Source organism: Rhinopithecus roxellana, chromosome 8, assembly GCF_007565055.1.
Source record: "Rhinopithecus roxellana isolate Shanxi Qingling chromosome 8, ASM756505v1, whole genome shotgun sequence".
Classification (NCBI taxonomy): Eukaryota; Metazoa; Chordata; class Mammalia; order Primates; family Cercopithecidae; genus Rhinopithecus; species Rhinopithecus roxellana.
In genome coordinates, this window is record NC_044556.1 from 86,001,744 (window position 1) to 86,290,101 (window position 288,358).

The 288,358-nt window shown below is 39.7% G+C and overlaps 1 protein-coding gene and 1 non-coding gene across 3 annotated transcripts; one reads left to right on the forward strand and one right to left on the reverse strand.

Moving 5' to 3' along the window:
* Positions 1-26,288: 26,288 nt before the first annotated feature.
* DISP1 (dispatched RND transporter family member 1) lies at positions 26,289-227,315 on the forward strand. 2 transcript variants are annotated; one of them, XM_030936635.1, is made up of 8 exons: positions 26,289-26,372; positions 164,752-165,277; positions 203,953-203,982; positions 211,602-211,725; positions 212,504-212,631; positions 212,997-213,094; positions 215,889-215,986; positions 223,708-227,292. In XM_030936635.1, exons 2-8 carry the CDS (start codon positions 164,769-164,771, stop codon positions 227,290-227,292), a joined length of 4,572 nt encoding a protein of 1,523 aa, XP_030792495.1. In that variant the 5' UTR covers positions 26,289-26,372; positions 164,752-164,768. The 2 variants fall into 2 exon arrangements, with proteins under 2 accessions (XP_030792495.1, XP_030792494.1); XM_030936634.1 differs by lacking the exon at positions 26,289-26,372 and adding an exon at positions 150,445-150,591 and having other exon boundaries at positions 223,708-227,315.
* On the reverse strand, positions 133,633-133,736 carry LOC115899482. Its single transcript, XR_004059181.1, has one exon. It is a non-coding gene; the product is annotated as a small nucleolar RNA U13 (small nucleolar RNA).
* Positions 227,316-288,358: the final 61,043 nt, after the last annotated feature.

Genomic DNA, 288,358 nt, shown 5'->3' on the forward strand with positions numbered 1-288,358 from the left:
GAGCCTGAGACAGGAGAATGGTGTAAACCCGAAAGGCGGAGCTTGCAGTGAGCTGAGATCCGGCCACTGCACTCCAGTTTGGGCGACAGAGCGAGACTCCATTTAAAAAAAAAAAAAAAAATAGGTATTAAAGAACTAAAAATAACTAAGGTATCAGAAAGGAAGCAGCTTCAGGGAGAAGCTTTGTTCCTTAGGGCTTAGGAAACTAATAGGAGAATATGGAGTTATTAAAACTTGGAATTATGGAGCAGTATGGCAGTTTCTCAAAAAAATTATGATAGAATTACCTACAATGTAGCAATTCCACTGCTAGGTATATATTCCAAAGAACGGTAAGCAGGGACTCAGAGATGTTTGTACACATGTTGTATTCTCACACTACTATGAAGAACTACTTGAGACTGGGTAATTTATGAAGAAAAGAGGTTTAATTGACTCACAGTTTTGCAGGGCTGTGGAGGCCTCAGGAAACTTACAATCATGGCAGAAGGCAAAGGGGAACCAAGACAGGTCTTCACATGGTGGTAGTGGAGAGAGAGAGAAGGGGGAAGTGCCATACTTTTAAACCATTTTGTGATTTAAAGTTTTGTGATTTTATGAGAACACACTGACAATGATGAGAACAGCAAGGGAGAAATCCACACCCACGATCCAGTAACTTCCCACCAGGCCCTTTTCCTGACAAGTGAATATTTCAATTCAACATGAGATTTGGGTGGGGACACAGAGCCAAACTATGTCACTCATGTTCATAGGGCATTATTCACAAGAGCCAAAAGATAGAAGTAACCCAAGTGTCCATCAATGAATGCATGGATAAACAAAATGTTTTAATTACCTACAATGAAATATTGTTCAACTCCAAAAAGAGAGTAAATTCTGACAAATGCTACAATGTGGATGAACCTTGAGGATATTATGCTAAGTGAAATAAGCCAGGCACAAATAGACAAATATTGTGTGATTCAACTTAGGTGAGGTACTTAGAGTAGTCAAAATCATAGAAACAGAAAACAGAAATGGTGGTTGCCAGGGGCCTGTGGGAGCGATATGGTTTGGCTCTGTGTCCCCACCCAAATCTCATTTCCAACTGTAATCCCCACCTGTGGAGGAGGGACCTAGTGGAAGGTGATTGGATTATGAGGGCAGTTTCCCCCATGCTCCTCTTGTGATAGTGAGTGAGTTATCACAAGATCTGATGTTTTTATAAGTGGTGGTTTTTCCCGCTCTCCTTTCTCACCTGCTGCCATGTAAGACATGCCTCCTTCCTCCTCCACCATGATTGTAAGTTTCCTGAAGCCTCCCCAGCCATGCAAAACTATAGGTAAATTAAACCTCTTTTCTTTGTAAATGACCCAGTCTCAAGCAGTTATTTACAGCAGTGCAAAAATGGACTAATACGGGGGGAAGGGGAAATGGGGAGTCATTACTTAATGAGTATGGAGTTTCCATTTTGCAAGATGATATTTGCAAGAATTCTGGATATTGGCTGTACAATCATGTGGATGTACTTAACACCACTGAACTGCACACTAAAAATGGTTAAGGTGGTAAGTTTCATGTTACATATTTACCAATATTTAAACAAAACAAAAACGCTTACAAGTTTGGAAGAAGAACCTTGCAGAGCTAAAACTCAGGCCTTGGAGTGTTGGTGTCTCTGAGCTCAGAGGAAAGGCCCTGTGGGGCTGGGACCTGGACCTCTGGGCATGGTGGGGATGGACTGACTGCTACTGGTGTCTCTGAAGGAGACACAATGATCAGGCTGCCTCTGTTAGTGTTGGAAAAACTGCAAACCGGAACCAAGTGCTGATATTGGGACTAAAGGAACTGCTGCTGCCTGGTGAGGAAGAATTACTAGGGTGAGACTGACAAGAAGCAGAAAGAAATTCCTTCTTTCTTCTCCAGCCTTGCAGTCTCCCTCTACCAACCTCTCTTGGCAGAGTCTAGCTTGGAACCAGCTGGCAAACAGAAAAGTGGTTTGCAAAGTCCTGATCCCAGCAGCACCAAGCTGAGTATAGAAGAGGGGTTTGAAAATGAGACAATGGCTGACACAGTGGGCCACTGAACATTTAATTTATGAACAAGGAAATGGCATAATGAGAGTGTTAGAATGCTGACTCTTGTGGCAGTGTGAGAAATAACTGAAAAAAGCGAGACTTAGGAGACTATCAAATCTATCCAGGAAAGATGCAGTGAGAGTCCAGCCTTGGGTTTGCTCCAATTCTGACATCAAAGTTTCTGTCCTGTTCCTGAATCCTGAGTCATTTTACCCATGTTATCCTTAGTTCTTGTAAGTGGACCCCTTTCCAATTTCCATTGCTGTGCCTGACTTTTTAGACTACCCAAGACTGCCCATTCACAAGTTGAGGACAGTTGAGAACGCTACACTAGACAGCCTGCCTGGTTCCCCTAATATGAACTGCTTTAAATAGCAGCATGTTCCAGGAAACTCTTCAGACATCCTGCTAGTCCTCTGAAATCTCTGAAGCTAACTGCTTACCTAGTCCTACTACGTGCCATACCTAAGTGTTAGGGTTTCAGAGATGAACGAGATTCTCTACTCAAGGGGCTGGGCATGGTGGCTCATGCCTGTAATCCTAGCACTTTGGGAGGCTGAGGCAGGAGGATCATTTGAGCTCAGGAGTTAGAGGCCACCCTGGCAGACATAGGGAGACCTCATCTCTAAAAAAAAAAAGGAGAGAAAGTGTTCTATACTCAAGGAAACTGAAGTTCGGGGAAAAAGACATAAAATGTAAACAAATAGAATATGATGATAGAAAAATAATTGCTAACATTTATTATAGGATAGGCATTTTTAATTAGCTTGAGATATATTAACTCATTTAAACCTCGTAACAAACCTAGGAGATTGGCTCTGTTATTACTCCCATTTTATAGGTGGTGAAACTGAGACATAGAAGATTAAGCGATTTGTTCAAGGTCAGGCAGTAAGAAGTATTGGAACTGGCATTCAAGTCCCAGAGCAGTCAGCCTCTACAATTCAGGATTCAAGGACTGAGAGCAGGAAAATTTAAAAAGATTGCTGAGGTTCAAATGGAAATCAACAAGAGGGGCTGACAAACTGGATTAAGTTTTCACCTGTGGGTAGAGGGGGAAAGTGTATGTGTGTGTGTGTATGTGTGTGTGTGCGCATATATATGTGTGTATGTGTTTGTATTCACACACGTGCATGTGTGTGTGTGTGTAACTGCATGGCTCTCCTTAGAGATGTTTCTTTAAATCCCACTTTTCTTGCCTACCACCACTTATATCTCACCATTTCTGCAACAAAAAGCAGAGATGAGGACCTGCGTACACTCTATGATAAACTGTTGGAGTAAAACCTGTTCAGAAATCAAACTTTCCTCTTTGGCTGCCCACCACTGTGCTGGATTCAATCATAACAAGTAGCCCAGACCCCAACCATCTTCTCTACATCAACCTCACCTTTATTCTACAACAATATCCATCGGTTATCAAACGAGATAAAGTATAGGAGAGCATTTTATAAGTTATTGAGTGTCATGCAAATATTATTTTCATCGTTACTACCACCTGCAAAACTGGTCAATTTTGATGTTTCCTTTTTTGCATGTCTGAGTTCTATGAAAAACTTCACTAAGAAGCTTATTGAAAAATCCCCATGTTGTTTTTGGGAATGATCACTAGGTGTTGCTATTTGATAACACATTATCAACACCCTGCCCACCCCCAAATGCCTGTATTTTTTTGCAGAGGTACTGAGATTGATTTTTATCTATTTGATTTTGAGAATTACCAGTTGTGTTTCACATAATTTGCAGTGAAATAATTTGAAGTCAAGTAGGAGTAACTGGCCTTATTCCTTGCTTCCTCTCTTTCTCCTCTTTCAGGCTCTCGATTTTAACAACCATCTCTCTCACTGCAGTGCCTGCAATGCAGATCACTCCTCAATCCCTATTTCATCTATTCAACAAACATTTATTGAACATTATGTATGAGCCAGACATTGACTAGGAGCTGAGTATACAGGAGTGAATAAAACAGACAAAGTTTTGGCCACCATGCAGCTTACTCTTACGGTTCTTTCTTGGACAACAGACCCACATTTTCAACTTTCTATTGCGATAGGAACTAAACTTACCTTTGCATCTCCCATATTGAAAATCTCTCAGGTAGCATCCATGTAGCTGAACTGCTTCTCAAACTCATCGCATTCATCCACAGCATCACCTTTTGATTTGAATGGAAACATCACTTGTTCTCTTAAGTCATCAAGCTCAAAAACCTCAGTTATGCTAATAAGCCAGGCACAGAAAGTCAAATACTGGGTGATCTCACTTATATGTGGAATCTAAAAAAGTGAATTTCATAGAAACAGTGAGCAGAAAGATGGTTGTGGTTACCATAGGCTGGTCGGGGGGAGAAGGGTGGGAAAAGGGAAGGAATGTTGATCAAAAGGTTCAAAGGTTCAGTTGAGACTGAAGGAATACGTTTAAGTGATCTATAATAATGTATTGTGTATTTCAAAACTGTTAAAATAATAGATTTTTAACATCTCACAAGAAAAAAAGATAAATTGATGAAGTGATAGATATGTTAATTAGCTTGATTTAATCTTTCTACGATGTGTGCATGGATCAAAACATCACATTGTACCTCATGAATACACATAATTATTTTTGTCAATTAAAAATAAATAAAGTTTAAAAACCCAAACGTGTTTTTTTTTTTTTTTTTTTTTTTTTTTTAACTGCTTTCTCTCCTTTGCTTCCATTCCTAATCAATTGTCACATCCAAGGTTTGGAACAGGTCTTCAGTGCCCCTGGCCTGGGCCACAGTGATAGACTTTCCTGCCTGCTTTTCCTCTTACCTCCAACAAATCCTCTATATTGCTGACAGAGTAATTCTCTTGAAGAGTACTTCTCACCACACAACCCCCACCCCCATTCTTTATTCTAAGCATTTAAACTCCTATTCTTAGCATCTAAATCTCTCCATCACCTGACTTCAACCTCCATAGTCTGCACTCTACCTCTAAATCAACAAAAAGTGGGTTAAGAAATGTTTATGCACCATGCATTGGACTAAGGCACATGGAGTAGAGACATGAATAAGACCAGAGCCCTTCCCTCATGGTAAGCAGAAGGTTACTAAATGTTATGGATTGAATTGTGTTCATTCCCAATTCATATGTTGACACCCTACCTGCCAGTACCTTAGAATGTATTAGGAGATACGGCCTTTACAGAGGTAAAGAAGTTAAATGAGGTCATGAAGGTAGGACACTAATTCAGTAGGACGGTGCTCTTGTAAAAGGAGAGAGATACACCAGGGACGCACACACACAGAGGAGAGGTGACATAAGGACACAGAGAGAAAGAAGACAGTCATCTGCAAGTCTGGAAAGAGACCTCAGGAGGAACCAAACCTGCCAACACTTTGATCGTGGACTTCCAGGTGATGGCGGTGGCAGGCCATTTGGAGCAACCGCTGCCAACATGCCAGCTGCAGCAGGGAGGCGCAGCCAGGGCTGCATGCTCCATGAAGCTAGCAGGAGCTGGGGAGAAGTGGGAGCCCCACCCCTTCTGAGTTGGGACAGGAGCTTCCTGGATGCCAAAGCTGCGGACACAGGCATCCCTGTGCTCTTGGGGCCCAGGAGCAGGTGGGAGCTCCAACCTCTGGTGCACAGCTTCAGCTGCCCAAACCGGGGCTGTAGACCCAGGCCTCCTGTTCCATGGAGCAGGCAGGAGTCACCTTCCCTCCCGCCCCTCCTCCACCCCTACAACTGCAGCCTCCCAAACTGTGGCTGCAGACCCACGCATCTCTACACTCTTAGGGACCCCGGAAGGCCTCCTCCTACCCTCACAGGCTTGGAAGTGCCTGCTCCTACTGCCTGGCTTCTTCCTGCTGTAGGCACCTGCTTCGATCTTGAAGCAAAGTCAGGCTGAGCCCAGGTACTGTTGGAGCCCAGCCAAGTGTGCACACACTTGGGGCAGTGCTGACATGCCAGGTCCTTGCCATCTCAGCCACTTCTGGACTTTCAGTACTAACAAGCATAGGAAGGAAGCCAAGGGGGGCTGAGGGCAGCTCAATGCTGGCCTGCAGGTGCCCCTTGTCAACTACAGCCTGGATACCGTGGATGGCACCTGGAGGCAGACAGGTTCCTGGGCGGAAGTGGGCAGATCCCTGGTGAGGCTCCACATTCAGGTTAGAGAGGGCCTGAAGACTGTGGGCTGGACTGCCAGTCCTATGGACCAGAGTAGGAACTCATGGTGCCTTTCCCAGGCCCACCCATGGCCACCCATGGACCAATCGCACACACTTCCTCCCCTCAGAGGCCCATAAAAGTCCTGGGCTCATCCAGAGCTGAGCAGACATTGGGATGAAAGCTGCAGAGAGGAGCTACCCACTCCAGGAACTCCTCTCTGCTGAGAGCTGCAGAGACAGTGGCATAACTTGTCCGTAGAGAGGAGCTTCCTACTCCAGGATCTCGTCTCTGCTAGGGGTTGAACACTTGCCACTGAGACACCCTGGCTACAGAAAGGAACTGCCCTCTGTGGGAGACTGAACTGTTCTATTCCTCAATAAAGCTCCTCTTCATCTTGCCCACTCTCCACTTGTCTGCATACCTCATTCTTCCCGAGAAGAAGTTCTTGTCACAGGACAAGAACTCAGGACCCATTGAATGGCGGGGCTAAAAGAGCTATAATGCAAACAGAGCTGAAACATGCCCCTTGCTTGCCATGTTGCAGGCAAAGAGAAGGAGAGATGAGCTGTAGCCCTTCAAGGAGCCCAGACCTTGGAGCTCCCTGAGCCAGGGCTGTGACTCCCTCTTTAAAACCCTGCAGTTCCTGGGATCTCCAAGCTTCCAGGTGTCACCATATTCCCCAGTGCCAGCCATGGGAGCTACTTGTGTTGCATCTGGTTCAGCTGCAGCTTCTCAGAGAACTAGCACCCATGCCAGCACCTGGAGCTGCCCACCCCACTGCAGCAGCCAGCATGTCTGTCTGGGTGCAGTGGCTGGACCCCAGACTCATTCACACACCCCTCACCATTCCATGCCTGGCTCATCCTTGACAAGCATGGGGCCCAGGCCAGTAGTGTGAGACAAGTGCAGCCTGCCTATAGCCAAGTGGGAGAAAAGAGCCCAGCAGGCCCAAGCAAAATTTGGGCAAAGGTACCACCAGCTACAGAGATTTCCAGCCAGAAAAATGGCACCCCAAAGATCCCATAACACAGTCTTGATTTTGGATTTCCAGAACTCTCAGAAAACAAATTCTGTTGTTGAAGCCACACAGCCTGTAGGTATTTAGTACGGTAGCCCTAGCAGACAAAGACAGTAAGTAAATGCAATAAATGTTTGGAGAAATGGTGTTGGGCATAACACTGGGACCACAGGAGGGAGGGGTCAACATATCTCTCTTTTGTATTATTATTATGCATTATTATGTGCTGCATTATTCATTGTTTTCCTAATATGCCAGTCTCCATAGCTTTGCCCTTACTGTTTTCTTCACTGGGCAAATGCAGCTCCCTATCTTCTCTCTACTATCAAAATCAGCCCATCTTTTAAAGCCAATGCCATTACCAAATTCTCTATAAAGTCTTTCCTCTGCTCCAAACTTGATTTTATCACTTTTCTCTTGGTTCCCTTACCACATTTTGGGTGTGCGCATGCCTTTCTGATAGTCCTCATTTTCTGCAGCTTTAATTTTGATTCTTTGTGTTTTTTTGTTTTGTTTTGTTCTGTTTTTTGAGATGGCGTTTTGCTCTTGTTTCCCAGGCTGGAGTGCAATGGTGCGATCTTGGCTCACTGCAACCTCTGCCTACCGGGTTCAAGCAATTCTCCTGCCTCAGCCTCGCAAGATTACAGGCATATGCCACCACGCCTGGCTAATTTCGTATTTTTAGTAGAGATGGTGTTTCACCATATTGGTCAGGCTGGTCTTGAACTCCCAACCTCAGGTTATCCGCCCACCTTAGCTTCTCAAAGTGCTGGGATTACAGGCATGAGCCACTGTGCCTGTCCAGATTCTTTGTTTTTTGTTTTTTTTTTTTTTTTTTTTTTGAGAGCGGAGTCTCGCTGTGTCGCCCAGGCTGGAGTGCAGTGGCGCGATCTCGGCTCACTGCAAGCTCCGCCTCCCGGGTTCCCGCCATTCTCCCGCCTCAGCCTCCGAGTAGCTGGGACTACAGGCGCCCGCCACCGCGCCCGGCTAGTTTTTTGTATTTTTAGTAGAGACGGGGTTTCACCGTGTTAGCCAGGAGGGTCTCGATCTCCTGACCTCGTGATCCACCCGCCTCGGCCTCCCAAAGTGCTGGGATTACAGGCTTGAGCCACCGCGCCCGGCCAATTCTTTGTATTTTTAACTCACCTATTCTCCCAATTTTAAGTGCCTCAATAGAAGGAAATGTCTGTCACTCATTTATATGTACTTACTGTACCTATTACTGGGACCTGCACACAGTAGATGCTCAATAAATATTTATTTAATCTGTACAAGGGGAAACTCCTGCAAGAATAAAGAGAATTATACATTTTTGCTGACATTTTAACAAAAATATATACTTTCTCCTTTTCTGAAGAAGAAATGATGGGGTTATTTTCTATTCTCTTGCAAATTATGGACTTGAAAGGGGTAACTAAAAGAAACTGACCATCCAAGTTTCTATGTCTTCAAGCGTCAGTATATCCAAATCTAGAAGTTTGGGTTAAATACACACATTCAGAGTTGATCTCTAGCACACTTCTCTGTGAGTATGAAACCAGTTGGGACTGAAGAGTTATTGGAAATTTAACTTCTAGAGAATGAGAACTCTGACCTAAAAGTTTAACTCCTTCTTTTTTTCCCGTCCCCTAAGTTATGTCCTCAGCTTCTGAAGCCCTTTCTTCTATACCCTTTGCTAAATTTTATTAAGATCTAGCACCCACCTTAAAACTTCAGAGGGCTCACAGAATAGCTTCAGAATTCCCCCACTAACTCTCAGTACAAACAAGTATTCTTAACCCTTAATGCTTTCCTCTTATTTTCTTTCAGTTAAACCTTAATTTTAAAAGTGTAATGAAAATATTTCTGACCTGGTGCAGTGGCTTATGCCTGTAATTCCAACACTTTGGGAGGCCAAGGTGGGTAGATAGCTTGAGCTCAGGAGCTCGAGCCCAGCCTGGTAAACATGGTGAACCTCTGTCTCTACTAAAAATACAAAAACTAGCTGGGTGTGCTGGCATGCGCCTCTAGTCCCAGCTACTTCAGAGGCTGAGGTGGGAGGATCATCTGAGCCCGGAGGAAGGAGGTTGCTGTCACCCTCCAGCCTGGGCGACAGAGTGAGACCGTGTCTCAAAAAAAAAAAAAAAAAAAAAAAAAAAAAAGGCCGGGCGCGGTGGCTCAAGCCTGTAATCCCAGCACTTTGGGAGGCCGAGACGGGCGGATCACGAGGTCAGGAGATCGAGACCATCCTGGCTAACACGGTGAAACCCCGTCTCTACTAAAAAATACAAAAACATTAGCCGGGCGAGGTGGCTGGCGCCTGTAGTCCCAGCTACTCGGGAGGCTGAGGCAGGAGAATGGCGTAAACCCGGGAGGCGGAGCTTGCAGTGAGCTGAGATCTGGCCACTGCACTCCAGCCTGGGCAACAGAGCGAGACTCCGTCTCAAAAAAAAAAAAAAGTCTAAAGAACTTCGGTAATTCAAACATGAGTCATGTTGGAATTAAACAGAAAAAAAAAACCTGTCTTGCTCTGTTGAGCTGTTAACACAATAGTCTTCATATAAACCTAAGCTAGGAAATCCTATTCTCATTTGCTCAATGGAATGCTACACAGAAAATGGAAGAAAGTAATGTGGAATGAATGAAACTACTCAAAAGAATACATACCCTTTCTTTATTACAAAGCTTGAGAATGAGCAAAATTAATATCTAGTTATTGTAAGGATTAAATGAGTAGATTCATGCAAAGCCCTTAAATGAATAGATTAATTGAAACTAGTCACTTTTATCACCATGAGGGTTGGTCACTGAAACCCCTCCGAAATAATTGTACTCATTAAGTAGTCTTTTTTTGACACAGAGTCTCACTCTGTCACCCACGCTGGAGTGCAGTGGTGCAATCTCGACTCACTGCAACCTCTGCCTCCCAGGCTTAACCAATTCTCCTGCCTCAGCCTCCCAACTACAGGTGTGTGCCAAAACGTCCAGCTAATTTTTGTATTTTTAGTAGAGACGAGGTTTCGCCATGTTGGCCAGGCTCATCTCGAACTCCTGACTTCAGGTGATCTGCCCACCTCAGCCTCCCAAAGTGTAGGGGTTACAGGCGTGAGCCACCACACTCGGCCACATTAAGTGGTCTTAATGAAGAATCTTAAGCCACCCTGATGACACGGTGATGAAACCTCCAGTAAGCTAACTTCACTCAGAAGACTGGTCACCTCCATCAGGACTTGCAGGCAGAGGTGATGCTAGCAGTAAAATAAAGCTCACTGAAGGGCAGGAAGTAGAGAAGAGTGGCTAGCAAGGTATTTCTGAGAACAGCATGGGGAGGGTGGGAGAAACAGGAAAGCAGCTGTAATAGAACCTCCAGAGTGGGACTTTAAGGACACCCCCACACATGATAGCTTCCACACCCTTCCTCAAGCTATCCCAAATAAGTGCAATCCATGGGCAGTACTTTTTATAATTTAAGAGAAAATCATAAGCTAGCTTTGAAAACAGCTTCAGGAGATGTTCCTTAGCCCGGTTCTTAACCAGGACATCCCTCCTTTAACACCGAATCTGGAGCAGCCCCTGGGTCCTTGGTCCCTCATTCCTTAAGACAACAGCCCGTTCACCCTGCCTTAGATGGTCCAATGAGGCAGATGTGAGGGACAGGAATTCATCCCCTTCTCTGGTTGCAGAGTTATATCCCACAGTGGTATTTTTCATTGTACTCTGTCTGGCTACATGTTGAACCTGCAAACATGCTGTTAATGCTCTTTTTAATGTTCTGTAGTAAGAATGTATGCATGCTCAAAAATGTTGAATAGCAGAAATATCGCTTTTTAACAACTGCAACATTTCTATTTATTTCTCTCCTTTTCCATCTACTCTCCTTTTACTCGGGAATTTGCAGATTCAAAGTAACTTAACTAGTGGTTTGGAGATTTATAATAGATTTTATCAAGAAGGCTTTGAAAGTACTTTAAAAAACACTATATTCCTTATATTTCACTCTATAAATGTAAAAATGTCTCCGTAAAGAGCCAAACTGCACTTAAACTGTCATTTTCAAATTCATGGACACTCATAATCCAAAATTAATTATAATCCTCAGTAATTATAATTACACCATTAAGTTCTTCACATCTCAGGATTTGTTCTACATGAGAATGATCTTAACTCGATTATACTTCAGCAACCTGAGTTGTCACATAATTGCTCTCGGAAACTCACGAATGGGGACACCACAGGTACTTAACAAATGCTGTTGGATTTTCTTATCCTGATCATGTTTCCTTTTTCCTCACCTCTAAAAAAAATGATGTAGGGAAGGTAAAGGCATGGAGAAGGAAATATAAACTGTTCATGACACTTTTCAAATGAAATGATAATTCAAATTATGTTTTGAGTAATAGAAAAATGGAGCCTTAGGCAAAAATTGTAGACTAGTTGGCATTCCTCTAGCTACAATAAGTGAAGACTGAATCTTTGACCCTATACATCTTGAAAGTATCCTAAGGGGAGCAGACTTTGGGTTAGTTCTGATAGTGTGGTTTTCTCAAGAAAAGTCCCACAGGCTGGGTGCGATGGTTCATGTCTGTAATCCCAGCATTTTGGGAAGGCCTAGGTGAGCAGATCACCTGAGGTCAGGAGCTCAAGACCAACCTGGCCAACAAGGCAAAACCCTGTCTCTACTGAAAATACAAAAACTAGCCAGATGTGATGGCAGGCACCTGTAATCCATCTACTCAGGAGGCTGAAGCATGAGAATCACTTGAACCTGGGAAGTGGAAATTGCAGTGAGCTGAGATTGTACCACTGCATTCCAGCCTGGGCAACAAAGTGAGACTCTGTCTCAAAAAAAAAAAAAAAAAAAAAAAAAAAAAGAAGAGTCCCACAAACTTTGTTCCCTAATGAACTGTGCTATGTTGAACCATATGCATTTATAAATGCAGGGTATACTTTGCCTCTAATAGATTGGGTTAACTTTGCCTATGTAGTCTGTCAAAGTTTCCCAAGATAAGGGATCATGGACCTAACAGAATCATCCATGAGCATATTGAAATTGTATGTAAAATTGTGTGTGGGAGCATGTGCTTTTTCCTGGAAGAATTGGTGTATATTGTGAATCGTATTTTCAGAATGGAAATCAGTCTCATGATAGAAATAAGGGCAAAAAGCACTGACCCCTGGGTGAGAACCAGAAAAAAAAAAAAAACAAACCAAGGAGCCCAAGAGCAAAGTCTAATGCTGGTATAAGACAGCCGGAGGGGTGGGTGGAAGGAATGGCACAGGCAATGGTTCTGAAGCATCAAACTAGAAAATAGCTGTCCAAGAACAGAAAGCCATCCATCCCAGAATGGTAGGGTTTATTTATTGCAAATACTCTGAGTTCATTTGCCAGAATTGATTTTTTTGAGGCAGGCTCACACAAATCATTCAGGTCAAAAGACTCTCCAGCCAAGCCCTAATGGACAGAGGAAAGATGTCTGATGTGAACCATAGGTGGGTAACTACTTCAGCAAACACGCAGGAATTTGATGAGGAGAAGGGAGTATACTGGCTGAGTTCGTGTGCTTAGACCTTAACTGAGGACCAGATAAAGGACTCATCATATAGGTGGTTCCTTTCAGGTCTTTTCAGTTAGTTTATGATTTGGCCAGAAGTCATTTTTCTCCAAAATAGCACATCTGTTTTTATTCATTCACTCTTAGCTAGGAATTCAGGATGTATGGTGACACTGGAGCAGTTAGATGCAGGGACAGGAGGGAGGTGGGAATGGAGAGACACAAGGGGAAGAGCACATGGACAGAGGGACAGCAGTTCTGCAGAGCTTCACACCTCCCAGGAGGAAGAGTGGAAGGGCCTGGGATCATAGCACTGTTCTGGTAAACTGAGGCCCTCCTGTTCCATATGTCAATCCACTATTAATGCTTCATTTCATTAATTCTTGAAAGCCTTTTTTAAAAATGAATATTTTCCAAGGAAATAAAAGAATACTCTGGGAGGATCAATGCTTAAGACCTCTTCAGCTTCCACCTCAAATTTTAGTTAATACCATAACAAGGAGTGGGAACACAGAGGAAATATGAGAGGGTGATGATTATGTTCCATAATTTTGCTAAGAAACCTACCTTTTTCAGTGTTCCTGTCCCAGCAGTATTTAAAATCATTATTGGCTTACATGTCAAAGGTTCAGGGATCAAATTTTTGAAATAAAACTTTCCTCCAATGAACTGACAAGTATAAGTATACTTACATGGATAATAGGATAGGATACCTGAGATTATAATGAGCTTTACCAAAGATGGCTGACTCCCATTTCACTTAAGAGTTACACCCTTCCCAACCTACAATTAGATCTGCTGGCTAGATGCCACATGAAATGTAAAGTAAACTTTTCTTCCCCTTAAAAATTGTAGAAAAATTACTGGTCTAAAGCTTTGGGTAATATTATACTTTTTATTTGGACACTTTGGTTTAAAGACTTTTATTGTTTAAAACTGTATATTTTATTGTCATATGTTTTAGCTGTCAAGAAAAGTTTATTATCAACCATAACAAACTTATTTGGGCAGCTAGGGATGAACTATTCAAAAAGTCCACAGTAAATAGCTTTTGATGTTTTTAAGAACATCTGAATGCTGGCATTCTGGGAGTGTTTGAGGGAAGTCTAGCTTTTAAGATAAACTGATGCTTAGAATGTATAGAAAGAATGTTACCTACCTTTGTAAACTGAGATCTCTTTGGGACCTTAAAAAAAGCAAGAGAGTTATCTTTCTCTTTAGACTATGAATACACAGGAAGAGGAAGGTGAAAACTGAGTTGGTTGGGTAATGGACTATTTTAAGTGTTTCATGTTGATTTGCTGAAAACAATTATTTTTCTTAGTTAAAAACTACATTTCACATCAAGACTGAATGATTTTAATACTTTAAACATATATTTGTTTTGTTAAAGTAACTAGAAGTGATTTTATTTCAGGCTTATTCTTTCACCTCTGCTTTCTATGAAATGATTCATGTTACACTGACATGTAAAGTACCCGAGCCTGCAATAGGGAGAAATTTCTTCAATGAAAAGAGATATTTTTCTAGCTATGTATGCTGCATATTTGTCAAGGAAAAACTGTAGTGGTTTTGCTGCTTGACTTTTTCCATTTCATGTATTATTTAAATAAACACATTAATTTTAGATTTGGAACTGTTTGGACAGTTAGCTTTCCTGAGTCATCTAAGACCACTCTCTGTTCACCTTACTGTCAATTATCTTTTTTTTTTTTCTAGTCTCATGGCAGTTCCTTAACTCTCTCCTTATAGCACCTACCTTTCTTTACCTACCATTTTATCATTCTTCTTTCTCTGTATTTGACTTTGTTTTTGAAAAGAAATAGATTAAATTTGCATTTTTCAAATTGTCCAAGTTGGGGAATGACGCTTTACATATAATACAAGTGAAGATGAGTGAACTTCTGTGAACTTTTCTTTCCTCTGTGAACTTTTGTACCATTCATGAGCCAGAAAAACAATTTTTGGTATATTACATATGCTCTGTGTGTGTGTGTCTGTGTGTATTTAAATATATCTTCTTAGTTAAAAAATTGAATGGTGTAAAATAAAATAATAACATTAAAGTCCAATTTGACTTCATTTATATTAAGCAAAATACACTAACACACATACCAAAGCTTTATTCCAGATTCTCTTGGAATCTTAGAGTCAGAAGTTAGGTCATCTGGCCCAAACTCACCCACTTCTCATTAACACAATGGTGGAAGATCATCATTCACTTCTGTTTGGAGGTCTCAAATAATGGACAATTCTTTCTGCCTGTTTTAAATGGCTTTTTTCCCCTATTGATTCATGTGTTGATTTGTTTATCTCTTTGTCATTTATCAGACACAAACTATGTCAGTCACTGGAAAGCACAGTCGTCTTTTTGGGTATATTTCCTGCCCTGCAGGAATGTAAATTACTGTGGGAAGAGACAGCTATGTAAATGCGTAAATGATAGCATGTAGTACGGTCATTAACACTACACAGATATGAAGCCGTGGATGAGGCCAGAGGACAAGACTCATTACTTCCTCTTGGAGGGCATTGTGAGGCTTCATAGGGTCACATTTGTGATAGTTCTGAAGGTGTAACAGTTGAAGAGACAGAAGGAAGACATTCCAGGTACAAAGAAAAACACATGCAAAGAAACTCAGTAAGAAGAGACTGGAAAGACAGGGTAGTTGGAGGTCTGTTTCATGGAACCTCTTAAGAGAAAACTAGATTTTGTCAGAAGGGGTGAGAAGATAGGTAATTTGGGGGAGAGGTAGCGAAGGAAAAGATAGAGGATGAGTCTGGAACGATAACTGGCGGTTCTGAGTAGGAAAACCCATGTCTGTTAAGGAATTGGATTTTATCCCATAAGCAACATGAAGCCAACTAGTGCTTCTAACTGTAATAATAATAGCTATCACTTATATTGCAGTTTCTTTTTTTTTTTTTTTTTTTTGAGACGGAGTCTTGCTCTGTCTCCCAGGCTGGAGTGCAGTGGCCAGATCTCAGCTCACTGCAAGCTCCGCCTCCCGGGTTCACGCCATTCTCCTGCCTCAGCCTCCTGAGTAGCTGGGACTAGAGGCGCCTGCCACCTCGCCCAGCTAGTTTTTTTTTTTGTATTTTTTTAGTAGAGACGGGGTTTCACCGTGTTAGCCAGGATGGTCTCGATCTCCTGACCTTGTGATCCGCCCAGTCTCAGCCTCCCAAAGTGCTGGGATTACAGGCTTGAGCCACCACGCCCGGCCTATATTGCAGTTTCAATGTGGTGGGCATTGTCCTAAGTATTTTAGATACATTAACTTAGACTTTGTACCAACCCTATGAGGTAAGAACTATTATCATCCCCATTTTAAGATGATGAAACTGAGGCACAGAGAGGTTAGGTAAGTTACTTAAGACCACACAGATAGTAGTGGACAAAACTGGGATTTGAACTAAGTAAGGGAGTTTTAGAAAAATAACTGATAGCAATGTGGAGTGTGGCCCAGAGCTAGTGGCAGGAAGTCCAGTCCGGAGGCTGTTATAATAATCCAAACAGAAGAGTTTGTATTGAGACAGTGGCCAGGATGGAAAAGTACATCAAAAAACATACTGTGTCAAAATTTTATCTCTTATATGCTTGCTGTGGGATGCAAAGCACTCTGAGTTCTCTCGAATGATTTCATCATAAATCAGAACTTTGATAAAGAGTGGCTATAGAAGAACTTAGCAAATATTTATTGAATGCTCATTCACGCAAGCCCTGGTGCAACTCTGCTCTACTTTCAAGTATCATTTGCTTCGTTTTTATTACAACTAAATTTCCTAGTAGAAATATAATCTAGCATTTAAAATTTGGCATGGTATTTCCTTCATTCACAGGTATTCCCAGAGAGATGTTCTTTCATATTTTCTGACCAAACGAAAATAAGCCACTAGTGTCTTGCTATGAATCCCTGTCAGAAAGTGGCTCATGTTTTGCCAGAGTTTGGGTGGGCAGTGGGCCAATCTCTAATGATTTGAGTAAATCATTTGAACCCAAACACTCTCTTCTTGTTTTAAAACCTCCACGGACTAACGGTGGTCTGCCTAAGGACATGGTTGTTCCTGCCTGCATTCTCAGTGTGTTCCCTCCTGACTAGCACAGACTCCCTCTACGTGGTTGATGGGAGTGAGGGGTGGAGGTTGCTGTTCACATTAAGGCTCCGACAAGGCAAGCCAAGGCAATTTTCTGAATACTTAATGGGAAAGTTAGGGTTGGGTGTTAAGTGTCCAGGAATTTGTCTGAATTTACTTTGCCAGTGAACAGATATGACATTTATTCAACAAATCACTATTGAACTCTATTATATGCTAGGTTTCATGCTAATTGCTTAGAGTCAGAGACAAAGAAAACATTGTTTGTGACTTCAGGAAGGTTACCTCCCAGCTCCCCATATCAATAAAAGGAAACCACATTAGTTATTGTAACAAAGTGAATTCAGTATTGGGAATTGGCTAAGTGGGTGATGGACAACTGAAAAGGCAAGAGGGGGCACTGAGGTCATAGAGAGACAGAAGTTGCAGGAAGCAGTTCACATCTCTAGGGCTGGAGGAACAAAGGGAAGAGCAGGGGCTGCAGAAGTGGTGCCTGGGACTCCGAGGAGGGGCCACCTTTCAGTAGCAGATACTCTTGGGGAACTGATGAAGTTGGTTTTGGAAGCAGGATAAAAGCTGGAAACTGGTCCTGACAGCCATTCCCAAGGAGAAGGACCATTCCAGGTGATACTGATAGGAAATAGGAAGCAGACAGGAAAGAGAATGTCCCTTCTCTATCTCCTTTCAGTATCCTTCTTTTGCCCCCATTGGCAAAGTCTACTGGACAGCAACTGGTAAAGAAGAAATGTCCATTGGACTGACTTGTGCAGATGGAAATGCAAGCAGTTCAAGCTTTCTAGCAGGAGGTTCAGTCTAGGCCCAAGCTGGAAGTGAAATATGTTTGAACATGTTGCATTCTAGATAACTGGATATCCAGAATTTGATTTGTGTGCTCTTGCTTCAGGGTCTTTGCCCTGGTCTTCATTCCTTGTTCCCTCCCCTCCCCTCCCTTCCCCTTCTGTCCCACCCCTTCCCTTCCCTTCTCACTGAGTCTAGCTCTGTAGCCCAGGCTGGAGTGCAATGGTGCAATCTCAGCTAACTGCAGCCTCCGCCTCCCCAGTTCAAGGGATTCTTGTGCCTCAGCCTCCTGAGTAGCTGGGATAATAGGTGTGCAAGTCATCATACCCTGCTAACTTTTTGTGTTTTTAGTAGAGACAAGGTTTCACCTTATTGGTCAGGCTAGTCTCGAACTCCTGACCTCCGGTGATCCACCCACCTTGGCCTCCCAAAGTGCTGGGATTACAGGCATAGCCACCGCACCCGGTCACTTTTTTTTCACTTTCTTCAAGCCTCTGCTTCAATGTCACTTCTTGATGACTGCAATTGCTACTCCCACCCCTGCCCTTTTATCGTTCTCTATTTTTTTCTAAAGTATTTATCATTATGTTAATTAAGCCTGTTAAATTATAATAAATAAATATTTATCATCATGCTAGATACATGCATATATTTAGTTATAACATATTTATTTATTGGTTTATTATTTTCTGTCTCCTCCAATTAGAATGTAAACTCTGCAAGAGTAGGTATATTAGCCCTAATTTTCTAGATAGCCAGAACAAACAGGAGATAGCTAGCTAGCTAGATGAGAAGGGATTTATTAGAGGAACTGGCTTACGTGATTATGAAGGCTGAGAAGTCCCATGATAGACTATCTGCCGGCTGGAGACCCAGGGATGAAGGTAGCATGGCTGGGTACAAATCTGAAACCCTCAGAACCAGTGAAGTCAACGGCCTCTCTGTCTGAGGCCAAAGGCCTAAGAACCCAGGGAGCTGCTGGTGCAAGTCTCAGTGTCTAAAGGCCAGAGAACCTGGAATTCTGATGTTCCAGGGCAGGAGAAGAAGGGTATCCCAGCTTCAGGAGAGACAGTGAATTCACCTTTGCTCTGCCTTTCTGCCTCACTCTAGGCCCTCAGGTGCCTGCCTATGTTGAGGGTGGATCTTCACCACTCAGTACACTAATGGAAACACCCTCACAGACACACCTAAAAATAATGCTTTACCAGCTATGTAGGTATTTGTTAATCAAATCGATACCTAAAATTAACCATCACAGCAGAAGTTGTCTTTTGTTCACCAATGTGTCCCCAGCATCTAGAAGTAGACACTCTCTAAATGTTTGTTAAATGACCAGATGGATGAGCCGATGCTTAGTTGAGGAAGAATAAGAATGTTCTTTTGGGCAAGAGGCTAATAAAACTAATAAGGATAATATGGTGTCTGTCTTTGATATCGATCTCTCTCTCATGTAGAGAGGGGCTGCAGTAAGAAACCGAAGGAGGTGTTTCACAAACAGAACTTGTGGAACTGGGTTTCAGCAGTGACCCTTTGTGTTTAGGTAAAAAAGCATGACCTGGGGTGGAGAGAGGACATTTGCAAGGACCTTCACTTTGAGGCCTGAAGGATTGGAAGCATAGAGGACATATGTAGACAAGACTTTGAGTCAGGGCAGCAGTGATGTCTCAGAAACTATACGCAGTTTGGCTCTGCTGGAGTGAATGTTGATGTGTGTGTGGAGAGAAAAGTCAGCAATTTCTGCATGTTTATTTGTAAATGTAGTCTCAATGTTCCATTTTCCATAAATGCCACATAAATCCCTCCAACATTATTTGGGTTGTACTCCTCCAATACCAAAATTCTTGTTTGACTGCCATGAGAAAAAAATTGATAAAAATAATAAAATGTGACCTTAAAAATCCACAGAAAAGCACTTCAAGAGTAATTACATGAAGATATTGGTTGTTGGATAGCATTTGTCCACTCTAAGAAAGCAACGTCCTAGATTACCATACTAAATAACACCCGTTCCATAAATTATTAATCTTATAGCCATATGGATATCAGATCAGTTTCTCTGATTCAGTCTTACACACTTTCTGTTCAATTCCTTTTTTTTTTTCTTTTTCTTTTTTTTGGATGGAGTCTCATTCTGTCACCAGGCTGGAGTGCAGTGGCACAATCTCATCTCAATGCGACCTCCGACTCCTGGGTTCAAGAGATTCTCCTGCCTCAGCCCCCCGAGTAGCTGGAGTTACAGGCACCTGCCACCACAACCAGCTAATTTTTGTATTTTTAGTAGAGACGGTGTTTCACCAGGTTGGTCAGGATGGTCTCCATCTCTTGATCTCATGATCTGCCTGCTTCAGCCTCCCAAAACGCTGAGATTACAGGTGTGAGCCACCACACCTGGCCCACTTTCTGTTTAATTCTTAATACTCGTCACAGACCTTTGGTCTTGCTTCTGTTTTGTATTACAAAATAATAAAAGTATACAATGCTAGATAGTTATATAGTATATTGACAGTCAAATGTTCTTTTCACACTTTTAGTGGGGTTAGGGGAATTGCATTAATTATATTTAAGGAAACTTTCCTTTAGAAATATTTAAAGAACCTTACTTGTGTGTAAGTAGGGTTTGGCCAGGTTGAGCAAATAAAAATGCAGGACACCCAGTTAAATATAATTTCAGATAAGCAATGAGTAATTTCTTACTATGAGTATATCCTGTGTGATATTGGGGACACACTTACGCTACAAAATAATCTGAAATTCAAATTTAACTGAGTATCTTATATTTTATCTGGCAACTCTATGTGCAGGGCATTTTTCTGGGTAGTGAGTATTTGCAGTGTGGAGAAGGTCCCTCTCAGCACAAAAATACAGGGGAATCAGAAATAGCCTGCTGGCCGGGCATGGTGGCTCAGGCCTGTAATCCTAGCACTTTGGGAGGCCAAGGTGGGTGGATCACCTGAGGTCAGGAGTTCGAGACCACCCTGGCCAACATGGTGAAACCCCGTCTCTACTAAAAATACAAAAATTAGCCAGGCGTGGTGGTGGGCACCTGTAGTCCCAGCTACTCTGGAGGCTGAGGCAGGAGAATCGCTTGAACCCTGGAGGCGGAGGTTGCAGTGACCTGAGATCTTGCCACTTCACTCCAGCCTGGGTGACAGAGCGAGACTTCCGTTTCAAAAAAAGAAAAAAGAAAAGAAAAGAGAAGAGAAGAGAAGAGAAGAGAAGAGAAGAGAAGAGAAGAGAAGAGAAAAGAAAAGAAAAGAAAAGAAAAGAAAAGAAAAGAAAAGAAATAACCCGCTATGGTTCTACCATGTGTACTCAAGGCAACTATAATCAACCTGTGGTTTATTGTTTGATTTTAAAAGTTTTTAAGAGAATGCTAAAAATAAAAGAAGTGACTTCTCACTAACTAATCAGGATGTAAAGGAGGTGTATCCCCTTTTAAGGCATGAATCCATTATTTCTACAGGAAAAGTTTTGCCTCAACATTCCCAGCCTGTAGTTAATTCTGTTTTAGGAAATGTTTCTTATCACTGAGATGCAGAACTGAAAATTCATTCTGTTACTTACCTACTGGTGAGATTTCCAAGTTAGGATTAGAGCTGTGGGTCTATTTTAGTTACCAACCATGGAGTGAAATTTTTATTGGAAAACAAAGGCTTGTTTTATTAGTTGCTGTGAAATTTAGCAGGTGAAGCTTTCTCTGGTGGGAGTATCTCTGCTTAGTTTTGATTTTCCTGGGAGGAAAACAAAGTGAGGCTTGTGCACCAATCAAACACGTGGAATGCCCATTGCTTTTGCAGAGAAACAAGCAGGATTGGAGTTCAAAAGTATTAACGTGTACAAAAATCTAACTTAGGAACACATCCACCCAGGTTTTTAGTTAATGAGTATCATGCCAAGTCTCCCTGTTATGTTTCTTTTACACATGGAATTTCCATTGGTTTAGATCTTAAAGAGGTCTGAAGCAGAACGGCATCCCTGTGGAAATCACATGTTTTATTTGGATTCCACAGGAGTAAAGAGCTGAATAAGGCAAAATATTATTTCTATTAGAAATGTATTTACTTCAAGAAGATATGAATCGGTGCTAAAAATATTTTTGCAGGATATACAAACAAAATTAGATCAAAACACTGAGGGGAGAAGGAAATGGGGAATTATTGTTTAATGGATACAAAGTATAATTTTGGGAAGATGAAAAATTTCTGGGCTGGTTGCGGTGGCTCACACCTGTAATCCCAACAATTTGGGAGGCTGAGGCAAGGGGATCGCTTGACCCCAGGAGATCGAGACTAGCCTGGGCAACATAAGGAGACCCTCACCTCTAAAAGAAAAAAAGAAAAAAAGAAAAAAAGAAAAAAAGAAAAAAAAAAACTAGCCAAACATGGTGGTGCATGCCTGTAGTCCCAGCTACTCAGGTGGCTGAGGTCGGAGGATGGCTTGAGCCCAGGAGATAGAGATTGCAGTGAGCCCAGATCACAGCACTGCACTCCAGCCTGGGCAACAGTGCCAAATTTCTGGAGATGATGATGGTGAGTAATAGTTTCACATCATTAGGAAGGAAATAGCACTTAACATTTAGTAATTAATTTTTCACTTTAAGAGATGTTAAGATCTTCGTAGAAAATATCTTGCCTTTAATAAGCTGCAGAAGAGTTAGGAATTATTAATTGGAGATCCCTGGCTGACCTTATTAATCACCCAATTCATAGTCTGTAATTAATGCAAGTTTACACCAAATGGTTAATATAGCAGAGAGTATGCTGTTGTGATTGCTTCCAAGTGCACACTAGTTGATTTTGCCACAAATTTCTAAATTACTGGATTTAGTAGTAATTTAGTAAATTGCCACTAAATTACAAAGGGATGAGGATATAGTTTCAGACATAACTGCAAATGATATCGATGTTTATGTTGGTGGTAAAAAAAAAAAGTTAGGAAATGACATATACCCATGTATGAACCAAAGAGAATGTAGAATGTGTAAATAAACTTTATGAATAACTAACCTTATTAGCTCTGTTAATTAACCCATCTACCTGTCTGAGCCAGTTGGTGAGTACTGGGAAAAAAAAAAAGCAGGAAAATTTTCCTTAAAATTTTCTCTCCTGATTCAGATTCATATGTCCATTATCTACTGTCACCCACACATAGCTTTTTTAATTTTTTAATTTTTTATTTATTTTTTATTATTTTTATTATTATTTTTTGATCCGCCCGTCTCGGCCTCCCAAAGTGCTGGGATTACAGGCTTGAGCCACCGCGCCTGGCCCACACATAGCTTTTGAATAGCTCTCATAGTTCTGCAGTCAGGCTGATGCCATTATACAGATGTGGGTAAACTCCAAAGATCAGGAGCTGAGTGGGAGGAGACCGAATAGTGCACTTTTAAGGATTTCACGGTAGTTTCCTCAAGTGTTGCACTCTTTCTACATTCAAAGATCAGTTAGTTAACTGGGAAGACCAGGATTGGGAGAGAGGAGATTGTTAACTAGTCCTGTCTCTGGGACTACCGAGCAATTTGGCCTTAGGAAAACCACTATGCCTAGCTGGAAGGGCATTAGTTCCTTCCTCTGTTGACATGCATGGTTTCCAAAGTCTCCTTCCAGCTTTACACTCTGATTGCGTGATTCTCCCCACCTGTGTGATTTTAATGGTAAAGTCATCAAACCCATGGTAATTGTGACGGCTTTCCTGAATGGACCAGGCAGCAAATCCTTCTCCTGTTCTTGAGCCTGAGGAGAGAAAGTGGCTCCAGAGTGCTGGTGGATGCTATAGAATGAGCGGGCAACCTTGTGTCTTGTGAATTGATGTCTTGGGGTTTGATTGCTAAGAGGGGAAACCTACTAAAACGATTCTTAGCCAAATGGGAGATTTATTGGAAGGACATGGAATTTTCATAGAACTTAAGGGCAGAACATTTAGCTGGATCTCATAAGGGACTGGGGAATCAAAAACTGAAAAGAAGGGAACTAAGATGATCAGCTCTCAGATAAGTCTTCTCTTTTTCCATCTTTCTCTCCTTATCCTTATTTCCTTCTCATCATTCCTTCTGCTCTCCACCTTTTCCCATCAGTTTTGAACATCTTACTCATGCCTAACCTTATTATAGGTTTGGACAACATTTCTAATTTAGCTTGCAAGAGTGGAGCCCTGTATTGTGCATTGCAAAATCCATGATGTGAGACTTTCTAGGCCTGTTTGAGTTCAGTGTTCATACCTGGTCTGGTTTGCTGTGGCAATGACTATGGTGCATTCAGCTCAGTGCCCATTCCGAAGGGACTCTTGGAGCACATTATCTTAAACAAGGATTGGATATGAATACCTCCTTAAGATTATTTTGGTTGCAAGCAGCAGCAATCTTCTTTGACTAGCCAAAAAAAAAAAAAAAAAAAAGTTTTGGAATTATACAGGGGTATCTCCTATAACCAAAGGAAGCTGGGCAGGTCCTGGGTCTTTGGCAAAGGGTGTTAATAAATTTTTTTCTTTAGGGAACTGCCATTTGTGACTCAGTTCTACTGAGTAACTATATTCTCTTTGCGTTTCTCAATGCCTCATTTAAAATTTCTGGGGCAAAGAGTCTAAATGGTCTGGTTTAGGATATGCCTACCTTTGAATTAATCTGTTATGTAGACAGGGGACACGGTAGCGCAACCAGTTTGTCTCAGTTTTCCCAAAACTATCACAGTTTAAGCACCGGAAGTCCAGCATCCTGGTATCCCCCTCAATCTTTAACAAACCCGTAGCTGGTCACACTAGGACATGGTCGCTTGTGCATATGTGGCCCATAAAAGGACTGCCTTTATGTATTTCAGCCATTCCTACAAAAAAAGGAATTGTGGGAAGCTATAAGGAAACATTTCACAGAGCGTCTATTACATTCTACTTCTTGGCACCCAGCGTGGGCACACACACACACACACACCACACACCACATCACATACACACTCTCTTTTTCCCTTCCTTTCAAAAACATACTTTGCCGCTATGTGAATCGGTTATTTCACGTACCACCACAAATGGACTACTAACCTTACCAATGGGAGAAAACCCAAAGGTGTAATCTTTTACCTCATTTAGAGTTAATGCTATGCCGTCTAAGTACAGACTTTCTACATGATATCCATTCCTCATTTTCTTCTACTGTAATCCTATCTCCATATATATTGCAACGTATGGACTTTTGCTGGCAAAAGGAGAAAAAAAGAAAAATTTATGTACTATACCATTCCTTTTTAAAAAGGCAAAGAAAGGGCTTGGTGTGCAAGAGAGTGTTTATTAGGAAGGAAATGGAGCAAAGAAAACAAACAATAAATGCAACAGTCCTCATTACTGTAGCTGGTATTGAAGCTTCTTTCTTCTGGGCTCATTCCATAGTTCCCTGTGACTTCACTTAGCATCTCATTTGGTTGGGGTGATTTGCTCAATGCAGCAACCTGAGGGTTATGATCCCTTGTGGTCCTGCCTTTATAGGGTTGTGGTAGCCTTTATATCTGGGTATGGCAGTTCGAGAAAGCATCCTCAAGGATAAAACATGCTATTCATGATCTATTTATTTTTCTTTGATGACTAGGACAATCCCCCTAGTCAATCCCATGACTCACTGTTTTGTCTATTCCCTTAGATGACACCACGGATTCCGTTGCACGGAGTCTCTGAAGTCCAAAATTTTTAAGCATAAGGCATAACGTTCTTCATGATCTGGCCTTGTCTTTTCTCATTATGCTTGCTCTTGCATCCGCCATCTGACACTTTGCTTAACTCCTGGCCAGCTACCGGTACAAGCCAAGCTCTCATTCCATACCATTCTTCTCCTCTGCATGCTCTTATCCACCTTGACTGTCCTTTAACTCTTATTCATCATGTATTTCTGTCTCAATTGAAGAGTCATTATTTCTAGAAAGCCTTCTCTGCCCAGCTCCCTACATCGCACCGTTCCCTGCAGCACCACCAGAGTGCCTCTAACACTTGACGGTTTCATTGCTTACATATTTGTGTTTCTGTGCATAAGCTTCCCCAGGGAGCCGCCGCTGTTTATTCTATAGCTAGTTTTATTTATTTATTCATTTATTCTATAGCTAGATTTATTCTATAGCTAGATTTATTCTATAGCTAGTTCCTCGCCCTGAGTGTAAGCTCCAGGAGAGCTGGGGCTGTCCTCTGTTCACTCTATCCCCAGTCCCTACAGCAGTGCCTGGTTGTTCACAGGCCATATACAGCAGGTGATAATAATGTGAATTATCGCACTGTCTTGCGGAGTGATTTACTTCTGTTTTTACTTATATCAACTTTTAACTAGATTGTGAGGACAGAGGTCAGTGTCTGAGTCATCTTGTGCCTCACTGGGCTTGAGCAGAATAGACGCCTGGTCAAGCATTTGCACACTGGTCGATGGATACACTAGAAAGAGCAGGAGCGCGAAAGGGAATTTTTTTGGCGCCTGCCTCGCCCTTTCAAGCCAGGCTCCCCTGCCCTCTGCCCCTTGCCCGCCGCCCGCCGCCAGCGATCCCTCTCCGGGGGAGCAGTAGCCAAGCGAGGCCGGCGGGCCGGGAGCGGGCGGGGGGCGGGACTTCCGGTCCCGCTCGCGACGCGGACCGCGCCAGGCGGAAGCCCGGCTCCGGGCCAGGATCTGAGAGCCCGGACTGGAGGTGAGTTCGCAGCCCGAGCGTTGCAGCACTTGTTTCCTCAGTGGATGCTTTTCGGCGTGCAGCCGCCCGGCGCCGCGGGACTGGGAGACCGGGTAGGGACGGGAGAGGCGGCACCTCCCGCGCGTGTGGAGGGAAAGCCGGGACCCCAGGCGTGCGAGAAGGGCCAGGACTGAGAACGGGGAACCAGGAGAGCCCTAAGGGCAGCCGTGAGGGGCTGGGAGGGAGGCACCGGGGACCCTGAGGCCAAAGAGGCCCTCAGACTGGAGGTTGCGGATGACATAGGGCAGAGATGCATCCCGGAGGAAAGTAGTCATTCGTGGGGGCGTGTCCCGGGTCCTGGCGGATTGTCTGCGAGGGTGGCATGAGATGGCAAAGGTTGGCTTCCAGGGAGAGGTTAGAGAGGAGGGAGAGTCAGTTCTTCTCTGCGGGTCGTAGATGAGAAGGGCGTCTTGACCTTACGAACCAGAAATATGACCAGCCACCTATTGGATGCTGAACTCCTACTGCTTCATTTGCAATTCATGCACTTTTTTTTTTTTTAAGAAATATATCCCGCTCCGCGCGTGTGGATTTCGGGAAAATATTGTATATTCCTAGGGACCGCTTGAACTCTTGCTTCACCCAGATTCTGCGTTTCTTTGTCAAACTGATAGTAGTTAAAAGTTCTCGTCACCCAAGGAAGCCAACCAAAGTTTTCCTTTTGAACTCTTCTCTACCCTGCAGAGTTTAGCTTGTCTTATTTCCTTTGTCATGGGATGAACTAAATGCTTTTAGAATTATGGTGATAATCACATGGAAAGCCAGTGCTGTCAATGTTTGCAGTTGCAACTCATTGTTTTTCTGCCCAACTTTCTAACACATTTTTCCTAAAAGCTATTTTGTTGGGTTTAGTCTTTTAGTTTAACCAGTAAAGGCAATTTTACATCAGGGTGCAGCAAATTACTAGCAGTTCTTAAGATTTTACTGTTCCTTTTTATTTCTGCTATAAGGAGAATATATATATATATATTTGCCATTATCAGTGTTTTTAAAAAATATTGATAACCCAAGATCTGTTGTTACACACACATTAGCACATTTAGTTTTCCCCAGTGGCCAGTGTTTGGTATGTGGGCTCATTATTATTACCAAAGGTAATTATTTAGTTATTATTTACCTTGTATTTATGTTTTATTGGATGTGATTAATATGTGCTTCCTAATCTGCATAATATAGTATCTCAGTGTAATTAGAAAGGAATTGGATTTTTGCCACAAAGTGGGAAGAATCATAACACTGTCATTGGTGAAGGGTGAGAGCTGAGGATTGCTTTGCGTGTTTCGGGTGTTTCATATTTCAAATGTTAGACGTTTTTGTTTTAAAAATTACTGTATTATTACAGGTAATTTTTAGATCTGATTTGGTGGTCTGACTTGAACTAATTCAGGAAAACTAGAACATTTTTTATTTATTGGTACTGCGATGTCTTGCTAGCTTGTAAATTCTTGATGGCCTTGAATATCTATGCTTTAGTGAAATACACAGTTATAATGTCCTTATGTTTAGGAGGACTGCTGGTATTTACAAGTGTAAAGCAAGGCCTGAACATAAACAGTGCCTTAATATGTAAATGAGCATATTGAATAAGTTTTCAAATTACAAAATGAAGAGATAACACTGATCTCTAAAGTAATTGAATTAACTGTCATGTTAATTTCTGTATATGTCTCAATTTAATCTTATTTCTTTAAGTAGACAATATTGTTTATCTGATAAGGCTTGATTTTATTTTTCTTCCGCCTTTTCCCACGGTTTTTGAGAAATAAAGCACTTGAGAAAGCATGCAAATCTTTAGACATTAGTTCATGGTTGGAGGAAGTGCTCGTTGTTGAAACACAAGAGCACTTGCCCTCTTGGGCAAGTTGGGCTAGCTATATATATGAATGGTATGTTGAGGTTTGATTGCCCTGTATTCTGGAAAATCTTTGGAATTGTATTCTTTCTTCTAATTGTTTAGTAAATTTAGCTTTCTGTCTAGGTAAATTATTTTTGTTATTTCATAGGATTTAGATGTATTTTACAGTTTAACCAATAATGGCAGTTTTCGATTAAGTACAGTGAACTGCTGGCTATTTTATAGATTCACTATTTCTTTTTATTTCTGAAATATGTACAGTGTCTGTATTAGAAGAACTATCAAAATAGGTATAACCAAAACACTGTCTTCATATATACATACATTTGTCTTCCTTAATCTTTAGTTTGTGAAATATGAAGTAATTTGCTAAGTTGAGCTCGTTGGTTCTGTGCTCTTTGGTTATCAATTTTCTTATTATATAGTACGTTCTCAATTATCTGCATACCCTAGTTAGAAAGCCATTTCCCGCCACTTGATAGAATCAAGAATATTTGTTACAATGGGGAAGTACAGTTTTTGGACAAGGAGCTACCAAAGAGTGCTGATCTGCTAACTTATGGTCCAGCTGCTGCACTGCCTCTGATGAAAAGCATGGCCCTTAATGAGATTAACTCACACAGGGTTGACTGCTTTTAGTATCACTTTCTGTCCTTTTCCTCTGGTGAGTTAGACCTTTTCTCCAATAGTGACCAAGATGACTTGGGTCTCAGAGTGACTCAAAAGGGGATGAGTCACTGCAGTCCTGTTAGTAGGGCCCTGTCCATTCTGCTGAATGTGATCCCATAAATCTTGGCACATTTTCCGGCCTCTAGGCATGTAGTTATGACTGTGAACCTCTTGTTTAGGTTGTTGTTTAAAAAATACTTTTAACACTAAATCATAATTTGTTGGATTATATAAATAGACTCAGTTTTGCTTTGAGTGAGGCATCACGTGACACTATAGATGAACTTTTCTATTAAAGTGATAGGCTGTAACTCACAATGGCAAATATTGTAGAAAACACAGTGATTGCCCTTAACCTTTGTTGTTATTATTATTTTTGTTTTTAATTTTGAGAGCCTAAGGAATAGAAGAACTATTGGATAAATGATTTGCATGGGGGTGGGGGAAGTTGACCACTACCAGTGACATACTAGGGGTCTTGATGGTGGGAGCTGTCTGCTATAGTTGGAAAGAGTATTTTAGCACTGAGGTTTAGAATTGCCAGCTTCTGGTGATAATACAGCAGAAAGACTTTTAGTTGGTTTTATTACAGTTTTTAAATACCACACAGATGATGCACTCCTTGGTTACCTGCAGGTGGCTGGGATGGGAATCCCTCCCACCTCTTGTGTGAATGACCTGGTGGAGCCTCTTGAAGCAAAATAGTACCAGTTTGATTTTCACTGTGTTAGTGTATCATTATGCTTCTCTGGAGAAACAGACCATTATCACATATATATGTGTATTTGTTAAAGAGATTTATTGTAAGAAATTGGCTCATGCAATTGTGGGAGTTGGCAAGTGCAAAATTTGTAGGTCAGACCAGCAGGCTGGAAATTCAGGCAGGAATTGATTCTGTAGTTTTGAGGCAGAATTCTTTCTTCTTTGGGAAACGTCAGGTTTTGCTCTTAAGGCCTTCAGCTGAGTAGATGAGTCCTACCGACATTATGGAAGGTAATCTCCTTTACTTAAAGTCAACTGATTATAGACATTAACTACATCTACAAAATATGTTTATAGCAACACCTAAATTGGTGTTTGATTAAATACCTGGGTGCTATAACCTAACCATGTTGACACATAAGGCTAACCATGACAGCATTTAAAATACTTTTGGTGTATTAAACTAATATGGGCATATAAAATATTGCATAGTCAATAGGAGATTATTGATATGGTTTGGCTCTGTGACCCCACCCAAATCTCATGTCCAACTGTAATTCTCAGTGTTGGAGGTGGAGTCTGGTGGTAGGTGATTGAATCATGGGGGTGGTTTCTAATGGTTTAGCACCGTCCCTCTAGTGCTGTCTCATGGTAGAGTTCTCACAAGATCTGGTTGTTTAAAAGTGTGTAGCATCTCCCCCTGTGCTGGTCCTTTCTCCTGCTCCACCCATGTAGGACACACCGGTTTTCTCTTTGCCTTCTGCCATGATTGTAAGTTTCCTGAGGCTTCCCCAGCCATGCTTCCTGTACAGCCTGTGGAATCATGAAATTAAATTAATTAAACCTCTTTTCTTTTTAAATTATCCATTCAGGTAATTCTTTATAGCCGTGTGAGACTGGACTAATAAAAGTATCGAAATTCATAGCCCAGTTACCTTTTAAGGGATTTAAAAGCAGTGAAAACCTGGGTTTTCATCATGCCAAAGAATGGAAAATGGACAATGTAATGGCCCCTCCACTCTCTGACATTTAAAAGTTACTCGCTTTTTGTGGTTTTAATATGTTATATATATATACACACACACACACACACATGCATCTTTGTGGGTTTTTTTGTTTTTGTTTTTTTTTTGAAACAGTGTCTCGCTGTGTTGCCTAAGGTGAAGTGCAATGGCACAATCTCAGCTCACTGCAACCTCTGCCTCCTGGGTTCAAACAATTCTTCTGCCTCAGCCTCCTGGAGTAGCTGAGATTACAGGTACTGGCTACCACGCCTGACTAATTTTTGTGTTTTTAGCAGGGACGGGGTTTCACCCTGTTGGCCCAGCTGGTCTTGAACTCTTCACCTCAAGTGATCCACCTGTCTCAGCCTCCCAAAGTGCAGGGATTACAGGTGTGAGCCACCGTGCCCAGCTAATATGTTGTATATATGTATTTTTACTTTAAGGTGTTTAAAACCGTTTTTAAATTTTGTAACTATTTTTTTTTAGTTTTATGCTCTTGCTAATCTTTCTGCCTAAATATTTAGATTTGGGAATTAGTTTTGTGCTTATTTAGCCTGATTCCTCTCATTTATGTTCACCAAAAGGTTCCCAGAAAGATGATTTACCCAGGTACCATACCTAGTAAAAGAACCAAAATTTGAGGCCAGATCTCTTTGTTTCCAATCCAATGCCCTGTTACAAAAGTAGTTATAGTTAAGTGAAGCTAATCAAGGGCAAATTTTCTGTAAGGAGGGTGATTTTGAGTCTCTATTTAAGGGAGTATAAATTGATTGTTATGAGAATGGAGGTGATATTCGGGCTATTCAGTTATATTAGGGGAAGGATGAGCAGAGAGTAGATACATCATAAAATACCTAAGTAGACTACATAACTCCTTGGGGCACATAGTGACGTGTGATACCCATGGGGCTTGAAGGGATTTGCAAGCTAGCCATTGGGTGATTCACAAGGAATATTTGAAAAGACCTTAAGGATAGGGAACACATGGACCAAGAGAAGTTACTGAGAGGACTTCCTTTCTGGAGGAAGTTAAAGATAGGAAAGCATGGTGCTTTTGGAACCCAAGTGCTTGGAAACCCTCCAGAAGAGAATTTTAAGGACTCTTTGGGGGATAGAACATTATAGGACATAAATGGATATTCTAGAAGCTTGCCAGGTTTCAGGCATTAATTTGAGCTGAATTATGATAATAATAATAATTGTCATTTGTTGCTCACTTGCAATCTCAGCACAGTTAAAAGAGACCTTAGGCAAGTTACTGAACTTTATGCTTTACCTGCAAAATATACATAGTAATACCTGCTGTACATAGTCATTATAGGAAATACAAGATAATGTATATAATGTGCTTAGCATAATGCCTGCCACATAGTACTCAAGAAATTGTAGGATTTATTTTACATGGCAGCTGGCTGAGGGTGTTATTAGAAAGTATCACTAAAATGAGATCCCTTTTTCCTCCTACAGCTGTATGTTACTCCCACAGGTCTTTTTTATTTTTATTTTTTTAAATTTATTTTTTTATTTTTTTGTGACTCCAGAAATATGCTTATCCATCCCACGGATCTTTGGCATGCTTTTGCCTTCAAGTTTATAATTTCTAAGCAGGTGCATGTCTCTGGCCATATGTAGAGTACTTCTCTACCTCTGTGATCAGCAGGGCTGTTGTTTTTGAATGAACAATGCACCTTTTGGCTGTATTTCACTGCAGGTTCCATCTCTTCAAACCGAAATGATGTTCTTAACTACAGTGCTATCTCCAATTAATTTTATTTCTCTTCTTGCTTTTTTTTTTTTTTTTTTTTTTTTGCTTTGGAATGTAACTATTCAGATGGGGTTGGGAAGAGGAGTGGAAAGCACAAGCATTTGAAGTAACTTTTTTCTTTAAAGGGTTCTTCCCTTCAGGTTTTGAGTAAACAACTATTTGAATAAAAATAAACTGTTTTGACAGATGCCAGCTCCAAAGATAATTGGTTAAAAAAGACATTTTCTGGGATGATGCATCGTAAGATATGAAAGCACTTAAGGATTTGATATGGTTTGGCTCTGTGTCTCCATTCAAATCTCATCTCGAATTGTAATCCCCATGTATTAAGAGAGGGACCTGGTGGAAGGTGATTGAACCATGGGAGTGGTTTCCCCTATGGTGTTCTCGTGATAGTGAAGTTCTCATGAGATCTGATGGTTTAAAAGTGGCAGTTTTTGGCCAGGTGCAGTGGCTCATGCTTGTAATCACAGCACTTTGGGAGGCTGAGGTGGGCGGATCACTTGAGGTCAGGAGTTCAAGACCAGCCTGGCCAACATGGTGAAACTCTGTCTCTGCTAAAAATAATACAAATATTAGCCAGGTGTGGTGGCAGGCACCTGTAATCCCAGCTACTCAGGAGGCTGAGGCAGGAGAATTGCCTTGAACCTGGGAGGTGGAGCCTGCAGTGAGCCAAGCTCGTGCCACTGAACTCCAGCCTGGGTGACAGAGACTCCATCTCAAAAAAAAAAAAAAAAAAAGTGACAGTTTTCCCTGAGCTCTCTCTCTTTTCTGCCACCATGTCACCATGTAAAACATGCCTTGGTTCCCCTTCACCTTCCACCATGATTATAAGTTTCCTGGGGTCTCCTCTGCCATGCAGAACAGTGAGTCAATTAAATAAACCTCTTGTTTACTCTTGTTTATAAATTACCCAGTCTCAGGTAGTATCTTTATAGCAGTGTGAAAATGGACTATACAGGATTGAATGACATATTTGGGCTCAAGATCCAGTAGTGAGATTACTAGGTAGGAAGCATAGAGTATCCGCCTTAACTTTGTAGTGTAATTCTTTCTGAACCAGACCTGGAAACCATTTCACTTGTGTTCAGAAGGTTGGTAGAATTTGCATTTGACTCAGAGTGACTTGGTGTGTTTAGCTATCATTCTCAGGAGCCTTTGCAGTGCTTGAAGATTTATTAGGAAAGGTTCTTTCTGGAACCCTTCAAGCTTGACAGGAACCTCTCTATATCATTTTGTATGCTAGGTTTTAAATTTAAGTTGAGAAATTTATGTATTTCTACATTTATAAGCAGAAAGAGTTTAGCAAAGCTTGACAGAGGCTTTTGAGGGAAGAAGTAAGTTTGCATGTTTTTCCTGTCATTCCAACCGGTTTTTAAAGATGTAATTAAATAAACATTGAATTTTCAATGATAATGATTTTCATAAATGATTTAATACAATTTGATCATGAGATAGGACAGCTGTATATATCCAGACCTCAGTGTTTCAAATTATAAGGTTTTCTGTTTCATGGTTCTACAGTTGATAAGTTGATAATCTGCAGCAGCATTTCACTTTGAGTGAGACATGCTGGCAAATTATTGCCTCTAAAATATCAGAGTGAGTGGTATGTTGATCATTATATTTGTTCCATAGCCTTTGGTGCACACCTTCTTAAAATCTCCTTTTCTCTGCTCTGTTTCTTTCTCCTTGGTTAATGATGCTTTCTTTCTTTTTTTTTTTTTTTTTTTTTTTTTTGAGACAGAGTCTCGCTCTGTAGCCCAGGCTGGAGTGCAGTGGCCGGATCTCAGCTCACTGCAAGCTCCACCTCCCGGGTTTACGCCATTCTCCTGCCTCAGCTTCCCGAGTAGCTGGGACTACAGGCGCCCGCCACCTCGCCCGGCTAGTTTTTTGTATTTTTTTTTTTTTTAGTAGAGACGGGGTTTCACCGTGTTAGCCAGGATGGTCTGGATCTCCTGACCTCATGATCCGCCCGTCTCGGCCTCCCAAAGTGCTGGGATTACAGGCTTGAGCCACCGCGCCCGGCCCCAAATGATGCTTTCTCATCTCCTAAGTGTCCATGCATTAAAATCGTACATTTCTCTTTCTTGTCCCTTACCCTCTCTCCCAAAGGGAATCTGCTTCTCTCCTGTTAGCTAGTCTGAATTATCTGAGTTAATTCAGAATAAATAGTGGTATGACTGATAGACCTAATTCCAAATTACATCAGGATGCAGAGAAAAGGGAACACTTATACACTGTTGGTGGGAATATAAATTAGTACAAACTTTATGGAAGACAATATGGAGATTTCTCAGCGAATTAAAAGTAGAACTACCATTTGATTCAGCAGTTCCACTACTGAGTATGTACTCAAGGGAAAATTAATCATTATATCAAAAAGATACCTGCACTCAGTATGTTTATTGCAGCACTATTGACAATAGCAAAGATGCGGAATCAACCTAAACATCCATCATGGATGACTAGATAAAGAAAATGTGATGTACACACAACACACACACACGAATACTATGCAGCTTAAAAAAGAACGCAGTCATGTCTTTTGCAGCAACATAGATGGAACTGGAGGGCATTATCTTAAGTGAAAGAACTTAGAAAGTCAAATACTACATGTTCTCACTTATAAGTGCTAAATAACACATACACATGGAAGTAGAATGTGCAGTAATAGTCACTGAAGACTGGAAAAGGTGGGAGAGAGTGAGGGATGAGAAATTGCAAATGGGTACAGCGTACATTCTTTGGGTGATGGTTACACAAGAGGCCAGATTTCACCATTATCCATGTAACAAAACTGCACTTGGACGCCTTAAATTTATGCAAATAAATAAAAATAAATAAGTAAAAAGCAAAAAAAAAGTGTATGTATTTTGAAGTGAAGCTTGTAAAACTGAAAAGTTCTGTTCACCTAAAGAATTAGCAAAGTGTTTTAATATATGTAGATTGCTTCCTTGTTTACCTTTCTGCTTCAGATTTCTTTCTTTCCTTTTTTTTTTTTTTGACTCCCAGTATCTGAGAACATATTTCTTCCCTATAGGAGTTGAGAAGAGGAGGAAGAATAATGGGAGGAGACAGGACCTTTTTCAACTTGACAAATAGGTATAGCTACTTCTCATACGTTTTTTCCCTCTCCAGGTCCTCAGAATCTCATTACATTTTTTTGTTTATTTAAATGCTCCCTGATGAAATATTATATGCCTCTTAGTTGCAGTTTCCCATCTCCCAACTTGTTATAAGATAAATACTTCTAATTTATATATTAAGTTACATATTAATTTATGAAACTTATTTTACCTTGTTTTTCAGAACAGTAATAAGTTTTATTGACATGATAAATTTTTTCCACCAAACAGGAAAATTCACCAGTAAATGTGTTGAAAATGCCTCTAATGATATTGGCCTCTATTTATTGATCATATATGCCAGACACTGTGCTGCAATGAGAAATGTAACTCATTTCTTACAACAACCCTTACATAAGGTAGATGTTTATATTTGAATTTTGGAGTGATTAATTTGTCTAAGCTTGTGCTACCTGTAAATGGTGGAGCTTATTTTAAAGCCTTTCTGCTTTTGCTTATACACTGTTTTCTTCTACATTTCAAAAGCACCTTAAATGATTTGGTGCTGATACTTAAAGTACTTTTTAGAGAGAGTTAGCAGCATGTTGATTCTACTTTTTTTTTTGTATGTCTTCATACTCCTAAAAGTGTTTTATTTTCCTTTTGTTCCACTTTAAGCATTTGTTAAATGTAATTCATTAATTTTTTTCAAGGATGGTACCATAATTAATGTAGCATCTAGCATAGTTGAAAGTAGCAGATACTTTAAAAATATCTGCTGCATTGATTCAAAACAGTAACGAAAGGAGAGGTGGCAGTTAATGGAGGGGGGCTCTTCACGTAAAAATTCGTTTCTGTTGGAATGTGAGGCTGGAATCTTTCTCATATTACAGCATGCTGCAGGGCAGGGCTAGAATCCAAGGTTTGATTAAAATCACCCAAACTCTTTTTTCTTTGCTTTACAACCCCAAGTTATTGCCAGCTGAAAAGGATAATGGAGGGTAATGATGAATGTGTTTCCATATGCCGCTGCTGCTGCAAAAAATTTTTAGATAGTTTCATTTTTTTAAACCTAGATAAAAAGACCACTTTGAAATGAAGAGTAAATTAGTGGCCACCAAATGAGTGGTTATGAGATTGCTGCCCTAGAAGCCTGTTCAGGTGATGCTGATGGTGTTTGCTGCCAGTTAACAGTTCGGTCTCAAATAGTTTCTCCCCAGGGGTGGGGAATGTTGGTGGGGGTGGTGGTGGTATAAGAATTCAAGCATTCTTCAGAGTCTTTCTTTTTCATTCCCAACTGTAGGTTTTAGACATGGGTGTTACTTTTTCAGAAACTGCCTAGATTTTCATAGGCTGTCAAGGTCAAATATATTGATTTAGCCATTTCATGATATATACGTATATGAAAACATCATGTTGTATACCATAAATATATAAAATTTTTATGTCAGTTAACAAATTTTAAAAAAGAAAATCAAATGCAAACTAAGCTTTAATAATTTTCTGCAATAGATCCTTTTTTAACTCACTGGAACCTGAGAGAACTAAGCCATTTGGAATAGCCTGTGTCTCTCTCTCTCTTTTTTTTTGTTTTTGAGATGCCTCACTCTGTCACCCAGGCTGGAGTGCAGTGGCACGATCTTGGCTCACTGCAACCTCTGCCTCCCAGGTTCAAGCGATTCTCGTGCCTCAGCCTCCTGAGTAGCTGGGATTACAGGCACCCGCCACCACACCTGGCTAATTTTTTTTGTATATTTGGTAGAGACAGGGTTTCACCATATTGGCCAGGCTGGTCTCGAACTCCTGGCCTCAAGCAATCTGCTGGCCTTGGCCTCCCAAAGTGCTGGGATTACTGGCGTGAGCCACCACTGTGCCCAGCTGAATAGCCTGTATCTCTAATACATTGTTATCCGAGCCTCCTCACCCCCTCAGCAGTTAAACTATGTGCTGGGCAGATTGAATTGCTGTGCTTACCAAATTGTTTGTTTGTTTTTGATACTGGGTCTTGCTCTGTCACCCAGGCTGGAGTGTAGTAGTGAGATCATAGCCCACTGCAGCCTTGACTTCTGGGCTGAGGCAATCTTCCTGACTTACCCTCCCAAGTATCTGGGACTATAGGTGTGCACCACCATGCATGGCTAATTTAAAAATTGTTTTGTAGAGACAGAGGTCTCCTTTCATTGCCTACGTTGGTCTTGAACTCCTGGGCTCAAGCTGTCCTCCCATCTTGGTCTCCCAAAGTGTTGGGATTATAGGCTTGAGCCACCATGCCTATCCTGGGTTTTTCTTCTTAGTATAGTTGATTATTCCTCATCGTTGCCCCTCGAGAAGACTTCAGCAGCAGTAAAGTAAAGTAATATTCCTTTAGTCCTTTAAGACTATAACCTGATTATTAGTAATTAGAGCTCTGGGCTCAATTGCAGATTAGTAGTGTCCTTTACACATTAATACTTTTTTTTTTTTTTTTTTTTTTTTGGAGACAGGATCTCACTGTATCACCTGGGCTCAAGTCCAGTGGTGTGATTACAGCTCACTGAAGCCTCAACCTCTTGGGTTCAAGTGATCCTCCCGCCTCAGCCTCTTGAGTAGCTGGGACTACAGGTGTGTGCCACCATGCTCAGCTTTTTTTTTTTTGGTTTTTTAACTTCTTACAGAGATGGAGTTCTACTGTGTTGCCCAGGCTGGTCTCAAACTCCTAGGTCAAACGAGCCTCCTGCCTCAGCCTTCCAAAGTGCTGGTATTATAGACATGAGCCACCGCACCTGGCCTACACTTTAATGATTTTTTAATGATTTGTGGTTGTTTGGTATTGGCCTTTACGTTATTATATATCTGCTGAATGCTGTGTGATGGGTATTATGATTATCACTTCTATCAGGGAGCTACTAACTAAAATGTAATTTCTTTAACTGTTGAATTTGGACAATCTGACTTCAGAGTTTTAGCTCTTAACTCTTTTACTATAAGGCTGATGCCTCCTGTTTTATAAATAATATAGCCCCTATTTAAGATTTCTAAATATAACATTCCCCCATGTCATTTTCTATTAGAGTATGTGTATATATGCAAGGTTTTCCATTTCCATTCTAATAAAACTTTCATCTTTAGTTTTAGTGGTTGCCAGTTGGTTTCTTGGAAGACGTTTTCTGCCTTTAGCATTTTTATTTCAGGTAAAAGGATTGTGTCGCCTTGATGACTTCTTGGCATATATGCTCTAAAGTTAGTCTTCTGTACCGGTAGAGACAAACAGTTAAAGCATGTACAGTACTTCTTTTGGATTATGTTATAATTTGGGGGACAGATTTGCCATTTGAAGTTTGTCTTAGATACATAATTTTTATTCTGTAAATGTACAGATGGTGGAATTCTGGAAACATCCTGTGTTGAAGAGAAAAATTCCACTCAGAATTTAAAATTGGCCTTGGAGAATTATAAAAAGGGGTAGGGGCATGGATCATCCATATGTGGGTTATTGAATTAAATTTATCACTTTTTTTATTCTTAGAGTCAACTTTTATAATACTGTTACTGGGATTGCTTGACTTACTAAGCTTTTACTGGACACTTTAATTTTGGGAGTACAGTTTCTAAACTCATGATGTAATCTTCATGCAACAAGATGTTATTTTATCAAATTTTGGTATTACATGCTCATTCTTAACTTTGACAAATTTTAATTAACAGGTGAGTTATGCATCTTTAAATTTATATAATTAATAATCATTCTTTTTTATTTCTAGAACTGAGGTCAGGGGTAGTTAGCTATCTGAAAAGCAACAGCTGGGTTTTATTTTATATGCATTGTTAATCATGGCATTTTGCTGTGGAAGGGGCATTTGCATTAGATTTAACTTAATCTTCCTTGTGAAAATCTAAACATATTTAAGCATAGTTTAGGAATAATAAACTTGAGGTACTACATATAATTTGATTTAGAAGCTTTTTAATCCTGAATAAGGAAGGAGTACATAGAAAGTCAAGGAAAAATTCTATGTAATAGTTGTGATACTCAAGCTGAAAATAGTCTGATCCAGCAGCCTAAAATAATGACCTCCTCACTAGTTGAGCATGCTTCAGTGTCATGAAATGAACAGGACAGGAAAAGGTATCTGTGTACAATCTTTGTTTCAGGACTGTACTAGGTATAGTGTACCTGCATGTTAATTCAAATACTAGGCTAAAAAGTTTGTATTATTATTCCTCTTTTAAAGATGAGGAAACTGAAATTTTAAAAGTAGGTGACTTGTCTGTGGTTAGAAGAAATATATGCAGAATTGTGATTTATGCCCAGAATATCTGACTCCAAGACCTGAATTCTTTCTACCATATCATATACATTCTTCTCATCTTTTGTTTGTTTTTTTTCCCCCCTTGAACTGTGTTGGAAGTTTTCTATTTCTTCTTTTCTCTATGGTTACCATAGAACTGTTAATATGCATACTTAACAAAGTCTAAATGTAAATGCAATCTTTATCCTTCTCCTGAACCTCCTTCTGACGAGAACTATTTTTATCAGATATTATAGTTTTGGGACTTGATCTTTCAGCCCCAGAAATAACAGCGTTTAGATTTACCCATATGCATTTACTCTTTTTTCCCCTATCCATTCCTTCATGTGTATGGATTGTAAGATTAACTGTTTTTTAATTTACCCCCCTCGGGAGCTTTATGTGAGACGGTCTTTGCTCAGGCTCTCCATTTTGTACAGGCCCTCAAGTTTTGCTGCCTATTATCCTATTTTCTATAGCTCCCGTCCTCCATCAGGTTCGTTCCACCAGGGATATGTTGATTCCCCAGGGGAACATTGGCTTCAGCACTAACTCACCTCTCTAGACTTGTACTTTTTTAAAAATTATTTCTGCTCTTGAGCATTTCTCTTACTTTGTTGTTGGCTCTTCCATACATTAAAACAAAATTTTAAGCACTTAATACAACATTTTTGGATGATCTCCAGCCATGGGGCTGCATTGCCAGATATAAGTCCACGTTGTCATTGTGCTTCATGGGAGTATTTTGTATTGAACCTGTGGGCTGGGGGATGCGTAGAGGATTTTTTAAAATTTATTTAAAAATAAATTTCTAGTAACTGATAAAACTCTTTCATTTAGAGTCATAAGAAATGAACTATTTGTTTGATGAAGAAGCAACAGATGACTTCCAAAAAGCACTTTTGAAAACTCCCCTTACTGAAGGTTTATATTAACTGCCCTCTAGAGGAAGAAAAAAATCTGAGAAAGATCTTTTAATAGTACATTAAGTATGTTTTCCCTTGCATCTTTTTCTAGGATAAACAAGAACCAAGGATTACTTGCTCTGTGCATGGGATGCCATGTTGTAAAGTTTAGGTAGCAGATGCTCTAAGAAAATTTGTAACATTAAGGCTGAAATTACCATGAAAATGCCAAAACATCTTTGTATTGGAATTTTACAAAATTTGTTCTTAGGACTTAACTTCTTAAAGCATATCAGTTTTCAAAGAGATGGTAACTTACTTCATCAGTTGTCTTTGATTTTTTTTTTTTTTCATGAGATAGAGTCTTATTCTGTTGCCCAGGCTGGAGTGCAGTGGCATGATCTCGGCTTACTGCAACCTTTACCTTCCCAGGTTCAAGCAATTCTTCTGCCTCCTGAGTAGCTAGGATTACAGGCATGCACCACCACGCCTGGCTAATTTTTTGTATTTTTAGTAGAGATGGAGTCTCACCATGTTGGCCAGCCTGGTCTTGAACTCCTGACCTCAGGTGATCCACCTACCTCAGCCTCCCAAAGTGCTGGGATTACAGGCATTAGCTACTATGCCCAGCCAAGAAATAGAAAATAACTTTAGAGCAGTATTTTCTATATTCTATGTTTTTTTCATATATTCTCATATGATTACCTACATAGGATATATGTGTTGTGTTTTGCTTTGCTTACCTGATAGAACACTGTTAAAAATAATATTTTAATTGAAAAGATGTTTAACTCACATTTTTTAATGGGTTAAGGTTAATGTTTTGAGTTTTTTTTTTAGCAGATGGTATTGATTTAGTGTTTTTGGCAATAATTTTGTTAGCACTGATAGAAAAGATGAGGATTTGAAAGGAAACAATTGCTTGCTTTGTAAGTCGTGATGTTCAGTAATGACTAAGTACATTCATTTGCACAGCCAGTATAAACTCCAGATGATTTTTCGCTGCCTGTTCCTTAAGTGGGTCATGAGATTTGGTGTTTATCACTGACTTGAATATCTTCAAGTTTACAAACCACATAACCTGACCATGAAATCAAGCAGCTCTTTCAAAGGACTCTTTGAAAGTATATTTTATTTTTATTTTTGGGGTCATTTCAATGAAAATAAGATTGTGCAATTTGTGTATGGGTTTTGGAACTTTTCTCCCTTTCTTTCCTTCTTTTTATTTCATCTTTCTATCCTGCCTTCTTTCTTCCTTCCATCCTTCCTTCAACCTTCCTTTGTTTTTGAGACAGCGTCTCGCTCTGTCACCCAGGTTGGAGTGCAGTGGTGCTATCTTGGCCCTCTGCAATCTCTACCTCCTAGGTTCAAGGGATTCTCCTGCCTCAGCCTCCTGATTAGCTGGGACGATAGGCACGTGTCACCATGCCCGGCTACTTTTTTGTATTTTTAGTAGAGACAAAGTTTAGTCATGTTGGCCAGGCTGGTCTCGAACTCCTGACCTCAAGTGATCCTCCCTCCTCGGCCTCCCAAAGTGCTGGGATTACAGGCATGAGCCACAGTGCCTAGCTCCTTCCATCCTCTTTAAAACAAATTTCAGTGCAGAGATTTCTGTGGTACTTTTTGGTTGGTCTTCCCAACACAGTCTCTGCCATTAGCAGTTAGCTTTTAGCAAGGCTGATAGGCCATTCACTTATTTTATAAAATCAATTTGTGTATATGGTATTTGGTGGCCGTCTTTCAGAGATGACAGTGACTCAAATGTCTGTGTGACTGTGACTGCTGCATTTTATTTAGATCTGGTCCTTTTTGTTTTAGGCATAATGGGAAAGGAGCCTAATCCCTAAAGAATGGTACCGAAATTTGTGAAGAACCCGCCTAAATTGTTATGGCGGCACATGTGACTGATGGATCTTTTGGATTTGAATGCCTGTAATGTTTTAAATATATGTTTACTATTAAAATTGTTCCTGGATTCCTTCTTTCTTCTGTAGGATATGTGTATGGATTAGTTGTACAGAACCATTAATATGCTGACCTTTGTGCAAATGTGAAATACTTCTTTAATGGTTCTTTTAAAAACTGGGTTCTGTCAACATTGAGAATTTCAGCATTGTTATCTGATAAGTTACTACCCCATTTTAAGTATTGATTAGTTTGACATATGTATGCACACATACACATGTGGAATCATAAATTAGACAATGATATGTAAAAAATGGGGAGATTATTTCAGAGGTAGTAGGTTTATTTTTGAATAATAAGTGTATCTTAAATTCAGTAAATTAAATATATAATAAATGCATATGGTGTATAAGGAACTACGTTTGATGCCAGGTAGATTTATAAATAGCTGTAAGTTCTTATTTCTTATAGAATAAGGAATTGTCCATAAAGATCCTATAGCTTAGAATTGCTGAATTTAATAAGCTGTATACTAGCTTTTTGTCATTACTTTTAATGGCAAAAACTGCAATTACTTTTGCACCAACCCAATAGTAGTTCACATGAGAGACATTATCACAAGGCAAAGAGATTAGAGAAAACTTTATACATAATGACTTGGGACTGGTACTTGAAGATAGGATTTGTAGAGGCATAGAGGTGTAGGGGACAAGTACCCAGTAGAGGAAGCCTGGGACAAGATGGGAAGTTGCAGCATGTGTTTGAGGGACCAGTTTGGTTATAATACATGAGATACATTTTAGAGAGTAGGGGAAGATAAGATTGGGGCTAGGACATATAGGACCTTGAGTACCATCTTGAGAAAACTCTGAAGTTTGTGAAACACTGAGGTGATTGATCATCTATTCATTTTGTAACCAGTTGAGTATCAGTTGTGTGCCAGGTACCAATTAAGCAGAAAAGTAGAGTGGGTAAGAATCACATAGCAGCCGGGCATGGTGGCTCACGCCTGTAATTCTAGCACTTTGGGAGGTTGAGGTGGGTGGATCACTTGAGGTCAGGAGTCAAAAACCAGCCTGGCCAACGTGATGAAACCCCGTCTCTACTAAAAATTCAAAAAAAATGTGGTGGGCACCTGTAATCCCAGCTACTTGGTAGACTGAGGCAGGAGAATCACTTGAATGTGGGAGGCGGAGGTTGCAGTGAGCCGAGATTGCACCACCGCACACCAGCCTGGGCAACAGAGTAAGACTTGTCTCACAGGCCCTGGGGCAACTAAACTTCCAAGTTTAAGTCCTGATTTACTACTTGTTGGCTTAATGACCTTGCGTAAGTTTCTTAACCCTCTCAGACAGGTCTAAGTCTATCTGTGATGATAAAGTTGTTAAATCATCAAGTCATTGATTTTTATAAAAATTTCTAATGTTAAGGTCTAAGAAATTTTTATATGAACTTTCATTTTTGGTTATTGGTCTAAGAGATAGAGAACTATTTTATCATTAATATAAAAAATTTTAGTATTTCACAGAGAAGTTTTTTAGTTGAGACCTTTTAAAATGCAGGATTACTTAGCTATTTTGACTTCTTTTGGGTATTGTTGAATTTAATTTTAAGTCAAATTTAAAATTAAAATGAAGGCCGGGCACGGTGGCTCACACCTATAATCCCAGCGCTTTGGGAGGCCGAGGCGAGTGGATCACCTGAGGTCAGGAGTTCAAGACCAGCCTGGCCAACATGGCGAAACCCGTTTCTACCAAAAATACAAAAAATCAACCAAGTGTGGTGGTTCATGCCTGTGGTTCCAGCTACTTGGGAGGCTGAGACACGACACTCACTTGAACCCAGGAGGCGGAAGTTGCAGTGAGCCGAGGTTGCACTGCTGCACTCCAGCTTTGGTGACAGAGGAAAACTGTCTCAAAGAAATAAAAAATGAAAGTAAATGTAAGTTAAATTAGATTACACACATTAAATTTAAATTTAAATAAGTTGAAAATTAAAACCCAAACACACCTTAAATAAATCACAACCCAAATAATCTTGTACCCATCTCTTCAACTGGAAGAAGGAATTGAGGACTTGGGGGTTCTGTGTTTGACTTCTGCGAACACAAGGTAGATGTTTATTTGTTGTTGCTGCTGATGTTTAAATCAGAAAAGAAGGTTAGAAACGCATACTGAGTAGGCAGAATTACAACTTCCACACTCTGTTATAGACAGTTTGGGATAGATATCTGATTGAGAATAGACTTTTAACAAAGTGATAAGAGTTGAGATAAGTCACAAATATAACTTCACTACTGTTCATATTAGTGTAGCAAAAGTGTGGGTATTATTAAGTAGGTTCTTCCATACACTGTACTTTTTGTTCAAGGACATTCCTATGGGTTCTGATCAGTGGTATTTAGTGGTATTTAATATTTGTATGCCCCACGACCACCCTCTAGTACCCTACATATTTATTACTATAAACTAATTTTTGATCTCTGATACTGTGGAATAGTTTAGTTATATATTCAAACTGTGTGGCAAGACTTGCAGTGGAGAGTATAGGAAATGGGGTTTGGCCTGAGGAGAAGGGAAAGGCTTGGTGCTGTGCCTTGTTCTTTAGAATTTATATCCCTTTAATTGCTTTCCTCCTATGACCATTGCTTTGACATGACTATGTAAAACTATGGTATGATGTATGAGTTATGAGGTGTTCATTTCAGATGTTATGCACTGAGCTCTAATTAACTTGACAGAAGCCAGATTCATTTTTATGCAGAGACTTTTAGTATAGCAGATTTGGAGCTAGAAGACCTAGGCTTGAACCTTGGCTCTTTCTCTTACTATTTGTGCCACAAAATGTAGGTTTTCTTAATCTGTTTTTTTATTAGTAAAGAGGGAATAGCCATTACCGTTGTAGGTTGTTGTGAGATTGTTGCAATAAGGCTTAAATGAGATGCCAAGAAAGCATTTTATAAAATTCTAAAGAGCTGTTTAAATGCCCAGTGTCCTTGGTACATGGTGAGTCTTTGGAGGCACGCAATGTGTCTTAAGCATCATCTGGAGCAACTACAACACTAAGGCACAAATTTTTAAGTTGTAAGCTCTGTGAGTACAGACTTTTGTCTCTTTTGTACTGCTGCATCTGCAGCATCTTACAGAATGGTGTTTATTTATTTCTAAGTTTCAAAACTTTAAAACATTTTTCTTCTGCTTACTCCCTTTCATTAGAAATTTGATGATTCTTTCTTCATCTTCAAAAGAAAAAAAAAAGATATTAACAGAGCATAGCACCCTGTCCTGTAGTTGAATAGATAAGCTAACTCTTTGTGGGCTGGTCCTTAAAAGTAAAGAGGGAGGGTGGTTACAATGGGATTCTCTTTTAGTTCTATTTCTGCCACAAATAAAAAGAAACAAGATAATAGATGGGAACCTGAAACGAAAAATGTTTCAGTAAAACTTAGAGAGATAGGCAGGAATTTAGGAATAGCAGTTGAATGAAGAAGCCAGAATAGGAGTTTGGGTTGGGTCCAGGGAAAGATGATCTAGACCATAAAGGCGTACATGAGGTCTTACTATTAAAACATTCTGTCACAGCCAGGTAGGGCACACTAAGCTTATACATGGAAATTCAGACTGCTTTAAAAAATGGTACCCTGTTTATATTTTTATGTATGTAAATCAGCATTCCTGTGGTGATAGATGATAGATAAGATTATATTTTCAGATATATCCCTATATTTTCAGATAGTATCCCTATAATTCTTTTTAGTAGGTTAAATATACCCTTCAAATTAGTTTTCTGAGAGTGAATTATTTGACTCATCCAGGCTCTGTTACACATAAGCTGTGCAATATTGGGCAAGTTATCCAACTTACTTGACTCTGTTTTTCCCATGCCTTAAAGTAGAATAATACTTCCCTTGCAGAATTGTTGTTAGGATGCAAAACAATGCATGTGAAGTACCTAGTGCAGTACTAAGTGCACAGTAGGGATTCAGTTAATGGTGGGAATTATTATTTTTTGATCTAGGCTTAATGTATAATTATTTGTATATCATTTGACAGTAAGTACTATTGATATAGTATGAACATTCCAAATGTTGTTGGTCTTGTGGGTTTCGGTGTTTGTTTTTAGACTAAATATATATTATGTTTTCCTTTCATAGATTTCTGAGAGAACACACACCATCTTATTTCTGTTGAATTATATTTAGTAACTCAAAAGGCATATACCAAGCTGTCAGAAGCAGCTTCATTTAAAAGGTAATTTCAAATTTTGAAAGGGTCATTTACTCTTTAATTTTACTTGGATTATATTTGTATACTTGGCATAGATAATTAATGGTTCTCTTACACTAAATTTGATTCATTCAGACTATAGAACATCCCTATTATATCATATTCACTCCGTATTGGAGTTTTTCTCTTTTTAAAAAAAATCTTTGGTAATACAGTTGATTTTCCAATCTCAATGAGCACTACCATGCCATATGACATGAACAATGTAAATAATTTGTTTCCTCGCAAATATTTAAATTTTTTTTCCCAAATGATTTTAAATGTATTTTGTTTAAATGCAAAATACCAGGTGCATTTGGAATCATCTCAGTGGGGAGCTTGTTACTGAGTAGGAAGGAGATAAGCTGGAAAGAAGTTGTATGCAATGACAAATTTTTATACTACTTTTAGGCAACCTTGACATCTATTTAAAAATCGAGTGGCCGGACGTGGTGGCTCACGCCTGTAATCCCAGCACTTTGGGAGGCCGAGGCAGGCGGATTACCTGAGATCAGGAATTTGAGACCAGCCTGGCCAACATGGTGAAACCCTGTCTCTACTAAAAATACAAAAATTAGCCAGGTGTGGTGGCACATGCCTTGTAATCCCAGCTACTTGGGAGGCTGAGGCAAGAGAATTGCTTGAACCTGGGAGGCAGAGGAGGTAGCAGTGAGCCGAGATCGTGCCACTGCACCCCAGCCTGGTGGACAGAGTGAGACTCTTGTCTCAAAAAATAAATAAATAAAATAAAATTTTAAAAAATTTGAGCTTAATTCAGCAGTCTTCCTAGATCTCTATTTTGTATTTAAGATAGTAGTAGCAAATAGAGCTTTTAGTGGACTACGAATAATTTTGACTTTTGAGATAGGAGGAATAAGTTGTTTCATTTTCTGAGGGCACACTTGGTACCAGAATCTTTAAGTGACCATGAAATGAAGGTAAACATAATTGGGGGAAAAAAACAGGCTTAAATTCTTTTACTCTCATGATGTTTGTAAGTAAGAATGCTAGGTTTTAGAGATACACAGAGAAACTACTGTGACTGTGAAGGTTTCTTCCTGTAGCTTTATGCTAGCCCAAAGATAACATTACTTCATGAATTCTCAGTAAATGTACAGAAATGGTAATGTGTGACCAAACTTTAATATCTGCTTGGAACTAGTGCTTTCTTATCATTTGGAAGAAAAAAAATGATCATTTTAAACCATTTAACATCTGGGAATGACTATAATTATGACAGACAAACTTTATTTTCACTAGAAGATAGAATAGGATAGTGAAAAGAGCACTGGAATGAAAATCAGGAACCCAGGGTCTCTACTTGCCCTTTTTTTTCAGTAACTGGCTGTGGGACCTTAAACAACTCATTTAATCTCTGAGTTTTAGTTACTGTGTAAAATGAGAGCATTAGAATTAAATATCAAGGTCCTTTCCACCTAAGGGAAGGAAATTTTGTAATAAAACAAATAGTATTAAGGAGGACACCCAAGACTATTTGATTAGAATCATCCAGTTGAGCTAGAAATTAAAAAAGAATATATATATGGTTATTTAGCATGATTTAGCGGGGAGATAGTATGGGATCCAGAGACAGAAGAGGAGTTGAATCCTGGCTTAATCATTGCTGGCTATGTGGCCTTAGGCAAATAACTCTGATTTTCAATTTTCTTATCTTTAATAGGGATTATAATACCTAACTATGACAGAGACTGCCAGATATACTCCAGTAGCCATTCTGCGTTTCTTCTTTTCAGAAATAAAATTTCTAGTCCTGCCTGAAGTTTAAGCTAGCCCGTGACTACCCAAGTTTTTCCAACTGTGTTTCCCAGGTAGATGCTGGTAGATTGGGCCCAATAAGTTTGGGCCATTGGGATGTACAAGGAAGAGATGCAGGCAACTTTTTGGGTCATCTTCTTAAAGAAAAACCCATGTGTCCTGGATGTCCTCTTTTCTTTTTTCTCTTTGGCTGGGAAATGACAAGAATTAAAGCAGCAGTCTTGGATCCAGAGATGGACGCCAATTGATGAAGACGGCAGAACTGACTGGCTAGTCTGGGTTCCCTGGAGCAGAGCTGACTCTCCACCCTAGGTTATCCATTTACTTTTGCACTGTTATGTGAGAGAGAAATAAACTTCTATCTTCTTTAAGCCCTTGGTTTTTTTTGGGTATTTCTTTGTTACAGCTGATTAGTCTACCTAGTGGCCTAAACAAAACGCTACCTTAAAGAGTTGTGAAGGCTAGAGATTATAAATTGCCTAGTTTAGTGGGTGACACATTATCAGTAGGTGCTCTAGCAGTGTTATCTATCATTTGTTAAATATTTACTTCCTATCTATTGTGGGTGGGGAGCAATGCTAAATGTAACGATCATGAAAATAGTTTCTATTATCAGTGGATTTAAGAACAATTAAAACAAGGATTCTTAACAATTTAACAGAAGTATATAAAATAACTAGCAACAGCCAGTTAGAGAACAAAATTTTATAGTGTCATTCATAATGGTAACCAAAAATATAATTTATCTAGAATGAAAAAATAAGAAATGGGCAAGAAGACCTTTATGAGAAACAGTTTTAATTAAGACCAAAAAATCATAAAATTTATGGAGAGCTATTTCTTGTTACTTAATGTTATAAAACATTGTTTCTCACAAAGGTTAGTTTACAGGTTTAATTAATGTTAAAAACTCAAATATGACATAATGCATATAATGAAAAACATTGGTTCCCTGGTCCACCCTTTCTCATCCCTGAATGGTTATCCCCAGAGGCAACTACTTATAATCCTCTCGATAGTTTCTCCTAGTATTTCTCAATATTGATTATGCTACCATTTAAAATTTTTTCCATTTTAATCATATATGTTGACTTACTAATAAGGCAAAGGAAGATTTAGCTTTTTTATACTTAAGTTTTTTTCCTTTCCCCCTCAACTTTCTTTCCCTAATGGAGTTATCATTATTTTTGGTTAGTGTCTTCACTGTTAAAATTATGTACTATTCATACTTGAGCCACTCAGTGATTATGATTACATTTACTGTTTTTCTAAAACTTGTTTTCTTGGAGTTAATGGGAAATTATCTTGTATTATATCCCTGATAAATTTTATTCCCATTTTTTCTTTTCTAGAATTTCTTTTGTCTAATATTTGAATTCCTGGATTTTGATTTTCTAATTTTTACTTTTCTAGTGTCTGGGAGATTTTCTAAGCCTTTTCTTCCAATGTTATTATTATATATTTTTAAATGCTCTGCTCTCATTTAAACTTTTCAGCTGGGCACAATGGCTTATGCCTTTAATCTCAGTACTTTGGGAGCCCCAGGTAGAAGGATCACTTGAGGCCAGAAGTTAAAAGACTAGCCTGGGCAACATAGTGAGACCGCATCTACAAAAAAAAAAAAAAAAAAAAATTAGCATGGTGCATTGGTGCATGTCTGTAGTCTTATCCACTCAGGAAGCTGAGGCAGGAGGATTGCATGAGCTCAGAGTTAGAGGTTACAGTGAGCTATGATTGTGCCACTGTGCAGCAGAGTGAGACCGTGTCTCAAAAATATTATAAGTAAACTTTTCAAAGCCTTTTCTTCTTTTCTGAGCATTCATTTTTATAGTCTATTACTGTTTTGTGGTTATAATTTCACCTCTGTCCAAATAATTTTAGTTTTTAAAAAATAATTTCTTTGTGTATTGTATTTTTGTTTGTTTTTCTATTTGATTTGGTTTCTTTATTTCATGATAGGAGCATTCCTTGGTTGTTTCTCAAACATTTAGCTAATACTAAAAATCTTGGAAACTCTGTGTGCATGGATTTCACTGTAGGGCTGTTAGTTGAATATCAGATTTATTTTATTGAGACATTGCTGACTCTTAATATCTATAGCAGGGGTCCCCAACTCCCAGTCTGTAGACTGGTAACAGTCTGTGGCCCATTAGGAACTGGGCCACACAGCAGAAGGTGAGTGGCAGGCCTGAGCTCTGCCTCCTGTCAGATCAGCAGCGGCATTAGATTATCATAGAGTGTGAACTCTGTTGTGAACTGTGCATACAAGGGATCTAGGTTGCACGCTCCTTATGAGAATCTAATGCCTGATGATCTGAGGTGGAACAGTTTCCTACTGAAACCATCACCCCCACCCATGTTGTCTGTGGAAAAATTGTTTTCCATGAAATCGCTTCCTAGTGCCAAAAAGGTTAGGGACCCATTATCTATAGCCTTTTCTCTTGGGCTGTTTTCTCTTTCCAAAGAAGAGTCTTTCTCCTGCCTGGGAGGTACAAGTTGCTACTAGTTTTTGACAGTTAAACAAAGGAAGAGAACTGAGAGGTAGAGAGTGATCTCACTGCTTACTATAGAAATGCTCTTTAATTTACAGTAGCATTATATCCTGATGAACCCATTGGAAGTTGAGAATATCATAAGTCAAAAATGCACTTAGAGCCGGGCACGGTGGCTCATGCCTGTAATCTCAGCATTTTGGGAGGCTGAGGTGGGCGGATCACAAGGTCAAGAGATCAAGACCATCCTGGCCAACATGGTTGAAACCCTGTCTCTACTAAAATACAAAAAATTAGCCGGGTGTGGTGGCGGGCGTGTGTAGTCCCAGCTACTCAGGAGGCTGAAGCAGGGGAATTGCTTGAACCCAGGAGGTGGAGGTTGCAGTGAGCTGAGATTGCGCCACTGTACTCTAGACTGGGTGACAGAGCGAGACTCTGTCTCAAAAAAAAAGAAAAAAAATGCATTTAGTACACCTAAATTAATGAAGCCTAATCTAGCCTATCTTAAATGTGCTCAGAATGCTTACATTAGCCTACAATTTGGCAAAATCATCTAGCAGAAAGCCTATTTTATAATAAAGAGCTGAATACTTTATGTAATTTATCGAAAACTGTACTGAAAATAAAAACCAGAACGGTCATACCATACCCAAAGTACAGTTTCTACTGAATGCATATTCTTTTCTCACCATGGTAAAATCAAACTATTATAAATCAGGGACCACTGTATAAATTTAATCTCCCTGTTTTCGGTACAGTATCTTGTTTTTTTTTTTTTTTTTTTGACCGAATCTCACTCTGTCATCCAGGCTGGAGTGCAGCAGCATGATCTCGGCTTACTGCAACCTCTGCCTCCCAGGTTCAAGCAATTCTTGTGCCTCAACCTCCCAAGTAGCTGGGATTATAGGCGTGCCCACCACCATGCCTGGCTAATTTTTGTATTTTTAGTAGAGGTGGAGTTTCACCATGTTGGCCAGACTGGTTCTTGAACTCCTGACCCCAAGTGATCCACACACCTCAGCCTCCCAAAGTGCTAGGATTACAGGTGTGAGCCACTGTGCCTGGCCGTCAGTACGGTATCTTATCCTCACACTCAGTTGTGCTTGTAGTCCCAGAGTCTGGTATCTGTCTGATTCAATTTTTTTTTTTCTAGAGAGTAAACTGCTTTTCTCCTGCCAGAGTGCAAGTCACAGAGTTGTAGAGGGACATCTAAAATCTCTTTTTTTTTTTGAGACAGAGTCTTGCTCTGTTGCCCAGGCTGGAGTGCCGTGGCACAATCACAGTTTACTGCAGCCTTGACCTCCTGGGCTCAAGTGATCCTCCCACCTCATCCTCCTCAGTAGCTGGGACTATGGGCATGCGCCACCAAGCCTGGCTAATTTTTAAAATTTTTTGTAAAGACAGTCTTTCCATGTTGCCTAGGCTGTTCTTGAACTCCTGGGCTCAAGCGATCCTCTTGCCTTGGTCTTCCAAAGTGCTGGGATTACAGGCATGAGCCACCACACCCAACAGGGCATCTAAAATCTAATTGTTCCTTATGTGGACTTTCTGTCATCCTTCTGATTTTAGCCTTACCCATAACTCTGCTCCATTTCTGGCCTCTTTATTGTGAATTATTTTTTTGTTGGTGTTCCTTTTTTGTGTGCATGTGGAGACAGTGCCTTGTGCTTTTTCGCCCAGGCTGGAATGCAGTGGTGCTATCTTGGCTCACTGCAGCCCTGACCTTGTGGGATTAAGCAGTTCTTCCCAGCTCAGCCTCCCAAGTAGCTGGAACTACAGGCATGCACCACCACACCTGGCTAATTTTTGTATTTTTTGTAGAGATTGGGTTTTTCTGTTGCCCAGGCTGGTCTCAAAATCATGGGCTCAAGCAATCTACCTGCCTTAGCCTCTCGAAGTGCTGGGATTACAGGCATGAGCCACCATGGCTGGCTGGTGTCTCTCTATTAACTACACATGTTATGTTTCAACTTTCTCTGTTCTGCTAAGTCAGAAACTATACTTCTGCTTTGCATCTTCCAAGCTTTTGTTAACTTTTTTGTTTTCTTTTATCTCTTCCAGCCATTATCTTCAGTGTTTATAATTTTTAACATTTCTTTACTGTCATGTTAGTGGGGTTTTGGGAGCAAGTGAAGATAAATGCATGTATCCAGTCTTTGATTTTTAATTAGAAATCCTTCAATTTTTAAAAATTGAGACAATTTAAACAAAATAGCTTGAAAATAAAAAGACTTAAGGGTTTGGTGCTATATGGATTTCTCCAGAAGCAAACTTCATTTAAGAATGTCCTATTTTCCATTTGGCTGCAGCATCTTTGCCCCTTTCTGCACAATTTGTGTTAGCACATACAGGGCCTGTGATGTTGGGAAAGGTCAGTTTTCCTGGCACCTGGCAAATTACAGTTGTGTGTCTGCTGAAAATCTCCAATGTCAGGCAGAGTCTTGTTTTTCTTCCTAAGCCATTTCTGAAATACAACATGTATTTATTAACATAATAAATTTCTACTTCATAGCTCAATATTGAGTCTAAATCAGAGGAAATTTTTGTGATCAATCAGATAGAGCTTTAGCCTTGTGCCATGTGTATCCAATAGAATGCTTTTAGTTGCAAAATAATAGTAAATATACCTAGCTAAAACAAGAAAGGGGATTTATTAATTAACTGGAAAGTTTAGAGAGATGTCAGTCTTCAGATGTTGTTTGGTCAAGTCTGTGGCTCTGTTGCTCTGCAGTTCTCTCAGCTCTGCTCTAATCTTTGTTTTTAGTCTGACTTCCCTTACAGTTGTAAAATGGCTACAGGAGTTCCAGGTATCATATTTCATATCACATCATTCAGTAGAAGAGAGAGTTTCTTTCCGAGAAATTTCTAGAAAACATGTCTAGACCTACTGGCTTGAATTAAGTCCATGCTGACCCTTGAACCAGTAAGGTGGAGCATTTGCACTGAGTAACTTGTATCTGAGTCTCATGTCCCATTTCTAGAGCAAGGGTAGTAATATTTCCCCAAAATTTATAGAGTGTGTGGCAGGAGTGATACTCAGAAATTAAAATAGGGAACATGGATGTTGGGGAGGTAACCACAATATCCTTTAGTTGTGATTGTTTTTTGATTTTAATTTTCTTGTTTTTTTTTTTTTTTTTTTTTTTTTTTTTTGAGACGGAGTCTCGCTCTGTCGCCCAGGCTGGAGTGCAGTGGCCGGATCTCAGCTCACTGCAAGCTCCGCCTCCCAGGTTTACGCCATTCTCCCGCCTCAGCCTCCCGAGTAGCTGGGACTACAGGCGCCCGCCACCTCGCCCGGCTAGGTTTTTTTTTGTATTTTTAGTAGAGACGGGGTTTCACTGTGTTAGCCGGGATGGTCTCGATCTCCTGACCTTGTGATCCGCCCGTCTCGGCCTCCCTAAGTGCTGGGATTACAGGCTTGAGCCGTCGCGCCCGGCCTTGTTGTTTTTTCTTTATTTGAGACAGGGTCTTGCTCTGTCGCCCAGGTGCGAACAGGGCTCACTGCAGCCTTTGAACTCTTGGGCTCAAGTGGTCCTCTTACCTCACCTCCTGAGTAGCTGGGACTATAGGCTCATACCACCGCGCCTGGCTAATTTTTATTATTTTTATTTTTATTTTTGTAGAGACAGGTGTCGCCGTGTTGTCTGCGCTGGTCTCGAACTATTGGGCTCAAGGGATCCTCCTGCCTCCGCCTACCAAAGTTCTGAGATTATAGGTCTGAGCCACTGTGCCCAGCCTTTTTTTGATTCTTTCTTTTTTTTTTTTTTTGGCCTTTAGAGACTTTTTAATTCTACCTTTTGATAGTCCCTCCTAAAGAAACTTTTCTTCTCCGTTTCTCTTTCATCCTTTCTTACCTCCTTTCTCTTGTCTTAATGAATCCTGAGGAAAAAAAAAAATGTATTCCTGGTTGCCTGACAAGATGCCTCTTTCTCAGAGGAAGGGTTCTATGTTTTCTTCCTTCATATACTGTTTCATCTGATTTCCCTTTTCCACATATGCTTATTGAATGATAATAATACAAGCAGAGAGTCTTCTCCTTAATGTGCTATTATTATGTTTGTTTAATTTTTGTTTTTAGTGTACCTTGTAGTTTCTTCATCTTGAGACAGTGTTGTCTGGTCTTTTGAGATATCTTGTTAGTCACTGGTGTTCTGTAATTTCTTTGTGTCTTAGTTGGGATATGTTATGCTGGTGATTCCTCAATCTGATGATTAATGGATTTCATCATTTTTGGAAAATTCTCAACTATTATCTGTTCAAACATTGCTTTTTTTCCCTTTGTATTCTCTACTTGATTTGATAGAAGATGTTGCTAGACATTTTCATCCTCTCCTGTGTATTTCTTAGTCCCATTTGCTTATTTTCTGTCTCCTTATCTCTGTTCTGCATTCTAAGTAATTTCCTAAACTCTATTTTCCTTTTAAAAACTGATTATTTCTTTATCTGTATCTAATCTGCAGTTTAACCCAGTGTGTATTTTTTTTATTTCAATGCTCATAAAATTCTGTTTGTTTTTTCCTTTCCCTCAGATCTGCCTGGTCTTTTGATATTGTCTTTATTATTTTATTTTAATTTTATTTTCTATTGTCTTTCTTTTTCTCTCATATTTTATAATGTCTCTTATGTGTTTAATAATCTTAAATATACTTATTTTATAATTTCCATCTGCACTATCAGCTGAAATTTTTTGATGTCTAATCCTACTAATTTTTGTGTCTGCTGTCCCCTTATGGTGAATTATTTCTTCTTGTGCTTTAAAGCTTTAGATTATGAGCTTATCTTTAGTGAGGCTTTTTTTAAATATGGGAATTCTGTAGGTCCGGAATAGTTTTACATTTGCTTCTGCTAGTTATCTCAGGAATATTATCAGCTTGGGATCACCCTTTTTATACATTTCTGAGCCTTGAATTTCTTGGATCATGCAGGTAGTATAAACTTGAACTTCAAACCATTGTGAAGGCTGGCCCAGGATTTAAGTTATTGGTGTAGATTTTTTTTGTTCACCTAGAACCTAGACCAAGATAGTTACGTTTACTTGGGGAATTTGGTTTTATGAGGGTCTTTTAGTTCTAACTTTCTGTGTCCCAGTGTTGGTGCTCATTCCAGCCAGTTAATAGGTATTAAAATTCAAATGTCTTGGTTATTGAGGCTGGTAAATCTCCCCTGAGTAACTATAATCAGTTTCTGCTTACTGTTCTGGATTACAGTTCCTGTCTTGTTTTTGGCCTCTGAATGTTTAATTTCTTACTATGCATTTAAAGGAATGTTTGTTTGATTTAATCCAGCATTTTGAGATATTTGAGAATGCCCTAGGTCTGGTTCAACACGGAATACACAGATTTGAGGCAGAAATTTGCATGCAGGAGATTTTTTCGGCAGCCCTCTTGGCAACCAACCTCTGTGGGGAAGTGAAGGATTGTGAAGCAGATTCAACAGAAGGAGAAGCTAATCCATAGTGCAGCTGCATCCAAGACACCAGTCGATCCTATGGGGAGCTCCAGACCTGGGATTAACCTGCAAAGAAGTCCCAAATCTAGGTACGGGGGCCAGGTCTTTGTACTTCAAGGAGTCCAGCTTCTCATAGTATCTCCTATTAATATGAGGACAGCCACCACTGAGCTCAGGAATATGGTTGCCCTTTTCATCAGTGTATTGCTTATGCTTTGGGAAATGTAATGCCCTTTGAGCCCTCTCATAGAGCATAGTCAGTAGGCAGTTTTCAGCCTTCCTTCATATATACTTTCTAGCATGTCCACTTCTTTGGAACCTTTCATTCCCTAAATTTACTATCTGCCACAGCAGTTCTGCCATTTCTCCTTCACTTACTGTGCTGCCTCCACTTTTTCCAAACTTTCAAGAGCCATCTTAATATCGTAGTATCATTTCCAGGGGCCTTGTCAGGGTGTTTAATTCAGTATAATGAGAGAGTGCTCTCAGTTAGGTAAGTCTTCTTTTATCCAACTTCATATTCTATTTCCCTTGGTCCAGTGTCTTCAGAATCCAGCCTAATGTCTGTTCTTCCAGCTCTTGCTTTACATGTTGACTAAGTTGTGCAGCTCTTTCAGCCATATAGTCCTTTTCTTCCTCAGCAGATTCGGCACTTCCCAAACATGGTTATTTGTGATTGGTCTGGAGGTCAAGAACCAGAGGTGGAGGTAGATCTGGGAAGACATAGGTTATCTTGTAAGGAAGAGGCATGTGCTTCATCTTGAGCAAAGGAAAGGCTAATTTCTGCAGGATCAGATAGTTCCTGGGACTCTGGGACTCTAGAGATTCAAGATTTTTAAAGGTATCATCCAACTCTCAGGGTTCTGTGCCTTCCCAATCAGAATGCTGACCCTGGTGTCATACAGTTCAATATTCATGTATGACTGTCTGTTTCTTGATTATTCTTTTATATTCCATAATATTAGTGTTAACTTCTATATTGTGAACAAGGCTTCTGTGTAATGAGTTGGTCATCATTCAAATGATACCTTCATGGAAACCAATGGGGCTGTGTACCTGCATGCCCTGTGGCTCAAGAGCAGTGTTCCTACCTAGTAGAGCAATTGAGGAGCTATAAGGGCCCTACTTAGTGCCACATATTGATACATCTGTCTTTTTGTCTTTAACATTTATTGGGTGTTTATTGGGTACCAGTCGCTGTGCTAGAGGCATTATCTCATTTGATCACAACCTGTGTGATAATGACTTTTAGTATCTTCATTTTCCAGATAAAGTAGCTGAGTCTTTGACAAGTTACTTGCCTTGTTATATAACTAAGAAAAGACAGAGCTGGCATTTAAACCCATGCAGTCTGTTTCTTGAGTCACATTCTTAAAACACTATGCTATACTGGATCTCTCTCCTTGAATATTGATAATAGTTATTTTCACTTTTCTTTGGTGAACTTGGTTTTTTCTTCCATTCCTATGATGTTTCTACTTGATGACGATTTTATCTTCTTGCCATAGTCTTGTCTTTTTCACTTTTGATGGAATGGCAAATTAATTGTATTTAAATAAGAAAATTGGAAAAGTGTCAAATGCTTAATCAAGCTAGTTATTATAAAGGCTTTCCCATTACAGAAGTACTATTTGCTATAAACAAAGTAGAAAATACTGTTAAGGCCGGGCTCGGTGGCTCAAGCCTGTAATCCTAGCACTTTGGGAGGCCGAGACGGGCGGATCACGAGGTCAGGAGATCAAGACCATCCTGGCTAACCCAGTGAAACCCCGTCTCTACTAAAAAATACAAAAAAAAAACTAGCCGGGCAAGGTGGCGGCGCCTGTAGTCCCAGCTACTCAGGAGGCTGAGGCAGGGGAATGGCGTAAACCCGGGAGGCGGAGCTTGCAGTGAGCTGAGATCCGGCCACTGCACTCTAGCCCGGGCGACACAGCAAGACTCCGTCTCAAAAAAAAAAAAAAAAAAGAAAAAGAAAATACTGTTAAAAACTATTGATACATCAAAAAGTTATAATATTTAACATGTTCTCTATTTTTTTCTGAAATAGGTATTGCATATTTTAGATAGGTAGGGTTTTACAGTACAATCATTAATGAGCAATTTGGGAGTATTTATCAAAACCTTTGGCCGGGCGCGGTGGCTCAAGCCTGTAATCCCAGCACTTTGGGAGGCCGAGACGGGCGGATCACGAGGTCAGGAGATCGAGACCATCCTGGCTAACACAGTGAAACCCCATCTCTACTAAAAATACAAAAAAAAAAAAAAACTAGCCGGGCGAGGTGGCGGGCGCCTGTAGTCCCAGCTACTCGGGAGGCTGAGGCGGGAGAATGGCGTAAACCCGGGAGGCGGAGCTTGCAGTGAGCTGAGATCCGGCCACTGCACTCCAGTCCGGGCGACAGAGCGAGACTCCGCCTCAAAAAAAACAAAACAAAACAAACAAACAAAAAAACCTTTAGTAACTCTTCTCTGAACTCTCTTATGTGCAATATAGAGTATCCTCAATTAAATTTTAGAAGGGCTGATTAGAATTGAGTACGTCTTTTTGGTCCTTAAGATATAGAAACAAGAGATTGCAATTTAGTTTATGGAGGGATTGGCTATTCATAATAATACAAAATAATTGTATATCTATGATATTAAAATTTTTAAAATGTTTTATTATTATTTTTCTAAACGAGGAGAAACTCAGGTATTAAAACTTTATGGGAGAACATGATAGAGAAAAAAAGGTCAAAAAGGACCTTAATCTGGGTGGAATGGCATGGGCCTGCAGTCTCATTTTACTGGGGAGGCTGAGGTGGGAGGATTACTTGAGTTTAGGAGTTCATGACCAGCCTGAGCAACATAGTGAGACCCTGTCTCAAAAGGCATTTTAGGGAAAAAAGGTGAGAAATGATCTAGAGTATAGATCCTTATAGTGTAGTATCTGGTATATAGAGGTAAAAGCGGGACCCACCTGCATAGGATATCTCTTAGTTGGTATATACTATGCATTTTAATATTCTGGATACTAACCTACTTTAAATGGCAAAATATGTGCTCTCATTGAATGAAAGCCCTGCAATTAGATAGTATGTATTGATTTCATTTCCTGAATCTGAACATTAATTGTATGATTATTTAGAGGTTTTAAAAAATGTATTATTAGGCCGGGCGCGGTGGCTCAAGCCTGTAATCCCAGCACTTTGGGAGGCCGAGATGGGCGGATCACGAGGTCAGGAGATCGAGACCATCCTGGCTAACCTGGTGAAACCCCGTCTCTACTAAAAAATACAAAAAACTAGCCGGGCGAGGTGGCGGCGCCTATAGTCCCAGCTACTCGGGAGGCTGAGGCAGGAGAATTGCGTGAACCCGGGAGGTGGAGCTTGCAGTGAGCTGAGATCCGGCCACTGCACTCCAGCCTGGGCAACAGAGCAAGACTCCGTCTCAAAAAAAAAAAAAAAAAAAAAAAAAGTATTATTATTATTATTTTGTGTGTGTGTGTGTGTGAGACAGGATCTCTCTCCGTCACCCAGGCTGGCGTGTAGTGGCATCATCGGCTCACTGCAACGTCTGCCTCCCAGGCTCAAGCCATCCTCCAACTTCAGCCTCCCAAACAGCTGGAACTACAGGCATGTACCACCATGCCTGCCTAATATTTGTATTTTTAGTAGAGACAGAGTTTTGCCATGTTGCCCAGTATGGTCTCGAACTCTGAACTCAAGTGATCCACCCACCTCGACCTCCCAAAGTGCTGGGATTACAGGCGTAAGTCACTGTGCGTGGCCAAGAGTTCTTAACATTAAAAAATTTTATTTCCCATATTATGAGAGAGATATTTCTTATACTTGTCATTGAAAAATATAGCTACACTTTTCTTTCATTTTTACTAATCAGTAGACTATTTTTAGACCAGTTTTAGGCTGATAGAAAAATTGAGTGAAAAGTACTGAGCTTTCCTATACCCCCTAATTCCTTCCCTTCCAGTTTCCCTCTATTATTAACATCCTCATCAATGTGATACATTTGTTACAACTGATGAATAAACATTGATACATTAACTAAAGGCCATAAGTTTACCTTAAGATTCATTCTTTTATTGTACTATTCTATGGGTTTTGACAAATGTTATCTTTTTTATGTGTATCCAGCATCACAGTTCATACAGAATAGTTTCACTGCCTTAGAAATCCCCTATGAGGTTTTGAAGCGAAAAGAACAGGTCTTTTTCTACTAACCTTCCCATTCGAACCCCTCTGAGAAACTTGCGTGTCTTTTTAGAATTGTCTTGGCAGTTTGGCTTTTTAATGAACAATGAATTTTAGATTTCTTTCCATATAAGTACATGTAGATACTTCATATTTTTTTTTCCAGTGGCAGCATAGTAAACAATCTTGAAACTTCTTAAAGGAAGGAATTACTAGGTAAATATGAGGACCAATGTGCATTTATTGTTGAGTAGTGCTCGGAGAAGAATACTATGAGGTAGCATATCTAATGCTATACAATAGCACCAGTTTGGTATGGAAATTAAATGGTATAATTTAAGCATTTAGGATTATTGAACACAGAATAACATGTTATTAACTAGAAGATGAAGCAAGTGCTCTGACATATGTATATATGTATTATGTCCATTTCATAAGCACATTTGTCTAATAGAAAACTTTTGCTTAGTATTGTACAAGACTTAATAATTTCTCATCCTTGATATTTTAAGCCTTTAAGCAACTTTCACTGATTATGTGATTAAATGCTTCTTAAAATAACAGATATCTTAGGTTTTCTCTTTGAAATATGGAGCTTGAAAAAATGTGAATTAATGAAGTTTTAAGGGTGTTTAATGAAAGTACCAGGCATTGTTTTAAGCTTTCTTATAAAATTGTAAGAGTATTTGCTGGGCTTGGTGCAGTAGCTCACGCCTGTAATCCCAGCACTTTGGAAGGTGGAGGTGGGTGGATCACATGAGACCCAGGAGTTCCAAGACTAGCCTGGGCAACACAGTGGGACCCCATCTCTACAGAAAAATAAATTAGCCGGGCATGGTGGCATACAGCTGTAGTCCCAGCTACTCTGGAGGCTAAAATAGAAGGATTGCTTGAACCTGGGACATCAATGTTGTAGTGAAGTGTGTTGTGCCACCACACTCTAACCTGGGTGACAGAGCAAGACCCTGACTTAAAAAAAAAAAAAAAAAAAGAGTGTTTTGGTATATGTTTATGTTAGAAATAAAAATTAATTACCATTTGGTATGGTTTGAATGTGTTCCCCAAAAGTTTATGTGTTGGAAGTTTAATTGCCAGTATAACAGTATTAAGAGGTGGGAACTTTAAGAGGTGACTCGGTCATAGGGCAGAACCGTCATAAAAGGATTCATGCCATTATATAGAGAATTAGTTCTCTAGGAAGTGAGTTGTCAAGAGAATGTGTTATTATAAAAATGAGCTCAGCTTACTCTTGTGGTCTCTCTGTCTTGCATGCCTGCTTGCCCTTGTACCATGTTATGATGCAGCAAGAAGGCCCTCAGCAGAATGGGCCTCTTGACCTTTTACTTGCCAGCCTCAGAATGGTAAGAAGTACATTTCTGACCGGGTGCAGTGGCTCATGCCTGTAATCCCAGCACTTTGGGAGACCGAGGCAGGTGGATCATGAGGTCAGGAGATCAAGACCATCGAGGCTAACATTGGTGAAACCCTGTCTCTACTAAAAATACAAAAAATTAGCCGTGCATGGTGGCGGGCGCCTGTAGTCGCAGCTACTCGGGAGGCTGAGGCAAGAGACTGGCGTGAACCCAGGAGGCGGAGCTTGCAGTGAGCAAAGATCGCACCACTGCACTCCAGCCTGGGTGACAGAGACTCTGTCTCAAAAAAAAATAATAATAATAAAAATAAATAAGTTTATTTTCTTTATAAATTACCCAGTCTGTGGCATTTTGTTATAGTAATGCAAAGTGGACTAAGATACCATTTAATTGACCTGATACACTTTTAAACTTAATTGTGAAAGAAATAGAACTTCGTGACAATTCAAATAAAAAAATGGACTATCTTTTGGTTATTTTCTTTTTTTTATGTTATTGCATGGAAGGGAACATGCTTTAAAAAAAAAAAAAAATGATAGGCCGGGCACGGTGGGCTCACGGCTGTAGTCCCAACACTTTGGGAGGCTGAGGTGGGCGATGACAAGGTCAAGAGATTGAGACCATCCTGGCCAACATGGTGAAACCTGTCTCTACTAAAAATACAAAAATTCGCTGGGCGTGGTGGCACACACCTGTAATCCCAGCTACTCCAGAGGCTGAGGCAAAGGAATCGCTTGAACCCAGGAGGTGGAGGTTGTAGTGAGCTGAGATTGCACCACTGCACTCCAGCCTGGGTGACAGAGCAAGACTATGTCTCCAAAAAAAAAAAAAAAAAAAAAAAGTAAAACCATATGATAAATCTATTTTGTATTTTTCTTGCCTTTCATATGTACCATTCAATAATGCTGACAGTATAAACTTTGATGAATCAATTAAAAATCAGTTTATACTCGTATCTGTAGCAGCATTATTCATAATAGCCAAAAGGTGGAAGCAACCCAAGTATTCCTAGATGACTGGATAAACAACATGTGACATTACATACAATGGAATAGTATTTAACCTTGAAGAGGAAGGAAATTCTGACACATGCTACAACATGGATGAACCTTGAGGACATTGTGCTGTGTGAAATATGCCAGGTACAAAAAGGCAAATACTGTGTGATTCTACCTATATGAGGTACTTGGAGTGGTCATAGTCACAGAAACAAAGTAGAATGGTGGTTGCCAGTGACTGGGGGAAGGCAGAAATGGAGAGCTGTGTAATGGATATAGAGTTTCAGTTTTGCAAGATGAAAAACTTCTGGAGACTGTTTGCATGACAATGTAAATGTTGGTCCACTACTGAACTGTACACTTAAATTGCCATTTAAGATGGAAAATTTTGGCCGGGCGCGGTGGCTCAAGCCTGTAATCCCAGGACTTTGGGAGGCCGAGACGGGCGGATCATGAGGTCAGGAGATCGAGACCATCCTGGCTAATACGGTGAAACCCCGTCTCTACTAAAAAATACAAAAAAAAAACTAGCCGGGCGACGAGGCGGGCGCCTGTAGTCCCAGCTACTCGGGAGGCTGAGACAGGAGAATGGCGTGAACCCGGGAGGCGGAGCTTGCAGTGAGCTGAGAGCCGGCCACTGCACTCCAGCCTGGGCGGCAGAGCAAGACTCCGTCTCAAAAAAAAAAAAAAAAAAAAAATAAGATGGAAAATTTTATGTTAATATGTATTTTACCACAATTAAAAACTAAGAAAAATCAATTTACTTAAAGATAAACAGAGGCAACTAATTTTCTCTAGGGGGATATTCTAGCAAGGCATGGAGAAATCTGAAAGTTTAAGTGACTATTCTTAAAAATGTATTATCACATTTCCTAAATATTTAAGTTTAGGAATATGCTGCTAATGTCAACTACCAAGAGCATGAAGAGGGAGATGATCATTTTGGTCATTACTGTCGGCTCTTAAAAGGACTATAGACTTAATACTTTTTATATATTTATAAAAGTTTTCTTTCAAATACCACTTGAACATTTATTTGTATTGATAGAAGTTTTGTGTATATGGTGTATACTTAAGTAATCTAATCTAGAGTTGTAAGATGTAACTGGCCTAGTTAAAAAGAAGATACCTATGTCATAGCGCTGCAATGAAGGTTGAAAAGTGTCAGTCTACCCATAACAGAAGTTCGAGGATGTGAGGAAAACCACCAATTTGCCTAAGAGGAAAGAAGCAAACTACATGCTTAAAATTACTCTTTGTTTTTCTCAGAATGAGGAAATAATTTGATAACCAAAAATAGTATTAGTTTAAGATTAGCTACCAAAGCTAGGTTATTATTTCCAACATTCTTTAGCAACTGAGTTCTGAGACAAGAGTTAATAAAAAACGTGATTAGATATGTTTATTCTCCCTCTCTATCACTAGTGGTCAGCTTTTGTTTGTCGTGTGTGTAGAAGAGTTCTTAAAAAAATAAAAATAATTACAAAACCCCAATTTTGTGCATAGTTATACCATTTAGTTACATACTATATATATACAACTGTCATCAAATTATTATAATAATAAATGCAAAGGTGAGTAGAGCACCTGATTAATCTTGGACAGAGATTTTATCTTATTTATCATTGTGATTCCATTACATAGCACAGTGCCAGACATATAAAATGCTATTAATATATGTTTGAAAGAATGAATTAATTAATGACTAAATCTGTGTGTATATGCCAATTAGTGTAGTGGGATACATACCTTTTTCATCTGTAAATTTTTCTTTTGTTAGCATATTTTATTTTCTTTCTCTACATATTTGACTTCTTTTAAAAGCTCATTATACATTATTTTAAGTAGTTTTATTTTTTAGTAGGCTCTCATAACACATAAACAAAGATATATTTATCAAACATTTATACATTGTTTACTCTGTACCTGGTGCTGTTCTCAAACCATTTAATCCTCATAAAAACCCTATAAAGTGGTTACTGCTAATATTCCATTTACAAGAGGAAACTGAGGCACAGAGAAGTTAGGTACTTACTCAAGGTTATCCCGCTAGTAAGTGTCACAGCTGGGACTTGAACTCATGTCTGAGTTCCAAAGTTTATGTGTTTAACCACTACACTAGACAGACTCCTATTTTTAAAAAGTACCAGCTCTTCCCAGCACTTTGGGAGGCCGAGACGGGCGGATCACGAGTTCAGGAGATCAAGACCATCCTGGCTAACACGGTGAAACCCCGTCTCTACTGAAAAATACAAAAAAACTAGCCGGGTGAGGTGGCGGGCGCCTGTAATCCCAGCTACTCGGGAGGCTGAGGCAGGAGAATGGCGTGAACCCGGGAGGCGGAGCTTGCAGTGAGCTGAGATCCGGCCGCTGCACTCCAGCCTGGGCGACAGAGCGAGACTCCGTCTCAAAAAAAAAAAAAAAAAAAAGTACCAGCTCTAAAAATTATTTCCATCTCCAGAAGACCACCCTTACTAGTGGGGCTTTTGTTGTTATTTACAGTAAATTTTATTAAAATTGAAATTTTCAAATGGTAATATTCACTGACTTGTCTTTTATCATCAAGCTCTTTAGTGAGTATACTGTTTTATTTTAAAAAGTGATATTTATTATAAACATATTTGATGTCTGTATGCTAATAATTATATTGATAAAATGTTGATATTGGGAAAATTTGTCATTATTTCAAAATGTGATGGAATATGTATGTGTGACTGTTGGAGTGCTTTTCTTTCTGTTGGTATTGGTAAAGTATTCTTTCTGGCTGAAGCATCTGAAATATCAGAGGAAAAATGGGAGGTGGAATCCAGAGGAATTGGAATTTTAGACATCTTTCAATTGTTTTTGTCATTTGTGTTAAGTACCTAATGAATTTTGAACCTGGTAATGCCCATATCTGCTATTTTGGTACCTGAGGAACTGGAGTGTTTCTATTCTTTGCCTTGTTTAGTGGTCTAGGAAAGAGGTCTGAAGATTCAAACTCTAGTCTAGTTTAAGTTTGTGTTTGCTAGTTTACAAATCAAGGTGCTTAAATTCACATTTTATTTACTGCTATATGCAGCTCTTTTTAAAAGCCTTTTGCGATATTTTTTGGTATTTTGATTGTTTAAAGCCCTCAGATAGCCTAATTAAAAATGAGATGTCCAAATTCACTGAGGCATCTGTTAAATAAAACCTGTCATTTAAAAAAAAAAAAAGGAATTGTCTGTTTTATTCTATAGCCACAGCAGAAGGGTTAAATATGGACAGAACACTATTTGTCCTTTTAGATATTACTGTTTTAGAAGGAGATAATAGCTACACTTTCTTTTTATGCCTTCCCTCTTTCCCTAAATAATTAGTACTTTTATAAATATAGTATCTGGCAGAAATTGATTTATGTTAAATATCAAAAACAGCAATCAATAGTGACACTGGTCCATGTATATTAATATTTTCCAAAGTATGTTCCATGGGAGGTGGCTTGCTGTAATATGGTTTTATAATCATACATAGAGGAACAATTGCATAAATACTGCCCCTTCCAACATACAAACATGCATCTTTTAACACACAGGCTTTGGAGAGTCACAGTATACATAATTTATTAATGGTACTAAGAAGTCCCGTGGTAATAAAAATGGATTTAATTTTGTTTAGCTCAACATTTCCCACATTGTTTGATCTCAGAACCTTTTCTTTCCTAATCTTGTGGTTGTCTGATGCACTTTGTGCTCCACAGATGACTCTTTGGTATATAATGCTATATTCTGTGACAGTATAACAGTAGATCTGTTATTTTGATGAGGTTTCAGAAAAGTAGCCCATCAAAAATATGCCATTATTAGTTCATTCATGGTTAATAAATGGATTTTAGGAATGACATTTAAAAGTTATTAGAAATTTGAGGTACAATGCATCTTCCTTGAATTTATATAACATTGGACCTTGCATTTATAGACCTATTACTTACCAAGGACTTTAATCTCTCACTTGATATATAATGAGAGAATGGTAAACCTCATTATTTTTGACTAATCAGGGAAGCTAGGCAAATCCAAGATAGTATTAAAAAAAAACAATAGTTTTTAAAGAAATGCAGTGTTATCACTGCAAATACTGTATCTAAAATTATGCCAACAAAATAGTCCAAAGTAGAAGATTCTGAGTGGAAATCCTTTAAAGAATAAATAACAGTGACTTGTAATTAGTTCAGTTGGAAATATATAGTTACTTCTGAAATAAATGACATTATTTAAATTTTTTTTCAAAAGTTTTAGCTTTTATTACATGTATCTTATGTACAGTATTTACTTGCTAAAGCATTTCTTTTTTTTTTTTTTTTTTTTTTTTTTTTTGAGACGGAGTCTTGCTCTGTTGCCCGGGCTAGAGTGCAGTGGCCGGATCTCAGCTCACTGCAAGCTCCGCCTCCCGGGTTTACGCCATTCTCCTGCCTCAGCCTCCGGAGTAGCTGGGACTACAGGCGCCCGCCACCTCGCCCAGCTAGTTTTTTTGTATTTTTAGTAGAGACGGGGTTTCACCGTGTTAGCCAGGATGGTCTCGATCTCCTGACCTCGTGATCCACCCGTCTCAGCCTCCCAAAGTGCTGGGATTACAGGCTTGAGCCACCGCGCCCGGCCGCTAAACCATTTCTTTATAGAGTAGTCCATTTCAAATTTCTAATATGGTATGGCTCGTAAAAATTTACTGAGTGATCTGTATCCTAATTGAGAATAGAATAAAACATGGAAATAAGGCAGGGGAGAGATCTCTAATGAAGGAAGGGGAAGAAATTTCTTTTGAGCAGTGATAAAAATAGCAAACAAGAACAAACATTTGACTATTATCGCTGAAAGGAGTGATTAATAATTAACTAAAAGGAAAAGCATCTGCTTCTTGAGTTCTGTAAAAGTCCAGATTGAGGGCAAACTATTAAATCACAATAGCAATCAAAAGACAAGAAAGAAAAATGAAAACATGGTGGAAGAGAAAGATGAAATTGTAGCAACCAGGATGGTTAGATATCGGGGAGGCCCCAAACAGATAACATTCCCCAGAAGAGTCAGCATTAAAAGATGCAAAAGCCCCAGAAAAAGTAGATAAATCATGTCATTCTTGTTTTTACACCGAAGATATAGATACATTACACCTCGGTTGAAGTGTGGTGTTGGGGCTAGGAAAGGGACTCGTGGAATTGCGATAGTCCTTAAAGTACTACCTTTTTACATGCCAAATGTTTATCTCTATATCCAGAGTAGCTCATTCTCCAGTCTTTGTTTTTGTATTTTTAAAACAGCATTTACACATATGTTTCCTAAAATCCCATCATATCGGTTGGTTTTACCAGGCTTTAATAGACCTGATGTGTTGAGATTCCCTCAATTCCCTTTTTGCTTCCGTTGTTTCTTTTTATTCCTTTGTGATGTAAGACAGCATAGTAGCATCACCTCATCTTACAGGAATGGGGAAATCAGGTTGAAGGTTAAGTGGCTTGTGTACGGAGTGAAAGGAAGGCTTTCAAGTGTAGCTTAGAAAACAGGAGTTTGGTATTTTTATAGGGAAAAAATATGATGGCTAATTTAGCAGGTTTTCTGAATTAAACTTCTTATGCTTTATTGTACGCTTAAGTATTAAATCTTTCAAGTATTCTCTATGTCAGTACTGATTAATCTGCCTTCAGTTATATAATGGATAGCCGATCCAGCCTTTCCTTTTAAGAAAATCCTTGATGTATTACACCATTAGAACAAATTCTAACATTTGGTGTTCATTAGTGTTGTAACCGAAACAAAAACATTTTAATGGTTAATCCCAGAGTATTTTGAAGTTAGTGTAATTTTGCAGGAAAGGTATTTAAGCCTTAGTATCATTTGCAAATAGGCCACGAGCCAATTTTCAAAGCTGTTTCTTAGTGAGACATTTGAGTTTTTCTGAATGCAAAAAAAAGGATTATGCAGCATTATGCCTTGTGACAAGGAAACAGAATGGAACAATTACAATGAGATTTGTATTGATAATTGTATTTCTGTGTGAGTCGTTTAAGTTACTGGGAAGCAAAGTGAGATTTAGAATAACCCCCTAGCAGCTTCAACAATTGCTTAAATTTAGTTGTAGACCACGAAAGAAGTGTTTTTAGTATAAAAAAGGATGGGAATTGCTGGGCAGCAATTAAAACTTCAAACTCAACATTTAGGGTTTAGCCAACTGAATTTACTAAAAGGGAATGCTTTAACTTTTTAACTCTATATTTCAGGAAAATTGCTAATTGTAATTTATTAAGGTAAAATGACTTTTTGTGATGTAGTGTTAGTGTTAAAAAGGTCAAATCTCCACTTAAAATATTAGGTTGGTGCAAACGTAATTGCAGTTTTTGCCATTGCTAGCTTTTGGTAGTGCTAAAGAGCTTTGCAAAAATGATTTTTCTTTTAAAGAATATTTAAATTAATTTACTTTGCTTTTGGTAAATACCAAAGAAAGGCACAGTGAAGTATTGTAAGTACATTCAAAATCGATTCTTCAGTTCATTTGTCATCCTAAAGCAAAAAAAAAAAAAAAGGAAGTGGAAGACAATTATTAGATGGATAGTAAATATAATCTAATGATTTATATGTTGTTTTGACATTTAACCATGGATACTGTTGCTTAAAAGGACTCTTTAAAGAAAATCTCAGCATGTTTTTTATTCAAAATTGTTTTGACTTAGGTATTTTTTCCATGTAAGAGACAAAAATCCCACAAATATTAAATCCGTTTCAACAAGTGTTTTGGAAACATTATGTAGATTTTTAATGCAGTTTACATTAGCACAATACATATTTCTTAATGCTGTGCTTTGTGAGTTTCTGGAGTTTTGAACAATATGTTTAGGTCATTTTGATTTATTTTTGTTATGACTGTGAACTGATTTGTTTATGTGTGTGTATTTGTGTGTTTTGGCTCTATCTGTATCTCAACAAGACCGTTTAATGTCAGCTCTATCACAAGATAATTTACTTTTTTCTCCCTCTATGATATATAACTTTGGGGGTAGAAATTTGTTTTGGAGTGTAATTTTTGGAAATGTATTAGCCACTTGACATGCTTTAATATTCAAAACAATTCACAGTGAATCTGGATTTTTAGTGACTAGTCAATGTCCTTGGCAGACATTTTTGTTTTGATTGATGAAGTTCATTTTATCAGTTATTCTTACAAGGCTTGTACTTTTTGTATGCGGTCTAAAAAAATCTTTGCCTAGCCTAAGGTCTTGAAGATTTCTTTCTATTTTTCTTCTAGAAATTTTGTAGTTTTTGGCTTTTTCGTTTAGGTCTATAATCCATTTTGAGTTAATTTTTATGTATGTTGACTATGGATTTTTTTCTGTTTTCAAAATGTTTGTACAGAGAGACAACTTTAGTGACAGTGTGGAGGTTGCAATGAAAAGAGTGAAAAGGCCTGGTGTGGTAGGTAGCTCATGCCTGTAATCCCAGCACTTTGGGAGGCCAAGGCGGGCAGATCACCTGAGTTCAGGAGTTCGAGACCAGCCTGGCCAATACGGCAAAACCCCAGTCTCTACTAAAAATACAAAATTAGCTAGGTGTGGTGGCACATGCCTGTAATCCCAGCTACTCGCGAGGGTGAGGCAGGAGAATCACTTGAACCTGGGAGACAGAGGTTGCGGTGAGCCGAGATCATGCCATTGCACTCCAGCCTGGGCAACAAGAGCGAAACTCCGTCTCAAAAAATGAAAGAGTGAAAAGACAGGGAATATGAGTTCATAATGACTAGAACTAGGATAGCAGTTCTGCATATCAAAAAAGCAGGGAAGAGGAGAGATTTGATGACATTTTAGAGACAGAATGAATTGGATGGGGAGTGAGCATGGAGGTAGAAGAAGTAAAGATGAATCTAAGGCTTATGGTTCTAGAAAGTAGTATGGCCTGTGGCAAAAACTGGAATACAGGACAAACGGAAGTTTTATGATTCTCCATTGTGATGAATGGAGAAGAGTTCTGTTTTCGAACTGTTGAGTTTATGTGATAGCAGGACATTCTGTCCTTGTCCACATGTATACATGTTGAGGAACAGCCAGATTCTTAGTGAAAACATTTTTTCTTTAATTCACTGTGACTAATTTTTTATGTTATTACATAATTTCCATTGTGATAATTTTTGTAGCTTTTCATCAGTATTTAAATTTTGTTGTGAAACTATTATATCTACTATATAAAATAATGATTAAAAAAATGCCACTAAAGTGGTTTCTACTGTATTTCCCTCCTCTGTTTTCAATACAACTTGACCACTAATAAGGATATTCTGTCAGTATTTGTCTAGATATGCAGACATCTCATATTCTTTCCACAGAGGTAAAATTTTATTATCCTTATTTATTTTGATGCTCATATTATCCCAGGCATGGCCAGTGGAAATGATATACGTTAAGCTAACTATTGTGTCCTTTTGACATGTCCTCATGGTTATTTGAGAACTTTCTTAACTTCTGTCATAATAAGATATTCTAGGCTCATGTTATACTTTCCCTGGGCTAGCCCTGTACTCAGCCATTTCACTCAAGGTTCCTGGTTATTTTTAGTGGAGAATGGTATTTAGAAACAAAGATCTGAACACTGGGTGTGCTCATTGCTATGAAGACATCGTTTCTTTTAGGTTTTGTCACTGAACAGATCTTATAAATTGTATTTACACATATAAAAATGTGTATGTGCATATACACACAGGAATATAGATGGTACACATATATCCATATTTATTTTCTATATCAAACCATCTTTAAAAATAACTATAAGTTTACACCTATACCTCCAATTCCAATCCAGTCCAATATATATATTTTTTTCTGGCCTTTTCCTTTTCCATGTTTGCAATTCTCTCCACTTGCAGTGGAAACCTGGCTCCTATTAAGTCAATATATTTTGCTGTAAGACACACCAGCCCCCACCCCCAATAGCCCTGTGCAACCCAGGGGGAAGGGAGAAGGATGAAAGGGAAGGAAGAGGGAAGGAAGTTCCTCCCAGTGAATTTTTTTTTGAATTAGCCCCATGGTTAAAAATAATAGAAGAAAGGAAGGAGCCATGTAATTTTAAACTTGCGAATAGTCAGTTTTGTCCATCTTTCTCTTTTTTAATGTCTTTTTTCTGGCTTTTATGTCACAAATAAAGCTTATGAAAATAAACTTCGTACTACTTTTTATGCCTTTTTTTTTTCTTGGTTTCTGTGAACCTATTGGTTTTTTTACATTTTAATTTTTAGTACACCTGAGATTTATTTGGGGAATGTTTTATATTTTATTTTTCTGAATGGGTAGCTAGTTATTTCGACATTAATATTGATTGATTTATCTTTTCTCCATTGATTTGAAATGCCATCTCCATTGTATCCTGTTCTACATTGTTCTGTTACTGTATTCTTCTGTTCTTCTTATCTGTTTGTTTTTTAAATTGCATGCCTGATAGTGGGACAGTGTAGTATTTGTCGCCTAGAGTGACTGTGAACATTAAATGAGAATGCACATAAAATGGTCAGTGTGGTACCAGTTATGTAGTATAAAATGGTCAACACGTATTAGCAACCATTAGCATTTCAATATAAAAGGAATAAACTTTACAAACAATAGGAGAGTAAATTACAAAAAAAGTAAAAATTAAAGTAAGTCGTGACTTTTTTAAAAAAACAAAAACTTTTAGGATTCTTAATTTTTATACTTTGTGTATGGAATGGCAAAAGTTCATGTTCTTTATATACAGATAAATTATGTTTAAAAATGTGTCCAATATTAGATAAAGTTAAGCTATTTAGACTTACAGATGTCCTGGATTGCAGGCTCTTTGAGGGCAGAGACTATGTCTCATTTCATTTAACAAATACCTATTTAGCACCTCACCGCGTCAGGGTCTGAGCATAGAATGGGATATGATATCTACCGTGAGCAGCTCACAGGCTAGTTGGGGAAACAGACATATAAACAAATAAATATAAATAACTTGCAGAGGGCTAATATATGTATAGCAATGTACTTAGTTGTCTTCCATTAATGTGAAACTATTTATATCAGAGCTCTACACATTCACTGAGGCATTTTTCTAAATATGGGGATGGGATGAGAATATTTAAATAGTATTATTTTATGCTGACTTCCCATGAACTATGTCCCAAACTGCTTGATTGTACCTCACCAAATCTTTATATAATACTAACCACAAAGAAGGCAAAAAGTCACATTTTTGGAGTGTCTTTTGTATTTTCTGGTTTTAATATGTATTCCATGTGTAGTCCTCAATAGTGAATGTGTTTACACCGCATATTAATAAAATGGTAATTTCAGCACTAATATTCTAGTATTATTTTCTCTGAATGCTTCTTTCAGTTATTTGACTACTATCAGGTAATGAATTTGTATTTTTATAAGATCAAATTAATGGATTTTTAATCCAAGCATCTGTTCTCTATTTGCTCCACACCTGTGACAAGATTATTTCAAAGACTCACTTATAAAAGAGAAACACATTGTCAAGGGGCAACCCCGCTTTGAAGCATACATCCTATTTTTTGCACAAATAACCATGTGAAAAATACCAACTACTGAAACTGAGAAGAATGAAGTTACTTCTAAACCTAGTATTTATACAAAAAAAGACTGTCTAAACGAAAACCACACTGAGATGTAATAGACCAAATCTGTATAACATAAACCTTTCGAGATCAATGTAGCTAAAAAAAATGTATCCATGATTTGGGAAGGCAGCTTTAACAAAACAGTATTGTACAAAAATAACTAAAACGAAACAGCTGGCCACCAATCTGACAAACATGCACCTTAGCAGGAGGCTGTGAAATTTGAAGCACCTTAGTGAGTATTAGCACATACTAGTAGACTGTTACAAGCCATATTTCTGTGTACACTTTTGAAAATATTCTAATGTACATGAAGTATATTGACAAGTGAAATTATGAAATTTCTAAAAAAGTAAAAACCCAAATAAAGGTACCATTTTGGTTGAAATGAAAATCATACCAGTTTTAGATCTCAGTGAGAGTGTAATTTAGATTCTGGTACCGTATCTATTAAGAAATACAATTTATTCTAGTGTCACCTTCCTTATTAGCAAATTGTCTTCAGAAGGAACACAAACAGGAGAAGTCTAGAGATGCCTTTTAGAGTGTTAGACAGGTTTTATGTGGACATGGCTAATAAAGATTGAGAGGCTGGCTTTGTTTAAATCCTAAATCTGTCACTTTCTAGGCTATTGAACAGTATTCTAAACATTTCTCTGCCTCAGTTTCTTGAGCTGTAAAATGTATAAGATAGACCCCATAGGGTTTCTGTGAAATTTAAATGAGTGACATTAAAAAAAATGCTTAGCATGTTATCAGTACATGAGAAATCCTTAATAAATGCTGGCAGTAAAGTTCAACGTAAGTAGACATTTTTTCCTTGTGCATTTTCCCTCCATTTTTCTCTCTTCTGCTAACCCTCTTGATTATGATTATTATTGTTTTTGCCTTTCTCTTTAGTTTTGTAACCATTCAATTTTTTTTGTTTCACTAGCTCCCTTGTTCTCTCTTTTTAAACCCTCTGTTTTCTCCACTTTACCCCATGTTTTTATTATTCTTTAAAAATTTTCCATCCTCCAACTGCTATACATTTTTTTTTCCACTGCATTTTAATTTTTTTAAATTTTAGATTTGGGGATACATGTGGTTTGTTACATAGGTAAACACGTATCATGGGGGTTTTTTGTACATATTATTTCATCACCCAGTTATTAAGCCCAGTCCCCAATAGTGATCTTTTCTGCCCCTCTCCTTCCTCCCACTCTCCCCTGTCAAGTAGACCCCAGTGTCTATTGTTTCCTTCTTTGTGTTCATAAGTTCTCATCATTTAGCTCCCTCTTATAAGTGAGAACATGCAATGTTTGTTTTTTTTGTTCCTGCAATAGTTTGCTAAGGATAATGGCCTTCAGTTCCATCCATGTTCCTGCAAAAGACATGATCTCATTCTTTTTCATGGCTGTATAATAAATATACATTTACTGTGTACCACATTTTCTTTATTCGATCTGTCATTGATGGGCATTTAGGTTGATTTCATGTTTCTGCTATTGTGAATAGTGCCAACTCCTATTCTTTTATCTGACAGGCCCAATGGCCCCTCTTTCCTTCATAGGCCTGTATCTCTGTATTTTTGCCACAGGGGCTGTTAACCTGAGATCTCTGAATGTCCTTCAGATGACCTACAAACTTCTGAAATTATTCAACATTTTATGAATATGCATTTTTATTTATTTATTTATTTATTTGAAACAGAGTTGCCACTCTTGTTGCCTAGGCTGGAGTGCAATGGTGCAATCTCAGCTCATTGCAACCTCCTCTTCCCAGGTTCCAGTGATTCTCTTGCCTCAGTCTCCCAAGTAGCTGGGATCACAGGCATGCGGCACCACACCCAGCTAATTTTGTATTTTTAGTAGAGTTGGGATTTCGCCATGTTGGCCAGGCTGGTCTTGAACTCCTGACTTCGAGTGATCCACCCGCCTCTGCCTCCCAAAGTGCTAGGATTACAGGCGTGAGCCTCTGCACCCAGCCAAACTACGCATTTTGTAAAGGAGAGGTTCCATAGTTCTTTACAGGGTTTCAGAGGACTTCACTAATTTTATGAGTTTAAGAACCATTGCTTGATAAGATGTAGCAACCCTTCCCTCCCACCTGATTTGTTGAGCCTCTCTGCCATTTGCCTCATTGGTATCAGGGAAACTTTCTACACAGGAAAAAGTGTTACTCAGCATATGTACTGGATTTGCATCATAGTATTAGAAAGGAACTTCATCCCCAGGTAATTTATTAATTGTGGCATCACTGTGTTATGTTGTGATATTTATAAGTAACAACTTTGTTTTTAAAACTTTTTTTGCATTGTGCATTCCCTAAAAGTTCTTTTTCCCAGTTTCAAATATTCATAACAAATGGTCAGCTCAATTTAAAACAAGGTGAATATTTTTCATTTTATTTTATTTTTCCATTTCTATGTAAAATACCCAAGCCAGCTTGGAACCAAAGCATTCAGCATTTTAGAAGCTAATTGTCCAGTAGAAAAATAATGTTTTAAAATTGGTTATAAATTTGCTAGAGGCCAGGCATGGTGGCTCATGCCTGTAATCCCAGCACTTTGGGAGGCTGAGGCGGGCGAATCACTTGAGGTTGAGAATTTGAGACCATCCTGACCAACATGGAGAAACCCCATCTCTACTAGAAATACAAAATTAGCCTGGCGTGGTGGCACATGCCTGTAATCCCAGCTACTCGGGAGGCTGAGGCAGGAGAATCGCTTAAACCTAGGAGGGAGAGGTTATGGTGAGCCGATATCGCACTATTGCACTCCAGCCTCAGAAGCGAAACTCCAACTCAAAAACAAACAAACAAACAAACAAACAAATAAATAAATAAATAAATAAATAAATAAATTTACTAGGAAAAAATTGCAAATTGACAGCATTTGGGTTTTTTTAAGAAAAAAGCCTTCTATAACAAAACAGTCATGTAGGCTTTTAGTACATTTTTTTCTAGTTGGTCAAATAGCCAAAGTTGTTTTTTTGTTTGTTTGTTTTTCAGTGTTTTTTTTTTTTTTTTTTTTTTTTTTGTGGTAGAGGCTGATTTTCACCATGTTGCCCAGGCTGGTCTTGAACTGCTGGACTCAAGTGATCCACTCATCTTGGCCTCCCAATGTGCTGGGATTACAGGCATGAGCCACCTTGCCCGGCACCAAAGTTGTTTTCTTAACTAAAATCATCATTCACATGAATCATCATGACAGCCTGAAAAATGTAGAACTCATCTAAGAAAAGGAGATAACCCAGTAAGTCATTCTTTACACATCTTGTTCATGTTTAAATGTCTAAAGAAGGAAGCTATTCATTTGAAAATAGCACTGCTTTTTTTTTTTTTTTTTTTTTTTTTTTTGAGACGGAGTCTCGCTCTGTCGCCCAAGCTGGAGTGCAGTGGCCGGATCTCAGCTCACTGCAAGCTCCGCCTCCTGGGTTTACGCCATTCTCCTGCCTCAGCCTCCCGAGTAGCTGGGACTACAGGCGCCCGCCACCTCGCCCGGCTAGTTTTTTGTACTTTTTAGTAGAGACGGGGTTTCACCGTGTTAGCCAGGATGGTCTTGATCTCCTGACCTTGTGATCCGCCCGCCTCGGCCTCCCAAAGTGCTGGGATTACAGGCTTCAGCCACCGCGCCCGGCCGAAAATAGCACTGCTTTAATCTTTGCACTGATAATTCTGACCTCAAAAATAAAATACCCATTTTTAAGACCTTGGCTCTACTGGGGAATAAGCAAACCAAATGAACAAACACAAACCTTGTGTATCCCCCCTTCCTTTTTTTAACCACTGATGATGAACCTTGGGTTAGCATGTAGAGCATAGATAATACAATGCCAAATAAATATTTAACAAAAGTGAACTGAGTGCCTGGCATATGCAGGGCTCTGGGTGTACAATAGTGAATATTGAGTATTTGAGAAAAATATATCTGTGTATATAAACCAAATGTATTCATGTACAAATAGTAGTAAGTGCAATGAAGAAATGAATGGGGTCTGAGGAGAGAGTAAATGTGGCTTTAGAGTGCCATTAATTATCTCATAGAAAAATTAGTTATTTCATAGAAAAAAGAGTTATTTAGTCTCAGTTTGTTTTCAGTGTTTTAAAAATGAAGTTGGTGGCAGGCCATGATATTTGGCTGTTCAGAAAAGAACTACCAAGCTCACGTTGGAGGTATCATCCCACCGTTAGGATGACTGTTACAAAAAGGATAAAAAATAACAAATGCAGGTGGAGATGTGGATAAAAGGGAACTTATATGTTACTGGAAATGTAAATTAGTACAGCTATGATGGAGAACAGTGTGGAGTTTCCTCAGAAAACTACAAATAGTACTACCATCTGATCCAGTGATTGTACTACTGGGGATTTATCCAAAGGAAAGGAAATAATGTATCAATGAGATATCTGCACCCCCATGTTTACTGCAGCATTATTCACAATAGCCAAAATATGGAATCAACCTAGGTGTCCAACAGCAGATGAATGGATAAAGAAAATGTATATATACACCACGGAACACTATTTGGCCATAAAAAACAATGAAATCCTGTCATTCACAGCAACATGGATGGAGCTGGAGGACATTATGTTGAGTGAAATAAGCCAGGAACAATAAATTAAACACTGCATGTTCTCATTCATTTGTGAAAACTAAAAAAGTTGATTTCGTAGAAGTAAAAAGTAGAACAGAGAAGGGTAGGGGAAAGGGAGGGATAGGGAAAGGTTTGTTAAGGGATACAAAATTACAGCTAGATAGGGAAAATAAGGTCTAGTGTTCTGTATCACTCTAGATAATTATGGTTAACAAGAATATATTGTGTAGTTTCAAATAGCTAGAAGGAAGATATTGAGCATTCCCAACACACAAAAAAATGATAAATGTTAAGAGATGATGAATATGCTAACTACCCTCATCTGATCACTACATGTATCAAAACATTACTGTGTGCCCCATGAATATTTACAATTATTTTTTGTCAATTAATAAAATAAAAAAAGAAGCTCTCATTGAGATTTTTGTGCCTTGAAACATATAAAATTTGCTCTGGAAAGAAAACACCATGGCAAGATGTTGGCCACAGACTATAAATATAGGGGAAAGAAAACTGAAACCAGCTTTATTTTTTATAACTCTGTTTCCTTGATTCATAGATCTCTTAACAAGACTGAATCATAGAAGCTAGGCGTATTAGTCTGTTCTCATGCTGCTGTAAAGAACTGCCCAAGACTAGGTAATTTATAAAGAAAAGAGGTTTAATTGACTCACAGTTCTGCATGGCTGGGGAGGCCTCAGGAAACCTACAATCATGGCGGAAGGCATCTCTTCACAGGGTGGCAGGAGAGGGAATGCGTGCAAGCAGGGGAAATGCCACATGCTTATAAAACCATCAGGTCCTGTGAGACTCACTCTTTATCACGAGAACATCATAGGGGAAACTGCCCCCATGATCCAATTCTACCTGGTCCCACCCTTGAAATGTGGGGATTATTACAATTCAAGGTGAGATTTGGGTGGGGACACATAGCCAAACCATATCACTAGGACCCTTGAATCACTATTTTGGAGATAGTTCTGAATTCTGGGCACTAAGGAGTACCATTTGGACACTGATCCTTTTATGTTAAAGATGGTGAACTGGTGGGTTTCAGTGTCCTCCTTTCAGTTGGTTAATTGGGAATCCTAGTTGAGCCTAAATTTTCAGTGTTTTGCTTTTTTTCTTTTTCATCATAAATGGCAAATATTGTGCCTACCTAGAATATGGTGCTTTGAAACCCAAATGTTAAGGAGATAAATGGCTATACCTAACTGCTTGGGATGAACAAGATTTTGGGGAATAGGATAAAGGCTTCTTTAGAGACCTAATAGTTATTTATGTGGCCTGGGGAAGTGGGATAGTTCATTCTGAATCATTTTCAAACTTGCCCAGGGAGCTCTGGGGCTCCTCGGAGGAACCTCAGTACTACTAGTGGGAAGAGAGTTGCCAAGAAGGGCAGGGGTCTCATCCCTACAGCCTTTAATTAAGGAACTTCTACTAGACAAAAAGGAAAACAAATGACTTTGAAGATAATAAATTAGCTTTTGCTTCTTTGTCATAGAATCTTCCTGAGTTACTGTTTGTATACCAACTCTTGAGGCTTTCATCATGTATGACGAGGAGCCACATCAAGACCTTTCACCTGTGTTCTCTTATTATTTTCTGCCATTTCCTCTACCCCTCTCCTCACACAAACACTTAAGTACCAGGCCTTGGGAACTAGTTAAGATCTGTTAGAAAAGAAAGATTTAAACAATATTTGAAAGCCCTGAAAATTATGTTCCTAAATCTTCTACCTAAATGGAAATATGTGTTATCTTCATTAGGAAGAATATTTATGAAAGTAATCAACAAACTGAACTAGTTAGAAAGCAGCGTATTTTAGCCAATAATGAGCCTTAACCTTTGCAGGGTTAGCACATGGAAATCGTTATTATATACTAGCAGATACAGCTATGCCACCATACTTATTATGTCAAGGACCAATTCTTCATTATACCAGTGCATTCTGATTTTCACAGTTAATCTTACTTGGTTGCTAAATGCCTTACATGCCTAATGAAATGAAATTTGAAGAATTGACTAGCTTAATTTTGCAGTGTGAAATGGTTCCCTCCTCTTTATTTTAAAACATTTTTTCTCCCCAAATTTTGAAGATATTTTGACTAATTCAAATTTCACATAATTTTGAGTACTATAATTTATAAGCCATAGAGGTATGTGATTTGAATGCTTCCTATCTAATGCAACTGGAATTTTTCTCCAATTATAAGAGAGACAAGACCGTCATTCTCCAGTTTCAAAAAAAAAAAAAAAAAAAAAAAGAAAAGAAAAGAATGCAGCTGCTTGCAAGAGGAGAGCTAAACTAACAGAACGTTTAATATTTTGAAAAATATGTCCTGGGGGAAAAGATTCTTCTGTTTAAAAAGATATTAAACTATTTAGCTTGGCAGCTCCAGGGTGTGAATATTTTGAACTCCATCACTGTCATTTATTTTTTATTGAGTTCAAATGGAAAAATTGAGAACTTTATTTTGACATGTAGTCCTTTATTAGATATATAAACCTTTAGCTGCAAGGGACTACATGTTACTGTGAATTACAAAGGCACATTCCACTTTCAGTGGATCAGTGTTTAATTTTCAAAATTCTCAGCAAATAGCACAGCTGCAGCCAAAAATCCTGTTTTGAGACTCTTTCCAGCCCAGATGAAACTAATAGTTCCAGGCTGTGTTGCTGTCATTCATTACTAATCCAGGTATGGGTGCTTACTGTTTTTAATTTTCCTTTTCTGAACTTGAAGGCAGCGTTTGTCTTTTCCCACAAGAAGTCAGAGATAATGTTCTTAGATTCCAGCAACTGGAAATAGTTGACCTTTTCCACACTGACACAACTAGACTTTCTTTTAGGGCTAGTACAGATAGGAGTTTGATGATAAACATAAAACAGTGGGAGACAGGCACATGGTAGGGTATTAAGGAAAAACAAGAATGTATTAGGGATTTGCCCCTAATATTTGGAAGCTGGTGTCATGGAAAGCACCTGTTCCCTACCATACAATATCCATTGATGGCACTTGCCATTTGAGCAAGAATATTGAATTAAGTGGACAATATGTTTTTATGTTTATTATAAATCTTTTTTTTTTTTTTTTTTTTTTTTTGAGATGGAATCTCACTCTGTTGCTCAGGCTGGAGTGCAGTGGCTCAATCTTGGCTCACTGCAACCTCTGCCTCCTGTTTCAAGCAGTCCTCCTGCCTCAGCCTTCTGAGTAGCTGGGATTACAGGTGCATGCCACCACGCCTGACTACTTTTTGTATTTTAAGTAGAGATGGGATTTCACCATGTTAGACAGGCTAGTCTTGAACTCCTGACCTCATGTGATCCGCCTGCCTTGGCCTCCCAAAGTGCTGGGATTACAGGTGTGAGCCACTGTGCCCAGCCTATTACAATTATTATTAGTAATAGAATTTTCAGAAACATTCAAAATGTCATCACCAATTATTCTATTCAAATCAGACCAGAATGGATTCATTTTGCATTTTAAACTGTCTTAATTGACACTTAAAAACAGCGTGACTTTTGGCTAGTCAGGAGGCTGAGGTGGGAGGATGCCTTAAGCCTGGAGTTTGAGGCTGTAGTATACCATGATCACATCTGTACATAGCTACTGCATTGCAGCCTGGGCAACATAGTGAGACTGCATATCTAAAAAAAAGAAAAAGAAAAAAACAGTGTGATATAGAATGAAGAATAAAGATTGCAGACTTTGGAACTGGACAAAAGTTGGAAGCATTCCTCTTGAAATCTGGCACAAGACAAGGATGCTGTCTCTCACCATTCCTATTCAACATAGTATTGGAAGTTCTGGCCAGGACAATCAAGCAAGAGAAAGAAATAAAGCATATTCAAATAGAAAGAGAGGAAATCAAACTGTCTCTGTTTGCAGATGACATGATCCTATATCTAGAAAACCCCATTGTCTCAGCCCAAAAGCTTCTTAAGCTGATAAGCAACTTCAGCAAAGTCTTAAGATACAAAAATCAGTGTGCAAAAATCACAAGCGTTTCTACACACCAACAATAGACAAGCAGAGAGCCAAGTCATGAACTCCCATTCACAATTGCTACAAAGAGAATAAAATACCTAGGAATACAGCTAACAAGGGAAGTAAAGGACCTCTTCAAGGAGAACTACAAACCATTGCTCAAGGAAATCAGAGGGCACAAACAAATGGAAAAAATTCCATGCATATGGATAGGAAGAATCAGTATCATGAAAATGGCCATACTGCCTAAAATGATTTATAGATTGAATGCTATTCCCATTAAACAACATTCTTCACAGAATTAGAAGAAACTATTTAAAAATTTGTATGGAACCAAAAAAGAGCTCGTGTAGCCACAACAGACCTGAGCAAAAAGAACAAAGCTGGATGCATCTGTTACCAGACTTCAGACTTCAAACTATACTATAAGGCTACAGAAACCAAAACAGCATGGCACTAGTACAAAAACAGACACATAGACTAGTGGAACAGAATAGAGAACTCAGAAATAAGACTGCACATCTCCAACCATCTGATCTTTGACAGACTTGACAAAAACAAGCAACAGGGAAAGGATTCCCTATTTAATAAATGGTGCTGGGATTACTATTTTGTATAATATCTATACTTGCCCTAAAAGAAAGTCTAGTTGTGTTTTATATGCAGAAAATTGAAAGTGGACCCCTTCCTTATACCTTATACAAAAAATTAACTCAAGATGGATTAAAGACTTAAATATAAAACCAAAAACCATAAAAACCCTAGAAGAAAATCTAGGCAATACCATTCAGGACATAGGCACAGGGAAAGATATCATGATGAAATCACCAAAAGTAATTGCAACAAAAGCAAAAATTGACAAATGGGATCTAGTTAAACTTAAGCTACTCTGGGGGCTGAGGAAGGAGAATAACTTGAACCCAGGAGGTGGAGGTTGCAGTGAGCAAAGATCATGCTACTGCACCCCATGGGGGACAGAGTGAGACTCTGTCTCAAAAAAAGAAAGAAAGGAAGGAAGGAAGGAAGGAAGGAAGGAAGGAAAGAAAGAAGGAAAGAAAGTGATTGCTAGAAAAAAGTGGGGCAGGGGACCACTTTCTGTCCCCATTATATGTCATCAGAGTGAACTGCCAACCTATAGAATAGGAAAATTTTTTTTGCAATCCATCTGATAAAGGTCTAATATCCAGAATCTACCAGGAACTTAAACAAATTTACAGGAAAAAAAGAAACAACCCCATTAAAAAGCAGACAAAGGACATGAACAGATACTTCTCAAAAGGTGACATTCATGCAGCCAACAAACTTTTGAAAAAAAGCTTAATGTCACTGAGCATTAGAGGAATACAAATCAAAACCACAATGAGATACCATCTCACACCACTCAGAATGGTGATTATTAAAAAGTCCAGAAACAGCAGATGCTGGTGGGGTTGCAGAGAAATAGGAACAGTTTTACACTGTTGGTGGGAATGTAAATTAATTTAACCATTGTGGAAAACGGTGTGGTGATTCCTCAGAGATCTAGAACCAAAATACCATTTCACCCAGTAATCCCATTACTGGGTATATACCCAAAGGAATATAAATTATTATATTACAAAGTTACATGCACACATATGTTCATTGCAGCACTATAACAATAGCAAAGACATGGAATCAACCCAAATGTCCACCAATGATAGACTGGATAAAGAAAATGTGATACATTTACACCATGGAATACTATGCAGCCATAAAAAGGAATGAAATCATGTCTTTTGCAGAGACATGGTTGGAGCTGGAAGCCATTATCCTCAGCAAACTAACGCAGGAATAGAAAATCAAACACCGCATGTTCTTACTTTTAAGTGGGAGCTGAACAATGAGAACACACAGACACAGGGAGGGGAACAGCACACACTGGGGCCTGTCGGGAGGTGGGGTTGGGGGAGGGAGAGTATTAGGAAAAATAGCTAATGCATGCTGGGCTTAATACCTAGGTGATGGGTTGATAGGTGCAACAAACCACCATGGCACATGTTTACCTATGTAACAAACCTGCACGTCCTGTGCATGTACCCCAGAACTTAAAAAAAGTGGTAATTTGAAATTCTCAGAGATAAGAGAAGATATTGTATCTACAAACGAATAACAGGATAATTTAGATGGGATCATTTAAAGAATAAATAAAGGCTCTTGGGTATTTCAAAAATTGTTAATTCAGTAGAAGGGTTGGGAGATACATTTGAGACTATCTTCCCAAAAGCAGATTTAAAAAGACCAAGAGATAGAAAATAAAGTGGTGATGTAAGATAAAAGAAAATACAATTAGAGGAAAACTATGCTCTCCAATGTTTGACTAGTAGAAGGAGTTCCAGATAGAGTTTGGGATGAATTAGTTCTCCTAGTTCATTCTATAACCTAGACTGTAAATTCTGGAATGTTGGGGAATATGTTGTTGGTCTTGTTCACTATTCATTGTCACAGTCTGTGCACATAGTAGGTCTTCAGATATTTTGACTGAAATTATTCTTGTATCTTGTTGAGAAGAGGCATAGAAAAACTAAGCAAATTTTTAAAAAGAGGCAGCTAATCAGAAGGAAACTTTTTTTTCAATAAATTCATTTGTTGTTTTGTTTTGTTTTGTTGAGATTGAGTTTCACTCTTGTTGCCCAGGGTGGAGTGCAATGGTGTGATCTGGGCTCACCACAAACTCTGCCTCCCAGATTCAAGTGATTCTCCTGCCTCAGCCTCCCAAGTATTGGGATTAAGGCATGGGCTGCCAGGCCTGGCTAATTTTGTATCTTTAGTAGAGACGGGGTTTCTCCATGTTGGTCAGGCTGGTCTTGAACCAACAGGTGAGCTGCCTGCCTCGGCCTCCCAAAGTGCTGGGATTACAGGCATGAGCCCGGCCCCATTTATTCTTTAAGTGATTCACTTAGGAATAATATTTAGATAGTCATAATAATGTAAAACACTAAATATTGATTTAACCAACAATCATGGTGTGACAGTATTGAGAAAGCAGGGAAGAGGAATGCTACAGGAGAGCGAAATCCGCATGATCTATAGTAGAAAGCCAATACGTAATGCCTGAGATATTAAATTTTAAAAAGCAGTTACGGGCATGTTAGAGATAGCTGAAATAGTTGAAAGTAATTGCTAGGGCCGAGCACGGTCGCTCATGCCTGTAATCCCAGCACTTTGGCAGGCCGAGGCAGGCAGATCATGAGGTCAGGAGTTCAAGACCAGCCTGGCCAATATGGTGAAACCCCGTCTCTACTAAAAATAGAAAAATTAGCCGGGCATGGTGGCGTGAGACTGTAGTCCCAGCTACTCTGGGGGCTGAGGAAGGAGAATCACTTGAACCCAGGAGGTGGAGCTTGCAGTGAGCCGAGATCATGCCATTGCACTCCAGCCTGGGGGACAGAGCGAGACTCCATCTCAAAAAAAAAAAAAAAGAAAAAAAAGAAAGAAAGTGATTGCTAGAAAAAAGTGGGGCAGGGGACCACTTTCTGTCCCCATTATATGCCTTGTAGAACTAATTTTAAAACTAAATGAATTGTTTTGATAAAATAGAAATTTAAGATATTTAATGGCACCAGGCCACATCATTTTCCATATTAAGGCCATACTTATCAATGAACCAGAATATGGCTATCCTAGGGCCAGGGTATCTTCTCTTTGGGATGGTCCTTCTCTTTTTCTCTATTTCCTTTGCCGACTCACCTCTCTTTGGAATTGATGTGTTCTTCAGACATAACCATGTGGCTTGAAATACTTAGCCTGTAAGTTTTCTTATCTATTTTGTGGTGACTTCCTGTTTTAACTCTGAGTTCCTTTCTATGAGATTTTTAAGTCACTTGTGGTTACAGTTACTTTATTGCAACCTCCACGATAAGGCTATTAATGCTTCAGTGTTGTTCCAGTCAGTTACATATTCTAGACTCTAAATTCTGTGAAGTCGGGGATTGCTGGTTTTGTTCACTATTTATTCAGTGCTATCTATTAGTATGTGCATATGATTGAAATTATCCTCATATTTCTTTGAGAAGGAAATTATGTAAATTTAAGAACATGGCTTTTAGGTTTGACGAACCTGGATTTGAATCCCATCGCTATCACTTGCTAGCCATGTCACTTAACCTCTTTTCTGAAACCCTCTTTTCTAAGTATTGTCATTCTCTGTTTCAAATTAACACCTAAAGGCCCTCTACCTCACAAACGTTTTCACCATTTATCATTTGTTATTTCTGATTATTAGCATATTTCAAAACACCACAATAAGTGATTAAACTTGCATTTAAAAATAATATGTAACATTAATAAAGCAAGTTATACTTTTTTTCTGAATTCTCTAGTAATGTAATTACACTATAGGTCATATTAACAACTCATTTTTTAAAGCAAAAACATGTTTCTCAAAGGATAGATTCATTTATTTTTAGGAATGTTTATTATATAACTTCTGGTACAGTGGGGAAAATGTTTACTACGTCATGAGAAATATGTTTTTTTTATAGTACATTTTTCTCATGGAGACATTGACTGCATTAAGGGAGTAGTAATAAGATAATTTTGCAACCTGTTTTTTTGAAAGGCTGAGCAACCCTTTTAAGACTGGGATGTCATCAAGGGTAGGAATCTGTGTTGTGCTCATCACCTCCTTGTCTATTGTCTGGCTTATAGTAAAATCTTAACTGTTGACTGAATGACTGCATGCATGAATGAAGTAACCATCGTGTTGCTTTATTTGTTTGTAACTTTTTATTTTGATGTAGTTTAAAACTTAATGAAGACTTACAAGATTAGTACAAGGAAATCCCATATACTTTAACCCAGATTTATCAATTGCTAACTAAGTTTAAAGTTTTTATATTCATATATTGTTTTTCGGAGTCATTTGAGAATCAGTTGTTGCCATTACACCCTTTTACCCCTAAATACTTTAGAATTTAGTTCCTAAGAACGAGAACATTCTCTTTTATAGTAAAACACTGTAAACTTATCAAAATCTAGTAATTTAACATTGATACAATATTTTCTAATCCAGTTTGTTTTCAAATTCATCAGTTGTCTCAATAGTTTGTTTTTGTTTTTGTTTTTGTTTTTTGAGACAGGACTTCACTCTGTTGCCCAGGCTGGAGTACAGTGGTGCTATCATGACTCACTGCAGCCTTCACCTCCCAGGCTCAAGTGATCCTCCCACCTCAGCCTCCTACATAGCTGAGACTACAAGTGTGTGCCACCACGCTTGACTCATTTTTAAATTTTTTGTAGAAATAGAGTCTCTCTATGTTGCCTAGGCTGGTCTTCAACTCATGGGCTCAAGCAGTCCCCCACCTTGGCCTCCCAAAGTGAAGGGATTATAGTGTGAGCCACTGCGCTCAGCGTCAATCGTATCTTTTGCAGCTATTTTTTCTCAGTCTGGTACCCAATCCAGGATCACACATTCCATGTAAGTTTCATGTCTCTTTAGCCTTCTTTAATCTGGAACAGTATTCTAGTATTTCTCTTTCTTTCTTGACTTTAACATTTTTTAGAAGAGTTTAAAAAATAATTTTGAAGAATATTCCTGGTTTGGGTTTGTATCATGTATCCTCCTGATTAGATTGAGGTTTTGCAGTTTTGGCGGGAAAATCACAGAAGTGATGCTGTGCTGTTCTCAGTACATCATATCTTTAGGCACATTAGGCCACTTTGCACAAATATTAGCAACTCATCACTTGCTTAAGTTGTATCCACAGGGTATTTCCACTGTAAAGTTGCCATATTTTCCTTGGTGTAATTTGTGCGGAGAGGGCTGAATGCGGTGGCTCATACCTGTAATCTCAGCAATTTAGGAGGCTGAGGTGGGCGGATTGCTTCAGCTCAGGAGTTCAAGAACAGCCTGGCAATATGGTGAAACCTTGTCTCTACAAAAAATACAAAAATTAGCTGGGCATAGTGGCATGTGCCTGTGGTCCCAGCTATTTGGGAGGGGGGCTGAGAAGAGAGGACCACCCGAGCACGGGGGTGGGGTGGGGGAGCTCAAGGCTGCGGTGAGCCATGATTCCACCGTTGTACTCCAGCATGGGTGACAGAGTGAGACCCTATCTCAAAAAAAAAAAAAAAAAAAAAAAAAAAAAATCTGTGGGGAGGTACTTTGAAACTGTAAATATCTCATCCTTCATTTATGAAACTTACACTCAATAATTTTAGCATCCATCATTCGATTCTTCCACATTTATTAGTTGGCATTGTACTATAAGAAAGACTTTCCCTTTATTTTTTATTTATATTAGTTTGAATTCATAGATTCTTATTTTATTCAATTAGTTGTAATCCATTAGTGTCATTAATTATTTTGATGCTTAAGGCATTCCAGATTTGGTCAGTGGGAGTCCCTGCAAACTATTCCTTTGTTGTTTTGCTTTGTCTTCAACGTTCCTTGAGAATTTTTATCTTTTTTGGTGTAATAAGGTATTCTAGGTCCTTCCTGTACTTTTCCTTGTCCAAGCCCTGGAGTCAACTTTTTTTCTGGGATGTCTTGGTTCCTTTTAATGGAGAATGGTATTTTAAAACCAAGATCTAGGTGCTGAGTGTGCTCATTGCTACTAATAGCATTGGCTCTAGACTCTCTCAGATCTCTCAGGGACCAAGCTCAGAAATGTATGTACATCTAAATTAAAGTTTTGTAGCTAAACTAAAAGTTCATATTGACTCTTTTAGTTCAAATACAGCACTCCAGGGTTCAGTCTAGTTTCTCTCCATATTCGTAATTCCCATTTCCAACAGTGAGAAACCTGGCTCCATGGTATTGTTTTGTATCCCAAGTATCTTGTTCAAGCCTTGGCATTAAGTAATTGATATATGTTGTAAGCATTTGAATGAATGAGTGAATACATAGTTATGGTATTATCTCAGTATGTATTCTCACTACTGTGACCCATGCTTGGCATTAGGTATTAATAGATGCTAAATAAAACTTTGTTGAGCAAATAGCTCTCTTCTTGCCAATACATTTATTATATATTTTTGAACCACATGAGAAGCAACCCTATAGGAGTACTCTCATATTTTTGCCATTTAAATATGAATCCTTGTAAATTCAGTTAATATGAACAATCAATCCTTTTTCAATAAGAAAAAGTCATAAGTAACAATCAAATTGATCTATTAAAAATAATTCTTTTGTTTTTGTTTAAAAAAAACTTTGATATGGGCAACATCATTGAAAATATTTCAGAATTTCTAGTTATGAAAATTGTACCTTGCAGAGTTTGGCACATTTTTCACATGTGTCAGCTCTAGCAATGTGAAATATGTTCTTCATTTGAATTCTCTTCCTATACATACCCTGCTGTCAGGCAAAAAGAATTTTCGCTTCACTGCTGCTTGTTATTAAGCTGCTATAAACAAGAATGCTTGAAGGTAACTTATGAGCAAATGACTAGAAATTTCTGATAACCTTAAGACTCATTCCCAAATTATATTATTAACTCTGTGAGTAATTTGGGGAAAAACATTAGGGTTTCATTTGCCTGTGCCCTCAAAGGTTATAGAGTTACAATTTAGGACAGCCATTAATGACACTAACTCTTGAGATAGGTTTTTTGTTTGTTTGTTTGTTTTTGTTTTGTGTTTTTTTTTCCCTTAAACCTCAGGAAACGTGGTCTATTTTTCTCTCCGACGTAATTAAAACTAACAACTCCTTGCTCATAAACTGATATTTTATTCCTAGAAACTTGCTTAAAAAGAGCCCTATCCTTTTCTATCTTTGCTTTTTCTAGTTACCTAAATTATGTTAAATGTATCATATGCATTATAATTTATGGTATAGAATTCAAAATGTAAAATTTGTCATGAATCATACTACCAGAGAAGTAGGAAAAGTTGGAAAAGTGGTTATTTTTATATTAGTAAGACTTTTTCACAAAACTGGCTGAGAATTGATGACTTTTTGTTTTAAAGAAAATGTTCTCCAAGATAACATCTTTAGCCCCGTGTAGAAACATTTAAGTTGCCCCCCCCCTATACTTAGAAGAGGGAGTGGGTCTTTTTAAATTAATAGAAAAATCAAAACATTTAAAGCACTTCCATCTTAAAAGCCTTTCCTGTTTAAAGAAAAGCTGAAATGCTGCAATTTATACAAATAGTCTTCTTTTCCTAGATTAAATTTTAAAAGCAAAGTTCTGTATATATAAGCAAAGATATACTCTATATTTTAAGTGTAGACATTTAAAGGTAAAATCTAAAAATTGTTGTTTAAAAAGTACTTTTCTGTGGGGCAGAGTGGTTTTGTCATATCATAATTCCCTGTTCCTTTTTTCTATAAATAGAATTTATTCCAACATTAGTCTGATACTACTGATTTTTATACCTACACACACATATACACAGAATAATAACTATAAGAGGTGGGTATATTTGGCATATTTCCCAAATTGTCTTTGCATTTTTAGCCAGTTATGTTTTTGTTTTCTCTTGGATTTTCCCTTAGGGGCCGGCCCCCTGTTGGGTTTTACAGTCATGCAGTATCTTCTAGTAGAAGTACAGGCACAATAACCCAGATGAGGTAAAAGTAACTAAGAGAGGAAACTGGCCACCTCAGGTAACTGAGGGTCAGTGTTGACCTCAGTAGGTCGATGTCTAGTTCTCCCTGCTTACTCTTTTCCTCCTTTGAGAAAAAAAATGAATGTTGGGGAGAGGGTGGCAGAGGAACTGTTGAGGTACTCTTTTTCTAGTTCTTTTGGCTGGAGCAAATGCCATTTTCTTTCTGTCACTCCCTTTATCCTCACCCTCAGCCTTTTCTATGGCTTCTTTTATTTTCCCTCTTGCCTTTTATAGGAAAATTGAACCTCAGAAATATCATCAGTACATGATATTCCTGGGATAGTGTTTTTTTTGTTGTTGTTGTTTTTTTTTTTTTTTTTTGAGACAGAGTCTCACTGGGTTGCTCAGGCTGGAGTGCAGTGGCGTGATCTCGGCGCACTGCAACCTCTGCCTCCCAGGTTCAAGCAGTTCTCCTGCCTCAGCCTCCTGAGTAGCACAGTATGGGCACGTGCCACCACTCCTGGCTAAGTGAGACAGTAGAGACAGGGTTTAGTAGAGACAGGGGTTTTAGTAGAGACAAGGTTTCACCATGTTGGTCAGGCTGGTCTCGAACCCCTGATCTCGTGATCTGCCCCCCCCCCCAACCATCACCCCCTTGACCTCCCAAAGTGCTGGGATTACAGCCATGAGACACCGTGTCCAACTCCTGGGATAGTTTTATATTTCCTTCTTCTTGTATGTTTTTAAGATAAAGATGAAACAAAATAAAATCCAGGTATATTTTAATATCACATATGATCTAAAGGTAGTTATGTATATTAAATAACTCATTGCCACTCCTTTCCTATAAATTTGCAGTTTAGCAAGCTTCTTTGCCACTTGAAGTGAAAACTAATATTCCCTTCTGTCTTTAAGAATGCAGCAGGCCGGGCGCGGTGGCTCAAGCCTGTAATCCCAGCACTTTGGGAGGCCGAGGCGGGCGGATCACGAGGTCAGGAGATCAGGGACCATCCTGGCTAACACGGTGAAACCCCGTCTCTACTAAAAATACAAAAAAAACGAAAAAAAAAAAAAAACTAGCCGGGCGAGGTGGCGGGCGCCTGTAGTCCCAGCTACTCGGGAGGCTGAGGTAGGAGAATGGCGTAAACCCGGGAGGCGGAGCTTGCAGTGAGCTGAGATCCGGCCACTGCACTCCAGCCTGGGCGACAGAGCGAGACTCCGTCTCAACAACAACAACAACCAAAAAAAAAAAAAAAAAAAAAAAAAAATGCAGCAGAATATTTGCAAAAAAAAATACATGAATCTTTTAAAAGATGCATAGTAAAATTTAAATTCAATCCAATGAAGAAGAGGACCAGTTTAGATTAGAAAACCATCTGAGGCCGGGCGCGGTGGCTCAAGCCTGTAATCCCAGCACTTTGGGAGGCCGAGACGGGCGGATCACAAGGTCAGGAGATCGAGACCATCCTGGCTAACACGGTGAAACCCCGTCTCTACTAAAAAATACAAAAAACTAGCCGGGCGAGGTGGCGGGCGCCTGTAGTCCCAGCTACTCGGGAGGCTGAGGCAGGAGAATGGCGTGAACCCGGGAGGCGGAGCTTGCAGTGAGCTGAGATCCGGCCATTGCACTCCAGCCCCGGCGACAGAGTGAGACTCCGTCTCAAAAAAAAAAAAAAAAAAAAAAAAAAAGAAAACCATCTGAAGTGCAGAATGGTTTAGAATTATACCATCCTAGCAATGCCTAGGGTGGTGTTCATATTTCTTTTTCACAATTGTATCCCTAGTAGAAAGCATCTATTATGTGCAACTGGCGCATTTTAAATGCTTGGTAAAGGTCTATTGAATGAATCAATGAATCTTAGAAGCTTTTGGTTTACTTCTTAATTTTAGAGATGAAGAAACTTAATCTAAAGACTGAATGGCTTAGGCAGAAGCAGAGCCCAACTTACTCTTGATGGTCATTGAACATTTGCTACATTTTTAAAAGAAATCTTTTTATTATTTTCAAGATATGTAATAATTGGAACTAAGCCAAACATGTATAAAAATGAAATTTTTAGACATGCTGCTTCAATGAATTGACCATTATAGTTGTGATTAGCATATTCTTTGTCTGTACATAGGTAATTATAATGTTCTTGTGGAGGTACTTAAGTGGCTTGCTTTCTTGAGTTGTTAAAATATTTTTTCTTTTAATATTGTTCACGTGGTTAATTTGTTAGGAAACCCTTTGTGCAAGGTTTTACAAAGGTTCTTTTAGTAAACTCCCCTCTCTGGGCTGTCATAAAGTCTGCATTTGTTAAACAGTATATTATTGACTTCAGTGTGGAGGGACTTTAGGGAGTATCTAGTTCAAGCAATTTATTGTTTAGAGGAGGAAATGGACCTCCAGTTAAGTAACTTGTCGATGTCACATCAATAGTTAGTGTCAAAGCTAGAAATAGAGCCTGGGTTTTATGGTTCTCTGTCAGGTGTATCTTTGTTGTAAATAATTGACTTCTAACTGCCTTATATGTCAATGTCTTGGTGTAGATTTATATAGGCAATGATATATATTAAAATTTAGGGCTTTGAGGGGCAGCCTTAAATATAAAATTGGTTAAACTAAGCTTTTCTCTACTTCCTAATGCTTAGGCCAATTGGTTGTTGCAGAGGGAGTTAGTGAGAGGAAGTTTTAAAGAAAAAGGGGAATTTTAATAGTGTCAGGTTTGGAGCAAACACATGGAAAGGGTCTGAACCTCTATCAAGAGGAGGGCGAATGATTAGGAGGATACTAAATTATGTTATGTCTATACTGTGTAATTTTTTGCAGGTATTAAGAGAAGACTAGATTAGTCAGGCATGGTAGTGTTTGACTATAGTCCCAGCTACTTGGGAGGCTGAGACAGGAGAATTGTTTGAGCCCAGGAGTTTGAGTCCAGCCTGGGCAACATAGTGAGACCCTCAACATCTCTTAAAAATAAAAAAAAATATTCAAGTAGCTCTGTATTTACTGATTGAAGGCATAGCGATGACAGAAGTGAAAAAGGCAAGTTGCAGAGTAATATGTGTTATCCCATAAAAAAGAAACAAAACTCTTATGTGTATATATATGTGTGTATATATGATTATATATGTATATATTTATAGATATATTATAGATATATTTGTATATATTTGAGTGAGCCTGGAGAAATAACCAGGCTAATAACATTCATTATATCATAAAGTGTTTGGGAGAGGAATTATTCATTATATCATTGAAGAATTTGGGAGAGGAATTATTTCTTTTTCTTCATTTATTGTTGTATTATTTAATTTGTTACATGAAGCATCTATTTTGTTATATCTAATAATCTAATAAATCAATTTATAGCTTTTTGTATTTATGACTTTTTAAAATGAACTTACAACAGTGATGTCAGTTAGTAGAGCTTCCCATAGAAGAAAAATACAGATGATCTGGCTGTGAATTGACTCTACTCTGGTGTTTCTAATATACTGAAATTCTTCAATAATAACATATGTGCAGAAAGGAACATATTGAAGCTAATGTTTAGAGGTGCTTTCCCTAAGATCAAAAGTTTCAATTGCCTATATTCTTGATTCACATAATGTTCAAGATTTCATTTATTTTATTTTAGAAATCTTTTAAAAGATTCATATATAGATTTTTGCAACTATATCATGTTTAGCAGCAAGCTAATTAAAGTTAATATATTCAGTTAAAGATGAATATTGTATCCATGCAAAAACAAAGTTAAGAAATTCTCATAATGGCTTTGATTTAGTTAAGACAAACCTTCCTTTTGCCAAGAAATGAATTGCTTAGTGTAATTATAATTTTTATTTAAAAGAGGAAAAAATAAACTCCTGCATTTTGTGAAGTTTTAAGGCTCTTGAGCCTTCAATAACCCCAAATAAGTGTAAATGCTCCTGTAATTTTCCAACATTAGGGATGTCTATGGTCTTAAGAGGCTATTTGTTTGTTTTAGATCACAGGTACTAATAAAAGAAAAATATTTTTGGATGTAAATATTTACTAGAAGCCTGTTAGTCATAGGTTTCACATAGCACTAACAAAGTTGTTCTTTATATAAAATTTAAATAGCAGTCATTTAAAAACCTGTGAGAAAAATACCAGTAACAATTTGAGTGTCTTTGGAATGGAGAAAACAAAATACTAGCCCTTTTCTCAATTTATGTGTGTGTTATAATCAGCTGCTCTTGTTATAAGTTTCTATTTTTTTCATTATGACACCACCAAATTAATATCTTTAGTTTGTAACCAAGACTTGATTCAAGCACTACATTTTAACATGGGAATTCTTTCACTCTGAGGAGCTAGCAAAGTTTGGAGAAACCATAAGCATCTGATCTAAAAGCCGATGATAACTTTAAGGATTAGTTGATGCAGGCTACCAAAGAACAAAATCAATTGTAGATGATAAGATAATTATAAAGAAAAATAGAGGGATTTTATTTTCTTAATATTTTCTAGCTTTTTAAATGAGACTGTTAAAGAATTCATGAATAATTCTTACCACCTCTTAATACCTACTATTATTACAACTCTTAGTGAAAATTAGATAATTATTAGGTCAAAGGAAACCATTAGTTTACCATTGTAAACGAATTGGTAAACCATTAGTTTACCAATTTGGGGAAGGAGATGAGTAGAGGATAGAAAATGAGAGAGAATTTGGGGCTTATAACAGGATGGGGTAGGTGAGTCATTTAGCTTGGGCCTTAAATTCATGATGTGCCTTAAATTTAGATTTTTGCCTGTAATCCCAGCTACTTGGGAGGCTAAGGCAGGAGAATCGCTTGAACCCAGGAGGCGGAGGTTGCAGTGAGCCCAAACCGCGCCACTCTACTCCAGCCTGGGTAACAGAGTAAGACTCTGTCTCAGAAAAATAATAAAACAAAAATTTTTAAATATCCCCAATTCAGTTTTTATATACACTTGTATTTTTTTTTGTAAATGTATTAAAGACATTAAACTATAAAATATACTACAAATTATTGTAACTCTTATTTTGGCTTTTTTTCCCTCCTTTTATATGTAGGGAACCAGAGCCTCTCTTGACTTCTGAAAGGGACAAAGAGAATTTTGGATAGAAAATAGCATCAGAAGGGCCAGGTGCAGTGGCTCATGCCTGTAATCCCAGCACTTTGGGAGGCTGAGGTGGGCGAATCGTGAGGTCAGGAGTTCGAGACCAGCCTGTCCAACGTGGTGAAACCCTGTCTCTACTAAATACAAAAAAAAAAAAATTAGCCAGGTGTGGTGGCGCATACCTGTAATCCCAGCTACTTCGGAGGCTGAGGCAGGAGAATTGCTTGAACCCAGGAGGTGGAGGTTGCAGTGTAGCCAAGATTATGCCATTGCATTGCGGACTAGGCAACAAGAGAGAAACCACATCTCAAAAAAAAAAAAAAAAAAAAAAAAAGAAAAAGAAAAGAATAGAAGAAGAAAATAGCATCAGATGCCTGTTATGAATTAACATTAAATGAGTTTTGTCTCTTGCCACTATTGTATTTAAGATATGTACCTGATTCTAAAGTTTTCCTGAAAAAAAAAAAAATGTACAAACAGACAGGGAAATTCTGAAAAGGAGAATTGCTGAAGGAAACTTGATCTATCAGAGGACAAAATGCGGGTAATAACAGTATCTGCCTCTTGTCATGAGGCTTAAAAGGTATTATTTATTTAAAATTATTAGGACATCTGCCACAGACAAATGTTTAATACATTTTTAACTGCTAGTCTTACTTCCCTGATTTGGATATTCATTTTATTTCATAAACATTAATTGTGTGTGGTGAGGTATGGCTGTGGTCAGTCATGGTGGAGGAAAAGAAGAGTGAGATGCAGCTTCTGGAGTATATACTGTGATATCTCTTAAATCTTCAATAAAGATAAATATAAATGAAGCAGAGTAGCAACACTTTGGTGAGCAGTTTTGCATTTTCTACTCACATACCCTTCTTCCCAGAAATTTCGCTTCTTAGTGAAATACAGAGGAGTCATTCCTACATATGTACAAGGAGACAAAGAGGTTCACTGCAGCACTGTCTATAATTGTAAAATATCAAGACTACCTGAATGCCCATCAAATAAGAAGAGGTAAAGAAATTTTAATGTCTTTATACTGTGGAATAAAATTGGGCAGTTCAGAAGAACAAAGTAGAGCTGTGTATGAACATAAATCTCAAAAACAGCATTGAGCAAAAGAGTTGCAGAACTATAGATATCATCTGATACTATTTGTATAAAGTTGGAAGACATGCAAAAGAATACATGCATTGTTTATGTATACACAGGTAGTAATAGTGTAAGACATTCATAGGATGAAAACTACAAATTTGGGATAATGATAACCTCTTTAGAAGAAAGAAAGGGAATAGGATTCCAGAACATTCCTTGGGGAGATCCATTGTACTTGTAATGTTTTATTTAAAAAGAAAAAAAAAAAAACAAATGAGACAAAATGTTAAGATTTTATAAATCTGAAAGGAGAATACATGGGTATTCATATTAGTCTCTTTATCTTATGTTTGAAATATTGCACGCAAATTAAGATGAGTAAATGAACATGTTGTGAAAACAGCAAAGAGAGAGAAAGAACCAGGCTTCTGGAGTCAGAGGGGCATGAATTTGTTCTGTCTCTGCTTCTTCCTGATTCTGGCTTTGGGAGAGCTGCTTTACCTCTCTGAGCTTATTACCTCATCTATAAAATGGGGATGACAATGCCTTTATCCCAGTTTCTTGTGAGGAATAAATAGGTTATCCAAAATGCCTTTGTGTTAGTCTGTTTTCACACTGCTGATAAAGATACACCCGAGAGTGGGAAGAAAAAGAGGTTTAATGGATTTACAGTTCTGCATGGCTGGGGAGGCCTCACAATCGTGGCGGAAGGCAAAGAGGGGCAAGTCACTCTTACATGCGTGGCGGCAGGCAAAGAGAGAGAGATTGTGCAGGAGAACTCCTCTTTATAAAACCATCAGATCTCATGAGACTTATTCGCTATCACAAGAACAGTATGTAGGAAAATGCCCACATGATTCAATTATCTCCCACAGGGTTCCTCCCACATACTTGGGAATTATGGGAGTACAAGTCAAGATGAGATTTGGGTGGGGACACAGAGCCAAACTATATCAGCCTTTTGTAGTGTTTAGGATCCAGAAGTGCCAAGCACTGGGAATAAAATGTGAGCAACATGGGCATTGTCCTGCCTGTATATAACTTTAGAGTCTAGCAGGGCAGACAGATGATCAACTAATCACCTAAATAAATGTAAATTTTATGTATTATCAGTGTCTTGAAGGGCAAGTGCTGTGAATCCCTCTAATAGGGAAGTTCATGTTGGTTGGGAAGTCTTGAATGCTCCTTGAGAAAAGCCTTGAGACTGGTTTTTTAAGGAAAAGAGCAGGAACTCGGTGAAGAAGGGAGGGCAGGATGGTCCAACCCAAGGGAACAGCCCTGAGATGTAGGAAGGAGCACAGCCAGTAGAAGCTGAAGTGAGGCCACTGAAATGGAGCAGCGAGTTCCAGTGGGAGAGTGGTGGTGCCAGATAAGGCTGGAGAAGTGGTACGAGTCAGATCCTACAGAACTCTGTAGTCTCCATTGGGTAATTTGGGGTATATGGAAAGAACCATTGGAAGCCACTGACTATTATAGTAAGCTAAAGTTCCCTGATATCAGTGAGAACAGAAGCAGTGCTTCAAGGACTGTTTGAAAACAGCTTTAAACAATGAGGTATTGTTATGGAGTCCTTGAAAATGATCTGGTGAACTACTGCAGAGCAATCAGAGCTAGTACTGATAGCTTTTCAAAAGAAGATGAGAGTGAAGATGCAGAAACCATATCCACTGGAGTACTGGTCACCCATTGATTCTTTTTTGCCAATAACTGTTCACCCTAATGATTCTTTTAAAAATATGAGATCCTGTTGTGGTACAGATTCTAAGTTTATATGGTTATACACAAAGTTAAAGCCTAAAATGGTGAACGAAGGTGAACTTAGTAATATTGGTTGTACATAATGGAATCTATTTAGAATACTGTTAAATTCCTTTTTTAACAGTATACCCCCCAACTGAAGTGCTTAATATGTTTTAAGTGTTTTTTGTATATTGATGAATTAAATACTTGTTGAGGGTTTACTATCTCCAAGGCCCCATGTTCTGTATATATGATAAGATCTCCAGGAAGGAGGTCTGCTCAGGGATTAGCTTTAAGGTGAATCATAAAATATTCTCAGTATAGGTGCCTATGTGAAAGATAGGCAATAACAATCAACTACAACACTTTATGTATAAAACATTTTTGCAAACCTAAAGTATTGTAGAAATATGACATGTTTCTAGGTTTTGCAAGTTTACTTTTGAGAGCAGCACCTTCAAATAGTCCTTTTAATTCTTAAAAAGATCTTTAAGGGAGCTTCTGTAATCTTAAAAATTAATTTCAGGAAACCCTGAGGTCTGCTCTCTAGCAATCGCAATTTTATGTGTAAGGAGATTAAGTGTAAATACTTGCTTTTGGAGGTATAAATAAAGGAAGCATTTTAATTAATGTTTCTTTATTTGGCAGCTTGGTTCTTTGTCTGGTTCTTCGTTTCTTCTTTTGAGCAGTTAGACAGTCTGTCCTATATGTTAGGGGCTTTAACAGTTTTACCTTATACTGAAATTGGCCCTCTTAGGACTTTTGAAGACTATTAGTTTTTAAATTGTGCTTGTTAGTGTAACGTTTGTTTTGAAAACAAGGTTATTTAATATCTTAAGTGACAGTCCATTCTCTGGCAATGAGACACCTGGCTTAGCTCTGTGTGTGAAATATTTTTACTTTTCCATTTCCTTTGCCACACAAAATATATTGAGTTCTTTAAAGCTAAAGAACATGGTATACCTATTTATGACTCTTGGGAATGTTTAGCATTGGCTGTTAAAAATGAGGAGTACTGCGGTGTGAAGGAAGGAGGTGGTAATGAGGAAATGAATGAAATATGTCCTGTTCATTTTTTCAGTAACTTCATGTGATGTTATGTGATGTCATGAAGGATGGCAAAGATATTTTGGAAATTATATAAAGAATATTCATATATCATAGAATTTTCCATTTGAATAAAATGTGATTGTGTACATTTCTGTAGGTTATGAAGAATATCTTTTAATCTTTGTCATTTTTAAGACAAAACATAAATAAAAAAGATGTAAGGCAAGTTAGTAATACTGTAGTTGGGTTAAGAAAGATAAAGTTAACATATGTAAATATAAATTGTTAAAAACACGGATTGACAAGAAAAAGACCAAAGTCTTAATGGGCAAAAAGCCAATTCACTCAACAAGACTTATGTTACTACATTAAAAAGAATTTAATTTCTCTAGTAATCAAAGAAATGTAAGTTTAAAATAAAATACTGTTGTTAAGATTAACAAAATACATTTTAACACTATGTTGTTGAAAAATTGTTGAAAATTGCCTGTGGAATATAGAGGAGCATAATGTTAAAGAAAAAAACTTTACAATATGTATGAAAACTCCACTTTGACGACTTTTGAGGAAATAACAAGTATGCAAAAAAAAAAAGTCTTGCATCAAAGGTATTACCATTCATGATAATTCATGACTGAAATACCTTTTTATAATAACAAAAATCAGAAGCAATCAAAATGTTTACTCGTGGGGAGAATGTTTGAATAAATTATGAGATCTGTACCCATTACAATTTACATTTATGGAGATTAAATTAACTTGAGAAAGTGATTGTTATGATATTAGTGGAGAAAAAGCAGGATGTACAACCTCAGTTATATTTTACAAAGAGAAACAGACATGGGCATATAAAAAAGTCTGGAAATATATACATCAATATGTTAAGAGGGTATTTTGGGCATTAAGATCGTGCTTTTCTGTGTGGTCTAATTTTTCTTCAGTTTGCATGTACTACTTTTGTAATCAGAAAGTATGTGAATGTTACGTAAAATTACTTCTAGAGCTATGATCACACCGCTAAACTCCAGCCTGGGTGACATATTGAGACCACCTCTCAAAAAATAAAATAATGAAATAAAAATAAAATCAAATCCCTTCTACAATGACCTTTCAATGCTACGGAGTACAGCCTGCACAGGCCTTTGCAGATTTCTATTCACGGAAAGCTGTTTATCATAGGTAAAGATTTAGGTCTTTCAAAGAGTGGGCAACATTTTCCTTTTTGAATGAATCACCTAAGAATAAAGATGGTTCTGGTGGAAAGTGTTGATTTCCTGTGTGGAGAGAGAAGACGACGTGTAACTTGGTGGTTAGTCATCTTAAAATAAAATTTCTGGGACAGACATGGTGACTCATGCCTGTAATTCTAGTGCTTTGGGAGGCTGAGGCAGGAGGATTACTTGAGGCTAGGGGTTCAAGACCAGCCTGGGCAACATGAAAAAACCTTGTCTCTATAAAAAATATAAATATTAGCTGGGTGTGGTGGTGTGCACCTCTGGTCCTAGCTACTCTGGTCCCTGAGGCAGGAGGATCACCTGAGCTCAGGGGTTCATGGCTGCAGTGACCTGTGATTGCACCACTGTACTCCAGGCTGAGCAACAGAACAAGACCTTGTCTCCAAAAAAAACAAAGGTCTGGAAGAGTTTTAGAAAAGTGTTATATATAGGAAAATTAATTTTAACTTGCTTGACTTTGATAGGCCTACTATATATCTCTAAAGCAGAATTTGTCAGTATCTTTTAGAGTTTTTTTTTCTTTTTTCTTTCTTTTTTTTTTTTTTTTTTTGAGACAGTTTCGCTCTTGTTGCCCAGGCGGGAATGCAGTGGCTCCATCTGCGCTGACTGCAACCTCTGCCTCCCAGGTTCAAGCAATTCTCCTGCCTCAGCCTCCTGAGTAACTGGGATTACAGGCATGTGCCACCACGCCTGGCTAATTTTGTATTTTTAGTAGAGACAAGGTTTCTCCATGTTGGTCAGGCTGGTCTCGAAACCCTGACCTCAGGTGATTCACCCGCTTCGGTCTCCCAAACTGCTGGGATTACAGGCGTGAGCCAGCATGGCTGGCCTAGAATTGTTGATAAAGTAGCGCTTTAGTTGCTGACATTAATGGATTTTAAGGAAGTATTAATAACAAGATGTTCAGATGGGGTGTTTTTGTTTTTTCTTCCTTCAGTTCTCTTTACATTATGAGATAAGAGCCATGCTTGCAGCTTTATAGTGGATTCATTGGCAAGGGCCTACTGGCATCAGGTAGAGTTTGAGATTGTAAAATTAGTAACATAATATTTTCAGTTGTTTCAGTTGCTTGAAGGTTTTTACGGGTCATTTTTGCCTTTAATTCTGGTTTAAAGGAAAAATATTGCCTTGACAATCTTTAATTCTAAATTTGGAAAGGACATAAAGATATTCTTATACTAAAAAGAATGGGCCACAACAGTTGCTAAGTACCTTCATGTATATTTATGTGTATGTCTGTGTGCGTTTGTGTATTTGACATGTACACATAACTTAATACCATTGCATTGAATCGAAACATTTAAAAAGGCAGTTAACAAGACTGGACCAGCAAAAGGGAAATTCTGAAGTGGAGTATGGATTTTAACAATTAAAATTTAGAAAAATAGCAGATACTTTCTTTTCTGTAGATTTGGAACTTTGACAAAGCTTTAAAGCAATACGCCACGAACATACAAGAAATTACCTAATTTCAATATGAAATAGACCTGGAGATGTTTTAGGTTTTCTTAATTTATTTCATTATGGACTGTTTACCATGTGTATTCATGTTGTGAGATAATCAAGAATAAAATAATTGTACACTACAAAGAACAATCATTTTATTTTTCAATGATTTTATCTCATTTTTTATCATTCATCCTCTCAATTTAATTCCTTCTTGAAGGCGTGAGAATTTTTCTTCACTACTAGGAGGGTTATTCCAGCCATCTGCACTACAAAGGAGTGGTTTCTCATTCTATTTTAGTAATCTGGGAATGGCAAATATTTAGAGGAACTCTAATACAATGGCAGAAGGAGAAGGAAATTAAAGTTTGGTGAATTCTTCTCTGTGTTAGATTTAAAAGTATTTTTGTCTAGAAATATTGCAAATTTGCAGGTTAATTTAAAGGGACATTTTTCTCTTTGTAACTTTATGAATGAATAAGAAAAATATTCTCTGTATGCTTCCTTTGTTCCAGTTTTAAATTTTCCTTTATGATATGTTTTACTTTTAGGTTATTTCCCATTTTTCTGACTTGGTTTTACATGGAATTTGACAGAACAAAGAAAGCATTTAATGATGGAGTTATATAAATTCTTTATCTTCTGTGACAGGCTAAACTTACTGGAAATAAATGTTGATGACAATTAAGATTATATTAAATATCTGCAGAGTGTATTTGTATAAATGCTTTTAAATTAATATACACTGAAAAAATATTAAAAAGTATTAGAGAAGCTAAAAAAGAAATTTTTGCAAAAGAAATTTTTCAGAGAGGATCTTGAGATCTGTTACGTGTAAATTATGATTAGATCAACCTTTAGAATATACATAATTTCCATATAGTGAAGAAACTTATGAGATAGTACTAGTCATAAAAGAAATGCCAGTTCAAATAAGGTAGGAAAATAATTTCATGTGTTTTTAACTAACATTTTTTGTATTTAAATATGTTAAGGCCTAGTTAGTCTGGGTGTAGGATTTAGAGGGCAATTTGGTAATACAATTTAAGTATTGTACAAATGTTCATGTTTAACATTTTAACATGTTAAACCTAGTAACCCAGTAATTCCAGGCATAAAAATTAATCCTAAAAAAAAATTTAGAAGAAGTAACAGTACCACCACCACCACCAACGATGTACATATATACAAAGTTTTAAAAGAAACATTATTTTTTTCAATTTCCACATTTTTCAAAATAAAAATGGCTGAGCACGGTGGCTCACGCCTGTAATTCCAGCACTTTGGGAGGCCAAGGTGGGCTGATCACAAGGTCAGGAGTTCGAGACCAGCCTTTCCAACATGGCAAAACCCCATTTCTACTAAAAATACAAAAATTAGCTGGGCGTGGTGGCACACACCTGTAGTCCCAGCTACTTGGGAGGCTGAGGCAGAAGAATTGCTTGTACGTGGGAGGTGGAGGTTGCAGCAAGCCGAGATTGCGTCACTGCACTCCAACCTGGCGACAGAGTGAGACTCTGTCTCAAAATAATAATAAATAAATAAACAAATAAAGGTTATACGTTGTTTAGAGACAAGCTGTTCAAGAATTTTAAGAAAGAGTTGCACAGGCATAAGCATACACAGGTTTGTTAATTATACACATGGTGGTAAGTGTGCTTGCAAAAAGGTCTGTTAAAATATATACTAGACTCTGGAGGTGTACACTGTGTAGTGTTACAATTCTGTACTTAAAACAAGGAAAACTGACAGTATACTATGTTTGCTCGCAAGTAGACAAAATGCAAAATACACCTACCTGTGCGAAAATAGAAGGCATTCCATTTACATTTTATAAGGTGAGAGCGGCTCTGATTGTAAGGAAAGCTACTGGACTGACAGCTCTTTGAAGACCAGGACGCATCTTTTCTTATTCATCTTGGTAGCCTAATAGAGTGCCTGTCCTATAATTGACTCTCAGTAGATAATTACTGTTTGGATCTGTTATTCTCTTTAACCACTGCTGCTGAATAAGGTTCCCAAACTCCTGCCAGATGACTGAATTTGAATCACTTGGGCTCTCTGCCTTGAAATTCTTATCCCTTCACCTGGCCCAGGAACTCTTTTTTTTTTTTTTTTTTTTTTTAACTTTTTATTTTGAAATAATTTTAAACTTTCAGAAAACTTACATAGAGTTCCTGGGTTCTCAGCTTTTCTTCATGTTAGTATCTTATATAACCATAGAGCACAATTATTAAAACAAGGAAACTAGCATTATTATAATACTTCTATTAATTTAAATTTTGCCTGTTTTTTCACTTATATCCTTTCTCTGGTCCACATCCAATCCTGGATCCCACACTGTACTAAATTGTTGTGTCTCCTTAGTCTCTTCAGTGTCTGTTAGTGTCTCCTTAGTCTCTTCAGTCTCTGTTAGTGTGTGATAGTTCTCCAGTCTGGCTTTATCTTTCATGACCCTGGCAATTTTGAAGAGCACTTTTTAGGTTTCTTTTATAAAATGTTCCTCAGCTTGGGTATAGCTTATGTTTTAGATGGAGGCTATGCAGTTTTGGCTATGCATCCTACAGAAGGGATGCTGTATAAGTCTTAACGCATCATATCGGGGGTATATGGTGTCCATATGCCTTATTGGTGATGTTAATGTTGGCCACTTGGTTAAGGTGTCTGCCCCGTTTTTACTCTGTAAAGTTACTATTTTTCCCTTCATGATTAATGAGTATCTTTTGCTCACTGATTTTAGCATCCATTGATGGTTCTTGCCTACAATTATTACTATGGTATTTGTCTAATGATAACTTTTAATTTTTTATTTATTTATTTTTAATTTTTTTTGTGAGACGGAGTCTTGCTCTGTTGCCCAGGCTGGAGTGCAGTGGTGCGATCTCTGCTCGCTGCAAGCTCCGCCTCCCGGGTTCACAACATTCTCCTGCCTCAGCCTCCCGAGTAGCTGGGACTACAGGCGCCTGCCACCATGCCCGGCTAATTTTGTTTTTGTACTTTTAGTAGAGACGGATTTCACTATGTTAGCCAGGATGGTCTCGATATCCTGACCTGGTGATCCGCCCGCCTCGGCCTCCCAAAGTGCTAGGATTACAGGTGTGAGCCACCGCGCCCAGCCTGTCTAATGATGACTTTTAAATTTCTACATTTCTTCTACATTCAGTAATTGGAAAGCTACTGTAAGGGAGAACCATTTCTTCTTCCTCATTTATTTATGTAAGTATGGCCTCATGAATATTTATTTCATTCCATGGGTTATAATCCAATACGATTATTAATTTATATTTTTGCTTAAATTGTTCCATCTTTGGCCATTGGAAGTTCCTTTGAATTGGCTTTTGTGTCTGTTCCACATGTTTTTGAGCACTTCCGTACTTTGACGTACCACGAGATATTCCAGGCTCATTTTATATTTTCCCTGCACCCACCCTAGAGCTCCAAGGAGCCCTGATTTCTTTTCTTTTTTTCTTTTTCTTTTTTTTTTGAGACAAGATCTCGCTCTGTCACCCAGGCTAGAGTGCAGTGTTGCAATCACAGCTCATTGCAGCCTCTACCTCCTGGGCTCAAGTGATCCTCCTGCCTCAGCCTCCCCAAGTGTTGTGGTATGCACTACAGCTGCATACCACAATACTTAGCTAATTTCCTAATTTTTGGTAGAGGCAGGGTCTTGATATGTTGCCCGGGCTCCTGATTTCTTTTATTGAAGAATGGTATTTAGAAACCAAGTCTGAGTGCTAGATGTGCTTCCTGCTCCTTGGTGTCATTGCTTCTAGGTCCTTTGAAAGGGCAGAGAGAGGAAATATACGTATATGTGCTAACATGTCCATATGTACATATATATTTGTTTTGTGTGTGTGTGTGTGTGTGTGTGTACATACAATTTCAAAATTGCTAGCCTGTATCCCTGTGAGAAATAAGTTTACTAACTAGAAGATAATACTTGTGTACAGGTGTTTTTTTCTTTCATGTTATAGTATCATCAAAGATTGTTATCTAAAGTTAATTAGGGTTAGTTATTTCCTTATCCCCCCTCTTCAGTATGGCTGGGTTATTCACTTTTAATACAGTTGGGATCATTTGTTATTGTTTGTATTCAGCTTTGGGTTCATCCTGATTTTACTTCTTTGTTTATTGTGAGTATGTGAAACATCACAGTGTTAAGAGTCAGAGCAGTACAAAAAAATTGTACTCAGAAAAGTGGAAAGCTCTTTTTTAAAAGCTTTCCAGATGATTCTGACATTTCACCTGTTTTCAGAATACTGAGAACTACCCATGGGCTTTGGAGTCATGCAGCCCTGAATTTAAATTCAGCCTCTTATCAGGTATGTAATGTTGGGTAAGCTACTTTCCCTCTCTGAGCTTCTGATTCCTACCTCTAGGGATTGTTGTGGGGGCGAGAGAAAATATATATGAAATGTCTATCACAATGCCTGCACAAAGCGAGAGCTAAAGTGATAGCTGTATTCTTTCATATACTAATTTAGCAAATATTAATTGCATTGCTACTATGTACTGAGGCACTGTACTCTTTCCTAATGATTCAAAATAACTAAGACATAGTTCGTGCCTTTAAATAGTTCACATTTTGGGGGGCACCTAGCAGTTTTGTAGAAAATACAGTGACCATTTCTTACATTGAAATGCAACATAAAAGGCTAACATTATAAAAAAATCATAATTTTTTAAAGCTTTTCTGTAGAAAGCTTAACCAGTACAGACTGTATCTCTCTAGTGAACTATTTTGATAAAAATCTAGGGAAAGAAATGTATGTCTCTGATTTTCTTAAATATAAGTCATTTTTGGCTTTTAGAAGTGTCTAGATCTCAGACCATTTGAAATAGAATTTTCTAGTGTATGCCTGTAAACATGCGTTTAGTATTCTTACGTACCAGACACTCAGGTGATTCATATATCCAATATATACAGTCATCCCTAACTATCTGTGTGGGATTGGTTTCAGGACCTCTCTGGGATATTAAAGTCTGCAGATGCTCAAGGCCCTAGTAAGGCATAGTATTTGTATATAACCTATACATATCCTTCTACATACTTTAAATAATCTCTTGATTACTTATAATACCCAGTGTAATATAAATGCTATGTAAATAGTTGTTATACTGTATTGTTTGGGGAATAATGACAAGAAAAAAGTCTGTACACATTCAGTACAGACAAAATTTTTTTTCAATTATTTTTGATCTGAGTTGGTTGAATACATGGCTTTGGAACCCACAGATACAGAGGGAAGCCTGTATATAAATGTCCTAGAATGGTGCTTTTCAATTTTAATGTACATGTGAATCATCTGGGAATTTTATGAAAAAGAGGATTTGGGGTCAGTAGATCCTGGAAAGGGAACTGAGAATCTGCATTCATAACTCTCCCAGCAGGCACAGTGGTTGTGGACCACACTTTGAGTATTCAGGGTGTTTCCTGCACTGACTTTGAAATCATACTTTCTGCCTTTCAATCCCAGTTCTACCGGTTATGAAATATGTGCTCATTATTAATGATTAATTTCACTCAGTGTGCATATTGTACCTTGAAGCACTATTGAAGTCACCACTAATAGCAGATGAAACATTTTAAATTAACACTTAGCACGTGAAGACAAACCTCATGACTTAGCAATGCAGCTAAAGATGTGCTGCTTCTGTTTTGGACCTATATGTTATTTGTGAGATTTTTTTTTTTTTCCACCGTGACAACCACTAAAACTAAGTACCTAAATTAACTGAAATTAGAGTCAAACTTGCAAACCACGTCATCATTAAGGGTTAAATCAAGATTTAAAAAGAAGACCAAGAGCAGTGGCTCACGCCTGTAATCCCAGCAGTTGGGGAGGCTGAGGGGGGAGGATCACTTGAGCCAAGGAGTTTGAGATCAGCGTAGGCAACATGGCAAAAACTCATCTTTAAAGAAAATACAAAAATTAGCTGGGTATGTTGGCGTGTGCCTGTGTAGTCCCTGCCCCTTGTGGGGCTGAGATGGGAGGATCACGTGAGCCAGGGAGGTTGTGGCTGCAGTGAGCTCTGATCGCACCACTGCACTCCAGCCTGGACAACAGAGTAAGACCCTGTCTCAAAAAACAAAGAAAAGAAAAGGAAAACATGTAATAACATTGCTCTCACTATGTTAATATACAATTAATTAACATCATGTTTTATTGAAAGTTTTGGAAACTTTAATAAATTAGAATATTTTAAAATATTTTTTGCTTCACCCATCTAGCCTTTTGAAGTTTCTAATTTGTGTGCATATTTGAATTTATGTAATTTCTTGATACTGAAATACTTTGTATAACCTATATTGGGGATGTGTGCTCATGAATATTTTGCTCATGAAGGGAAGAAAACAAAAGTTTAGATTCTACTACTATGTAGCATAGAAATGATGATTTTCTTTTGGAAAAAGGGTTGAGGGCAGATGTTGATAGTTTTGCACGTGGATTAAGTAAAAATGTGTTTTTCAGGGTATTTTCCAGGATATCTGGTATTTAGAAGCTTTGTGATCTAGCTCGAATTGGAGGCCCTTCATTTGGGATTAGTTGTCTATGACAACAAAAGATCCCCACTTCCTCTCAACAACAGAATATAAGGGAGCTCATGTTTTAAGTGATTAATTAGTGTATTACATTAGGTAAATTGATCTAGTCCCAATTAATGAAAGGTCTGGTCTTTAAAATATATTTTAAAAAATTATTATAGTGATGTTGCTCTAAGTATAAGTGATTAACTCACCCAGGCACGGTGGAAATGCGGGCTGCTTAGGTGTCACTCTAGGCCCACATCTGGAAGTCTGATCTAGCCACATCTATGTGGCTTTCCTAGTATTGTCCTTTCAGTCTTATCGTAATTTCAGACTTCCTACGCCAGTGGTTCTCAAACATTTTTGTCTCTAGAAAGAACTGTTTACACATACTCTTAAAGTTGATTGAGGGCCTCAAAGAGCTTTTGTTTGTGAGTTATATATATATCAATATTTATAATAGTAGAAATTAAAACATAATTTTTTTCTTTTTCTTTTTTTTTTTTTTGAGGCAGGGTTTCGCTCTGTCACCTAGACTGGAGTGTAGTGGCACAATGAGAGCTCACTGCACCCTCCGCCTCCCGGGCTCAAGTGATCCTCCCACCTCCGCCTCCCAAGTAATTGAGACTACAGGCACATGCCACCATGCCAGGCTAATTTTTTGAATTTTTGGTAGAGATGGGATTTTCCCATGTTGCCCATGCTGGTCTCAAACTCCTGAGCTTAAGCAGTCTGCCTGCCTCAGCCTTCCAAAGTGCTAGAATTACAGTGTGTGCCATTGCACCTGGCCAAAACAGAATTTTAAAAAAGCATATTCATCAATTCTTAAAAATACAGTAAACCTATTGTACATTAATGTAAAGAACATTTGAAAAATTACTATTTTCCAAAATAAAAAAGTTTAGAATGGTGTATTGTTTTACATTGTTTGCAAATCTCTTTAATATCTGACTTAATAGAAGACAGCTGGATTTTCTTATTTGCTTTTACATTCAATCTGTTGTAGTATCATACATAATGTAGCCTCTGGAAAATCCCAGTGAATGCTTGTGAGAGAATGAGAGTGAAAAAAGGCACATAATGACTTTATATTGTTATGAAAATATTTTTTTACCTTTACATCCCCTGAAAGGGTCTCTGGGGTGTCTAGGAGAGTTTCTTCCTAAACTAAGGAAAAAAGGTTTGCCATAGCTGTCTATGGCCTCCAAAATGCTTCTCCACAGATGTTTGGCAGGAGTATCCTTAGGGGCTGTGTTTGGGGTGCAGCTACCCCTCTCTTTTACTCTTCCTGATTATGTCATAGCTGTGATTGTCAAATTAAGCATCTGTGACACTGTGGTATCCCACAAGCTGCCTTGGCTGTGTCTCTGCTAATTCTAATAAAGGTAGTCTTTTCCAAGTGGACTGAAAAATAAATTAGATGGATAGAACTTGCTCAATTTTAGTTTTTCTTTTATAAATTGTACATATCTGTTGTTACTTTCTGTTAGTAAACATCAATAACAAGACAAACAATTAAATTGTATTGTGATTGATAGAAGACCTTGAAATGATCCTATACAATTATAAGATTGTCTTTTGTTGTGATACACAGGCCCTTGGTTACCTTCAATTTTTTTTTTTTTAGAAAAAAAAAATATATATATACATACACACACGCACAGACGCTCACATACACATGGAGTAGTATTTTCTCCTACTGAGATTATTCCTAATTTGTATGACAGAATTAAATATAAAAGCGTCATGATTTTCTGGTGCTTTGCAGTGTGAATAAGTTTGAAAACTACTTCATAGGGCAACTTGGAAGGAGATGGGGAGACAAGGGGATGATGGAAAAGACCTTTCAGCGACACCTTTCCAACTCAGATAATGGAGCTTATACACAAATTCCTTTTATACTTCTACATTTTTCTGATGCTGATGGCAAAGAGAGGTAGGCTATAGAAAATCTGAACAGTGAGTGTTGAGAGAATGGTAGAGACAGCAAGAGAAGCAATGCTTTGAGGTTTATTAGGCAATAATACCAATGATAGGAGTAGCTATCACACCTGTTAGTTTGCACTTGTTTCATATGCTGTCAGGTTCAGACATTCATGTAGTCATGAAATGTTTATTGAGCATCTACTATGTGCTTAAAAATCACACTGCAAAAGCCAGCCAAACTTATTTTCAGATAAAGCTCCACTGACTCTATGAAGATAAAGTTTAGATCTCCCTGGTAATAATACCTACATTCTTCCTTAAGGAGGATTAACTTGGTATAGAAGAAGACAACTGAGCACAAATGTGGCTGGCTAGGTGCCAGCTCTTTGAAGTTCCTTAACTTGCATAGACTAACCCTGTCAATTCTGAAGGTATAGGAAGCCAGATTGTACTTTGATGTCAGAACTGTTTTGAGAGACCATTTATGTTGTATTTCCTTTGAAGAAGAGTGATTCAAGGCAATCTTTGCTTACATAGGGCCAATGATTTGACCTAGAAAGCCTAGAAACAAAAATCCTTTGCCAGAAAAGAGTTGAAAGTAGCTATAAGTGATCTGAAACATCATATTTACTTAAGAGTTTTGAGAGAGATCATTTGGAATTAATCTGGTTTACCTAGAGGCAGACGATTAGTTGCTCAAAATGATTCCTTATAGGAATTTCTAGTTTGATGTATTGCATCTCTCAGAATTTTTTGGGCACTGGCATGTTTAACTGCAGTCATTTCTGGGTTTGTTTATAGATAAATGCACAACTTTACATAAACACAGAGTATGTGATTGAGACATTTTTTTAAACCAGCTAAAAAAGATTTTGAGTGGGAGAAAAATAATCACAGAAGCTGAAGGTTCAGTTTCAGAGATACCAAGTTATCAGGTTTCTTTCTCAATGTCAGATTAATGGGAAATTGGAAACTGAAAGCTGGTGTGTGTTACCCTCTTACACTTCAAAATGTTGCTTGTTAAGGCAGGCACATTTTTAAAATACTTGTTTGAATACCTGAAGTACAAGCCCTTATTTTCCTGACTGCTTGTCATCCTTCTGATTGGCTGTTCTGCTTGTAGCCAGAATATCTGGGCATTTTTCAGGCAGTTGAGATTAAAGAAACTTGTCAGTATTTTCTTCTTCATTACTCTTAAATTCATAGTTCAAAATATTTGTTAGTTTTAAGCATAATAGTTTCCTGAATTGGGTAATTTATAAATGTCACATTGTTTTTGTTTTTAATATTTTTATGTTCAAAATGTTGATGTCTTTGAGAATGGAAATAGATCTTTTGTCCTAATTTGACCAATTGGAACAGGGTATAGAGGTCACAATAGCAGAGAAGTGGCACTGCTGAACCATTATAATTTCATTATTTCAGCCACTGATATTAAATCTGGGTTCAGGTTGGGACTCTTTGGGTTCTTGGCTTCAAATCCCTGAAATGTTGACTGTAGAAGTTTCAGTTCACAATTTTGGGTGGATTTTCAAAATTGATCTGCCTGACCGTTTAGGAGCAGGTTGCATTTCATACTAGTTGTTTCATTTAAGAACATTTCTACGAGATAGTTTAGCTTCATAAAATTACCTGAAATATCACAATACAGTCCTACTTGAGTTTCCTGGGTTCACTTCTAAGTGATCAGTGTGTAATGGAAAGAAAGACTCGCTAGTAGTTTTTAAATTTAGATATGCTAGCCAATCATAATGAGTATCACATATGAAATATAGGCTGGCTACTTACTGCATGCATGTGAATGAGACAGAGCAAATCTGTACATACATTATATATATTGAACAAACCATCTTTTAAAAAGTTAAAAATTTAAAGCTATTACATAAATTGAAGAAACCAATCTTAAGGAAAATTTTTTTTTAAAGTAAAATTTTCTTTGGTATTTTTATTGGGTGAAAAGAGTAAAAAGTTTTACTTTAAGTAAATTTTTTTCTGGAGCAAGGGAATGCTGAGGGTGGGGTAGTATAAAAATTGTGAAATTAGAATGCCCAAAGTAATGGGAGAGGCTGTACTAAATTTTGAGTTATGTAGTGTGTTTATCAGAATGTATTCTGTTGCACATTGAAGATAAAAGGTAAACCAGAAAGTATTTAGAAAATTCGTATTTTCTCCCACATACTGAGAGAGTAACTACATCTTCTTAAATATCAACAATATTACCTTTTATAGAACAAATGCAAGGTTTCTTTTTGTTATTTTAGTGACAACTTTATCTTGAGTGACTGGTTATGTCATTTGTGTGTGTGTGTGTGTGTGTGTGCGTGAGCACGTGTGTGTGTGTATATTTGAATGTCTCCGAAGAGATTTCTTAGTTTATTTAGTTGCTTACTTTTTTCTCTCCCTTCAAAAACTTTTTTAAATGGACAAATAATAATTGTACATATCCATGGATATGTACAATACATAGTGATGTTTCTATACATCTGGTGTACAGTGATCAATCCGAGTACTTGGAATATCCATCACCTCAAACATTTATCATTTTTTTGTGTGTGTTGGGAATGTTACTTTGAAACATTTAAGATAAATTTTTTTTTCCCTTAAGATTCCAACTCTTTAAAAATATACTTTATAATTTGGGTGGAGTATATTTTATATTTTTTATTACAATACATGGCATATTTTGGGAAAAGGTATTGGATTCTTTTGAGGTCAAGAAGTTTTATGTTAAGAACAGAAGAAAAACCCCTCAAAATCTAAGCAGGCTAGTATTAAATAAATTGATGTTTAATCCTTTGAAAGCCAGGGTTTTGTTTGTTATCTAGTTACCTTGTATACCTTGTCTGCTGAACTGATTGATGATAGGTGATTCTGTTTTCCTCCAGTAAGTGCTTTTCCTCAATTCCTTAACACCCCTATTTAAAGGGAACTCTTTCAAGAGATTTTCTGATTAAAGGTGAGAGAATGCAAACAGTAGCACTTGGGATAATATCTTTTGGCTTCTGTGATACAGTGTTTCTTCCAAATGTAAATTTTTCATTGGTTTGGTTTATCATTTTCCCCATGCAACTATTTTTTTTTTTTCACAGAGCCACATTTTATTATAACTACATGAACTATATATGCCTTGGGCAAAGACTACACAAAACATAGAAACAGGAAATGCCTGTTAGGTTAAGAGACATGAGATAATGGGCAAAAATATCTCCTAAAAATTACTTAATGTTGTCAGCATTACTGTAGTAATATATAATACAAAATGAAGACAATTTCTGATTTCATTATCTTGAAAACTTCTTTTAAACTTGTATTTTCCGTTTTGTTGTTTCAGAGCAGAAACCTTAAGGAAGTAGTGAAGTTTTGTATTTTTATTCTATGAATTTAAATGATTTTGAAATCAGTCATAGCCTAGAGCTGTGCCTTTCAAGCTGTTTTGTTGGCATATGTTTCTAAATATTAAATACTAACTGGAAAGTAGAAGTAAATTGATGTAGCTAAAAAAGATTTACTGGCCAGGTGCGGTGGCTCACGCCTGTAATCCCAGCACTTTGGGAGGCCGAGGTGGGCAGATCACAAGGTCAGGAGATCGAGACCACAGTGAAACCCCGTCTCTACTAAAAATACAAAAAACTAGCCGGGCGTGGTGGCGGGCACCTGTAGTCCCAGCTACTCGGGAGGCTGAGGCAGGAGAATGGCGTGATCCTGGGAGGCGGAGCTTGCAGTGAGCCGAGATCATGCCACTGCACCCCAGCCAGGGTGACAGAGCAAGACTCCTCTCAAAAAAAAAACAAAAAACAAAAAAAAAAAAGATTTACTTTAGCATATGGAAGGTTATCATCCCTAAACTGTTAATATTTACAAGTGATTTTTTAAAGTGATAAGCTTCCTTGTAATGAAATACTTGTCATTATTAAGTAGGCTCATTTATTCAACATGTATAATTATTGCTTTCTGTATGACCAGCTTTCCATATGTTAAGAACTGGATATATAATCATTAGTGAGCAAAACATTGATAGGTTCTTCTGTTGGAGTTCATGCATTAGTTCATTTGGTAGATAATTGTTGAGCACCAACTATGTACCAGACACTGTTCTATAATTTAGGGTTATGCTTTGTGGAGGGAGAAATAAGTAATAAATACAGTAAGTGCTTAGGTAAATGATTAAGATCATTTCAGATAGGGATCAGTACTTCAAAGGCAGTAATACAGGGAGAACTAATGAAGTACCTGAGCTGATCTACTTTACAGACTAGTAGAGGAGATAATTTTAGTATAATTAATCATATAGATAAATATGATAAACGCTGTAAAGGAAAAGCAATGAGTGTTTATGAGAGCTAATAAATGAGGGAGATGAGGAATAGTTCCTTTTGGGGGAATCAGGGAAGACTTCCTGGGGGAAGTAACTTTTGAGTTTAAATCTGAGCTACAACTAGGTGTTAGTTTTCTAGGGCTGCCCTAACAAGTAGGACAAACTGGGTGGTTTAAACAACAGAAATTTATTGTCTCTCAGTTCTGGAGGCTAGAAGTCCAAGATCAATGTGTAGGCGGGGTTGCTGGTTCCTTCTGAGGGCTATGAGGGAGAATCTGTTCCATGCCTCTCTCTTATTTTCTGGTGATTTGTTGGAAATCTTTGGTGTTACTTGGTTTGTAGACACATTAGCCTGATCTCTGCCTTCACATTGTGTTCCCCCCGTGTGCTTGTCTGTGTCCAGATTTCCTCTTTTTATAAGGACATCAGTCATACTGCAGTAGGGACCCACCCTACTCCAGTATGAACTCATTTTAACAAATTATCTCTGCAACAGCTTTTATTTCCAAATAAGGTCACGTTCTGAGGTACTGAGGGTTAAAAGTTCAATATATGAATTTGAGGTGGACGTAATCCAACCCATAATACCAGGAGTTAGCTAGATGAAGAGAAGAGGGGATGACTTCAGGAATAGAGAACAGCGTGTGTGAAGGTATTGTGTTGGAAAAGCATGGCTCATTTAAGAAACGAAGTGTACCTGAAGCATAGAAACTGAGAGGAAGAGTGAAGTGACACAATTCCAGAGACATTTTAAAGGTAGAATAGATAGATGGGGCCTAATGACCAGCTGAACATGATGTGAAGGAAAGAATAATCAAAGATAATTTCCTACCTATAGCTGTGATGAAAGTATTTTCACCATTTTTGGGTAGAAAGACAGAAATTTCTACCTGAAATCAAGGGAAAGGTTGAAGCCGGAAATAAGGATTTGGAAGTTAACTATGTTATTGGTCAAAAGTTAGCTAAAATTACTCAGGAAGAATGCCTTTAGATGAGGGCCGGGACCTAGAACCGTAAAAAACATCCATATTTAAAGAGGGGGCCAGAACAAAAAGCCAAGAACAACAACAACAAAAAATCAAAAAAGCAGGAAAAGCAATATGCAGTAAGAAAAACTAGATGGATTACTGCTTGGGAAACCAAGCTAGAAGAGAGTTTTGAGAAGGAGGGACTGGTAGATGGCATCAAATGCTACATGAAGGTAAAGTAGGATGAGACCTGGAGAGAGATCTGATCTCATTTGCCAGTTTGAGGTCCTTAGTGAGTACAACAGGTTATAGAATGGTGAAAGTGGAAGCCAAGATTTGTGTGTGTGTGTGTGTGTGTGTGTGTGTGTGTGTGTGTGTGTTGAGGAGTAAAAGGCCAATGAGGAAGCAGAAGGAGTAAATATAAATGACTATCTTAAGAATTGGCAATGAAGGGAAGGTGATACAGGGAAGCACATACAAATTTTAGAAGATGGTACAGAGCTTAGGAAGAACATGTATGACTGAAAGCCAAGAGCAAGAAAATTAATGGGGGTGGGGAGAGGAGAGGAGGGAGTGATACCTTAGGTAAAGGTACCTAAGAGAAGTGTTCCCATTCAGGATTTGCTTCCTGGCATTTCTCAGGAATTTTGTTTTTCTAGATTTCCAAATGCTGAGAAATTTGGTGAGGAAAGCAGGAAAACAGGCAGGGAATTATAATTTTCCTTCAAGTTTAGCAGTCAAGGCAGAGGTTACTGATTAAATTCATTGACACCAAGTCTGCAGCAACAGCAGGAAACATGACACAGAGAGTCAAAGGTTAAGATGGCTATTTCTGGGAAGCTGGAGAGGAACACAGGATGGAAAGCTTTACGTCTTATTGTGGCTTTGCCATGTACTAGTGTGTATTCGTAGCCCTGACTACTGCTAATGGTGAATCATTCTTGCAAATAACAAGTATTAATAAGCTTATTCACATAGTATATTTTGTATATGATTCCAGTGAGTGGTATCCCAAGAAATAATAAGTTTTGACAGCAAAATCTTAAATTGGTCATTTGGACATGTGATTTTTTTGTAGTGCTATTAACATTGCTAGGAGATCTGAATGTTACATTACTTGAATACTATACCTAATAATGTTTGCTGAGGGCTCCCAGTGTTTGGTATCTGCTACAGACTACAATTATTCATAAATAATTTTGACAGAATAAATGCAAGAGATGATCACAGTGTGGCTGTGGAACACTCTGATGTGAAATCAGAAACATCTGTAATCTGGATTAGCAAAGCAGTATTCATTTTAATGACAAAACCAAAATCAGGGCAAGCATACAAAATATTTTCATTGTTAAAGAAGAAAATGAGCTTAAATGAAGCAAAATGTGTTTGAATGTCCAGCTTGGTGATCACACCACCATCTATGCAACACGAAAGAAAGTTTTCTGTGTCTGGAATGTTTGTCATGAAACCAAAGTCAAGTCTCAAATAAGGCAATTAATGTTTTATGTGTTTTTAATTTTTATTAAAAATTGGTGGCTTTTAAATATCAAATATTTGTGATATCCATAAATTTTTAAATAATTTCTATTTGACATGTGTTAATGTTTACTTCACTTGATGTTTTCTATTATTAGATTTCTATATCAGGTAGAGATCATTTTTATGTTATGAAAATATCTATCTTATCACAATACTACAATATATTGGTTGATAATTATAAACCATGCCTTTATTATTAAATCTTTTGTGTTACAGAAAACTACTAAAACTTTAGTGGTTTTCTACTAAATGGATAATAACCCTATCATGGAAAAATTATTCACTGTATAGAATAATTACTGTCACTCATTATTGTCACAGGATCCTTGGGGTGTTACTTGCCAGCTGGAAACCTCTGTAGCTGGCGGAGCCTTCTTCCTGAGCATTGCTCTTGCCTGTCCACCCACTCGACCTGGCAGGCTGTGCTTGGCTCATGCTACTGGCCCGGATCCCACACCTGCCAAAGGCAAGCCAGGCCGGAGCGGTGAGGGCTGTGTGGGCGAGTGAGCGTGAGGTCTGGCCACTGTGCACAGCTAGGCACATCAGCTGCTATGGCAGGGCGGGCAGCCTCAGGCGCCAGCACTGGCTCCATGGAAGGCTGCGGCTGGACCAGATGTACTGCATCCAGCTTCCACTGCGGGCATTCATGTCTGGATGAGGGGAATGTGGTGGTGCCTGGAAGCTTGGAGACGCCAGGAACTGCAGAGCCCGAAAGAGAGTGTCACAGCCCCGGCTCCGGGAGCCCCTAGGTGTGGGCTCCCTTCTCTCCTTGTGGCCCACAATGTGGCTAATGGAGGGGGGGTATGTTTCAGCCCTGTTTGTGTTACAGCTCTTTCAGTCCTGCCATTCGGCGGGTCCTGAGTTCTATGGACAACTGGAGGGTGAGCAAGGTGGAGAGGAGCTTCATTGAGTGGCAGAACAGTTCGAGGGTGAGCAAGGTGGAGAGGAGCTTCATTGAGTGGCAGAACAGTTCTTAGGAGACCCGAAGTGGGTAGCGCCCTCCTGCAGGCAGGTCATCCTGCGGGAGGTGAAGTGAGTAGTTCCTTCTCCCAGCTGGTAGTCCCCATGTCTGTGTGAGTCTGACACACTGGGTGGGTGGTTATGGGTCTCATAAGGCAGGAAGTGTGTGCTGGTTGACCCATGGGTGGGCCCAGAAAAAGCTCCTAAGTTCTCACTCCCAGTGCAGACTTCACCTAGAACTGACAGCCCGGCCCCCAGGCTTCAGGCCGTCCCTGGCTTGAAGGTGGTGCTTCACCACGGACCTATCCCTTTCCACCTAGGAGCCAGTCTGCCTCCTGACACCACAAGTCACTTAAGTCTATCATGCCCAGGCTGTTCCTGCAGAGGGGCACCTGTAGGCCAATGGCTGAGCCACCCTCAGTGCCCCCTCGGGCTCCCTCCTATCCACGTAGGCACCCAAAGTCCAGAGGGGACTGAGACAGCAGGGGGCTGGAGTGTCAGCACTGCCTCAAGTGTGCGCACACCCGGCCAGGTTGCGACAGCGTCTGGACTTGGCTTCAACTTTGCTCTGATATCAGAGCGGGTGCTGGGAGCAGGGAAAGGCCAGGCAGCGGGAGCAGCCACTTCCAAGCCGGTAGGGGCAGGGGGCTTCCCGGGCCCCCAATAGTGCAGAGATGCCTGGGTCTGCAGCCATGGCTGGGTAGCTGTCGCTGTGCCTGGGAGCATGGGGCTCCTGCCTTGCAATTCAGAAATGGATGGGGCTCCCACCTGTTCCCGGCTCCTTTTGGCTCCCTGGAACAGGCACCCCGAGCCCGGCTGTGCCTCCCCTGCTACAGCTGGCGACACTGCAGCGGCTGCCCCAGACGGGCTGCAGCTGCCATCATTATTATTTAAAAACACATAAATCTTTGAAAAATACAGAATAAGTTATGAGGTTGAGAATTCTTGTAGATTCCAATTTATTTCCTAAAGATTTAGAAACACCACCTTTGAGACTGATTTGACCCAAAGGCTGGGATTAAGGACCCACAGGTAGAAAAATAAGCATCTGAGTAGAGACACCCTTTCTTCTTTCCTTTTTCTGGAGGAAGGATTTCAGGATGGGTAGAAATACAGATGAATTTGAAAATCTAGAGAATAGTTTCAGTTTTCTTTCCAAAGAAGGAGTACACTGACACTCCTTAATTGTGATGGACAAAGGGCGGGGCCATGATACCAGAGGTAGGTTGTTACAGTTTGGAACAGCTGACCAGGGATGAACCTAAGGAGATACTGTCCAGTTGAAGGCTCAGCTAAAGTGTATCAGGGAAATTCTGAAAGGCTCATTAGGAACTTTTTATAGACCTTGGTGCTTTTTTGCCACTGTACTCCTTCCAAGTAGTTAATCGAATACCAGTCAACTTAGAAAATAAATTCAACACATTTTACTGTTAATTTGGCTTTATTTATTAAGAATAACTGATTTTTTTTAAAATAATGAAATACAAATTTCTGCCATTTATCTCATCATTTTTTGCAATCTGTGATTTTCTTTTTCTTTGTGAGAGAATGCTGGGAATACATCAGTAGTCCAGTTCTGACTCTTTATAACAAACACAAGAATTAATGTACATTTTATCTCTTTAAAAGAACATGATTGATAAACAGATCAGTGGAACAGAATAGAGTCCTGAAAGACCCACACATATATGGCCAATTGATTTTTCAGCAAAGGTGCCAAGGTAATTCAATGGAGAAGGATCAGTCTTTTCCACATATGATGGGTTAACTGGATCTCTTGCAGATGGAGAAGGAAAACTTGATCTCTATCCCACAGCAAATTTTCTAAAAGGAGATTATAGGCCTAAATGCTATAAACCTAAGGCTATGAAACTTTTAGAAGAAAACATAGGGAATCTTTGTGACCTTAGGAAAGGCAAAGATTTCTCAAGATTTTTTTTAGAAAACCTATTCATAAGATTTTTAAAAGTTTTGATAAATTGGACTTTAGCGTAATTAGATTTCTGCTTTTCAAAATTTACCATTTAAAAAAGGAAAAAGCGAGGCGACCAGGTGCAGTGGCTCATGCCTGTAATCCCAGCAGTTTGGGAGGTCTAAGTGGGAGGATAGCTTTACCTCCAGGAATTTGAGACCAGCCTGGGCAACATAGGGAGAGGAGACCCTATCTCTACAAATGAAATTAGCTGAGCATGGTGGTGCATGCCTGTGGTTCCAGCTATTGGCAGGCCAAAGTGGGAGGATTTCTTGAGCCTGGGAAGTCAAGGCTGCAGTGAGTCGTGATGCTGCCACTGCACTCCAGCCTGGGCGACAGAGCACAATCCTGTCTCAAAAAAAAAGAGGCCGGGTGCGGTGGCTCATGCCTATAATCCCAGCACTTTGGGAGGCCAAGGCGGGTAGATCACCTGAGGTCAGGAGTTTGAGACCAGCAATGACTAAGATGTTGAAGCCCTGTCTCTACTAAAAATACAAAAATTCGCTAGGTGTGGTGGTGGGTGCCTGTAATCCCAGCTACTCCGGCAGGAGTATTGCTTGAACCTAGGAGGTGGCGGTTGCAGTGAGCTGAGATAGCACCATTGCACTTCAGCCTGGGTGACAGAGTGAGACTGTCTCAAAAAAAAAAAAAAGAAAGAAAAGTAAAAGGAAAAAGCAAGGTACAAAGTAGGAGAAAATATTTGTAATACAATATGTGACAAAGGGCTTGTATCTAGGATGTTGAAAGAACTCTTACATGGCAAACAACTTTTAAAAGGCGAGCAAAGACTTGAAAAGACACACAAAGAAGATGTACAGATGGCCAATAAGCACATGAAAAGATGAGCATCATCATTAGTCATCAGGGAAATTATTTAAAACCCACAATGAGATACCATTTATAACTGCCAGAATGGCTAAAATGAAAAAGTCCAAAGATTTCAAGTATCAGAGAGAATGAAGGACAAGTGTAAAATGGCATAACCACTTGGAAAGTTTTGGAGTTTCTTAGTCAACATGCATGTACCTTATGACCCAGTAAGTCCCTACATACATGAAAACATGTGCCCACAAAAAGACTTACTTATGAGTGTCCATGTCAATCTTATTTGTAATAGCCCCAAACTGAAAACAATCTAAGTATCCATGAATAGGGAAGTGGACAAACAAAATTTGATATAATCATTCAGTGGCATACTCCTCAGCAATGAAAAGACAGTGTGGATGAATCTTATAGATATCTGTTGAATAAAAGACTAGGCACAAAAGAGTATGTATTATATATATTATATAGTTCCATTTAGGAAGTTCTAGAGCAGGCAAAACTATGATGATAGAAATTAGATCAGAGGTTGTCTGGGATGGGATATAGTGGGGAGATTACTACAAAGGGGTACAAGAGAACTTTTGGTGGTGATGGAAATATTTTATAACTTCATTGAGGTTGTGGTTTCATGGATGCATCTATTCATTGTCAAAACTCATTGCACTGTGTGTTTAAAATTTGTACATTTTATTGTATATAAATTATACCTCAAAGTTGTTTAGAAATAAAAACATGAAACTTTAAAAAATAATGAAAAATATTGTTAGCATATAGTTTTGTATCCTTTTTAAAAGCCTTTGTCAGCTACATTTATGGGGATTTGTACTGTATTTCTAGGATACTTTATTAAGCTTTCTAGGTAGCAATTCAATGAACCTGTCATTAATAATTTCATTTTGCACCTAATAGTTGTGGTTAAATCTAGAAATTATGAGCTAAGCCTTATTCCCTCAGGGAAACATTTCTTAACATCTATCACTTTCACTTGAATGTTTTTATTTAAAAAATACATACCAGTTTTATTATATTTACTTTTCTGTATGTACAGAGGCTAAAGTACTTGGTGTTTTAAACATACATGTAATGTAAAAACATGTACATGTCCATTTCAGATTTATTTTCAAAAAGATATTCCCCATCGAATCTGAATCATCAGAATATTTAAGTCTTAAATCTTCCCAGTAAGTAGTACATTTTTACTGTAATTTTTTCCCCTGCTTTGTATCTTGATATTCTCCCGATGAACTGGTGACATCTGATATTCACTAGTCATGTTCATTGAGGAAAAACATACACTTTCTTATTAAATCCACTTATCTGTAAAGTTTTGGTCAGGGATTTTAGCTTTTAGTATGTGGATTATGTCTTACAGTATGTGGAAGAAATTTAACTGCAGGGATATAAACATTGTTTTGGGTGGAGAAAGCCTGCACTAGCAGATGTAGTATAAAAGTTGAAGCCAGTATCAAAATGTCTTTTTCAGAAGTGGTAAATAGATTTTTTTTTTTAAACACTGAGATCATAAAGCCAATTGTTGCACAGGGAACACAGTTACTGAAGTATCAACTTTGTTTTTATGTGGCATAGAGTGTTCTTAAAGAGTAAAAGTGATTTTGTTGAAAAACAGATGGAAAATTCTTAATTTGTAACTCTTGAAACTTCTTGAAACTTCCTGCCAAAAATTTTTTGAAGTGTTCCTTCATTTGTTCACATTCAGGAATATATTAATACACTTATCCCTTAAACCATTTTACATATTGAGTACCTATGTGCCATGTACCATTGGTTTTTTTTTTTAATTTCCACTTTTATTATAGATTACAGTGTACACATTCAGGTTTGTTACTTGGGTAAACTGAGGCTTGGGGAATTTAATAATAACAGAATTTTTTTGAATTAAAAGATGCCTAATGGTTTAAAACATTTTCAAATGTGTCACTCACATGACCCACACGACAGTTTACCGCACTTGGCAGGAAGATACTGTTTTCAGTGTTTAATAGATAATGATGTATGAGGCTGGTTTCAGGGTTTGGTTATATTACTTACTTTCATTGCCTTATGTCTACTGTATATCTCAGCTAAACTTCTTGACTAGTGTAAATTAACTTATCTATCTAGTTGATATACTTGGGCCCTGATCTGGTTTACTTGTGCACACACCTAACATGAAGTTATTTTAACCTTGTGACATTTAATCTTTAATGTTTCTGGAGAAAAGAATTAAATACCTTTTTACAAAATAAATTATGAATACCTTTTAAGCAGCTTCTATTTGAAATAACACTTTATATAAATATAGGAATATATAACATTCTTATGTAAGAATACTTTGTATGAATATAGTCCTTTATCTTTTTGATTCCTATAGCAAGGCCATGAGAAAACTAAGGCTCACAGAAATTATGTTTAATGCAGTCTTCCCATGTCATTGTGCTGCCTCCCCCAAATTTCAGCCTGTTTGAATTTGGGGGAGGGGTTGTGAGGGAAGCAAGAAAATAGTCTCAGGTTCTAACATAGGATATTTAAAACATTTTTTAAAGTTGCTTGTTTTCAGTATGTGCCGGAGAAATCATCAGAACATGTCTTCTTAGTTGATGAATTATCATGGGTGATTTTCAAGTTGGTGAAATGGTTAAGAGTAATTAAATAAATGGTTGAGAGTTATTTTGGGCATTAAATGCTAACTTTTATGTGCATCAGGTAGTCAAAATAAAATCTCCATCTTAATTATGTCCTCACTGCCAAGGGTGAGGGTCTTGTTTGATTTTGTCTGGCTTACGGGATTGAGATTGTTTAACCTAGAGCAAGAGGAAATTTTTTTTTTTAAGAGATAAGATCTTGTGCTGTTGTCTAGACTGTAGTGCAGTGGCATGATTATAGTTCACTGCAGCCTCAAATTCCTGGACTCAAGGGATCCTCCTGCCTCAGTCCCCTGAATACTTGGGATTACAGGTGTGAGCTACCACACCCACCTCAGCAAGAGCAAATTTTTCTTTTTTTTTTTTTTTTTGTTTGACAGGGTCTCACTCTTGCCCAGGCTGGCCTTGAACTCCTGGGCTCAAGCCATCTATCTGCCTTGACCTCCCAGAGTGTTGGGATTACAGGTATGAGCCACCATGCCTGGACAGCAAGAGGAAGTTTAATGTTAAGTACTATGTAGAGCTGACTGTTGCCTTAATGAAATGCTACAGAAGCATATACTTCACTAAAAGGAAATTGAACCCAGATGGAAAGTGTGAGATATAAGAATCAAAATGAGCAAAGAAATGGGTATTTTGGTATGTCTAAATACATATTATAAAAAGTAAATGCTAAATTTATATATTTAAATATATTTACTAGGATATTGGATAACTTGGGATATCTGTTTTAATATAACCAATTGCTTATTTTTTCTTTCCCTTTGTGATGAGAGGGAAAACAAAGTTCTGCCGACTGTTTTTAAAGAGCTCAGATTTTTTTTTTTTTTTTTTTTTTTTTTGAGACGGAGTCTTGCTCTGTCTCCCAGGCTGGAGTGCAGTGGCCGGATCTCAGCTCACTGCAAGTTCCTCCTCCCGGGTTTACGCCATTCTCTCGCCTCAGCCTCCCAAGTAGCTGGGACTACAGGCGCCCGCCACATCGCCCGGCTAAGTTTTTGTATTTCTTTAGTAGAGACGGGGTTTCACCGTGTTAGCCAGGATGGTCTCGATCTCCTGACCTCGTGATCCGCCCGTCTCGGCCTCCCAAAGTGCTGGGATTACAGGCTTGAGCCACCGCGCCCGGCCAAGAGCTCAGATTTTTTAAGCTGGCTTTGTGATCACTGTTTAAGAACTTTAGATGTAGTGTGACCTTAATCTATACTATGTAAAATTAGATGGTATCATAGATATTTGACATTGCCTTCCAAGTACACTAAAGATTACTAGTCTAAATTCTTTACGAATCAGATACCTAAGCCATTCCTAGGTTCTGAGGTGTCTACTCAGAGGTTAGGGAAGAGAACTACTTCTGTGCATTAGAAGACTTATGTTTGGGTCTTTCCTCAGAAGGAGACAGTAGAGTGCATAAACATCAAATTTGTGCTTAAATACATTTTATTTTTATTTTAATCTGCTTCAGTGTTTGTGTGGCAGCCTTACTTAGATCAAATAAAACCTAGCATATGAGTTGTGTGCTCCTGCCATTCAAATTCCTTTTATGGAAGAGAAAGATAGTCTTCTTATTCATTTCCCTAATCGGGAAAGATGAAGCTAATAGTTATTGGACAAAAGCTGAAAAAATATTCTCATGTCCATTATGTAAAGGTTTAGGCATCTTTTAAAACCAGTACCTGCCAATGTGAGGTTTTTAATGTATTTTACATTTCCAAAAATAAAAAGTAATCTCCAAGATTGTCTGAACTTCTTGTTAGATAGAAAATATATTTGTGAGCTTCTGAAGCCTCTGCGCTTAAGTAGTCATTCAGTCTTCACTATTACATCATAAGTCATTACTAAGCCTTTTGTTCTGAGCTATACTGAAGATGTTATTTATATAGAAACATACTTACAGATGTTTTCAGTATCATTTAGTACATTAATTAGTATTCATGATGTTAAAAAGAGACTAAAGTTTATTTCTGATAGCTTCTCTCTGAATATGATATACTATATGAATTTAGAAACGGTAATTTATCTTTAGTTTATTCAGAGACTCTTTTTTTGTTTGTTTGTTTGTCTTGAGATGAAGTCTTGCTCTTTTGCCCAGGCTGGAACATAGTAGCACGATCTCGGCTCACTGTAACCTCTGCCTGGCAGGTTCAAGCAATTCTTCTACCTCAGTCTCCTGAGTAACTGGGACTATAGGCGCACACCACCATGCCTGGCTAATTTTTGTATTTTTAGTAGAGACAGGGTTTCACCATATTGGCCAGGCTGGTCTTGAACTCCTGACCTCATCATCTGCCCGCCTCGGTCTCCCAAAGTGCTGGGATTACAGGCGTGAGCCACTGCCCCTGGCCTCATATTTTAACTAATAATTTCCAGTCATTCGATTATATTTTTGGAATATTTTTACTTTCAAAAACTGTATTTGTTACCAGAAAGACATAAAAACTACTCATGCTGCAAACATGCATGCTGGTAAATACAAATCAGATCATTTATTTCGGGACTGATTTTATTGACTCTTTAGGTGAGGATTCTATTATTAATAGATCTAAAATAAGAAAGAAGTAACTATCATAAACTGATTTAAGAACAAGTTGGAGCATAAAAACACTAAAAATAACATGGATTATGATGTATTAAGTGTTCTCCAGTTAAAATATTATTTTATAAACAGTTAAATAATTTAAGAAATATTTTTTCCCTTAAATGTTAGTTCTACATCAGACTAGTCTCAGATGCATATTAGTAATGCTCAGAATGGAAAACATACACCTGTGGTAAAAGAATATGTCATGGTAAATATGTTTATACAGCTGTGTGGTAATGTTAGTTATTACAGAGTACATTTGCAGAATCATGTAATGAGCCTCATTTTCAAACAACCATTAACTTTGGCTTAGAAATGGCTAATTAAAGAATAACTTCATTTTTCAAATGCAGACTGTACAAACAATATATAGCATCACTGTAGCTGTCTTCTTAACTGAACATATAAATTTGATTGTAAGTATATGTTGGCTAATTTTGAGAAAATTCAAACTTCTTATAAGACTATTTCTTATTTATAATTTATACTTTCATTGCATATAATGCCTACTCTTTTAGTACCAGACTGAGTTTCCATTAAACTTTATTGCACTTACATGGACTCTTCTGTCAAGCTTCAATAAAATTATAAGACTGACTTAATTGGGTCTATCTGAAAGCTTCCTTTATCATTAATAAATTTTATTTATTCCATGGGGTTATTAGTCTTGGATAACTTGTATGACTTCATTCAAACTTGTTCTAGAATATGAATAAATATTATTTAAAAATTAAGCATTAGTAAAAGCAAATTTTAAAATATTGTCATAGGACTTTGAAGATTTACTCAAGAGTGCATAAAATGTTACCATGAACTATGTATTGCTGTAGTGCTATCTGTAAAAATATGCTGTCTAAAAAGTTTAACAAGCAGTGGGTGGTTTCATCCATTCGTCTAACTTTGGAGCACCTGCTAGGTAAACTCCAGAAACAACAAGAAGGAAGGCTTGTTTCCTGCCCTCAAGTATTTTAGTTTCCTTCTACGAGCATCAACTTTTAACTACCAGCAGTTACTTTTTTTTAAAACCTACCGCTTGAGAGGAAGATCCTGCAAGTGTATTCAACATATAAATAGTGGCATCTCTATTAGACCCTTAGCTCTTTTTAGAGCTCTCTAAAATGGATACTAAGTTATAAGAAGACCAGGAAAGAAAATATAACAGATTCGTGGCATATTTATTTCCACTCCTGTAAAAAACAGTTTGATGTGCTTTGGGGGTACTTTTTTCTTGTTTGAACAATTTAACTTCTAAGGTGGATACAAAGTTGTCAGAGGCGTTTGAACCAGAGCAACTCCATCCGTTTGAACCAGAGCAACTCCATCTTAAATACGGACTGGGTAAAATAAGGCTGGGGGCCGGGCGCGGTGGCTCACGCCTGTAATCTCAGCACTTTGGAGGCCGAGGCGGTGGATCACGAGGTCAGGAGATCGAGGCCATCCTGGCCAACACTGTGAAACCCCATCTCTACTAAAAAATACAAAACAAAATTGGCCGGGCGTGGTGGCGGGCGCCTGTAGTCCCAGCTACTCGGGAGGCTGAGGCAGGAGAATGGCGTGAACCTGGGAGGCGGAGCTTGCAGTGAGCCGAGATCGCACCACTGCACTCCAGCCTGGGCGACAGAGGGAGACTCTGTCTCAAAAATAAATAAATAAATAAAATAAGGCTGGGATCTGCTGGGCTGCATTCCCAGGAGGTTGAGGCATTCTTAGTCACAGGATAAGACAGGAGGTCGCCACAAGATACTGGTCATAAAGACCTTGCTGATAAAACAGTTGCAGTAAAGAAGCCTGCCAAAACCTCCCAAAACCAAGATGGCGATGAGAGTGACCTCTGGTCGTCCTCACTGCTACACTCCCACCAGCACCATGACAGTTTACAAATGCCATGGCAACATCAGGAAGTTAAAAAGGGGATGCATGAATAATCCACCCCTTGTTTCTCATATAATCAAGAAATAACCATAAAAATGAGCAACCAGCAGCCCTCTGGCCTCCTCTGCCTAGTAGCCCTTCTTTTATTCCTTAATAAACTTGGTTTCTTGATAAACTTGCTTTCACTTTGCTTTGTGGATTCGCTTCTAATTCTTGCTCAGACCCAAGAACCCTCCCTTAGGGTCTGGATCAGTACCCCGTTGAATAACAAAGTCATGAGGTGTTTGGAGTTGATTTAAGGTTAGTCATGGAAGATTTTGACCTTGGTCTTTCTTCACACCACTTAGCATGATGACTAACACATAGCAAGTACTTCATAAATATTTATTGAATGAATGAATGAATGAGTAAATAAATAAAGATTGATAAAGAAAATAGTGGCCACTGATTTGCAGAAAAGGAGAGCCTTCTAGCAGAGGGAGAATTGAGGCAGGATCGTTGTAGAGGCAAGAATTGTGAATCGGTTTGCTAGGTTTGTCAAGAGATGAGCTCAGGATAAATGAGGATTCTAATAATCAGAAGGGCTTCCGTGTTAAACTCAATTCACTTTAGTATGAGAGCCCTGGGTCATGAATTTCTAGTCTAAGTAAAATTAGTTTTATTAACTCTACAGGAGTAAAACGGGGAAGAAACTAGAGCAGAGATTCTCAAAGTGTGGTCCCACACCTAGCAGCTTTAGCATTATCTGGGAGCTTGTTAGAAATGCAAATTCTAGGGCCAACCCAGAACTACTAAATGGGAATTTCCCGGTGAGGAGCAAGGAGGTGGGAGACTCAGCAACCTGCGTTTTAGTGGGCCCTTCAAGGGATTCTGATATCCTTAGGCTAACATTTGAGAACCACTGGGCTGGAGGAGGAAAATCAGGTACCAGGTAAAAGCAGTGAGATTAGAGATTATAGAAGAGATCATTACTAAGATTATTTCCAACTGTAAATTGAATGATTTAAAGAGTTGATTATGGCTGGGTGCAGTGGCTTGTGCCTGTAATCCCAGCACTTTGGGAGGCCAAGGTGGGTGAATCACGAGGTCAGGAGTTTGAGACCAGCCTGACCAACATGGTGAAACCCCGTCTCTACTAAAAATACAAAAATTAGCCAGGGTGTGGTGGCACAAGCCTATAATCCCAGCAACCCAGGAGGCTGAGGCAGGAGAATTGCTTGAACCCTGGAGGCAGAGGTTGCAGTGAGCTGAAATTGTGTCATTGCACTCCAGCCTGGGCAACAGAGCAAGATTCCGTCTCAAAATAAATAAATAAATAAAATAAAATAAAGATTTGATTATTTAGTATGGCTGTGCAGGGATGATTAATCATTGGATGTACAGAGTTTTTTTTTAAACAATAGAGACGTTTGTGCTTTGGTGGAGAACCATTAGGCTTTCAGTTTCATGGGTGGAAGAACTAATTTTTACCAGTTACCCAAAAGCAACTGGAAAGTACAATGTCAATTTATTGTGTATAGTAGATTAAAAATACTAGCTCAAATCAGAACAGTACACTTTCATTTGGTATGTTGATTCTCTTAGAAGATAAAGTTATTAAAGAGGTTGTGTGCCGAAGGATCACTTGAACACAGGAGTTTGAAGTTACAGTGAGCTATGATCATGCCACTGCACTTTAGCCTGGGTGACAGAATGAGACCCTATCTGTAAAAAAATTTTTTTAAAAAGGTTGTGTGAGGAACAGATAATTAAATCAAAGGCAGTTGGATCCTTTTTTTTGAAATGGAGTCTTGCTCTGTCGCCTAGGCTGGAGTGCAGTGGCGCGATCTCGGCTCACTGCAACCTCTGCCTCCCAAATTCTCCTGCCTCAGCCTCCCGAGTATCTGGGATTACAGATGCCCGCCACCATGCCCAGCTAATTTTTGTATTTTTATTAGAGATGGGATTTCACCATGTTGGCCAGGCTGGTCTTGAATTCCTGACCTCTTGATCTGCCCACCTTGGCCTCCCAAAGTGCTAGGATTACAGGCGTGAGCCACTGTGCTTGGCCTGGATGTTCTTAAACAATATTTTATTTGAAATCAATACCCTAATGAATTTACTTTCTTCATAGCATAAATATGTCAGTGTAAAATAAGTAGAAGCCTTTTCCAGATGCAAAGACAATTTTTTTCCGATCACTACAGAAGATACCCTGATTAATTTTTAGTTTTTGACTCTTTGCTTTAAAAAAAACCAAGAATTCATGGAGATTATTATTTTTCTCTTTGTGATGTTGATATACTACACTTTACAAATTTATTGTATCGTGGTACTGTTTGGGATACACCTTATTCTTCCTTAGAATACGCACTTTCTACAAAAAGACTTGGGATGGGTTACTTCTGAGGATGATGTGGGCTGCATGGGTCAAAACCATTCAAGTTGATTCATGTTCATTTCAGTTTTTGATTCAAGATAAACGTCTTTTAGAATTCTATAATTATATTGAATTATATCCTGAATCATATTAAATTATATTGTATATATAGATACACATTTATATCTATAAATGTATTGAATTCTATAATTCAATAATGTATGTAGAGAACAGAGGAAGTCAGAAAGAGATGTGTCAACACTGTGTATGATTTATACCTGTCAGCTCCCTGGTTTTCTTAAAATTGTAACTGAAGCTCATTATGAATAACCCAGGATTATTACATTCATTTGGATAAGATGGACAGTATGGTTGTTACAAATCAAAGCAAGTAAAACCTATATGCCACTAGGATTGTTTATGAATGTGTTATTTCTCTTGTTATTCAGGATCCCATTGACATGTTTGCATATATGCACATTTACTTGAACTTATGTAAAAATTATCAGCATTTATCAACTCTTCTGTAGTCAGCACCATGCTGAGCACCCCAGTGTCAAGGAGGAACACAGGAGAGTTCCAGTCAGGTGGCTCCATGAAGGTCTTGTTTCAACACCATATCCCACATGGCAACAAAAGGATATACAAGATAAAACTAAAAGGACATACCTAGTCTCAAAATCAAGACAAATATCTCTAAGGACCAGGAGGTGACCAGAAATAGAAAGTGATAAGTAGCCTGGAACTCTGAGACTGCCACGCTCCTGGCCAGAAGCAGGAAGTTGCTTAACTACTCCTCAGCTGCTTCTCAGGAGATGGGGGAGCTCTTGCCCGAAGGAAGGGATGGAAGCCAGGAGAATCCTTCCCCTTGCCTGATTTCCATCATTGACACTAAAATGTTAGCTGCCAGCTCTGCCTGGGGCTGTGGTCTTACTGTAAGCTATGAACTAAGGGGCAAAAGTAGGATAAAAACACAGTTTAGTGACCAGAAACTGAAAAAGTGGTCTGCTGATTCTGTAATATCCCTAAGGTCATCCTTCTAAACTATTATTCAAGGATGAGGCTGGGCACGGTGGCTCATGCCTGTAATACCAGCATATTGGGAGACCAAGGTGGGAGGATTGCTTGAGCGCAGGAGTTCAAGACCAGCCTGAGCAACATGGCAAAACCCCGTCTCTATAAAAAAATACAAAAATTAGCAGATATGGTGGTATGTACCTGTAGTCCCAGCTACTCAGGAGGCTGAGGTGGAAGAATCACCTGAGCTGGAGAAGTTGAGGCTACAGTGAGCCATGATCGCACTATGACACTCCAGCCTGGGGGTCGGAGTAAGACCTTGTTTCCAAAAAACAAACAAAAAGGGATGAGGGCAAAATTAAGACATTTAAAAATACGTAGCATAAGAGTATAAGAGTATTTACCATTTACATAACCTTTCTAAAAGAAATACTAAATGGTGCACTCAATAGGAAAAAATGTCCCAGAGGGAAGGTGTGGTGAGCTTAGAAAATAATGATGAAATTGAAATGTTAGAGGTGTAAGTAGTCATTTCTTGTATTTGAGAATGTGTGAACACGATTTGTTCAATTATAGGATTAATTAAACTACAAAAAATAAGCTCTTAAGATAATGCAAATGTCCAATATGTCCAATAGGACCTTGTTGTTAGGTAAGCAAAAGAGAGAATGACTTCTGAGTCAAAGCAGTTTAAACAGAGGAAAGGAAATTTAGGGTACCTTGAAGAAATATGTAGGATTTACCTTTGTCAATCTCATTGGAGACTGTGCAGTGAATAGGAGCAATGTGAGCAAATTGCATTTAGGTAGTGATGTTTATGACTCATTTTGAGGGTAGTTTGACCAGGGTTTATGGAAGAGAGTGATTGGGGAGGTTATTTTGAACCTTTTGGAGTAGGCACTGGGGTATCTGTATTGAGATAAATGAGATGGTATCCTTTTTAGCTGACTTTTTTCCTAGGCAAGCCCTAGTAATTTGTCTTCTCTAAATGAGCAACATATGTATCTTTAGGAAATTCATAGTAATTGTCTTCGGGTCTTTCTTTTTTTGGTAAAATGCCATATTCTCAAGTTGTGTTTTCTTTTTTTTTTCTGATGATTAGCTTAGATAATTTGAAAGGCTCTACCTCTTTGTGTTATATCAGCTTTGGTTAAAACCTGTTTTTTGCTTTGTTCCTTGGTTAATCCTTAGACTGAATGAAGGCCAATTAGATATTAGTATAAAGTAAGTGATATCATAGCATCAGAGAGAATCTTCTGTAAACCAGAGCCTGTTGCTGCTTCCGATTTGTATTGTCTAGAGAACAAAGGGTATCTTTGCACCAAAGAGACTGGGAGAAGTTGGGATTTACTTTGCTTCAAGTATAAAACTGTAGAGCAAGGGTTAAGGAACTCTTAAAGGAGGGTGCCTTTTAGTGCCCTTCTTTTCCCTCTTTTACAGATGGAAGAGATTTTTTTTTAACTTTTTTTTCTTTTTGAATCAGAGTTTTTTTGCTCTTTTGTCCAGGTTGGATTGCAGTGGTGCAATCATAGCTCATTGCAGCCTCAAACTCTCAGGAATTTCCTGGGATTGCTCAAACAATCCTCCTGCCTCAGCCTCCCAAATAGCTGAGCCTACAAGTGCATGTCACTACATCCAGGTAATTTTTTGTTTGTATGTGTACTTTTTTGTAGAGACAGGGTCTTGCTATGTTGTCAAGGCTGATTTCCAACTCGTGGCCCCATGTGATCCTCCCGCCTCAGCCTCCCAAGAGCACTAGAATTATTGGCATGAGCCACTATCCCTGGCCCATTTGTTTTCATGTCAGACTGGTATTGTGCCAACATAGTAACAAGGTTTGAGGGAGGTACATCTCACACACCAGCATGAAAACCAAATCATCTTGCTTGTGAACTACGAGTGGACTAGGAAGAGATTATTTTAATGAGGGAGTGAGATGGTGGGTGCCAACTTAAAGAATAGCAAGGAATTGAATATGTGGTTGCAGCAGCCAGCACTCATGTGATCTTTGACCATGGGCTGGATGAAACTGACTCTTGTCTCTGGAATTCCCAGAAGTACCTTATTTTTCATAAGCTCTTACTAATGTGCTTTAACCAAGTTGCTATGTGTCCAGAATTGTAATGAATCTTTTGAAGTAATAAGAAAAAAAATAAGTTGGAACTTAAAGAATAACCACTGTTTGCAAGAGGGCTTAATCATATCTTCATATCTCTGCAAGTCATCTGTAGGTTTGCATAGAGTAGCAATATGCACCATTTATGTATTTTTCTCTCAATAAATTGTTTTAGAAGCCAGATTACTTTGCAGCATAAAGCACCTACTTTTTCTTCTGACTTACCTGTTTCCAGTGTTGTATTTTGTCCTCTCCCCTCAGTTTCCTCCTTTTCCCTCAGATTGCCTTAGCTTCTGCTTTGCTTATGTTCTTCCCACTATTTGAAGTGTATGTCATACATTTATCACCTTGATACTACTTATGGCTGTTTTCCTTTTCCCACATTTCCTTTACAGTCTGCCTTCCGTTACTTCCTTTCTTCATTCTCTCCTCCTCTATTTCTGTTTGCCTTGGTTTCCTCATTTGTTGAAATCTTTTTCTTAAAGGGGTTTCTTAAAGGTTAATTATCGTGGCTTGACTCATGGATTAATCAAAGTGTTTCTTTTTAACTTTAGTTTATTGTCAGGCCTTATTAGCCAGCAGAAGAATAAAGCCAGTCATAATATATTCTTATTTTTGTTGAACTTATTTGGTTATTTGAGGTTTCACTAAAGAATGTGAGCTAGAAAAATGACAGAGTGATAGGGGTGTGCTTTCATGTCTGAATATTGACCTGTGATGTAGTGGGAACAAGAATGAAGCACAGTTGCCATATGCAGCGATGTGATCTTGGAATATGAGACAATTTGTACTCTCAACCTGCATGACTAGATATTTTTAGCAGGAATGCTAAAATGAAAACAAAAACAAGAAATTTGTACTGGAAAAAACTTCTAATTAGACTTTAAAGTTTTGGAATATAGTAAAAAAAAATAGTGACTGGAACTTAGTAAATTAGAAAGGTTTGTTTTGATGTGAGAAGTATGGCCGGTACCCCACCTTCTTGGTACTTGGTAGTTGCTTGTATTCTCTTTAAAGATGTACCTATACAATAGTTAGAAGTGAAATATAATATTAAGACCAAATTATTTTATAGAATATTAACAAATTAAGCAAATAAATTAGGTTTTATTTTTATAGATAAGACCATTCACTTTTATATATCAAAATGCTAGCTTGCATGTATCAATATAGAGATGTTACTGTTAAACTCAAATGATATAGAATATGAACTTCCAAACTAGAGTTTATTTGCAAAAGAAGTTGAATCATAAAATATCTAAATTACTTGAATTATATTTCCCTTGTAATCATTCTTCTATTTGCTTAGCAATAAGATATTATCTGTGATGGGCTTCCTTTTTCTCTTTACTCTCTGCTTTTACTCCTTAACTTTTTGTCTTTAAAAAAAGTTGCAAGGTATTAGCACTAAACATTCAGTAAAGGAGTAGATAAGGCTGGGCACGGTGTCCCATGCCTGTAATACCAGCACTTTGGGAGGCCAAGATGGGAGGATCTCTTGAGACTAGGAGTTTGAAATAAGCCTCAGTAACATAACAAGACTACATCTCTACAAAAAAAGAAAAAAAAAGGAGTAAATAGGAATCTCTAAGTATTATTTATCTTTGCAATAACTTTTATAAAATTTGAGATTCAAACTCCGTGTTTGATACACTCTAAATCCAAGTGGGGGTAACTTGTTTTATTTCCAAATTTGTACTTAAGTGTGGGAATAGTTCATCTTTTTCAAATACATTCTAAATAAAAAAAAAAAAAATGGGTGGGGTCTGCTTATATACCTCATACTGATACATATATACATATATATATATATAGTTTTGTTTTTTGTTTTTTGTTTTTTTTACCCAAGCTTACATAGGTTTTCTCTAATGCTAGGTGATCCGAAGGAAATCATTAAAATCTTTGGGTTGTTTGAAATTCCTTGCTTCTCTATTTGAAGTTAGTCTGGATCAAAGGGACCAGGATTTAAGTTTTTAAAGGAAACTTTTTAAAAATAAAAACTATTTTAGGGAGACTTGTGTAATAATACTCAGTTGAACTTTTCTTTTTTTTTTGTTTTTGTTTTTGGAGACGGAGTCTCGCTCTGTCGCCCAGGCTGGAGTGCAGTGGCCGGATCTCAGCTCACTGCAAGCTCCGCCTCCCGGGTTCACGCCATTCTCCTGCCTCAGCCTCCCGAGTAGCTGGGACTACAGGCGCCCGCCACCTCGCCCGGCTAGTTTTTTGTATTTTTTAGTAGAGACGGGGTTTCACCGTGTTAGCCAGGATGGTCTCGATCTCCTGACCTCGTGATCCGCCCGTCTCGGCCTCCTAAAGTGCTGGGATTACAGGCTTGAGCCACCGCGCCCGGCTTGAACTTTTCAAATATAGTACTTACATCCAGAAATAAATGTGTTTACTATATACAAATTTAATTGCCTTCCAAAATATATTACACCAAAGGGATATTCATTTTATGCTTTGAAGTTGGGTTCAGAAAATTTTTTTTCGCGTGACCTGGTGATGTCTGTACATTGTTATTCATTTGGATTGTAAGTTTTCTTTGGAACAGTTCAAGGGGCTTTGTCTTTAGAAACAAGATGATATGTTACCAGGACCTTACCTCCTTTTTCATTCTTTTCACCTCCCTCTTTCTTTCACTCATCCTCTTGAAAAGGTGATAGTCATTTATCACTGTGAGAATAGGCACTGCAAATACTATTATGAATATGAGACCATTATCCTTCCTTCCCTCCTCCCATCCCCAGAGATATGGTGAGAGATCTTGTAAAACTTAGTTTTTGGCAATGTCAAAAGGTGTGAATAAGTTAACATCATAGGCCAGGTGTGGTGACTCACACCTATAATCCCAGCAATTTGAGAGGCCAAGGCAGGAGGATCTCTTGAGCCCAAGAAGTTTGAGACCAGCCTGGGCACCACAGCATGACCTCATCTCTACTAAAAATTAAAATTAAAATAAAAATAATTAGCTGGGGATGGTGGCCTGCACCTGTAGTCCCAGGTATTCAGAAAGCTGAGGCAGGAGAATTGGTGGAGCCCAGGAGTTTGAGGCTGCAGTGAGCCATGATTGTACCACTGCAGTCCAGCTTGGGTGACACAGCAAGACTCTGTCATTCATTCATTCATTAAAAAGGAAGGAAGGAAAGGGAAAAACACATCATAATAACAATGACTGAGCATTTTTCATATGCTCCTGGCTTTCTAAAATCTGAGTTCAGCTGTGGTTATCCTGGACACTGTCTCTGAGTAGCCGTTGTCAGTATATCAGTATTAACAGTAACCATCATTGCAAGTACAATCAGAGATTGGGAAAAGCAATTGTTTCCAAAAGTTATGCTTCTTTGATCTAAATAAATGGTACATTGTAGCTTTATGCAAGATTAGGGATTATTTCAGAGATTCATGACAATTCCATTTTTTCCTACATAGGGGATCTGAGCTTGATCCTTGATGCTGGATTTGACTAACTCCCTGCAAAGCCAGAAGGGTGTAGGTGTGTATTACCAAGGCCTTACACTTGGCAAAGGAAGGAATGAATACTGCATTGCCTAATATCCCATAGGGATGGGAAGGAGGAGTGCATAACATTCCTTCAGTGTGATTGAGGGCTGTGTTGACTGTGTGAGTAAGACAATGTGACTTGAAGATGTTAAGTAGAGTCCATACTTAGATCATTAGAATTCTTGGTCATTGACCAAGATATCCAGGAAAGCAAATAGTGTTGGGTGATTAACCAGGGCAGATGCCTTAATTTAGGAATGCAACAAAGAACTTACTAGTTTTCATTTTTCCAGCTCAACTTTTTCTTTCATCTTTCATTCTCTTGTAGTATAAGGCATTGTCGGTGACAGATCTTTGCAAGGTCTAATACTGAATATTACTAACAGCATAGTCATTAATGTCTCTTCTGTTTCTCTTTAAGGCACAGGTTATCTTGTTGCTAACATAACTCAGAACTCTGATACCATGACCTGCTACTAAATAAAATACTTTCCCGCTATCAATGATTGTGTACACTTACTTTTTGTTGTTGTTGATGCTTTGTAACCCAACTGTTAGAATGCCCATCTCCTTTGGTGTTTCTTTGCAAATTCAGTGCCTGAACCAACACGTATAACCTGTCACGGCAATTTTCATTATAAAATTAGGTAGTGAGTTGTTGTATAAAAATAGAAATGCTAGAATTCACTTTAAATATTTACCCCCTTCATTTTTTGCCAAAAGTGTAATGATCCTGGGTTGAGTACCTAGAACAGGTTAACCTGTGGATTTTTCTTCTCTAAAATATTTAAGGTTAAAGGTACCTCTGATGACTGCTATGGGTATTATCTAGCCCCAGTTACAGCATTCTGAGTCTTTTGGTTGTGCCCCAACATAGTAGCATACTTTATGGCACCTATCTGGTCGCTTGATATGGGCATTGGGACAGCTGCCTTCTTGTGTTCACACTTCACAACACGGACTGGAGCATTTACTGATCCACACCCAGGAAGCTCATTCTGGCTAACAGCCCAGGAAAGTCTACCATTTAGGGATGGTAATGGTCAGCCAGGACTTGCCTAGGCTTTCAGCATTGGAGTTTGCAATAAATGTGCAAAAGATGCCTTGGTCTTGAAGAGCCTGACTATGGAGCATGCCGATCAGTTGTAATGAGTTTTGTTTCAGTGTTTTTGAAATGGCATTTGCTGAGCTTAGTGACATGCTGCCCTTAAATATGTTAGGATACCCTTTTGCCTTCTGACTTAATTGTAGTTTCTAATGTATGTCATTTATAAATATATTCTTTCAGCCAGGCCTAAGTTTTGAGCATAACAACACATCTGTATTGGTATATTTTCAAGGGTTTTTTAAGAGGCCTAAGTAAAATATTCTAGCATATTTCTTATACTCTTAAATTCTGATATAAATAAATATCCTTACTCCTGCCCATCTGTCATTACCTTATTTCTTATCTTTTCACAACCGTCTTGCAGAATTTTATTGTTGCAGGCTGAAAGAGTGAGGGTCGCGATCAACTCAGTATACCACTGGAGGCTATACGAGTAAACAGCAAACTGTTCTCATAAATGCAGAATATTGGCGAACTGACAAACTGCGTCTGCCGTCCAGAAGGAATGCTGAGGGAAGTCATGCCCCAAGTGCAGTGTTTCTTGTGATTAGGCACATTTGAAGCCTGTTAGCAATAATGTGAATCTGTGATCAATCAAGCAGCTGACTAATTGTTATCTCTTCCTCCCTGTTCTTTCTACCCAGTAAATATGAAGCGCTGTAGAAGCTCAGGGCTGCTGCGTTTGCTCGCCAGAAGCAAGGAGCCCTCTTCTTCCCCAGACCTCTTCTTTAAAACAGTTTCTTTAAAGTTTTCATTTCTGCATTTGTCCCCCTTCCTTCAGTCCTGTGGTAACTGTCATAATTGTGGCAAACTGTGGCAAGTGGCACCCAAATAGGGGCGAACAGGTACAGATAGAGACTAGCAGAGACTTGCAGGGACAGAGAGGGACAGACAGGGACAGATAGGGTCCTATAGGGACTTGAACGAGGAAGGCCTGCTGGAACAGAGAAAGTAAGACTGACCAGACGGCTGAGAAACCCCATTACGAGTCTGCCGGCAGCAATATAAGGTCAGTGCCCTAAAGAGGTACAGAGAACGGGAAGTTTTTGAATCAGGGTAACATGGGAAAGAATTTGACTATTTCTTTTCACCTTTCTGTTTGGAATTTGGTTCATACTGTCCTTTTGTCATTATTTCAAAATTTGAAAGAATTTTTTGCCCCACCCACAGCACCTATCGAGGGTGGTGAACAGAAGAGGGAGGATGAAAATTGCCTTGTACCATCTTCTTTTGTGGCTACAGGAAGGCTGACTTTAACTTTGGCTTTTAGAGAATGCAAATGTGGATTGTAAATGTACACTGGCACCTGTGAGATGTACAAAAAACTTGGGAGGTTTTCTCAAGAGCTTGTCAAGATATGGGAACTGAGCTTCATTGCTCTTCAATGCTGGTTCAAGCAATGGCCAATTTGGTAGTTGATCTAAGGGGACTAAAGTGGGAAAATGTTGTAAGTGTAGAAAAATTGGACATTTCAAAAAAGAATGCTGTTAGACCTCTAGGCAGAAGGGATCTTATACACAGTTCCCCTCTCAACAGAAAAAATGCCAGGACTTTGCCCTCATTGCAATAAGGAAAATCATTGTGCTAATCAGTGCCATTCAAAATGTCATCAAAACGGCACCCCTCTGTCGGGAAATGAGAAGGGGGCCTGGACCCGGGCACCTCAAACAATGAGGACATTCCCCGTCCAGGCCACAATTCCATTTCAGGGGTGGGTCTCCAGAGGCACATTGATTCCCTCTCCCCAGGAACACCTGGACGCGCAGGATTGGATGTCCCAGTCAGAGAACGGGTTACGTTAATTGGAGGAAACAAACCCACTAAGATTCCCACTGGTATTTGGGGACCTTTGCCAACAGGATACATGGGATTAATTTTGGGCAAAAGTCATCTTACCTTATAGGGCATTACTGTAGTCCCAGGAGTGTTGATTTTGATTGTGAAGGAGAAATTCAGGTAGTGGTAAGGGCACAAGATCTTTGGGTTTTTGAACTGGGAAAATATATTGCTCAACTGTTGTTTATTCCCTGTAAATTACACCCTTCTCCACAAAAGGAGAAATGAGGGAATCAGGGATTTGGAAATACAACTACATGGGAAGTTTATCACAACCCATAGTATCTAGTAGACCCACTTGTGCAGTGCAGATTGAAGAAAAGAAGTTGTGTGGGCTTATGGATATGGGAGCAAGAGACTGGTCTCTCATGGTAATAGATCTTGAGGACTGATTTTTTTTACTGTGCTGTTGCACGAGAAGAATAAGCCTTGATTTGTTTTCTCTGTGCCTTCTGTTAATCAGAAAGAGCCTGCCTCTTGTTATCTATGGAAAGTTTTACCCCGCGGTAATTAACCAAAGAGGCAGAAGCTGAGATACAGCTTGTGAAGCAGATGCTTCAGCAACGGCCTGCCTCTTGGCTGCAGCCACAAAAGCCTTTGCTTTTGTTTCAGTTGATTTACTCATGTGGGGATGAGGGTGTGCTTGTGTTTTTATAGGAAATGTACAAACCGTGTGGGTGCCCTCAAGATGTGTGCAACCACGGAACAGGAGACTGGAGGGACTCATGGATCCCAATCACGGTCTTGGTTCCCCTGGTATGAGCCATGAGCCAGTTGAATCTGAATGTGAAGACTGAAGGAACCACCAACCAGCAATTAAGGGCTGCACAGCCTGCAATTGCCTTTCTCAATTAAAAAACAAAGAGAGAGAGGTTGCAGGCCGAAAGAGTGGGGATCATGATCAACTCAGTATACCACTGGAGGCTATATGAGCAAACAGCAAACTGTTCTTATAAATGCAGAATGCTGGCGAACTGACAAACTGCATCTGCCGCCCAGAAGGAATGCTGAGGGCAGCCATGCCCCAAGTGCAGTGTTTCTTGTGATTAGGCACATTTGAAGCCTGTTAGCAATAATGTGAACCTGTGATCAATCAAGCAGCTGACCAATCGTTACCTGCTCCTCCCTGCTCTGTCTACCCAGTAAATATGAAGGGCTGTAGCAGCTCAGGGCTGCTGCCTTTGCTCACTAGAAGCAAGGGGCCCTCTTCTTTAAAACAGTTTCTTTTGTTTTAAATTTTCATTTCTGCATTCGTCTCCCTTCATTCAGTCCTATGGTAACTGTAGTAACTGTGGCAAACCACAGCACTTTATTTCATATAAACAAATTTCTGAAGCTAGATATAACATGACATAATTTTGAACTGTTTGAACTTCTGCATAACTAATGCACGTGTTTTCAACATATAAAACAACTCCCTCTACATTAGTGGAATATCTAACCCTACTAACCCTAATGTTTTCTACATTAGAGCTTGGGTAGCTTAAGGTTCTTTCCTTGCCAAAAATATTACCAGATATTACGGAAAGTATAAATAAAATGGGATTTGAATTTTCATTTCCCTTTTTCTATACAACTTCATTTTATTTTTGGGAATGTGATGTATCATTTTCTTAATGTTGCTATAATCTAAGTTATACTTAATCTAAGCCTTTAGCAATGATGACAGGTATTTGTATGCAGGTGATATTTATAGTCCTACAAAGTCTAACTTTTGGAAAATTAACTTGCATGTATTTTTGTTTCATGACATACAGTAAATGTAACCTTCTCTATAAATATTTGATGTCTCACAGAAAATTTCAGTTTATTATAACCTCTCTTAATATATGCATACCACATTCATGTAGATTCATTTAGAGTTTGGTAACAAAATACAACTGAAACAGTTAAAGAGAATGTTCTGATTAGATCAGAGTCAAGACATAGTGGTCTTCATTCAAGGAGTAGATCTCCTGCCAAGAGTTTCTATCATAAAAGTAAAATATTACATTTTGAAATACTGTATCACAAACCAAAAATATTTTGGAAACTCTCCAGAGCACATGGATTTATTGTGCTTTGCTTTTAAATCTTAGTGCAGCACAGATTGTATTTTTAGATGATCTACAGTCTACTTATTTTGTTATGGCTGAAGTGATTCGGCTTGTTTTTTATATAAAACTATCAAATATGAGCCTTCTGTCCTCTAAAACATAACACTATACTTTGTGTGGGAGAAAAGGTCTTGTTAAAGACAAAATATTTCCTTGAATTCCAGTATGAAATCTGTAATAAATTAACCTACTTTAGTTTTCATATTTAAAAAGTTTTCTTAATAGTAATTTTTTGGTTACATTAAGGAGGGTTGGAATTTTTGCCTATTTTTTAGCATTAGTCAGACTTTTTTCTTCACAGAAAAATGAAAAACTACATTTCTCTGAAATTTACTGATCTTTATGGTTTTTGCTTTAAAATATGTACCCCAGTTTCTGATCGCTATCAACATTTTTGATAGTATATAAATGAATATTAAGTAAATTTCATTCTAGATGACCAAAATGCTTTCTGTATTAGTGATAAAATGCATATGGTTTTCTAGTCTATAATCAAATGAAGGAAAGATCATAATGAATAAAAACTAAGATTTCCCAGATTCACTTGTTTCCAAGACACTTTATCACAGAAATCATATTTGCTATTATAAGATTAATTGGGCCAGGCACAGTGGCTCATGCCTATAATCCCAAAACTTTGGGAGGCTGAGGCAGGCAGATCTCCTGAGCTCAGGAGTTTGAGACCACCCTGGCCAACATGGTGAAATACCCTGTCTCTACTAAAAATACAAAAATTAGCTGGGTGCAGTACACACCTGTAGTCCCAGCTACTCGGGAGGCTGAGGCACAAGAATCACTTGAGCCCTGGAGGCAGAGGTTGCAGCGAGCCATGATCATGCCACTGCACTCCAGCTTGGGATAAAGAGTGAGACTCCATCTCAAAAAAAAGTAATTGGTGATTAAGCTACAGACTTATAGTTATTGGCTCACTATAGGTGAAAACTCTTATTTTTTTTCCTTGTTTAAAAATATTTCTGTCAATGCCATGGGAAAATTCTACCTTCAAAAACAAAAACTAAAATTATAAAAACTACCCAAGAATATGCTTGCATGTTAGCTTCTGGAGCAACCTCTACTGAGAAAAGGGTGAAAAGCTAATTACTATCCTTCCTTATTATTCAGTAGCAGTTTAGTATTCAGAATTTAAAAGCTGAGAATAGTGCAACATATTGTGGGGCCCATATAGATCAGCAGTACAATAGGATTTCGTATGCTGAATATTATTTTGTGGGCTACATTTCAATACTGTATTCTGCTTAATAAAGGATATATGTAATAACGTCATTTATTCAATAAATATTTGTCGAGTATAAATATTTGACCTAGTACATGGTACAATATACTTTATATCCCTTCTTAAGGAGTATAAAAATGGTTATAATAGAACCTGTGCCTTTACATGTAGATTAAGAGGGTAAAAGAGATATATAAATGACCACGATAAAAAAAAAAAAAGACATGTGCTAAGTACCATAAGAGATCTCAGGTCATGTATATAACTTGGAATAGAAAGAGAGAATTTCTGGCTTAGGTAATCAGAGAAGGTTTCATGTTATTTGCTGTGTGTTATGAAGAATGGATGGGATTATGGAAGTTGGAAATGTGAACAAAGGACATTGCTGGTAGAAAGACTAGCACAAGCACTGAGGGTGTGAGGGTGTGTGTGAAGGCTTGTTTGGAGTAAAGCAAATTCTGTTTGGCAAGAGCAGTGAGTGGGAGGGGAAAGGGCCCAGATAATAGAGAATCTTTTGTGCCAGCTAAGATGTTTAAATTAATGGGGGAGCCATGAGTGTTTTTTTGGACTGAAGAGCAGCTTGATCAGATCCGTTTCTTATATGATGTATCTAGAAGCTCTATGTTGCTTAGATAAGGAAGAAAAGGTAGGAGACCATAGATATGATCACATCTATTAGGCTGTTGTAGTAATTCAAGGGAAATTTAATCTAAGAAAGTGGCAGAAGAAATGGAAAGGATGGTATATGTGGCAATCGCTGGGAATTGGGAATGAATGAACAAGGGTATACAGGGTGTAAAGGTCAAAGATGACTCCTTCCCTAGCTCAGGATGCAGCACAGATCTGGTGTTCAATAAATAAATATTTAAGTGACAATTTTGGGCTTAAATGACTGAAAGGATGGACAGAAATAGGAAAATCAAGAAGCTGTTTGAGGATGATAAGATCATTTGTATTTTAAATTGAGTTTGAGCAGCTGGCAGGATATATACATTGAAATGTCCTTAGAGAGTAGAAGCTGCAGAAATGGAACTTGTTATAGAAATTGAGTGTGACAATATAGGCAGGAAACATAAGGAAGAAAGTTCAAAGGACAAGACCACTGGATATTGCTCAAGATTTAGAATAACAGAATTAAGAGGATCTACCAAGAAAACGGAATAGAGGTTAAAGAGATAGAGAATGTTAGGATAATAGAAACTGAGTAAAGAGAAAAGAATATTTACCAACAAAGTTGGTAAATGAAGAAATGTAAAGAAAATGAATATTGAGAAAGGACCACTGGGTTCCATTTTTGAAGAAACAGTTTTATTAGATGGTAGGTAAGATTGTAGGAAGTGAGGGAACGAGATGGGGTGAGGCTTGAGTGTTGTCTGGCAAAGGAAAGGAAAAGGTAGGTAAGTAGCCTGAGGATTAGCAGGCCAAGGGAAGGAATTTTTCAGGCTAGGGGAAAACTAAACATTTTTTATGAGTAATTAAATAACAATTTGACAAAGACGGGAAAATGAAGATGGACTTGGGGAGGCAGAGTGAGACACAATAAAGAAACATGGTGGTCAAGGTCTAGAGCACCTGTGTCCAGTAAGACTGTCTGTAGTGATGAAAATCTTCTCTCTTTGCACTGCCCAATTCAGAAGCTGTGAACTGCATATGACTTCTGAGCACCTGAAATGTGGTGCCTTGTGCAGCTGGAACACTGAGATTTTAAAATTTCATTTAATATGAATTCATTTAAAATTAAGTCACCACATATGGCTTGTGGCTACCTTATTGGGGAGCAAACATACAGTGTATAAATACAGTAATTAATAGCAGGAAGGAGGGTCGGACACTTAGGGATAAGGGACAAGTTCCAGAAAAAGTTTGAAGCACAGGTGGTAGTGTTTAAAGGAACTCTTAGTCAAATAGTTTCATTCTTTCCCATAAAATAGGTGGCATCGTTTGCTGAGAAGGTTAAGGTAGGGAGCATGGGAAAGATTTTCGGCCATCCTTGTGGAGATTTCCAGTGGAGAATCTATGATAGATGAATCACAGCCTCATTGTAAGCCCTCCGAGTTGAGAGTGTGCATTTGTTTTAGGTCTCTGCTTCCTTGTCTGGTGACTTTTTTCAGTAACATTTCTAAATGTAAGAGAGAAAGGAAAAAAAGAAGGGCAGGGAGAGCAAGTTTAGTGGAGCTCTTTGAAAGGCTGGAATGCTGGTGAAGTAAATAAATGCTGACGATGAGCCCTTAACTAAGCACAAAGGAAGTCAAAATAGGAAACGACATGGATAAAGACAAGGGTGAAGATGTCAGACTATGGAAGACGATCAAGGCCATAAAATTTTCTGTTGTGAAAATGGTAGATTTTAGAGGTAGAATTTTCAACAGGAAATGAGATAAGAAAGAAATGTTTGTCGTTGGGTAAGAGGAAGATATAAGACAGATCTATATATTTCCAAATTGTTGGGGAGGAATTTCAGCATCCCTTGATTTTTTTTTTCCCCTCCAATTTGCTTGCAATATGGTCTTTGCTCCAGACTTGCTAACTCAACTTTGAATGCATGGTCTTTTCTTAAATAATCCAGATTTGAGTAGTAAAGTTGGGATTTATCTTATCTATTTGCAGTGATATCCAAATTCATAAAAACTGAATTCAGAGCCAGCAGGGACCTATGAGATCATCTCATCTAATGTTTGGATTTTGTAGATAAGGAGACTGTAATCTCTTGATTCAGTGATTAGTTCAAGGTTACATGGCCAGTGAGTGATAGAGCTGAGACTAACTTCAAGTCTTCAGTGATTCCCTGCACTGGGCTATGACTTGGGCAGCATAATGCTCTGGTCTGAAGTTTTCAGTGGGTATGGAACTATTTGTACTCTGGAAACATCAAAATACAATATAGAATATTATCTTCAGAACTTTTGTATGATTGGTTTTTCTGAACCTATACTTCCAAATTACTAAATTATTAATCTGACCATACTGAAAGAAAAATCTTGCTGAAGCAGTATCTACAATATACCATAGTTTACTTATTCATAACTGTTTGACACTTAATGCTAAGAAAAAAGATAAACAGACAAGACTTTGAAATGTTAATAAACGTAACAGAATCCGGAATTGCATTTTTGACTAGGTGCAGCTGGGAAAGAGTTTGTTAATCAGCAGCTGTTGTATCACTTTTTTAAAAGTACCAAGTGTTGTGCGTCTCTAGCCGGCTCTGGTCTCTTTTTCCCTCCCCCATGCCCTTATCTTCCTAATAATGAAGAAAGATACCTAAATAGTAGGATCTAAGACAAAAAGGATACTGTTTTCAGAAAATATTAGAACATTGTAAGGTCACTAGTACTTTTCTTTTCACTTTGAATAATATATTGAGAAACATATTGAAGTAATTGGGAATAATATTTATTTATAAAATAATTGTGTCCCATGTGACAATACCAAAAGTGTACTTTAACTTGTCTATTTTTACATGGACCCCAAATGTTTAAATGAAGTGATTAGACATACAAATCTGTAATTTTGATTAAAATGTAAATAAGAATTTACAAGTTCTGAGTTAGAGAATACAGGTCTTTGGTTTTTGTGACACTTTATTTAATTTAAGGGATTTCTTTATAGGATCAACAACTCTAGAACCTTTGTTTGCATTTCTTGAAAGGAAAAGCACAGTGAAATAGGATTAGCTGCTTTAATAAAGTGAACCAAAATACTGTTCAGATGATCAAAGAGTGTTAAAATACCTTCATTTTTATTTTAATTCTTTAATTCCTTTTTGTCATGGGAATTTTTGGTATAATAACATTTGGCATACATATGACATGAAATCAGCATACCCTAAGATTTTAGGGACTGACTCCTTTGTTTTTCCTCAAGTAAATATTTCACTGTTCCTTTTCCCTGTCCTCTTCCTCCCAAGACTGGCTCTGTTTTAGGTGAATTAGGAGATACAGGGATGAAAGTTACCTTTCCTACCCTCTAGGAGTTCAGACATACAATGGTTCTCAAAATGTGGGTCCCAGAACAGCAGCAGCAGCAGCAGCATCCTGAGGACTTACTAGCAAAGCAAATTCTCAAGCCCTACCCCAGACCTTCAGAATCAGAATTTTGGGGGATGGGACTCAGGAATCTGTTTTCAGCAGCCCTCCAGGGAATCCTCCTGCACACTCAAGTTAAGAACCACTGGTCTAACGACCAGGACTTTATACCTTCCTAATTTTTAAAATTGAGATATAAGTCACATACCAAAAAATTCACCATTTTAAAGTAGACATTTCAGTGGTTTTTAGTGTTTTCACAAGACTGCGCAAACATCACCGTTATATAATTCTATAACATTTTCACCATCCAAAAATAAGCTCCATACCTATTTGCAGTCACTCCACCCCTGTCTCCACCCCTCAGCGCCCAACAACCACTAACCTACATTTTGTCTCTATGGATTTGCCTCTGCTGGATATTTCATATAAATGGAATCATAAAATATGTGGCCTTTTGTTTCTTTCACTTAACACAGTGTTTTCAAGGTTCATCCATCTTGTAGCATGTATCAGTGCTTCATTATTTTTATGGCTGAATGATATTCCATTGGATAGATGTACACATGTTGTTCATCCACTCATCAGTTAATGGATATTTAGGTTGTTTCTACTTTTGACAGTTATGAATAAGGCACTATGAACATTCATGTACAGGTTTCCATATGAGCATATTTTCTCTTGGGTATATACAGGCAGTTCTCATTATTTGTGGTAGTTTTGTTCATAAAGTCACTGCAAACACTGAATTAGTGAATACTGAATTACTGGTTCTCGGAGAAATACAGGATTAGGTTCTTGTAAGATTCTGGTCACATTTTCATCGATTGATCAATATATAACCTTGTTTTATGTGTGTTTCTTTTTAAAGGCATCTTATATTAATTGCTGATTCATTAACATTGAGTGCATGCCTAACAGCGCCATAACTCATGTCTGAACAAAGCGGCTTACCTAACCAGGTATATTTTCTGTATGTGACAAGGCCTGTCACAGCCTTCTTGCACTTAGAAAGAGTAGGCAGCACTTCAGCATTATACTTGGGGGCTATTTGAAACAGTGAAATCACCAAAAAAAGCACAAAATATGAAAAACGTGACACTAAATCAACCGGAAAAGGGAGACTTGTTTACAGTATGAGAGCCAAACACGAGAGGGTAGTCTTGTTTGGGTGACTCACATTTTTTACCACTCTGCCAATTCACATGTCTGAATGACTGTGAAAGCACCATGAGGATTATTTGGGGGTTACAAATAATTTATAGTGAATAATCATATTTGCAAATACAGAATCCACAAATAATGAGGATCAACTGTACTGGGAGTGGAATTGCTGGGTCATATGGTGGTTCTATGTTTAATATTTTGAGGAATTACCAAGCTATTTTTTTTTTTTTTTTGCAGAAGCTAAAGCATGTTACATTCCCACTATCAGTGTTTAAGGATTCCAATTTCTCCATGTCCTTGGCAACACTTGTTATTTTCTGTTTGTTTGGAACAGAATGGTGAATGTGAAGTGGTACCTAATAAGATACCACTTATAAGTGGTTTTGATTTGTATTTCCCTAAATCACCAATGACGTTGAACATCTTTTCATGTGCATATTGGCCATTTGTATTTCTTCTTTAGAGATGTGTCTATTCAAACACTTTACCTCTTTTAAATTGGGTTATTTGTCTTTTTATTGTTGAGTTGTAAGAGCTTTTAAATATATATTCTGAATACTAGACTCTTAGATAAATGACTTGCAAATATTTTCTCCCATTCTGTGTTTTCATTTTCTTGATCATGTCTTTTGATCTTCAAAAGTTTATCTTGATGAAGTCCAATTTTATCTATTTTTTCTTTGATTGCTTATGCTTTTGAAATTTTTGAAACTGCTATCCTCATATAGTTACTCAGTACATCCTGCTAAAAGAATTGCATACACATTTTTATTACCAAAGTCATGAAGAGTTAGATTTCACGGATTCAATAAATTATAACTTACTTGCTAAGGGATGTCATTTGTAAATTTAAACCATTTGTAGTATTTAAGAAATTTTTATGTTGTGGTTGTGAGATTTTAAATACTGGCATCATGAGGGCCAACATTTATAAAAAGCAGTGTCAAAGTTATTTAACTAACTGCTGTTTTTGTTTGGAAAATTGAAGAAAAATACTTAACACTGCTCTAACATTTTAAAAGAAGATTCGCCTCTTTTTAAAACCATGAACTTTCTGTCCTAAAAGTAGGGTCTCAAGCTATTTTGTGAAAGAACACAGGAATCCCTGGAACTTGGAAATAAATGCAGATTGGTGTTTATTTATGTTATTTTAAATGTAGTAGCACTGTGTGTTAGAAAACTGAATCTGTAACATTTAAGTCAAGCTAAGCAAGCAAATAATATCAGCTAACATGGCTTTAATCTACTAAGTAACTTAAAATCCAAAAGATCAAAGGAAGTTTTAACTAAAAACAGTCCTTCATGCAATTTCCCTGTGGAAGCAGGAAAAGGCTAGAAATTACATGTCACCTTCATATCCTGGCTTGCTGACCTTGTGCTCAGATCAAGCCCCTCTGTATGCCAGCTGTTACCATTATTAAGACCTTGCCCCAAGGGGTTAAGTAGGAGAAAAACTCTCCTGTCCTATTGGAGAGCAAACACTGAAAGTTCCAGCCCCTAACATGCCTAATTCAAAGCAATCTGCATGTGCTTGTCATTCAGTCTGTCCTGCCGCTCTGTGGAGCTGCTCCTGCCAACTCATTGCTTTCTGCTGTGCTGTGATCCTGCAGTCAGTTGCCGCTGTTGCTACTGCAATCATTTGCACCAAACTGAGCCAGAGAAGTTCCCTCTTTTAACATAAAGGTAATACATTTACTCTTGCTCTGTGAATATGTGTGTGAGAAATGCGTGTAATTTGTTATTTTAGGAGAATTTATTTAAAAACTGAACTTTGTTTCTAGGATTGTATTTAAAATTCCAGCTCACTGGTTTTTTTTTTCCCAGTGTAAACTTTGAACGGCATTTGGCATTTTAACACATTAAAATCTTGTGAAGTTTATTTAAATTGTAGTCTAACACCGTAAGGTAAGGCCAGCCATTTCTTAAGTTTATTAAAATGTCATGTCTTTGTGAAGTTGGAAGGAAACCTAAGCTTTAAAGAAGTTTGTTTCATACTTTGAGATTCTTATTTAACTACTATCTAAATCAGAAAATTTTGAAAATATGTGCTTGCCATTACTAGATGATAGAAAAATAAAAGTAGCGTTGTAGGAATCACATTAGTCACTTTTGTGAATTAAATGTTATAATAAAATAGAGAATTATTAGCATCTTCCCTCCTGCAAAGAGAGTAGTTTGGTGAAGATACCCTCTTGTGAACTAAACTTCAACAGCAAGTAATTCTTATCAGAGTTCATTTCAGATACACAGCTTGGTAAAGGCCTTCAAGCTATGTTTTAGTTGTTTAAATGTTTCATGCATTATATGGTAACTACAATAGTGACTACATTATGACTGGATTTACTGTTTAAAGTACAAGTCAAATATATTTGCTATATTGACTTTTGCTTAAAATGAGAATGGATAATTTATTTGCAACTGGTAGAAAAATTCAAATTAGTTTAACGTGAAATATGTTTATGTTTGGTGTAAAATATACATTAAAAATTAAACAGAGAAATTTAGTGAAAACTGAGTATTTCTTGCATATCACTGATCACAAATGACTTTATTCAATGATAATCCAAGAAATAGAGAACATACTTTACAATTTGCTAAAAAATTTTACAAATAGGTATTCTTGTGGAACGAAAAAGAATGAAACGTGTCCTTTTTACCCACAAGAAGGTTATTTTAGATCATACTATTTATAATTAAGAAAACTACAGTTCCCTTTGATGGCTGGGAAATCACTAAACTATGTAAATAACCTCTAAATTTATGAGTGTTTCACTTGCAGGTAGTGGGTTTTCTACTTCCCGTGGTTTTAATATCTGGTGACACATTTCTACTTTCTAAAATGTTAAAACTCTTTTTGCATTATTTCATGTTTTTTTTTAGTCTTGCATCTCCAGTAGATTATCTTAGATTGCTTTTATTGCCAACATATAAAATATTGGGATATTTTATTGATTTTACTTTATTTGGAACTTTTTGTTTTAGTATTAAAAAAGATATTTTTATGTGTCTTCTATGCATCATATAGCTCACATCTTAGACCTCAATTTTAGAATTCTTATGAACTATTTGCATTATGAAAAAATGTGTAATGTTTTCAGTGTCTGAAATGATTGACCTACAAAGTAGTTTAGAAAATACATGTTTACCTTAATTCAGTCTGGGAAATACGTATTATAAAGTGGATTCATCCAAAATTTAAATCTAATCTCACTTGCTTTGCAGTTTATATTGAACCGGTTGAGCCTTTGGGGGAAATCTGCTTTTCAGTATTTGCTATGCATCACTTCTTTACCTTCTGTTCTAACTGCTTTGAGTTATGGGGCTGGATCTGAGCATTCTTGCTGTATGATTCTTATAATTCAGTGTGGATGATGGACAGCCTTGACATACAGATGATATGAACATTTTCTGTTTTTGAAAAAATGCAATTCCTGATTACATTCTAACACAGGAAGCAAAACCAAGTTGTTTAGGATCAAGACATGTGAGCTCCTTAGTCTATCAGCCTTTTGGAAAAAATATAAGACAGAGCAACTAAAATAAATTAGAAAAGCTAGACTCAGAAAAGATGGTGGCTTTTTGTTCTCTCCTTCTTGATTTCTATTCTCTTATTTTAATCACTATTAAACAGGCTTATGTATTACAGGCTCATATTTAGATTCCAAGAAAACTGTATAAGGAACCAAGTAGGTGCTTACCAAAATGATTGCTAAATAAGGACATTTAACTGAGAAATATGATTTAATTACCTTTGTAAGCAAACAAGAATCCCACACAATAGTAAATGTAATTTCAGTTTATCTAATATATACAAGAAAGCAAACAGCAGAACTCATGAGCATTTATAGTAATAATTTAAGGAATAGAGAAAGATTTATAAAAGTTGCACCCAGGCTCTTATTAAGAGTTAATTTACTGATTCAATTCAAGTAAGAATAAAGTCTTTATAAATTTGATGTTTTTCTAAGCTTGAAGCAAATCTCAGCGTTTTCTTTAATTGTGTTTTATACAAATACCTTGAGTGATGTTTCCCAAGTTGCTCAGTAGACTAAAGGATTCTCATAAGACATTATTTGCTGGACTCTGCAGGGAAGAACCCATTTGGGGAGCTGCTCTAGGAAATTTGATTTGCTACTTCTCAAACTTCACAAAACAGCAGGGAATGGGGCTTGGTATTAGATACTAAACATTTGTGGGAAAAGTTTAGATAATTCTAAGTGTGGTATTAAAAAACAACACACTACTGTCTAAATCAAACAATTTTTAAGTGCTTTATGGTGATTGATCTCAGTTTTTGGCTTTATGAAGGACATTTTAAAAATTCTCTCACATTCTTTTGCCTAACAATGTGTGGGAGTAAAATTTTCTTAGTTTGATTTACCTCAGTGATGTTTTTTTCCCCCTTTGGGCTGCTAAGTTTTGAGGTTTTGAGATGTGTGAAGTATTAAACATGCATGGTATCTTTTAGACATGCTTGTGATGTGTTCAACAACATTTGTTAAGCTCAGTAATATGATCCTGTTTCTACTGGGGAAGAGCTATAGTGATACAGATAGATTGCTCAGTTGTAAAGCTGCCCATTTTGTGATTTTAGTTGAGACAAAATAGTTTCAAATGAAATCTCATGGCCTAAAGACACACCTATCACATCTTAAGGATCCTGTTTATTAACAAACCATCTTGTAATTCTTATTTGGTGGGTATGTGAGGCTAAATAACAGTCCTGGTATCTGCCGACTGTCTAACCTTAGAATTGGAAAGTTTAAGATGCTTAAAATGCCACCAAAAAATTTTTTTTTTTTTTTTCTGGCATGGAACTTTAGGGAACATGCTCTTTTATTAGAGGATCTTGAGCCTTCATTTTAGAGACTGACCAGACATTGAGGACCTACTTTTTCTTGAGTGTTAAATAAACTCATTAGTCAAATTAGCTACTTCCCAAATTTTCTTCAAAAGATTAATAAATAATAAAGGCTTTATGGCAACTTGTTTCACATTTCCACAACATTGTTCCACATAAAGTCTGCACTGTTGTCTTGCTTGAGCTAGTATCTTACTAAGGCTTTCTCCTTGCTGCAGCCTTGTCCCCACCCTTCCAGCTTAAGAAGTACTGCAGATGAAATCTCTTTTCATTGTAACAAGAGCAATAAAAAAAAAGCAAAAATAGTATAAACTTAGAGTGCCAAGTCCAACTGTTTTCTAATATGCAACAATATTCTTCATTTCAAGCAATATTTTCGGAATGTTGAATATTTTGAGTGGCAGTTGCTTGCTCTTGTAAGTTGATCAACATTAATTATGTAAAGTATAAATCAGTGGCTCTCAGCTCTGACTGCACGTTAAAATTACCCAGTATGCTTTAAAAAATGCTAATGGCCACACTTCGCTACAATATGAATTAAATCAGAACCTCAATCTCTGGGGCCAGGACCCTTTTATCATAATTTTTTAAATATTACTGCAGTGATTCTGATGTGCAGCCAGGGATGAGACTACTGTGATAGACTTGTAATTTTATGAATATTCATATTTAATGCATACCTTAAGACTTGTAGCAGAGCCTAGTTAAATGTTTTGGCTAGTTTGGGGGTTAGATAACTGCTTATATAGGAGAACTTTGTAGAATTTTTTTAAAGTGACCATTGTTTGACATCCCTGATTATGGAAAGTTTCTCTAGTTTTATTTTGTATATTTTTGGTTATACAGTTTCACATAATTCTCCAAACTTAGGGTTCAAAAGAAATTAGTGCAGCTTAATGGAATTTAAACTCATTTGAAATAGAAGTGCAAAGCTGTAAGAAGTCTCCCCTACCTCTTTCTTTCCAGCATTGATGCTTATGGGCACGGTACTTATAACTGAGTGTGGAGAGAAGTGGTGAATATTACATGGAATGATAATTTTTGTGGATGAACCTGGAAAAGAGATCTCTGAAAAGTGCTTTAATAATTGCAATATTGTGAGAGTGCTCTTGAAATATGTATTTAGGAAGATAAGTGTTTATGCTAAATGGAGAATATCACTGATATCACTTATCTGAGATTGAAAGAGGTAAACTTCATTTTATACCCACATTTCTGTTCCCACATAGACCAAAGGTACATTGGATGTAAAACAAAATGAGAAAAATGAAATTGATGTTTCTACAACCCTGAAATTTCTATCACTCGCCCCTATATATAAAAATTTCTGCTTTTACAACCTAACTCATTTCTAGCAGTAATACTGCTTTCCAAATGTAGGGCTTTCAGATTTGTTATGGCAGATACACTGCAATATCATTAAGGTTATTTTACTTTCATATTTTTTGTTGTAACTCTAGGGGGAAACTTTATCTGGAAACTTTAATTTTTCTTCTGTATCATTAAGCTGTTTGTAAATACCATGAATATTGAAACAAAACATTTACAATTTATCCATATATCTTAGTGCCTCTATCAATATATATCATGTATGTAATTATATTAATAGAGGTTATCTAAAAACGTTAGGTGTATTTCATTTTCAAAGGTGGTGCTTATCATCAGAAGTTGAAACTACCCATAAATTGAATAGTAAGAACAGTATGTTCTCATTGTAAAAGAATGCTAACCTTCATTTTCATATTTCCTGGAACTCAGTTTGCTTTCTCCTAGTGTGGCAGAAAGCTAACTAATACCTAGTAGGCTCTTATGAAATATATATTTAGTGGTATACATCTTCAAATATATAATGTTGTTTGTTTCTTTGGGAAAATGGCTTTCAACTTATTGCAGTTTATGCTTAAGGAGAATACTAGAATTAACACCTTATTTTGGTATATCCTTTGCAATATACAAAATGTTTACGAGTGATTTGGTGAAGCTATTTATAAGTATTCTCATGAAGGAGAGTTTAACAGTAGAAAGTTTACAAACTTAAAGGAAAATAAGAAAATGTAATTTGTCTCAGAAGGGAAAAAGATTATATTTCTTTATTTAAGACCATCCTTTCTAGTTCCTTACAAGTGTCTGATTCTTTCATTAAAGATACAGATTTTGCTGTAACGTCACAATTACATTATTCTTAAATAGTCAATATACTACGTAACAACAAAGATCAATCCATTGCCTCGCTTTTTCAAGTTTGCATAATATGATATATGGATGAATAACACCTTTCCTTAATTTAGTGAAATATGTCTCTGACACTCTCGATTGCTGAATTGTACCTTTTAAAACAATCTTGGGAAATATCAAATTCATAGGCTACTTTTCATGTGGACCTTCAGACAGAATTTTACATCAGTAGCCTCTTGTGGTCCTATAAAAGCTAGTTGGACTTAGCATTGCTCTAGAGGCATCTTGAGGTAGTAGAAAAGCCTTACCTTTAGAGTCATACTGGTCTGAGATTGAATCATGTGATTTGGATTAGTTACTTTAATATTTTTGATTCTCAGTTTTCTCTGTAATGGGTTTAATAATAAATTCATAGGGGTATTGTGAAAAAAGTGACTTGATATAGTGAGATGATTTTTTAAAAATCTAAATAGCCCTTTGAAGGGAAAAATATTCCTAGAGACAAAACCTGCCTGATTTGGCTTCTACATAGCCCCTCTACAGAAATGCTTACAGTTCTTTATCAATTTCTGTTGGGTTGGCATTTAGAGCAGCTACTTATTTCTCTGGCCATAACACTAAATGTTAATAGGCCAACATGGTACCAGTAATCAGAAATTAGTCCATCATTTTAGAATAAGCATGAAGCAACTGTAGAGGAACCATTTCATATTAAAACAGGTTTGGTAAATAATGGATACAGGTATCCCCAGACTCCCTTTATACCTGATGTAAAGAAAGACTTAAGGTCTCTTTATATATCCATCTTTTAATATCTAGTGCCACTTGAGAGGGAAAAATGTGTGTCTCAGTTAACTAGGCAGGTGCTTCAGTCCGTGTATATGAGTTGCACTAAAGAGATCAAAATCCTAACAGCTGTTGTTTGCATGTACGAAAAACAGTTTGGGAGTCATGATACAAGCCATGATTAAACTTGATTATCGATTAGAACCTCTATTGTTAAATTTGTTACATTTCTCTGCCTTAAATAGAAAAATTGGCCTTTATTTCTGTCAGTTGTTAACATTCCCTACTTATTTTTGTTCCTTCTGATTTAATTGTGCGTATCTTGCCGTACCTGAGGTATAATTCTCTTGTAGTCTCCTCACCTAGTTTGTGGTTTTCTCTTACTATGCAAAATATGTTCCAGGTATCAGCAGTATGGACATGTTGTTGGAGACTTGTTGCCCTACCCCTGATGTACTGCATCAAATCTTTATTCTAACTGCATCTCTAGGTGATCCTCATATTTGGAAGCCCTGGTTTGGTGTTTTGTATTTATCTAATGAAACTGCTATAGGGAGCATGACTCTTCTGAAAAAGATGGTTGGCTACAACAAGGGATCTTGTTGGTGATCCAGTCTTGGTATTTATTCTTAAGTTTGGTATTAGGAATCTGGTGAAGCAAAGAGTTATTCTAAAATACATCATGTGAGTGTACAGAATACAGTTTATCAGAAAGCTCTCAAAACCTTGGCATCATGCTTCCTAGCTTCACCATTTGTCATCAGTGTGTGACTCTGAGCACCTTACTTAGAATCTCTGTGTTGTTTTCTCTTGCAAAATGGAGTGGTAATGCCTGCCCCCCCCGCCCCTGGTTTTTCCAGAGGGCTATTAGGAGGATCAACTCAAGTGAGATCATTTGTGAGAAAGTGCTTTGGAAATAGCAAAGAGGTGTACAATTGTAACAGTTGATGGGGATGAAAATGGTGTTCCTTTAGGCTATATGATCCCTGTGTTCGTTAAGGATAGTGATGGCTTTGCTAAGTGGTTACTGTGGTAATTGGAACAGGTCTGTGTATTCTCTTCAACAGTACATTTAGATTTCACATTGGCAGTTTTCTGGCCACACTAGCAGTTCTGACCTCCAATTCGAAGTAGCTGCTATGAGGTTTTCTTAACGCTATTTGTATTCTGGGAGCCATCTAGTTTGATTGCATCCTTTGTACAAATTGTGTGTCATTAACATATTTTGGTGTATGATGCAGTCATGTGCCACATAAGGACATTTTGGTCAGTGATAGACCACATATTCCATGTTGGTCCCATGTTATAATGGAGATGAAAAACTCCTATGGCCTAGCCATGGTAACACTGTGGAGTGCAGCACATTACCTTTTTATGTTTAGATATGTTTATCATTTTTTATTATTTATTTTTAGATATGTGTAGTAGACAAATCCCTGCATTACAGTTGTCTACAGTATTTAGTACAATAACATGCTGTATAGGTTTGTAGCCTAGGAGAATAGACCACGCCATATAGCCTAGCTGTGGCTACAGCATCTAGGTTTATGGAAGTCCACTGTGATGACCACACAATGGTGAAATCCCCCGATGACCCATGTCTCAGGACATGTCCCCATCCTTAGGTGATATGTGATTGTTGACAAATGAAAGTATCATAATCCTGACAGCATTTTCAATGAGATGCAACTTTTTGTCTGAAGCATTATTATTTCCATTTATTATATATTTGTATATTTCCTGAGTTCCAAACAAGAGTCGATGTCATTATTTTGAACCATCTAATCACATGAACTCTGACACTTTTCTCTTTACATTTCAGTATGATTGAAATGTCTCTCTCTCTATGTATACACATATTAGATATATAGATACATATATATAGATGTATATACACATATATACATATGTAGATATATATACACACATATATACATATATAGATATATATACACACATATATACACACACACACACACATATATATATATATATATATTTTTTTTTTTTTTTTTTTTTTTTTGAGACGGAGTCTTGCTTTGTCGCCCAGGCTGGAGTGCAGTGGCGCGATCTCAGCTCACTCCAAGCTCCACCTCCCAGATTCACGCCATTCTCCTGCCTCAGCCTCCCAAGTTGCTGGGACTACAGGCGCCCGCCACCACGCCCGGCTAATTTTTTGTATTTTTAGTAGAGATGGGGTTTCACTGTGTTAGCCAGGATGGTCTCGATCTCCTGACCTCGTGATCCATCCGCCTCAGCCTCCCAAAGTGCTGGGATTACAGGCATGAGCCACTGCGTCCGGCCCCTCTCTATACTTCAATATATCAATTTACTTCTGTTACATATTATACAAGGGTATTACAAGGGTGTGTGTGTATACATATATATATATGTATGTATACATAGATAGTGTTATATATACAAGGGTATTAACATTCTTGTGTTATATAGCCCATTATGGTTTTCAAAACATTTCTACCTTCTCACAGTAATCCTATGAAATGTATATTTTAAAATTTAATCAAAAGATGGTTTTTGGCCCCAAAACTGCTAAATCATTCTGGACATTAAAATGTTGGCTAAAAAGGTAAAATAGGGGATATGAGATTAGAGGCTTTGAATTTATTAATATTGGCGTGTTATATTCATGAACAGCAGGAAATGCACTAAAATATCTTGGTGTGGGCCCATCACATCTCAAGCCAATGCTTCAATAATAGCTTGCTTTTTTTTTTTTTTTTTTTTCTGGCATTCTCCTGTGTGTTATGGCCCTGGGAGAACAGGCGATTTCAACAATAGCTGTTTTTTTTGTGTGGTTTTTTTTGAGACAGGGTCTCACTCTATTACCCAGGCTAGAGTGCAGTGGTATGCTCTCAAGCTCAGCGCAGCCTTCATCTCTTGGGCTCAAGTGATCCTCCCATTTCAGCCTCCCAAGCAGCTGGGACTACAGGTAAGCAACACCATGCTCAGCTAATTTTTAAATTTTTTTTTTTTTTTTTTTTTTTTTTTTGAGGCGGAGTCTCGCTCTGTCGCCCGGACTGGAGTGCAGTGGCCAGATCTCAGCTCACTGCAAGCTCCGCCTCCCGGGTTTACGCCATTCTCCTGCCTCAGCCTCCCGAGTAGCTGGGACTACAGGCGCCCGCCACCTCGCCCGGCTAGTTTTTTTGTATTTTTTAGTAGAGACGGGGTTTCACCGTGTTAGCCAGGATGGTCTCGATCTCCTGACCTCGTGATCCGCCCGTCTCGGCCTCCCAAAGTGCTGGGATTACAGGCTTGAGCCACCGCGCCCGGCCATTTTTAAATTTTTTTTAGAGAAAAGGTCTCACTATATTTTCAGGCTCATCTCAAATTCCTGGGCCCATGCAGTCCTCCTGCCTCAGCTTCCCAAAGTGCTGGGATTACAGGCATGAGCCACGGTGCCCAGCCTCAATATAGCTGTCTTTTAAAGTTACTCATTATATTTTACCCAAAACCAATTTTAAACTTTCACTATAAATATTACTATCACTGCATTCATAATCATGTACCATTATACTTATCATAATAGTTTGACAAATGTAAAGGTGTTAACACTCTCTTTCAGGAACTCCTTATTCCACTCCTTTTTATTATACTTATGTGTCCTCTATCATGTCTTTCCTATTAGTTCCCTCCATCTTAGGTTCAGACTGGATTTTTTCCTCATGTATCTCAGTTCTAAAGAAAAAGGAGGCTGGGCATGGTGGCTCATCCTGTAATCCTAGCACTTTGGGAGGCTGAGTCAGGAGGATTGTTTGAGCTCAGGGGTTTGAGACCAGCGTGGACAACATAGGAGACCCTATCTCTACAAAAAAATTTAAAATTAGCATGACATGATGGCACATGCCTATGGTCCCAGCTACACAGGAGGCTGAGGCAGGAGGATTGCTTGGGCCTGTGAGGTCTAGGCTGCAGGGAGCCATGATCGCACCATTGCACTCCAGCGTGGGCAACAGAGCAAGACCCTGTCTTAAAAAAAACGGTGGGGAAGGAAAGAAGGGATGAAGGGGGGAAGGGATGATCTTTCTCTGTATGGGCCTTAGGGTCAACTCTTGATGTCAGAGTGAAATACTTTCCTATTCTGGCTGGTCATCTGAACACCTACTCAAATGCATCCATTGAACTTAAATAATCTATAGACATTTCATAAAATATTTTTTCTGTTTTTACTTCTAAATTTTTTTACTGTAGTTTTTACTTATTTATGAGGTCAAATTGATTGGTCCCATGTTATGATTAAAGAAATGGAATCAGAGAACACTCATGTGACTTGCTTCAAATACAAGCCAGAGTTCAAATCGTTCTTTACTAGTTCCTACTTCATTACAAGAAGTCTCCCAAGTTACAAAATAGGTTGTGTTCCAAAAATTCATTTGTAAGTCAGTTATTTGGCATTTGAACTGCATTTTACCATGTGGGAAAAAAATGTTATAAATGATGATTAGGTCCCTGGCTGGCATATAAGAATCTATTTAACTCTTGTGTAACTACAAAATGATACATTTGTAATAAATTTAAAAGAGAATGATAGTTGTGATTCTGGTTACAAAGAAAACTATTTTTTTTTTTTTTTTCTGAGGATAAGCAGATTTAATTAGAAGATAGGGAAACATGAAGATTGAGAAAGGTCTAGGGGGCATTTCAGGGTTCTTTGAAGGAAGTTAGAGGTTGATGGGATTCTGTCTGAAGCCCAATGTATTCAGTTCTTGCACTACCATAAAGAAATACCTGGGCTGAGCACAGTGACTCACGCCTGTAATCCCAGCACTTTGGGAGGTCGAGGTGGGCAGATCACCTGAGGTCAGGAGTTTCAGACCAGCCTGGCCAACATGGTGAAACCCTGTCTCTACCAAAAAATACAAAAATTAGCTGGGTGTGGTGGCACACACCTGTGGTCTCAGCTACTCAGAAGGCTGAGGTGGGAGAATCACTTGAACCCGGGATGCGGAGGTTGCAGTGAGTAAGCCAAGATTACACCACTTCACTATACTCTGGGCAACAGATCCAGACCCTGTCTCCAAAAAAAAAAAAAAAAAAAAAAAAAAAATTTAAAAAGGCCGGCTGTGGTGGCTCACGCCTGTAATCCCAGGACTTCCAGAGGCCGAGGCGGGCAGATCACGAGGTCAGGAGATTGAGACCATCCTGGCTAACATGGTGAAACCCCGTCTCTACTAAAAAATAAAAAAAATTAGCTGGGCATGATGGCTGGCGCCTATAGTCCCAGCTACTTGGGAGACTGAGGCAGGAGAAAGGTATGAACCCAGGAGGCGGTGTTTGGAGTGAGCCGAGATCACACCACTGCACTCCAGTCTGGGCGACAGAGTAAGACTCTGTCTCAGAAAAAAAAAAAAAAGAAAAGAAAAAAAATAACCTGAGACTGGGTAATTTATAAAGGAAAGAGGTTTAATTGGCTCACAATTCTGCAGGCTGTACAGGAAATGTGGCAGCACCAGCTTAGCTTCTGGGGAGGCCTTAGGAAACTCACAATCATGGCAGAAGGTAAGGGGAAGCTGGTAGAGAAGGAGAAAGTTGAGGGGGACGTGTGTACCACATTTTTAAACGACTAGATCTCACGAGAACCGCACAGAGGGAAATCTAGCCCCATAATCCAAACACCTCCCACTCTGCCCCACCTTCAACACTGGGGATTACAGTTCGACATGAGATTTGGGCAGGACACAGATCCAAACCCTATCAGCCAGTTGCACCTTCAAACTTTTAAGTCATTTGTTGTTATTAGATGCTTCTCACTAGCATAACTTACCCAGTGTCTGTGATTAGAATCAGTAGAATTGATTGAATTAAATACCTAGGAAAAAGTAGACTATTTGAAATAATATATTAACTAACCTGGGATGGTAAAAACAAACCAACAAATTAGAAGTATTCCTTCCTTCAACCTTCCTGATAGAAAGGGCAGGAGGAGTTGTTGACTTTCCCAGTTAGCCCGGCAGATCCCATCAGCTGTTTTAGCTTAACTGAGGTACAGGTGGAGGTTGGAGAAAAGCATGTGCCTTCCGTGATTTCTTTGAATGGAGTGCTTGTACAATGAGAGTTTCTAATTCTGGGAAATAATTGCATTGATCTCATCTAGTGATTGTTTCCTGCATTATCTAACACACAATTAAACATCTTACATTTCAATTAGCTTTTTAAGAAAAGTCCAGTGCTTCTTTAAATGTCCTTTAATTTATGTTTTGTTATCTTCATAACCTTTGCATATGGCTTTTTCTTTTGTTAACAACAAAAGGGAGGTTATATTCTTCAGTAAACTGAAGCGTAAATGAGCAGATTTTGCTGAGATGGCACATTCAGAAAACGATGAGATGAGTTCTCGCCTCCTGGATCAGATTAGTGCTCTTGCCCGTCAGTATATCTACCCTACCTCCTGCTAGTTTACATAATACATTTAACTACTATTACTCTGTGTTGGGTATATGATTTGAATGCTTTACAGTAGATGTTTGTTTAACATTGGATACATTGGAAAGTGATTTAATGAAGGAGAGAGCAACTGTATTTACTACAGTTCAGAATCCCTCTCAATGGTCATTATAAAAGGAAGCTTGGGATTGGCAAGCCATTTTCAAAAGTGATGTAAGACTAAATGAGGGAAGTAATATCTAATTGATTTTATATATATATTGATGTTTTTAAATGCTTTGTCTTCCCACTAAGCAGTTTATGAAGAAATTCCTACTGCATGATGTTTATTTAACTGAATTTGTGTATGTGGGGTAGGGTGTGTTTGAGGAATTTTGTCTGAAAGGTAAATATGCTAAATTTACATCCTAGTATGGGCATGCTCTGCTCACAAACGCCCCGGCTGAGCAGTTTACATACTGGGTGAAAATGTACACAGGAATCCTCATGGGAGATCCAGGTTTGCCAGTGAGATTACAATGTACTCAGACTGAAAAAGAGGATTTCTTCTGGTTACCTGTGTGTCTGCCAGAGGTGGGGAAGGACTGGAGAGAGATCGCTCCACAAGCCGTTTTGTCTGCTTAGAGAATGGCATGCTAGAAGGGTTAGTGAGCCAAATTACAGTTTTCTTTTTTGTTGCTGTTGGCTTTCATGTGTATGTTGAATAGACTAATAGCATTTGATGACTTTTTTTTTTTTTTAACTGTGAATTCCCAGATTTTGTGTGTGTGTTGCTCAGAGGGCAGGTGTAGTGGGCAAAGTGATAGGGAGATTGTCTGTTTTTCTGTTTGTTGATTGGACACACTTGCTGCTGGTAATTTGAGCATCTGAGGATCTTCCTTTATACTGAAGGCCTGAACCCTTTGGTGGAAGGAAAAAAAAGTAAGAAAAAATCATTTGAAGCAAATCCCGCCCATAGTATTATTTTTCTCGTGTGCAAGCATTGTTACCTGTAGTATATTATATAGAATTTTGCATCTGATATTTTGGTTGCTAGAATTCTTAGCTTTCCTGACTGGTTTTAATTTATTATCCTCAGACTTGAATGACTAAAAGGAAAAGTCATATATTCTTGAGATTTTTCTAAGATATAAAACATTCTTAAGATTATTCAAATTATTTTAACCTTGTACAACTAATTACCCTCAGAGTGGCCCTTCATTTTGTCCATCACTCCTAGATCAGAACATACAAGCCAAGCATGATATTGTTGAAAAGCTGAAGGATGCTATTTGTATCCTCTCCTCTCTCATATGCAAAATGGTCTAGTTCTTAACTGATCACTTGTGCATCTAGGATGAGGGGAGAAAAAAGGCACTGAAAGAAGAAGTGGGCAGGAGGAAAGTGATCAGTGGGAACAGAAGAGGGTTCTTAAGGTGCATAAAATAGCTGGTGGAAAGAAGATGAGTGCCACTGTGTTGGCTGGTTCCATCACAGATGCTGCTGAATTTCCATCACTGTCTCAAACTCTGCAAGAACCCTCATTTTCAAAGAGCTGTTTTTAAATATCATACTTGTCTTCCCTACATGTTTGCCTGCCTGACTATAACTGGGTGATTTTATGTGATTTTCTTTCTTAGGGTCAAGAAATTGGAGCATGGCTATGAGCAATGGAAACAATGATTTTGTGGTTCTGAGCAACAGCAGCATCACAACCAGTGCTGCTAACCCGAGTCCCCTTACCCCCTCTGATGGAGACCATGCAGCCCAGCAGCTCACACCCAAAGAAGCAACAAGAACAAAAGTGAGTCCAAATGGATGCCTGCAACTTAATGGCACAGTTAAATCATCCTTTCTGCCTTTAGACAACCAAAGAACGCCTCAGATGTTACCCCAATGCTGCCATCCTTGCCCATACCATCACCCTTTGACTAGTCATAGCAGTCACCAAGAGTGCCATCCTGAGGCGAGCCCTGCAGCACCCTCTGCTTTGGCCTCGTGTTGCATGCAGCCACACTCCGAGTATTCTGCATCTCTTTGTCCAAATCATTCACCTGTGTATCAGACTACGTGCTGTCTTCAGCCCTCTCCATCCTTCTGCCTGCATCATCCGTGGCCTGACCATTTTCAGCATCAGCCTGTGCAACAGCACATAGCCAACATAAGGTAAGTGGTCTGAAAGTTTTGCTCTTAGCATTCAACTAATTCCACATGAACTATGACAACTTGTGTTTATTTTCCTGAAAGGGGAGGAGAAAAATGTGGCACAGAAAGAAAACTTATGAAAATGCATATTCTGTGGATTGTGTGAAGCCAGGAAAAATGCAAATAATACAATATATCTATTGTATCCACTGACTTCTTAGTCAAATCCTCCCTTCCCCTTTCCCTGTCTGCAAACTGGTTAGGAATTTCTGCTAGACCTTAAGTTATAAAATTCAACAAAAAGTTTTATTGTTAGCAGTTTCTGTTATTGTACATGGGAAGCATATTTATGATGAGACTACCTAAGCAGCCATCCTTTATTTGCTGTTATTGATAGTGGTGAGCATTTATGAAAAAGAAGTAAAAAAACTCCTTGCTGGCCAGGTGCCGTGGCTCACGCCTGTAATCCCAGCACTTTGGGAGGCCGAGGCGGGCGGATCACCTGAGCTTGGGAGTTTGAGACCAGCCTGACGAACATGGAGAAACCCCATCTCTACTAAAAATACAAAAAATTAGCCGGGCGTGGTGGTGCATGCCTGAAATCTCAGCTACTCGGGAGGTTGAGGCAGGAGAATCACGTGAACCTGGGAGGTGGAGACTGTGGTGAGCCGAAATCATGCCATTGCACTCCAGCCTGTGCAACAAGAGTGAAACTCCATCTCCTAGGGAAAAAAAAAAAAAAAAACACACAAAAAACCTTGCTTCCTTATGCTGCCTTATGACTGTACTCGACAATTTCTATTCATGTGTTTTGGTGACTGTGTAGTACGCTGAGATCAAATGAAAGTAGCAATTGCCTTCATAGCAGATGAAACCTGTAAATTGTAGCATGGGACTTTAAAGCATTTGTAAAGCATTTTTAGATCTGATAGATTGAAAAGTATTAGAAAAATCAATATCATTGTCCGTGCTTATTTCCACCTCAGCCCATAGTTTCTCATATATATGATTTTCAGCTATTTTTTCCATGGGTAAGTTAAGTTGCATTCAGCCTAGGTTAGCAATGATAATATATTTTATAAAATACTAAGTACTTTGTAAAGACCTAGCATTATTTCATATTTTTAAGTGATAAAAAAAGTTTAATTAGCTAGAAAAAGAGCATTCTCTTTAAAATTAGGGTATAATTTACACACAGGGAAATGTACAGATATTAATTATTCAGTTTGAACAGTGTTGACAAATGTGTACAAAAGTGTAACCCACATTTTGTCTGATATAGAACATTTTTGTCACCCCAGAAGGTAAGTTCCTTCGTGCCCCTTCTCAGTTATTACCTCTGTCTTCACCAGAAGCAATCACTGCTGAGTGCTATTACTATAGATTTGTTTTGCCTGCTCGTAGAACTTCATATAAGTGGAATCATACAGTATGTACTCTTTCATATTTGGCAATTTTTGCTCAGCATAATGTTTTTGAGTTTCATCTAATTATTGTATATATTTGTTTTTCCATTTATTGTTGAGTAGTAATCCACTGTATGCATGTAGCAAATTCACTTTTGATTAAAGAGTTAGGGCTGAGTGCTGCAGCTCATGGCTGCAGGAATTACAGAATCCCTGTAAGATTCTGTAAGGTGGGAAAATTGCTTGAGCCCAGGACTTCAGTGCCAGCCTGGGCAACACAGCAAGACTCTGTATCTACAAAAAAGAGGGGAAAAAAGTCAGATCCACAAAGGGATTAAGAGATAAATACTTTTGACCTTTATCAGGTTTTGAACATTGTTGAGATTATCTGGTTACACTCTTTGTAAAGAGAGGAAGGGAAATGTGGTAATAAAGCAGAAAGAAAGAGTGGGGAGGGGAAAAGAGGAGAGTCCTTCACAGCATGTTTCTGCAGTTTCTGAATACACTTTCTATATTGGATTTGAGAGTCTTTGAGTTATAGGCTATGATAAGAATTCACATTTACCAAAGTCATTTCTTAGAAGATTTGTCATGACAACGTTGTGCTACATGACTAGTTTTAGACTCTTTCCATTTTGAATCAAACTGTGTGGACAGTTGATTTTTAAATTATCATAAATATTGATGTTTCACATAATAAATTATATGGTTGCAAAGTATGAAATAAGATATTTCTGCATTTTGAAGCTGATACCTCCTTTAAAGAAATCACAACATAATAAAACTGTGGACAAATAACCAATCCTTTCAATATGGAAGGTTGTGCCAAGAGTTTCGGGATTTTGACTTAGCATTTCTCAGTGACCTAATTCAAAAGCAATGAGATCCCTGTGTACACTTTAAATAGAATGGCATTAAAAAACAAACTAATAGGCAGGTGGCTGAGCTTGTCACTACCCTTGGTTGTGGAGTCATTGTTGGAACCGGGGCTTTTGCAATCATGGTGGACTGACCTCAGACTGTGTATGACCACTGGGTCCACAGACTTGTCCGTATAGGATTTGTCTTTGTATGTTATCTAAAGAGAAAGAATGATGAAAAGCTAACTGCCTTCTGGGAAAAAAGTATGTTATTTAAAAGGAAATTGAGACCCACGGAGAAGTTGCTTAGAAGTAAAGGCTGTGACTGAGCTATATAATGTTTACATTTTAAAAGTTATGAGAGAAAAACACTCTCATACTTAATTTGAAAAACGCTGACTTAAAAATTGCCACAATTGTCCGTCAAAAAAAGTTGTAGAAGAAAGTAGATTAGTATGAGGGAAATTGTTTATATTTAGAATTGTATCTCAAGAATTTGAGCTTTCTGTTATTTGTTTGTAATAGACATAAAATATTTTAAAGATGCCTGCAGAGGAATAGTATATGTCCATTTGTGTATAGTATATACTTTATTGTGCCTCAATGATTACTTTGCTATTTTCTACATTAGTTATATAATCTGCAATGTGGCACCGAGGATGTAATTCCAAACAAGTTGAGACATTCTTTAGTAGGAAGGAAGACAGTAAAGCAAATAGGCAGCTACAGTATTGTGGTAAGTACTATCAAGAAGGAATACACAGGGCTGAAGATGAAGAAAAGTTACAGATGGAGAGAGAACTGAAGAGGCTTGTCTTTTAGGTAGAGGGAACAGTTTATGCAAATACTTTTACAAGGTGGTGTGCGCTCAGCTCCAGCATAGGTCAATATGGCTGGACCCTAGTGGAAGAGAGAATGGTAGCAAGAGGAGAGGTATACTAGGACTAAATCCTGAAAGGCATTGTAAACCACATTAAGGCAATCTCCAGACTTCATCCTGAGGCTAAGGAGGACCCATTGTAGATTTGTGTGTGTTTGTGATTTTTTTATTGTGGTGAGATATACATAACAGAAAATTTAATATTTTAATCATTTTTAAGTATACAGTTTAGTGACATTAAGTACATTCACATTGTTGTACACCCATCACTACTACCTTTGTGCAGAACTATTTCATCTTCCCAAACTGAAATTCCATACTCACTAAATTATAAATCGACCTGCCCCTGGCAACCACCATTCTACTTTTTGTCTCCATGAATTTGACTTCTCTAGATACCTCAAATTAGTCGAATCCTACAGTACTTGCCTTTTTTTGTTTGGCTTATTTTACTCCGCATAATGTCTTCAAGGTTCATTCATGTTGTAGCATGCGTCATGATTTCCTCTCTTTTTAAGGCTGAATAATATTCCATTGCATATTTATATATTACATTATAGCATTTTATCAATTACATATTACATTGTATCAGTTCATTGATGGACACTTCCATCTTTTGGGTGTTGTGGCTATTGTGAATAATGCTGCTATGAACTTGGGTTCTGTTCAAGTCCCTGCTTTCAATTCTTTGGAGTATATGCTCAGACCAGAAGTGGAATTGCTGGAGCATATGGTAATTCTGTTTTTAGCTTTTTGAGAAACTGTTTTCCATAGTGGCTGCACCATTTTACACCAGCAGTGCAAAAAGTTCCAATGTTTCCAGATCCTTGCCAACATTTGTTATTTATCTGTTTTTTTTTTTTTTTTAAGAATAGGCATCCTAATTGATGTGAGATTATAAAGTTTAAAGCAAAACAAAACAAAAAAAAAGAAAACCACACACACAGTAAGAAACATTTTAGAAAACTTCATCATTTGCGTTGTGGAGAGCAAATTGCATTGGATCAGGACCATTGTAGATAGGAAGAACACTAGAAGGCTTGCTGCAGTAGTTCAAGTGAGAAATGTGATAACTTGAACCATGATTTATAAATAAATTCATTCTAGAGAGATTTAGTAGGTGGAATCTACTAGATTTGGTGGATAATTGGATATCGGAGGGGCAAAGGGAGGAAGAATCACAACTGATTTTCAGTGTCCTGGCTTGAGCAACTGGTTGGGTAGATGGTAATTCCATTCACTAAAATGGGGGAAGACAGAAGAAGGGAACTAAGTAAACAGAGCTGAGACATTGAGCTTCCAGAGAGGACTACAGAGTAACAGTAACAGTGAAAGAGTGATGTCCCCTGAGCTTCTTTGAAAGAATGAGGTTGCTGGGTAATACATGACAATGCACTGAGAGCAATACTGGTGGGGTTTATCTTAGAATGAGCACTGAAGCACTTTGACTCAGGCCAGCAGGTATTATATTTGCAGAATTGTGCTATGGGCAAGCCACTGAGTGAGGTGCTGTCTAGTCCTTCCCCCAACCAATAAAATATCCACAGAAGCAAATGTGTTCTTGGATAGAGCTGCTATGTATGGGAGAACAGGGCAGTTTGGGAAAGTCTGCACAGGATGTTCTTGGTATGGAATTCTGAAAATGAGGATGCTGTACAATGCTTTACTGCCTTTCATTATTCTACACAACTCTTTCAGGAACTTACTGTAACAAAGGTTCTAGAGGTTGATCTCTACCAGAAACTTCAAGTCTTTTTAGCTTTCTTTATTGTGGTTTATTGCTATGTAATTTTCAAGTTCTTTTTAAATTGATAACATCAAGTAAGTACTTAATGAAATATTATTCAATTAATGTTTAAGATGTATTTATGACTTCACATTACTTTAAAGGATATCTTAAACATTGACTGCCTTAGAGTAAAATTGTATGGTGATGGATCCTAAGTGCTATCAATTTTTATTGCTATTTGCACCTGTACCACAAATGGGCCCACCTGTTTGTATTTGAAAATTTTTTTTGAAGTTTTTTTTGTTTGTTTATAAAGCACTTAAGCCATAGAGAATGTTTTATTTATTTATTTATTTTGAGACGAAGTCTCGCTCTGTCGCCCAGGCTGGAGTGCAGTGGCCGGATCTCAGCTCACTGCAAGCTCCGCCCCCCGGGTTTTACGCCATTCTCCTGCCTCAGCCTCCCAAGTAGCTGGGACTACAGGCGCCCGCCACCTCGCCCGGCTAGTTTTTTGTATTTTTTAGTAGAGATGGGGTTTCACCGTATTAGCCAGGATGGTCTCGATCTCCTGACCGCGTGATCCGCCCGTCTCGGCCTCCCAAAGTGCTGGGATTACAGGCTTGAGCCACCGCTCCCGGCCGAGAATGTTTTAAAGAATCAGATAGAAAATACAATTTTAGTCTAGACCATTTACTGCTTACCACCTTTTGTATAGTAGACTCTCTTTCATCCCCTTTTGATTCTTTAAACTCTAATAAATCTTTCTAAAAGATTCATTATATCGACCATCTGTGGTTTTTTAAATTCTTTTTTAGTCTTCTGATTAATAAAATTAAGGCCAGGTGTGGTGGCGCAAGCTTCTAATCCCAGCACTTTGGGAGGCTGAGGCGGGCCAATCACTTGAGGTCAGGAGTTCGAGACCAGCCTGGCCAGCAATGGGGAAACCCCGTCTCTGCTAAAACTACAAAAATTAGCCCAGGGTGGTGGCAAGCACCTGTAGTCCCAGTTACTTAGGAGGCTGAGGCAGGAGAATTACTTGAACCCGGGAGGTGGAGGTTACAGTGAGCCAGGATCACACCACTACGCTCCAGCCTGGTTGACGGAGGGAGACTCTCAAAAAAAATAAAATAAAATAAAATAAAGATTATTGCAAGGATCACATTTAATATGTCTGTTTTAATTGTTGCCAAATATTAAGTAGCTTAAATAGATTTTATTTTAAAAGATTTTATTTTATTTATTTTATTTATTTTTAACAAGTCCTATACCTAGCTGATTGTCTTTGGAGTCACCTGGGGAGTTAAAAAATAAAATAAGTAGAATAATAAGAAGATAATTCTTTTGCAGTAGAAACAATAAACAACTCTAAGAGTTGAGAGGTGGGAAGGATCCCCTGGAAGGATCCCTGTAGGTTATTGAGGTTAGGGACAGTCTAAGAGCAGAACATGAATGGCCCTTGAAAGATGACTAGAAATTAATGAAGGGACTTGAGGAGGCAAAACATGGAAAGTGGAGGAAAGTTGTGAAGGGAAAGCTTTCAAAAGCAAAAGCTTTAAAAAATATATATATATATATATATATATATATATATTATTTATTTATTTTTTGAGACAGAGTCTCGCTCTGTCACCCAGGCTAGAGTCCAGTGGCCTGATCTCTGCTCACTGCAAGCTCTGGCTCCTGGTTCATGCCATTCTCCTGCCTCAGCCTCCTGAGTAGCTGGGACTAAAACATGTAAGAAAGGTAAAGAGAACAAGACTGTGGGAGCGGAGGGTCATTGTGGGTGTCCCCAGTCTACCTCCTGAACAGTCCATTTGATGATCTGCTCTTTATCCTCCAGAGAGCTGGAAAATGCCTCTCAAAAGCCAGTTACATTCCACGTGTGCTGGTTGAAGCAAGTTTTGAGTTATTCATTTGGGATCTTCTTATTGCTGTATTAAAGTGAAAGAGTAATGGTATTATTGCACAATTAATAAGGGGTTCTGCATCCAAAAATAGCACACTAGAGTTCTAATCTAAACTATACTTACCTTTTAATTTGGTGTTGCAAAGAAATATTCTTGATTGTAACGGAGGACTCCATAAATGATACTTGGCAATGCTACAGACTCATTATCATGATAGGGAACCTGTGATATTTTTGGGTACCTGCCAAATGCATTTTTATTTACCTAAGGTGATTTCATAGACAGATGGCCATTTTGAATGTTTCAAGTGACTCACTAGAGGAATTAGAGCTATATAGAGTTAAGAATGCTTGGCATAGAGGGGACTGAGGAACCCTGGGACTAGCTTGGCCCCTTAAGGTTAACTAAATATTGTCCCTGCCACCCCCATATGTTATGACTGTATAATTTTTGTAACTTACATTTCCTTTCTTCTTCATTTCTTTAATAATTTTCTGATTTCTGACTCACTTTTCTCAGAGGTTTTCTTTTTGTTTCCCCTTAGGACATTTGTTATTTTCTGTGAAGGGGCCTCTTTTAAAACGAAAAAAAAGTAAGAAATGAGAATTCTCTTGTTATATTAAAAAGACAAGTATTCTACCACCAGAATTCTTGTTTCTTGGCATGTGCTGTATCATGACATCCAGGGGTAAAACTACAGCTCTGAGCATCATTTCCCAAAGTGTCTTACTTCACTGCACATAGCCTATGGTGACCCACCCTTTCCCCTTTCCTTAGCCCTGGTGATTGTATTATTTTGTTAGCCAGAAAAATTGAGCCAGAAATCACTTTGAACACTTCATCAACATTGTGGCATGAACCTGCCCATTGACACAGATCCCACAGTCTCTGCTTTACCCAGATCACCCAGAGTCCATTCAAATGCTTCTCTAAGATGTTGCAGCAATGAGTGGAGAAATTCTGAGTTAGTTATTCTACAAGTGCTTAATGAGTATTTAATAAGCATTAGGTGCTGGAGACAGGTGGAAAAGGCAAAGTCTGGTTCCTGACTTCAAAGATGTAGAAGTGGACAAGATAAGACACTTAGATTTTAGCATAAGGTGACCATAGGTAGATTGTCATCTTTGATTGGTAAGTGTTTACAGAATAGCTGTTGTATTCTCTGGACCACAGAAGTTAAATACCAGTGCTTTTACAGAGGCACAGGCAAGTTTTATTATGTGTTAATACAAAAAGAGAACTAGACTATACAGTTTTACAAATTCATATTCCCCTCTTTTCCTCTCTTACCATTGAAAGATTACTAATAGTGAAACAATCGTTTCTCTTTATTTTTATTTTTTATTTTTTTTTGAGACGGAGTCTTGCTCTGTCGCCCAGGTTGGAGTGCAGTGACTGGATCTCAGCTTACTGCAAGCTCCGCCTCCCGGGTTCACGCCATTCTCCTGCCTCAGCCTCCCGACTAGCTGGGACTACAGGCGCCCGCCACCTCGCCCGGCTAGTTTTTGTATTTTTTAGTAGAGACGGGGTTTCACTGTGTTCACCAGTATGGTCTCGAACTCCTGACCTCGTGATCCGCCCGTCTCGGCCTCCCAAAGTGCTGGGATTACAGGCTTGAGCCACCGCGCCCGGCCCGTTTCTCTTTATTTTTTATATAAATTATTACCTCTCTAGAACTGCTGGACAAGTGTCTTTTGCAAGAAGGAATAGCTAAACTGCATTCTTTAGACATTTGCTTTTCAATAAACCATTGGTTTTTCAATAAAGCCAATAAAATTAAAAATTTGGCACTGGTCACATTTTCAGTACTTAGTAGCCACATGTGGCTAGTAGCTAACATTTTGGACAGCACAGATGGAGAATATTACCATCATTGCAGAGAGTTTTATTGAACAGGACTACCTTCCTTGGCTCTGTTAAAACAGCTGAGATCCCTTTTCAAAGTCCACGGCAGCAAATGAAACTTATATGATACAGAATAACAGCAGTATTTGACAGTGAATACTTTGTTGTTGTTGACATAATTCTACTTAGTATTTGCTTATGTTTTGTTTACTAAATAACAAAGAAATGACAAAAAAAAAATCCCTTCAAAAACCTGAAGGACAGCCAGGTGCAGTGGCTCAAGTCTGTAATCCCAGCACTTTAGGAGGCCAAAGCGGGCGGATTACAAGGTCAAGAGATTGAGACCATCCTGGCCAACATGGTGAAACCCCATCTCTACTAAAAATACAAAAATTAGCTGGGCGTGGTGGCGCGTACCTGTAATCCCAGCTACTTGGGAGGGCAGGAGAATCACTTGAACCTGGGCAGTGGTTGCAGTGAGCTGGTATCGCACCACTGCACTCCAGCCCGGTGACACAGCGAGACTCCGTCTAAAAAAAAAAAAAAAATCTGAAGGATTAAAAGCCCTATATTAGCAAAAATTGTGTAACAAGTAGGCAATATCCTACAGAATCTTCTAGAGGCCACAATTACATTCCACAAAAGCTACTGCATATCTTTGAGTCAAAAACTATCATCTTATTTAGTTTATAGTTGCCGGGCTTTTTGTAAGTAGATCTAAAATATAAATGTAAAAATGTAGTTTTTCGCCAGGATAGAGGAAGTATAGCTAGTCTCTAGAAGCAATCATTGTTGCTACATTATAATTTATTTTTCTTTTCTGAATTCTTTCCTCATTGTACAACATTAAGTAGTAAGAGCATCTCTGTAAAATGGGAGTAACAGTAGTTATCTTGCACTTAACACAGTGTCTGGTACCAAATTATAATCTCCCTTCTGTTCTCCATTTTTGTTCCTTTCACTTTCTCTTAAGTTTTGTTGTATTGTTTCATGGCTGTGCTTAATCCTGTTGGTATTGTTTTAGAAATGAAGCTATTACTGAATCCTGGTTTAAATAAAGACATGATGTGTTCCTTTTCATTCTTATTTATAAATGACACACCTCACACCATCAACCTATAGGAAAAGGTGGTCACTCATTTGCCTTCTGGAGGAGGAAAAGGGGTCATGAAGAATAAATGGGTTTCTTTAGCCCCCCACACTCAGAGCCTTTACACTTTATACTGATTACATAATCTGATTATGATATTTGATTTTAGAAGTCTGGTAAGATTTAATTTTGATTTCACTGAAACCAGGATTTATTTTGACATTCCTTAAAGCAGTCAAACTAACTTTTTAAAAGGGATAATGTTTATAAAATTTAAAATGTTCCAGGCTTGCTTGCCAAAGTGAGTCAGCTTGGCAGTCAGATGGAGTGAAGGCCTATTTTTCAGAAAGACTTCTTTGAGAGAGTTCTTCTTTTATTATAAATGAACAGATCTTTAGAGTGTGCTGTGCCTCAAGGAATACATTGTACATTCCGTAATACATGTTAGAATATGAGTCTTGGTCATCTTTTACTTTAATAACGAACGTCAGAAAACAATGCTTTCTTTATTTCGTAAAATTAATTAATAGAACATTTTGGAATGAAGCAAATATATTCTTTATCCCCTTTCCATATTAGTGCTAGTTGTTTAGCAGATACTGGAGAGTAAAGGGGAAAAAAAGAAATGCTTTAGGTTTTTTCTTTTTGGTAAAAAAAAAAAAAATTCAAAAGGTTGTAAAATATTTGGCAAACAGTGAGACTTTAAAAAAAACATTGTTATGGATCGGTTACATGTCTAATTCCAGGGAAAAGGCACTTGTGATCTATTGCATCTTCTTTTCAAACTTAAATGGATTGTTATGTGTAATTTAAAAGAATTTACAGAACTTAACATTTAAAGGACAATTTTGATTGCTGTAATATTTTGTGTTCTTTTCAGCAAAATTGACTCTACAAAATTGTCTCTTTTTTTTTTTAAACACAAACCAGATATTCAACTGATTACTTGGTATTTTGGAGTTTGAAATAGAGCCTAAGGCCTGGGACCCATTCACGGTTCAATAAATACTTGTTGAATGAATGAATGATTACCAAAAAAATTGTCAAAATACATCTTTTTCTGTAAAAAGTTAACAAAACTTAACAACAGCAAAAGCCTCATGAAGTTAGATTGGTCACTGCCATCAAACAGCTTATAGTCTAGAAGGAGAAGGATGATTTCAGCAAAAATAACCCAACTCTCTGAATGCCAAAATCAGGGTTTAGAGCGTTATGTGAGTCCTAAAGAAGGAGATGGAATCATAGGAGAGCTAAGAGAAAGTGTCATAGGAGAGGGGAGGGGCTTTTCAAAAATGAACAAGAGGCCGGGCCAGGCTGCTCATACCTGTCATCCCAGCATTTGAAGAGGCCAAGGGAGGAGGATCACTTGAGCCCAGGAGTTCAAGACTAGGCCTGGTGGGCAACGTAGTGAGACCCTGTTTATACTAAAAATAATAAAATAAAATAAATGAACAAGAGTGCAACTGCCTGAAATATGGGAACAGGGGGCCTGGAAGCACCAAGAACATGGCAATAAGTGGTGGGGTGGGGTATGGGGCTGGGGAATGCAAGCAGTCCCCTTTGTCTGGAGAAGGGCCAGAGAAGGCATCACGATACACTCTAGTTAGTCCAAGAAGATTGCGCCCATAAAATGAATTCTGAATCATTGTAAAGCTTTTTTTTTTTTTTTTTTTTTTTTTTGGAAACAGTCTCGCTCTGTTGCCCAGGCTGGAGTACAGTGGCGCAATCTCGGCTCACTGCAACCTCTGCCTCCCAGGTTCATGAAATTCTCCTGCCTCGGCGTCTCGAGTAGCTGGAACTACAGATGCATGCCACCATGCTCAGCTAATTTTTGTGTTTTAGTAGGACAGGGTTTCACCGTGTTGGCCAGGCTGGTCTCGAAATCCTGACCACAAGTGATCTACCCGCCTCGACCTCCCAAATTGTTGGGATTACAGGTGTGAGCCACAGCACCCAGCCTGAAGCATTTATTCAATACAGATAGTCTGCAACTTAGAGTTTGAGTTATGATTTTTTGCCATTACAGTGCTGCAGAGGCAATATGCACTTGGTAGAAACTGTACTTCCGATTTTGAATTTTGATCTTTTCCTGGGCCCAGGCCCAGTGTGCTTTCAGCTGTGTGTGTTGATAGTGTGTACCTATACAACCATTCTGTTTTTCACTTTCAGCACAGTATTTAATAAATTACATGAGATATTCCATACTTTAGGGGAAGATGGAGAGGGACCAGGAGACTGTGCCCCAGGGAGAGTCAGTCAGGGAATAACCTTTCTGTTTGCTCAACTCTGACCATCTTCAGGACATTTACCAATCTAGTGGAAGTAACCATAAAGGAGTCAGCAGCTTATAAAACTGGTGGATGAACCCTCAGTTCCTAAATAAGACTTTTGTCTTTTCTTTGTTCATATGTATTTTTCTGAATCTAGAAAGCAGAATAAAATGAAAGACTTCAAGGCCAAATTTGATACCTTTATTCTATGTGAATTTGCTGAGTTAATTTAGTGAAATCAGTTTCTTTTCCCCATTTGAATGGTACAGGGTTCTAACAGTTACCAAATACTTTGAGATTCAAGCCTAATGCTTTCTACAGGAATGTAAGCAATTTACTGTTTCCAAGCACTATTTTGTTGTGCTAGTAAGAAGCAAGGATGGACAGTTAGTACATTCATTCCTTCGGACCCTATTTGTGTGTCTGTGGTCACTTGGGCCTGCCCACCTCCTCTTTCCTAAAACACTGCTTTCATTATATCACTCCTCTGCTCAGAAATCTTCCAGTTTCCCCAAATTCCTTGACCTGGCATTGCAAGTTTCCCTTTGAGGGATGGAGTGTGTTGTGGGTGAGGAAAGGGTACTTCATGGAGGAAGAGTCCCCTAGCCCTGGACAGGAAGGAACAAGGTGACAGATCTCAGTGCATACTACTGTGGTGGATTTTCTCCCCAGCACTTTAGAAGTTTAGAAAGAAATCAGATTAATGACTCTGTCTTTGTTTCCACTTATACATGATGAGGATCTAACGAGGTTATATATTCTGGGTCTTTGTTTTTTAGGTATTAGTCTAGAACTTTGTTTTGTTTTGGTTGGTTGGTTTTTTTCATTATAAAGCAATCCCTAGTAAAGATTTATTTATGAAGTATTGTTTGATTGTTAAAATGCTTCTCCCTAATGCATGGGGTGAAACTCTACACTGAGCTCCAAATTGTTGTTGTTGTTGTTTTTTAACCTCTTTACCCCTGACCTCCTTCTCCCACAGCTTAAAATTCTCACTGAGCAACATCAGTGGTTGGTGAGTGTTTTGGCTTGAGGATTGTAGACTTCATTCCAGTATTCCATGCTCTTAAGTTAGTTAAGTTTAATAAGATTTTTCTGGCTTTCTTATGGGCTTTTCTTGGATCTCATATTAATGATTATTATTCACATCTTATTAAGAAAACTATATATTATACTCTTATTAAGCATGTTTTGTACAGGGCTCACAGCAACAGTCTGGCATGAAAAGGCTTGAGTTTAAGAGTAAGTACTTTATAATTTAGTGTAACTTTAAAATGTAACACATGGGACTGTGCTTTATAACCTCCAACTAAACCATGCAATTGTAACTTCATAGACTAAGGAAGAATGTTTCCTTTTAACCAAAGCTACTTTTCAGTCATTTAAAAATACTTTGAATTAACCTATCGTCCTTTTCAGATTTCTAATTGCTCTATTTTCTTTACTATTGTAAAAAAAAAAAAAAAAAAAAAAAGGGCCGGGTGCGGTGGCTCAAGCCTGTAATCCCAGCACTTTGGGAGGCCGAGACGGGCGGATCACGAGGTCAGGAGATCGAGACCATCCTGGCTAACACGGTGAAACCCCGTCTCTACTAAAAAATACAAAAACATTAGCCGGGCAAGGTGGCGGGCGCCTGTAGTCCCAGCTAGTCGGGAGGCTGAGGCAGGAGAATGGCGTGAACCCGGGAGGCGGAGCTTGCAGTGAGCTGAGATCCGGCCACAGCACTCCAGCCTGGGCAGCAGAGCGAGACTCCGTCTCAAAAAAAAAAAAAAAAAAAAGGCATTCTTAGATTCCTCTTTTGGGGTGTGCATTGTATGGGAGGACCAGAGCTACATTATATTTTGACCTTTAGTGCTGCCCTTTTCTTCTCCCCCTGATAAGTGGCAGAGAAAAATGTGTTTAAAAATGAATTTCCCAGGCCTGGCGCAGTGGCTCATGCCTGTAATCCCAGCTCTTTGGGAGGCCGAGGTGGGTGGATCACTTGAGATCAGGAGTTCGAGCCCAGCCTGACCAACATGGTGAAATACCATCTCTACTAAAAATACAAATATTAGCCAGGCACGACGGTGGATACCTGTATATTCCAGCTACTCGGGAGGCTGAGGCAGGAGAATTGCTTGAACCCAGGAGGTGGAGGTTGCAGTGAGCCGAGATTATGCCACTGCACTCCAGTGTGGGTGACAGAATGAGACTCTGTCTCAATAAAAAAATAAAAAAGAAAATAAAGGGATTTCCCATACCCTTCTTCTTTCGCCTTTCTAAAGGGCACCTAGCTGCCCTTTAACTAGTGATCGGCTAGGCCTTGGAACTCATCTTAAGAATAAATAGTTGATTAATAAGAGGATATGACACCTTAAGATCTCTCCCCCATTCCTGCCCAGTCTTAGAAAACACAATTCCTTTCTTGTTTACTGAAATAACAAATAGTATCATTTCTTGCTTTCTACTTAGGACCAGGCTATAGTAAGAGAAAAGTTTCTTTCTAACCTAAGTTGGAACTGAAGCTGTTACATGAAAGTCTGATTTGTTCCAGCTTAGATTTGTTCCAGTTTATAGGATTTCGAGTTCATAGGGAATCGGCAGAGACCATGTACATTATGTAGAAAACCTATTTTTGAAGGTAACATCATGTAGAAATGCCTTCTTCAGTTTCTAATTGAGATGACTGTTAAGCAGATCCAATGAGTGTGCATTTTTGCTCTGTGGCATTTCCATCAGATTGACATACTTAATTATCAGATATCTTTCTTTTACCAAAAAGTTTCGGTTGAGTAGGCACTGGGGTTTATAAATACATGCACACAGCACATTTCTGTCATTGTTCACTGCAGTCTTTTAACACATCTTCTCAGCAATATTCTTAATGTTTCCGGGGGGAAATTGTAAATTATCTAACCACTGAATTAGAGGTGTGTTGTTTTTTAGCTGATCAATAGCCATTGAATGCTTAAATGGACTTTAAAGTAGACAAAAGTAAAAGACAGCAAAGAAAATTAATCAGTAGGATTGCCCATAATCCATAGACATTTGAGCAGCTCCTTTAGTCATTTTGAAACACATGCTTTATGTTTTCCCTTGGACTGGCATATTCCTGTCATTTATAAAAAGAATATACATTTGTAAATTTAAGGTGTGGACATTCATTATTGAAAGTAGAAATGGTTATAATCATCAATGTCTAGATATATCTGAAGAGAGGTAAATTCAACATGGTTTTAAATACAATTTTGTATTGCATAGTTTAGAAATTATATATTTATAGTCTTTAGTTAAACTAAGAGATTCTGTTTAAAAATCATGATTTAAAAGAAAAGCAATTCTTCATCATTGTGAATTAAGTCTTTTTTTTTTTTTTTTTTGAGACGGAGTCTCGCTCTGTCGCCCAGGCTGGAGTGCAGTGGCCGGATCTCAGCTCACTGCAAGCTCCGCCTCCCGGGTTCCCGCCATTCTCCTGCCTCAGCCTCCCAAGTAGCTGGGACTACAGGCGCCCGCCACCTCGCCCGGCTAGTTTTTTGTATTTTTTAGTAGAGACGGGGTTTCGCCGTGTTAGCCAGGATGGTCTCGATCTCCTGACCTCGCGATCCACCCGTCTCGGCCTCCCAAAGTGCTGGGATTACAGGCTTGAACCACCGCGCCTGGCCGTTTTTTTGTATTTTTTAGTAGAGACGGGGTTTCACCGTGTTAGCCAGGATGGTCTCGATCTCCTGACCTCGTGATCCGCCCGTCTCGGCCTCCCAAAGTGCTGGGATTACAGGCTTGAGCCACCGCGCCCGGCCTATGAATTAAGTCTTTAAAAATTTAGATTATATTATAGAATATGCTTAACGAGAACATTATAAGTGTCCCATAAAGGTTTCAAAATGGGAAAAGATGAACATTTTGAAGTCATATATTTCTTTTATCTCACCTGCAGATATATAGGCTTCGCGTGAACATGTAACCAGCTATAGATGGCTTCCACGTTAATGATGTCCTTGACTATATCAGGTCATATAAACAATTAAGAATGTTTAGTTTTTTATCAACCTTCAATTTAGATTGCATAATATTTAAATTATTTCTAATTCTCATCACATTATTATCTCCTTTTAGTAATTTCTGATTTTTATAACAAAATGACCTTTCTAAGAATTTTAATAAATTTTATGATTACTATAAATATTCCAAAATATTTTGTAATTATGAACACTTTCCCCTGAGTATAAAGAATTTTTTTAAATTATGACACAGAACTTGATTGTGAACTGAACTTGTGTCATTAGTGAAGTAAGTGGACTTTAATGGCATAAAATTGCAATTAAAATTTATAACAATAGTATTAATTATTTTATTGAACCCTTACTATATGCCAGGCATTGTGCTATATTTTACATGCATTCTCTGATTTAATACTGAAAACAACCCAAGGAATTCAGTGCTATTACTGTCATTTTCATTTTATAGATGAAGAAACTAAGCTTTGAAAAATTACTGTTGGCCGGGCACAGTGGCTCACACCTATAATCCCAGCACTTTGGGAGGCCAAGGCAGGTGGATCACCTGATGTCAGGAGTTTGAGACCAGCCTGACCAACATGAAGAAACCCCATCTCTACTGAAAATACAAAATTAGCCAGGCATGGTGGCACATGCCTGTAATCTCAGCTACTCGGGAGGCTGAGGCAGGAGAATCACTTGAACCCGGGAGGGGGAGGTTGCAGTGAACCGAGATTGTGCCGTTGCACTCCAGCCTGGGCAACAAGAGCAAAACTCTGTCTCAAAAAAAAAAAAAAAAAAAAAGAAAAGAAAAGAGAAAAGAGAAATTACTGTTAGAGGCTCAAAATAAAGGGACGGAGGAAAATTTACCAAGCAAATGGGGGGGGCGGGGCGGGGAAACAGGAGAATTGCAATCCTAGTCTCTGACAAAACAGACTTTAAACCAACATAGATCAAAAAAGACAAGGACATTACATAATGGTAAAGGGAACAATTTAACAAGAAGAGCTAACTATTCTAAATATATATGCACCCAATACAGGAGTACCCAGATTCATAAAACAAGTTCTTAGAGACTTACATAGAGACTTAGACTCCCAGACAATAATAGTGGGGGACTTTAACACCCCACTGTCAATATTAGATCAATGAGATAGAAAATTAACAAGGATATTCAGGACTTGAACTCAGCTCTGGATCAAGTGAACCTATAGACATCTACAGAATTCTCCACCCCAAATCAACAGAATATACATTCTTTTCAGTGCCACGTGGCATTTATTCTAAAATCGACCACATAGTTTGAAGTAAAACGCCCCTCAACAAATGCAAAAGAACTGAAATCGTAGCAGTCTCTCAGACCACAATGCAATCAAATTAGAACTCAGGATTAAGAAACTCACTCAAAAACCACGCAATTACATGGAAATTGAATAACATGCTCCTGATTGACTCCTGGGTAAATGAAGTTAAGGCAGAAATCAAGAAGTTCTTTGAGGCCGGGCGCGGTGGCTCAAGCCTGTAATCCTAGCACTTTGGGAGGCCGAGACGGGCGGATCACGAGGTTAGGATATCTAGACCAACCTGGCTAACATGGTGAAACCCCGTCTCTACTAAAAAAAAATACAAAAAACTAGCAGGGCGAGGTGGCGGGCGCCTGTAGTCCCAGCTTCTGGGGAGGCTGAGGCAGGAGAATGGCGTGAACCCGGGAGGCGGAGCTTGCAGTGAGCTGAGATCCGGCCACTGCACTCCAGCCTGGGCGACAGAGCGAGACTCCGTCTCAAAAAACGAAAAAAAAAAAAAAAGTTCTTTGAAACCAATGAGAACAAAGAGACAACATGACAGAATATCTGGGACACAGATAAAGCAGTGTTAAGAGGGAAATTTATAGCACTAAATGCCCACATCAGGAAGCTAGAAAGATCTCAAATCGACACCCTAACATCACAATTAAAAGAGCTGGAGAGGCAAGCGCAAAGTAATCCAAAAACTAGCAGAAGACAAGAAATGACTAAGATCAGAGCAGAATTGAAAAAGATAGAGACATAAAAAACCCTGCAAAAATTCAGTGAATCCAGGAGCTGGTTTTTTGAAAAAATTAACAAAATAGACCACCAGCTATACTAATAAGAAAAGAGAGAAGAATCAATAATCAAATCGACACAATAAGAAATGATAAAGGGGATATCAACACTGACTCCACAGAAATACAAACTACCCTGAGAGAATACTAGAAACACCTCTACACAAATAAACTAGAAAATCTAGAAGAAATTGATGAACTCCTGGACACGTACATCCTCCCAAGACTAAACCAGGAAGAAGTTGAATCCTTGAATAGACCAGTAAGTTTTGAAACCGTGGCTGTAATTTGTAGTCTGCCAACTAAAACAAAAGCCCAGGACCACACTGATTCACAGCCAAATTTTACCAGAGGTACAAAGAGGAGCTGGTACCGTTCCTTCTGAAACTATTCCAAATAGCAGAAAAAGAGGGATTCCTCCCTAACTCATTTTATGAAGCTAGCATCATCCTGACCCCAAAACCAGGAAGAGACACAACAAAAAAAAGAAAACTTCAAGCCAATATCCCCGATGAACATCATTGCGAAAATCCTTAATAAAGTACTGGCAAACCAAATCCAGCAGCACATCAAAAAGCTTATCCACCACAATCAAGTCAGCTTCATTCCCAGGATGCAAGGCTGGTTCAACATTCGCAAATCAAAAAACATAATCCATCACATAAACAGAACCAAAGACAAAAACCACATGATTATCTCAATAGATGCAGAAAAGACCTTTGATAAAATTCAACATCTCTTCATGTTAAAAACTCTCAATAAACTAGGTATTGATGGAACGTATCTCCAAATAATAGCTATTCATGACAAACTCACAGCCAATATATTGAATGGGCAAAAGCTGGAAGCATTCCCTTTGAGAACCGGCACAAGACAAGGATGCCCTCTCTCAACACTCCTATTCAATATAGTATTGGAAGTTCTGGCCAGGGCAAGCAGGCAAGAGAAAGAAATAAAGCGTATTCAAATAGGAAGAGAGGAAGTCAAATTGTATCTGTTTGCAGATGATATGATTTTATATTGATAAAACCCCATCATCACCAGGTGCGGTGGCTCATGTGTGTAATTCCAGCACTTTGGGAGGCTGAGGTGGGTGGATCACAAGGTCAAGAGACAGAGACCATCCTGGCCAACATGGTGAAACCCCGTCTCTACTAAAAATACAAAAATTAGCTGGGCGTGGTGATGTGCGCTTGTGGTCCCAGCTACTCAAGAGGCTAAGGCAGGAGAATCGCTTGAACCCAGGAGGCAGAGGTTGCATTGAGCTGAGATCACGCCACTACACTCCAGCCTGGTGACAGAGCAAGACTCCGTCTCAAAAAAAAAAAAAAGAAGAAGAAAACCCCATCATCTCGGTCCAAAAACTCCGTAAACTGATAAGCAACTTCAGCAAAGCCTCAGGATACAAAATCATCGTGCAGAAATCACAAGCATTCCTTTACACCAACAATAGACAAGCAGAGAACCAAATCATGAATGAACTCATTCACAGTTGCTACAAAGAGAATAAAATACCTTGGAATACAGCTAACAGGGATGTGAAGGAACTCTTGAAGGAGAACTACAAACCACTGCTCAAGGAAATAAGAGAGGACACAAGCAAATGGAAAAGCATTCCATGCTCATGGATAGGAAGAATCAATATTGTGAAAATGGCCTTACTACCAAAGTAATTTATAGATTCAATAATCCTATTCCCATCAAACTACCATTGACATTCTTCACAGAATTAGAAAAAACTACTTTAATTTTCATATGGAATAAAAAAACACCCTGTATAGCCAAGATAGTCCTATGCAAAAAGAACAAAACTGGAGGCATCACATGACCTGACTTCAAGCTTTACCACAAGGCTACAGTAACCAAAACTGCATGGTACTGGTACCAAAACATATAGACCACTGTAACAGAACAGAAACCCCAGAAATAACACCACATTTGTACAACCATCTGATCTTCAACTAATCTGACAAAAACAAGCAATGGGGAAAGGATCTCCTATTCAATATATGGTGCTGGGAAAACTGGCTGGCCATATGCAGAAAACTGAAAGTAGACCCCTTCCTTACTCCTTATACAAAAATTAACTCAAGATGGATTAAAGACTTAAATGTAAAACCCAAAACCATAAAAACCCTAGAAGAAAACCTAGGCAATTACCATTCAGGACATAGGCATGGACAAAGACTTCATGACGAAAATGCCAAAAGTGATTGCAACAAAAGCCAAAATTGACAAATGGGATCTAATTAAACTGAAGAGCTTTTGCACAGCCAAATGAACTATCATCAGAGTGAATAGGCAGCCTACAAAATGGGAGAAAATTTTTGCAATCTACCCATCTGACAAAAGTCTAATATCCAGAATCTACAAATAACTTAAACAAATTTATAAGGAAGAAAACCTATCACAATTGGGCAAAGGATATGAACAGCCACTTCTCAAAAGAAGACATTTATGTGGCCAAGAAACATGAAAAAAAGCTCAACATCACTGATTATTAGAGAAATGCAAATCAAAACCAAAATGAGATGCTATCTCACACCAGTCAGAATGGAGATTATTAAAAAGTCATGAAACAATAGATGCTGGAGAGACTGTGGAGAAATAGGAACACTTTTACACTGTTGGTGGGAATGTAAATTAGTTCAACCATTGTGGAAGACAGTATGGCGATTCCTCAAGGATCTAAAGCCAGAAATACCATTTGACCCAGCAATCCCATTACTGGGTATATACCTAAAGGATTATAAATCATTCAAGACACATGCTCACGTAGGTTTATTGCAGTACCGTTTACAATAGCACAGTCATGGAACCAACCCAAATGCCCATCAATGATAGACTGGATAAAGAAAATGTGGTCTATATACACCATGGAATACTATGCAGCCATAATAAGGAAAAAGATCATGTCCTTTGCAGAGACATGGATGGAGGTGGAAGCCATTATCCTCAGCAAACTAACACAGGAACATAAAACCAAACATCACATGTTCTCACTCATAAGTGGGAGTTGAACAATGAGAACCCATGGACACCGGGAGGCGAACAACACACACCAGGGCCTGTTGGGGGGTGGGGGGTGAGAGAAGGGAACTTAGAAGATGGGTCAATAGGTGCAGCAAACCACCATGGCACATGTATACCTATGTAACAAATCTGCACATTCTGCACATGTATCCTGGAACTTAAATTTTAAAGAAGAGAAAAAAATAATTTTAAGTTTTATAAAACTCAGAAGAATTCTTAGAATCTCATTTACAAGTTAACTTGGGGATTGTCTCTTTCAGGTCCTCTACCTAAATAAATTATCTTGATCCTTAATTTAAAAAAAAAAAAAAAAAGAGCTGGGCACAGTGACTCATGCCTATAATCCCAGCACTTTGGGAGGCTGAGGCGGGTGAATCACAAGGTTAGGAGTTCGAGACCATCCTGGCCAATATGGTGAAACCCTGTCTCTACTAAAAATATAAAAATTAGGCAGGCATGGTGGCAGGCACCTGTAGTTCCAGCTACTCGGGAGCCTGAGGCAGGAGAATTGCTTGAACCTGGGAGGCGAAGGTTGCAGCAAACTAAGATTGCAACCACTGCACAACAGCCTGGCGGCAGAGCGAGACTCCATCTCCAAAAAAAAAATAAAATAAAATAAAAAATAAAAGTGCTTGGAAGATTAATTAGAAAGTTAGTAATAAGTGGTAGAATCTGGAATGAAGTTTAAGTGTGTCTGATTCGAGGCCTTCCTCTTAATCACCACTCTGTGCTGTGCAAACACAAGAGAATGAAATGTTTTCTTGCTATAACTTTTTTTTTTTCGTTTCAGTAATAGCTTAAGAAACAGTTAACAAGTGCTTACTATGTAGTAGGTGCTGTACAGGTTCAGTCTTGAGATTGTAGAACTGAAATCACACAAATAATCATGAGGGTATAGGTGATGTGTCATAAGCTGCCCTGGTCATTTTTAGGTCATAGAAACAGCATATTCACAGTGCTACCTTGCACAGACCCTGAAGAAGAATTCCACCTAATTTCTTTAGCCTGTTTATATCATGTTGTACTTTAACACCTTACCTGGTGCAGGATACGCAGTGGGTTTTTCAGTGGGTTTTTGGAAATGCTAGTAGTAATTGGAGAAATTATCTGAACTGAATTTTCTAGTTTAAATGTTAAAGCTCTGTGTTGTCATCTTCAGGAATTTGCTGGAAGAAAATGGAAACAGTGCAGACTTTACCCATTCTGGTTTCATGCTTCTGTCACAAGTTAGTTCTAATGGCTAACTCCCAAGCACACTTCCTTCAGTAGCTTTTGTTTGTTTGTTTGTTTCAAGTATTCTTCTATCCCTTGTTAACTCAAATCATAGTTTACTCTCTCAGCACCCATACATGGGCAGCAGCACCTTCTACATTATGAAAGCAATAGAAATTTTTTGCTGCAGTATAGCCTAGTGGTTAAGAATGTAGGCTCCAGGGTAGGCTGCCTGGGTTTGAATCCTGCCTCTTTATCTATGTGGCTTTGGGTGACTTCTTTAACCTCTCTGTGCCTTAGTTCTCCATCTATAAAATCTATGCCTGCCTTATAGGATTATTTTAAGAATTTTAGAATATTGTAATATATGTCAAGTGCTTAGGGCAGTGTTTGGCACATAGTAAAGTCTGTAAGTGTCGACTGTTGTTATTTTAAATGTATTATTATACTTAATACCTTGACTTCATGTGGTCTTTTTTCTTCCTAGTGCCTTGGAGTCTAACTTCTATCACCATTACTTTCCTGGCAATGCCAGGTCAGTGACTCCTTTGACAAACTCATCCGATTTCTTCTCCTGTTTAGTTCTATAGCATGCAATCTCTGTTTACCACCTCTTCTTAAAGTTTTCTTTTTTTGCATTCCATGATCTTATGCTTTTCTTCTTTTTATTTTGTGCACTGTGACCATTTCTGCCCTCTTTCACAATTAACAGAGCCTCCTCTTCCACCCTTTCACATGACTGTCATTTCCATAATGTCTCACTCAGCATTTTTCTTACCCCCATCAACTTTTTAAAATTTCATATCTTTATTTCCTATCTGTATTTATCACTGTTATGGTTAGTTTTATATTCACATTAGCCTGCAGGACAGCTTTATTTAAATATTCTATCAAGCCAGGACAACATAGTGAGACCCGTCTCTTAAAAAAAAAAAATTAGCTGGGCATGGTAGTACATGCCTGTGGTGCCAGCTACTTGGGAGACTGAGGAGGGAGGATCACTTGAGCCCAAGAGGTCAAGGCTGCAGTGAGCCATGATTGGGTCACTGCACGCCTGGGAAACAGAGCAAGATTCTGTCTCTAAATAAATAGATGGATGGATGAATGATGGATGGATGGATGGATAGATAGATAGATAAATAGATATATTCTGTCAAACCAAAGCATCAGAGTTAAAGATTATACTTTGTAATTTTTACACTGAAGCATTTCTTTGTTTATTACAGTAAGTATATGCACTTATTGTAACTAGATATTGTAGATTCAGGTGAGAACTCAAACTTGGAAAGAAACTAAAATGTAGGGAGGCAGAATAGTATGGATTTAAAAAGTAATAACCTAGTAAAAATAATGTAATGACAAATAACAGTACCAGTAGTAGTTTTGTTGTAGATCAGTGAAGTTTTGTTGCTCATCAGAAGCCTTCTATAGGTTATATAAGATCTGTACCTTATAAGTCATTGGAAAAGGTATTTCTAAAACATCAAGAGAAAAAAAATCAATTAAATCTCATTTGGAGTCACTCATTACCAAGACTAAAACATTACTAGGACTTCATTTTTATGTATTTTCATAAACTTGAATTAACCTGAATTTTAATTATGTGAGGTTTTGCTTAAACTTTTATTTTTGGCTGTCTTTAAATGGTGATCCTTTAGGCAAAACTAATCTGTGGTGAGAGAAGCCTGAATGTTGATTGCCTCTGGGGACAGGGTATGATTATCGATTGGGAAGAGGCACAAGTGAGCCTTTGGGGTGCTGGGGAAAGTTGTATCTCGTGATCTAGGTAGTGGTTACATAGATGTGTACACAGGTAAAAATGTATCAAACTCTACACTTTAACTTAGTGCCTTTCACTGAAGACTTAAGTGAAATCAGAATGGTTTAAAAGAATGACGTGAGGGATTTAAGAACTCCCCCCACCACCAGTCTTAAAATTTCCTTCTCCCTCTTGACTAGTCCATATATACATGGGAGGCAGGGACAATACTCTATTAATTTTTGTATTCCTGGTATGGATTGGGAGGGAGGATCTATGCAGTTGGAGGAAGAGAGAGATGATTTCCCTTCAGGTCTGCTCTTACTAGAGTTTCTTAATAAACCCAATTCCACTCTGAGTTGCCACCTCGCCATCTTCAAAATGTCACCATCTTCAAATCAAGGGGGAATAGATATATATGTAGAAACATTCCCCCTTGATTTGAAGATGGCAACATTAATCAGCATTTTGATTTCAGAATCCGAGAAGTGGAGGACTTTGTGACGTGATCACATTCTTGCACCTGTCTTCCCTTATTTGCTTTCTTATTTGCATCTCTGTTAGCCTCTCATCTTCCTAGTTTGGTACTTAAGAGTAGAAATTGTATCTTTTATTTCTTAGTGTTCCATTTTAGGGTGGAGAAGAGATGACAAAAGGAATGATTTAATAATGCTGAGAAAATAAAGGGCTGTCCTTAGGCAACCCTTCTTAGGAAAGGTAGTAACACATCTTTTCTATCTCTCTGTCAAAGATGGTATCTAGAAGCAAGCCAAGATTGTAGAAAGATTTAAGTTTTCCATATGAAAAAGCCAGATTTAAGGCCAGAAGAAGGAATAGAAAGGGTGATTTGAACATTTATGACAACAGAGAGTCCTTGGACTCTACATATATTAAGCCTTTTCCCTCCAAAATACTTCAATCTATGATGTAAGTCAGGTTCTGGGAAAACTTAGTGAGCTCAGTTGACTTGGCATTGAATATGAGTTTGCTTTGTAAGAAAGATCTGTATGCACAAGGAGAGCATATGGGCTCTTGGTGTTCATGCATTTGTCGTGTTAGGAAGTTGCTCTGAATGAACTGAAAGCCCCTTCAGGATCTTTGTTCTAGACTAGAATTTAGCATGTGCATACCGTAGAGAATTATAGTTCTTATATTTGGTTTGGGGCCCATTTAATCCTCCAGTCTTTCACTGACTAGAATTGTTTTCAAGCTACAGATGCAAGAATAACACTGTAAACCCATTCTCAAAAAGGGCATTAGGATTTTTTAAACGTATTCTGCCCTGGGACTTGCCCATGTTGAAGCCAAAATAAAACAATGTGATTCTGCGAAAGGAACTGGTAAACACGTCAATGGATACTCCAGGAAAAATGAAATAGACTGCACAGCACATATAAAACTTCCATAAAGTCAAACCTCTTGATGACTCAGTGGGCTCCTGACTTCCACTTAGTTCCCATTCTCAAATGAGGTCAGACTAAAATTGTTTTCTTCTTACAAGCCAAGAAACCATATGCAGCTCCCCTTCAGGAAATGAGGAAACAGAAAATAGATCCCCATTTTCTCACTATTCTCCTAGCCCAGTTTCCCAAAACCTGGCTAACAAAATGAGCACCAGTTAACTGAGAGATTTCTGTTACCACTGTTGTAGTTCTAGAAAGACCATTCAACTCAGAATCTACGTTCATCCCCACTGTTAATTAAACCTCAGTGAACAACTGTTACTAGATTGCATGAAGCTATAGCCCATACCAACACCAATTTGGACAGTTCAGCCAGACTCTGGAAATTCAATCCCATAACTGCACAAGTGTGCCATGATTAGCTACTATTCTCACAATATTGGGTGCTGTACATTTTGTGAAAATTAATTTTTAGATTATTTTTTCCCCTTAAAACAGAGTTTTGGCTGGGCGTGGTGGCTCATGCATGTAATCCTAGCACTTTGGGAGCCAGAGGTAGGTGGATCACCTAAGGTCAGGAGTTCAAGACCAGCCTGGCCAACATAATGATACCCTGTCTCTACTAAAAATACAGAATTAGCCAGGCATGGTGGCGCATGCCTGTAATCCCAGCTACTTGGGAGGCTGAGACAGGAGAATCACTTGAGCCCAGGAGGCAGAGATTGCAGTGAGCCGAGATCATACCATTGCACTCCAGCCTGGGTGACAAGAGCGAAACTCCATCTCAAAAAAAAAAAAAATAAAGAGTTTTACCAAAGATGATAATTGAAGCATCAGAAAGTAATACAGCTGACCTAGATTATTAAGTAAGTGGAATTGAGAAAAACTAACATCTGGATCAAGGATGACTCTTTAATTGTGAAAACAGCCATAGAAATTACTAAGAAAATGCTGGGCACAGTGGCTTAGGCCTATAATCCCAGCACTTTGGGAGGCTGAGGTAGGCGGATCAACTGAGGTCAGGCATTCGAGACCAGCCTGGCCAACACAGTGAAACCCCTCTCTAGTAAAAATACAAAATTAGCCAGGCGTGGTGGTGTGTGCCTGTAATCCCAGCTACTCAGGAGGCTGAGACAGGAGAATCACTTGAATCTGGGAGGTAGAGGTTGCAGTGATCCGAGATCATGCCATTGCACTCCAGCCTGGGCAAAAAGAGTGAAACTCGGTTTCAAAAATAAAAAAATAAAAACTGCAAAGAAAAATTACAAGTTTTGAAAAAAAAATTTAATGCCTATCCGAAAACCATCTTAAAAAATACTGCAAACAAGGAAAACTGTTTGCCACAATTGGGGATGTTATGTTTCCTAGCTTTAATTTCAAGATTCTTATAGATAAATGAGAAACAAGTTGAGATCTAACATAACATAGTAGTATGGTTACAATCGTGTGATATATAAGTAATGGCAAATATAATGGAATATATGGCTACTAAAAATCATGTTTTCAGAAGATTTTAATTACATGGAAAATGCTAATCCAAAGTGATAAAACTTTATGCATCTAGTATGATCCTAATTTTGTTTATATTTAATTTCTATATTTAGGCAAAAAGGAAAAACTAGTCAGAGAAAATATATCAAAAAGAGTTACAATGTTTTATCTGTGTAGTGAGAATATGGGTGATTGTATAATTTTCTGCATTTTCTTAGAGTTCAAGAAAATGAATGTGTTAGTTTTATAATCAGAAAACAAAACCAACATTAAAACAGAAAATATATCCCTCATTAAAGCTTTCCTTTTCCTTTAAAAATTAAAGTTTACATTCTAGAATAGACAAAACATTAAGTGAAAAAGTCTACTAAAGGAAAATTTTTAGGATGAAAAAAGAGGGGTGTATATTGCCTTTCTGAGATAGTAAATGAGAAACTCAGGAAAAGTACTTTGGGAAATTTTTAAATACCCCTTTTAATTTGAGCACTCTTTCATATTTGCTCTTCTGATAAAACTCACTTGGTTGGTAAACTGGATGATTCCTGAGCAATCTCAACATGACCGTCTTTAGTAACCTGGCATTAATTCCTACAGTGTGACATGCACCAACACAGATGTGTTACTGGTGTCACCCGTTCATCAATCTCCACCTTCATCTAAAGCAAACAGATGGAGAATTCTGCCCTGTCTTCCTAACAAGCATTTTTGAACACTTTTTTTTTAAATTAAGCCATTTATCTAGTCATTTAAAAAGTCTGTCTCTAGCCGTTCACATAAAGAGCCAGCATTATATTTCAAAGCATTTTAAAATACTAGTTCTTGCCTACCTTATGGAGGGATCATTTTTATTGCCTATTCACGTGAAATATTTTACCATCAAATTTAGATTACAGGAACCTGGCTCACCAGCTTTAGCCATGCCAGAGTGTTGAAATACTTTAGGAGACTAAAATATGTGGTGATTTGAATTATCTAAAATTCCACAGGAAAATAAATACAATCTCACAGCAGGAAAGAACCTTAGAAATAATTTAATCCAACTCTCCTTATTCTACAGATGAAATTGAAGCCAAAGAGGTTAAAACCCAAGATTAACACCCAGTTTGAAACTGGTCCTCTGATTTCTCATTGCCATCTATTAAAAAATACATTATACTTTAGAATTCGTTTCTAAAAGTTGTCACATAGTATTTGGGTGTCACTGGCATATATAATAGATTCTGGAGTTGCAAGCAATCTATGCCGTGACAAATTGAATACAATGAATTTAAAGTTTTCCCTGGTTGCCCTAGTGCCAAAGTGTAACAAGGACATTACTACAGTTTGAGATCATGCAGCCCTACCGTGTTGGGGCTTTCCCTATTTTTCTTCAGAAAAGTCTCATTATTTCCTCAGTTTAATTATTTTAAGTTTAGTTGATTTTTTTTTTCTTTTCTAATCTCAGATTTTGAGAAGAAAACCTTTTTCTAAATCAATATTATTTTTATTAACGCTGATTGTTAGAGTTTTGCTTTGACCCTTATTAAAGTTTTTGACAATGATTTGAGTTACAAAAATTTTAAGTTAGAGATTAAGCATGTGAACGTTTAGATCAGGAAGAAAAATCAATTTCACCATATATTTTTGTCCTTAGAAGCATAACTAAAGAATTTCTATACAAGTTTGAGGGAAGTGTCTCTCCTCCCAGCCTGTAAAATGAAGATATCACAACAGCTGCAAGGTATTGGTTACACCGTTGGAATTCATTTTGATACAGTGGATTTTTTATTATTTTTTAACCCCCACCCCCCCACGTTTTTGTTTTTTGGTTTTGTTTTTTTTTTTTTTTTTTTTTTTTTTGATAGCAGGTGTGACTTTTACACTTCCAAACTCAACCTTGTACAATACTGAGTAATTTTGTAGGGACAAAATAATCCAAGATATGTGAGAAATGAACTTAAGAAAGATTAATAATGTTTCTGTAATTTTGAGCTCAAGTAACAGTTCTTACATTGAACACAGTGTAGACAAACTAAAAATTGAAACTAAGCAAATGTTAGAGGAAAAGAGAATTCACACATTTATGAATTATGATTGTGTTTATACTTTTGATGTGTGGTTTCATTGATAAAGGCCTTGTCCTGTTAATAAATGAGCAAATTTGAGATGGAATCTTAGATATAAAATACATAATTTAAACTTACTTTCAGAAATGCAAACATACCTTCACTGAGGTTATAATTAACACACAAGCTCTTTATGCAATTTGTATAGTTTCTAGTGAAAATGCAGAAAGGTTTTAGTATTTTATGTAAGATCCATAAAATTTTGAAAGTGAGAAATGTGTGTGTACCTTATCTTAATGAAGGTAATAAAATATATTTGAATTAGGCTTAATGTAAGTCCCAAAATATGCTTATACGACCGTACCCTCAATCTGTAGACTAATCTTTTGAACAACTTATTTGTGTTGTAACTCAAATTATCACTAACTTCACTTCAGTAGGCACTGATATTATTTTCAATTATAGTTTGAGGCACTTCTAATTGTACTTACATAATTATATAAAATATTAAATAATAGTGAATATAAAAATATGTTATTATAACATGCATAGGATACATAAACTTTGGTTTATCCAAAATGTCACCAGAATTATTTTCTTGTAATACCATATATATTTATGACAATAGATATCTTATAATTTTGATTCACATATTGATAAGATTGTCAGAGGCTTTCTGAATTATTAAAAGATTATTTTCCTTTTTTTCTCTCTATTTATCCTAGGTCGCTGCAGTAACTCCTAACCTGCTTCTCCTTCCCATTAGCATTTCCTCTGGCTGATTCATCCTGCACATCACTACCAAATCAGTCCTCCGAAAATAGTGGTTTTATCCTATCAGTTGTTACTCAAGCAACTTTAGCCGCTTGCTTCAGTCTCTTGCTTCCCCTCAAACAACCCCTAATCCAGTAAGTTGTCATCCTCACTGTTCCTTCATAGTAAATCCTCACTGACTTTGCTTATAGGTGTTGACACAAGGTTTGTTTCCTTTCCCTCTGCTTTCTGTTTCTCTATCTGAAACCTACTTCTGTCAAACCTTAATTCAAATTCTGTTTCTTAGGTCAAGTTTCAGGGGCTAGTCTTTGGACTACTCTGGTCCAATATTATCTTCCTATTTCCCATTCACTTAATGTTTGTACTATACCTATATGTTATAATTACTTTCTTGTATTATTCTCTAATTGTTTCTTGTCTGGAGGTCATATTTTCCTGGCAGATTGTCCAAGACAGTGGTTCAAGCTCTGACTATGTAGTCTCTATTTCAAGACCTACTGAACCAGATCCCTGGGGGGGGGGGTTGGCAATCTCTAGTTTTAGTTAGCTACCCAGGTGATTCCGGTGGTCATCAAATTACTTGGTGTCACTTAAACTGGCAGTGAATTAACTATAGATTGTATTAAATGTATTTTAAGTTTTTGGAAATGTATGATGTATGTTACTTCTTTTCATCTAAATTAGAGTTAGCCAGGATACCCCATTCTCCTCAAATTATGTAGAAGTGAGAAATTTTCAAATAAAATGTTTCTATCACATGTACATAAATGAATATACATATGCAGTTACTCTTTACAAATATTCAGTTCACTTTTTAATTATATGACTAATTTATGAACATATGCTCATGAGGAATTCAAAAATACAAAATGAAAGTCACTCTTGATTCTTTTCCTAATCCTTTTCTTTCCTCTCTGGTAAACAGGTCTATTGATTTGCCAAGTTCCCTTCTGAGCTTCTAAAATACATTTACGTATTTTGTATTAGTTTTATTTTTTCATATGAATACAGTATGAGTTGTTTTGAAACTTATTATTTTGTTTTAAAATTCTTTCCATATCAGTATATGCGTATGTATATGTTTGTATATGAATGTGTATTCACATTGTGTAGTGCCCCATTACATGGATGTGCCACCATTTATTTAATAATCTTCTTATTAATAAGTGAACATTAAGGTTATTTAAGAATCTTCTTCTTAATAAGTGAACATTAAGGTTGCTCTCACATATTTTCCTTATTGTAAGTCACACTTCAGTGGACATCGTTGCATATGCCCTCTTGTGCACAAGTGCCATTTGCTTTTGTTTAGGAAGCTCTTCCCATTTCTGCGTTCCTTTTCATTTTTAGTGCACAAGCAATACCTCATAGCCTGCATCAGTGTGCAGGTTTTCCTTTTCAGTATGTGGCCAATAAAGCACAGGTTCAAGTCAAGATATTTGGATTCTAGACCTGGCTCTGCCATTGACTTGCTCTATGATCTTGGACCCTTTTCTCCTTTGTTTCATAAAGGTATTAAGTGGGATGACTTTTACGGTTTCTTACAGTTCTGACAGTCTCTTATTCTAATTAGGCTTATGGGTGTGACATTGATTTTTATGTTACATTCAGCTAGTAGCAAGAATCAGTTGATCTTGTTAAGTAAATCATAAAAGTGTACAGTGCTAACGAATAAAGGGACCTTATGCTTTACTCTAAATGAGTCTTTGCATTACCCCTAACTGACGTTTGAATGCCATTTTTGGATGAAAAAATAAAAGTGTGGTAGTAGTACATTTTTTCTCTTGGATAATTCTCAAGTTTGTAGAAAACTGTTACACACACCAGCTCATTTTAAAGTATTATCTCATTCTCACAAATCCTGAGTAATTAAAGGAATTGCTCAAGATCATCAAGATCATTCAACTAATAAGTTTCAGGGCCCAGACTTTAACTTCACACCTTTTGATTTCTAAGTTCACTGTTCTCTTAAAGAGAAAAAAAGTATTTTTCTGATACTCAAAATGGTTATTCAATATATACTACATTTCTTTTTTTAACATTTATAAAGTGCATAGTATTTATAAGGCGCTCTTTAAATGTTAGTCTCGCCATTCCCAACCTTTCTCTCATGCCTCCTAGTTTATTTTATATAGAAGCTGGCACTTTGTTCAGTTTTAACAGTTCTAGACATCAAGATGACCAACACTTTTGAGTCAGCATCTCGTAAGCATTTAGGAAATACATCACACAAGTAGTTGTGGTTTTTGTTATCCTTAAAATCACTTGACACAGACCATAAACATTTAGCTCTGGTGCATGAAAAATGGGTTAGAGGCCAAGCTTAGCTTGTCTGCAGGGTATCTGTTTCATCTTCATGATAGAACCCAAGTGTGCCAGTGATGTTTCATGGAAATACTTCATATGAAGAATGGCTTTGTTTTTGTTGGGAATCTTTTAAGGAATACTCATCAAAGGGTGGATTTTTTTTATTTTCAAATACTTTCTTCCTAACCTACCAGTGCTGAACTGAAGTTACTACTTGCAGAATAGCCTCTCACAGAAAGAGAATATAACATAATCCAATGTGACTTTTGAGGTTAAAATGTGCTACTTACAGCATTTTTTTGCTTAAAAATTTTGTTACTACCATAAAGCTGAAAGTATGTTTTCTTCATGGTGCAATCTTGCCTCGCAGCAGCACTGACCTCCTGGGCTTGAGCAATCCTCCCTCCTCAGCCTCCAGAGTAGCTGGGACTAAAGGTGCATGCCACCACACCAGCTAATTTTTTTTTTTTTATGTTTTATAGAGATAGGGTCTCACTATCAGGCCTAGGCTGGTCTTGAACTCCTGGCCTCAAGCAGTCCTCCTGCCTGGCCTCCCAAAGTACTGACATTTGCACGCGTGAGCTACTGCACCCGCCTGAGACTGTCCCTTTGTAAGTTGTGGTATTAATTCTGCAGTTATGTCTAGAATAGAATTCTCTAGACTGATGGGAAAGTTTTTGTATTTCAGTATTCTCATTTCCTTTACTCTACAAGCTCCCCTTCTCTTTCCAAAAATTATTAAAAGAGGGAAAAGTTGAGCAAAACAAAGAAATAGACGATTTGGAGCTTTTCCACATTTTTTCTGTTTCTTGACTTTACCCCTTTCACACTCCTTTTTTTCTATTACCTTTTTAAAAAATTTCCCTTGCCTCTGTATCTACCCCTATTATCTTGATTACTCCGCTTGGTACCTCCCACTCTTCCTCCTTCTGAGAACTTTACAGTCTCATTAGTTGTCCTCTTGACCGATACATGTACATATACCGCAGGTCACTGGTCATCAGAGTACTATAGCCAAGGTTCTCAACTGCTGTTACAGTTCTCAAGTGTGAAGTGCCAAGGGCAATTTATCACTAATTATGAGTACCCCAGTTTGTACATGCTTTGCTTTTTCAAAAAACAGATGTGAGCTTAGCCCTAAAATCATGTCACTGTCACTCACTTGCATACAGAAATGCTTTCTTGAGTGGGAGAGAATGACACTGCAACTGATGGACTCTCTGGGGACCGAAGCTTACCTACACCACAGCCTGTGGGAGTGTGTGGTGGGACACGCAAAAGTCATCTTTCCTTGGGCCTATTCCCTTCAGAAAAAAAAGGCTAAAAACCTAATCAAAGAAGAGGAAAATGTTCCCACTGAAGATTATTGTTGCTTATTTGGGTTTGTTTTTATTAAAAGGTGAATGTTGGAAAAAGATAGTTTCTCTCTCCGAGGTTAGATTTGTTTGTTTTTACTAGTTATTTATCAACACAAGACTGAAGTTAGGGTGAAAGTCATCCACAGGTTTTATTAGGTAGATATTAAAAATAGCAAATCCAAAGGATTTTACAAATGGAGGAAGACTGCTTTTGATCTATGAAAGTATGTAGTAGACTCCCTTGCTAGCCTCCTTTCACAGGTGTTTCTGGTAAGACATTGCAAAAGCAGAGTTAAAGAAGGCACCACTATAAATCAAACAGGTTTCATGTTTTACCTGTAGCGTGTTTTTGTTGTTTCCATCATCTGTTTGTCCTGTCCATTAGTATAGAAACTTCAGAGGGATCTAATGTTTTCCCAGGAGGTTTCTTTGTGGTAACCTCAATTTTTCTTTTCCAACTGATGTTGACAATCTCTACTTACTGTCTCAAATTTAACATAAAATGAAATCTTTACTCAAGCAGAAAGACTATGATGATCTTTAGTTGTTTCTCTCTAGGGAATAAATTAGTCATAGATACATGAATTTCTATTTAGTTAAAAGAAAAAGTTAGTGGCAGAGAGAGGGTTTACATTTGTTACAACCCAAATGTCTATAGCATAATACCATTTTTTTGCTCAGTACATGTTCCAGACTTATGGCTGTGAGGATAATTTTAGTTCTAAAGATAGCAAAATCTCGTAATTTCTCTTGGAAATTCGACATGTGCTTTTAAGGATGCATAAGTGAAACACGGGGAGTGAAAAAGTAAGATTTTTGTAGACAAGTGATTTGCTTCCTTGTCCAGTGCCTTACTCTCTGGAAAAATACATTTGCTTTCATAGCTCATTAATAGTTTCATCACTGATGTTCAGATAGCATATTCTTTTTATTTATTTATTTATTTTTTGAGACAGAGTTTCGCTCTTGTTGCCCAGGCTGGAGTGCAATGGTGCGATCTCAGCTCACCACAACCTCCACCTCCCAGGTTCAACTGATTCTCCTGCCTCAGCCTCCCGAGTAGCTGGGATTACATGCGTGTACCACCATGCCTGGCTAATTTTGTATTTTTAGTAGAGACGAGGTTTCTCCATGTTGGTCAGGCTGATCTTGAACTCCCAACCTCAGGTGATCTGCCCGCCCTGGCCTCCCAAAGTGCTGGGATTACAGGCGTGAGCCACCGTGCCCAGTCAGCATATTATTTTAAAATCAATGTATAAGCCAGGCACAGTGGCTCACGCCTGTAATCCCAGCACTTTGGGAGCCTGGGCGAGAGGGTCACTTGAGCCCAGGAGTTTAAGACCAGCCTAGGCAGCACAGGGAGACCCCACATCTACAAATAAAAAATCTAAAAAATTAACTGGGTGTGGTGGCGCACACCTGTGGTCCCAACTACTCAGGAGATTGAGGTGGGAGGATTACTTGAGCCCAGGAAATGGAGACTGTAGTGAGCTGGCCCACTGCACTCCAGCCTGGGTGACAGAGCAAGACCTTATCTCAAAAGAAAAGAATTTAAATTAAAAACTTTTTAAATAAAATCAACATATAGTTGTAGTGATGGTCGCATAACTCATGAAAGTACTAAAAACCGTGGAATTGTACACTTTAATTGGGTGAATTATATGGTATATGAATTATATCCCTATAAAACTCATATTGAAAAATCAATATGTAATTGTATTTGAAAATACAGGTTTTGGGGGTTTTTGGTCTTTTGTAGATTCACCAGAAAACTAAGTGTGCTTCGTGGCTTCTTCAGATGTGAACGTGTTCACTGGAAGCCCAGTCTGTGTAAAGCTGCTGAGCCCTCACCAGCTCACTGGAGTGGCCCTACACTCCATCCCTCTCTGCACACTTGGATGGCCCTGGCCAGCTGAGTGCTGCAGGTCAGGAGGCTGCTCTCTCCTGCAGCCACACACTTCTGCTCCCGGCATTTGACAAGTGTGCTTACCAAACCCATGCATGCCAGTTGGCTTGTTTTGGTAATTATGTCATCTGATTAAATTTTTTAGTCCACTTATATATAGATGCTAAAAGAAAAAGTTGTTTTCATGAAAAGAAAATTGTAGCCTTAGGGAAAAAAGGTTAATTGCTACAAAAAATGTATACTGTTGAATTAGGCACAGGAGAAAAAATTGTAAAAGATTTGGGAAAAAATCATCAAAATTTAGATGTGTATTGTAGTCAGTATACCCAGGATACTCACAAGTATCCTAAGTCCTCAAAAACTCAGTCATAGACAATGTAGCAGTTCTATGGTTTATGTAAGAACAGATTGACATTTATGTTTAAGTTACTATTAGATATTTAAGGAATGTATGTAGAACTTCAAAAAATGTTTCTCTTTAATTAACCTTTCTGATTAACCAACAAACTAATGGTTCCTGCAGCATTGAACAGAGAGCCTATACTATAGGATACAGAGGCACAAAGAGAAACTTACAAAGTTTAGTAAAATATTGAAAGAGTTTAGGATTGACAGATAGGAATGGGCTGATGTAACAAACCATATGTGTGTGTGTGTGTGTGTGTGTGTGTGTGTGTGTGTGTGTGTGTGTCTAAGAGAAAAAAAGAAACAAAATAAAATTTACTTATGTTAATATTTGTGTCCCTAGCTTCTTGCTTTTTTAATTCATTGTCTACTGATTTCAAAGCTGTTGAGTATGAGAAAAGTAATGAAATATCCCCATTCATTAATCCAACACACACTGATCTGACATCCACTAAGGTCCATACATTATACTAGTTATGGAGATATGAATACAAATAAGATATGTTTCCTTTTTATGTATCTAATGTCTTTTTTTAGATTTTTAAAAATGAATTATCTTTACTGTATATATATAAAAAGAATGCATTTTTGGTGTCCTTTATAATGCTGTAAATATTCAGTCTCATCTTTTTTCTTAAAGTAACAAGTTCTCAGCCAGGCATAGTGGCTCAGGCCTGCAATTCCAGCACTTTGGGAGGCCCAGGCAGGTGGATCACCTGAGGCCAGGAGTTTGAGGCCAGCCTGGCCAACATGGTGAAACACCAGCTCTACTAAAAATGCAAAAATTAGCCGGGCATGGTGGTATGTGCCTGTAGTCTCAACTACCTAGGTGACTGAGGCAGGAGGATCACTGGAACCCGAGAGGAGATTGGAACCCGCAGAGAAGACTGGAACCCGCAGAGATTGAGCCACTGTACTCCAGCCTGGGCGACAGAGCAAGACTCTGTCTCAAAAACAAAACAAAAAAAAACGAGTTATCTTATGCTGTTCTTAGTGGAAACTCAGACTTTAAGCTCCACATCTGCCAAAAGAAAAGACAATTATTTTCTGTATAAGAGATTAATACTCTCTCTTTTCCCTATGGGCTTTTCTTCCTTGGTTTTACAGACAAATACTCACAGTACAGAGAACAGCAAATTAGGCATCAAGAGACTTGAGTTCTCACTACAGCTCCATTATTCAGACGCTGAGAGACCAAAGGCAAACTGAGGCCCATCTCTGAAAATGAGGCTGCAGTGGAATTCGAATATATATTCCCTAAAATTATTTTCAGTGCTTGCAACTTCTGAGATTGTTCCATCTCCTTGGTTTTAATATTTTAATGGGCGTAGAATCCATAATGAGGGCATGTAAATAAAGCTTGAAATTTAGAACACATGCCTCTTTTGTTCAACAGTTTAATACAAAGTGCATTCTAGAATGTAAGCTCTGTGTAGTTGGGAACCCTGTTTGTCTTGTTCATGGATATACTAGGAATTAGATAAATGTTTCTTTGTAAGAGTGCATACATGTATCTGAGTGAGAAACGTAAACAGAGAGAGAAAATAGGAAAGAGAACTTTAGATCTTCAAGAAATTCCAAGGTAGGGTTCCAACTATTGGAAGAGTAATAGCTTAAAATAGAAAGTTTGGAGGACAGGATTTTACATTTTGTTTTGTTCCCTCCAAGTATGGTACAGTCTGGTGAAATATTTCATTTTCAGAAAGAGTATGTAGCTAGGCAATTCAATTATTCAGTCAGCAAATATTTATATATCCTCAATAAATTAGTGTAGTGGTTCTTAAACTTTGGGTCACACAACCCCTTTCAGTTTCAAAAATTGTTAAGAATCTTCAAAGAGCTTTTGTTTATGTCTTATAGCTGTATGTACCATATCGGAATTAGAACTGACAAATATTAAATTATGAAACTCATTAAAATTAATAATAAGCCCATTACATGTGAACATAAATAACACTTTTTGTGAATAATAATTACATTTTTCAAAACAAAAAAGTTTAGCAAGGTAAGTATCATTGTTTTACATTTTTGCAAATCTCTTTGACATGTGACTTACTAGAAGATAGCAGGATTCTCGTATTCTGTAATCTATGGCAATATGCCATTTGGTTGAAATATATGAAGTATATGAAGAAAATCTGGCTTTACACAAATCTGTAGTTGGAAAAGGGAGGTCTCACAAACCCCATGAAAGGGTCTCAGGAACTCCCATGTGTCTTTAGACCACGATGTGATAACCAGTATACTTTTGTTTGTTCAACAAATTGTTAAATGCTTTCCAGTAAATAGGAAAAAAATAATCTGATAGGAATACAGAGTTTGGAGGTTGAGACTGAGTTTGGAGTTTCTTTAGCAAGCTCATCCTATATCTGGGAGGTAAGGTATAAAGGATGAGTGGGAATAATAGAGTGTGGGAAAGAGCTGATTGGAAACACAAGCCCATATCTGTTGAAGTGGATTGCAAAGTTAGATATTAAGAAGTTGAAAACTGGAGAAGCAACTGGTATCTTGAAGAGGGAATAGAATACCTAAAAGAAGGTATTAATATCCTATTTTTTTAAGTGTTAGGATCTTTGCTATGTAAGGAAGCAGCTTAGATTGGAGGCTTAGGGATGTGGATTCCTGCTATGAGAGAGAAGACTGAATCTGGTAGCTGTAGATCTCAGAGAAGAATATTATGCAGTGTGACTATGATTCCATCAGGAGACGGTAATACGGAGTCTGGGAAGGTTCTGCCTCCTGAGTAGCCACTTGAGCGGTCTCTACTGGTATGTAAAGTAGCCAACATTCATCGTTTAAAATCTCTCAAATAGATTGCCTTTTTTTTTTTTTTTTTTATGCTTCCAGGATTCTTTGTAATAGAGATAACAAGTAAAATGTTCAATACATATGTAAAGCCTTTGTTTATGTTATGATGCTTTGTTTTTGATCATTTTTCCTTTGTTGTTTTTTTTTCCAGACCATCCAGACCTTTCAAGTTGCCAAAAAGGTAAAGTAATCTGGGTCATCTTATTAAATAATAAATATACCTGCATGCTTTTTCCAGTCTAGTATTTTCTCCATATTTTTCTGTTCTTTTCACTTTCCTCATTCATATTTTTATGAAAGAAAAAGAAATTCCCATGAGTTGGCTGCTTGAGGAATTCCATATCTCCAAAAGTGGTTTTAATCTTAAGGTAGATTTCTGACCGTATTAAATTCTATTTGTGTCTAGGGCTAGGTGCAGTGGCTCATGCTTGTAATCCCAGCACTTTGGGAAGCCAAGGTGGGTGGATCATCTGAGGTCAGGAGTTTGAGACCATCCTGGCCAACATGGCAAAACCCCATCTCTACCAGAAACACAAAAATTAGCCAAGCATGGTGGCACGTGCCTTTAGTTCCAGCTACTCAGGAGGCTGAGGCAGGAGAATCGCTTGAACCTGGGAGGTAGCAGTTGCAGTGAGCCAAGATTGTGCCACTGTACTCCAGCCTGGGGGACAGAGTGAGACTCTGTCTCAAAAAAAAAAAAAAATTATATTTGTGCGTAAACATTTATATTTGTTTATTTTGCATTCCTTCCTGCAATGGATTGGCTTCTCAGTGGCTTACTTAGTGAGGAGAGAGATACTGTTCTGCCAACTACCAGGACTTGAATTCATGGCAATTTATTTCAGAGGGGTTGTCTTTCTTTTTAAAAATCTTGTTGCCAATGGAAGTATTTCTTTATATGGAAATGTTTAAGGCTTATCTTTCAACAGAGAAAATTTTGACGAGATAAGAGTTCCTTAAAAAAGCATTTTCTCATCAGATGTTCTTACACATTGGAATTCCAGATACAATGTCATTACACTTAAGAAATTCTAAGCGATCTTTGAAATTCAGTTGCCAAAGAAGCTCAGATGCTGGTAACACTGATGCCTGCCTCAAGGGAGTTATCCTCTCTTTGAAGTGAAATTACTACATAAATATTAATTAGTAAACTATCCTTCTATTTTAAAAAAATATATTTTTTAAGTTGTGGTAAAATATACGTAATAGGCCAGGCACAGTGGCTCACGCCTATAATCCCAGCACTTTGGGAGGCTGAGGCAGGTGGATCACTTGAGGTCAGGAGTTTAAGACCAGCCAAGGCAACATGGGGACACCTGTGTCTACAAAAAATTACAAAAAGTTAGCCAAGCATGATGGTTTGCACCTGTAGTCCCAGCTACTCAGAAGGTTGTGGTCAGAGGATGTCTTGAGCCTAGGAAGCAGAGTTTTTACTTAGCTGAAATACACCACTGCACTCAAGCCTGGGTGACAGAGCCAGACCCTGTCTCAAAAAAAAAAAAAAAAATATATATATATATATATAGAGAGAGAGAGAGAGAGAGAGAGAGAGAGCACACGCATTCATGTTATATATAACATAGGTTTATGTTATATATAACATAGGTTTATATGTTATATAAAACATAGGTTTATATGTTATATAAAACAGGTTTATATGATAGTTTAAAAATATTGACATACTTTAAATGTTATAACATGTTTATATGTTATATGTGTTGTATATATAGCATGTTTATATTTGTTGTATATATAACATAGGTTGCCTTTTAACCATTTTTAAGAGTACAGTTCTTTGGCATTATGTACATTCATATTGTTGTATAACCATTACCACCATCCATTTCCAGAACTTTTTTTCTCTTGTAAAACTTAAATTCTTTATCCATTATACATTAACTCCCCATTTTCTTCTACCCCTGGGCCCTAGCAACCATCATTCTGCTTTCTGTCTCTATGGGTTTGACTGCTCTAAGTACCTTGTATGAGTTGAATCCTACAGTATTTGTCCTTTTGTGACTGGCTTATTTCACTTAGTATGATGTCTTCCAGGTTCATTCATGTTGTAGCATGTATTAGAACCCCCTTTTTTTAAGGCTGGAATAATATTCCATTGTATGTATATACCACATTTTGTTTAACAATTCCCTTTTCATTTTTGCAAAAAAAGAAGAGAGAAAGAATAAAGGAAAGAGGTATGCAAGTAAATATGGCATACTAAAAAAACGAATTTCTACTTTTCTATAAATAGGGTTTCTCAAATGACTAAAAATTTTACTTTGAAAAAATTCATTTCTTTCTCTGTTATTAAATTGGTATTATTAAAACAAAGTTATAATTTCTTATAAGTATATATGCATATAACTATAACTTCTTCAACAAAGCCTTTCCTGAGTCCCCTTTCCCACCTTGGCTGGAACTTATTGCTTCCTTTATTGAATTCACAAAACATTTCATCTGTACCCCTCTAAAAAACACATATTTTTGGACAGGCACAGTGGCTCAAGCCTATAATCCCACTTTGGGAGGCCGAGGTGGGCAGATCACGAGGTCAGGAGTTTGAGACCAGCCTGGCCAACATGGTGAAACCCCCGTCTCTACTAAAAATACAAAAATTAGCTGGGTGTGGTGGTGGGTGCCTGGAATCCCAGCTACTCAGAGGCTGAGGTGGGAGAATTGCTTGAACCCGGGAGGTGGAACTTGCAGTGAGCCAAGATCATGCCACTGCACTCTAGCCTGGGTGACAGAGCAAGACTCTATCTCAGGGGGGAAAGAAAAAAAAAACACAAACACATATATATTTTTTTAACCTGTCTTGTAGATATTCGTGTGCCTGTCTTATTTTCTGTATTAGGCTGTAAATTCCCTGAGAGCAAGATCCAAGTCTGCCATTTTTGTATTCCCAGAATGCCTTGCATCCTTACTGTTTAATGCTAATTGTTGGATGAATTTGTTACTTCACAAGAAAAAAAGAGTTGTATATTCTTTTTTTTTTTTTTTTTTAATTTTCTCAAACTTCAGTCACTCTTCCCACTAAGTTGATAGTTGATACCACTGGAAAAGTTATGACTTAATAATATTTTGAAATGTCTGTCTTTAAGGGACAAGAGGAATAAGAAAGAGCTATTAAGGGAAACAGAAAGGAATAAACCAAAGGGGAAAGGATTTTTAGGAAGAAAGAGGTAGCTAACAGTGTTAAATTCTGCTCAGGTCAAGAAAGATAAAAACCAAGAACAGTTAGTTGACTTGGGCAGTTCAGAAGAGTCATGAGAGCAAAAGCCAGGCTATAAGGGGTTAAAGATCCGGTGGTTGGTGACGGAAAGGAAGCCTCTGGCGTGGGGACTGACTTACACCATCTGAAACATGACTTTCTGCTCAGAGGAAAGAGAAAAAAGAAGAGTGTTTTGAGAAAGGCAGCAAAGAGCAAGGGAGAAAAAAATCTTTGTAAGCTAAGAGGAAAATTTATTATGGGGGAATGTTATAATATAAATGACCCACTTAAAATTGGCCCCTATTTTAATGTCACTTGAGCATAAGTTGGCTCTATAAGATACTTCATTTATTTGTTTTAACAGTTATTTCTGATCTGTTTCCAGAGTGAACCCAATAATAAGGTGACTGAAAATCTCTGACTATGTTTGAGGGGCTTCCACTGAGTAGCAGTGAAAACTCCAGCATGGCCGTAACACCCGGGACCAGAATGCCAGGCAGCATGCCTGCTAACTCAGATCCACGGTTCACCCACAAACACGTTTCATTACCTCTGCTGCTTCTGTTTCTTCTTCTGTAAAAGGAGAACGAGCACCTTCAGATCTGTCTCCTATTTGAGACTTAACCTATTGAGAAGATGATGTGAACTTTTATACAGCAGTGCCCTGTAAAGAGCTGTGGGCCCTAACCTCAGCAGCTCGTGCAGCAGTAGGGCCTCTGGGAAAACGGTCTTTCACTGGAAAATGACTACCTGCTGTAAGCCAGGTGTTACAGAGGTGGGCCACATTTACAGTTATATTGTGGTGTCTAAAGATTTTCAATATTAGAGCAGGTGGATGAAAGACAAGTATTATTTGATATGGAGAAGAATACATGATAGTTAAAAGAATGGTTCCTTTGAAAATTCTTCTACTGCACATGTGGTCCACTTTTCAAAGAGAATAATGCACAGGATATGGATATATATATATATATATATATGAGATTTATAGGCCATTTTTAATTTCCTTTACTTCTCCAATTTTCCTACTTTATTGGATTTTTATCTTCATATTACAACCATTTGTCTGGATTTCATATTGCGCATGCAAACCGGTTTCCCATGTGGTACCCACAGCTATACTGTATCTTTGCATAGATAGCAGGAGGAGTAGAATTAGCCTCAGCAACTTTGTGGTGTTGAGGAGAAATACTTGTTTGAGTAAAATTTACTCAGAATGATTGGGCTTTCCCCCATGGTGTGTTATATACTCAGGATGGTGATCCCATTACTTAAATGTGGACAGTTGTCTCTAAGAAAGGTTAGCATGGGAAACATCAGGCGTGTAAGGAAGTGGAATTGTAGTAAGCAAGGTTAAACGTGTTTGGAAGAAATGTGCTGAAATCACTAATGCCATAAAGTTTCCATATGTAGTCAGTGCACGTATATGGTATGTAGCAGTGCTGTAAAATCAAAACCAAATGTTTTCAAAGGGAAGAAAAGCAATTATTGAATGAGGTTTTTAAGGTTGCTATACATGTGTGTGCAGATTTTCAAGAACACAAAATAAAAAATCATTATATGAGTAAATTAAACCACAGTATGAATACTAAGCAATTTGGGGCCTATTGCCCTCTATTGATAACGTTAGCAGGTAAAAATGCATAACTTCTGATTCATTTGAGAGAAAATGAATCCATTTAAAATAAAGTGTAATGAATAATTGTATAAGCCTGGGGCCATTTTCATTTCACAGGGCTGATATTTTAATGGTCTAAAATGTAAAGGACTCTTTTTAAGTCTGAAGCAATGAATGTAGTCTCAAATGTGCTATTGACACAGAGGACTTTATGGCTTCAAAACTAGTTACTTTCATCTTAGTTTGCATTTGGTGGAGGAGGAAATAAAGTAAGGAGAATGTTTTTGCACAGGGTGTGTCCTAGAAGTGTGAAAGCTTCTAGCCACTTGGTGTTTACATTTGAACAACCACAATCAGCTTATTGTCACTTATATGTTTTTATTATATTCAGAATTATTCTAAAAGGTTATTCTGTCTTATCTAGCATCACTTTTCCTGAATGAGTTTTTAAATCCAAAATTTGCAGTCTAGTGAATAATGTTCAAACTTAGAACCCATATGATTTTGCATAGAGAAATTAACTATAAGTAGGGCTAGGAATGTTTAATTGTAAGTTTTGGGAAGCAGACATTTGTGCCAAGTGTAGCTATTCCTAATGTTTCTAGTTACTCTTGTGTCTGAAGAAAGAAATGACAGCCCAGAGATTAAAAGGCCTGACACTAGAACCAGACTTATCTAGGTTCCTAGTTTTGTGACGTTGAATAAGTTCTATAACTTGTCTGTGCCTCAGTTTCATCTCCAAGGGTTGTTGTGAGAATTGAACGAGATGATAATTTATGTAAAGCATAAGAGCAACTGGTATTCTGAATAAGGACGAGCTTGTATTTATTTGTTTATTTTTATAAGATTTCTCCTTTCCTTTCCTTTCTTTCTTTCGTTTTCCTTCCTTCCTTTATTGCTTTCTTTCTTTCTCTTTTTTTTTTTTTTTTTTTTTTTTTTTTTGACAGAGTGTTGCTCACCTAGGCTGGAGTGCACTGATGTGATCTCTGCTCACTGCAGCCTCCGCCTCCTGGGTTCAAGTAATTCTCCTGCCTTAGCCTCCCAAGTAGCTGGGACTACAGGCGTGTGCCACCATGCCTGTATTTTTTGTATTTTTTTTGTATTTTTGTAGAGCCAGAGTTTCACCATGTTGGCCAGGCTGGTCTCAAACTCCTGATCTCAGGTGATCTGACTGCCTCAGCCTCCCAAAGTGTTGTGATTACAGGCCACTTATAAAGCCACTGCGTCTGGCCTTATAAGATTACTTTAAAAGAGCAGCAGTGAAAAGTGCCTGTGCACATGCTCCCTTAAAGCATAATTACGCTATATTTTAATATCCTTACTAGAGTTATAATTTGAAGCAAATATCCCCACAAAGCCAGATCAATAAAGTTAAGACATCAGATTATAAAAATTGGCAGTCTATTCTTAGAGACATATAGTAGCTTTTTTTCAGACTGACATTTAGAGCCACCAGAATTATTTGTAACTACTAGCATGATTTTGAAGAAATAACTCAAAAATATATGAGTAAGAATCCTATTTCAAATGAGCCAGAAGTAGCCATTGTAGCAGCCAAATGAGCTAACATTGCTGAGAATTTGAGAGTAGTGGTCCACAAGTTAAATATTTTGTCTTGCTTTTCTTCTAATAAAGATTCAAGAAACCAGAAGTTTGCAGGATGCATTTTGAATTTTAGAAAAAGTTCAGTTTAGTCAGCTGCTGTTGGGTACTCAGCTCATATCAAGACTTGAAAGTGTCAAAATAATAACGTGTGATCCAGGACCTCATGGAAGGAATACAGAAACAGATCTTCCAATTTGAGGTAACAAATGAGGGTGTGGGAAGCACATCTGGAAGAAAGGGCCTGGTGGTAGGATTTGGTAATAGAGACAGTTCCCCACATGTGGGAAGAGACTAAAGCCAGATTGTAGTAGCTGGAGAGTACAAGCACCAGGTGTTTGTTCATTTAGTCAATAGATATTGATCACCTTCCACCGATAATACACTAAATGAATCTGACAAGAATTTCTGCCCTCATGGAACTCACATATCTAGTCGATATGTTCACTAGTTTTAGCTAGAAGGAAAGTTACCGGTTTGTGGGAAATGTTTAGTTTGTTTTTGTTTGTTCATTTGTTTGTTTGTTTGTTTTTTGAGACAGAATCTCACTCTGTCGCCCAGGCTGGAGTGCAGTGGCACGATCTCGGCTCACTGCAACCTCCGCCTCCTGGGTTCAAACGATTCTTCTGCCTCAGCCTCCCAAGTAGCTAGGACTACAGGTGTGCGCCACCATGCCCGGCTAATTTTTTGTGTTTTTAGTAGAGACAGGGTTTCACCATGTTAGTCAGAATGGTCTCGAACTCCTGACCTTGTGATCCGCCTGCCTCGGCCTCCCAAAGTGCTGGGATTACAAGTGTGAGCCATCGTGCTCGGCCCTCAGTTTGGTTATTTTTAAGATTTGCACTATATGAACCTGTTTATAGACTGAGTTCTTCTTTAAGAACTGTGAGAGTAAAGGTGTGGAGAAAGGGAATAACTAGAGAAACAAAAGTTCTAGAAGACACTGCATGGAGAATGGATCCTCTGTTAAAATTTATTTTTTTTCCACTAATGAAGTGTGTATTTTATATCTTTTACAGGCATAGATGTAGATAAAAAATGTTACTTGTCATATATGAACATTATTCTGACTCTCAGTAGCCTGTGGCATAAAGTGCTACTTGATCACAAAAATGAGGGGAGAATGATCTTGTAACTTTCTTCTGCAATTACATACAAATACTTATAACCTCATTAGATATTGTATTGATAAATACCTGTATTTGGTCTACAATATGAGGATTTAATAAATTGCTCTCTTAGGTACCAAAAATATTTCTGCAAAGGGCCTTCTTTGTGTTCTGTAGTTATGCAGCCCTGATAGCCGACACTTCTTTGTGTTTCTGTAGTTATGCAGCCCTGATAGCCGACACTTCTTTGTGTTCTGTAGTTATGCAGCCCTGATAGCTGACTGGCCAGTGGTGGTCTTGGGCATGTGCACCATGTTCATCGTGGTCTGTGCCTTGGTTGGAGTATTAGTGCCAGAGCTTCCTGACTTCTCCGATCCATTGCTGGTAAGTAGCATTTATGTTTTCTTTAGCCTAAAATCATCTTCAAATATTGTGTATTTTAATACAAGTTGCCTTATGTTATTTAGTAACCCATTTCTTTAAAAACCTTCTCAAGCAACAATTCTCTTTCTGAAAAGTAAAGACATTACTTTATCTGTATTATCAGGTTGTTAAAAGATCAAGGAACTTGCTTACCCTCAAAAATCTGGAAGGTTTGCTTCTTGGTCCCCATGTTTAAGCTAAAAATCAATAAATTGGAGAATCTGCCTTCTATAAAATTATTCTCATAAAGTCTTTAACACTGTCTCTGTTTTCTCCCGAAGAAGTTAAAGGAATTTCAGTATTACTAACAGATAGCGGAGTCTGTTTTTAAGTAAATGTTTCTCTGGAGTGGAATTATTAGGAAAATATGATCAAGGATAATGAAACACTCTTGTAAAAATACTAACAATGTGTAACATGATTTAATATTATCATAATTTTTATAAGATAAAAATAAGTATTTACTAAATGCTTAGTTAGGCATGAGTTGAAAAGATAAACTTTCCTTAGACCTGTAACATACCAAAAAATCAAACTGTTTTGTCACAGCAAATAGGTGATGATTATCATGTCAAGGCATCTTGTTTTAATGCAGCCACCTCTGGAGTAGCTGTGAGGAACAGCTATATTTTCTGTCGAAAGCTATACATCACTTTGACATTGCTTTCCCAAGCTTTCATTGTAACTATACTTAGCCTGAAATGAAACACACTAATGAGCACTTGTAATTTTGCCTTAGGGTTTTGAACCAAGAGGTACAGCAATAGGCCAGAGACTGGTCACATGGAATAATATGGTGAAAAATACAGGATACAAAGCAACATTAGCAAATTATCCCTTTAAATATGCAGATGAACAAGCTAAAAGGTAATCAATTATTTATTTTTATATAACTTTTAGACAAAGCATTGCTTACTGAATTCCTCTTAAAATACTGCCTGAACAAAAAATTTAAATATAAAATGTGTGGCTCAAAATCTTTGCCACTGAATTTGTTTAACTTGTCATTGTGTTTGAAGATTTTGTTGTAGTAGGATGAAAAGGTGAGATTTTCTCTTTTTTTTTCTTTTTTAGAAGTGAGAAAATTAATGTTGATTGCTTCTTTTAATCCTTTCAACTTAATATCAAGAACTAAGCAGGTCATGGCTTTGAGGAAGTACTGTTTCCAGTATGCTTATCAGCCTTGAAATAGCGAGAACTTTATTGAAGATCAAATTGTCGTTCCATTTCAGCCATCGGGATGATAGATGGTCAGATGATCATTATGAAAGAGAGAAAAGAGAAGTTGACTGGAACTTCCACAAGGACAGCTTTTTCTGCGACGTTCCAAGTGAGTGGCATCGTAGATGAACAAACGCTCAGCGGTTTGCTGGCATTTAAAATTGAACATGATCACAGTCTAGACTGATAGTCATGTGTGGCTAGTCACACAGCTTCACTGTTGCTGTTGAACCTAAAGAAATTTTGGCTAATTAACTTTTTCTTTTACTTTTCTAGTTTAGTCAACTACTAGTCTGAGTTTATTATATTATTAAAATTAATGAAAAAAGTAACGATTGAGTGTTCTTATTTTAAGGAAGATATAAATCTAATGAAATTCTCGACCTCGCCCAACATTTGAAGTCTTTTTAAACATTCCTTGTACTGTTTATTTCTAGATCAAATACAGGTACATATTTTTGGATTGAACCTTGAAATAATCTGTTGAATTATTTAAAAATCATTTAAAGTTTTGATTCATTCTAAAATGAATCAGAAAATGACTTAAAGTTCTGATTCATTCAAAAAGCAATACTGTATTAAGAGCCATCTGTGTGCTGCCTCATCACTAGGCAGTAGAGGTAGAGAGGTGAAAAAATAAAGTCTAGAGATTCAAAGTTTGAATACCTCAGGCCTGTCATATAATACAAGTGAATAAAGCTAGCTAGGTATGACAAGAGAAGTGATGGTGATTGTGGGACACTAAGGAACATCTGCCCTGTCTAAAGAAATCAGCTGCTACTTAGCTGCAACAAAAGGTGGGGTTCTAGAAATGAGGACCCAGATGTTGCAAGAACTTGCCAGAGGTCAAAAATCCAGATTTTTTTTTTTTTTTTTTTTTTTTTTTTTGAGATGGAGTTTTGCTCTTGTTGCCCAGGCTGGAGTACAATGGCGCGATCTCAGCTCACTGCAACCTCCACCTCCCAGGTTCAAGTGATTCTCCTGCCTCAGCCTTCCCAAGTAGCTGGGATAACAGGCATGTGCCACCATGCCTGGCTAATTTTATATTTTTAGTAGAGATGGGGTTTCTCCTTGTTGGTCAGGCTGCTCTCAAACTCCTGAACTCAGGTGATCCTGCCGCCTCGACTTCCCAAAGTGCTGGGATTACAGGCATGAGCCACTGCACCTGGCCAAAAATCCAGATTGAATGTGGAATCATCAGATCTCTAAATGTTGACAACAAATTCACTACCCAAAATTTGCTGTAACATGGAGTCAGCCTGATTACTCTGCAGCTGCCAGGGAAGAAGGAAGGCACAGCCTAGAGGACATGAATATAAGTATGTAAGCCATTGATTAGCCATAGTGATTAGGATTGAGGAATTGTGGATAGTGTAATTTCTAATTAAGTAAATATTAACATTAAAGCTCTTTTGATTTCAGCTTTTGCTGTTGTTATTGAAAATCCCTCTTAAATATATGTTTTCCTGTCTTATTAGAACACTTAATAGAACACTAGATGACCTGATTGGATCATTGATGTTTCTGGAGCTTACCAAGTCTCAGGGTCTTTATTTTGATCTCTTACTCTGTATCGTAATAGATAGTAGGAGATTAGGCAGAATCTTATACTGATCCCAGAAAGCAATACATGTTTCCTTTTCTGTCTCTTCTCTTAAAAAACGTTAGGAAGTTGAACTCTGGTTACTTGCATGTTCTGGCTGGTTTATTTCTCTCAATCAAAGTGTTACTATATATTATTGCTTAACCAACATCTGTCAGTTATGCTCTTACCAGGAAAAACATTACATTTCAATAGTCAGTGCTAAATATTGTCTCATAAGTAGATTCTGCCTTAACTAAAGCCATTACCAACTCTGTGTAAATGAAATGTTTCAGTTTCCACCAGGCTGATTTTGCTCTCCAAAATTAGTCAACATAAGATAATAGCCAAAACTTCATGATCATAGATAAAACCTTTTCTAATAAAGCTTTATTCATAAATTTACCAGCTGATTGGTTAGCACAGTTAGGCATTTTAACTAACATAAAATTAATCTTCTTTGTTTTATGTGGTTCATATTTTTTAATATGTGGTTCATGTTGTTTCTGTTCTAAGGATACAGAAACAATATTGTTGGGCATCTGTTATCATCTCATTTAATTCTCACAGCTATTTGAGATAGATATTGCTGTCTGCATTTTACAAATGAGGAACCAAGGCTCAGAGAAGTTGTTAGTTGCCTAAGGTCACAAAGCTAGTAAATGACAGGACCTGGTTATATCCTAATCTGACTTTAAAGACCATGCATGCTCTTTCTGGTATATCATACAACCTCCCTTATTCAGAAACATATTTTTTGTTAATCTGATTTTCAAAATATTTTTTCTAGATTCTAGTATACCAGAGAGACCATGTACTCAACCGAAATATGGCCAGCATTCTGTACTTAGTTGACTGTTTTTAGTGATTTTAAATAGATCACCCACCATCTTTCCTCTCTAGTTAGCTGCCAGGGAGAACATCCCTATAATCCATTCTTGGTATTCCCTAGTGCATCTTTTTTTATTATGGTGATGTGTTGTGAAATTAAAAGGGATATATTCAATTAGTTTCCTATTGTAAATTCCTATGGATTTTTCTTCCTATAGTCTGACCAAAAATAGATTTGCTATATATTTCATACAATTTTAAGATGTAGTGAGTAGACAAAGGCTTTGCGCTAAGACAATATTATGGCATTGCTTTTTTTTGGTTTCTTTTAACATTTTCTCCTGGAATTTATCAAAGGAAAGAATTTCCTGCTGCTAATGAATCGTCCATGTGGTTTCCCAGTTTGAGTTATTTCCGAATCCTGAGTCTTATGAAATAAATGAATAATCTGTAAACCTTTTTCTTTCCTTTTTTTTTTTCATATCACCAGGTGACCGATATTCCAGAGTGGTATTTACTTCATCTGGAGGAGAGACATTATGGAATTTACCTGCAATTAAATCGATGTGCAATGTAGATAATTCCAGGGTATGTAAAATAAAACTAAAATCTCCTTAGCACAAATAAGGTTGTATTATTGAAACTCCTTTTACTGCTGACCCTGGTGTCTGATCAGATGAAAGTACTTAAGAGGCTTACCTACTGAGGAGTAAACTCCAGCAGGCCAGCTTTGCATTCTCTCAGATCCCAGGATCAAAGTATCCGTGTTTCCTTCTCTAACTTTAAAACATACCATCTTCCTTTTTCTTTCCCATTCATGGTCTCTGGCTGTTGATGGTGTTTTCTGTTATTTCACAGAATATTTCTTTTCAGTATAATATTTAAGACTGTTTTTCTTCTTTTGTGGATTTTTGATTTCCTAACCTAGTTTCATCGGTCCCTATTTCCTGCCCTGAGGCAATTGTCAGCATCTTAATTGTGCAATGAAATGTCTGCCTCTCTGGCAATCACTGGGTCATTTGGGCCAGTGACCTCAAAGGGAAATTTAGGGAGCAGGCTGGGAAAGGGGACATCAAAGAGCATAAATACAGTATCTATGTAAATGGCCAGAGTAATCCAATCCTGACCGCCCTGAATGCTAAACACCTTGTTGCTTTGGGAGACACCAGAATGCAAGAAGACAGGTGCTTTGTCTCTCAGTCTTCTCTAGAGCCAAAAACATGTCAGCATCAGAAAATGTAGTGAGCTTCTGGGTTTGGAAGAGCTGTCAATTTCTTATGTTCAGAGATAGTTTCTCTAAATAGAAACTGCTATCTCATGTCACTAATGAACTTGTCCAAGCAAAGCAACTGGCATAAAAGGAACACTTTGTGTTCTCACATAACTCTAAAATGTAAAATAACTGGTTAGTTAAAAATCGAATCATGTGCCCTGCTGAGAGCTAGCCTGACAACCTGATGCAATCACCTGTTCTATCAACAGGGAAATGTCTTAATGAAATAGGCAGTAGAATGGAAAGAAGAGATCACCCAAACCAGCAGTCTCATTGTGCTAATATGAGTACCTTCTAAGAAATACGTATCACCAGGTAACCTAGTTAGTTGGTCCCAGATCTCCCAGATTTACCCCATCCTTCATTCTAAGAGGCTGTTTGTACATTTTGAAAATGACTTTCCAATCGACTGAGGTATTGGGATTTCCTGTCAGTGCCACCTTCCTTTCACATAGACAAAACCACAAAAGATCTATAAACAGACCAAAGTTTCTTAGTTGGTGATCAATCTTTATCTGCGATATTTTCTTCTACAGCTATCAGTTCCTTATTTGAAGGCTATGAACCTATTTCTCCTTGTCATGAATTAGGATACTTCTTATACAGAAAGTTAACTCTAAAGTTGTAAATGTGTAGTGATATTTACTATGTGCAAGATTTTATGCTGGGTACTTGTACATCATTCACAATGGATCTATGACCTTAGAATTTATAATGTGTTTTACACGGATGATAAATTAAGCTTAGAGAAGCTAAGCCAGTCTGGTTACTTTATAATCACACCTTGGATGAGTGCAGTTCATTAACTTCTATCCCTTTTTGTCCTCATTTTTCTACCTTTGGTTGATCTTTAGACCTTCCCTTTCCTGAAGACTCTGAAGTGATTGAATTCACTCAGTTAATTAATAGCTGATATTTAGTGCATATTTATCGTGTGCCAGGAAGTGTTCTAAATACTTTAATACATTATTTCATTTAATCCCAATGACAGTGTTATGAATTAAATACTAAATAGCCCATTTTTTCGTTGAGGAAAGTTTACATCTGTGGTCGGGCACTTCCAGGATTGGAACCCAGCCAAGTTGAACTCCAGAGTCTGCCTTTTCCCACCCTGCTTTATGCTTCTAGTGAGGAAGATACCTCCCCTATTTTGTTTCCTTATACAGTGCCATTTCCCACAGAAATGAAGCTTAAAAAGTCATTGTGGTCCGGAACAAATATCCCTTTTTTTCTTAAAGAGCTAGCAATTTATTCCATGAGTGCATGTTAGACTCTGAGACTCAAAAGCTAGTAAGCAATAGTATGCCATGATGGGTTTCATAAATAAAAGTAGTATATTCTTTCATCTCTCTCTCTCTATATATATGTATATATATGTATATATGTATGTATTTGTATATATATATTTGTAACTACCTCAACATGATTTATGTAGATCGATGGATGATAAAAATCATCATGTTGAGGTAGTTTACAGAAAAGCATATGCAAAGGACAGGATACGTAAGTTGAATGAATTACATGAAGGGAAAACAATGGGAGGAAAATAATAAAGCTAAGATGAGATTTATAATAATGCACACCCCACAATCTTGTACATTTGCTCATGGGAGCTGCAAACTTAACTCTAACCTCCCAGCAGCCAGAGCAAAAAGAATTTCACAATCAGTAACAAGTCATATAAATAGGGTAACAAATTTGTTTTTTAGAAGCCCAGCTTTTCCTCCTGCTAAGATAGGAGGAGACAGTTCCCCCATAGTCTTCATAAAAGAAATATGATGCTGTATACAAAATTGTTAACAGCATGCTTAGAAGAGATACAATATTAAAGTTCAGCTGATTTGCAAAACATAGGTAGGCTGGTAGCAAGAAAACATTATAGCAAAAGCATTTCTGTAAGAGATCAAAGCAATGGAGTCTAAGTATGTGGCTTTCTAATGGTTTAGCTTTTTGCATTTGCGTAATTTAGACTATCTAAAGGAATAGATGTACTCTGCTTGTCTAAGTCTGTCTTTCTACTGAGTTGATGATAAGGATTGGACAGCTGTGAGTTTAAGTTTGTAATCCCTGGCAAGAACAGGACAACTACATGTTTTTAGTACATACTTTGTAAGTCACCAACTAAGAGCATTATCTGTATGCTTTGGCAGTTAATTAGAAAGAGAGTAGTATTGTGGTCCTCTTGTGAGAATTTGAAAACCAGACTCAAGACACATGTCAAAATGAATGGTTGGTATGGCCAATTATAAATCCATACCAACAAATGAATAAATAGGTGATCAGAGCCCCAAAAGTCTACCTGAAAGAGTATGGTTATCATTTTAACTTGTTAAATACTATTTTTACCAATTATAAACACCTTTGTATTCTAGTCTCAAACTCTATGAACCTGGAATAATATACCTTTCTCATAGAGATGATATATTCATCTGCTATCTTAAATAATAACTATTGGTTAACAGTTCAGCTTTCAGATTATTACTGTACCTTTTTTTAGTCTCCCAGTTCAAGACACTGTTAGGATTTTTATTTGTTACAGTGGTTTGAGCCGAGTTGTCCTAAGACTACTTGGCAGTTGTTCCTCTCCCCCAGCCCCCAGATCCTGGTTGTTATATGGAAGCACTTGATTATTAACAACTCTGAAGTTAAATGGGGCACAACCAAGTGATAGCAAGCAGAAGACCTTAATTGTTGGGGGGTTGACTCCAGAAAACGTCTGGTAATTAGTATAATATCCCAGTGAGACCAGATGTTTCAACTGTCGCTTGCCTGTGTTTACAGCACATTTAGTTCAAACTCTAGATTTTCTTTAAATTACATGCCATTTATACTCATAATTCAGACAGCGTTGGTTTCCAAAGTGAAGTGCTTCTGTTTCTGATCCTGTTTTCTACCTCCTAACAGAAATGCTTGTTTTCTTACACACTTTCAAAAGGAAATCAGTTGATTCCCCTACTCTTCTTCATTGCCTCTTTCTACCCTTTGACATCCTAAAGGACACACTGGTGTCATTAGTAACCAGAAGTGAGTCTCTGTAATTTTGACTGCTGGAAACCGTTTACTTGTTCTGTAGTCTTTGTACAATGTAGAAGTTGGAGCTCTGAGGACTCAGCTTGTAAAGGGATTTGAAATTTGGTGTCAGAGACTGTTTACTAGGGTGACTTTTGCGAACAGCTGGAAAACCCCTGAAGCTTAGAAGATCCCAGAAACATGTTTTCCTATTCTTGTTTTAAAGAGGGCTACAGAGCCCTTGCTTTTTCTTTTCTCCCTAGGCTCCCCTTAAATGTTTAATACATAGGGAGCTTTGTTACGCAGGGAGGAGGGTCCAGCAATCAATTGAACCTGGTATTAAGGGCTTAATTTTCCTCCCTTTTGTTCTTTTCTCAGCTTCTTAAAATATCTTCAGCTTAGCCAATAGTTTTAAAAGTTAAGGTATCATTTAAAACTCTCTGCTGGTTTCTTCTTTTTCTCTCTTCTCTTCCTTTACCCTCTATTTTAAGTCAACTCCACCCCTGCCACTATCTAACTAGGGAAGTGCGCAAAGACATATTATAACCACATAAGCACAGTGGTTCCCCTAAGCACCGATCTTGTGAATAACTAGAATTAGAAGGGCTATATTCCGCATGAGAGTTATAAGAAGTTGCTTCCACTAACTCCATTTTTATTTTTATAAACTTCAAAGATTTTGAAATTATTCATATGAATCCCTCTTCCAAAAATAGGGCAAAAACATATCTGTGTTCTGTGTGAAGACATACCTGCTTTCCAGTCTCTTTAAGCCCCATAATATAATACATGCTTCTGTGTTTCTGTATCGCAGTCACATGTGACTAAGGTAGTGCCATTGTCACATCACACTTACAGACTTGGGTACTTTCTCTGTAGGTCACCATAAGCCCTTACATATAATACCATACTTCTCGCTTTGAATTACAGTTATTTATGTTTGTGTCTGATTTCCCTGCCACACCGTGAACCATTTGAGAGGAAGGACAACTGTGCCTTACTCATCTTGTGTAGATGCTCAGTAAATTTGCTTTTGAATGGATGAATAGATCAAGAACATATGACCTTACTCCCTAAAAGTAGAGACAATTCCTTGAACTCCATTCCTTTAAATTCAGAGTGCTGGCATCCAACTCAGGGTAGAGAAAACCAGTCATGATGTCTTTTCTCTGTCCTTGTTTCTTACCCCGTATGCGTTCTCGAAAACTGGTTTCCCAAAGGTTGAACATCAATCAGTACCATCTTTCAATTGGAGAATTGGCTCCCCAGTGACTTACTAGCACTTGTTTTTAATAGCCATCAAAATAGTATTTAGTCTGTGTTTATAATGTCTAACTTCTTAATCTTTGGTCAACTATACACATCTAAAAATGTGCTATTATTTGAAAAGATTATTCAAGGACAGAATTCTGTGCTTTCTCTCCCAGTTTTAGTTGGCAACTCCACGTCCTTTATCTTTGACATTTGATTATTTCAGCAACTACAGGTCATTTTCCTTCTAGCTGATAATGGATTTTCACAATGGATACAGTTCATTTTCTTCCATCTGAAAACTGTCAGACATTGGGGTTGCATTACCTTTCATTCAGTTCATCAAGCTGACCCTAGTGGTTTGTATGTTACTTCTTTGTAAAGTAAAACTGGTAATCTGCCATGAAAACCAGTGAGATGCCATTCCAGGGTTTCCTGTTGTTAGGTGGTTCATTTTTTCCTAAGTTAGCATATGTGAATGTTTTTACCTGGAAACAGTCAAGTATGAATTATCCTAGTTTATGGGATGTCTACGATTGTTCCTCAAAAATGAGCTTTAAAATGAAGCCTTTGTTAAAGTAAATATTATTTTAATACATTTGAACAATAACTTTTTGGGTTCATTTTTCTTTACCCTCAATAGCGTTATCTTTAGAAAAACAAACAACTTTTTATTATGTAAATTCTCCAGCATATACAAAAGTAGATAAATAGTGTAATGGACTGTCGAAATAGGTCACCCAACTTCCACAGTTCTCAACACGTGGCTAGTCCTATTTCATCTACGCCCCACCCCCACAGGATTAATCCCAGGAAAGTATCCTGATACAGAGTTCAGGGATCATAGGTAACTTGGTTCTTGGGTAAGTCCAAGTTCTAAAGAGGTGACTCATGCCAGCTGCTGCTCTACTTTGAGAAGACATTTCAATATATGATTGATAAAGCCTAGTTTAATCAAGGTAAAGAGTGTTTTAATCCTACTAGAAAAAATATATATATTCACTTCCTCTTTGAACTTTGGAGTTTCTTGCCTGTAACAGCCTTTGGTAAATAGAGATGAGGGAAACTGATAGGACCAGGTCATCTTTAGTTCTAGTTCTCCTAAAGAGAACTCTCTGGTCAGGCTCAGGAGAAGAGAAATATTTCTTATTCTCACCTCAGAAAAGAGGGGCTACTCAACTAATTTACAGAATGGAATGGTACAGACTTTACCATAATCTAGCAAACCAGTGATGGAACAATTTTTCAATTTTTTATAACAGTAGCCATAAGATGGAAAGCCTTCTCCAGGAATAGTGTTTTAAATGAAATACTTTCCACACCAAATCCAGAATTATCATACTTGCTAATATGCAGCAGACCCTCATTTACCAAAAGAGAAAGTTCTCCAAAAAAGGATTTTTGCCAATTTGAATAAACTTTATGGAAGAAATAATTAAATTCTTCAGCATTTATTTTATTGTATATACCAATTTAAAAATCAGATATAAATCATATTTTAATCTAGAAACATAACCCTTTTCTACTCATACTTCAGGAAACAATTTTATTCCAGACTTTTATGCTTTTTTGGAGATGGAGTCTCACTCCGTTGCCTAGGCTGGAGTGCGGTGGCACAATCCCGGCTCACTGCAACTTCCGCCTCCTGGCTTCAAGCGATTCTTCTGCGTCAGCCTCCCATGTAGCTGGCATTACAGGCATGCGCCCACCACGCCCAGCTAATTTTGTATATTTAGTAGAGACAAGGTTTCACCATGTTCGCCAGGCTGATCTCGAACTCCCGACCTCAGGTGATCTACCCGCCTCGGTCTCCCAAAGTGCTGGGATTATAGGCATGAGCCACCGTGCCTGGTCGATGCTTCTTGACATCAGCACTTTTGATATTACTGTGGTCACTTTTTGATACACCAAGCAGTTTTTGTCTTAATCTGTTTGGGCTTCTATGGCAAAATACCTCGGACTGGGTAATTTATAAACAACAAAAATTTATTTCTTATAGTTCTAGAGTCTGAGAAGTTCAAGATCAAGGAATTAGCAGATTCAGTCTGGTGAGGACCTGTTCCTCATAGATGGGGCATTCTATGCGTCCTCATGGACTCTTATAAAAGCACTACTCCCATTCATGAGGGCTCCTCACTCGTAATTTAGTCACCTCCAAAAAAGCCACACCCCCTAACACACTGGGGATTAGGTTTCAACTTGAATTTGGGAGAAGCACAAACATTCAGGCCAAAGCAGTTCTCTAGGGAATATCATCTTTGCTTCTAACTGTTGATTGAAATATAGTACTTTAGTCACCAACAATTTCATGCTGATAACCAGAATTTTAGGCAAAACCACAAATTTGTCAATTATACAGTTGTTTTCTTCATCCTATACAGGTACATACCTAAGTTTCACAACCTGTCCACTTCATTGCTTTTTAAAGTGACTTTAAAAAGTCTTGTTGACTAAGTAGGTATTAATTTGATCTCCTTTTGTAAACAAAACTAGCATTGGTTGAAGTTGTTTCACACTTGCATGTTGTTTCACACTTGCATGTTGTTTGTAGTTTTTAATTCAAAATAAAGTAACCTAAAGGGCATCCTGTAACATGAGGCCATTTAGGGGGAAATTTCACCCTGTTTTCAAACTGATTCCTAATTTAAGAGCATAATTATTTAGCTTTTGTAACTTTCCCTGTCCCTCAAGGTCACCTTAGTGCAGATCTTTCCAGTTGTGAACGATTGTGAACCAACTTAAACTGTAGTCCTTCTGCTTGTCTCTATCTCTGCAGATCAGATCTCACCCTCAGTTTGGTGATCTCTGCCAGAGGACCACTGCTGCCTCCTGCTGCCCCAGCTGGACGCTGGGAAACTACATCGCCATTCTGAACAATAGATCGTCCTGTCAGAAGATAGTCGAGCGAGACGTTTCTCATACCTTGAAGCTGCTTCGGACTTGTGCCAAACACTACCAAAATGGCACTCTCGGGCCAGACTGCTGGGACATGGCAGCCAGAAGAAAGGACCAGCTCAAGTGTACCAATGTGCCACGCAAATGTACCAAGTACAATGCCGTGTACCAGATCCTCCATTACTTGGTGGACAAAGACTTTATGACCCCAAAGATGGCTGACTATGCCACGCCAGCTTTAAAATACAGCATGCTCTTCTCTCCCACAGAGAAAGGGGAGAGCATGATGAACATTTACTTGGACAACTTTGAAAACTGGAACTCTTCTGACGGCGTGACTACCATCACCGGGATTGAGTTTGGTATCAAACACAGTTTGTTTCAGGATTATCTTCTAATGGATACTGTGTATCCTGCCATAGCCATTGTGATTGTCCTTTTAGTCATGTGTGTCTACACCAAGTCCATGTTTATCACTCTGATGACAATGTTTGCAATAATCAGTTCTTTGATTGTTTCCTATTTTCTCTATCGTGTAGTATTTCACTTCGAATTTTTTCCTTTTATGAACCTCACTGCCCTCATTATTTTGGTTGGAATTGGAGCAGATGATGCTTTTGTCCTGTGTGATGTTTGGAACTACACAAAATTTGATAAGCCTCATGCTGAAACCTCAGAAACTGTAAGCATCACCTTGCAGCACGCTGCCCTCTCCATGTTCGTCACCAGTTTTACCACTGCTGCTGCCTTTTATGCTAACTATGTTAGCAACATTACAGCAATCCGATGCTTTGGAGTTTATGCAGGGACAGCTATTTTGGTGAATTATGTTTTGATGGTCACATGGCTTCCAGCAGTTGTTGTGCTGCATGAACGGTATCTTCTTAATATATTCACTTGCTTCAAAAAGCCCCAGCCCCAAATATATGATAACAAAAGCTGCTGGACAGTGGCTTGCCAGAAGTGCCACAAAGTACTCTTTGCCATTTCAGAAGCATCTCGAATTTTTTTTGAAAAAGTATTGCCATGCGTTGTCATTAAGTTTCGCTACCTTTGGCTGTTTGGGTTCCTTGCCTTAACTGTAGGTGGGGCCTACATTGTATGTATAAATCCAAAGATGAAACTGCCCTCACTGGAGTTATCCGAGTTCCAGGTGTTCAGGTCGTCTCATCCTTTTGAGCGTTATGATGCTGAATACAAAAAGCTTTTCATGTTTGAACGTGTTCACCATGGTGAGGAGCTCCACATGCCCATCACAGTAATCTGGGGCGTGTCCCCAGAAGACAATGGCAATCCACTAAATCCCAAGAGTAAAGGGAAGTTGACATTAGATAGCAGTTTTAACATCGCCAGCCCAGCTTCCCAGGCCTGGATTTTGCACTTCTGTCAAAAACTGAGAAACCAAACATTCTTTTACCAGACTGATGAACAGGACTTCACCAGCTGCTTCATTGAGACGTTCAAACAGTGGATGGAGAACCAGGACTGTGATGAGCCTGCCCTGTACCCATGCTGCAGCCACTGGAGCTTCCCCTACAAGCAAGAGATTTTTGAACTGTGCATCAAGAGAGCTATCATGGAGCTGGAAAGGAGTACAGGGTACCATTTGGATAGCAAAACCCCAGGGCCGAGGTTTGATATTAATGATACTATCAGGGCAGTGGTGTTAGAGTTCCAGAGTACCTACCTCTTCACACTGGCTTATGAAAAGATGCATCAGTTTTATAAAGAGGTGGACTCATGGATATCCAATGAGCTGAGTTCGGCCCCTGAAGGCCTCAGCAATGGTTGGTTTGTCAGCAATCTGGAGTTCTATGACCTCCAGGATAGCCTCTCTGATGGCACCCTCATTGCCATGGGGCTTTCAGTTGCTGTTGCATTTAGTGTGATGCTGCTGACAACTTGGAACATCATCATAAGCCTTTATGCCATCATTTCAATTGCTGGAACGATATTTGTCACTGTTGGGTCTCTCGTCCTGCTGGGTTGGGAACTAAATGTGTTGGAATCTGTCACCATTTCCGTTGCCGTTGGCTTGTCTGTAGACTTTGCCGTCCATTATGGGGTTGCCTACCGCTTGGCTCCAGATCCCGACCGAGAAGGCAAGGTGATCTTCTCTCTGAGTCGCATGGGCTCAGCGATTGCCATGGCTGCCCTGACCACCTTCGTGGCAGGGGCCATGATGATGCCCTCCACAGTTCTAGCATACACCCAGCTGGGCACCTTCATGATGCTCATCATGTGTATCAGCTGGGCTTTTGCCACCTTCTTTTTCCAGTGCATGTGCCGGTGCCTTGGACCACAGGGGACCTGGGGTCAGATTCCCTTACCTAAAAAACTACAGTGCAGTGCCTTTTCCCATGCCTTGTCTACAAGTCCTAGTGACAAGGGACAAAGCAAAACACATACCGTAAATGCTTATTTAGATCCCAGGGGCCCCAAATCTGAACTGGAGCATGAGTTTTATGAATTAGAACCTCTGGCTTCCCACAGCTGCACTGCCTCTGAGAAGACCACTTATGAAGAGACCCACATCTGCTCTCAATTTTTCAACAGCCAAGCAAAGAATTTAGGGATGCCTGTGCATGCAGCTTACAACAGTGAACTCAGCAAAAGCACTAAAAATGACACTGGCTCTGCCTTGTTACAGCCCTCTCTTGAGCAGCACACCATGTGTCACTTCTTCTCTCTGAATCAGAGATGTGGCTGCCCAAATGCCTACAAACGCTTGAAATACGGCCCACACTCTTGCCAGCAGATGGGGGACTGCATGTGCCACCAGTGCACTCCTACCGCTAGCAGCTTTGTCCAGATCCAAAACAGCATGGCACCTCTGAAGGCCACACACCAAGCTGCCGAGGGCTTTGTGCACCCCATCACACACATCCACCACTGTCCCTGCCTGCAGGGCAGAGTAAAGCCAGCTGGAATGCAAAATTCTCTGCCTAGGAATTTTTTCCTCCAGCCAGTGCAGCACATTCAGGCCCAAGAAAAAATTGGCCACACCAGTGTACACAGTCTTCAGAGGAGCATAGAAGAGCATCTTCCAAAGATGGCAGAGCCATCATCACTTGTCTGCAGAAGCACTGGATCATTTCTCAAAACGTGTTGCGACCCCGAGAATAAACAAAAGGAACTCTGTAAAAATAGAGACATGAGCAATATGGAGAGCAGTGGAGGGACTGAAAACAAGGCAGGAGGGAAAGTGGAGCTGAGCTTGTCACAGATGGATACAAGTGTGAACTCAGAACATTTCAATCAGAATGAACCAAAAATCATATTTAATCATTTAATGGGGGAGGCTGGTTGTAGGTCCTGCCCAAATAATTCACAAAGCTGTGGCGGAATTGTGAGAGTGAAGTGCAATTCTGTGGACTGTCAAATGCCAAACATGGAAGCCAATGTGCCTGCTGTATTAACACACTCGGAACTTTCTGGTGAAAGTTTGTTAATAAAAACACTATAATTAATACAGCATTCAATTCAGAACCAGTGCCTCAATTATTCTTTTAACATGGAAGTAAAATCCAGAAGTTTAGAAAAGAAGCCCAAAAATACAGCAACAAGCGTGTTTCACATTAACAATTATAGAATATTTTTATATTCCGTAGGAACAATAAATTTACAAATCTGAGTGCGTTACGTTATTAGATTGGATAATTGTTGGATTTTATATTTTCAAAAAGTACAGTTGTTTTTTACATTTATGCCCAGCTTGAAATATAGAAATATATAAATATTTATATATTTATATCTCTAACCTCCCACTGCAGTGAATTGGAGGTTTAAAGTTTGAATTAAAGTTTCCGTTCTCCTGGGCCATCATATTCACCTGGTATCCTCATTCTAGTGTATTTTGTGGGCAGTGATCAGGACTTTGGATCACTCAACACGAATACTAGGAATTGCTCTAATTTTAATTGAGCCACTTCATTTGGGATCCAAGAACTAAACAACATTAAAATTTACATTTTTGGTGAGGCCTCATGTAAAAAAATCAATTGCCAAGCACCTTAATAATGCATCCCACATGTCTGCTTCAGTAGACTTTACATGAAGCCAAGAACACACTTATATCCACACCAGTGTCTTTTCCACTTTAGCCAAAATGTACAGTTGTTCAGTTATTTTAGTTGTTAACCCAGGAGCCATGAGCATCATCTGTGTCAGGCCACAATTATGTTAGAGACACAGAAGGAAGGGCATGAATGAAGAGATGTGATCACACAAAACAGTGCTGCACTTCCCAGGATACATTGCCTGATGCCAGAGACAGATCCAGGTCAGGTGAGCATTCAGAGCAAGGGAACTTGGATGAAGTCTTGCTTCCAACTCTGCCCCTAAGGGGCCATGTTTAGAAGGCTTCTTTCTTCTTTGTTAAAGAGTGTCTCAAGACACTTAAGGATTATTTTCTTGTGCAGCTAACACCTGGAAATACTGAGCCTTCAGGCAGCATCTTAAATGACACTTGTGTATCTCATGTTAGATCAGTCGACAGTAATTGAGCTGTTGGAGTATGCTTTCTGGCTAAGGCTTCAGATGACAGCCGTCATCATAGGGTGTCATCTGATCCTTTGTGCATTCCAGCCCCATCCTGGAAGTATTCCTCTGCATTCTGCTTCCCTCTGGAGTTCTACCCGCAATTTGGTCCTCCAAAGAAAACAGTGGAAATATTTGTAAATACAATGTTCCCTCCAAACGTTATATTGGTTATTTTCTAAGAATAGTTTTCCAAATTAGATCTGCATGTTATTCCAGGGCCTGAAAAAAAAGCTATCAGGAGCAGGAAGGGATCTTATGGGTCATTGACTCCAGCCCACATCCACTAAACCACAGATTTGTTAAGTAACTTCCCAGCTTTTGCTTGAACACTCCAGTGACCAGTAGCTCACTACATGTCTACCTTGGTTGAACCAGAATCTGTTGTCCTGTAGTTTTTCTACCAATTTGTCCTCATTCTGTTCTCTGAAGTGAAAGCAAACATCCCTCCTGCTAACATTCGCAGTTCACTGAGTTCATCCCGTGAACACGGATTGAGCATCTACGCACTGTGTAGCTGAAATACACAGACTCTGATTACACCGCAAGAAGGAGGACCAGCCCCCAGGAGCGTGGATGGCACTCCCGCTAGTTCCACAGGGATGGAAATAACTTTTGCTCAAGTATTACAGCCAACTTTCAGGCAGCGTACAGGGAACTAGACCCTCTAGGTGTCTCACATGTTCTGTTGCTAAGCTGTCTCTCCAAACCAGTTAGATTTTTTTAACACTGACATTCAGGAATTTATGTCCATTCCCATCGCACTTAATTATGTTAGATAAATACGGGGACATGGAGGAGAAGCAGCACTTGAAAACAGGACTCACAAACCCAACACTAGAGTCTTTGATTTCCCTCTGAAATGTGTAATCACAAAGTTATGTGAAAATTTAGTGGTCCAAAAGCACTTTTTTCTTGGGCACACACACAGATTGAATTTAAAGGCATTAAAAAAAAAAAAAAAAAAAATTTGTTTACAGATGACCTAACCTGTAAGACTTTCAGGTAAGCTAAGTGTCATTTGATTTGAAAATGAAGACTAGAGGGAAGACATCCTATGTCTTCTCCCTGGGTTCCATCAGGGAGGCATGGTTACGGTGCACCTTGCCTGCTCTGGCTCCAGGGGGCTGGAGGGGCCTCCCCCATCCCCCATCCCCCATCCCCCATCTCTGATTAATTACCCTGAACTTTGCAGCAGTGAACCCTTTTCACATTTATTTCATCTCCAGATTTGGGACTTTAAATTGACTATGTTTTTTGCAAATGGATTTCTTTTTTAAAAAAAGTGTTCATTTGCTGGGGCTAGAAAGTTTGTTGTTCTTGTTGTTGTTGTTGTTGTTTTAATTACTAGGCAGCAGAGGATCACTGTTTCTAGTAATGTTTCACAAAAAAATTCATCCAATCTTCTAGGTAATTTTCAAAACAGATAAGAGGTTAAATTATACATAGGGAAACGATCCCTTTCCTCTGTCTGTGAAATACTTGTAACTTGGAAGGTATTTGGTTATGGAAAGAATTTGCAGACTCACTACAACAGAGAACATCTCTGAGGTTTGAGTCTATGTTATCAAATTTGTTCCTGACTTCTTCCCTGCAAGGTCACTTTTTAAACCCCTATTTTATTGAAAAGTGGAAGAGGCCAAGAGCAAGGATTTTTTCACAGAGACAAGCTGTGTTTGAAATAACCACACTGCTTCATCTGTGTGTATTCATTTCTTGTGTGTAATTGCTGTAAAATGCACACCCTCCTAGAACAATATTCTTTGAAGGTAGGCTAAGCTGCTATTAAATATTATTGTAATAATCTATGCCTGAGCTTCAATCATTCTAAATTTTTAAACTTTTGCATGGGGTGATGTGAAGAGTAGTTTACAAATGTGATCTTACAGGAGATTAGAAAATGTTCCCGGTTCCCATTGTCTCACATGGGAACCATCTTTCCACCAGCAGTTAGGATAGTTTCTGAATGACATAGCAGCAAACAGTGTCTTTGAAAACAGCTGCATCTTTTCACTTTAATGAGGAGAGTCATTTTAGAAGAAAAATTAAACCTGTGTTTTAAAAAATCCAGACTCAGTTGGGATTTTTTCATAAGGTTCAAACATAACCACAAAAATAGAAATGTGTTGAAATCACAAGGGGATTGTTTTTTATGCAAAAGAAACTATCACGTCCAAATACGCTGGATGCCATAGTGGAGCGTCCTGAAATTTTTGCTGGCATTTAGTTTATCTCTAATTATTGTTACATTAACCTACTTTTTTTGTTAGACATTTTCATTAATGTTTGGTTTTGTACACTAAGGTTTCATATCTTTGCATTAAATATAAAGAAAAAGGTAACGAATGTGGAAGGTTGATCAGTGGAATCTTGTGCCCTTTGTTCTTAACAGTGTTTTAATTGCCTTAATTTTGGATTTGCATGTGCGTGTGTGCGTGTGTGTGTGTGTGTGTAAAGAAAAGATGTCACTTCTCTTTTTGTTAGCTTTGTAAACCAAAGGGTGCTCACACAAAAACAACTAAGTAATCAGGATCAATAAGAGTTTCCATCAGATCCCCTAAACCATCAGTTAGAACATGAAGTTGACAATACAGGGGACAACTAGGACACAGTTCACTCACTCAGTGGAGCCTGATGGGCATTTGTTGCACATAAGTATGCTTTCCTGAGATTCTGGGGCCGTGAGTGCTGTTTTAAGTTTTAGGGAGGAGGACATGAAATACAGCAATGATGGTCTGCATTCAGAAGTCAGTCCAAGAAGGAGCTCTTTCTAGCTTGCCTATTCTTACGGTTTTAGGTAACCTTGAGAACCATATACTTTTTTTTCCAATAAGAAGATCAATCAGTGGCCCAAATTATTCAAAGTGATGCTGTAGAAAACAGTTTCCCTTCTGAAGGGATTTAAGCCAACATTTGAAATAACAGTCAACACCTCTGCTGCTCTCATCTGACCCATAAAGTGACTACACTTCTTGACTTTGTACTTCCTTTAGTGACTGTGATATTCACGACCCTGGGACAATCACAGTGAAATAGTTCAATTCCATGTTCTTAAATCAACTGCAATAGCTAAACTTCAACATTTACATTTTCGAATCTCTCTTTTTTTTTTTTTTACATAACTTTCTGTAATGTAATCTACACTTTCCTAAAAAATTAAGGGCAGATTATTTTTAGCAAGAAATATTTTTCTTTGGGGCCGGGCATGGTGACTCACACCTGTAATCTCAGCACTTTGGGAGGTCGAGGCAGGCAGATCACTTGAGGTCAGGAGTTTGAGACTGGCCTGGCCAACATGGTGAAACCCTATCTCTACTAAAAATACAAAAATTAGCCCGGCGTGATGGTGCCTGTAATCCCAGCTACACAGGAGGCTGAGGCAGGAGAATCGCTTGAACAGTGGAAGGAGGAGGTTGGGATGAGCTAAGATCGTGCCACTGCACTCCAGCCTGGGTAACAGAGTGAGACTCCATCTCCAAAAAAAGGAAAAGAAAAATATTTTTCTTTGGAACCCAATAAGGTTCTTATAAGAGCCGGTTTTAATTTGAAGCAAAGTAACAAAATTGGCTCAATCTCTATCCACTAATTGGCCATTTTCGATCAATGCATTGGACTTTTAACTTTCCACTATTTAAAGGGGAAAGGATTTGCTAAATAAACCAATAATCTAAACAGGATTACAAAGAACCTGTTTAGCCTGCCTAAGAAAACAACCTCTAGAGTTTAAAAAACTGTTGTGTTACTGTCTTTGCAACGTAACATGATCATTACAAATCTTATTAATTTTTAAAAGGGTCCTGTGGGATAATCTCTAGGCAAAACTTTACCAGATGTTTTAAATACTAGGTGAGAATGGGAAAATAGCATGTGTTTTCAGATGGTCCTCAATGTGGTCTTTCTGAGATTCTCCCCACTCCCACCAGCTGCATTATTCTATCTTGGGAAACTCTCACCCACAGAGTGACTTCTATTTCTCTCTTTTGTGGTAGCAATCAAGAGCTTAATTCACTGGAGCTTTAAACCATGGGGTGTGTGAAGCCACAAGCATTCCTCTCCCTCCAGTAAAATTTCTGTTTGTAAAGAGATCTGAGGAAAGGCTTTGTGAAACAAGCAAATCTCTGACAATATCCTCACTCAGACTGAAGTTCACCAGTGTTTGTTCTTTTCTAGAGCTTGATCTCTTCTCTTTACTTTTAGTTTCCTCAACAGTGCATGTAGTTATTCGTCATATATGTGGGATGGGAGTAGATATATACCGAATAATCTTGAATTGCTGAATAATTCTGTCACAGATCCCAATTTGAATTTCTTTGCCTTGCCCTGCCCTGAAAAGGACCCTGGGCTCTGGCAGATAAAGGGGAATTCCCTTCAGTGAATGGCTTCCCTGCCAATCACGACAAATTACACAGCTCTCTAGTAAATATCTGCACGATGCCAACCGAGAGGAAGCAGAGGTCAGAAAAGCCAATTTTGAGACAAAACTTCAATCCTTCCTCTAAGTCACTGTGATTCAGAAAACATTTAGGCACATCTCCTATCCTGGAAACAAAAACTGATTTTTCTCATCTGTGGGTCGATCATTACAAACCACGTGGGAGTGGAAGTATTTACCTTCAGCCCCACAGAGCTGGAGGGACAGTTTTCTATTCTCTATGTTTTGATGTCATATTTGGGTCTTGGGTGAATTGGGTTGATAGGTCTTTTTTTTTAGAGCAGTTTGGGCCATCCTGAAGGAAACTACAGGTAACCTCACCTGCTTGCACTCCAAACTCCTTTAGAGAAGGGAGCAGATAAACTACCTAGGCCTTTGCTCCGACACCAGGTTTCACCATCAGCATCTATTGCCTCATATGATAACTGTTCAATGATTGATCCGTCTCCCTCACTAGACTAACTCCTAGAGAGGAGGCATTCTCGTCAGCACCTTGTTGTACTGAAGTGACAAAATTCAACTGAAAGTCCATTGCATTCAGGGCACTTTGTGCCTCCCTTTGCAGGGCCTCTGATGACCAAGAGCCTCTGCCTTCAAGAAAGCTACTGTCCTGAAAAAGCTAGATCAAAGACCTCCAAGAAGAAAGGATTTGCAAAGCACATATTGCACAAGTAAGACTTTTTAAAAATAAGAGGCAAATATGTTGAAACTAGGATTCATGGCCAGGTGCTGTGGCTCATGCCTGTAATCTCAGCATTTTGGGAGGTTGAGGCAGAAGGATTGCTTGAAGCTCACAGTTTGAGACCAACCTGGGCAGCAAAATGAGACCCTCATAAACAACAACAAAATTTAAAAAACAAAAATGAAACTGGGATTCAGATAGTCATGAGCATTTTACAGTCACTCCTGTTTGCAACTCCAAGGTCTTTTAAAAAATTGAGGGCTTTTTTTTTTTTTTTTAATCCCTTTGTTTTTGACAACAAAGACCTGGGTTGAAGAGCAAGACCAGCCACTTTCTAATACCTCAGCTCTCTCATCTATGAAATGTATGAGACCCACCTTACAGGGTTGCAAAGGTTAAATGAGATGCGACGCATTAAAGAGGCTGTGGTGTAACTATTACTATCCAATAGCTTTTATGCTCGTCATCATGTCATTCGATTCTACTCATTAAAGCTCATCCTGCAAACATTTGAGCAGGCCATCCTTTGTCAGCTGATTCCCTGTCATATAGATGCTACATATGTATTTGCCTATATTGCAAACATTGCATATATATAGTATGTAAATGTATGTACATACATATTTTCAATGTATAGATTTGCTGCAAATACTTCAATATAATAAAAACTGTATTCTACTCTAGTCTGTCTCACTGTGACCTCTGCTGTGTTTTAAATAAGGTGTTTTTATTTATGTTCCAAAAGCTGTATCAGTGTATCCATTCACTATATTCTTGGGGTACCATAGAGGCATTTTCTACTCTGACTTTATAAGCTAAATAATGTTAAGGATATCCTTCATATTTTGGTTGTAGCATTTTCTTTTATAGTTTACAAGTCCCTTTTCCATGCACACTTATCTAAATTAAATCAGTCTTCGGATGGGCGCGGTGGCTCACGCCTGTAATCCCAGCACTTTGGGAGGCCAAGGCGGGCAGATCACCTGAGCTCAAGAGTTCAAGACTACCCTGGGCAACACGGTGAAACCCTGTCTCTACTAAAATTTAAAAAAAAGTTAGCCGAGCGTGGTGGTGCGTGCCTGTAGTCCCAGCTACCCAGGAGACTGAGGCATGAGAATCTCTTGAGCCCAGGAGGCAGAGGTTGCAGTGAGCCGAGATTGCTCCATTGACTCCAGCTTGGGCTACAGAGTGAGACTGCGTCTCAAAAATAAATGAGTAAATTAATTAAGTCGGTCTTCACTATAAGTTGTCTGCCAAAAAATTTTGAAGGAATGAATGAGTAAATGGATGAAAGGATAGACAGACGGGGCAAATAGTTTTCCCTTGTTTACAGATGAACTTGAGGTGAAGGGACTTGATCACTTGCCTGACAAGTTTTAAAGTAGGAGTCCACAGTTTTTTCCACAATATAATCCTACCATGATGAAGTCATTAAAAAAATGGTTCATGATTCCTTGATATCATTTTAGTTTTAACCATCCCATGACCCCTCTTCTGATAGAATTATTCACTAGTCTATTTCTCTTGACTTAGTTCTTATTCAAGGTAAATACATATTTTTCTAGTTTTTTATTTGCTACTTATGCTAATGGGTTTTGTCACATAATATTAGTTTCATGTTCATTTTGAGGGTCTCATAATACTCAGAAATTGAAAAGCGAAACCCAAGATCTGCAGTGGTTTCTGCTACAATAAGCTGAACTTTAGATGAAACCTTGAGAAAATGGATAGACACAATGGACATTTTCCAGAATACACGTTTTATTTTAAAATCCCCTAACTCGGTGCTTTTGCTAATGCACACTGAAGTTCCCTTGATTTGTCTGCCATCCATGTATAGATTTACTCATTAATCCAACAGACACTGCTGAGAGCCTGCAATAAGCCAGCTACTGTCTCAGTTACTAGAGCCTGAATAAGACACGGCCCCTCCATTCCAAAAGTGCTGTGTAGTAAACAAACCATTACAAGATAAATGACTACTTGGAAGAAAAATCAATTTTACAACAGCCCTCACAAACAAAGCATTAATATCTCTATCATGCAATGTAAAAGAAAAGAGAACCAGTAGAAAAGTGGGCAAATAGCCAGGCACTCGACAGGAGGGATACAAATGGACAATCTATTCACTAGTTGACTTACCATTTTAACTTACACAATTGTCCAGAATTTTAGATAGATGGCTTCCAGTGTTGGAAGGGATGTGGGCGAAAGAGATACTGTTTGGATGGCTGAAAATCAACACAATATTTTGAAAGGGTAGTTTCTGACAACACTGTGGATGTTTACAGTCTGTGATAGAAGAGTCTTATTTCTAGAAATCTCCCCTCCAGAAATGATGGCATATGCGCGTGCCATGTGTATGTATGGCAGTGCTCATCACAAGAATTCAAAACAAATGCTGTCCACCAGAAGAGCCCTGGTTAAAGAAAGCTATGGAATACGTGGTAGCCCTTTAAAAGAATGATGTAGATTTGTATGAACTCACCTGTAAAGATATTCATGGTACATCGTTAAGGAAAAAAAATAAGTTGCAAATAAAATAGAATGATACAACAAAACTTATAGCAAGGTTTCCTCTAGCGAATAGAGCCAGATATAAGACTACCTGCAAATGATGGAGTAATTTAACATTATTTCATAATTTGTTTAATGTGCTTGGAAAATAGGTGATTTTAGCTTTCCTTTATGTGTTTTTCAATATTGTATTTTGTGTATTTTTTTTTACATTGCAAGAAAGCAACGGGCCACACAGCAGAGAAGGGGCTGTCTACCCGATATTTTAAAAATAGGTGAACATCCGGCCGGGCGCAGTGGCTCACTCCTGTAACCCCAGCACTTCGGGAGGCCGAGGCGGGTGGATCACGAGGTCAGGAGATTGAGCACATCCTGGCTAACACAGTGAAACCCCGTCTCTACTAAAAATACAAAAAAAAAAAACTAGCCGGGCGAGGTGGCGGGCGCCTGTAGTCCCAGCTACTCGGGAGGTTGACGCAGGAGAATGGCGTGAACCCGGGAGGCGGAGCCTGCAGTGAGCCAAGATTGCACCACTGCACTCCAGCCTGGGCGACAGAGTGAGACTCCCTCTCAAAAAAAAAAAAAAAAAAAAAAAAAAAAAAAAAAAAAAAAAAAATAGGTGAACGTCCAAATGGCACAGTTTAGTGTAAGTATTGTAACCCAGGAGTGTACAAAACGTCATAAAAAAGGAGAAGAAGGGACAGAATCCTGTGTGTTTACTATTTATGTGGTCTCTTTTCGTCTATTATCCATTTAATCCCTGGACAATCTAGGAAGTCAGTAGTATTACCCCATTTTACAGATGCATAAACTGAGGATAAGAAAAATTAGGTAACACTTCTAAGGTCACACAACTGTGTAGCAGCAGAGATAGATTTTAGCCCAGGCCTGTTTAGCAAGCTCCCACCTGAATGTTTGGGCCAGGTATTATAGATGTGACCAGAGGCCAGAGCTGCAATCCAGGCAGAGGAAACTGCAGATAAAAGTCAGAGACTTCAAAGAATTTAGCCCATCACAGGAACATTTCTAACAACAGGGAGAAGTTGTAAAAATTTCTCATACCTGATAACAAGAAGACTATAAAAGAGTCTTCAAGTCACATCAAAATTAAAATCTGTTTTCTACAGCTTTATTTGCTCTAGAACTAAGGGCTTGAACAGGGGCTTCTAGAAAGAAGGCAGATCTGAATCTAGACTTCCCGTCTCACACAGTGATTTGTGGAAAGGGGAATTCTGTGTGTGTGGTGGACTGTGATCATTCCTGGGTATCCACATTTTAACAGCCTCTCCCTCCATATTTCAAAAGCTTCCCTCATGTTGTGGATCTACCTTCCCAGCATGGCAGCCAGACACGGATTCCCAGCCTCGCTTGCCGTAAGGCGGCCCACACGTGACTTAGTCTTTGGTTTGAAAGTGATGAAACAGGCCGGGCGCGGTGGCTCACGCCTGTAATCCCAGCACTTTGGGAAGCCAAGGCAGGAGATCATGAGGTCAAGAGATCGAGACCATCTTGGCCAACATGGTGAAACCCCCGTCTCTACTAAAAATATAAAAATTAGCTGGATGTGGTGGCTCACACCTGTAATCCCAGCTATTCAGGAGGCTGTGGCAGGAGAATCCCTTGAACCCGGGAGGCAGAGGTTTCAGTGAGCCGAGATTGCGCCACTGCACTCCAGCCCAGTTGACAGAACAAGACTCTGTTTCAAAAAAAAAAAAAAAGGTGATGAAACCAGCAGGGACCAGGGCTCAGACTTGCAAATGCATGTGATTTGGGGGTTGTCGATGTCAGTAGCTCCCTTACCAGGACCATTCTTCAGTGCCGTGCTGGAAGTTGTTCTAGAAGCTTGGGTGCCTCCAGTCCTTGCAACATTTCAGTGAGTTTTCTAATGTCCTTAATAAATGCTATTCTGATGAAAACCGGCTAGAATAGATTCTATTGTCTGCAACTCAGGACCATGACCAACATAACACAGGGACTCTAAGGGGAGAGGAAAAGCCATCCTATCACCCTACTGGTCTTAGCTTCAAACAAGGAATGGAGAAAGCTATGAAATAAAGTGTGCTGGCCTCTTTGTTAACACTTTGTCTTCACTTCCTTAAGGTTAATGAGTTCTAATCATGTTCAGAATTTCCCTTAGCTTTAAATTCTGCCCCAAGGCAATTACATCTTTCATTTGTTTATAAATACTCTAGTAGTAATGTCTTGACCTCATAGCCTCTGAAACATTTACTTCCGCAGCAAATGCTAACCATGGAAACAACTCAGCCAAAATGCATAACTGATAGAAGAGAAGCAGGGGCTATGCCTAACTCCCGCAGGGAGTTCCCTAGGATGCCCACCTATCTGAAAAGAAGACTGAGAACCGAGGAGGGGAGGCAGACAGGTGAGAAGATAGCTTTCAAGTCCTTTGATTTTTTTTTTTTTTTTCAGACAGAGTCTCATTCTGTTGCCCAGGCTGGAGTGCAGTGGGGCCATCTCTGCTTACTGCAACCTCCGTTCCCAGGTTCAAGCAGTTCTCCTGCCTCAGCCTCCAGAGTAGCTGAAATTACAGGGGCATGCCACCACACCTGGATAATTTTTGTGTTTTTCGTAGAGACAGGGTTTCACCATGTTGGCCAGGCTGGTCTTGATCTCCTGACCTCAAGTGATCTACCTGCCTCAGCCTCCCAAAGTGCTGGGATTATAGGCGTGAACCACTACACTCAGCCCTGAATGATGGACTTTGATGAAATAGAAGCTAGCTTCAGCTATTTTAAGTAGAGTGAAAAGATTTTTGTGAGAAGAATTGGGGTGCCTCATGGAACCCACGGGCAGGCTTCCCATGGGGTTGGAAGGCAGGAGATCTCTCCCCTGGTCTCTGTCTCTGCTGTCTCTCTCTGTTTGTCTCTGTGTCAACAGGCATAAGCCACCGCGCCCAACGGCAAAACAAACTTTCTAAAATGACTAGGACCTTTGATTTCTTAAGAGAAGATGACTTGTTGATCCAGGCACTGGGGAAGGACATCACTGAGAAGTATGGCTGGAGTACACGCAGCCTGCTGGGCTGGTCCTAGGCTCTTTGCCCACTCTAATAACGGGACGTGGATTCAGAGGACTAAACATACAAAGAGGTTCTCGTGCAGGTTGTTGTGCATTAGAGGAGTCATATCTTAAGGAAAAAGGCCTGGGAGAGCTTCCCATCTGCCCAGGGGAATTTAGGAGAACTGGGCCTTCCTACTGAGATGCTAGCATGGGAGTTAGTTGGGGAGCCTGGAGTTGGGATTTGTTCACTGAGGCCATGTGAGGCCAGTCTATAGTTATAATGATTTCCTAGCTCTCTGTCATCTTTGGAGGTAGAGGAAGAATTATTCTTCGTCATGTAGTAAGCAGAGCTTTATGAAAACAGAAATAAAGACTAGAAGACCAACAAGTGGATGTTGGGTAGGGAAGTTTTACTGCCCGACAGGGACCTGCACCTATCTGGGAGATGAGGTTGGAGGAAGAGAAATGGGGCAAGCTTTTCAAGCCAACAAGGTGCACCCTGTCTCTTTGGAAGCAAGGCTTCTGAGATGATTAGTGGCTGTCTGGTGACATCAGGCTTACTGAGAAGGCAGGCTCCAGGCTGGCTGGAGGTTTGTTGTTGGTGGGCAGTCCCTACGGTGCCCACTGCTGGATCTTGGTGCATCCAGGGGGAGCCAGCCCTGCAGATCTGCCCAGTGCTGGCCAGCCAGGTGGTCAGTGGGGTCAGTCTGCTTCTTGTGTGGCTCTGCCTCTGGCTTTCCATCAGGTGCAGGGGCAAAGGGGTCATGGCTGGAGAAAAGCGGTCAGTCTTCTGTGGAAAGCCAAGGGACTTTCTGTGTGTGCTAGAGGGCAGGGCCCATGGGCCATGCAGAGCCCACCACAGGCAGGCTGGGGCCCCTTCTCGCCACCTCCCCACCTGCTGGTATTTCTCTAGAGCTCCCTCTCTCCTACTTTCTCACAAGCTGAAGAGCCTGTGGCCTCCACCCCCAGCCCCTGGGAAAAAGCCTGGCTAGGAAGCAGATGCCTGGAGTCCAGCAGGAAACCTGCACTGGTGTAACGGAGAGAATGGGTGGCTCTTCCTTATCTGCCGGGACAGAGCAGGCCGAGGGGTAAACAGGAGGCTGTCCTAGCACTGGGAATTCCTGGATGAGGTGTTCCTCTTTAACTGGAAGGAAGGGATATCCTGTGTATTAGTCCATTTTCATGCTGCTGGTAAAGACATACCTGAGACTGGGAAGAAAAAGAGGTTTAATTGGACTTATAGTTCCACATGGCTAGGGAGGCCTCAGAATCATGGTGGAAGGTTAAAGGAACTTCTTACATGGTGGTGGCAAGAGAAAAATAAGGAAGAAGCCAAAGCGGAAATCCCATCAGATCTTATGAGACTTATTCATGAGAATAGCATGGGAAAGACCGGCCCCCATGAGTCAATGACTGCACCTGGGTCCCTCCTACAACATATGGGAATTCTGCGAGATACAATTCAAGTTGCGATTTTGGTGGGGACACAGCCAAACTATATTATCTTAACATTGATTATCAAGATGGTCTCAGTCAGGAATCCTTCCAGACCCACAGTAGGAAGGGGTGAGATGCACATTTGATTTTGGGGACCAATGGCCAGGATGCTCTCAGGATTGGAGCCAGGACCCGAGGCCCCTCGAGGCCAGGCTTTGGGAGACAAAGCAGAGAGAAATCAGGATCATAGGAGCACTGTCTGAGGATCAGCTAGGCCTGGATTCAAATCCAGACCCACCCCTCACCAGTGTGAGCTAAGCCCACACCTTAGCCTCTCTGAGTCTCATCTGTGGACGGGGGTCACACTGCTTGCCTCCCTGGGCTGCCTGTGACAGTGTGCATACCCTCCACACACCACATTCAGGCCCCAGGTGGGCATTTGCTAGGAAACTGCACAGCCTGGTTCCACTTGGTCATTCTGAAGCCACAGCTTGCCTGTGTGGGTGGGGACAAGAATAAGAGAAGACCTTGCCTAAATTGTTCAGTCTTCAACACTGGCCCCTTCTCTGCAGAGACCTTGCAGGACAGGGCCTAAGAAGATGTTGTGGCCACTCAATGACCTGCCTTCTCTGTAGCGGATCAGGAACCATAGGTCTGGGTTGGGGCTTGGGTGGAGCTGGGGATACAGTTGGGAGTCTGACCCACATCACTGTTAGACACATGGAAGACTCCTGCCAAATCCATAGTCAGCAGCCTGCGGGAACCCTCCGAGGATGCAGAGAGAACTGCCTAACTAAGGATGGGACAGTCATCCCTTCCTGTGTCAGGTACCTGGAGAGAGCTGGGAATCAACACTGCACATGGACGGCGGGGCCTGATAGCCCCGGCTGCATGCGCCTATTGAGCACTTAACATGGGGCTCAGGTGAGGGGAGAAGTGAATCTTTAATTTTAGCTTATTCCCATTTAAATGGCCACACTTAGTTGCTGCTGCCTTGGCTAACCCAGGCTAGGCTGCAGTGGTTCCCAAACTTTCATGAGCATAAGAATCACCCAAGGAGCTTGTTGAAAAGCGGACTCAGAGATTTGGGTTCAGCCGGTCAGGGGAGAGGTCAGGGGAGAGGCTCTGGAGTCCCACCTTAATAGGCAGTCCATACTCTGATTTAGGGGCCACCTGGCCATCTGTTCCCTCCTCCTCCTCCTCCTCCTTTCTTTCTTCCCAGCCCAGCTTTCTCTTTTACTCTCTTCTCATTCTGAGCCTTGGCCTTCATCATTTTATTTCCATTCCATTCCATTCCATCTATCTACAATTATGTGTCACTTAACGACAGGGGTATGTTCTAAGAAGTGTGTCATTAGGTAATTTTGATATTGTTGCAGACCAAAAATAAAATTGTAAGGCCCCACCAACCATCTGAATGGACTCCTGCTCTCAGCCAAGGGCCTTCCAAAGTTAACCTGAAAAACTAGTTCAGGTCTTGACGGGAAGCGGGAGCTGGACATACGTCATCATTCCCTCCTCCCTTTTGGAATTACTGACAGAACAGACCCTTTAAGTCTGATAAGAAACACTTACAATCTGGTCTCCCTGAAGCCTGCTACCTGAAAGCTTCATCTGAATGATCAAACCTTGGCATCCACAACCCCTTATCTTAACCCAGACATTCCCTTCTATTGATAATAACTCAATCAATTGCCAATCCAAAAATCTTTAAATCTACTTATAACTTGGAAGCCCTTGCTTTGAGTTATCCTGCCTTTCTGGACCAAACCAATGTACCTGTTACATGTATTGATTGATGTCTCATGTCTCCCTAAAATGGATAAAACCAAGCTCTACCCCACAGCCTTGGGGAAATGTTACCAGGACTTCCTGAGGCTGTGTCACAGGCGTGGCCTCAGCCTTGGCAAAATAAACTTTCTTTTCTTTTCTTTTCTTTTTTTTTTTTTTTTGAGACGGAGTCTCGCTCTGTCACCCAGGCTGGAGTACAGTGGCGAGATCTCAGCTCACTGCAAGCTCCATCTCCCGGGTTCACACCATTCTCCTGCCTCAGCCTCCCGAGTAGCTGGGACTACAGGCGCCCATCACCATGCCCAGCTAATTTTTGTGTGTGTGTGTATTTTTAGTAGAGACGGGGTTTTGCCGTGGTCTCGATCTCCTGACCTTGTGATCCACCCTCCTCGGTGCTGGGATTACAGGCGTGAGCCACCACGCCCGGCTGCAAAATAAACTTTCTAAATTGAGACCTGTCTCAGATACATTGGGTTTACATTGTGCAAACATCATTGTGTGTACTTACATAAACTAAATGGTGTCACCTACTAAACACGTAGGCTATAGGGTACAGCCTATTGCCCCGAGGCTACAAACCTGTACAGCACGCTACTGTATTGAATACTGCAGGTGATTGGAACACAAGGGTAAGTGTTGTGCATCTAAACATAGAAAAGGTAATGGGTCGTGCTGTGGCATCCCTAGGTGGCAGGGAGTTTTTTGGTTCCATTGTAATCTCATGGGATCACCGTCATATAAGTGGCCAGTCATTGACAGAAATGCTGCTATGCACATGACTGTATGTAAATCTTATTAAATGGCTTAATGAGTGCTGCCAAACTTCAATGGGAGACTGATGGTGAGGGGTGAGGTGGGGAGGCCAGACCCGGGTATGTCTGCCTATGGTGGTAGAGTAGGACACACCCATGAGCATAGACATATTACTCAATTTTTTAAGCCTCAGTTTCCTCATCTGAAAGGGAATGAAGTAATGCTTTATAAGAAGACTTCAAGGATTAAATGGAATTTTGTAGGAATCCAATAAAGGTGAGTTCCTGTCTGCATTCTTCAATCCCTCACGCTCTCCTGTTCCCTTCCAGTAAACCAGCACCTAGAGACAAGGCCTACAAGTAACCCATCTCCCCTCATCTCTGTGATGGGACCAAAGATCCACCACCAGCATCCTTTTATCCCTCCTTATAAACACGACTTCTGTTTGTCCCTCAACATCTTTGAATTCTGAACTTTTGGAGTTCTCATAGAAAAGTAGTTGGCCAGTAAACTGAGGTTTGGGCTGGGAAAATCCTGACCAGGGCTTTCTCCAGGAGATGGAGTTGAGGAGAAGGTGCCCCCATCATGGTGGATTAAAACAGCCAGAAATAGCCCAGAGACCTTTGGGAAGCCCAGTGGCTCAGGCACTTAACATGGGTATCACAGGGGAATCTGGGATGACAAAGATCCTCAGAACCCCCGAGCAGCCATCTGGAACTCCAGGACCTCAGAAACAACCGCTGAGGCTTAGGATCTGTCCCTGGAGCCAGTCTCGATCTGGCCTGGTGGGAGCAGAAACTCGTGAAGTCGTGCAGCCCTCCATCCCTGCCTACGGCTCAGACCCATGCTCCCTCAGTGAGAGAGGGTCACTCTGCCAGGGGGAGGTGACTCTTTCATCTCGGCACCTTCCCCACCCCCTGGGGACAACCAGAGAGGGCTAGTGGTTCCTGTCTCCAAGCTCTTCTCCATAAATTACAGGCTTCTCAGTTTTCTGTGACTGATCTGATTACCCCTGGCATGTTTCAGGTTCAAATAATGTTGTCCACCTTTCCCAGAAACTGGATATTGGGCTATTGCCTGGCCAATTGCTCCTTGATATCAGGAAGGAGCTGGGGTGGGGGTAGCAGGTCTCATTGCCCAAAATCTCCTCTGATGGCCAGGAGCAGTGCTGGAGGCTAATGGGCTGGACGAAGTCATGGACTCCTGAAGGAAGAGGCAGCTTGTAGTCCTCACAGGATCCACATATGCCCCCACCCACATCAGGACCAAAGTCAAGGCCAGTCTGTGATCTTTGTGCTCCCCTCAGCTCCCAGGACTCCTTGGAGACAGACGAAGCACCATCCAGGCTGGACATCCCTGGTTCTGACCTGGTCTCTGGGCTCAGCACTGTCCTGCGGCTTGGCCTTAGCTACCTCCATGGATGAACTTTATTTGAATGACGGACATTTTATTTTTTGAGACAGAGTCTTGGTCTCTCTCCCAGGTTGGAGTGCAGTGGCACAATCTCGGTTCACTGCAATTTCTGCCTCCAAAGTTCACATGATTCTCCTGCCTCAGCCTCCCATGTGCTGAGATTACAGGTGCATGCCACCACACCCGGTTAATTTTTGTATTTTTCGTAGAGATGGGGTTTCACCGTGTTGGCCAGGCTGGTCTTGATCTCCTGACCTCAAGTGATCTGACTTTCTAGGCCTCCCAAAGGGCTGGGATTACAGGCGTGAACCACTACACTCGGCCCTGAATGATGGGCTTTTATGGAACGGAAACTAGCTTGGTCTGTTTTAAGCAGAGTAAAAGATTTTTGTGAGAAGAAATGGGTGGCTCATGGAACCCACGGGCAGGCTTCCCAAGAGGCTGAAAGCAAGAAATCTCTCCCCGGTCTCTGTCTCTGCTATCTCTCTCTGTCTCTGTGTCTGTTTCCCTCTCTCTCTCTCTCTCTCTCTCTCTCCTCCCTCTCTTTCTCCTCCCTCTCTCTGGCTTGGCTTCCTTTGCTCAGTTTGCACTTGGCTTGTCGGGGCTACTCCAAAATGGTGCCTTCAGCCCTGGGTCCGCATCACCCAGCTCCAGCAGCAATCTGACCCAGGCTCTTAGAGTCCAAGTTGCAAATTTCAAGAGCGACAATCTGATTGGGCCAGTCTGGCCTCTGGGTCAGTTCCCTGGGGTCAGGTCTCTGCAGGATGATGTTCAACCATTACAGCCAATGAGGAGCAGAGCCATGAGAACATCACGCTGGCTTCTCCCTGGGCAGCCGAAGGAAGGTGGAGAAGACACCTCCGAAAGGCATCTGTCGCAGGTCAAAACCAACATTCCCGTCAGCTCTGAGGCCGAACAGCACGTCCCTACATTTACCTGTCAGTGCCCTGGCAGGGCTTGAGGTGTGATAAATGAAAATACAAGGTGGCTGGGTCCTGTCTCTCCTTATAGGCAGCAGGAAACTCTTGCCCCAGCCTGCTGCTCCCTCAGTCCCACCCAGGCCCCTATTCAAGGAGCGAATTTCAGAGAAGGTAACAGGAGCCCCAGCCTCCGCACAGTGCCACAGTTAGACACCGGTGCCAGCAGGCACTTCCCCAACACCTCCAGCCCCAGGCGCTTCCTCCCTGAGAGCAATTCCATCTGGGTTAATGGCCCAGCCCATCTAATGTGCCCGGTAATCCCTCTGAAGCCTCCTTTGTTTGTCTCCTCTGGCTAATCCAGCCACAGCAACTGAGCTGCCCCCAGCTGATTCCTTGGCCTGTGGCTTAGCCCTGGCTGGGGTTTGTCTCTGTTTGACTCCCCCAGGGTTGCAGCTTCCGAGGGAGGCAGCTGCTCCTGCCCATCCCCTGCCCATCCCCTGCCTGCCTGGTTTGCATCCCAGAGGCCCCGAGACACTCACACGAGCAGGAAGGCAGAACCAGTTGTCTCCAGGGGCAGAAATGGGGGCTGTTCACCCAGAGGCACGGTGGCAGCTGGACTAGAGAGACTGGCCAGGTTCCCCACGGGTGTCCCCGCAGCCTGTGGTGTCTCCCCACCACTTTGCAGGGATTAGTCCCCAGCCCTGCAGCCTCTCACTGCTGCATCCTCAGCATGGGGGCTTCTCTCTGTGACAGGCTGGAACTGGGGCTTGATATGAAAAACAGCTGGAGCCTGAGGCATTCACACTTGCTCAGATTTCACACTGTTGTGATTTAGGATTAGCAGGAAGGAGAGGCAGATCAGATGTTACCATTATCAGAAGCCTTCTCCCCTGGGGCCAGCCCTCCTGCCCTGCCCTTTCCTCCTCCCCTAGTCTAACCTTCCGCTCTTCTCTCCTTTCCCATCTGGGCTGGGCCCACCCTTCCTTAGGAAGCTTCAGGCAGCCTCTACTGGTTTCTATTTCAGTCCAGGATATACCTATCTGGCTTCTGAGTCTCTAAGCTCCTGGCCCCAGGTGGTCAGCAGCTCAGGCATCAACCAGGTGGGCTCTGGGCTGTCCCAAGTACTGGGTGCAGTCCACAAGCAATAGGCACTTGGGTCTGTTTGGGCTGGGGACATTTAACAGACCATGCTTTGAGGGCATTTTGAAATTCATTCTATTCATTTAATCACTTCATGCACACATGCAACAATGAAACGCTACCCTGTGTTATCAACCCCGGAATACAGTGGAGAGCCAGAGAGTATCCTTGCCCTCAGTCTAGTGAGAGGTTAATCAAGCAACCACAAAACGTGTGAGAGGGCCAAGATGGGGTGGTACGCAGGGCAGTTCTAAAAAGTCCCAAGTAATCTAGTGTCTTGCCACTCAAAGTGAGGCCTGTGGGGCCAGCAGCAGGCCCCCAACCTGGGCGCTTGTTAGCAATGCAGAATCTCAGCTCCATTTCCTCCCTGCAGAATCACAATCTTCCCTTCAATATGATCTGTGTGGGGTTTACATACAAAGTAATGTTGGAGCAGTGTAACCGCTCAACAGGTTCTTCCTGCCTGCTGCACAAATAAAGACTGCGGCATTGCAGTGCAAACCCCGAATATCTGAGACAGGTCCCAGTCAATTTAGAACTTTTATTTTGCCACTGTTAAGGATGTGCGCCCATGACACTGCCTTAGGAGGTCCTGACGACATGTGCCCCAGGTGGTTGGGGTACAGCTTAGTTTTGTACATTTTAGGGAGACATGAGATATCAACCAATATATGTAAGATGAACATCAGTTCGGTAGGGAAAGGCGGGACAACTGGAAGTAAAGGAAGTGGAGAGGGAGCCTCCAGGTTATAGGTAGGTGAGAGACAAATGGTTGTGTTCCTCTGAGTTTTGAGTTAGCCTTTCCAAAAGAGGCAATCAAATACGTATCTATCTCAGTGAGTAGAGGGATGACTCAATAGAGTGGGAGGCAGGTTTGCCCTAAGCAGCTCCCAGCTTGACTTTTCCCTTTAGCTTAGTGACTTGGGGGTCCCAAGGTTTATTTTCCTGTCACAGCAGTAAAGAGGCGTTTAATAGACAAGAGGCTGGCCACGCAACATGGGAGATGGAGTTACTACTCAGATCAATCTTATCCAAAACTTGTAGGTCAGGGTTTTTTAAAGGCAGTGTGGGGAAGAGGTGGGGGTGGCTAGGCTTGCTACTGACTGGTTGAGGCAGAGATGAAATCACAGCAGGTAGAAGCTGTCCTCCTGAGCGGAATCACTCCTGGGTGGGATTACAGGAGCAGTTTGGCAGGTTCAGGTGCAATCATCAGTGTCAGACATGCAAAACACTTGAAAAGGTATCTCAAAGGCTAATCTGCAGTAGTGGTGTGATCTGCGGGAATGGCTGGCAATTTATGTCTGCATCTCAGCAGGATCAGGCTGCTTTCTGCCCCCTAGACTGACGGTCTTTCATTACCTTTACAAAGCTGGTTGAATTTGGGGGAAGAGCTATTATCATTTAAACTATAACCTAAATGTCTTCCAATGTTAGCTCAGCCCAAAAGCTCAGGAATAATTAAGGGAAAAGCAAGATGGGGAGTGGCTTAGCTCAGCTCACTGTTACAATTTTTCTCACTGATATGCTTTTTGCAAAGGTGGTTTCAGAAGCCCATGTGCTGCTTTTCAGCTTCGGCTGGGAAGCTTGAAACATACAGGTGTCTGGGTCCCTCCCCATGGATTTTGATGTAATTGGTTAGGACGCTCCCAGGCATCAGGGTTTTTGAAAGTTCTGGGGTGATTCTAACATGCAGGCAAGGAAAGAACCATTGGTCTAGACGAGGAAATGGCACCCAAGCTCATTGGTTCACACATGCCCTCTCTCACTCTTTCATGTAAACACCACCGTTGATTAAGCTTTTAGAGGAGGCAGAGAGAGCAGAACACTTCAACCCTTTACTTCTCATGCATATTCAACAAGCATAACAAAAACAACTAGAGAACAGAAGCAACCGACAGATGTTATGGCACAATTCACAGAAATAGTAAAGCCCCCAAAGCAATGCAGTAGTCTCTGTGGGTTGATGGTGCTCAGAGGGGAGGTCAGGGGAGACTCTGCCTTGAAGCAAAAAGAGAAGCAGAAGATTTGGGAGCTGGGAAGCTGCAGGCTGCTTAGGGTAGATTGATAACCGCTCCTTCTAGGCTGTGGTGAATGGGAAATGGGCACTGGAGTGAAACTCCCCATGGGAAATGCCTTGAGACCTGGCTGGCCTGGAGTAAGTGGAGCAATGGGATCCCGGTCTGGGCAGAGGTCCGGGCTGGAAGCCCTAGGGCTCACTTCTCTGCCTCTGGGCACAGTTGGACAAAAAGTGTCCTTTCCACACCAAAGATGTTCAATCTTATTGGTTAAAAAGCAGCAGAGAAGGGTGTGGAAGTATCCTCAGCTTGGACAGCCTCCTCTGGCCCAAGTCCTCCCTGGCATTGACTTCCATTCCTGGGGCTGAGGATGGCGTCCGCGTGGGTTGGTTTGTTTCCTTCATCAGTTCTGGGTGGAGGTGCGGGCCTCCAGTTATTGGGAGTGAGTCACTCTCAGCAGTCATCTCTTGGATCCTCAGGCAGCCTCGCTTCTGAGGCACATGTTTAGGAAGTCATCAAATCCGCTGATGGCCCTGGGGATAGAATAAGCCCCATCCTGCAGCAGTTGCTGAAAAAAATCCAAGTGGCCAGCAGGGTCTGATCACCTCTTTTCCTGTAACTTCCTTGCATCTTTCTTCCTCCCTAGGAACGGGGGCAAAGTCCTTGTATTCCTAAACCTCACATCCTGACCCTTCCTTCCTGGAAGCAAATGCTCTCACCCTATTGTGGAAAGTGAAAGTCAAGATCAGCACCCCTCCAGGCCTCCTGGTCCAGGCATTGCTCAGGCTCTCCCCTCCTTAATCCTCCTGGGTTGTGGATTCTAGTGCAGATTCTGTGGACAGACAGCCTGACTCATACCCAGCTCATCCACTTACAAGCTGTGTGACTTTGCCTCAGTTCCTTAACCTCTCTGGGTCTCAGGTTCCTCATCTGTAAAGTGGGAATAATAATAGTGCCCACCTCACAGACTTGCTGAGAGGATTGGATGAGACACTTAACCTTGTGCTTAGGCCTCAGCTTCTGGTCTGCCACAGTGCCCAGATCCAGGGGTTCTATAAAATCCCGTAGAAAGGCCAGTGTGTCCTGACAAGGGACATTATAAGCCTGACTGCATTATTGCTTTTGTCAGAGGCGTTTGAACCAGAGCAACTCCATCTTGAATAGGGGCTGGGTAAAATGAGGCTGAGACCTACTGGGCTGCATTCCCAGACGGTTAAGGCATTCTAAGTCACAGGATGGGATAGGAGGTCAGCACAAGATACAGGACATAAGGACCTTGCTGATGAAACAGGTTGCAGTAAAGAAGCCAGCCAAAACCCACCAAAAACAAGATGACAACAAGAGTGACCTCTGGTGGTCCTCACTGCTACACTCCCACCAGCGTCATGACAGTTTACAAATGCCATGGCAATGTCATGAAGTTACCCAGTATGGTCTAAAAAGGGAAGATATGACTAACTCACCCCTTGTCTAGCATATAATCAAGAAATAACCATAAAAATGGACAACCAGCGGCCCTCGGGGCTGCTCTGTCTATGGAGTAGCCATTCTTTTATTCCTCTACTTTCTTAATAAGCTTGCTTTCACTTTATGGACTTGCCCTGAACTCTTTCTTGTGATGGATCCAAGAACCCTCTTTTAGGCTCTGGATGAGGACCCCTTTCCTGTAACACTTTTAAAGGGACATGTCATAGGCCTTATAAACAGAGTATTTCAAAGTACTGACTTCAGTTGTGCTATCATCAGAAATTAACTATTCAAATGCAATCAGTTTATCTGATTATAAGACAGTATTTCTGAGTTTGGGCATTTTGATGGGCTGTCTGAAGTACCTACCAATGAGAAAAAATGAAATATCTAAAGCATTTGCATTATATTGGTCACCAGAGAGAATTAACATATTTAAGGACTGGCATAGTGGCTCACACCTATAACCCCAGAAATCTGGGAGACCGAGGTGGGGAGACAGCTTGAAGCCAGGAGTTGGAGACCAGCCTGGCAATATAGCAAGACCCCATCTCTACAAAAAACAAAAAACTTAGCCAGGTGTAGTGGTTTGTGCTTGTAGTTCTAGCTGCTTGGGAGACTGAGGTGGGAGGATTGCTTGAGGCCAAGAGTTGGAGGCTTCATTGAGCTGTGAGTATAACTGCCCAGTGGGTTCACCTTGCCTGCTGCCTAGATAGAGCAGATTCATCAAGACAGGGAATTGCAACAGGAAAAGCATTTAATACACACAGAGCTAGCCAAATGTGAGATGAATTTTATTATTACTCAAATCAACCTCCCCAGCAATTCAGAGGCTAGGGCTTTTGAAGTGTAGTTTGGCAGGCACAGGGCGAAGGAAGGGGAAGGCTGACTCATTGGGGTTCGAATCAGGGGTGTGGAAAACCGCCCTTGTGAGCACTGAACCACTTCTGGGCGGGAGCCACACAGGAGGGTCTGGTCCAGGTGAGGCGATCGGCAAAAGCCTGAAAAGACATCTCAAAAGGCCAATCTTAGGTTCTACAACAGTGATGTTATCTGCAGGAGTAATTGGGGAAGATACAAATGCTGTGACTTCTGGAATAATGGTTGGTAATTATTTAACTACATCTGTATTCTAGCAGAATTCAAGCCCCTCTCATCCTCCTAACCTGGTGATCTTTTATTAGTTTTATAAAGACAAATTAATTTTGGACAGGGCTATTATCATTTAAACTATAAACTAAATTTCTCAACAAGTTAACTTGGCTTATGCCCAGGAATGACCAAGGGCAGTTTGAAGATTAAAGGCAAGATGGAGTTAGTTAGATGAGATCTCATTCACTGTCATAATTTTCTCACTGCTATGATTTTTGCAAAAGTGGTTTCATGATTATGCCACTGCTGTCCAGCCTGGGTGACAGAGTGGGCCCTGTCTCTAAAAAAAATTAAAACAAAATAAGTAAAAGTGATTGGTTCACTCTGTAGCACCTAGTGCAATCTCTTTCCCTAAGAGAGAGAGAGTCTCAGTTACCTCGCAGCCCACAGCAGCTGTTTGTCCCCAGCAAAACTAGGCAATCACTGTGGCAAAGCCTTGGGTTCTGGCCTCTGTGGCAGGTACTGGCAGTGGTGTGCTAGCTAGTGGCCCTCTGGAATACACACAGGACCAATTCATAGCATCTGCCCGTTTCCATGGTGTAAATATTCCCACCAAAGTGATTTCAGGTCACCAGAGTGACAACACTGACCTAGGTTGGAACAGGATACTCACATTCTGCTCTTACAAGCCTATACCAGCGAAAGATGCCAGCCTGGGAATCACATCTCTGTGGGAATTTGGTGGGTCCCTGCACTGCTCTGCTTGCCCATACAAGAGGCCAGCCCAGGTTGTCCTAGGGTCCTAGTGAAGTGGTGTCATTGTCTGGGGCAAATACCCAAGATTCGTTATCTCACAGCCATAGAAAAGTAGGACACAGACACACAAGGAGCGAGCTTCAGAGTGGAAGTTTAATAGGCGAAAGAAAAAGAAAAGCTCTTTCCTGCAGAGAGGGGTCCTGAGGGGGTTTTCTGGTCTGTGGCAAAATGCAAGGGATTTTATAGATGAGTTTGTGGTGTCTGATTTACACAGCGCATGAAAGATTTGTTGGACCAAGTGTGCCATTTGCATAAGGCACAAAAAACTGGTTAGGACTCGGTGTGCCATTTGCATAGGGCATGAAAAAGTTGGCCGCCCTACTCTGATGTTTTATTATGCGGATGTGTTCTCTACCTGGCAGGAGCCATGTTACCTGCTTCTTTACTATATATGTGGTGACAAAGAAAAGAGAAGATGGAGCCTCCGAACTGAACACGCCTGGCTTCCAGGTCGCCCTTTTGCCACAGCTGCCGACATTCGTTCGTGCAAGCTTCCAGCTTGCTTATCTATGTCTGCAGTTCAATTTTTTCAGGTTGCTTTTTGTTAGAAAATAAATTATTTGGGGGCTGGTTTTTGTTAAAAGGGAAATTCTGCCAAGGACTCTTACCCTCACTATCTGCCTAAATAATTTCTTTCTAGCTCCTCTACCACTAGGGCCCAATGCTGGGTATCTAAACAAACAGGAATTAAAGGATTGGTAAGTGGCGCTGCAGTGAGAAGTTGCTCTAGTGCATGCTTCGGTTAGATTTTCTCCCACTCAGCCAGGAGGCGGAAGGGCAGAGAAAGCCACTTGTGCACAGAAGCTGGGACAGAGCATCTAATTCTCTGGAGAACATCAAAACCAGCCCAGGCTGGTTGGGAGTCTTAGGGACATGAGGTAGGTGACATGTTCATGAGAGCATTGTTCTCATCAAAAGAAGGCTTGTTACATGGGGAGAAAGTGGAAGTGGGGTGTGTGTGTGTGCGCGCGCGCGCGCGTGTGCACAGGACTCACTGACGTCCCCGAGTAGGAATAGTGAAATTGAGGGTGCAAGACAAGGAGGAGATGGGAATTGTGTTCAGAGCCAGAGGGCGATGTTTTGGTTTTGGAGAAGTCATTGGTGGTCTTGGTGAGTCATGACATGACCTGGGGCATGTTCAGGGGACAGTGTGGCCAAGATGGAATGGGACTGTCATTAGTAAGGAGGAAGTCAAAAGGCTGAGAGGGAAGCAGAGAGTCATGGGTCATTCCAAGGACAAGTGACTCAAGGCATGACATGATGTAACCAGGAGACCTAGAATTTTTTTAAAAACGAGATTTTTGAATGAAGGTAAAGGTAATGTTCTGGAAAAACAGGTAAAGCAGTAAAGGACTAATCCTGCTTCAAGCACTGTGGCTTGGCGGGCTTTGGGGGCGAGAGTGGCTTTGTGCTGTCAGAGAAACAGGGAGAATCATGAGTCAGAAGCAGCGGAAGTGAAGGCAGAGGTGCACTTTAGCCCCATGCCATGCTTGCCACCCTAACAGCCTTTCAGGCAAGTCAGCATGCCCTTGGTTTCCTGGGAAACTCCAGGCGCTCTCCCAGGTGGAGTCAGGGCTGAACACATCCCCTGGACCCACGTGGACTTTCCAGGATCTGAGTTCATGGCACTAATTGCTGGTTTATCCTTTTCTCCTCCGGGGAAATTCTTATGGCTGGGAAGATTCCCTCTGATATTTTAGAAGAACATAATAATTAAGCATTTTAAGGGGAGGAGGCTTGTAGAAGTTCAAATTAGATGCTATATGGGGAAATTATAGCTGCTGCAGCCAAGAAGCAGCAGCAAGAAAGGCTGTCAGCGAGAAGTTGCGAGCAATGGAGACAGGAATGGGCCCGCTTTGGACCAGCAAGGCCAGGTGTGCTTCTCAACCTTCCTGCACCTCTGCCCATTTCATCTCAGGTCCAGGCACTGCCCAGGGCCCAACAGACCAGAGAGCAGCTGGATTCTCATCTCCCAAAACTACACAGGAAGTCCTGGCCTTCTCAGATGGTTGGCATGAAGCCCCACTCCACTGACCACCTTACTCCTGTGTCTACCCCACCAGCAAATCATGGGCAAGGAGGGCCATGGGGCTGCTGGTGAAATGGGACAGTTCTCTGATTCCCCTCGCAGGGCGTGCGACAGGGGTGTTGCCTATTTGGTCACCCTGCAGGACAAACCGCTGCAGGGAGCATGCAGACAGGCAGGTACAAAGGCCGGGGCAAGTGCTTTTGGGCTCCCACCCCAGGCAGCATCTAGGGGCGGATGTCCGAGCCTCCCGAAGCCCAAGTGAGCATGTGTTACAGGCTCTTTCAGGTTTGCCGTCTGCAGATGGCTTATGTGTTAATCAGCTCAATGGACAAAGTGTGACAGCTTTCTCTATCTGGAGCTCTTGCCTAGTGTGCTGGAAAAATCGGATCGCACACGGTCTCAAAGGATGCGTGCAAGGTTTTACTGAGTGGTGGAGGTGCCTCTCAGCAAGATGGATGGAGAGCTGGGAGGAGGCATGGAGTGGGAAGGTGGTCTTCCCCTGAAGTCCAGCTCTTCTCGGCCCATTCCGTCCTTCTCTGCCGTGCTGCCCCACTGCTTTTTGTTGCTCTATTCCTCTGCTCCTCTCTGTGTTCAGCCTGTGTGTCTGAGCCTGCTAAGGTCTGGGGTTTATATGGGCACAGGATGGGGGGCATGGCAGGCCAGAGTGGTCTTGGAAAACGCAACATTTGGGCACAAAAACAGAAGTGCTTGTTCTCACTTAGGTCCGCAGGCACAGGCCTGAGGGTGGAACCCTGGCAAGGGACCCTGCCCTTCTCTATCCAGCACTTCCCTGCCCCTGTGTCTGCACCACTGGGTCTTCCCCCTGAGCTGTCCAGGCTGTTTTCAGGAGCCTCAAGATGGGAAGATAGTGCCTCCTCCCTCCTCCCAGGCCTCCAGGAGGCCATCCTCCAGCACAGGGGACAGAGGAGGGGAGATTCCTGCTGGTGCTCTCTGCTGCAGTGTAGGCTCTGAGGTAGGCCCAGGAATTCATGCCATCCAAAGGAGGAGGACCCAGGAGTTCTGTTGGCCTCACACCTTCTGTCCAGAGCAGCAGTTCTGGGGACAGAGAAGTGTGGGGTGTGGGGCTCCCGAGGCTGTGTGTCTACATCTCATCACTTCTGGACTGTCGAGATTGACCATTGGTGACTTTACCTCCTGTCTGCACTGTGCCGGCAAAGGTGAAGCCCAAACCCTGGGGCCGAACAGTTCTTGCTCAGGGAGGGCGCGCTCTGGCCGTGGTGGGCTCCGGGTGTCGTTGGGCCCGGGGCATGGTTGGGCTCTGCGCCTGAGTCTCCCTACAGCTCCCATGTGTGTGCCTCCTCCTCACTGAGACAGAGTCTCTGCAGTGTTTAAAGGTGGGGATAACATGCTTTGCTCAGTGGCTTTGGGGACTGGGTGTTTCTCCTCTCAAACAAAATTGGGAGCCTTCTGGGCCTTTGGCCCTGCCTGCCTCTGCATGGCTGTTTATGGGATTCCTGTAACCAGGCAGACCCATTTCCAGATTCGTAGAGGATGGCAGCCCGCCTGTGTAAATGCCATGGTTGCCTGACATGGATTGGCACTGGGGCTGGCCCAAGGCCCCAGGGCCCTGCTTGGCGTCGGCTGCCCCTGAGCTGCTCACTTTATTTGGCATTCGCAGAGGGGCCTTTGTACGGTCAGCAGCATGCACAGAGCTCTCTAGGCCATGATCATGATGGAGTCAGGTCGGAGCAGGGACCCAAAAGCAGCTGCAAGGCCGGGTCCCTGGGGCACAGAGGAATGTGTAGAGTCTGGTGGGGGGCTGTCAAGTCCAGGTTGCTTATTACAGACCACACAGGGGACACAGGAATCCAGATGGCAAGATCTCAGGGTCAGAAGAAGCAGCAGGTCGTGGGGAAATTGGACCAGAAAGGCCAAGTCAGTGTCCACCATCCCTTCATACCAGGGGTCCTGGAGAGTCTCAGCCCAGCAGGTAGGAGAATGTGCTCACAGGACCCCTGGGAAGAATGTCTCAGGCCTGACATATTTTGTGATCAGGCCAAGATTAGGATGAGGTGAGTGAGGAGCAAGGATGTCAACTCTAAGGAGGCATCAATCCTAGGACCAGCCTGCTCTTGCATGGCCCTGAGACCTGGGAGAGGAGCTTCCTTCAATTCTGCACCTTGGCACCTCCCTCACCTCCCCTCAACCCTAGCCCTGCAGGTTGTGCCTTTGCTAACCCAGACGGCTGCCCCTTTGGTTCCACATAACAGCACCGACGGGCTGAGTTCACAGATTCTGGGGGTGGTTGGGGTCTCTACCTGGGTTTAGGCACCCTTCCTGGTGGGATCTTTCAACACGTTCTCAACAACTACTTCCCCAGGTCAGGGAAGGGCATCCATTTATCCAGCTGCCCAAAACAGATCCTTGGGACTCAGTTCCTCCTCTTCTTTCCTTCCCACTGAGACAGCTGGGCCAGGTTCCTAACTGGTCTCCCTCTCTCCAGCCCTGCCCCTCGAATCCATTCCTGGCCTTCCTAAAACTCAGATCTAATGTCATCTCCCCCATGAGTCTTGGAGAGGACATGGCCCAGTCTATAAAGGGGTGCCATACAGTTCTTCATTGAACATTGCTTAGTTTTCTGACTCTAAAATTAATAATTAAGGAAACACAAGGAAAGACAGAAAAATAGAAAGAGGTGGATTACTCATTTTGGCCCTATGAAACCAGACGCAGCCACAAGACTTGCTTGGCCAATGAACGTTCAGTGGAGGTGATGTGTGTCACCTCACTGGACAGAGGCTTCCAGAGCCAGTGTGTGATTTTCCATGTCCTCTTTTCCCGCTCTGAGAGTATGTCTGTGTCTGATATAAGCAAGACCTCTTGCCCCTGAAACTTCTCTGCATGGAGGAGACTCAGGCACAACCCCCGATGAGCCTCCTGGCTGGGCCAGTTAACTTTGTACAACAGGCGCAAAGCTCACTCCAGCAGAGACGCTGATCCTGGTCAGCAGCAAGAGGATGTGGATGGCTTCAATCATGCCGTTTCCACTTCTGGAAAGAGAACTCATTCACTGGCAACATTTCCATTGTGTTACCGGGCAGCATCCCAGCTGTTGAGGGCATGAAGTGGACAAAACAGGCGAGCAATGAGGGTCCTGCTCTTTTGGAGCCTACCTCCTTGGGGGACCCAGACACACAAGTAAATAAAACAATGTGTTAATTGCAGATGGCGCAGAGTGCTTTGATGAAAATAGAACTGAGCAGTGCACATGGAGGGGTGACAGGAGATCAGAGGGGTGTCAAGGGCCTCTCCTGAGCTGAGAATGGAATGAGGATAAGGAGTCAGCCAGGCGAGGAGGGAGAAGAACACCCCAGGGCTGAGACACATTTGGCATGCTTGAGGGACAGAGAGGGGTCCTGTGTGTTGCTGCAGTGTCATGGGCAAGGGGCAGGGGGAGGGGAAGTTTGGAGGGAGCAGAAGGGAAGATCATGGGGACCACGTACACAGCTGGGATGGCTTCTAAGTGCTGTTGGGAAGTTCTTTCTTTTTTTTTTTTTTTTTCTTTTTTTGAGACAGAGTCTCATTCTGTCACCTAGGTTGGAGTGCAGTGGTGCAATCTCGGCTCACTGCAACCTCCACCTTCTGAGTTCAAGCGATTTTCCCACCTCTGCCTCCTGAGTAGCTGGGATTACAAGCATGCACCACCATGCCTGGCTACTTTTAGCATTTTTAGTAGAGATGGGGTTTCACCGTGTTGTCAAGGCTGGTCTCAAACTCCTGATCTCAAGGGACCTGCCTGCCTCGGCCTCCCAAAGTGCTGGGATTACAGGCATGAGCCACCGCGCCAGGCCGTGTTGGCAAGTTCTTAGAGGGCTTGTAGCACAGCAGTGACGTCCTCTGATTACCCATTGGCTATTGGTAGAATTGGCTATAGGACTGAGAGAGAGAGAGTGATGGCTTTGACTAGGAATGTGGCAGTGAAAGGGAGAGAAGTAAACACATTTGGGAAGTACTTTGGATGTAGCGTCTGATGAGGCTTGAAAAGGAATTGTTTGTGGAAGGTGACGCCAGAGCAATCAAGAATAACTCCTGTGCTTTCACCTTGAGAAAGTCCAAATGTCATGAAAAGCCAGACAGCAGTGGAATCTCTAAATGGAAATAGCAAGAGATTTTGTTCCCTCTCAGTTTTCCTGAGAGGTCTTTCTTCATGAAGTTGGGTAGGACACCGGGCCCCTGAGGCTCTTGTCCCCCCTCATCACTCTTTTTTCTTTTGACTGGAGAAGTGTCCACATGAGTCTGTGGGAGGCAAGGGTTGGGGGTTGGGAGGAGGAGGAGAGGGAGAGCTCACCTGTCTGCTTCCCACCGCATGCCCAGAGGCTGTGGTTTGTGACTGTTGGTTTTGACAGTCTTTACTGGCATCTGATCAAGCTGGAGAAGATCAGGAGGTTAATTTTGCCCTGAAGACAGGCATTATGCCTGGCATCTATGCAAGAATTTAGAGCATGTTGAGAGCTCTCTGATGTCCAGTTTTGAGTGGAAGGGCTCCTAAGGCTACACTGGAAATAGGATTTGCCTTGGCCTCAAAGTCGTTGGACACTCCACAGGCTGACCAACAGGGGTAAAGGGGGCTCTTAGAAGTTCCTAAAGCCCCCAATGAGGTATTTGTCTGGGCAGAGCTTTGAGGAGCACAGCAGCTGTGCCTGGCTTGCTCCCTAAGGATTTAGGGCTAACCCTGGGTTCAGGTTCCTCTTTGCCAAGAGGGAGAATACCTGTTCTTACTCCTGTTCTCAAGACCTTGTGGGGAGAATGATTAGAGAACTAATAAAATGATGGGTAAAGACACTGGGGTGGGGAGAGGCAGACTTGGGTAGGAGCATGGGTAAGAGGTGTTCTGCCAAGATGTATTAAAATTGTTCCTTTGGGCCGGGCATGGTGGCTCACGTCTGTAATCCCAGCACTCTGGGAGGCCGAGGCAGGCGGATCACCAGATCAGGAGGTCAACACCATCCTGGCCAACATGGTGAAACCCCGTCTCTACCAAAATACAAAAAATTAGCCAGGCGTGGTGGTATGCACCTGTAGTCCCAGCTACTCGGGAGGCTGAGGCAGGGGCATCGCTTGAACCCAGGAAGCAGAGGTTGCAGTGAGCCAAGATTGCACCACTGCACTCCAGCCTGGCAACAGGCAAGACTCTGTCTCAAAAAAAAAAAAAAAAAAAAATTGTTCCTTCGATACCAGTTCCTATGTTTGGCTGTTGGCTTTGAATGTGGGAATGAAGCAACAATACATGACGTAGTTATAATACAGTAAACTGGTCTTTTTTATGTTTCTCCTCTTACTTTATCATGTTTAAACAAACAAAATGAACAAAAAAACCCTAGGTTAAACAAGATAATTCTCATTTAAAAAATTCAAACAGTTCAAATGTCCCACAACTATTTGGTCTCATTACCCAGAGTTAACTATCAGTGACAAAAACATTCTTCTAGACATTTTTGATGGATAAAAAATCATAGTTGTCAGGCACAGTGGCTCACACCTGTAATCCCAGCACTCTGGGAGGCCGAGTCAGGAGGATCACTTGAGGCCAGGAGTTCAAGACTAGCCTGGACTACTTGGTGAAACCTTGTCTCTACTAAAAATATAAAAATCAACCAGGTGTGGTGGCACATGCCCGTAATCCCAGGTACTTGGGAGACTGAGGCACAAGGATCGCTTGAACCCAGGAGGTGGAGGTTGCAGTGAGCCAAGATCACAGCACTGCCCTCCAGCCTGGGCTACAAGAGCAAGACCCTATCTCAAAAGAAAAAAAAAAAAAATCATAGTTTATACATAATTAAATATACACATATATATATATAATAAGTATTTTAAAATGAATATGCCAGCAAATTGTAAGGCTCTTTTGCATCTTCTTATTTTTTTACATAACTTTTTAGAATGTTTTATATCAACATACATAAATCACCTTTCTTTTCAGTGACTGACAAGTACTCCATCTAACGGATATACTATTATTTTCTTTTCTTTCTTTTTTTTTTTTTTTTTGAGACGGAGTCTTGCTCTGTCGCCCAGGCTGGAGTGCAATGGCCGGATCTCAGCTCACTGCAAGCTCCGCCTCCCGGGTTTACGCCATTCTCCTGCCTCAGCCTCCCGAGTAGCTGGGACTACAGGTGCCCGCCACCTCGCCCGGCTATTTTTTTTTTGTATTTTTTAGTAGAGACGAGGTTTCACCGTGTTAGCCAGGACGGTCTCGATCTCCTGACCTCGTGATCCGCCCGTCTTGGCCTCCCAAAGTGCTGGGATTACAGGCTTGAGCCACCACGCCTGGCCTATACTATTATTTTCTTATCTAGTTCCCTACAATGGATAGTTAAGTTATTTCTAGTTCTTTGATGCTGCAAGAATCAAATCAATGAACACACACAAAACCACACATAAAGTATTAAAAAGTAAAATGGGCTGGGCACGGTGGCTCACCCCTGTAATCCCAGCACTTTGGCAGGCCAAGGTGGGTGGATCACTTGAGGTCAGGAGTTCGAGACTAGCCTGGCCAACATGGTGAAACCCCATCTCTGCTAAAATTACCAAAATTATCTGGGACTGGTGGGCACTTGTAATCCCAGCTACTCTGGAGGCTGAGGCAGGAGGATCGCTTGAATCCAGGAGGTGGAGGTTGTGGTGAGCCGAGATTGTACCACTGCACTCTAGCCTGGGTGACAGTGAGACTCAGTCTTAAAAAAAATAAAAAATAAAAAATAAATAAAAAATGAAAAGTAAAATGAACAAAGACTGTTTCACTCATTAGTAAATGAGAGAACCAGTAAGATGGGGCCTTGTAACCTCTAAGAATGAAAACTAAAAGATGAACAGTGGTTGGCAATGCTCTTGGGGTGCCTGACAGAAACAGACTCATATCCCTTCTGACAGGTGATGACTTTACTCCAGGCTAGGAGTCCTCTCATAAGCCTATAAGTATGAACTCACTGGCCTGAGCAACATGGTGAAACCCAGTCTCTACCAAAAATACAGAAGATTGGCTGAGCATGCTGGTATGTGCCTGTGGTCCCAGCTACTCAGGAGACTGAGGCAGGAGAACCACTTGAGCCCAGGAGGCAGAGGTTGCAGTGAGCCGAGATCACACCACTGTACTCCAGCCTGGGAAACCATAGTGAGACCTCGTGTCAAAAAATATATATATGAGCTCAAAATTTCAAATGAAAAATAAGCTACAAAGAACAAGAATCAGCAAAAACAACAACTAAGAATTAAATTCCCAAGAAAATAAAATATTCACATTATCAAATGCAGATTATAAAATAGATATGCCTAAACTTACTACAGAAACTTAAAAGTAAAGTTGAAAATACGAGAAAAAGGCCAGGTGTGGTGGCTCATGCCTGTAATCCCAGCACACTGGGAGGCTGAGGCAGGCAAATCACCAGGTCAGGAGTTCGAGAACAGCCTGGCCAACATGATAAAACCCTGTCTCTACTAAAAATTAAAAAAAATAGCTGGGTGTAGTGGCAGGCGCCTGTAATCCCAGCTACTTGAGAGACTGAGGCAGGAGAATCGCTTGAAGCAGGAGGCAGAGGTTACAGTGAGCCAAGATTGCACCACTGCACTTCAGCCCAGGTGACAGAGTGAGACTCCGTTTCACAAAAAACAAAACTAAACAACAAACAAACAAAACAAACAAACAAAAAAAAAACACAAGAAAAGGATAAGCTTACTCTCTATATAAAAAAATACCAGGTCAATTGATAAATAAAATACTTCTAAAAATTAAGAAAAGTAGCCAGAGGAATTTAAAAACACAACAGAAAGAGTAAATAACAGAAGAGATAATTAATTACCTGGAAGATAGATCTGAAAAATTACTCAAAACTTGGTGCAAAAAAGAAAGATGATGGTGGCTGGTGCAGTGGCTGTGCCTATAATCCCAGCACTTTGAGAGGCTGAGGTGAGTGGATCACTTGAGCCCAGGAGTTTTTTTTTTTTTTTTTTTTTTTTTTTGAGACGGAGTCTCGCTGTGTCACCCAGGCTGGAGTGCAGTGGCTGGATCTCAGCTCACTGCAAGCTCCGCCTCCCAGGTTCATGCCATTCTCCTGCCTCAGCCTCCCGAGTAGCTGGGACTACAGGCGTCCGCCACCTCGCCTGGCTAGTTTTTTTTTGTATTTTAGTAGAGACGGGGTTTCACCGTGTTAGCCAGGATGGTCTCGATCTCCTGACCTCGTGATCCGCCCGTCTCGGCCTCCCAAAGTGCTGGGATTACAGGCTTGAGCCACCGCGCCCGGCCGAGCCCAGGAGTTTTAGACCAGCCTGGGCAACATAGCAAAACCCTGTCTCTACCAAAAAAAAAAAAAAAAACCCAAAACACAAAAAACAAAAATTAGTTGGGCATAGTGTCATGTGCCCGTAGTTCCTGGGTCCCTTCTCATGTATCGTAGGAGGGACCCAGTAGGAGGTAAATGAATCTCTGGGATGGGTTTTTCCCATTCTGTTCTCGTGATAGTGAACAAGTCTCACAAGATCTGATAGTTTTATAAAAGGGAGTTCCCCTGCACAGGCTGTCTTGCCTGCCTTCATGTAGGACATGCCTTTGCTCCTCCTTAGGAGGATCACTTGAGACCAGGAAGTCAAGGCTGTAGTGAGCCATGATCATGCCACTGCACTGCAGCCCGGACAAGAGAGTAAGATCCTGTCTCAAAAAAAAAAAAAAAAAAAAAAAAAAGCAAACAAAAGAAGAAGAAAAGGCAGATGGAAAATATGAAGAAGAAATGAATAACATGGAGGATATTATAAAATGATCAAATATACATATAACTAGAGTGCCAGAAAGAGACAATAGAGATTGGGAGAGGGACAATGTTCAATGATATTTTTGCTTTTTCTGAGAATGCTCCCAAATTGATGAAAGACATGAATTCTGAGATTCAGGAAATAATGAATCATCAGCAGGATAAATATAAATAAATTTACATCAAGATGCATTGGAGGGAGCACTATGGAGATCTGCCAAATGCCAGCCAAGGACCCCTCCACCTTACTCATGTCCTTTTAAATTCTTGTGCTAAATTCAGTAACAGCAGCAACAATAAGGATACCTTATTTTCATTTAGCATTTTATGTTGTATGAAGTCTTTTATAGTCTATAAATATGTCAAAGGTAAGACCTTTGACAGATGAGGAGATGCATGTCAAAGATTAGGAGACCTAGTTCAAGGCCAGCTCACTTGGCAGCAGATTAAAGCATCAGTGCTTGGTCTGCTAACTGGGACCCTTCCCGCTTTGTGCTCCCATGAAAAAGTTTCTGAGTTCCTTGGAAGCTGCTTCCAGTGACAGAGACAGCTGCACATTAGGGGCCATTAAGTAGGGTCTGGGAAAGAGACAATTTCCTGATATGGGGAGGGTCCCAGGTTACAAGGCGGATTACATCAGAACTTGCCCTCAGTTTCAGAAAACTAGAGATGCCCCCTGTCTTGGATAGAAAGAGCTGTTGAGTTGGGGAAGGACTCTGGGCTGTGGAAGAACCTCTTTAGCTTAAGGAAGAACTCAGCCAGTGAATCAGTTTTAAGGCTCTTTTGCTCTTACTTTCCTTTCTCTGAGAGATGTTGGTGTGGCTGTGGTTTCTGCCATTGGCTGTGGTGTGTTATGAAAGAACAGTGGGCAAAAACAGAAGTTATGGGTCAGGTTCTGGTTTTGTCCTTTGGACTCATACAGGGCTTTGTTTACTTAAGAGGGAGGTTGCTTCTAACAGGAGCAGTGTGTGTCCTTGGAAGTGGGGGGTGATTATAGTTTAAAAGTGATCTAGAAGACTTCCAACTTACTATTGAGGTTGTCACTGAATCTAACATTTCTCTAAAAAATGAAAAGAAGGTGTGAGCTTTTCTGATTGTCAAAATGGGACATGGATGAGAAAAGGTTAAAAAACACAGAATAGGAAGCTCTTATTGATGGGTGTGTTAGTTTGTTCTCACGCTGCTAATAAAGACATACCCAAGGCTGGATAATTTATAAAGAAAAGGAGGTTCAATGGACTCACAGTTCCACATGACTGGGGAGGCCTCACAATCATGGCAGAAGGCAAAGGAGGAGCAAAGGCATGTCCTACATGGAGGCAGGCAAGAGAACCTGTGCAGGGGAACTCGTTTTTATAAAACCATCGGATCTCATGAGACTTATTCACTATCATGAGAACAGCAAGGGAAAAACCCATCCCCGTGATTCAATTACCTTTCACTGGGTCCCTCCCACAACACATGGGAATTATGGGACCTACAATTCAAGATGAGATTTGGGTGGGGACACAGCCAAACCATATTAGTGAGTCAAAATGATATACTGAAGTTCTAACCCTCAGCATCTCAAAATGTGATCTTTTGGAAATAGAATCACAGCAGATGTAGTTAGTTATATTAAGATCAAGTCATACCAGAGTAGAGTGGACCCCTACTCCATGCGACTGGTGTCCTTACAAGAAGACAGGGACACGGGGAGAACCATCTCTAAAGACTGAAGATTGGAGTGATGCAGCTACAAGCCAAGGGATGTCAAAGATTGCCAGTAAACCACCTGAAACTAGGAAGAGGAAAGGAAGACTTGCCCTATAGGTATCAGAGGGAGTGTGGCCCTGCTGACACCTTAACTTTGGACTTAAGAATTGTGAGATGATAAATTTCTTTGGTTTTGGTTTTATGTACCCAGTTTGTGGTACCTAGTTATGGCAGTCTTCAGAAATGAGTACAGTGGGCATGTGTGACTTTGAATCTCTTAACATTTCTCTAAAAAAATGAGAAGAAGGTGTGAGCTTTTCTGATTGTCAAAATGAGACATGGAATTGTCCCATGGGACACAGGATGTATGTATATACAAAAGGGAGTTTATCAGGGAGAATTGGCTCACATGATCACTAGGCAAAGTCCCGCGGGAGGATGTCTGGAAGCTGGGGAAGAAAGAAGCCACTGATGGCTCAGTATGAGTCCAAAAGCCTCAAAAGCAGAGAAGCTGACAGTGCAGACTTCAGTCTGTGGCTGAAGGCCCAAGAACCTCCGGCAAAGTCCAAGAATCCCAAGGCCGAAGAACCTGGAGGCTGACGTTCAAGGGCAGGAGGAGCAGGAGGAAGCATCCAGCATGGGGGACAGAAAGCAGCCAGAAGACCCAGCAAGCCAGTCTATCCCACCTTCTTCTGCCTGCTTTGTTTTAGTTGCACTAGCAGCCGATTGGATGGTGCCCACCCTCACTGAGGGTGGATCTACCTCTCCCAGTTCACTGACTCAAATGTCAGTCTCCTCTGGCAACAACCTCAACACCCTCACAGACACACCCAGAAACAATTTTTACCAGCTGTCTAGACATCCTTCAGTCCATTCAAGTTGACCCCAATAGTAAGCATCACAGGACTAGATACTCTTTTCCCAACTCCAGGCAACTTGACTGTGAGGATGTCCCCTAAACACAGCCAATTGGACATTCCTGCCACTATTTCTGAATTTGGAGGAAGTAAACCAAGCCTCCAGGTTAGTTAGAGACTTTTTAAAACAGTAACTGTGGCAAAGTGGACAGTCTGATGGCTCAGCAGCTGGTGCCCTGCAGTGTCACCAGGACAGTTAGCATGGTCCTGCTGGCTGCTGTAGCAACATTCCAGCTGACACCGTTCCCCTGCTCCCAACTATTTCCTGCCTGGGCATGTTTTCTGGCCTTCCCATGATTCTATGAGCTACTGACCCTTCTCCACTATGTTAACCAGAGCCAATTTCTGTTCTTTGGAACAGAACACTGACTAGTTCTTTACAATCTGTAAAGGATGAATACTCTCCATGCTTTTTATTTTTATTTATTTTATCTTTTTATAATTTTTATTTTATTTATTTATTTGTTTATTTATTTATTTATTTATTTGAGACAGAGTCTTGCTCTGTCACCAGGCTGGAGTGCAGTGGCTCAATCTTGGCTTACCACAACCTCTGCCTCCCAGGTTCAAGAGATTCTCCTGCCTCAGCCTCCCGAGTAGCTGAGACTATAGGTGTGTGCCACCATGGCTGGCTAATTTTTGTATTTTTAGTAGAGACAAGGTTTCACCATTTTAGTCATACTGGTCTCGAACTTTTGACCTAGTGATCTGCCCGCTTCGGCCTCCCAAAGTGCTGGGATTACAGGAGTGAGCCACTGCGCCCAGCCTGCTTTTTATTTTTAAGTATCAGCTAACATTTGACTTAGAATCCACAGAGTGCCAATTCCTAATCAAGGGGGCAGTGCTCAAAGGAAGGCTATGGGTTGGTTCTCCTGGGGTGGGGAGGGGTGGGGAGATGCATGCAGTAGGCAGAGAAACCAGATTTTCAGCATGACAGGTGAGCCTTGGGGGCATGGTCACATGGGCTAGAAGAAAATTCAGAAATCATCTCATCCAATCCCTTCCCTTCCGTCAGAAATTGTGAAAGACTGATGACATGTGCAAAAAAAGATGACTGAGTATCCTATGTAGTGTACTTTCCAAGGAATCTGCCTTTCATTATCTCAGAGCTATTTTACAACTCTAAGTTGTAGAAAATTGGCAATAATGCAAATGGTTTTTTGCTTGTAAAGAAGCAAATTAGTTGTGCACAGTGGAATGCAACTGATTATTGACCTGTTTTGGATCTCTCTGTAAATTCATTTCGGCGTTCTTTATATACGTATGTATATAAAATATAAATATATAATTGTGTATATGTGTGTGTGTATACATACAGACACAACATCATATTGGTTTCCTCATCAATTAGTGAGTTAAATAAATATTTGACACATATTTATTGCATTCATTGTATTAATATGAGAGTTATGATTAAATCTCTTTTATGTAACAAATGAGGGATGTGGATCCTGAGGGTGCAGCACGCATTGACCTACTTACCCAAGGTCAATGTGCTAGTCTGGGTCCTCCAAGAAGCAGAGACCAAGATGGGATTAAACCTGCGTAGATTTTATTAGGGGAAATACCTGTGAGACAAAATGGGAAGGGGAAGGGGAAAGAGAAGAGAAGAATCATCAGACCATAATGTGAGTCTGACCCTGAATGAAGGAAAGTGTGAAGGAACCTCTAATAGAAGCCTTCCAGACCTTCATGCATCTAAGAAAGACTCTTCAAGACCATCCAGAGCCCTGGGCAAATCAGCCATCAGAGGGGCTTTATGTTTCCTGACTCTTTCTGGAATTCCTTAACACTGCTCTCTTTTTTGAGACAGAGTCTCGCCCTCTGGCCCAATCTGGAGTGCAGTGGCGTGATCTCAGCTCACCACAACCTCAGCCTCCTGGGTTCAAGTGATTGTCCTGCCTCAGCCTCCCGAGTAGCTGGGACTACAGGTGTGCACCACCATGCCCGGCTAATTTTTGTATTTTTAGTAGAGACAGGGTTTCACTATGTTGGCCAGGCTGGTCTCAAACTCCTGACCTCGTGATCCACCTGCCTCAGCCTCCCAAAGTGCTGGGATTATAGGGATGAGCCACCAAGCCTGACAAGCACTGCTCTCTTTCATTTTTGTGCATTCCTACCTGTTTCATGCATCTCCACAATGGGACTTGAATAGCTGAGGTCTCCACCGTGTGGAAGAGGGGGTTCTGGGAATGGTCATAAGTCTGTGGATGTGGAACATGCTTTCTGACCATAATATGGCACTGTCTCAGGTTAAGCCTAATAGATCTTGCCCCCCTTCCACACTAGAGAGTCTGTTTCTGAGGCCACAGGAGTGCAGCTGTGGTCTGGGTAAAACACGTTGGGAGAGACTAGCAAGGACCAGTTCTATGCATCCAAAAGACCTGGGGTCTTGTTGTGCTCCTCAGCGTGGAGGATCCATGATGGACTCCAGGCATAGCCAGCTTGCATCAATCAGTGGAGCTCCCTTTGGTGCTTATATGTCCCCTGGATAGACCCCAAGAACATTCCAGAACCCCCAACATCTCGACTAGGCAGCTTCCTGTGCATTAGGAACAGAATCTTTCTTCCCTGAGGAATCTTAGTTCCCAAATGCTATGAGAGGAAGGACATTGCCCACAGGGTGGGTCAGAGACCTCCACTGATTTACGTGTCTGTTCCCTTATCAAGCAGGCCCTCAGCCTAGCAGTGCAGAGAGGACATGGATCTTCCCGAGATGCCCACTGTCTATGAGAGAGAAAGACCAAGAAATCGCTGGAGGACTGGGTGAGCAGTCCTATGAACCTGAGAGGGGTGTCCGACTCAGGAAAGACACTCTGAAGGAATTGACATTTCAGCTGGGTCAGGAAGGACAAATAGGAAGTGGCCTGTGAAGAAGCAGGAGTGAAGGGCCAAAATGTGGGACCGTGGGAGGAAGAGGGGACAGGAAAGTTGTGGGGAACATTGGGTGGGTGTAGGTGGAAAGTGAGGGATGAATTTGAGGAGACAAGGAGGATGGAAAGGGTCCTGAATGCCACACCAAAGCATGTCACCTGGAAACCAGGGGCATTGAAGGGTTTTAAGTACATGATGACACCATCAGATTTGCATCTGCTCTGGTCACACACTAATCTGCTTTCTCTTAGTCTGACTTTGAGTGAGCTCATGGAGTAACCAATGCAAAGGGGTGGCCTGAGAAGGACTCCGTGCTTCTATATTTGAGTCCTTGTGGACAAACTGTAATCTAATAGGTAGACAAGATTGAGAACCTAACTTAGGAATATGCACCTGTAACAACTGCTGAGTCTTGGCCAATCCCAGCAGCCATACTTCAGTCACTCATACACTGCTGAGTGTTCAAACTGTGTTCAAATAAGGCAAAAGCCAACCTGTAACCAATCCAGCTGTTTCTGTAGCTCACCGCCGATTTCTGTACGTCACTTCCCTTTTGTTGTCTATAAATTTGTTCTGACTATGAGGCATCCCTGGAGTCTGTGTGAATCTGCTGTGATTCTGGGGGCTGCCCGATTCACGAATTGTTCATTGCTCAACTAAACGCCTTTAAATTTAATTCGGCTGAAGTTTTTCTTTTAACAGAGGGTTGCGCCAACTCTCCAGAAAGAGCCCTTCTTTTACTCATTTCTAGCAGACTTGCTCTCCCCTGTGGGATTCAGGGCAAGGGCTCACAGAGGGGCCCCCATACCATATGTCTAAATATTTAAAAGTTATAAGAAGCCAACAAACCATTATATATAATGTGTTCTAGTCTCCATCCTTCACAAATACACTTCTAAAAAAAATGAAACAGGGTCTTGCTCTGTCACCCAGGCTGGAGTTCAGTGGTGCAATCACGGCTTACTGCAGCCTCGACCTCCTGAGCTCACGTGATCCTCCCACCTCAGCCTCCCAAGTAGCTGGAACTATAGGAGTGTGCCATTACACCAGGGTAATTTTTAAATTTTACTTTCGTAGAGATGAGGTCTCACTATGTTGCCCATGCTGTCTTGAAACCCTGGCCTCAATCCTCTGGTTTTGGCCTCCCAAATCTCTGGGATTACACACGTGAGACATTGCACCTAGCTCAAATATGCTTTTTCTTTTGAGATGGAATCTTGCCCTGTTGCCCAGGCTGGAGTGCAGGGGCACAATCTCAGCTCACTGCAGCCTCTGCCTCCAGGATTCAAGCGATTCTCCCATCTCAGCCTCCCTAATAGCTGGGATTACCGGCACCCACCATCATGCCTGGCTAATTTTTGTATTTTTCTTGGAATGGGTTTTCATCATGTTGGCCAGGCTGGTCTTGAACTCCTGACCTCAGGTGATCTGCCTGCCTCAGCCTCCCAAAGTGCTGGGATTACAGGTGTGAGTCACCATGCCCGGCTTCAACTATGCTTTTGTATCAACCTGGAAAGCCAGATTGGAGGTTAGACTTGTCGATTCTCTGGATTTCTGTGTCAGAAGCTAGAGGTGCAAGAAGCACTGGCCACAGCCCCTCTTTATCTTCCCAGCCTCTCTTTCCAGCACCCTGGGCCCACATGTCTCAGCTCTGCTCACATCCGCACAAATACTGCTTTTTGACCATCACTTGGGAGAGACAGGCCTGGAGAAGAGTCTCATGCAGGGCCTGGAAGCTGACTTGGGGCCCTTTGGATAGATAATTTGGGGGTCCTGGGTCCACCAAACATGGTCTAGGTTCTAGAAAACAGAGCCTGGGTTCTAGCAGTAACATCCTGTTGGTCCTATGGACTCTTCTTCTGCTGAGAAGGACTATGGCCTGAGGAGGATGAAGGGGGGCCTTGTAAAGCTTGGGTCTCAGGCAGAAACCCCCTCTTGTGGAAGGGTGGAAGGGAAGACCCCCTAGGCCTCTCGTAGCACAAAGAGAAAGTGGGAGTGGCCCCTGTGGGCGGTGGCTTAGGGTCTCTGCAGAGTTTTTCCACTGGAAGCAGTGCAGAGCCCCCTAGTTGGGGTCCCACGCCACTCACAAAATTCTTCCACTTCCACTTCTACCTCAAGCCACCTGGCTGACAGTACTCCTCTTTACACCTCTTTCATGCGCTGTCAGGACTGTGTTTGGTGCTGCCTGGGCCCTGCGAGAGGGGGACCCAGAGTGGGAGGGAGTAACCGTGCAGCAGCCACCTTCCCAGGGCCGCCTGTTCTCTCTCACATTTCTCTTTAAAATTTGTTTGTGTGCGTTTCTACATTTGTCCTCTTCCTTCCACAGGCCTGGCAGGTTCTATTTTTGAAGGTCTGGGCAGGGACCAAGGCCTGGCAAGTGTAGCCAAATCACACAGCTTCATCTGCCTTCCCTGGCCGTGATCACTGCCGGCCTTCCTGCTCCCTCCTCCTCTCCCTCCTGGAAGAATAGTTCCTGTCTTCAGGCCCTGGACATCGAGAGAGAGAAAGAGAGAGAGAGAGAGAGAGAGAGAGAGACAGAGGCTGAGAGCAAGAAGAACTCTGTTGGGCCTTGGAAACAGAGTTTTATTCCATCTCTCCTAAATTTGAAATATTTTTCCTGGGTTTTCTCCTTGGGAACGGTTATGTGTAGGATTTTAATTTATGACTAGATTCCAAATGAAAACAGTCCCTAAGCCCAACACCCAATAAAGTCCCCATTGAGTTTCTTCTCACACTTCCTCCCCACCTGGCAGACAAGGCCGCTGGCTTGGGTGTGTATTCTGAGCTTGCTGCAGGCCAGCCCCTCTCTGGGGCACCACTTCTGTCTTATGCCTGGCTGTGTCCACAGCACAGGCCCCAACATCAGCCCCAGTGTCCTGTCTTGTTCACAAATGCTTGTTTGCCTTCTGTTCTTAATTTATAAACTGGTTTTCAAACTTGGTGGCTGTGGACTTTGATCCTGGGGCTGTGAGTCCCAAGCAGCCAGGCACCAGGCATCCACCGAAGCAGGCTGTGTCCACAGCACCCAAACAGGCTGGTCCTGGGACTCACTGGCTTGGAAGATCAGAACTGAAAAGACCTCGGAAATCACCGCATTTTACAGAAGGGGAAACTGAGAGAAGTAAGTTGTCCATCATCACACTTAAAACAAAGTTTTAATACTGGATTTCTGCCGTTTTTATGCCAGTCAACCTCAGAAGCATTGGGCAATGGAATCTTCTCTAGCTGACTCTATCCTTGTGTGAGAGGGATTTGGTGAGAACAGACACGGACTTGAGTCAGGCTCCTGACCCATGCTCCCGGGAGCAGCAGCCTATGGCTCAAAGCCACAAGGGAAGTGATATGGTTTGGCTCTGCCCCACCCAAAATCTCATCTTGAATTTAGTTCCCACAATCCCCATGTGTCAAGGGAGAGACCAGGTGGAGGTAATTGAACCATGGGGTGGTTTCCTCCGTGCTATTCTCGTGATAGTGAGTGAGTTCTCATGAGATCTGATGGTTTTATAAGGGGCTCTTCCCACTTTGCTCAACACTTCTCCTTCCTGCCACCTTGTGAAGTAGGTGCCTTGCTTCCCCTTCACCTTCCATCATGACTGTAAGTTTCCTGAGGCCCGCCCACCCAGCCATGCTGAACTGTGAGTCAAGCCTCTTTCCTTTATAAATTACCCAGTCTCAGGTATTTCTTTATAGCAATGTGAGAATGGACTGATATAGGAGGATTGCCTGGCATTCTCCCAGGCGTGGGGGGAATGGAGGGAAGAGCTGCAGGAATGGGGGTGGTGTGGGAAGTGGAGCCTGGTGGGGTTGGAAAAGGTCTGTAAACTCGGGCAGGGGCTTGGGGGTCCTCCCAGGGTCACTGAGAATATCTTGTTGCTTCCTAGGCCAGATTCTGGGAGTGGAGCAGGACTTCAGAGGACAGTGGCTCCCAGGACATCCCTCAGCCCAGGACTCTTGTCCCCGTAAAGCACTGTACAATTCCTTATCTGACTCCATCTCCCACACTTTCAACACTGTGCCTTCTGGGAATCACCATCCAGCATTCCCCAAATCCCAGATGTTCTTCTCTGAGCAGTCTCTTTTTCTCCTTGCTCTGATGGAAACCTGTTCTCCCCCGAGATCACCAGTTCCCTAAAACTCCCTCATATGGTGAATCTTTTCTACTCAATGGGATCATCCTGCTAAATCTAGAGGAGAGGTGGGGGTCTTCTTTTCTCCACTCTGCTGCTGCTTCTCCCTAAAACACCTAGAAGTTAATCTTGTGTCATTAGAGAGACTTTCTGAGATGCCCCCAACAGTCATTTATAGATGCCCTGAGCTTTCCCCTTTCATTCCTTGATGTTTAGTGCCTAGATTGCCATCAATCTCAACACCGCTCCTGATTGAGCACTGGGAGGATTTTTCTTAGACTGTGACCTTTCCTTCCTTGAACTTCTCTCCTTACTCATGTTGGCCTCCACTGAGCTTCAGTCCCACGCTCTAGTGGGCATATCCTAGACCCTGCCATTTATTACCAATTAAAGCACCCCCTCCATAATCTCAATTGTGTCTCAACTGAAAGTTGTATCCCTTTCCTGATCACTCCGTCTAGTACCTACTCTTTGTGGCTGTACTGGGATTATAGTCCATTCCTTCCACCATCTTTTGACAGCTGTCACCCACCTTTGTGTTCAGTTACCCCCTTTTCCAGCTGAGGTTCCATGGCCTATCAGTAGAATTCCCTCCTTTCCAAACACCTGGAACTCCCTTGCTCCCCTGTGTGTTAGTCATCTGGTGAAAGCCAAATCCCAGCCTACTCTGTGCAGCAACAGCACAGGGCTGAAGAAAGAACCCACCATGCAGAGCAGTCTCATCTCAAGTTTATGTCCATTAACCTCAGGTGGACCCTGAGTGCTGCCTGGCAAGCCCAGTCCATTCACTTTCCCACCCTCCAGAGCATTACGTTGCACCTCTGCTTCTCTCATTCCTTCACACCTCCTTCACTTTGCTCATTCTCAGTGGACAGCTTATTAACAAATGAGAAATGAGAAACAATCAGAAGAGGATGCCACCTGCTGTCACCATCCTGTCTAGACCCCTCCTTCATTTATGCCCTACTTCTCAGCCTGCCTTCTGTTGTTATGGAGGAACTGCCCATCAAAGACCAAGAGCTGCATTTCTCTACTAGACTCCCTGCTCAGCAATTATACCACTCTATTCTTCATAATCAATATCCGCTCTCTTCTGAAACATTCCAGTTGCACAGAAACGTGCTGGAATAGCTCCCATGTTCATCAACTTTCCCTTGATCTTACATCTGCCTCCAGCCACTGACCCATTTCTTTGCTCCCCCTTATAGCAAAACTCTTCAAGAGAGCCTTTACTTGCCACCTCCCATTCGTCTCCTCCCCTTCTCTTTCCTTTTTCTTTTTCTGTTTTTTTTTGTTTGTTTGTTTTGTTTTTTGTTTGTTTGTTTGTTTTTGGTAATCACATACATACAGTAAAGTGCATGAATCCTAAGTGTACAGCTCAATGTCATTTTACAGATGTATATGCCCATGTGGTCATCGCCCAGATCAAGACATCCAACAATGGCAGCTCTCAGGAAGGCTCCCATCTGCTCCTTCTGGTCAATACCTGCTCATCACCACCCTGAGAGGCAACTACTCTCCTGGACCTTAGACGAACACTTCAGGAGAGTGGCAGCATTGTGGACAATCAGCAGGTGTCCCTGCAGATGCAGAAGGTGACCACCCATCCACAGATGAGAAATCATGTGGCCCAGTGCCCCTGGCGGGATCTCAGCCTGGTCAGATGTGTGCATGGGTGGACCTTATGTACCCTGAAGACACCCTGAAGGAAAGACGTCCAAATGGGAACACTGACTATTTATGGGTAGTGGAATTCATGGAGACTTTAGTTTATTTAGTGCCTTCCAGCCATGGCTATATTTTCCTATGTCTTGTGCCAGCAAAGAAACACTTATAGTTTATTGGGTTTTCCTTAATATGCAGTTTTTCCAGAATGTACATTTGGGAGCCTACCTTGGATTAATCCTTGAACTCTAATAAGCAAACCATATTGTTTGGGGAGTATATTAGGTAATTTGGTGTTGAAATGAAAATCACATGTTCTTGAATTCATGGTCCATTCGTTCTACATTTAACAGAATAAATTCTTCTAAACATTTCACACCCTTGCCTCTGTAATTAAGGAAATTCTACTCAGCCTGCTGAGTTACCATTCCAAATGCTCTATTTATTTGCCTATAATTTATGTATTTCCTTATTTTTCTATCATTCTTGTTCTTCCTTTATGCTTCTTTTAAGGGTTCTTTCTTACCAGGTACATTAGACATTCTAATACTATTTTTACAGCTAGCCATGCCTACCCATACTTTCTTATCTTTACTATGTGCCATTTCTTTATCCATTTTTTATTTACTTTTCTATAAATTGAAAGATACTCTATTTACTCTTAGAAATTTTACTTTTCCAGTGAAAAACTTTTTGAGTCCTTATTTGTCTAAAGTTTTTATTTTGCATAAGAATGGTCTTTTAGGCCAAGCAAGGTGGCTCACGCCTATAATCCCAGCACTTTGGGAAGCTGAGGTGGATGGATCACCTGAGGTTGGGAGTTCAAGACCAGCCTGACCAACATGCAGAAACCCCATCTCTACTAAAAATACAAAATTAACCAGGTGTGGTGGCACATGCCTGTAATCCAAGCTACTCGGGAGGCTGAGGCCGGAGAATAACTTGAACCCGGGAGGCGGAGGTTGCAGTGAGCTAAGATCATGCCATTGCACTCCAGTGTGGGCAACAAGAGCGAAACTTGGTCTCCAAAAAAGAAAAAAAGAAAAAGAAAAAGAAAAAAAAGAATGGTCTTTTGCCAGGTGCTGAATTCTGGGGACTATATTACTGCCTCATCTTGGAGACAGGAAGTCTTGTGCCAGTAAGTTTCTGGTTTCTTTGTGGTAGACTTCTTGTTATGTTTTTGTTCTCTTCCTGAAAACCCCTCAGGGATTTTTCCCTTTCAGTGGTGTCCTGAAATGTGTTAAAAGAAAAACCTCAACTGAATTAAGTTTAAAAGAGTTTAATTGAGCAATGAACGATTCAGCAGTCGGGCAGCCTTCAGAATCACAGCAGATTCACACAGACTCCAGGGATGCCTCATGGTCAGAAGAAATCTATAGACAAAAAAAGGGAAGTGACATACAGAAATCAGAGGTGAGGTACAGAAACAGTTGGGTTGTTTACAGATCAATGTTTGCCTTATTTGAACACAGTCTGAACACTCAGCAGTGTATGAGTGACTGAAGTATGGCTGCTGGGATTGGCCAAGACTCAGCAGTTGTTACAGGAGCATACTCTAAATCCTAAATTAGGGTTTCAATTCTATCTGCCTATTAGGCTGAAGTTCATTCACGAGGACTGAAATTTAGAAGTAGGGAGTCCTTCTCAAGCCATATTTAGTTTGCTTTGACAATTCCCCCATTTTGGTCATTTTCTCAATTTTGAGAGATTGACCAAAACTTTTATCCTTGATGTTACTATCACCATCGTAAATGTACTTGTTTGGCCTTGAAGCTCCCTAGGAAACAGTAGAACAGTGAGTTTTGCAAAGATAGGAACAAGGATTGAGTAGAGAGTACCTCCTTATGTTGGAATGTCTTGTATACAGGAGAAAAACAAAACCTGGTCTGTTCTGGCCTAGGATCTATGTTTCCTTAAAGTCTTAGTTTGATTATGTCATTTTTATTATGAGTGACTCCAGTTTTGTTTGGTTTGGTCTATTGAGGTCTAGCGCATGAGTTCAGTCCAAAACAATGGACTCCCATAATTTTATTTTTAAAAATTCCCCCTTTTTGGCCAGGTTCTCACTTAGGTGAGAGTGCGACCAAAACTTAGGGCTTTAGCGCCACTCTCGGTTACCACCATTTTGGGTTTCCCATCTCAGCATGTCATTCGTAGCTTACAGTGTCCTCCTGGTCACACATTTCTTTCAGCTTTTGTCATTCCAGTTGAATAGAGACCATTTAACATTCTAGAGATGGCTGCACACAAACATTAAAACCTTTGAGAGAACACAGAGCACCAGAGAGACTGTTATTATGACTGTCTGGAGGATAATACCAAGAGTTTGGAATATGCTCCTCACCCAGGCTTCCCAAAAACCAAACCACCTAAAATCAAATAGATCTAAGAATGAGCTAGATAGAGTCTACTCACTTAACTAAGTGGTCTTTTGGTTAATCGCCTACAACTGAATCTCTGTAATACCTGATATATTTCTCCCTAGGCCAGAAGTGCCAGCAGAAACATAGACACTGTTCTGTTTAGCTAGTTCTATTATTTACCTTAACTTTCACAAGATAATTGAAAGTCTTCTAACTATAGCCTTTACAGTAAAATCTGCTACAGAACCTATCATAAGGGATACATCTCTGATCATTGCCTCTTTTATTCCAAAACATGGAAAAAAGACCTAACAAATGATGCCCTTCTAGAAGAGTGAAGGCATCCTGGCAATGTTCTCTTTAATCCATGATGTGGGTTAAGAAGAGTGAACCAATATACTGTTTCTGGCTGACTATGAGGCAATGTATGTACCATTAACATTTCTTACCTACATCAGGCCTTCATCTTTTGTCTCTCAAAGTATAAGGTTATCCATGTATAAGGCTATCTGCAAAATCCTTCACAAATAAAAGTATACCCATAAGTGCATGCAGCAGACCCCCTCTTCATTTCTATTGTTCATAGAGGCATAAGCAAGGAAAAAATATTAAAAGATAAGAGTCTCATGACAGTAGAAGTCTTCATCCACAATCTTAGGAAAAAGTTGTTCACATCAAGGATGCCATATTCGTCTGGGGAGAGACTTCCTTGGTTAGCTTTACCTTCAGAGTTCCAGTGGGTGTAGAGTTCCAAGAGTGTGGAGGGACCCTTCTCAGTTGTGTGATTATGAACCCAAGTTTCAAGATCCTAAAGTTTCGTTGCAGCATGGATGGCAAGGACAGTCTTTCTCTGATGTTTTCGGAAGATCCAGTTTTCAGGTTGTAGATTATGAAGGGGTTGACTGTCCTCAGTGAATCATAAAAATTCACTTTACTGGTGAATCTCATAAATTCATAAAAATGTTCACTTTACCTGGTGAAAATACACTGTAGCATAATAATCTATTACATCTTATTATTATTATAATTACATGTTATTATTATACATTATTACACATATGTACATATTATTACATATATGTAGCATAATAATATACTCAATAATATCAGCACTCTTGCATGGAAGAGCTTTTATACAACCGGAAAACATGCACTGAAAATAACAATTGAATGAAATCCTTTGATAATATGTTTTATAAAATGTTTAAATGGCCCATCCTAACCAAATTTACCTGAAGCTGTGATTGTTTTTCCCAGGAATATGGATTTGACAAACCAAACATTGGTTATAAACTATTTTAGCAATTTATAAGTTACTAGACCAATATATTTAATTTGGATTATTTTATCTTTCCCATGATGAATCACGGAATGCAGAACTTTTAATAACAAAAGCTTTAAGGACTCAGGAAGAACAATGTGGCTGTCCTGGTTCTCCATGAGTCCACGCTTAATTAACATTAGACTTATATCCTCTTCAATACCAATTGTTTCTCCAAATTAGGTGCATAGCGCTGATAATTGATGGGTATCACAGGTAATTTGACTTAGACCACGGATTTCTTCAAATTTCATCAGAAAGAGGATGGAACTCAGAGGTGAGAGGGTGGACTCTAGATGCTTCCTTTGGAAAGCTGCAGACAGTCAGTGGCCCTATGTGTATGTGTGGGGGAGACTGGAGACTGTGCAGGGCTTGGAGAACCCATGAGGCTCCCATGGACTTATTTACTCCCAGCTGTGATATCAGGAAGCCACTGTTGACCCAGACCCTATGTGGCCAGCTGCCCTGCTATTTAAGTCCTCCTTGTGGCTGGGTGCAGTGGCTCACACTTGTAATCCTAGTACTTTGGGAGGCCAAGGTGGGTGGATCACAAGTTTAGGCATTCGAGACCAGCCTGGCCAACATAGTTAAACCCCATCTCTACTAAAAATACAAAAATTAGCTGGCCGTGGTGGTGGGTGCCTGTAATCCCAACTACTCGGGAGGCTGAGGCAGGAGAATCAGTTGAACCTGGGAGGCACAGATGGCAGTGAGCTGAGACTGCGCCACTGCACTCCAGTCCAGGCAACAGTGTGAGACTTTGTCTCAAAAAAAAAAAAAAAAGAAAAAAAAAAAGTCCTCTTTGATTAGTTTTGTATTTGTAGGAAGGCTTGTGGGTGCCGAAGGGTCTGTAGGAAAAATGGACTTTATCAAATTAATGTGAAATTTACAGGATATACCCTAGCTAATAGTAAGGAAACCCTTTACTCAATATGCTTACTCACAAAATGGATTAGAAAATGAAAACAAAGGCTACAGTAAACCACCAAATCATGCCTTGCTCCCATGTCTCTTCCTGTATCTCTTCTTGTATTTTTCACTGCTCCTTGTAAGAGGCTCATGTAATGCTTTCTTTGTAGAATTTCATAGTGGGAAATTTCATCTTTCAAGAAGAGCTTGTAGGCTTCCTGCAACAACCATGGAAATGTGTCCACTGGATCTCCCTCCAAGAAGGAACTTGCCAATCAGCCATGAGAAGGGCAGTAAGCTGTCATTCCCCCAGGCACAGTGTTTACCTGAGGCCAGGTTCTTCCCAGGAAGACTCCAGCGAAGGACAGAACAGGGTAAGGGTCTTAGGGCCTGGCTCTTTCTGTCCAACTTGGGACTCCACTAAGGGCAGTTTTTTGTTGGAGTACCCCCTTGGACTGGCCAAGGCTTTCTTGGGGCTGCATCTGAGTCTGAGGCTTTTCCTACTCAATCCTCCTTTCTTCTCCGTCTCCTCCCTCCATCACAATCTGTACCTTTTGCAGGCATTACCCCAGTGAATTGTTTGCATTTCTAACTTCCTCTTAGAGTCTGCCTCCCAGAGAGATCCAACTGACACACTAACAATATAATGATTCCCTTGATTTCTTGAAACCTGAGTTATACTAGTAATCATAGTATCTCACATTGCCATCTCCAAAACGGTGTTTTGTTTTGTTTTGTTTTGTTTTTTGAGACGGAGTCTGGCTCTGTTGCCCAGGCTGGAGTGCAGTGGATCTCAGCTTACTGCAAGCTCCGCCTCCCGGGTTCACGTCATTCTCCTGCCTCAGCCTCCTAAGTAGCTGGGACTACAGGCGCCCGCCACCACACCCGGCTAATTTTTTGTATTTTTAGTAGAGACGGGGTTTCACCGTGTTAGCCAGGATGGTCTCGATCTCCTGACCTCATGATCCGCCCGTCTCGGCCTCCCAAAGTGCTGGGATTACAGGCGTGAGCCACCGCGCCCGGCCCTAAAACTGTGTTTTGCAGAACAACTGTGTTACACATGCTCTAAGAGGCCAGATACCATCAGGAAGCTTTGCCTACTCTCCTCCTTTCCTATGATCATTTACAAAAATACTAATGTAAAAAAGCTCTAAGAAATCTTGTAATAAAAAATATTTATCTTTGTCGATCCCAGTTTTCCCCCTAACTAATTTAAACATGGACCTCCTTTTACCTGATGTGCCTAATAACTTCCCATGCAACATGAGTATGCCTTAAAACACTTTGTGGGAAGGCTCATTCAGGAAGTAGGGTTTTTTTTTTTTTTTTTTTTTTACATTTATTCTTATTCTTATTTGCTTTTTCTTGAGGCAGAATGTGTTTTATTGAGGTATAGTGTATATACAATAAAGTGTAGACAATGCACAAATCAAGTGTTTGAATGTGTTCCTTTCAGTGTAGCTACCGCCCAGATCAAGATTTAGAGCACTTCCATTTTTAAATGAATGTGCTTGCCTTTTTAGTATGGAGTTTTAGTCATTCTTCCTATCTTTTGGATATAAATATTTTATCAATTATTTATATTGCAAGTATCTTCTTCCAGTCTGTGGTTTGCATTTTCATGCTCCTAGTGGTGCATTTGATGAGAAGTTCTTAATTCTATTTAATTAATTAATTAATTTATTTTTGAGACAGAGCCTTGCTCTGTCACCAAGGCTGGAGTGTAGTGGCATGATCATGGCTCACTGCAGCCTCAACCTTCCGGGTTCAAGCAATCTTCCCACCTCAACCTCCCAAGTAGTTGGGACTACAGCTATGTGCCACTGCATGCAGCTAATTTTTAAAATTTTTTGCAGAGGTGAGTTCTTACTATGTTGCCCAGGCTGGTCTCAAACTCCTGGACTCAGGCAATTCACCTGCCTCGTCCTCCCAAAGTACTGGGATTACAAGTGTGAGCCACTGTGTCTGGTCTCAGAAGTTTTGTTTTGTTTTGTTTTGTTTTTGTTTATGTTTTTGTTTGAGATAGAGTCTCGCTCATTTGCCCAGGCTGGAGTGCAGTGGCATGATCTCAGCTCACTGTAACCTCCACCTCCCAGGTTCAAGTGATTCTCATGCTTCAGCCACCCCAGTAGCTAGGATTACAGGTGCATGCCACCATGACTGGCTAATTTTTGTGTTTTTAGTAGAGACAGGATTTCACCATGTTGGCCAGGCTGGTCTCAAACTCCCGACCTCAAGTGACCCACCCACCTTGGCCTCCCAAAGTGCTGGAATTATAGGCAGGAGCCACCTCGACTGGCCAGAATTCTAAATTTTAATGAAGTTTAATTTATTAAGCACTCTCTTGTGATTAAGCATTTTGTGTTTGATTGAAGAAAACTTTGCCATTGGCGTCCACGATTTTAATTTCTTTCTTCAGGGCTGGCTGTGGTGGCTCATACCTATAATCCCAGCAGTTTGGGAGGCTGAGGCAGGCGGATCACAAAGTCAAGAGAGCAAGACCATCCTGGCCAACATGGAGAAACCCCGTCTCTACTATAGACACAAAAATTAGCTGGGCGTGGTGGTGCACGCCTGTAGTCCCAGCTGCTCAGGAGACTGAGGAAGGAGAATCGCTTGAACTTGGGAGGCGGAGGTTGTAGTGAGTTGAGCCGAGATCCCCCACTTCACTCCAGCCTGGCGGCAGAGCGAGACTCTATCAAAAAAAAAAAAAAAAAAAAGAAATTATTTCTTCTTCTCTTTTTGAGCATCGTATAAATGGAAACATCTAGTATATACCTTTTTGTGTCTGGATTTTGCTCAAATAATGTCTCTGATATTCATCCATGTCATGTATATCAGTAGTTTGTTCTTTTTAATTGCTGAGTCGTATTCCATTGTGTGAACATACCATATATATTTTTTATCCATTCACCTGTTGATGGACATCTGGATTGTTTCCAGTATTTAGGTACTATGAATAAGGCTGTTATGAATATTCCTTTTTTTTTTTTTTTTTTTTTGAGATGGAGTTTCACTCTGTTGCCCAGGCTGGAGTGCAGTGGTGCTATCTTGGCTCACTGCAACCTCCACCTCTCGGGTTCAAGCAGTTCTCCTGCCTCAGCCTCCTGAGTAGCTGGGATTACAGGCACACACGACCATGCCCAACTAATTTTTGTATTTTTAGTAGAGATGGGGTTTCACTATGTTGGTCAGGCTGGTCTCGAACTCCTGACCTCGTGATCTGCCTGCCTTGGCCTCCCAAAGTGTCAGGATTACAGGCATGAACCACAGTACCTGGCATGAATATTCTTGTACTTTCATCTTTGGTGGTCATATGCATCTGTTTCTCTTGGTTATATATCTAGGAGTCACATTGCCAAGTCATAGTGCACATGTATGTTTAACTTTATTTGATATTGATAGGCAGTTTTCCAAAAAGATTGCATCTACTAATTTACACTTTCATTAGCAATGGAAATGTAGTTCCTGTTGCTCCACATTCCTTGCAAACTGTCAGTACTGTCAATCCTTTTAATTTTAGCCATTCTGGCTGGGATGTGGTGATATTTTACTGTGGTTTTAGTTTGCATTTCCCTAATGAGTAATGATATTGGGCACTTTTCATATTGTCATTGACTCTGGATATTTTGTAAAATGTGTATTCAAGTGACTTGCTCATCTTTTAAATGACTTTGTATTTTTATTGGTATTGATACTGATTTTTAGGAGTACTTTGTATATTTCGGATATGAGTGCATTATCAGTTGCATGTATTGAGACTATCCCCACTCTGTGGTTCATTTTTTCATTCTTTTAGTAGAATTTTGATGAGCAGGAGTTCTTGACTTTAAAGAAGTCCAATTTACAAATTGATCTTTCTTTACAATTAATCTTTTTGTGCCTAATTTGAGAAATCTTTGCCTACTCAAGGGCATGAAGATATACATCCATATTTTCTTCTAGAAGTTTTATTTGTTTCTTTGACATTGGGTCTGTGATTAATCTTAAATTGTTTTTTGTATATAGTGTGAAGTAGAGGTCAAGCTTCATGTGTTTTCTTGCAGATATCCAATTGCCCTGTCACTATTTATTGGAAAGACCATCCGTTTCCCGTACTGAATTGCAGTCATCAAACAAGAGACTATATATGTTTTTGGGCTCTGCCTTCTGTTCCATTGGTCTATATGTCTACCCTTACACCAATACCATACTCTCTTAAACTATTATAGCTTTGAAATTAATTACTGTACTTTGAAATTTAGTAATTCATGCCTTCCAAATTTGTTCCTCTTCAAAACGTTCTTGGTTAATCCTTTGTGGTTCCATATAAATTTTAAAATCAGCTTCTCAAAGTTCTCAAAAAATCTGTTAGAATCTTTTTATGGTTGTATTGGTTCTATAGATCTATTTAGGGAGCATTAACATCTTAAAAGTATTATGTCTTTCAATTCATAAACATGGTATGTATCTCTATTTAGGTCTTTATTTTTTTTTTTCAGTAATGTTTTGCAGATTTTTAGCATAGAAGCCTTGTATATCTTTTTTGGACTTATTCCTAGATATTTGATGAGCTTTTTTGATGTTACTGTGAATGACTTTAAATATTTTTAATTTTCAAATTCTTTGTTGCTAGTATATAGAGAGATAAAATTAATTCTCATATTGACCTTCTTTCCAATGACTTGTTAAATTCACTTATTAATTTTAATAGTTTGTGGATTTTCTTGACTTTCTACATATATAATCATGTTATCTGCTTTTTTTTTGAGACGGAGTCTTGCTCTGTCATCCAGGCTGGAGTGCAGTGGCGCAATCTTGGCTCACTGCAAGCTCCGCCTCCCGGGTTCACGCGGTTCTCCTGCCTCAGCCTCCTGAGTAGCTGGCATTACAGGCGCGTGTCACCACATCCAGCTCATTTTTGTATTTTTAGTAGAGGTGGGGTTTCACCATGTTGGCCAGGCTGATCTCAAACTCCTGACCTAGTGATCTGCCCACCTCGGCCTCCCAAAGTGCTGGGATTACAGGTGTGAGTCACCGTGCCCCGCTGGCATCTGCTTATAGAAACTGTTTTACTCTTCCTATGTCTTCTAGTATAATGTTAAATAGACGTAATGACAGTGGGCATTCTTGCCTTTTTGTCAATAATAATGGTTAGAAAGTGCTTTGAAAATGAAAGCGCTTCTCTTGCGCAAGGCAAAGTAATTGCATCTGACCCTATGCAGTCCTGTCTTTCCTGTATTGAGACAGCAATTGAATCATTATTGTTAGATCCCTGCCAAACATTGCAATGGTGTCTTGGGTATAGCTGGGGCTTTTGTCTCCCAGCAAGGGAGGAAAGGGAAGATATTGTTACTACTATTATATATGGAGAAACTGGGTCACAGCATTAAATCAAAACAGACCTAGGACCAGAATCTAAATATCTTGCCTGCTGACCTGCTGCCCACTCCCCCGGCCCAGGCTGTCCTGAGACCATATATGGGTAGGACTGGGCTGGGTTTTTTGCTTGGATTCAGTCCTAATCTGCAAACAGAACTTTTGAGTTGAAGTGGTCTGCTTTTTGTGACAGCCACCATTTCAGAGTCTCTCAAAACTTCTCTTCACAGAGAGTTGTCTTCAGCATCCCTAGGAGGAATGTAGAGACGACTTGGGCTCTCTGACTGCATTGCAGGATGAGAACATCAATTTTTAGCCTGGGTTCTTTGCAGTAACTTTTGCTGTCAGATCCACAGGTGGGCTTCTAGCTGGTTCTTGACTGAACTCAGGGAGTAAATTTATTTGCAATATGATGGTACCCTACCTTTGTTTCTGCTGTGATTTAATAGATTGGTTATGAAATTGAATAAAAATCAGATATTTCATCATTGATGTCTTTCCAGAGCATCACCGTTGGCCCCGCTCACGATAATAGGGGCTGATTTTGCACTAGCAAGCAGAACTGAGTCAAGAGACTGACTCTGCTTTTACATCTTCTGTCCCTTTCTAGACAACATGAAGAGCAAGTCTGAAAGTCATTCATTTTGTCATTTGTTGGCTCTACCTTTAACCGAAGTGGCAGCCTCTTCATCTCGCTCCTGGATTCCTATAATAGCTTTCCAGCTTCTGCTATCATTTCCCCTCCACACACAGCCAGCATGAGTGACTGCAAAATCGAAGTCCAGAGCTGGTCTCCCAACTCACTCAAAGGCCCTGCAGGAGAGTGTCCCCCTGTGATGCCATAGCCATGCTGGCCTCTTGGCTTTTCCTCAGATATCCCATGCTGCTGCCACCTTGAGCACTTGCTGGTTTACCTGCCTGATTCAATGCTCCTCTCCCGACATTTATCCACATGGCCCCATCTGCAAAGTTCTCAAGTTTCTGCTCAGAGTCACCTCATCAGGTTGGTGACAACCTTATTTAAAATAGCTCCTCTTCTCCATATCTCCTTGCCTGACTTCATTTTTATCACAGCAATTGTATTGATTTGTTTTGTTGTTTATTGTGTGTCTCCCTATTCTAGAATGTAAGCTCCTTGAGGACAGGGACTTGTCTGCTTGACTTGTTTCTACCAGGGTGTCAGGATAGGGCATATGGCAGGTGCTTAATAAATATGTGTGGGTGAATGGACGATGATTCATGGATGATATCCAGAGGGTAGTGGTGATTGCCAGTCATGGGAATATGGCATTTTGTTTTACAATATTTTTATACATATGGGATGTTGTTATTATTATTATTATTGTTAGTAGTAGTAGTAGTATTTTTGAGACAGAGTCTCACTCTGTCACCCAGGCCAGAGTGCAGTGGCATGATCTTGGCTGACTGCAGCTTTGAAATTCCAGTCTCACACAATCCTCCCACCTCAACCTCCCAAGTAGCTGGGACTATAGGCATGCACCACCATGCCTGGCTAATTTTTAAATTTTTGGTAGGGCTAGGGCTTCACTAGGTTTCCCAGGCAGGTCTCAAACTCCTATGCTTAAGTGAACTTCCTACCTCAGCCTTCCAAAGTGCTGGGATTACAGGCATGAGCCACCAGGCCCTGCCAATACTATTATTTTTGAATTGCCTTTTTGTTGCTTCATGATACGTTTTAGAGATCTTTTACGTTAGTTAAATGGAAAACTGTCTTGTTTTTGACTGCTACATACCATTCCTCAGTATGGGTGTATTGTGATGTAACCATTCCTTCATTAGTAGTCCTTGTTTGCAGCTTTTCTATTTTATTTCACTGCAAATACAGCTTTGGGAAACACCTTTGCACATATGGTTTTGGGGACATGTATTATCATTTCTTTCAGGTTGAACAGTTTCAAGTGAAATTTCCAGGTGTAAGGCAGAGTTGCCCAGTAGCTTTCTGCAATGATGAGAGTGTTCTGTTCTGCACTGCTCAATGTGGTAGCTACTAGCCACATATGACTATTGAGTATTTGAAATGTAGCTAGTGCAACTGAAGAACTGAAATTTGAATTTTGTTTTAATTCTAAGTAATTTGTATTTAAATAGCCACACATGGTTACCAGCTACTATGTTGAATAGCACAGGTCTAAATGAACACATATTTTAAATTTTAATAAACACAGCTAAAATATGGCTGGGTGTGGTGGCTCATGCTTATAATCCCAGCACTTTGGGAGGCTGAGGTGGGAGGATCTCTTGAGGCCAGGAGTTTGAGACCAGCCTGGGCAATATAGTGAGACCCCATCTCTACAAAAAAATTTAAAAATCAGCCAGGTGGGTGGTGCTCCTCTATAGACCTGGCTATCTGAAAGACCAAGGTAGGAGGATCACTTGAGCCCAGGAGTTTGGGATTGCAGTAAGCCATGATTGTGCCACTGCACACCAGCCTGGGCAACAGAGCAAGACCTTATCCATTTTAAAAAAAATACAACTGCCGGGCGCGGTGGCTCAAGCCTGTAATCCCAGCACTTTGGGAGGCCGAGACGGGCGGATCACGAGGTCAGGAGATCGAGACCATCCTGGCTAACACGGTGAAACCCCGTCTCTACTAAAAAATACAAAAAACTAGCCGGGCGACGTGGCGGGCGCCTGTAGTCCCAGCTAGTCGGGAGGCTGAGGCAGGAGAATGGCGTAAACCCAGGAGGCGGGGCTTGCAGTGAGCTGAGATCCGGCCATTGCACTCCAGCCTGGCCGGCAGAGTGAGACTCCGTCTCAAAAAAAAAAAAAAAAAAAAAAAAAAACAACTAAAATCTACTTCAAAACATCTGTATTAGCATGCATTCTCACAAACAGTACCTGTTTTCCCACATTCTCACCAACACCTTCTGATTTTTGCCAACGGATTTATAATAATAATTGTTCTTTTGTGTGTGTGTGTGCTGGAAAAGTTGAGCACATTTTCGTGTATTCATTAGCCATTTGTTTTTCCTCTTCTGTGATTTGCTTATCATACCCTGTTTTTTTTTTGTTTGTTTGTTTGTTTTGTTTTGTTTTTTGTTTTTTTTTGAGACAGAGTCTCACTCTGTTGCCAGGCTGGGGTGCAGTGGCACTATCTCGGCTCACTGCAACCTCCGCCTCCCGGGTTCAAGTGATTCTCCTGCCTCAGCCTCCCCAGTAGCAAGGACTACAGGCACATGCCCCCACACCCAGCAAATTTTTGTATTTTCAGTAGAGACAGGTTTCGCCATGTTGGCCAGCATAGTCTCAATCTCTTGACCTCGTGATTGCCCACCTCAGCCTCCCAAAGTGCTGGGATTACAGGAGTGAGCCACCGCGCCCGGGCACATCCTTTTTTTTTTTTTTTTTTCTTTTTTTTTTTTTTTGAGATGTAGTTTCACTCTTGTTGCCCAGGCTGGAGTGCAGTGGCATGATCTTGGCTCACCACAACCTCTGCCTTGCAGGTTCAAGCGATTTTCCTGCTTCAGCCTCCCGAGTAGCTGGGATTACAGGCATGTGCCACCACATCTGGCTAATTTTGTATTTTTAGTAGAGATGGGATTTCTCCATGTTGGTCAGGCTGGTCTGGAACTCCTGACCTCAGGTGATCCACTCACCTTGGCCTCCCAAAGCACATCCTTTGTTTTTTACTCTAGGGATTAGCTTTCTTTTGTTGATTTCTTTTCTTTTCTTTCTTTCTTTTTTTTTTTTTTTTTTGAGACAGTCTTGCTCTGTCATCCAGGCTGGAGTGCAGTGGTGCCATCTCAGCTCACTGCAACCTCTGCCTCCCAGGTTCAAGCAATTCTCCTATCTCAGCCTCCTAAGTAGCTAAGATTACAGGCACACACTATCACGACTGGCTAAGTTTTGTATTTTTAGTAGAGATAGGGTTTCACCATGTTGGCCAGGTTGGTCTCAAACTCCTGACCTCAAGCAATCTGCCTGCCTTGATCTCCCAAAGTACTGGGATTACAGGCGTGAGACACTGCACCTGGCCTCTTGCTGATTTCTTGGAGTGCTTTCCATCTTGTGGGTATGTATGCGATCCTGCTATACATGATGCAGACATGTCCTCCATCTGTCACAGGAGCCGGCACACCCCTCGTGCCTCATTCACACAGAGACCAGGCAGTGGGCGCTACTGATTTGGAAGCAAACCAGCACTGGACAAGCACTGTATCATCAGTGCTATCCCAAAGTGTGTGTGCTGCTTTGGTGGGCAACTCTACCCGTACTAGAATGCTTAAGTAATGCCTCTCAGCCCAGGCCCCAGGAGATTCCTGCTGGGTGGGATGGCTTAGGTGGCCTCAAAAGACCTTTCTAATTCCAACACCAAATCCACATCCTTCCTTGCTTTGTCTCAGAAGAATGCTGGGGTGACCAGTAAACTTGGATTTGTCTCCCGGTAAGAACTGCATGACCTTGGAAAGTTCTCCGAGTCTGGTTTTCCTTATTGGTAATATGGGCTTACAAATAT

Bases quoted from the DNA above. Each gene is read 5' to 3' on its own strand.
- DISP1 (XM_030936635.1), top strand. From the start codon at position 164,769: ATGGCTATGAGCAATGGAAACAATGATTTTGTGGTTCTGAGCAACAGC. The intron at 165,278-203,952 runs GTAAGTGGTCTG...TTTTTTTTCCAG, and splicing joins CAGCACATAGCCAACATAAG to ACCATCCAGACCTTTCAAGT. The intron at 213,095-215,888 runs GTGAGTGGCATC...TCATATCACCAG, and splicing joins CTTTTTCTGCGACGTTCCAA to GTGACCGATATTCCAGAGTG.